This window comes from Mastigoproctus giganteus, chromosome 4 (genome assembly GCF_048544385.1).
Source record: "Mastigoproctus giganteus isolate SK-2022 chromosome 4, ASM4854438v1, whole genome shotgun sequence".
Classification (NCBI taxonomy): domain Eukaryota; kingdom Metazoa; phylum Arthropoda; class Arachnida; order Uropygi; family Thelyphonidae; genus Mastigoproctus; species Mastigoproctus giganteus.
Genome location: NC_143578.1, coordinates 192,869,152 through 193,148,964, shown reverse-complemented (window position 1 = coordinate 193,148,964; position 279,813 = coordinate 192,869,152). Strand labels below are relative to the sequence as shown.

Sequence of the window (279,813 nt, the reverse complement as noted above, 5' to 3'; positions counted from 1 at the left end):
CATGGGGAAATACAGTGGGTAGGAAACATATACTCCTTCCATTGTTCATGGTTAGGCTTCTAGAATGGTTAACTAAGAAGACGTGAAAAGCACTGCATCAGATTAGCAGCCCATCTCAGGGGAAAGAGTTTTTTTGCTTTGACCAAGAAATGAGTCACGAAATACAGTCGAAAAGTGTTGTCAGCTTCAGGAAGGAAAATAGTTTTGCAATTTTTTCGTTAAATTCTTTTAATTAATTTTCTAAATTTTTAGTTGCATTAAATTGATTTTTAATTATTTGTTACTGTAATGTAAGATTTTAGATTTTTTTGTTTTAATTTCTGGAAAGTATCATACAGAAGTTTTCTAAGTACTATATTGAGGTGAACTTCTCTTATTATTTTATAAATATTATTTTTGTAACAGTTTTGGGGTCCTCTTACCAAGAGAGGCATAAGTTCTGCAAATTGCAACGGCTGAAGACTAGGCACCTGCAAGATGATCTGATTGAGGTGTATAAGGCCTTGAACCATGAACCATCAACCATGAATGGGTTGCACTGAATTCTGATGGGATTCTTTTGCTTGCTCAGATTATGAACCTAAGGGGGCGTAAATTCAAATTGAGGAAAGACAGCTGTAGAATAAATGTGTGGAAATTTGCCTTTAGCCAGCGAGTAGTTAATTGCTGGAACAAACTTCTGTCCTTGTGGAAGTTGATAGCTTATATAAATTCAAGGAGGAACTGAAGAGACTTTTAGAGGGAATGGTTGTGCAAATTTCTTTTTGGCTGATGCTACATAAGCTCATACACTTGCTTTCTTGCATCACTTGCCTCTATTAGTATTCAAATTACTTACTCAGGAACCATCTGGAAAACTCAATATGGAAGATAATGATAATGAAGATATCGAAGAATCTGAGACTATAGACTCTAGTGATACAAATGTATGAAATTTTCCATGATATACATGTTCAGGGTATTATGGTATCTGTTCATTGTGCTGCACATTCTCTGCAGTTGGCTGTTAAAGATGTTCTGAAACGTGATGAATTGAAACTTCCCATGACTAAAGCACAAACATTGGTGAAAAAGCTGCGAACCCCTTCTATCTTTATACACATTAAAAGAGAAAAGTGTAGGAAACCAATACTATACTCGAAACCAGATGGAATTCCACTGTCAATACATTACAACATTCTCAGTTTCTGCCGCACAAGCAAATGTAGAAAGATGCTTTTTGACATTAAAGATCATTTTGACCGATAAGAGGAGTTGTTTAGGCTCAAGGTTAATGGAGGACATTTTATTTTTAAAATTAAATAATTAATTTCAAATTACCTATGTAATCTATGTTGTTTTTAAGATTTCATGATCAATTTTCAAAGTAAAATTATTTTTATACATTAATTCCTTATATCCATTATCTGAGCAACTAATAATATTTCGCTTGTAATTCATGTTTGTTTCTTCTGTTCTTAAAGTTTTATTGTGATTTTTTTTATATTATCTGGAAATACCTGCCTTAGTATTATTAAATTATATTAAAATTTTTGTTTGAATAATTATTTTCTTTCCAAATTCTCTTCCAAGTTCTCTTGTATATGTTTATGAGTACTGAATACAAGAAAAGATTAATATTCAGAGTTAATGTTTTGGTAATTTCTACTCTTTTTTTCAATCAGATTTAAAATGATTAACATGCGATTTTATTACTTGTCAAATATATTATTAATATAATTTACTTTTATTTAAAATAAGATTTTATAGTAATATTTTATTATAATGCGGTATTATTACTATCATTAATGAACTAAGAAACTACATGAATTATTTCAGACGATATATTTGGCTGAACTGAACTGAAAACCAAACCAAAACACTGGTCAAAATTGCCTTTTGAACCAGACAGCGAACCGAACCGGTTCAAAATTTTAGATGGTTTGTAGCTCTGACTTGTTGTACAGTACATAAACCAGATAATGGTAAAGTTACCTATCAATTATCAGAACTCAATGAACTTTATACAGCAGAAAGCATTTATACTAAATCAAGGAGTAATTGTTTAAAAAACAATATCTCACTGGATAAATTTTGGATTTTGCTTGTGATGGTGCAAATGTGATGATAAGGAACAAAAAATTCCTTTTTCTCAAAATTTAGAGAGGATGTTCCAAATGTTGCTTTGCTGAAATGTATTTGCCATACATAAGCTCTGATATGTGAAGTTTAGCTTCTATTATTTTGCCTGATTTTGTAGAGCAAAAAATATTGTTCGCTGTACAGCAAATAGTGTTAAAAAGAAAGAAGAAATTGAGGATATGGTTGAACACGTTTCCATTTAAGGTTATCTATGTTAAAACCAAGTTAAACAAGGTGGTTAGCTGTATGCCCTTGTGTAAATAGAATATCAGTGATGTGGAATGTGCTGTTTAACTATATACATCTTGAGTGTATTGATAAAAAAAAGTCAAAAAACAAAAGAAATATATGATGCAATATGTAATCTAGAATTTGAAGTTTACCTAATACGTGTATTTTTGAAATATGTTTTGGATTACATGAACAAATTCAATGCTCTCTTTCAAAGCAAAATCTCCACTCATTCATTTCATTAAACCAGAGTCAGTAAACCTTTTCAAAATAATTTCAACAAATTGCTTAAAACCACATTCACTAAAAGGTGAATTAACAAAAATAAATTAGTTGCATTCCACCAATTTTATCAAAATAAATGAAATATATACTGGTTCAGAGTGTGAGGAGTACTTAAAACATATTGATCCTAAATGTAGCCAATGTAATAAAAGTGATTCAGCATTATTACCTCACTTGTCAAGAAATGCAGCACAGGCTGCTACTTGACTCAGTTATTTTCTCAGACTTATAGATCCTAAAATGTGTCTTATTGCAAAGAAAAAAAAAAAAAAAACGAACAGAAATTTCAAAACTTCATGCAATATTTAAGATAGATGTAAACTCAGCTCAGAGTGAACTTGGAGCTTTGCCACTTTCTTTAGAATGAAATCAAATTGAATATTTAAAGAACAAGCCTACTGACGAAATGTGGCATGAAATTTCTAACATGAAAGTTCTGGGAAATTTGTTTTAAACATTTGTAAATTAGCTTAAAGGCTTTAGCATTATCACAGTCAAATACGGAATGTGAGAGAATTTTTTCAAATGGTTACAGACATTAAAACTAAGAAAAGGAGTAGTATGAAAACTAAAACACTTAATTCTAGTGTAATTATCAGATTGTCCTTAAAAGTAAAAATAAATAAATAAATGATAATAATAAATGTTCTGTTTTTTTAATTACAAAGAAACATTTTAGTTTACATAATAAAAGTAAGTTCAAATATGCCAGAAAAACTGAAAAAAAAAAAAATTTTAATGATGATGACCTACTAGTGAGGAGTCAAGTAGTCATAACTTATCAGATGAGTAAAACTAATCGAAAAAGGTCAGTATTAAATATTCTATTCATGCTACATGAAATGAAAATGTTTTATATATGATGAGTTCAGTTCTTTATCAGAAATGTATACTGAAGTTTATAATGTACTAGTTTCACCTTGCAGGAGTAAAACAATTAAAATGTTTTATTATTCCTTCATTTCACGAAATACCACCCACAAAGTAATTACAGATACTTGAATATATAAAAAAAAATTATTTTTGGATGAAAAGATCAGCTTTAATAAAATTATATTTTTCATTATAAGGAGCATCATGTAATTTTTCATTATAAGGAGCATCATCAAAATTGTTTCATATACAGGTGTCTATAAATAGTGGGAACCCTTTCAATAATTTATTGCACATGAAGTAAGAGAGATACCATTTACTTATTTATACCATGTGAAAGAGAAAACATGAAAGTTTCCCGGTTTTTACTGCCGAGGCGTGTAGTTCCATCATTCACCACCAGAAGCGTTTCCAATTTTGTTGTGAACTGCAAGGACTGACAGAAGAACACGACGACTTCTTTAATCGCATAGTGTTTAGCGATGAGGTCACATTTCACACCATTGGGAAGTCAACCGACACAACTGTCGAATCTAAGCACCCAGAAATCTGAATAAATAATTGAATATAAGTGTGATTCGTCAAAGATGAATGTTTTCTGTGCCTTGTCACACCAAAAACTGTACGGACCTTTCTTCTGTGCCGAGGGCACTGTAACTGGGCAATCCTACCTCGATATGCTGCAGGAATGGTTCAGGAAGAAGCATTGGATCGGACATGCTGGAGAAAGGGACGAATGTTTCTTGAAAAGGCCACCGAGATCACCGGACTTAACTCTGTGTGATTTCTTCTTGTGGGGCTACATAAAAGATTGTGTTTGTATACCACTCTTGCCACGTGACGTCCAGGAACTAAAGCAGAGAACTGAAGAAGCTACCACCACGGTCACACACAGGATATGCTGGATAGGGTATGTCAAGAGTTCAATTACCATGTGGACATTTGGTGTGTCATACGTGGTTCCCACATTGAATAGTTGTGAAGTGATGTGATGTAAAAAGAACTTTGACATTTTCTCTTTCACAAGGTTTGCGTATGACACTGATATCTGTCCTGGTCTTTGTGCAATAAATCACTGAAAGTGTTCCCACCATTTATAAAACACCCTGTACTTTAATAATTATTTATATATCAAAATAAAAAGAATTAAACCAATGAATTAACTACACATAAAATAGCCTTTATAACAAAAAAATAATCTGGGAATTTTTCATCAGATTTGGGAAATTTTTAGCACTGGCCTGGGAAAGGTTGGTAATGCAATATAAAAGCTCTGGTTTTTCCCAATAGTCCCAATTTCTAGCAAAACACACACAGCCATCAAGCTAAACATTGTAAACATTCAGAAGACTACATCCCCTCATTCCTCGAACATTAACCATGTAAACTCCCGCTCAAACATTTATAGCTAGAAATTAGAAAGGCTGTTTGAGGTATGAATCCACAGTTATCTGTTAGGCACTGGTATTTTCATTATAAGGAGCATCATGTAATTTTTCATTATAAGGAGCATCATCAAAATTGTTTCATATACAGGGTGTCTATAAATGGTGGGAACACCGTTTATAGACACCATTTATAGACAAACAGATTTTTATGAAGAATTTCCAAAAGAAATTCTTCATAAAAATCTGTACTGCACATACATACACATTCTTATATAATACAAGTATATCTATTAATCTAGAAGAAAAACGAAATAGAGAAATACAGAAAACCAGGTGGAGAGATGAGTTAACATCCCTTATGAGTCCCACTTGGACAAGACTGGCATTGAACCGAGATGAATGGAGAAAGTCGGGGGAGGCCTTTGTCGAGCAGTGGGATTCCACAGGCTAATACAACATCTATTATTAATCTAAGACCCTTTAACTTGTCGTATTGTCTTTTCCACTGCATTCCACTCCTCCTCTGACATTTTTAGTAGACAGCTGAATGGACCAGCATGCTTTGGCAATTCTCCGCCATCAAATCTGATCACCTTCAAAAGAAACAAGTATGAATAAGCACATTTCAATATAAGTAATTCACACAAAATTTAAATCACATATTAAAGTGAATATTGTTTAAGGTTATAAAATATATCAGTAAAAAAACTTAAATGAAGAGGACGTTTTATGCCATAAATTAGATTTTCATTAAATTGCAATGTAATTTTTGTCATAACAATATTATCAGCTAGGGTTATATTCAAAAAGGGATATTTAATAGGAAAATAAATCCAAAAATTGTAAAGCTACAATTATGAATGAATAATGAACCAATAATTAAAAAACAACTCTGATGGGGAAATATTTTGCAAATGAGGTAGGTGTGCCGGCAACTCATACCCACACTGGTGCACTCAGTCATTGCAATTAAAGATATATATGTGTGAGGTGCACTTCACAACTTCTGTCAGCACTCCTTTTCTTTTAGACACAGTTTTACCTGTTGAAACACAGTCCACCATTATTATTCCCTTGAAATCCCAAAAGATTTCTGACATCTCTTTTCCAGCTAATGGAATTGTTTCTACCTTTTTTTGCATGTGGTGAACCTTGCTTTGACTTAGGCTATTAGTGGTAGATCCATGTCTTTTTCATAGTTACAAAACATCTAAATTTTACAGATAAGTTTCATAAAGTGCCAACAATTCTGATGATGTCATGCACCTACTACATTTCCAATCAGATGTTAGAAGCCAATGCAACCGATCTTGCAAACACCTTTGATAAACTACATTCCTTTGTCAGAAAATTTTGTGTCTATTCATATGAGATGCCCTATAGCCCACCCCAATTTGTGAATTGATAATCATTGGCCTACCATTGATTTATTCATAATATTATTGTGAATTGCATCAATGTTTTCTTGGCAGTTAGCCATTTTTAGTTGTCCTCTGCATGTATCATCATCAACTCTCTCTCACACACATATTTGAATTCTACTGCATATTTCACCATGGCATATGATGAAGATGTACAATATCATCGTGGATGTTATTTTAGTATTAAATCCTTTTACTGAGAGAAGATTATAAGATCATCTTATTATGGCATAGGGTTAAAAATGTCCATTACCTAAAAAAAAAAAAAAAAAAAAACATGATAAAAATATGAACCTATATGTTTATATAAAGGAACAAATTACATTCACAATTTTATTATCATCATTTGCACATAATGCTATGAAGTCTTCAATAACTTTTGTGTATATTTCTATTTATCACTCTTTATTATTACTTAATGCAATCATTTTAAAATTTTTTGTAATTTCACATTCAGCTGAAACATGTAGTAATTTGCATAATGAAAATAATTTAGGCGTAACCTTCTTGAAACATTAAGCCAAAATGAAATAAGGATCAGTGACAATTTTAGATGATGAGTGTTACAATAATTTCAGTGCCTTAAGAAACAGGCAAAACATTAATAATTGGGGACCAGCTAAACCTGCAGATTCCATAGAGATGTCATTTATGTTTAATTACTCAAACATAATAGTCTGGTGTGTATTCGGTACCAAAAGGATTTAGTATTAGTAGTGACAAATTATGCAAGAAGCAAGCTTATAGAGCATCAGCAAAAAAAAAAAAAAAAAAAAACTTTTTACCTATCCATTCCCTCGAATAATTTGTTTAGTTCTTCCTTGATTTTATTCAAACTATCCACTTCCACAACAGATGGAAGCTTGTTCAAACAATCAACCACCTGTTGGCTGAAGGCAAATATCCATGCATCTATCTGCAACCATCCTCTGTCAATTTGAATTTGTCTCCTCAAGTGCATATTCTGAGCAAGAGAAAGAATCCCATCAACAATAACAATCAGTTCGCTCAAGCCATTTTTTTTGCTCAAGCCTTAAACAGATCAGATCACCTTGCAGGTGACTAGTCTCTAAATGTTGCAATTTGTAGAACTGAAGCCTTTCTAGGTAAGAGCATCCATTGTTCCCCCTCACCAATCACATTGCCCTTCTCTGTACTCATCCAGCAGTTCTACATCTTTCCTAAATGAGGTCTCTCTAGACTCAAGATGTGGACTGACCACTGCCTTATACAAGGAATAATCACCTCCTTATCCCTGCTAGCAAAATTCCTGTATAATTAACAAATTAACAAAACCCCCATGAGCTGTCCTGGCAGCCTGTCTGCACTGCTCAGAGATATTCATACTGACTGAACAATTAGCCCCCAGGTCCTTTTCATTTTCCACTACCATGAATATAGTACCACACAGTTGATAAGTTACTCTAGAATTACTGCTACTCATAAGCAGAGCCTTGCATTTTTCAGTGTTAAACTTCAGTTGCCATTTCTCAGCCCATTTGCCTAATTTTTCTATATCTTGTTACTGCAGCATAGCTTCCTTACTGTCATTAACCACCCTTCCAACCTTTGTGTCATCTGCAAACTTAGACATCAAGCCTGATATACCTTCATCAATATCATTAATAAATACAGACAACAATGGGGCCAGCACTGAACCCTGTGGAACTCCTCTAATAACATTAGTCCATGAAGAGCAGTGTCATTGATAACTATTCACTGTCTTTTCCCTTTCAACCATCATTTTTCCATAGCAAAAATTTGCCTTTAATGCCACACTGCTCTCCAATTTGTACAGTAATATTTTATGTGCAACAGTATCAAAAGCTTTTCTAAAATCCAAATATATGATACCAAAATTATTCTTTGCATCCATTTCCTTTGTCACTACCAGAGGAGCCCATCAAATTGGTCAGACAAGATCTCTCCTTAATAAACCCATGCTGTGAGTATAACTGCACTCCCTTTTGGATAGTCTATCATCACTTCGCCTGGAACAGAAGTTAAGCTAACAGGTCTGTAATTATTCATATCATCCTTTAACCTTTAATCCCCCCTTTGTGTAGTTAGGGATATATCTCCACATCTCCAGGGATCTCCCCCGTGAATCCAAAGATGCTCTCATAATAATGGCTAAGGGTTTGCTTACTCCTTTGTTGTCTCCTTTAATATAATTGGATACATCCCATCCATCTCGAGCACCTTTATGTTTAACTTTGAAATTTTCTCTTCCACTCTCTCATTTATTACAAAATCATTTAGCCATTAGAGTTTGATAAACTTCTAGCATCCACTAAAGAATTCCTCATGCAAATGTAGACAAAAATTATCTATTCAGTTTTTCAGCAACTTTCTCAGGATAATCAACAATTAAATAATCAATAACAAGGGGACCAATGAGATTCATCTCCTTCAATCTAGTGTTTATGTAAGTAAAGAAAACTTTGCATCCTTTGCCAAAGATTTCTAATAATTTTTTTGGCTTGCTTAAGTTCCTTTGTGACTTAATTGCAGACTGATTTATATATACCATAGGATTCTGTATCACTTGATACAGAATGGGATGCATATAAATTTATATGCATCCCATGTATTTTTATTTTCAGGTTGCGAACAAACTGATTAGATATTTTGTATCTACATTTATACATGAGGAATTCTTTAAGGAGGGGGATGCCAGATGTCAGGAAATTAATTTTCAAGGATCATCCAATAATATTGTAGCATCATTATAATATTGGGTAACATGCAGACTCTAGGAACTGAAAAATGTAGGGTCAACAAGTTAAACATGTCAATTTTTTTTTTATTTCTTTCACCTCTTAACTTGGTAAAGTTAAGTAGTATTGAAAATGGGAGGAAAGCAGCACCTTCTATGGTTAATATCTTCTATAAATAGACTTAATTCACACTCACAAAAAATTTAAATTCCATACAATCAAGATAAAATTTCACATCTGTAATCAAACATACTTTACCAGCTATATGTACACAGTAGATATTTTCTCCCTTTGCACACAGCTGTTCTAAAGTAATGTTAAACTTGCTCTGTTCATGCAAGTGCTTTATGGGCAACTAACATAGCTATAATTTGCAAATGAAGTTCATGCTGTTATAGTTTAGTGAATAATTGATAGTGCTAAAAGAGAATAATGATACTTTTTTTTTTGCATGGATTATAAATATTAAGCAGCAAATAATAACCCAGAGTATATGGACACTCTCACACTCTCTTTCTCAGTATGTACACAGTAGACATTTTCTCGTAGGTACAATTATACAAAATAAACAGCATAGCACTTGGTTTAATGTGCAACTCATATACACTACTGCATTTTTCTATTATGAAGGCAAAAACGAAACTCAGATGCCTCATTGTAAATTCCTTAAGAAGAATGTTTTTTTTAATCCTCCAATGTAAAAGTTTTTTTTTTCTCTGAAACACATGCAATCATTCACACATACAGTTACTTAAAAAAAAAAAAGATGTACAACACCTATGTTTGGAAATCACATGTTTCATAACATTAGCAAGTAATGTGAGCAAAATGGATTACATGTGTATGCTCATAACATATGCTAGAGGTATGTAAATCTCTATAATTCACGTACCTCTTTGAAGGTACGTGAATTACAGAGAATATACTAAAATGTGAATTAAAGAATATACTGTGAAAGTACCAGTTAAAATTATAAGGCAAAGAGAGACAAATGAGATAAATCAGGCGGGACATTCTGGAGTTTGTTTATTTTTTTTTTTTAATAAAATTTCTTATGCTTATTTGTTTGTAATGTCTGTTTACATTGCCTTTCCCACAAGTTGAAACTGAAAAATATCACATCTATACACAGTACACAAAGCAAATGTAGTTCCAGGTATTATAAAAATAAAATAAAATCTTTTCCAGATTTTATAACACCTGGAAAATCTTGGGTCAATGTCAATGGTTTGACATCATGTATAACATATATGACACATAGCATTTTGTTTTGCACGTTTGACATATTTTATGCAACACTAACTAGTACAATGGCATGCAGTCATTAACTAGAAACAAACAATAAGATTTAATTCACAAATCTCAGAATTGTTTTAAAAATTATTCTATAATTTAAAAAAAAATTTTTTTTTTACTTTTAACTTTTTTTTTTTGTGAAAAAGAAAGAAACTGTTAGGACTATGGGCAACAGAATGTGCCAAAAAAGCATTTTCTCATAAATCCAAAGAATTGGCAGCTGTGCAAATATATGCTGATCACTGAAGAATATATCAAGCCACTTGAGGAGCCAAGTGGTGTATAGAAGAAAGCCTGTCTCTAGTACATAGAACAAACACAGTCAGTGTTTAGGAGGTACAACTTCTGGTTGTGTACTTTGGAAGTTTTTCCAATTTCATTTACCACTTGGCTGCTCACCTAGACTTTATACATTATTCACCAGCAGGCATAAGTGTGCTAATAGGCATCACCAGTCATTCAATGACCCTTAAACAGCTTGCCAAAATGGTGACTTGAGTGTTAAATAACTAAACTATATAATAATTTAATAATTAATGTGGATAATGGTGTCATTTCCTATGTGAGTATAAACTAAAACCTGATTTGTGAAAAGACAGAAATTGAATAGTGTTCCTAGTATAATTACCTATATGATGAACTTTAATTCTTATGTTACCAATGTCTATACTTGTTCTTCCTTTCAACAAAAATTGTTTAAGATACATATATATGTATTAAAAAACCCAAAAAACTTACTTCTCCTGTCATCCAACTGGCATAATCACTAAGCACATATGCTGCCAAGTTGGCTAGCTCTTTAATTTCACCATATCTTCCTGCTGGAATATTATCCATAATATAGCTCATGGAAGAGCCCATTGGATCGAGTCGGCTAAAAGCGCCCTAGAGAAAAAATTAATTTGACCTAATACAACAACAAAAAATTGGAAATAAAATTTTAACTATGTAAATAAAACCATAAAGTACTGTTTACAGTACTGCCCTAAAACACAACAGAAGGACCTGCACTAGCTGATATAATTAAATGTTTGAGCTCTACACAATACTTACTCAGAAATTTACAATAATGTACCGATTCTTCTATTTTTTTTTTTTTTTATGAAAACCCCAAACACGAAAGGTATCAAAACCTATAGTACTTAGTACTGTGCATGGGTTGAAGGAGAAATATGGGAGGAGGGGAATGCTGGAAACTTTGCTCTAGGGACTAAACGTGGGTTTCACCACTTCAAGCCTCCAATAAGCAAAGTGGTACTATTGTAAGCATGTCAGAAATTTAGTTATTGAATTTGAGTAATCTTGACCATTCAAAGGATGTATATTCTTATGAAGTCTTCCCTGTTAAATATTAACAATAAGTAAGCAACACTAAGTTTTCTTTTTTCAATTATTTCATATGAAAAATAAAAATAAATCATCAATCAATAATATGCATAAAATAGAAAGAATCCAAATATTTAATTAGTATTACTTCAAAGACTCTTAGTTTCACTATCGCCCCACTAACAGTACAAGCTTTACGGCAGTACAAGCATTTTTATGGGCGACTGCAAACTTGAAGGGTTATTGGAACCTCTAGTATCCTACTTGAATGAGTTAAAGAAAAAGAACCATAAAGAAACTTGCTCACTGAACTCCTGTAATTTGTAATCTTAACTTGGTGGTGCCTGAGGATCACTAGACAAACTATTCCAAAATAACAATCCCATATTAACTTAATAAGTGATTAAAAATCTTAATTTTTTTTTTCTACTTTCATAAATATAGTCAAGCTGTTACTTGGTATAGTTTTTGAAGTGGTTTTTATGGTTTTCTCATAGTGAGTGAGTGTAAGAACCTGTCACATTCCTTGCAACCATTTGGAAAGCCAAAGATGGGGCACTGCTCATACAAAGTATCAAATTTCACAATGTAGCATTTGATTATAGTTCAAGATTACTTGCTTTTCCTCTCCAACTAGTTCTATATATATATATATATCTACAGATTGATTTAATGAGATGTTTCTGAAAGATTTGTTAGTTGTTACATAAGAAAGACAAGAACAAAAAACATCATATTCGCTTAAAATATACATAATAAGCAGATATACATGCGCTGCACACTGAAATTTCATTCATTTTCATTCATACATTTAACAACAGTGTTTTGGAAAAATGGAAGATTCTAATAGATTTGTTTTTATATTATGATTGACATATTTTTACTTTTAAGCAGAATTAATTTTTTTTAAATAAAAAGTTCAAAAAACATAACAGCATTTATTAAAAAAATAAAGTTACATACAATATTGAAATCAATTAAGAAAATAACTGTTAGTAACACCAGGTATAACCCACATGTGCAAACCAACATAAGCAGGGGTCGAGGTGTGGTGCCCGCACCACATGGAGGAACTCTGCCCTTCTGTGTTACCAGGCAATACTAGGTGGTAGCTGGCTCTCATCAACAGGTGTAATACTACCATTTTGCTTATTGGAGGCTTGAAGTGGTGGATCCCATGTTTAGTCTCCAGAGCAGAGCTCCAGTAAACCCTCCACATCTCTTCCATTGTGCAGTATAATTGATGTCTTTTTAGGTTATGATGGACATCCTGGCAAGAGCCAATCTTCCTTACATTTTGAGGGAAAAGACAGTGTTTGCATGCCAGCCACTACACAATCCACTGGACCAAATCTATTGCTAACTCTCTAGTGGGCTTTCGGATCAGTTAGTGTATGATCTTGCTGCCTCTACCCTGTCAGATAGTACTGGAGGGAGTCAGAATAGTGTGGTGTGGTGTGTATGTGGGGGCATTGTTGAGGCCACATTATGTCAAAGATCTGGGTTCATTCTTGCCAAATCCATGCCAAGAATTTCATTGCTTCATACAGAACAAACTTATCTGTGAAAGATCTAAACCTCCCAAACACTCTCGTTCATTCCACAAATATACACAGTCTCAGTTCGAATCTCAATGATGTCCATTTCCACTTATAGTCTGCCAAACCCCATGTACTCTTTCTGACAGAATCCCAATTATCAATTGATTCAACCACTGTCCATCTCAGTTGTCCAAATTAATCATTGTATGAATCCTTTTGTTTCAAATGTGGTACTTGTGCATATGTCTGCTCTGATATTCCCTGTCAGAGAGTTAATAATTTGGCATCTCTTCTTTCTGATCTTCTTTTGTTTAAAACTTCTCTACTCTCCCACATTCTGTCAAAATCATCTGTTGCTTCTATCATTTTTGCAACTCCACTAATCACTTGGAATTCTGACTTCCTCTCTTTGGAACTTGAATTTCTCCAGGTCCAACTTTCCCAACAGCAAAGTAATTTTCCTTGGCAATTTTAAGTTTCACAACTCCAGCTGGTTAGTTATTTGGTTTTTAGGAGCATTAGCAACTAAGGCCATATTGCTCTGGGATATGCGGTGATCATTCCCTGACCTTTCCACATCCTCCTTATTTGGTGGTGACAGGTTCGAACCCCGGTCTCCTCCAGCTGGTTCCCGCTTTCTAGTCACATGGACCCATCTGGTCGAGATGCTGAAGCGTTTACAATTACTAATTCTTCATTTACCTACTAAAATACAGACAATCCTAAACACACAGACAATATGCTTGAACTTTTTCTCACAAACAATCCTTCTAAGTACACGGTCGAGGTGAGTGGTCCTCTAGGTACCTCATGTAGCAACTTGGTGATGGTCTCTTCTCCATTGAAACCTTTCTGTAATGGCCATTCTCAACCTAGTGTGTTTGCCATTAGAAGAATGCAAAATGGGCTCATCTATGAGAATTCTTTTCCTTGATCAGGTTACTGTTTCAAATCTTCTAATGTAAACATTTGCTCAGATTGTGTCAGTGAAATTCTTGTGGGATAAAATCCTTTATTCCACAGTCAACATTAAAATTTGGTCATTTATCTAAACCTGGGCTTTCCAATAAATGTGCTAAAGCTGTTGAAGATAAGAATGTTGCATATCGCATATGGCTTGTATGCAAAGACTCCAATTATATATAGGCTATAGAGCTTGGAAACAGGAGGTGAATTGATTAAGCTTTATAAGGCTCTGAGCAGGATTAGTAAAATGAATGAAGGTGGAATTCTCACTGTTCTAAAGAATTCCAGAATTATGTGTCATAAATTCAAATTGCAGGGCTTGAGGTTTAGAACAGATTGTAGAAAGTTTTCTTTTAGCCAGCAAATCGTTGATAGCTGGAATAATTGCCCTTGCTGGTAGTTGAGTCTGACAGTTAGAATAAATTCAAAGATCAATTGGATACTTACCTGTGAGAGGAGGGAAGCATATAATTTGTTTGGGTTTTTGGTTGTTGTTTTTTTTTTTTTTTTTTTTGCCAGTGCAACAAAAGCTTGTTGGTTTCTGTGTACTATTTGGTGAATACTATTTACTCTCTCCAGTCTGTTTCATGCCGTTTCTATAAATACTTCCATGGGCACTGTTCTTCTGAATTCGCTTCTACAATTCCCATTCGCTCTCTTCCGAAGCAGTCTGAACACGTGCCAGAACAAGTCAACACCCTTTTATTGTCCATCTTCAAATTCACAGAACGAACCTTCTTATTCCTCATTTACTCCTTCAACTTCCATTTTCTGGAACAACCTCCCTTCACGCATGCTTCCGAAAATTGCAACCTACAGAAATTCAAATCTAATGTCAACAAGTATCTTCTTTCATCTTCTCAACCTTTAACGCACTAACGTTTTCTTACTATTGAATACACCATGAATTGTCAAACTAATATAGCAAGCTTATCTGCAAAAAGATCTAAACCTCCCAAGCACTTCCTAATTCATTTCACAAATATACGTGGTCTCAATTCTAATCTCGGTGACGTCCATTTCCACTTGCAGTCTGCCAAACCCCATGTACTTTTTTCTGTCAGAATCTCAGTTATCGGTTGATTCAACTACTGCTGATCTCAGATGCCCAAATTATTCGCTGTATGATTCCTTTTGCCTCAAAGGTGGTACTTGTGCATATGTCCGTTCTGATATTCCCTGTCAGAGACTTGGCAATTTGGAGTCTCCTCTCTTTGATCTTCTCTTGCTTAAAATCTCTCTACCTCAATTGTGTCAAATTCATCTGTTGTCTCTACCATTCTCCCAACTCCACTAATCACTTGGAGCTCTTTGACTTCCTCTCTTTGCAACTTGACTTTCTCCAGTCCAACTTTCCTAACAGTGAGGTAATTTTCCTTGGTGATTTTAATGTTCACAACTCCAGCTGGCTTCCATTTTCTAGTCACACCGACCCAGCTGGTCGAGATGCTGAGGCTTTTGCAATTACTAATGACCTTGCACAGATTGTTCATTTACCTACAAGAATACCGGACAATCCTAATCATACAGCCAATATGCTTGATCGTTTTCTCACAAACAATCTCTCTAAGTACACGGTCGAAATGAGAGGTCCTTTAGGCCCTTCAGATCACAACTTGGTGATTGATTGTCTCTTCTCCAATGGAACCTTTATCTCATAGCTATTTCCAACCTCGTGTTGTTTGGCATTACAAGAATGCAAAATGGAATGACCTGCGAGACTTCTTTTCTTCTTTTCATTGGTCGGATTACTGTTTCAAAACTTCTGATGTCAAAGTTTGCTCAGATCGTGTCAGTGAAATTATTCTTGAAGGAATGGAATCCTTTATCTCACACTCCACTTTAAAATCTCGTCCTTTATCTAAATCTTGGTTTTCCAATAAATGTGCTAAGGCTGTTCAAGAGAAGAATTTTGCATATCATAATTGGTTTGTTTCTAATTCTTCAGTTTCATTTTCTGCCTACACCAAAGTTTGCAACAATTGTAAAGCAGTTATTAACCAGTCCAAACTAGAGTTTGAACATGATAAGAGTAGAAAACTTGCTTCTTGCCCTGATGATCTCTTGCCAAAGCTATTGGCCGCGACTTTTTCCCATCTCTGCTCCCACCTCTATCCAAACCAGATGGTTCTGTTGTCACTTCAGCCAAGGATAAAGCTGCTAGCATCTCATTTTTCTTCCAACTCACGCATTAATGATCTTGGTAAAACAGCTCCCACCATTTCCAACACGCTCCATTCAATGCCTCCTGTGGTCTTCCGTCAAAAGGATATCAGAAGGATTTGGACGAATCTTGATGCTAAGAAAGCTTCAGGTCCCGATGGAATTTCTCCACTTGTTCTCAAAACCTGTGCTCCTGAACTTACTCCTATTCTTTGTCGCCTTTTTTCACTTTCTTATTCCAAAGGTGTTTTTCCTTCTGCTTGGAAATTTGCTCATATCCAGCCAGTTCCTAAAAAGGGTGACAAATCCCTCCCATCCAATTATAGTTCCATTGCAATTACTTCTACTCTTTCTAAAGTAATGGAGAAATCAATTAACCACCAACTCTTAAACTACCTAGAAACCTCCTGTCTGATCAACGATCGCCAGTATGGATTCCGTCAGTGTCGATCCACTGGTGATATTCTGGCTTATGTTACCCATTTATGGACTAATTTAATGGAAAGGTTCAGTGAAACACAAGTAGTTGCTCTTGACATCTCAAAGGCTTTAGATCGTGTTTGGCATAAAGGTCTTCTAAACAAGCATCCATCTTATGGTTTGCCAACTGTTTTTAGTAACTGGTTATACAGCTTTCTCTCTGATCGCTCACTGAGGGTGATGGTAGATGGCTCTCTGTCTTCTAACTTCTCCACTAATGCCGGTGTCCCCTAAGGTTCAGTTCTTTCCCCCACTCTTTTCCTCTTGTATATTAATGACCTTCTTCCATTGACTGGAAATCCTATCCATAGTTTTTCCGATGATAGCACATTGCATTCCACTTTCCATTTTGAGAAACCTTGTCCTGCTCAATCAGCCTCAACTTCTTGAAAATCTGCTACCAATTCCTTAAATGCCGATCTTCAGGTAATTCTCCAGTAGGGCAAAGACAACTTAGTTGATTTCAACCCTTCTAAAACTCAGTCTTGTCTTATATCTCACAAAAAGGATTCTTCTGCTCCTACGCTTATCTTTAGTGACACTAGGCAAAATGATATATCTCTTTTGGGGATTACCCTGACTTCTAATCTCTCTTGGCACAAGCACACTACAAATATTGCTTCCTCTGCATCTAAAAAACTTGGTTTTCTCTTTCGCTCTTGGCGTTACTTTTCTTCCAAACAGCTACTCACTCTGTATAAATCGCAAATCCGCCCTGCCACGGAATATTGTTCCCACATCTAGGGTGGTGACCCCAAAACCTCTCTCAGGCTTCTTAAGTCCATTCAGAAGAGGGCAGTTAGGTTAATTAATGATTCATCTCTAACAGAGTCTCTCCACTCGCTGTCTCACAGACGTACTGTTTCTGCTGCATGTCTCTCTACAGATATTTCCATGGGCATTGTTCTTCTGAATTGGCTTCTATAATTCCCACTCTCTCTTTCAAAACAGTCCGAACACGTGCCACCACCAGCCAACATCCATTTACTGTCCAACTTCAAACTCACAGAACCAACTTTTCATCTTCCTCGTTTATTTATTCAACTGCCGTTTTCTGAAACAACGTATTTCTTGAAAATTACAGTCTACAGAAGTTCGTCTAATGTCAATAAATATCTTCTTTCATCTTCTCAACCTTCAACCCAAGCACGGTACTAAGTACTATAGGTTCTAATACCTCTTGTGTTTGGGGTTTACATAAAAAAACCTATGAACGGTACTAAGTACTATAGGTTCTAATACCTCTGGTGCTTGGGGTTTGCAAAAAAAAAAAAAAAAAAAAAGGATGATATATTGGCATTTTTCAAGCATAATTCAGAAAATCTGAAATGTTTTAAAAACTTAAAAAAGAACATTGGTCACCTGTCAAGTAACTCAAAGGACTATATGCATATGGGTATGTTTGAATTTTCACACACTTCAAGTCTTTTAAACTGGAAAATGAAAAATACTGATAGATTCATGCTTATATATCTATTTTTTTTTAAAATATTCAGTAGAAGAATAAATAAATCGGTCAACTACTGGGTGCTGAGCACTCAGGATGAAGGGTCCGTAGTCACGAATGGTTGTTAGTGTAGTATCTCAAATAGAGAGCTTTATAGTAACTGAAAAAAAGTACCCTGACTTGGCCTAAAACTGAGGAACTAACGAAAATTACCAGTTGTTGTGAATGACAAGGGTGGGAGATATGACTCAGACTTCTTTCTAGAGAAGTGATTAAAGTCTTGGGGGAGAAACGACTCGCAGGCGAGGGCCATGCAAGTCCCTGCACAGGTGCCTCCCCACTACCGCCACCTCAACATTGGCTTTCTGAGTACCTCCTCGCTGGGACAACTCCAGCTTTGAAAATTGTTAAAACAATACTTCTCGTTGCAAAATTTATAAATGACCTTTATAGAATTATTAACTATTTAACAACCTTTTTGTCACCAAAAGGAGAGCTATTTAGTACAAAGAAGCACACTATTGAAGTGCAATAAAAAATTGGTTTTTTAATTTTAACACAAAAAGTAAATGATAGATTTCAATCAGAATAGTTTTCCCTTGATAAGCATCAAATAATGCAGAGCTAATGTGATTTTTAAATTTTTATCTCCATTAGCGATGGAAATAGAGGGGGGGAACACAAAAAATACTCACAATTTCCTGCCTGGTAACGCCATTTTTAATTTTTAAAATATTTTAAACCTACTTGTTGAACTCTTTCCAGCAGTGTATAATAAGCTATATGTTATCGACAACATTTCGCCCCCCCCCACATTTACCCCCATTTCTCAGACAAATTTTTGTCAACAACGATCAATATGGCATTATGTTGGCCCACATGATGTACACACCCATGCAAAATTTCAAGTCAATAGGTTGAGTGGTTCCAGAGATACAATGCTGTGACATACGGACAGTCACACAGACAACCGAGTGACATTATAAGGGTCCTTCGTTAGACTAAAAAAAAAAAACAAAAAACACAGCATTTTTAAATATTTAATTTTTTATTAAAAAATCAAGTTACAGTAAGTATTAAAATCCATTAAGAAAAGATGAAATACTACTTGTTCAAGCAGAATTTAAAAAAAAAAAAAAAACACAAACTATTTCCAGAAATTAAAAAGAAAATTGGCATCTGTCAGGAGCCCTGCAATCTCCTTTCCTACACCTGAGGACACCACTACAGCTGCAGGTAGCTAGCTATAGTCACTGAATATCCATAGTGTGCATGCATGCACACGCATGCACCTGCTAGGTTAAGGAAACACATACACAAAAGAAGCATCGCCTCCTAACACTACGTTCCAAAGTAGAGATGAATGAGAAATAAATGAAGGTCACACCATTAGTTTGGAGGTAAATAATGAATAAATGATCGATACTTATAGAAATATGCATTCTACTAAAAAGAACCTAAACTAATACTTTAAATGAAGAGATGTACTCACTGTATGGAGACAGCCCTTAGCATTATCTCTTTACACTTATACTTAACATTTTATTATATACAAAAATTGTTATACTATTTACAGTTAAAATGTATGCAAATGCACACATAAAAAGGAATGACGTAAATATATATTGTAAGCTTTGAAAGTGACTGTGATTCTGGTTAAGTAGGGGGAATTATTTTTTATGTGGTCATGGATGTCTTTTGTGGTCTTTTTATGTACTCAAAAATGAGAGTTCTGCTGGAACTGTTTGGTGATCACTACAAGAATGATATAAAAGCTATTTAATATCACATCCCATCTGTACTGGGATGTGATATAGCCAAAGAGGAAAATCTGGTACGTTTTTGTTGCAAAGGGTGTGAGAAGATAAAGTGCAAATTCAGGATTATTCTGAATCTTGGAAAAACAGGTTTATGCCCTTGAAGGAATTAAAATGAGACCCACCAAGCACTCAACTGCTCAGCTCAATGCTAAAGCCCACAAATGAGCATCAGATAATACATATCCTCAATGGCACAGATCTCTGGTCCCACAGGAAGTAGCTATTGCTCATGTCTACTGTCAGGGAAACTGGAACTATATTGTGCAAATAGGATAGGTGGAATTAAGACCAGGATATGTCTGCCAGTAGACAAAGTTAATGATGTAGAATGGCTATCATCTTTTAATGTGATACTGTTATACGTGGTATTAATATGATGTATACAATGATATTACACTTCTGTTGCAAACAGTATCTGACAGCTGCCACTTTTTTTTTTTTTTTTTTGAAATTTGTAAATGAAATTAAATCTTTCTGTGTACCTTTGCCCATCAATATTCTCTAACTGGTTATGCAGTATTTTCTGTTTTCATTTCAATATACAGTAATACCCCGAAGTTACGCGATAGGTGGGTCCGACGAAAATCGCGTAAGTCGGGGTACAACTTTGCATATAAATACATGTAAATTTTACTTAATTGGGACCAAGGACTAACAAAAACACTAGTTTAGAAGAAAAATATTAATAAAATTGCAGTTCTTTATACATATTAATACAAAATATGTATTAAAAAAACAAATGACTTACGTTAAAAAGTTATTTCGATGTCGATGGCTTCATAAAATCTAACAAATTTGTCTGACGACACAGCGCCTTCTTTTTTTCACGCAGAATTTCTTCGTAGCAAGCTAATAATTTTTTCATTCCTTGCTTTGTAGCTATAACGCGTTCTTCGTTGGAGTCTGTTTTCTAAAATTTTTAAGCCCTTTACAATTGAGCCCTTTTCAATTTTCAACCTGTCAAGTTTGCAATTGTCATGTGCTTTTCGCCGTTGCTTCATTTAGGCCTGTAGCACGTGCAATATCACATGGTCTTTCATTTCGCTCAAAGCGTTTCACAATTTCATATTTTTTCTCTATCGACAGAGGCGGACTGGCCATAAGCCTTACCGGGGAAACCCCGGTGGGCCGGTGTGATTTTGGCCATAAACCATAGTATGAGGCCACTATAAATTTTCCCGGGTAAGAATTTTTGACCCAGTCCGCCTCTGTTTATCGATAATTGCTTTTCTTTTTCTCTCTGAATCTGCAGTGTCTTCACCAGGACGCTTCCTTTTCACGCCTTTTTAATTAAAAGTATTTTACTCATTTTTAGGGAATAAAGCACAATTACAAAACGAGGAGGCACGCTTGATACGCATAAACAAAGCTGCGCGCATGTAGCAACTGAATAAACAACACCATAAAGGCAGAGATACACTATTAACACCTCACATTTCTAGGGGTTACTACCATAAAACAATAAAAATCCAGTTGCGTTTCTGCTAGTGAAATCTGTTATAAACTGGTAGTAAACTCGATCTAATTGCATTTGCGATTATACCGATAGCTGGAATTGTGTTGGTTTTTACGTTATTATGGTGAAATGTGTTTCCCCTTCACTGATATCCCTTCACTGATATAAAAAACATAAAAGCAGCAAAGTTGAATTTTGTTCATCTTTCGCTCTCATTCTCCGCCGTCGCACCGTATATCGATAACATTTGAAAAACGACCTTGAAGATAGTGGGCGGCAGCGTTGCCAAACTAAAAAATTAAGAACCGCGTAACTCCGAGTTCGCGTAAGTCGGGGTAGCGTAAGTCGGGGTATTACTGTACTACATACGAGACATTAAATTTTTGGTTTGGCATTTAAAGACACCAGGTGAGCAAAAGCATTTAGGCAACTCCCATTAAAATGCCAGTAGGTGTCTAATCTTGCCATAAAATGAGAAGAGCTTTGGTTTTTCTGCCTAAACACAAACAACTGACAAAAATACAGCATTCAACATTGCATCTGCCAATCACCACCCAAGCATCTGGGTTTCAATCTCAAGGACCAGTGACCTTGAAAAATTCTAAAAAATATGATAAAATGCTTTATTATTATTGGTTTCCCTCATTTATTTTCATTTGATATTTTTAATAGGTTTAGCAAATCATAATTAATAGATCACCATTTTCAATTCAATAAATCAAATAGATGCTACATGAGTGACCTTGTCAAAATTGAGGATGTGAGTGATGGAAAGTTGAGCAAGGAGAATTGAGGATTTACTTAGCAGGTATAGGACAATGTTGAGAAAAAGTTGCAAATTAGGATTAAATTTGAAAGTGTCTGCAATTCTACCCAGACATGATTTATTGGGAGTATATGATGAGAGCCTTGATGAAGCCCTGGAGAGACTATGCAAGTCTCACATAATAGAATTTTTTCTCAGCATTGCTTGTTAACAGGAAAGAGTTTTTATTAGGATAGATGATTGATTTTTTTTTTTTTTTTTTATGTTAGTTGTTGGCACATCAGCTTCTGTGGCCATAATGCACCTCCCAAGGCCCGGTCGGCTGGGATAGATGTGCTTAAATAGAATGGGGTGCAAAAATATTAGCTGATGCTATCGAGGTAGTGTTCAGGGGTTGGAAAACTGCTAGCCTGGAGGGTACACAATAATAGATAAACAACAGCCACAACTAGAGGTGAAATTTATTCTAATGCTTCTTTCACTGGGTCATACAGCAGTCTGGAAAACAAGGTGTGGGAAACTACAAAGCCTGCTGGGGTCCTCATGGCACAAGAATATGTAGGTGGGGACATGCAAGGTTAACAGTAGAGGTGGGGACATGCAAGGTTAACACTGCTTTCATGGACTAATATTATTAGGAGAGTTCTGTAGGGTTCTGTGCTTGGCCCATTGTCATTTTTTTTTATCTCTATCAATGATATTGATGAAGGAATATCAGGCTTAATATCCAAGTTTGCAGATAATACAAAGGTTGGCATGGTGGTTAATGACAGTAAGCTACTGCAACAGGATCTATGAAAGTTAGGCAGATGGGCTGAGAAATGGCGATTGTAGTTTAACATTGATAAATGCAGAATACTGCACATAGGTAGCAACAACACCAGAATAATCTACCAATGTGGTGCTACACTTGGAATAGTGGTAAATAAAAAAGAGACCTTGGGGTAATTGTGCAGTTAGATATGTTCTCTAAGCAATGCAGACAAGCTGCTAGGGCAGCTCATGGGGTTTTGTCAATGATATATAAGAATTTTGCTAGCAGTGATAAAGAGGTGATTATCCCATTGTATAAGACAATGCTCAGGCCATTGAGTACTGCATAGAGATTTGGAGGCTTCACTTTAGGAAGGATGCTGAACTGCTGGAAAAGGGTGCAGATAAGGGCAACAAGATTGCTGAATGGAATGAAAGGGTGGTTTTACTAAGCCAGCTTCAGTTTTGCAAACTGATTTTTTTTCTTTTTTTTTTTATGTAAACCCCAAACAGGAGAGGTATTAGAACCTATAGTACTTAGTACCGTGCTTGGGTTGGAGGTTGAGAGGACGAAAGAAGATATTTGTTGACATTGGACTCTAACTTCTGTAGACTGTAATTTTCAGGAAATAAGTATGAAGGAAGGTTGTTCCAGAAAACAACATTTGAATGAATAAATGAGGAATATGAAAAGTTGGTTCTATGAGTTTGAAGTTGGACAGTAAATGGATGCTGGCTGGTGGTGGCATATGTTTGGACTGATTTGAAAGAGAGAGCGGGAATTATAGAAGCCAATTCAGAAGAACAGTGCCCATGGAAGTATCTGTAGAAGAGGCATGCAGCAGAAACAGTACGTCTATGAGACAGCGAGTGGAGAGACTCTGTTAGAGATGGATCATTAATTAACCTAACTGCCCTCTCTGAATGGAATCAAGAAGCCTGAGAGAGAGGTTTTGGGGGCACCACCCCAGATGTGAGAACAATATTCCATGGCAGGGTGGATTTGCGATTTATACAGAGTGAGCAGCTGTATGGAAGAAAAGCAAAGCCGAGAGCGAAAGAGAAAACCAAGTTTTTGAGATGCAGAAGAAGAAGCAATATTTGTAATGTGCTTGTGCTATTTGGTTATTTGGTGTTTTTTTTTTTAGGAGCATTAGCAACTAAGGCCATATTGCTCCAGGAATATGTGGTGGTCATTCCCTGACCTTTCCTCATCCTCCGTATTTGGTGGCTCACGGGCTTGAACCCCGGTCTAATCAAGAAGCATGTGCTACACACTGCTGCTCCTGCTCACCTGGCTACGGAGGCACCTGTGCTTGTGCCAAGAGAGATTAGAAGTCAGGGTAATCCCCAAAAGAGATATATCATTTTGCCTAGAAATCGGAGTGTCACCAAAGATAAGCATAGGAGCAGAAGAATCCTTTTTGCGAGATATAAGACAAGACTGAGTTTTAGAAGGGTTGAAATCAACTAAGTTGTCTTTGCCCCACTGGGGAATTACCTGAAGATCAGCATTTAAGGAATTGGTAGCAGATTTTCAAGAAGTTGAAGCTGATTGAGCAGGACAAGGTTTCTCAAAATGGAAAGTGGAATGCAATGTGCTATCATTGGCAAAACTATGGATAGGATTTGTAGTCAATGAAAGAAGGTCATTAATATACAAGAGGGAAAAGAGTGGGGGAAAGAACTGAACCTTGGGGGACACCGGCATTAGTGGAGAAGTTGAAGACAGAGAGCCATCTACCATCACCCTCAGTGAGCGATCAAAGAGAAAACTGGATAACCAATTACTAAAATCAGTTGGCAAACCATAAGATGAAAGCTTGTTTAGAAGACCTTTATGCCAAACACGATCGAAAGCCTTTGAGATGTCAAGAGCAAGTACTTGCGTTTCACCGAACCTTTCCATTGAATTAGTCCATAAATGAGTAACATAAGCAGAATATCACCAGTGGATCAACACTGACGGAATCCATACTGGAGATCGTTGATCAGACGGAAGGTTTCTATGTAGTTTAAGAGTTGGCAGTTAATTGATTTCTCTATTACTTTAGAAAGAGTAGAAATTATTGCAATGGGACGATAATTGGATGGGAGGGATTTATCACTTTTTTTAGGAACTGACTGGATATGAGAAAATTTCCAAGTAGAAGGAAAAACACCTTTGGAATAAGAAAGTGAAAAAAGGCAACAAAGAATAGGAGTAAGTTCATGAACACAGGTTTTGAGAACAAGTGGAGAAATACCATCGGGACCTGGAGCTTTCTTAGCATCAAGATTCGTCAAAATCCTTCTGACATCCTTTTGACGGAAGACCACAGGAGGCATTGAATGGAGTCGTGTTGGGAATAGTGGGAGGTGTTTTACCAAGATCATTAATACATGAGGTGGAAGAAAAATGGGATGCTAGCTGATATTCCCTGTCAGAGACTTGGCAATTTGGAATCTCCTCTCTTTGATCTTGTCTTGCTTAAAATGTTTCTACCTCATTGCGTCAAATTCATCTGTTGTCTCTACCGTTCTCTCAACTGCACTAATCACTTGGAGCTCTTTGACTTGCTCTCTTTGCAACTTGACTTTCTCCAGTCCAACTTTCCTAACAGTGAGGTAAGTTTCCTTGGTGATTTAATGTTCACAACTCCAGCTGGTCGAGATGCTGAAGCTTTAGCAATTACTAATGACCTTGCACAGATTGTTCATTTACCTACAAGAATGCCAGACAATCCTAATCATACAGCCAATACGCTTGATCTTTTTCTCACAAACAACCCTTCTAAGTACACGGTCGAAGTGAGAGGTCCTTTAGGCACTTCAGATCACAACTTGGTGATTGTCTCTTCTCCAATGGAACCTTTATCTCATGGCTATTCCCAACCTCATATTGTTTGGCATTACAAGAATGCAAAATGGGATGACCTGCAAGTCTTCTTTTCTTCTTTTCCTTGGTCAGATTACTGTTTCAAAACTTCTGATGTCAACGTTTGCTCAGATCGTGTCAGTGAAATTATTCTTGCAGGAATAGAATCCTTTATCCCACACTCCACTTTAAAATCTCGTCCTTTATCTAAACCTTGGTTTTCCAATAAATGTGCTAAGGCTGTTCAAGAGAAGAATGTTGCATATCGTAATTGGCTTGTTTCTAATTCTTCAGTTTCATTTTCTGCCTACACCAAAGCTCGCAACAATTGTAAAGCAGTTATTAATCAGTCCAAACTAGATTTTGAACAGGCTAAGAATAGAAAACTTGCTTCTTGCCCTAATGGTAGCCAAGCATTCTGGTCTCTTGCCAAAGCTATTGGCCGCAACTTTTGCCCATCTCTGCTCCGACCTCTGTCCAAACCAGATGGTTCTGTTGTCATATCAGCCAAGGATAAAGCTGACCTGCTAATGAAACATAACACCCTTATGACTGGTCAAAGAAAAGCATTTCTCTTGCAATGCAACTCTCGAACTTTGCAGTTGTTGGCAGTACACTTATCCTGTATATGTACTATTTTGATTAAATTAAAAAAATAATTTTTTTATTTAATTCCTGATGTTAAACAAAAAAATAATTTTTTTATTTAATTCCTGATGTTAAACTCACAAAAAAAAACTCAGTTTAAACCATTTGGAGTTATATTTACCTTTGTTATGATCGGTCCTGGTGCAATACAATTGAATCTCATTCCATATCTCCCCCACTCTGCAGCTAAAGACCTACCAAATTAAAACTTTTAGTTAAAAGTTTAAAAAAAAAAGTTAAAGATACTCAAAAAAAGTCTAAAAAACATGTGTATTCTTCATTATAATTTAAGAGTAAATGCCTATTTAAGATTTCTGCCCAAAAAATATTCACACCAAAAATCAGCCTGTTTGCATGCATTTGGGGGGTCATTATAAACTCCATTTGTTTTTAATTTTTGCACAGTGAAACACCTCTGTTCACCTAGTTGTAATTCACAATATCTTTCAATAAAAAAGTTTTTTCCGCTGGTTGCTCTATTAAAAATTCAGAAACTCTGTTAAATTAGAGTCAAAAAGACTTCACATGACCAAGTGCAACATTTTCGAAATATGCAAAAGATTTAGTTGTACTGCATAAGAATGAAATGTGCTGCTTTCAATCAATTTCCTTATATCCCTACTACTTCATATTTAACATAACACCAGTGTCCACTGGTGGGTTAAGTAAAACTGATGGGTTTTGGAGTGAAACCTATCAGGTTTCACTCCAAAATAACTACTGTTCACTAATTGTTAGTTCAATGCTAATGGCTGAAAAACTTTTAGTACCTTCCTAAATAATAAAAACATTTGTTTTACCAGTTTTGAAAGTGAAAAATTGATTATTTGGAATTATACACGAAAAGGACCTACATGACTATTTACTGTTTTGTCTTCCACTTAAACGTGCTGAGGTGCCTCCGTATCCAGGTGGGAAGGAGCAGCAGTGCGTAGCACACGCTTCTTGATTAGACCGGGGTTCGAGCCCGTCACCACCAAATACGGAGGATGCGGAAAGGTCAGGGAATGACCACCGCATATGCCGGAGCAATATGGCCTTAGTTGCTAATACTCCTAAAAAACAAACAACAACAACTTAAACGTGCTACTTTCAGTTTCAATGTAATGTAAACAATACATTGCTCATTCACTTGTTGACTTGGCTGATGTCTACTACAGAAATTAGGTAACCTTTATTTTCTGCTCAAGTAATTATTGAAATATTTGGGCCTATATGAGAGCTTGATGTTATTTGGTTTTTTTTTTAGGAGCATTAGCAACTAAGGCCATATTGCTCCGGGATATGCGGTGGTCATTCCCTGACCTTCCCGCATCCCCCGTATTTGGTGGTGACGGGCTCGAACCCCGGTCTAATCAAGAAGCGTGTGCTGCGTACTGTTGCTCCTTCCCACCTGGCTACGGAGGCGCCTATGAGAGCTTGAAGGACAGGGTGGATGCCCTCGAAGGATCTAAGTTGAGGGGCCCATCAAGCTCTCAGCTGCCCACATCAATGCCAGAGCTTGCACTTGATCATCACACAACACAGCAGCAACCCCCAAGGCAGAATGCGCTGGTCCCACAGGAACTAGTAATTGTTGGTGACTCTATTGTCAGGGAGATGGGGAACATGGTGTGTAAAAAGGATAGGTGGAACAGGACCAGGGTATATCTGCAGGGGCAAAGGTTGATGATGTTGTAGAGCGAATATCATCTTTTAAGGACACAAAAGGAGATATTGTTGTACATGTTGGCACTAATGATATTAAGAGTAGGAGACCAGTGGAATTACTTAACAAGTACAGGCCACTGTTGAAAAAAAGCCATGAAATAGGGTTGAATTTGAAAGTGTCTGCAATTCTGCCCAGACACGATAGGAGGGAGTATATGGTGAGAGCCTTGTCAATCGATTCGTCTCAGGAGAGATTGTGCAAGGCTCTTGGGATAGAATTTTTTTTAGCATGGTCCGTGCTTGTCAACAGGAGAGACTGCTTCTACAGGGATGGGATACACTTAAATAGAAAGGGTGCAAGAATATTTGCTGATGCTATCGAGGCAGTGTTAGGCGAGTCGGAAAACTGCTAGCTTGGGGGATTCGCAGACTAAAAGATTAATAGTAGTTGCACGTAGAGGTGAAAGTGATTTTTCCACTGATTCTATTAGAATAAGTAGCAGCCTGGAAAGCAAGGTACTGGGCATTTCAAGAACTGCTGGGAGTCATCATGGAACAAGCAAATACATGGGCTGTGTTAGGGTACATAAGAAAAGGTGCATTTATACCTGCATGTACACCAATCGTAGGAGTTTGGAAAATAAATTTGATGAATTTGAAGTGCTGGTCAAGACATGAAAGGCGGATATTGTTGGGATATATTAGAGACAAGATGTCACAGATATAAGTAGTGCATAAATGGAATTTGGCAAGCAAAATGTGTACAGAAAGGATAGACAGGAAGGGAGGAGGGGTTATTCTGTTAGTTAAGAAACAAAATCTTAGGAAATGCATCCAGTTGACATATGTGGACAGTAGAAGATAGACAGTTTAATGTGACATTAGCACTGGGAAAGCAAAAATGAGAGTAGGAGTGTGTTATAGGCCTAATGACTCTGACGAGTAGAACAAACAATTGTACAGAGAAATAGTGGGCCAGTAAATCAGAATGTCTTATAATGGAGGATTTTAACTTCCCGGATATTGAGTCGAACTTGTTGATTGTTCACTTGCACACTAGAAAGATTTCTGTGGATTTATTGGTTGACTGTTTTCTATAGAAGCATGTTTGAGAGACAACCAGAAGGAGTAATACCCTTGATCTGATTATCAGCAGTGATTACTCATGTATTACGAATGTGCAGATAAAGGAACCACTGGGTGACAGTAATCAACAGTGTACTGATGTGGGATTTATTTAAAAATTATCACTACCATCAGGGCTAAAGGGAAGAGTTTTTACTTTTTGTAAAGATGACTGCAGTGGTCTCAGACAAATTCTATACAGTGGGACCAACTGTTGATGTTACCAACAGCAAATTCTAAATGGTAAGCATTCAAGGAATTAATCTTGGACGCTACTAGGCTTTTTATATCAACTAAGAAATACTGTTCAGGTTTAGGCCTAAGTGTAAGTCAGATGAACTAATGAGACTAGTGGCAGAGAAATAAAAATGCATGGGACGCATATAAATTATCAGGCAACAGAGAAGCCTATAGTAGATATAAACTAGTCATTAATCAAGTCACAAAGGAGGACAGACAAGCAAAGGCAGATTATGAGAAATCTTTGGCAAAAGATGCAAAGAAAAACAGCAACAACTTCTTTACTTATGTAAATTCTAGAAGGAAGAGGGTGAATTAGATTGGACTACTTGATATTGAAGGTTCAACTGTTAATCCTGCTTAGGTAGCTAACAAACTAAATGAATAATTGCATCTACATTCACAGATAAGGAATCCTCTAGAGAAGTGGAGAACAGAAGTTTATCATACTCTAAAAATAGATAAATGATTTTGTAATAACTGAGAGGAAAGTGGAAGACAAATTGAAGTTAAACAAAGAAAGGCACCTCGGATGGATGGGATCTATTCAGTTTTATTAAAGAAGGCAAAGAAGGAAGCAATCAAATGTTAGCCATAATTATTAAAGCATCCTCGGATTGAGGAAAGGTCCTTGCAAATTGGAGATGAGCAAATGTATCTCCAATTCACAAAGGGGGATCAAAGGGTGATGAGCAATTACAGACCTGTTAGTTTAACTTCTGTTCTAGGGAAATTAATGGAGTAACTGGTTAAAAAAGCATTGCAGGGTCATCTAGACAAGACTGCTGTAATAATTCAGACAGTATGAGTTTGTTAAGGGGAAGTATTGTCTGGCCAAATGATTGGATATTATGACGTGGTCACAAAGGAACTGGATGCAAAAAATAATTGTGATATCATATACTTGGATTTCAGGAAAGCTTTTGATGCTGTTGCACATGGAAGACTACTATACAAATTGAAACAGTATGGCATTAAGGACAAGTTGCTACAATGAATAAAAGGATGGTTGAGTGGGAAAAAACAGAGTGGTAATCAATGGACACTCATCGTGGACTAATATTATTAGTGGATTCCCCAGGGGCTTGTGTTGGGCCTCATTGTTGTTTTCTGTATTGATCTTCAAAAAGGCCTCTAAGGTTGGGAAAGTTCAGGTTCACAATATTAAATTAATACACCAACCATTTAAATTAACATAGTTTAATATTTGCAAAAATAATGGATATTATAAAATAATCTATTTACAATGACTAACTTACTATACATTATAATAAAATAAAATACTTAAAAGTGTTAAAACTGTGCAATTGTAGCTTTCGGGGGTGTCTGCCTCCTTTCTCAACAACACACAGCACATTAAGCAACACATCCTTAAGTATCAGGTTCACGGCGCACGTGGTTGAACAGTATATTCTTCGTGTGTACCAGAACTGGAAGTGGCTCGGGGGGTTGCAAGGCAGAAACGCTCATCTTTTGTGAGGATTACAGCTTCGAAAAGGGGGTGAAGCTGAACACCCCCCTATCTCTATTCATAGTATTATTTTCAGATGAACCAATCCACAAGCTCTCGAGCCACTTGCGGTCCCAGAATTTATGCACCCGGTCAAGGAGGACAGCATTCTCTGGGGAGACCTGGTGTTGTTTTTCCCAAAAATGCTCGGCAATAGCGGACTTGCTAAACTCTGCAGTCTGTATGGCCCTCATGTGTTCCCAAGGACAATCTTTGAGCCGCCGCCGTTTCCCCCACATAACTCTCCCCACAATACGGGCATTTGATCTCGTATATGACCACACTGCTGGAATCCCTTGCAATGGGGTCCTTAACCTGCGACACTACTGTGTGCAACCTCCGACCCGGAAGCTGCACGCAACATGCCTGGAAGTACGGAATATCCTTGCAATACGTTCTGAAAGGCCTGGATAGTTAGAGATGTAGACTGTGGTGACTGGAACGGATGGATCTCTATGACTAGGCTCCACACCCCTACTATATTTATCTAAGATCCTCTGGGGGTAACCGCATTTCATAAGATCTGCCAAGATTTGTCCGATTTCTTTTTCTCTCTCCTCAGGGGTTCTACAATGCTTCCCAACCCTATCCAGAAGTGCCTTAGCGACGCTGTTCTTATGTTGTAAAGTCTGCGCTGACTTGTAATGGGTGTACTGGCTCCTACACATTGGTTTCCTATAGACTGTGGTCTTAAGTCTAGAGCCTTCTCTGTACACTATTACATCCAGGAATGGGAGGGCACCATCTACTTCTACCTCTGAGGTAAACTTTATGAACGGAGAGAAACCGTTGAGAAAACAAAGCACATCCTCTTCTCTCCCCTTCTGAACAAAAGTGAACGTGTCATGCACGTATCTCTCACTTCCACATAGGGAACTCCAATCTTTCAAAGATTCTATTTTCTAATTCTTCCATAGCTAAATTCGCAACAATGGTGCTAATGGGAGAACCCATAGCTGTGCCATGAACCTGCTTGTACATCACCCCTTGAAATACCATAGTGGTACTTGAGAGGCACAATTCTACACCACAGCAGATATCCTCCATATTTAAATGAGACCTAGCACTTAAAGTGTCATCTTTCTGCAGGGCCATTTTTAACACATTGGACTCCCTGGTTTATAGGGATACGTGTAAATAAGACTAAGACCCACTGTTTCTTTCATTGGTAGCCCTACCTATGCTATGTCTAAATTTCTGGCTAAGCTGATTTTCCCTATAGTAGGACGGTCTATGTGTGTGGTTAAAGATAGTAAAGAATTTGTTAATTTTGTGAAGAGCCAAACTATAGGGGAAATGAGACTATGATTTCGTTAGATGTAATGTCATTATTTACATGTATCCCTATAAATCATGGAGTTCAATGTGTTAAAATGCCCCTGCAGAAATATGACACTTTAAGTGCTAGATCTCATTTAAATATGGAGGATATCTGCTGTAGTGGAATTGTGCCTCTCAAGTATCAGTATGGTATTTTAAGGGGTGATGTACAAGCAGGTTCACAGCACAGCTATGGGTTCTTCCATTAGGGCCATTGTTGCAAACTTAGCTATGGAAGAATTAGAAAATAGAATCTTTGAAAGATTGGAGTTCCCTATGCGGAAGTGGAAGAGATACGTGTTCAAGGTTTAGGCCTAAATGGATGTCAGATGAACTAATGAGACACATGGCAGAGAAAAAAAATGAGATTATGAGAAATCTTTGGCAAAGGATGCAAAGAAAAACAGCAAAGAATTCTTTACTTATGTAAACTCTAGAAGGAAGGGGATGAATCAGATTGGTCCACTTGATATCGATGGTTCAACTGTTGATGATCCTGCTCAGGTAGCTAACAAACTAAACGAGTATTTTGCATCGACATTCACACATGAGGAGTTATTCAGCAAGGGGTGTATACTGCCAGAGGTGTATTCAACTCTGGCAGTAAGCTAGATCTTGTAATAACTGAGAGTAAAGTGGAGGAGAAATTGTTGAAGATAAACACAAGAAAGGCACCTGGGGTGGATGGGATCTATCCAGTTATATTAAAGGAGCCAGCAAAGGAAGTAAGCAAACCCTTAGCCATAATTATGAGAGCATCCTTGGACTCAGGGGAGGTACCCATAGCCTGGATATGTGCAAATGTGACCCCAATTCACAAAGGAGGATCAAAGGCTGACACAAGTAATTATAGACCTGTGAGTTTAACTTCTGTTCGCAGAAAATTAATGGAGGCACTGGTTAAAGAAGCACTGCAGGATCATCTAGACAAGACTTCAGTTATAGCTCGGACACAGCACGGTTTTGTTAAGGGGAAGTCTTGCCTGACCAATTTGATTGGATACTATGATCCAGTCACAAAAAGAGCTGGATACAGGGAATAACTTTGATATTATATACTTGGATTTTTAGAAAGGCTTTTGATACTGTTACACATGGAAGACTGCTGCACAAATTGGAGCAATGTGGCATTGGAGGCAAATTGCTACTATGGATAAAGGGGTGGTTAAGGGGAGAAGACAGAGAGTGGTAATCAATGGACACTGCTCATCGTGGACTAATGTTATTAGTGGAGTCCCTCAGGGTTCAGTGTTGGGTCCATTATTGTTTTCTGTATTCATAAATAATATTGATGATGGTATATCAAGCTTAATGTCCAAGTTTGCAGATGATACAAAGGTTGGCAGGGTTGTTAAGGATACTACTGATGCTATGCTGCTGCAACAGGATCTGGAAAGGTTGAGCATATGGGCTGAGAGGTGGCAAATGAAGTTAAACATTGACAAATGTAAAATACTACATATGGGAAACAGCGACCCCAGAGCAACGTATCAACTCTGTGGTACTACACTGACAGTGGTAGAGAATGAAAAGGACCTGGGGGTAATTGTGCAGGCAGATATGAAGTTCTCTGAGCAGTGCAGACGGGCTGCAAGAGTAGCTCATGGTGTCTTATCAATGATATACAGGAATTTTTCTAGCAGGGATAAGAAGGTGATTATTCCCGTGTATAAGGCAATGGTCAGGCCACACCTTGAGTACTCTATACAGGTCTGGAGGCCTCATTTCAAGAGGGATGTAGAGCTGCTGGAACCAGTACAGAGAAGGGCAACAAGATTAGTGAATGGAACAAAGGGTTGCTCTTACGAAGAAAGGCTTAAGTTTTGCAAATTATAGTGTCTGAAGACTAAGCACCGGCGAGGTGATCTGATAGGTGTATAAAGCCTTGAATGGTTTGAGCATGCTCAATGCTGATGGGATTCTTGCTCAGAATAATCACCTGAGAGGGCATAAATTCAAATTGAGGAAAGACATGTAGGATAGATGTGCGGAAATTTGCCTTTAGCCAGCGGGTAGTTGGCTGGTGGAACAGACTTCCATCCCTTTTGTGGAGGTTGATAGCCTAAATAAATTTAAGGCTCAGCTGGACAGGTATTTCGAACGAACGGAGGGGTGAAGTGGAAGGTTTTTTTTTTTGGCTGATGCTGCATAAGCTTGCTTTCTTGCATCGTATGCCTCTACTAATGCTAATAACACATTCACTTTTGTTCAGAAGGGGAGAGAAGAGGATGTGCTTTGTTTTCTCAACGGTTTCTCTCCGTTCATAAAGTTTACCTCAGAGGTAGAAGTAGATGGTGCCCTCCCATTCCTGGATGTAATGGTGTACTGTTTGAACTGTTTGGTTTTTAGGAGCATTGGCAATTAAGGCCACATTGCTCCAGGAATATGCAGTGATCATTCCCTGACTTTTCTGCATCCTCCGTATTTGGTGGTGACGGGCTCGAACCCCGGTCTAATCAAAAAGCGTGTGCTACGCACTGCTGCTCCTTCCCACCTGGCTACGGAGACACCCACAAACAAAGGTTGGCAGGGTTGTTAATGACAGTAAGCTACTGCAACAGGATCGAGAAAAGTTGGGCAGCATTAGTCTCAAAAAAATGTACCAACTGTGTCGTACTACACTCAGGGTAGTGGAGAATGAAAAAGACCTGGGGATAATTCTGCAGTAAGATATGAAGTTTTCTGAGCAGTGCAGACAGGCTGCCAGAGCAGGTCATGGGGTCTTGTCAATGATATACATGAATTTTTCTAGCAGGGATAAGGAGGTGATTAACCACTCATATAAGGCAATGATCAGGCCACACCTTGAGTACTGCATTCAGGTCTGGAGGCCTCATTTTAGGAAGGATGTAGAGTTGCTAGAACAAGTATGGAGCAGGGCAACAAGACTGGTGAGGGGAACAAAGGGATGCTCTTACCGAGAAAGGTTTAAGTTCTGCAAATTGCAGAGTATGGAGACTAGGCATCTACGAGATGATCTGATTGAGGTGTATTAGACCTTGAATGGTTTGAGCAAGCTCAATTTTGATGGGATTCTTCCTCTTGCTGAGATTATGAATCTGAGGGGCCATAAACTCAAATTGAGGAAAGACAGTTGAAGAATAGATGTGCAGAAATTTTGTTTTAGCCAGAGGGTAGTTCGTTGCTGGAACAGACTATTGATCTGTCATTGTGGAAACTGATAGCTGGCTGAAATAAATTCAAGGAAAAACTGGACAATCATCTAGAACGAATGGTTGGGTAAAATGGGAAGATTTTTTTTTTTTTTTTTTTTTTTTTTGGCTGATACTATAAGCTTGCTTTCTTGCATCATATGCCTCTGATAATGCTATGTGAGAAGCGAAGCACATAATTTGTATTTTCTTATCCAATTTTTTTTTTTGTCCAGTATAGCAAAAGCCTGTGGTTTCTTTGCACCATATGGCTAATGCTAATACTAAATTCAAATTGAGAAACACTGGGTGCAGGATAGGAGGGTAATTTGTCATCAACCATCACTGATTCAGTGTTGGAACCAAACTTTCATCTGGTGTTGGAGGATAGTTTGAATAAATTTCATTAAGTTTTTATATACTGCAATAATCCAACAATGGGATTTATAAAAACAATTGAATATACCTCGGAAGCATGGACAAAATTGTTTTGTAAATCATTATAATAAGTTAATTTGGATGAATACTGCAAATAATTTTTATATTACTTTGGAGTTAATATATATCTATTTAGAAATAATACAACTTACTTCATCAATGTTTCTACACCAGCCTTAGCAGATGCACTTGGAACCACAAATGGTGAACCATGATTAGCATATCCAGTACTAATGGCAAGAAAGCTTCCTCCTACATGTAAATGGTTAGAGACCTTATATTCACTTTAATCATTTAACAATTGGTGTAAGCCTTTATTATTACTATAATCATTACAACTATAAGTAAAACCTATCATTACCAACTACAACTCTATATATATCCAAAAATATAATTCAAAGCATGACTTCTAAAATAAATTCAAGGCAGAACTTCAGGTTACACAGACATTCTCTCAGATATGCCAGACAAGCTGCACTTGCTACATGGGAGTCTAAAATGCTGATGGAACTGATATTCGGGTGACACTCAAGTCAAGTGTACCCAATTTTGGGAGAAGTCCGGATGGTCTGTAACAGCCAAATCCTCTGCTTGCACCTTCACGATGGTGGGACTGTTAGTAATCCTGGGTATAACCTCCATACATAAGTATACGTGGTGGGTGACCACCCAGGTGTGAACCAACATAAGCAGGGTTTCAGGTGTGGCGCCCACACCACATGGAGGAATGCCGCCCCCTCTGTGTTACCAGGCAGTATAAGGTGGTAGATGACTCTCATCAACAGGTGCAATACCACCACTTTGCTTATTGGAGGCTTGAAGTGGTGGAACCCATGTTTAGTCTCTAGAGCTAAGTTCCGGTCAACATTTCCCTATCTCTTCCATCATGCAGTATGATTGATGACTTTTGAGGTTATGATGAACATCGTGTCGAGATGCAATATTCCTTACATTTCGAGGGTACAGCTCTAAAACAGTGTTCGCAGGCCTGACGCTAGTTAGTACACCGGACCGAACCTAGGAGGCTTCCGGATCAGCTAGTGTATAATCTTGCTACCTCTACTCTGCCAGATAGTGACTGGGGGAAGTCTGAGTAGTGTATATGCAGGGAGCATTGTTGAGGCCACGTTATGTCAAGGATCTGGGTATATTCTTACCATGTGTACGCCATATCCAAAAATTTCATTACTTCATACAGCATGTCCCACCCACTTTTTCTTACTATTGAATACACCATGAATTGTCAAACTAATAGAGAAAGCTTATCTGCGAAAAGATCTAAACCTCAGAAGCACTTTCTAATTCATTTCACAAATATAACGTGGTCTCAATTCTAATCTTAACGATGTCCATTTCGACTTGCAGTCTGCCATACGCCATGTACTTTTTCTGACAGAATCTCAGTTATCGGTTGATTCAGCTACTGCCTATCTCAGATGCCCAAATTATTCGCTGTATGATTCCTTTCGCCTCAAAGGTGGTACTTGTGCATATGTCCGTTCTAATATTCCCTGTCAGAGACTTGGCAATTTGGAATCTACTCTCTTTGATCTTCTCTGGCTTAAAATCTCTCTACCTCACTGTGTAAAATTCATCTGTTGTCTCTACCATTCTCCCAACTCCACTAATCACTTGAGCTTTTTGACTTCCTCTCTTTGCAACTTGACTTTCTCCAGTCGAACTTTCCTAACAGTGAGATCATTTTCCTTGGCGATTTTAATGTTCACAACTCCAGCTGGCTTCCGTTTTCTAGTCACACCGACCCAGCTGGTCGAGATGCTGAGGCTTTTGCAATTACTAATGATCTTGCACAGATTGTTCATTTACCTACAAGAATACCGGACAATCCTAATGATACAGCCAACACGCTTGATCTTTTTCTCACAAACAACCCTTCTAAATACACGGTCGAAGTGAGAGGTCCTTTAGGCACTTCAGATCACAACTTGGTGATTGTCTCTTCTCCAATGGAACCTTTATGTCATGGCTATTCCCAACCTCGTGTTGTTTGGCATTACAAGAATGCAAAATGGGATGACCTGTGAAATTTCTTTTCTTCTTTTCCTTGGTCGGATTACTGTTTCAAAACTTCTGATGTCAACGTTTGCTCAGATCAAGTCAGTGAAATTATTCTTGCAGGAATGGAATCCTTTATCATACACTCAACTTTAAAATCTCATCCTTTATCTAAACCTTGGTTTTCCAATAAATGTGCTAAGGCTGTTCAAGAGAAGAATGTTGCATATCGTAATTGGCTTGTTTGTAATTATTCAGTTTCGTTTTCTGCCTAAACCAAAGCTCGCAACAATTGTAAAGCAGTTATTAATCAGTCCAAACTAGAATTTGAACAGGCTAAGAGTAGAAAACTTGCTTCTTGCCCTAATGGTAGCCGAGTATTCTGGTCCCTTGCCAAAGCTATTGGCCTCAATTTTTGCCCATTTCTGCTCCCACCTCTGTCCAAACCAGATGGTTCTATTGTCGCTTCAGCCAAGGATAAAGCTGACCTGCTAGCATCCCATTTTTCTTCCAGCTCATGTATTAATGATCTTGGTAAAACATCTCCCACCATTCCCAACAAGCTCCATTCAATGACTCCTGTGGTCTTCCATCAAAAGAATATTAGAAGGATTTTGACGAATCTTGATACTAAGGAAGCTCCAGGTCCTGATGATATTTCTCCACTTGTTCTCAAAACCTGTGCTCCTGAACTTACTCCTATTCTTTGCCGGCTTTTTTCACTTTCTTATTCCAAAGGTGTTTTTCCTTCTGCTTGGAAATTTGCTCATATCCAGCCAGTTCCTAAAAAGGGTGACAAATCCCTCCCATCCAATTATAGTTCCATTGCAATTACTTCTACTCTTTCTAAAGTAATGGAGAAATCAATTAATCGCCAACTCTTAAACTACCTAGAAACCTTCCATCTGATCAACGATCGTCAGTATGGATTCCGTCAGTGTCGATCCACTGGTGATATTCTGGCTTATGTTACCCATTTATGGACTAATTCAATGGAAAGGTTCAGTGAAACACAAGTAGTTGCTCTTGACATCTCAAAGGCTTTTGATCGTGTTTGGCATAAAGGTCTTCTAAACAAGCTTCCATCTTATGGTTTGCAACTGTTTTTAGTAATTGGTTATCCAGTTTTCTCTCTGATCGCTCACTGAGGGTGATGGTAGATGGCTCTCTGTCTTCTAACTTTTCCACTAATGCCGGTGTCCCCCAAGGTTCAGTTCTTTCCCCCACTCTTTTCCTCTTGTATATTAATGACCTTCTTCCATTGACTGGAAATCCTAACCATAGTTTTTCCCGATGATAACACATTGCATTCCACTTTCCATTTTGAGAAACCTTGTCCTGCTCAATCAGCCTCAACTTCTTGAAAATCTGCTACCAATTCCTTAAATGCCGATCTTCAGGTATTCTCCAGTGGGGCAAAGACAACTTAGTTGAATTCAACCCTTCTAAAACTCAGTCTTGTCTTACATCTCACAAAAAGGATTCTTCTGCTCCTACGCTTATCTTTAGTGACACTAGGCAAAATGATATATCTCTTTTGGGGATTACCCTGAATTCTAATCTCTTTGGCACAAGCACATTACAAATATTGCTTCCTCTGCATCTAAAAAACTTGGTTTTCTCTTTCGCTCTCACCATTACTTTTCTTCCAAACAGCTGCTCACTCTGTATAAATCGCAAATCCGCCCTGTCATGGAATATTGTTCCCACATCTGGGGTGGTGCCCCCAAAACCTCTCTCAGGCTTCTTGATTCCATTCAGAAGAGGGCAGTTAGGTTAATTAATGATCCATCTTTAACAGAGTCTCTCCACTCGCTGTCTCACAGACGTACTGTTTCTGCTGCATGCCTCTGCTGAAGATGGGCACTGTTCTTCTGAATTGGCTTCTATAATTCCCGCTCTCTCTTTCAAAACAGTCCGAACACGTGTCGCCACCAGCCAACATCCATTTACTGTCCAACTTCAAACTCACAGAACCGACTTTTCATCTTCCTTGTTTATTCATTCAATTGCCGTTTTCTGGAACAACCTTCCTTCATACGTATTTCCTGAAAATTACAGTCTACAGTTCAAGTCCAGTGTCAACAAATATCTTTTTTCGCCTTCTCAACCTCCAACTCAAGCACGGTACTAAGTACTATAGGTTCTGATACCTCTCGTGTTTGGGGTTTACATATAAAAAAAAAAAAACAAAAAACCAGTGATTCCCAACTGGTGGGTCGTGAACCCCTGGGGATTCAGGAAATTGTTCCAGGGGGTTCGCACTAAAAATTCAGTAGTGGCATCTGCTTGGATTTACATAGGTATATTATTGTAAACACAATATAACTAATAATATATAATAAAGCGAATTAAAATTAAATAAAAAGTAAAGAATTGCCAAAGAAAGAAATCAGATCCTTAGAATTAGTTTACTATCTTATAATATATCATGTTAAATAAATATGTTTTCCTTACTAATTTTTTTTTCATTCTCGAGGACCATTGTTATGTATAGGTACTTTTCTTTTTTTAAGAAAATATAGCACTTAGCACCATGCATGGGTTGAAGGTTGAAAAGATGAAAGACGATACTTGTTGACATTAGAATTGAACTTTTGTAGATTGTAATTTTCGGGAAATACATATGAAGGAAGGTTGTTCCAGAAAACAGAAGTTGAATGAATAAATGAGGAAGAAGAAAAGTTTGTTCTGTGAGTTTGAACTTGGACAGTAAAAGGATGTTGACTGGTTGCAGCACGTGTTCGAACTTCTTTGAAAGAGAGAGAGAGAGAGAGAGAGAGAGAGCAGAATTATAGAAGCCAATTCAGAAGAACAGTGCCCATGCAAGTATCTATAGAAAAAGCATGCAGCAGAAACAGAAATTTGTGTCTATGAGACAGAGAGTGGAGAGATTCTGTTACAGATGACACATTAATTAATCTAATTGCCCTCTTTTGAATGGAATCTAGAAGCCTGAGAGAGAGAGGTTTGGGGGGCACCGCCCTAGATGTGGGGACAATATTCCATGGTAGACCGGATTTACAATTTCTACAGAGTCAACAACTGTTTGGAAGAAAAGTAACGCCGAGAATGGAACAGAAAACCTAGTTTTTTAGATGCAGAGAATGAAATATTTGTAATGTGCTTTATGCCAAGAGATAGAAGTCGGGGTAATCCCCAAGATCTTGCCTAGAAATCGGAGCATCATCGGAGATAAGCATAGGAGCAGAAGAATCCTTTTTTGCGAGACTGAGTTTTAAAAGGATTCAAATTAAGTTATCTTTGCCCCACGGGAGAATTAACTGGAGATTAGCAGTTAAGGATTTGGCAGTGGATACTCGAGAAGTTGAGGCTGTTTCAGCAGGGCAAGGTTTCTCAAAGTGGAAGGTGAAATGACATAGGTATATTATGTGCTATAGTCAGCAAAACTATGGATAGGATTTACGGTCAATGGAAGAAGGTCATTAATATATACAAGAGGAAAAGAGTGAGAGAAAGAACTGAACATTGGGGAACACCAGCATTAATAGAGAAGTTAGAAGACAGAGCCATCTGCCATCACCCGTAGTGAGTGGTCAGAGAGAAAACTGGATACCCAAATACAAAGAACAATGGCAAACCAAAGGATGGAATTTTATTTAGAAGGCCTTTATGCCAAACACGATCAAAAGCCTTTGAAAAGTCAAGAGCAATGGCTTAAATTTCACCAAACTTTTCCATTAAATTTTTCCATAGATGGGTAACATACACTGCTCTACTATTAATATCCAGACACCAGCCTTTAGACAAAAAAAAAAAGAGCTTTTATTGTATCGTTTAATATTTTGTGTTGAAGCCTTTTGCTTTTATGACGGCCTTCAATCTTTGGGGCATAACTCTCAACCAGCATTTTATAAATGTCAGGTGATATGTTCCTCCACTCGGCCTTTAACACAGCCACCAGTTCGGCCTTGTTCTTTGGGCAATCTCAACGTGCACGTACCCAATGATCCAATACATCCCAAAGATGCTTGATAGGGTTCAGATCAAGACTCTGGGCTGTCCAATCCAACTTTTCCACACCCATTCCTCAAACCACTCTGTTACAACCCGAGCAGTATGGCATGGCGCGTTGTCTTGCTGATACAGTATGGATCTTCCCAGAAGTATTGCCATAATATTGGATAGAGGATACAATCAGGAAGGACATGTTCCCCTGGCATTTGCCACACGCAGGAATGGCTATCAGACTGGTAGAGTGCAAACCTCAACTCATCTGTCTATAGGACTGCTTTCCACTGCTCTATAGTCCAGGATTTGTGCTCCTTACACCATGTTAATCGATGTCTAGCATTTGATGAGTTGATCAATTAGGTTGAACATGTATACTTGCATGCCCACTTTTGCAATTGTCTGTTCGAAGCCCAGTGTACATATTTATAGCAGGTTCTGTCACGTGTTTCATGAATAGGACCTGTTTCCCCATCCATGGAGGGGTGTCCAGATATTAATGGTAGGGCAGTATAAGCCAGAATATCACCAGTGAAACGACACTGATGGAATCTATACTGGCGATCGTTGATCAGATGAAAGATTTCCAGATAGTTTAAGAGTTGGTGGTTAATTGATTTCTCCATTACTTTAGAAGGAGTAGAAGTAATCGCAATGGAATGATAATTGGATGGAAGGGATTTTTCATGCTTTTTAGGAACTGGCTGGATATGAGCAAATTTCCAAGAAGGAAAAACACCTTTGGAATAAGAAAGTGAAAAAAGATGACACAAAACAGGAGTAGGTTCAGGGGCACAGGTTTTGAGAACAAGTGCAGAAATACTATCAGGACCTGAAGCTTTCTTATCATCAGATTCATCCAAAATCATTCTGATATCCTTTTGACGGATGACCACAGGAGGCACTGAATGGAGTGTACTGGAAATGGTTTGAGGTGATTTACCAAGATCATCAATACATGAGTTGGAAGAAAAATAGGATGCTAGCAGGTCAGCTTTATCTTTGACTGATGTGGCATCACAACCATCCAGTTTTGACAGAGGTGGGAATAGAGATGGGCAAAAATTGTGGCCAATAGGTTTCGCAAGAGACCAGAATCCTCAGCTACCATTTGGACAAGAAGCAAGTTTTCTACTCTTAGCCTGTTCGAAATCTACTTTGGACTGAATAATCACTGCTTTACAAAATATAAATAATACTTAATAATAATTTTTATTATTACGCCTTGTATTTTATAAAAACTTAGTACTGGAAATATTTTATAATAAAAATTCAGAAAATTATACGATTTCAGAGAATATAGGCTTAGTGATTTGCATTAAATATATTATGTTGAAAGGGGTTCACGAAAAAAAAAAAAAAAGGTTGGGAACCGCTGAACTAGACAAACATTTGGAACGAATGGATCAGTGAAATGGGAAGGGGTTTTTTTTGTTTGTTTTTTGGCTGATGCTGTATAAGCTTGCTTTCTTGCATCATGTACCTCTACTAATGCTAATGCTAAAAAACTATCACTTACTAATTAAAGTTCTTATCATGATAAAAAACATGATATCTTTCTCGGTCACATTCTTGTTCTCTCTTTCAAGTCACAACAACTATCATAACAGGCTTAACACAAATGATATTCTATTCATAAGCAATACATCAGTCTATCACTATTTATGATATTATTATTTGGATCTAATCCAGATCTAATTTAGATCTAATCCGTGTTTGGGAAATGCAAGGACAATTGCATGCCGCCATATGGATGGATACAGGTTGTTCAGAAAAATTCTATTATATAGAGCTAGTAGGATATCCAGACAATCAGAGTTTAGGTGTTGTATCATAGTATAATATATGCCATCGGGACCTGGTGCACTATTAGGCAATTTTGTAATGATTTTAAGTAATTCCTCTTTTAGGAATGGTAAAGATTAGATCTACCTGTTGTTCAAAATTTCTCCTTCTTAGGCTTAACATTATATAGAAAACTAAACTTTCATACACATAGCATTAGTAAAGGCATATGATGCAAGAAAGCATACTTAATGCAGCATCGGCCAAATAAAAAAAAACGCTCCCATTTCAACCCTCCGGTTGCTCCAAATACCTGTCCAGTTCAGCCTTAAATTTATTTAGGCTATCAACTTCCACAACGAAGGATGTAAGTTTGTTCCACCAACCAACTACCTGCTGGCTAAAGGCAAACTTCCGCACATCTATCCTACATCTGTCTTTCCTCAATTTGAATTTATGCCCTCTCAGGTAATTATTCTGAACAAGAGGAAGAATCCCATCAGCATTGAGCATGCTCAATGCTGATGGAGCATGCTCATTGAGCAACCATTCAAGGCTTTATACACCTCAATCAGTACACCTCAAACATATACTAGGACTTTGAACTAGTTGCCTCTCAAACCTTAAAATCTTGTGCACAGTATCCCCAATGGCCTGGAGAGCTGACAGGTACACATTACTACAATTATATAAAACTTTGATTAGATCTTGTTTGGATTATGGATCTTGTATATGCTTCAAGAAGGAGCATGTTACATCACCTAGATACCATTCACCATAATGCTCTCCGTATAGCTCTAGGAACCTTTAGAACTTCACCAATTCACAGTTTGTATGCGGATGCATCGCAACCTCCACTGCACTTTCAACAAGATTATCTACTGTGTATGTATGCGGCAAAAATATACAGTCAGCCATCACATCCAAATTGGTCCATTATTCACAATCCACTATGGACGAGTAACTATGACTGCAAGCCAAATTTTCACTTGGCTTGCAATCATAATTACTCATAGTAATTATGATTGCAAGGCTTTCGAGGGCCCACCCGTTTGCCTCTGAGCGGTTTCGCGTACTCTTGAACTCTCTCTTCAAAGTTCTTTGCAACTTTCCCTCACGGTACTTGTTTGCTATCGGTCTCACGGCCGTATTTAGCCTTAGGTGGAGTTTACCACCCACTTAGGGCTGCACTCCCAAGCAACCCGACTCCAAGGAGATCGCAACCGACGGAGACGGCATCAGCTATGGGCCTCACAAACACTTAGCTCGAGTTTGGGAAATACATTTCCAGCACATTTCTGCAGTAGATATAAACTCAGAACCTCCTTGATGCCGACTGTGCCTTTGTTCATTTCACATCTTACAAACAGGAATAAAAAAGAGATCTCTCCAATCGTTATACAGAAGCTCCATGCACTGCACAGTTTTGAAAATAGAAACTATCATCAGATTTACACGGATGGATCAAAATTGAATAACTCAGAAGGTGCCGCAGTAGTTCTAGGCAAGGAGACAGATATAGTATATTATACTATATACTATATCTGTCTCCGCCGACCGGGCTAGCCGGGTGGGTAAAGTGCCTGCCTGGCAACCCAAAGGTCGCGGGTTCGATTCCCGCCTCGGGCTTGGATCAAAGTACTGAAAAAACCTTGGGAGGTGCATTATGGCCACAGAAGCCGATGCGCCAACAACTATCAAAAAAAAAAAAAAAAAAAAATATCTGTCTCCTTGCCTCGTGTTTGCAGTATTTTCACAGCAGAATTATATGCTATTAAACTAGCACTAGATGATATTACCGAGCACCAACTTCTACCTGCTGTAATCTATACTGACTGCCTTAATGCAGTAGCGGCCCTACAGAATAGCAAATATTCCTCAAATTTCTTGATTCAGCATCTTAAAAAACAACTCAGAGTTTTGCATAAAGCAAGAAAACAAGTGTCTATCTGTTGGATTCCCAGCAATGTTGGAATCCCAGGAAATAATCATGCAGACCATGATAACTTTCAGTTTGTACCATTTAAAGATTATAGGGATGTATTTCGTACCAAATATACTTCCATTTGGAAACAACTTTGGAGAGACCAACCATGCAATAAACTCCATATAAAAAAAAAAGATCTATGTTCATGGCGTTCTAGCTCATGTACAAATAGACAAGAAGAAGTTATATTGACAAGACTGCACATTGGGCATAACTTCCTCACTCACAAACACTTACTTCTAAGAGAAGATCCTCCCCACTCTGCTCTGTCTGTCAGATACAACTTACAGTAAGACACATCCTGATTGATTGTCCATCCTATTCAGCCATTCAAACCACTTCCTTCCAACCATTCGCAAACTTGCAAGCTCCTCTAACCCTCTTTCATATACTTGGTGACAAAGCAAACCTAAGTGAGCTCTTTATATATATTAAAGATCTTGGAATAATAAATACACTTTGATATATCCATAAATCATTAAAATAAACGTAGTGACTCTGACAGACACATATTGGCCATAATTGCCATTGTGTCGTGAAATTGCATAACAACAATTCACCGCAGACAACTTGGGAGGTGCCAGAAAGGTCTCCACCAAGACCATAGAGCCGTGGTGACTAGAACATGGTTTGAAGAGCATTCCACAGAATTTACCACCGTGGAATGGCCACCCTGTTCACCAGACATGAATCCTGTGGAGCATCTTTGGGATGCTGTGGAAAGGTCTGTTCGAGCTTTGGATCCTCCACCGAGGAATATGATGAAATTATGAACAATGGTGCAGCAGGCATACCTGTGGAATGCTCTTGTGAACTAGTGGACAATGCCTCACTGTGTGACTGCCCTTATCCAGGCGAAAGGTGGGCCTACCCATTACGAGGTAGGTATTCCATGATTTCTGTCCACTCAGTGTAAAACAGCAGAAACCAGGCAACATTATTTCAATCTCCACTGTCTGATGTAGAGTTCCTGAGCAGTATGTGCCTTCCTGTTTTTTGCTGACAGGAGTGGGCCTCAGTTCGGTCATAAAGATGTGATACCCCATCTGTGAGAAGACACAATGAGATGTCTCTTTGGTTTCCACTATTGTACTGAGTTGTTACTTGATTCACTATAGTCTTTCTGTTGCCTTACACAAGTCTTATCAGCCTCTGTTGGCCTCTTGCATCAACAAGCTGATTCTGACCACAGGATGCTGATGCCATTGAGACATTGCTTGGTGGGTGGTAAAACTGCTAGCCTGGGGGGGGGGGGAAATATACACAGATTAACAGTACCTGCACGCAGCAGCAAAAGTGATCATTGCACTGCTTCTATTACAAGATGCAGCAGCCTGAAAAGCAGGATGTTGGAGATCTGAAGACTTTTTTTTTTTTTTTTTTTTTTTTTACCCCAAACACAAGAGGTATTAGAACCTATAGTACTTAGTACCGTCCTTGGGTTGAAGGATGAGAAGACGAAAGAAGATATTTGTTGACATTGGACTTGAACTTCTATAGACTGTAATTTTCAGGAAATACGTATGAAAGAAGGTTGTTCCAGAAAACAGCAGTTGAATGAATAAACGAGGAAGATGAAAAGTTCGTTCTGTGAGTTAGAAGTTGGACAGTAAATGGATGTTGGCTGGTGGCTGCATGTGTTCGGACTGTTTTGAAAGAGGTTATGTTCATCATAACCTCAAAAGTCATCAAACATACTGCATGATGGAAGAGATGGAGAAGGGTTGACCGGAACTTAGCTCTAAAGACTAAACATCAGTTTCACCACTTCAAGCCTCCAATATTGCACCGGTTGATGAGAGTCATCTACCACCTAGTACTGCCTGGTAACATAGAGGGGCGGCATTCCTCCATGTGGTGTGGTCGCCACACCTCGACCCCTGCTTACGTTGGTTCACACCTGGGTGTCACCCACCACGCACTTATGCATGGAGGTTATACCCAGGATTACTAACAGTCCTACCATCGTGAAGGTGCAAGCAGAGGATTTGGCTGTCACAGACCGTCCGGACTTCGCCGAAATTGGGTCCACTTGACTTGAGTGTCACCCGAATATCAGTTCCACCAGCATTTTAGACTCCCAGGTTGCAAGTACAGCTTGTCTGGCATATCTGAGAGAATGTCTGTTACAACCTCAAGGACGATTGAGGTTGTCACAGACTGCTGGGGAATCCTTTGGGAATAAGCAAATACATAGGCTGTTTGGATTTCTAAGAGTAAAAACAGTTGAAGGTATATTTGTATGCACACTACTGCTAAGAGCATAGTAAAGAAATTTGATGAATTTAAAGTAATCATCAAATGCAGACATTGTGAGGATATCAGAAACATAGTATCACTCAGATAAACAGGATTCAGAATTTGTATATGGGAAGTAGTACACTGTATACAGAAAAAACATACAGGATGGGGGAGGGTTATGTCCTTAGCTAAGAAGCACATAAAAACTAAGTCAGTGTAACAAGTGAACTTGGGTGGCCAGTGCTATGTTGAGTCACTTTGACGTAACATAAGCACTAGGAAAACAAAAATGAGGGTAGGAGTGTATTATAGGACTAATGACTATGATGATTATAACTTCACTCTATATGTTATATTCATCATAGTCATTACTTAAAGGCATAATGATTATTTACTTAAAGGTGTAACTACTGTCCAAGGCAAGGGCTTTTGTTTTCATAAAGGTCACTACAGTGGTCTAAGGTAGTTTTTAAATTCTATGCAGGGGAGACCAACCGATGAAGTTACCAACAGCAAATTTTAAACGGGGAAGCATTTAGGAATGTTACAGTAAAAGCTACTAAACTTTTTATACCAACTAAAGGAGACAGTTCAAGGCACAGACCTACATGGATGTCAGACGAACTGATGAGACTCGTGGCAGTGAAGAAAAATGCATGGGATGCATAAAAATTCAGGTAATACAGATGCCTACAACAGATATAACCTAGTCTCCACTAAAGTTCAAACAAGGTTAGACAAGCTAAGGCCAATTACAAGCAATCTCTAGCAAAGAAAAGCAACAAAGACTTCTTTACTTACATAAACAGTAGAAGGGTTTGAATCACATTGGTTTTCTAGATATGAACAGATTAACTGTTGATGATCCTGCTCAGGTTGCAGACAAAATGTGCATTTTGCACCTACATTCACACATGCGGAATTTTTTAGGGATTGAGATGCCAGAAGTGACTCAAATTTTGGTGGGGAAGCTGAATGATTTTGTGATAAGTGAAAGGAAAGTGGAGGAGAAATCAGTGAACAAAAATTAAAAGAAACACCTGGGGGTGCCTTTTTTACTTTTTTCGTTCAAAAATTTATAAAAATGATTAAAATTATTAAAGTCATTGATTTCATCAGAGTCAACTAAGAGCAGAAAAATCTGATGGAAATGTTTTTATATCTACAGCAAAAAAGTATACATTTGATAGCCACTGACTTCCCAATCCACCAATACTCACATTTATCATATATAGTTTAATTCATTAAGTTTATTTTTACTTTTTTTTATTTGCATTTATTACTTTTCACTTACAGTTGAAACAAGCTCTAGTTTTATATATTGTTATTCTAAATAATCTAGTCTAACTTCTTTTTTAAGTACCTCACTTCAAAAGTCTGCTTAATTATATGATGATTAGAAAAGAATTAAAATAATAATAAAAACAATATATTAATATCTAAATTAGCATTCCCCATTTTGAAATTTATTTCATACCACAATTGTAACTTTTTAAAAAGAGAATCTGCTGTGCTTATCTGTCAAGAATAATTAAGAATTAAAAAGACTAAATCTTTATATTTATATAAATTTTTCTCTTGAAAATGCTTTCATTTGGCAATTGAAAATGAAGTTTCCATTATTAAAAATAAAGTGGTTCATTTCTTGCAAATTTATATTGTAATATAAAGGTTAATTCTTCTTAATTTGCTTTGTAGGTTATGTATATTCCGCCACCCCCCCACCTTTTTTTTTTTTTTTTTTTTTTCTAAAGAGGCAACATTTCCAGCTTAAAATGCACTTCAAAATGGGAAATGTTCATTTTGTTATTAACAAAATATCTTGTTTTAATTATTATTTTAATTTTCTTAATGAACACATAATAATGCACATAATGCATATTTTTAGAGTGAGTTATTTAAAAAGGAAGTTTAACTAGATAATTTAGAATGATAGTATACACTAGGTAATAAATGCAAATAATATCACAGGTAATCATTTCTTGTAAAATTGTATTTAGGTGTTACTTATATGTTTGATTCATTGTAAAGTTACTAATTACCTTGTTTTGTTTTAATTAGTCTTTTTCCGATGTCAAGTGTAACAAGAGCAGTACCATTAAGAACTATGTCAATTATTGTTTTCCATGCATTAGGTGAGAGTCTTTCAGTCGGTGAAATAAAATTTCCTGCAGCATTATTAATAATGAGGGTTGGAAGCCCCAGCTCAGATTCGCACTTGTCAACTGCATCCTTAACAGAATCAGGCTTTCTCACATCAGCAGAGATTGGCACCACCTTATCAAAAGGAGAGAAGGTAAGGTAGAACGAACCATTGCTAAATTTTAAAATATAAAAATAAAAAAAAGCAAGAAATCTTTTATTAAAATTATATCACAAATATAACTATAGTAACATAAAAATAATTCTTAAATTACCAACTGTAAATTAAAAACTCTGATCAGCATAGAAAGATTTTCTGAACAGTGATCACAATCACTACCCTTCCACACAGTGTGTGGAAAATTTGTGCTTAGACTGCATCAAGATGAGAGGAATTCTATTGGTCTTTTGTCGTAACATGGGAAAAGACCATGCCCATCTGTCTTAGGCATTGGTTGCATGGCAAAGTTCCTTTAGGAAATTTGGATTTTTCATTCTGCGAAACAGGAAGACAAACCAATAAAAATTGCAGTGTGATTGCTAAAATCAAGTACTTGGAAAAAAAAAAAAAAGAAATATATATATATAGATAAAAATATATAGAACCAAATGTATAGGGTGAAGAGTAGTCTAAAGAACTATCTGTTGAATCCATAGTAAAATTGCAAGAAAGTACCTGTAAAGAAAATTTAAATTAGTAATGTGAAGTTACTTACTGTTGCAATTACGATGATTTTGGAGTTTTCTTCAGGAGTCAGCCGCCAAAACCAAGGGAAATGCAACAGTTCAGCAAGGGCTTCTGATTCAAACATGAGATATACTCAGAGCAGTGTAAATTACTGAGATAACGAAGTGAATAAAAGTGGGGAAAGAGTGTGAAAGCTGATGTATATATCTCATGGCTGACCTTACAGAGGTCTGTAATCTCATCTGTAAATCTGAATTCAAATCAAAACACCTGTTCTACCAATTAAACGATATCTGCAAATTTAAGCTAAATTCTTTGAACAAGAATATGAATAAGGAGCAATCTACCATCAAATTTCATACCATGCACCACATGAAGATAAACCAATGCATTAATTCATATAATGACCTCCTTCCAACCAGCAGCCAAAATATCCATATCAAAGCCAGGTACAGATATGCAAAACTCTTCGGACTCATAGCCTGCAACTACAAATCTTTAGCTACCAACATGGATAAATTTGACCCAGATACTAACAGTTGTACATGTCACCAGGCTAATCTACAGCCCTATGTCAATGCCCATTATGGATACACAATTACTGGTAAAACTTAGAGGTCAAACCTTACACGGAGCCCAGAAGTATTCTTTCTTATGGATATAAATTCAGATTATGTACAAAATTCAATCGTGCTACAGTCAAAAATCAAATATATCAGGACCTTAGTTACTGCTTCATGGTAGCTTACAAATACAACACACCAATAGAAGCATACCAAATTTGGATAAACACTGTGTTTGCAGGTTTAATCAATAAATATAAGGCTTTAATCTCCTATGGATTATTAATCAAAATTAAACAGCAATTATCAGAACTGCAAAACCAGTTTATTATTACACGAGTTGACAAAGCGTCCAACAATTATGCTTTCATATGCAAATCATTTTACTTCCATACTTTAAATACGGAACTTAATTCAAGTGAAACATACAGGCCTATAACCAATAACAGCAATACTATAACAAAGAAGTTAATAACCTTCAACAAGAAATTAATGCTTAATATTAATAATTATAAATTTCCCCACATATATTTCATACCAAAATTTCATAAGAATCCTACTGGCTTCAGATTTATTACTTCATGCAGAAACAGCTATGCACACAAACCTGGCAAAGCCATGGAACAGTTACTCAAATCTATAATAAATATCCTACCTGACAGTAGGATTATTATCAACAATTTACCTGTTGTTGTTATTATTTGGTTTTTAGGAGCATTAGCAACTAAGGCCATATTGCTCCAGGGATATGCAGTGGTCATTCCCTGACCTTTCCGCATCCTCTGTATTTGGTAGTCACGGGCTCGAACCCTGGTCTAATCAAGAAGCGTGTGCTACGCACTGCCGCTCCTGCCCACCTGGCTACAGAGGCACCTCAATTTACCTGTATTAGATGTCTTATGTAAAGGCAATATATCACATATACAAACGTTTGATTTCCACAGTCAATAAATATAAACATATAATGAAAAACCATATTACTATATTTAATATACATACCTCTTCTCACCATTATTAATCAAACTAATTTGAAATCTGTCTTAAACAACCTGTACAATAAATATAAACATATAATAAGTTGTAATCCAGGATATTGGAATAATTTGATCAGCCTTTGTATTTCCAACAACTTAATTTTTGATGGTAATACTGTCTACCAACAAACAATGGGAAGTCCTATGCAGTCCTGCTAGTCATATCATTGCCAACCTTTGTTGGCAATGATATGACTGAATAGAAACTTTCTATACAGATGAAAGCTGAACAGAAACTTTCATATACAGATGATTTATTTGTAGGAAATTGCCCTACTTTCCTACAGGATTTTGAATATATATATATGCAAATATAAAAGAACAAATTCTGATACTCCATTAAAATATCATAAATAATTAAATAAAATAAAACAAAATAAAGTGGTTTTTTTTTTTTTTTGGCTGAACTTTAGAATAGGGGTGCCACTGTGCATTGCCAATGAAGTCAAAGTGAAGGATATGATTGCTTCTCCCCTTCTCGTGTCACATGACAAATTACAGGGAAAGGCGATGTGATGGACCTGAACTGAAGAAAAATAGTTGCAATTAGAAGCAAAGAAACACTTACAAGGAAAGTGTCACATTTTTAATAGACTTTCATTTTTGTCTAATGAAAAAAGGTTATGTTACATTAACAAAAGAATGTGTGGGTTTCTTAATAGACTTTCATTTTAAATAAAGCCAATCCAGCAGTAGCAACTTGATGTCTTTCTCAGTGCCTTTAGAGAAGTATACAAGCTGGCAAGCGAGGTCAGTGGTTGAGGGAATCCCACTGATCAGGTGAGTGTTTTTGTTTGTTTGATTTTTTATGTTGATGTGGTTTCTTGAAGATTTGAATTGTTTAGCAGCAGTAATTGTAAGACTTGTTAATTTGGAATATTAGCAGAAGTCCCCAGAAATTTTTTATTTTTTTTTATTTCATTTTGCTCCATTGTTTTTTTGCTTCTAATTGCAACCATTTTTGTCAGTTCAGGTCTGTCATGTGACCTTCTATTGGTCATGTGGCCTTTCCCTGTAACTTGTAACGTGACAGGAGGAGCAATCACTTGCTTTACTTCGACCATTCATTGGCCATGCCCAGCGGCACCCTAATCTAAAGTTTTGGTTAGTCTTTACAATCTTGTACCCCTTCCGATTGAGCGTTGCAAGTGATTGACATGCCTAACCTTCTATGGCTAGTTTTAGTTAGGGTGTTTATCCCCCCCTTCCGCTGTTTAAAATCTCAAACTCTTTTTCTGATTTTAAAACAGTGGCAAGGAGAGGATAAACGGCCTAAGACTAACCATTGCAAGCTAGGAAAACTGCCTTACGTAATTACTGGTGGTTTGCGTTAGAGTGAATGCCATCTTTCCACCGACTAAAGCCTGCAAATTTGCATTAGAGTATACTTGAAACGTGGGGTACCCTTTTCGAAACATTTTGTAGATGCAAACAAATGCAGAGAGAGTGAATGCTATCTTGGCACTGGCTTAAAATTGGAAAATGAGTTCCCCCCCTCCCTTAGTGCTGGTTTAAAATCAGGAAACAAGTTTCTCCCCCTCCTTCCCTTGGTGCTGGGATTGGGAATTGGGAAAATAGTTTGAAGGGAAACATGTTTCTCTAAAAAAAAACATCGAGGGGGGAGAACTCATTTCTAGATTTTAAAAGCACCAAGGAAGCGGGGAGGGGAACTCATTTCCTGATTTTAAACCAGTACTAAGACAGCATTCACTCTCTATGCATTCGTTTGCATCTTCAAAATGTTTATAAAAGGATACTCTGTGTTTCGGTATACTCTAATGCAAACTTGCCGGCTTTAGTCAGTGGAAAGATTGCATTCACTCTAACACAAACCACCGGTATCTGCATTGGGATATAAGTTTAGGGTTATAATTTTGTATTGAAATTGAATCAAAAACATGACTCACACTAGAGCAGCAAAGCAAAAAACTCAAGCTAATGGGAGTGCTGTGACTCAGGGAAGAACTGAGGGGAGCAGTTGTCCTCTGAATCACAGCCCCTTTTAAAATGTACTGCTTGTTTAATGTTTGTGGAGCAATCAGAGACAGGACATGATATTGTCAAGGGGAATGTCTTTGTGCATGCAGGATGTAAGGAGTATGAGGAAATCAGGCAGCAACTCAGCATTGTTATGGGCCTATATGAGAGCTTGAAGGACAGGGTGGATGCCCTCAAAGGATCAAAATTGACATCACAATTGGGCCCAACAAGTTTGTTGTTGGGCCCCCCCAATTGTGACGTTGTACAACAGATATAATATTTTAAGAGCAGAAAAGGTGATATTGTTGTACACATTGGCACTAATGATATTAACAATAGGAGACCCACGGAATTACTTAACAAGTACAGGTCACTGTTGAAAAAAAGCCGTGAATTAGGGTTGAATTTGAAAGTGTCTGCAATTCTGCCCAGACACAATAGGAGGGAGTATATGATGCGAGCTTTGTCGATCAATTCGGCCCCTGGAAAGATTGTGCAAGGCTCAAAGGGTAGAATTTTTCTCAGCCTGGTCTGTGCTTGTTAACAGGAGAGACTGCTTCTATAGGGAGGGGATACACTTAAATAGAAAGGGTGCAAAAATATTTGCTGATGCTATCAAGGCAGTGTTAGGTGGGTCAGAAAACTGCTAGCTTGGGGGGATACATGGACTAATAAATTAACAGTGGCTGCTGGCAGAGGTAAAAGTGATTCTGCTTCTATTGGAATGAGCAGCAGTCTGGAAAACAAGATGCAGGGGATTTCAGAGACTGCTGGGAGTCACTGCAGTACAAGTAAACACATGGGCTGTGTTAGGGTAGCTAAGAATAGGAACAGGTGCATGTATACTTGTGTGTACTCCAATGCTAGGAGTTTGGTAAATAAATTTGATAAACTTGAGGTGTTGGTCAAAAGATCAAACGCAGATATTGTCACACAGATATAAGGAATGCAGAAATGGAATTTGGGGAGTACAATGTGCACAGGAAGGATAGACAGGATAGGAAGGGAGGTGGGGTTATGCTATTAGTTAAGAAACACATAAATCTCACTTCAGCACACTGTGATCACTGCCACCAGGTGGCAGTGATCACAGTGTGCTGATGAGACAGTATTTAAATTCTGAGACAGTATTTAAATTCTATATGGTGAGACCAACTGATGATGTTACCAACAGCAAATTCAAAATGGGAAGCATTCAATGAATTAATCTTGGAAGCTACTACACTTTTCATACCAACTAAGAAAAGTTACACTTTTCTTAGTTGGTATGAAAAGTACACTTTTCATACCAACTAAAAAATTGGATGTCAAATGAACTAATGAGACATGTGGCAGAGAAGAAAAATGCATGGGATACATATAAATTAATGGGTGACATGGATCCCTATGATAGATATAAGCTGGTCTGCGACCAAGTCACAAAGGAGGTTAGGCAGGCAAAGGCAGATTACGAGAAATCTTTGGCAAAGGATGCAAAGAAAAACAGCAAAGAGTTCTTTACTTATGTAAACTTTAGAAGGAAGGGAATGAATCAGATTGGTCCACTTGATATCGATGGTTCAACTGTTGATGATTCTACTCAGGTAGCTAACAAACTAAATCAGTATTTTGCATCTACATTCACACATGAGGAGTTATTCAGCGAGGGGAATGCCAGAGGTGAATTAAACTCTGGCAGTGAGCTAGATTATTTTGTAATAACTGAGAGCAAAGTGGAGGAGAAATTGTTGAAGATAAAGAAGGCACCTGGGGTGGATGGAATCTATCCAGTTATATTAAAGGAGGCAGCAAAGGAAGTAAGCAAACCCTTAGCCATAATTATGAGAGCTTCCTTGAACTCGGGGGAGGTACCCATGGACTGGAGATGTGTAAATGTGATCCCAATTCACAAAGGGCGACAAGTAATTACAGACCTGTTAGTTTAACTTCTGTTCCAGGGAAGAGGCACTGGTTAAAGAAGCACTGCTGGATCATCTAGACAAGACTTCAGTTCTAGCTTGGACACAGCATGGTTTTGTTAAGGGGAAAGTCTTCTGACCAATTTGATTGGATACTATGATGTGGTCACAAAGGAACTGGATGCAGGGAATAACTGTGATATCGTATACAGGAAACCCCTTAATAATACGGTACTTCTGCAACACAGTTTTGCTCTAACATGATTGATAAATTGCAGCAATCCTTGCACAACATGGTACTTATATAACACGGTTTCGCTCTAACACAGAGAATTTCAGTAATCTTACATAACAGGGTATGTTTGTGCAGGGAAAACCCTGCTATTATGTTGAATGTAATTTTTCAATGTTTCCACTCTTTTTGAATCCACGCTGTTGACTTGCTAGTCAACAAAAAAAAAAAAAAAAAAAAAAATTTGAGAAATCACTGTATTTTATTTTGTTGAGCTATTGAATTTATTTTGTTGAGCTATACATTCTGTGCTATTGAACTTGTACTTGTTGAAAAATCTAGATTTCAAAGTTTTATTACTATTGGATAACACACCAGGCCATCCAAAAGATTTAAGTCATCCAAATGTTGAAGTTATGTTCCTACGGCCACAGTTGTACTCGGTTAATACAACTTCTTTCATTCAGCCATTAGATAAAGGCTTATATCCACCTTTAAAATTCATTCCATCAGAAAATCATTACAATGGATTTTGGAAAAAATTGATTCTGAATCTATTGAAGTAATGGAGGCATGGAAACATTTCTCAATTTTGGAGTGTATCAGAATCATAGCTTTATCGCAGAAAGAAGTAAAACCATCAACGTTAAATGCGTGTGGAAAAATGTATGGCCAGAGTCAGTTCATTCAGGAAATATGATCAAATAGGCAAAAATGGAATCGGTGAGATAGTAGAACTTGCTACGTCGGTAGAATGGGAAGGTTTTGATGATATGACCATTGAGGCCCTCGTGGGTAGCACAGTTTATAGAACTGTCCTCCTCCTGCTCACACGAGCTGGAAAAGACCAGAATTATAGAATTCGAATCCTGTCAATGAAGGGGGGGATTTTTTGGGTCTTTTTCACAACATGGCCGAGTTAGTCGGGCTCGGGTAGCATGATTTTTTCTCCTGGCAACCCAGGTTTCTTGTCCAGCAAAACAGAAAATCAACCTCAGGACACACACACACACACACACACACACACACACACACACACACACACACACACACACACACACACACACACACAATTTATAGACAATATACACAGAGTAACATGGCCTTAGTTGCCAATGCTCCTAAAAAAATAAAAAATACTGTATATATGATTACTGAAGAACAAGAATTACTGGTAGAAAAAGAATCCAGCTTAGTGGATTTGGTGCAAATGGCATCAGAGGTAAAATCAAATCAATTCAGATGATAGTATTGCAGATGAAAATTCTGAACTTCCAAATTTTACACTAAAAAGCATAGCAGAAGGCACAAAGTTAGCCGAGCAATTAGAATCTTATTTTTTGAATACAGATTCTTGAATGAAAGGAGCCCAAAGTTCAAAAGGGACCTTCAAAAATGCTTAGTTCCATGCAATGAAATTCACAGATTTATCAAGCAAAAGCAAACACACCCAGATTACTGATTTTTTAAAGAGAGCAGAAGTTACACGAAATCTAGAATGGTGAATTTTTGTTAGTTTTGTTAACAAAATAGTGTATTTTTGTTAGCTTTTGGAATGTAACCGACCTTTTTATACTTTTTCTTAGTCCCATATAACACGGTTTCGCACAACACGACATTTTACAGGAGCTTAATAACCGTGTTATATGAGGGTTACCTGTATTTAGATCTTAGAAAGGATTTTGATACTGTTGCACATGGAAGACTGCTGCACAAATTGGAGCAGTGTGGCATTGGAGGCAAATTCAGTAAATTCAGCAATGGTTCAGTGGGAGAAGACAGAGAGTGGTAATCAATGAACACTGCTCCTGCTCTTCGTGGATAATGTTATTAGTGGAGTCCCTCAGGGTTCAATGTTGCATCCATTGTTGTTTTCTGTATTTATTAATGATATTGATGATGGTATATCAGGCTTAATGACCAAGTTTGCAGATGATATGAAGGTTGGCAGGTTTGTTACTGACACTAATGACAGTACACTGCTGCAACAGGATCTAGAAAAGTTGAGTAGATGGGTTGAGAGGTGGCAACTGAAGTTTAACATTGACAAATGAAAAGTACTACATATGGGAAGCAGTAACCAAAGAGTAACGTATCACCTTTGTGGTACTACTGACAATGGTAGAGAATGAAAAGGACCTGGGGGTAATTGTGCAGGCAGATATGAAGTTTTCTGAGCAGTGCAGATGGTCTGCAAGAGTAGCTCATGGTGTCTTGTCAATGATATACAGGAATTTTTCTAGCAGGGATAAGGAGGTGATTATCCCCTTGTATAAGGCAATGGTCAGGCCACACTTTGAGTACTGTACACAGGTCTGGAGGTCTCATTTTAGGAAGGATGTAGAGCTGCTGGAGCGAGTGCAGAGAAGGGCAACAAGATTAGTGAATGGAACAAAGGGTTGCTCTTACAAAGAAAGGCTTAAGCCTTGTAAATTACAGTGTCTGGAGACTGGAGGTAATCTGATTGAGGTGTATAAAGTCTTGAATGGTTTGAGCATGCTCAATGCTGATGGGATTCTTCCTCTTGCTCAGAATAATCACCTGAGAGGGCATTCAAATTGAGGAAAGATGGTTGTAGGATAGATGTGTGGAAGTTTGCCTTTAGCCAGTGTGTGGTTTTTTGCTGGAAAAAACTTCCATCAGTCGTTGTAGAAGTTGATAGCTTAAATAGATTCAAAGCAGAACTAGACAAACATTTGGAACGAGTGGATGGGTGAAATCAGAAGATTTGTTTTTCTTTTTCTGGCTGTTGCTACATAAGCTTGCTTTCTTGCATCATGTGTCTTTACTAATGCTAATGAGGCAAGGTGCAGTCTAGGCAGTTATCTCAGTATGTATATCACATGACCAGCTTGCAAATGCAAGGCTCACTTTAGTCATTTCTCTCTGTCACGTGACATCATGTGTCCAGTTAGGAGTGATGCTTGTCAAATGCCGCATAAAGACATGCCTTCAGAAAAATCCACAGTAGGGGTACCCACTTGTAAATATTAACCAAAAAATCAAATCAAATTTTCAATCAACAATAACTCCACACTCATTTCTTTTTCATTAATTCAAACTCCTCATTTTGTGTCCACTGCATGTGTGTGGTATATAAAATGTGGAATGTGATGAATATAGATGACTGTGTAATATGAAATGCTGCATTCATTGATCAAAATAAAATAAAAAAGTCCCTAGAATTTCACTTTTAAAACTTCATTTAAAGACAGTTTTAATAATGTACCTGCTCTTGAAAACTGAATTGTGAAGAATAAGGTTTAATACTGCAGATATGATAATTCACATTACTTCACATCAGTAAAAATTTTACAAGTGATTTTCGATGATTTTTTTTTATGTTTAGTATATAAAAGTTTAGTCATTCAATAAAAATTTCATTTGATTCAGAATCCACCAATATTACTAAAAGAATAAAAGGCATCCTTATGAAAGCAAATTAAAGAGAATAACTGCATGAAATGACTCCATTAAAAAGCTACAGAAAGCATATTTCAAAATCAATAGCATCTCTCTCTCTCTCTCTCTTTCTCATATCAGTGCAGTTTCTTAGAAAACAGTCAATCAGTAAGTTAGATTAACGTAACATCACCAAGTGGACAGATATAATATGCACATGCAAAAACCATTAAAAATATAAAACAAAAAAAAATTATAGCTAAATTTCAGCTCTGATACAAACCTTATTTTTTGTTTCACTTGATATTTCCTCTGCAGCCTTTTGCAGTACTTCTATTTTTCTGCAAAAAAAAAAAAAACAACAACAAAATTTAAATCATACAAATATATGTGAACTGAAGGAACATTAGCCTTTAATTCCTGTTGTACTATTTAATAATCAATGTGCTTCTTAACCAAGTGGATAACTCCTCCCCTACCTCCCATCATGTCTATTTTTTCTGTATTCATTCCATCAGCTCTACATCCTTCCAAAAATGAGACCCTCAGACTTGTATATAGTACTCAAGATGTGGCCTAACCATTTCCTTATACAATGGGATAAACACATTCCTATCCTTGCTGGAAAAATTCCTATATACATTTGACAAAACCCTATTAGCTGTTCTGGCAGCCTGTCTGCACTACTCAGAGAACTTCATATCTGACTATACAACTATCCCCAGGTCCTTTTTCATTTTCCACTATCCTGAATATCATATCTTGTATTTGTCAATGTTAAACTTCAATTTCCATCTCTCAACTAATCTGCCTAATTTTTATAGATGTTGCTGCAGCAGCATACCTTCATTACTGTCATTAACCACCACTCTGCCAACCTTTGTATCATCTTCAAACTTAGACATTAAGCCTGATATACCTTCATAAATAAATACAGAAATCAACAATGGGCCCAGCACCAAACCCTTTAGAACTCTAATAACATTAGTCCTCAAAGAGCAGTGTCCATTGATAATCACTCTGTCTTCTCCCACTTAGCCATCCCTTTATGCAAAGCAATAACTTTCCCTCAATGCCACACGGCTCCAATTTTTCAGCAGTTTTTTTTTTTATATGCAAAAGTATCAAAAGCTTTCCTAACATTTAAGTATATGATATCAAATTGTTTTTTTGCATCCAGTTCCTTTGTCACTGCATCATAATATCCAATCATATTGGTCAGAAAAGATCTCCCCTTAACAAACCCATGCTGTGATTGAAGTAAGTATAACTTTAGTCCTGTCTAGAGTGACTCCATTATTTTCCTTTATTAGATTTTATGTGCTTCTTGAATAAGAGTATAACCCCTCCACCCCTCCTGTCCTGTGTGCCCATTCTAGCTCCGGCTAGTATATAGATATGATCTGAAATGGAAGATTATTTGAAGGCTTCCAGTAACAGCTTGGTTTAATTACTAAAGATTGCCTATGCTAACTAAAAAGTTGAATGGCACAAGAACTTTGTGGGAAAACACCACTGGAAAGAAAAAGCATCTTAATGTGTATGGTGCAGATTATAATATATGGCAATGAATGTAGAAGAATATATGGTGGATTACAGTTCCTTCAACACACATTTCATGGTGTTGTGAACTGATAGTAATATTTGGATCATGAATTCATATGGATGTAGCTCATGGTGCTGTGTCTGTAGGATGAACAGTTGTCATAGGATATACAATTCATTGTGCTGTGCATATTGATAACAGGTGGTAATTGGTTACAATGCAGTTCTTTATTCTGCACTCTGCAGTTCCTTGTGCTGCAATATCGAAGTTATGGTAATCAGTTTAGGCAGTTCCTTGTGCTGCACCATGATGGATAAAATTTCAAGAGCAGTGTCCATTAATAACCACTCTCCATCTTCTCCCACTCAATCATCCCTTTATCCACAGCCATAACTTGCCCTTAAGCCCATACTGCTCCAATTTGTACAGTGGTGTTTTATGTGAAACAACATCAAAAGCTTTAATGAAATCTAAGAATATGTCAAAATTATTTTTTGCATCCAGTTCCTCTGTTATTGCATCACAGCATCTAATCAGATTGGTCAGATAACATGGCTTCTTAACAAATTGTTGCCATGACTGCTGTAAAATTACATTCCTGTCTAGAAGGTCCTGCATTACTTTAACCAGTGATTCCATTCCATTAGTTTTCCAGGAACAGAAGTTAAGGTAACAGATCTGTAATTACTAATGTCACCTTTGATCCCCTTTATGAATTGGAGATACATTTACACATCTCCAGTCAAAAGGGACCTCTCCTGAATCCAAAGGTGCTCTCGTAATTATGACTAAGAGTTTTCTTACCTCCTTTGCTGCCTCCCTTAATATAATTGGATAGTTCCCACCCATCCCAGGTGCTTTTTTTGTGTTTAGCTTCAACAATTTCCTTTCTACTTTTCTCTCGGTTATCACAAAATCATTTAGCTCTCTGTTTGAGTTTTATAAATTTCTGGCATCCTCTTCTCTAAAGAATTCCTCATGTTTGAAATGTAGATGCAAAATATCTATTCAATTTGTCAGCAACCTGAGCAGGATCAACAACAGTTAAACTCTCGATATCAAGTGGACCAATGGTTCAACCCTTTCCTTCTACTCTTAACACAGGGAAAGAGGTCTGCTTTTCTCTGCATTCTTTGCCAGAGACATCTGTAATCTGCCTTAGCTTGCCTAGCCTCCTTTGTGACTTTATTGCAGAGTAATTTATAACTATTTAAGGCATCTATATCACCTGATAATTTATATTCATCCCATGCATTTTTATTCTCTGCCACGTCTCATTAGTTCATTTGACCTCCATTTAGGTCTCAGCCTTTAACAGTATTTCTTCATTGGTATGAAGATCCTAGTAGTCTCTCTGATTACTTCCCATTTAGAGTTTTCTGCTGGTAACATCACCAGTTAGTCACATTGCATAGAATTTAAAACTGTCTGTGACCACTCTAGTCACCCTTATGAAAGCAAAAGCCCTTCCCATTACAGTAGTTACATGCAGGAAGCCTCATTTCAGAAAGGATAAGGATCTGCTAGAACAAATGCAGAGAATAGCAACTAGATTAGTGAGGGGAACAAATGGGCACTCCTACCAAGAAAAGCATCAGTTCTGCAAATTGCAGCATCTGGAGACCAGGTACCTAAGAGAGGAAATCTGATTAAGGTATTTAAGCCTTTGAATGGATTGAATATGCTCAATGCTGATAGCATTATACCCCATGTGTGTAGTCTGAGCTGCTAGAAGGCTGGTTGCAGGACTATTGTGCAGAAGTTTGCTTTCAACCAGTGGGTAACTGATTGTTGAAACAGGCTTCCATCTTTGTTGAAACAGGCTTCCATTTTTTAATCATTCTTGAAAAGACTTCTAAATTAATGTTTTGAATAAATACAGTACATACAAAAAGAATTAAAACTTGTTCAGAAAAGCATAACAGTGGTGAGCAGGAATTGCCAGTTCCTAAAAAGGGTAACAAATATCCAATCCAATTATTATCCCATTGCACTTACCTCTACTTTTCGAAGTAATTTAACCACCAACTTCTAAGCTACCCTGAAACCTTCCATCTGATCAGTGATCGCCAATATAGATTCCATCAGTGTCGATCCACTGGTGATATATTCGCTTATGTTACCCATTTATGGATAAATTCAATGGAAATTGTTTGGTGAAACTTAAGCAGTTGCTCTTGATGTTCCTAAGGCTTTTGATTGTGTTTGGCATAAAGGTCTTCTAAACAAGCCTCCATCTTATGGAGGGCCGACTGTTGTTTGCAATTGATTTTTTTTTTTTTTTTTGGTAGTTGTTGGCGCATAGGCTTCTGTGGCCATAATGCACCTCCCAAGGTTTTTGCAGTACTTTGATCCAAGCCCGAGGCGGGAATCGAACCCGCGACCTTTGGGTTGCCAGGCAGGTACTTTACCCACCCGGCTAGCCCGGTCGGCACAATTGATTGTACAATTTTTCTCTAACTGTTCATGGCAGGTGATGGTAGATAGCTCTCTGTTTTCTAACTTTTCCACTAATATTGGTATTCCTCAAAGATCAATTCTTTCTCCCACTCTTTTCTTCTTGTAATGGTCTTCTTCCACTGAGTGGAAACCTTACCCATAGTTCTGATGACAGCACATTTCATTCCACCTTCTAGTTTGAGAACCCTTGCTCTGCACAAACAGCTTCATTATTTCGAATATCCACTACCATTTTGCCTAAATGCTGATCTTGAGGTAATTCAATGGGGCAAGGTAATTTAGCTAATTTCATTCCTTTTAAAATGCAGTCCTGTCTTATCTCACAAAAAGGAGTCTTCTGCTCCTATGTTTACCTTTGATGACACAGATCCCTAGACAAAATTGCATATCTCTATTGCATTACTTTTTTTCTAAAAAACTGCTCACTCTATACAAATCTAAAATCCACCCTACCATAGAATATTGTCCCCACATCTGGGATGGTGCACCCAAAACCTCTCCATTCAAGAGAGCAATTAGGTAAATTAATGACCCATCTCTTACAGTCTCTTCACACTCTGTGGCATAAACATTCTGCTTCTGCTGCATGTCTTTTCTATATATACTTCCCTGGTCGCTGTTCTTCTGAATTGGCATTGGCTTCTAAGATTCCCTTTCTCTTTTCTAAACCAGTCTGAACATGTGCAGCAACCATTTATTGTCCAACTTCAAACTCACAGAACCAACTTTTCTTCTTTATCTTTAATCCTTTCAGCTTCTGGAACAACTTTTCTCACATGTATTTTCTGAAAATTACATCTATAGAAATTCAAGTCTCATATCACCAGGTATCTCCTGTCTTCTCAACCCTTCCACCCATGCACAGTACTAAAGGTTCTAATACCTTTCATCTTTGGGGTTTTAATTAAAAAAAAAAATAAAAAAAACTGCAAGCTGAACAATTATTTCACTAGCTGCATTTGACCCTCAAGCTACATTTGGATACTCCTGAATTAAAGACAAACTTATATAACTATTATCATTTAAAAATATAAAATATTACACACACATGAAAAATCTTACGAACCTGCTAACTATTGCTACTTTGGCTCCTAAAGATGATAATAATGAAGCCATTCCTTTGCCAAGTCCAGTTCCACCACCTGTAATAAAGGCAACTCTATCCTGAAATGTTTCTGGAGACAACATAGATTTTAGACATGGCTTAAAATGGCTGCCTCCTTCAGACTTCTGATAATGGAATGGAAGACTGTAAAACTTCTTTGCATCTGAAAAGTACTATGAAATACAAAATTAATACTGCTTTACATTTATTTAAAATATAAGTAATCCTTACATAACATCTTTAATGCAATTGTGGAAAACATTATTTTGTGTAAAACACAAACAAGTTAAAAATAAGACCTTGTGCATCCAGGATCATAAATTAGTGAACTTTATTAAAATAAGCAAATAAAAAATAAGTAAAAATAAATTAAAAATTGCAGTCAATATACTAAAGATAATAAAAAATATAGAGATAAAAAAAACAAAGAGTAAAACAATTAAAATCATAGTCCATAAGAGAGGATAAAATAAGTTAAAATCACAAACGTAAAAGAGATGCTCTCAGGGTGGGTGCATCTTTGTCAGCTAAGCTAGTGAATGGCACAATACTTCATAAACAACAAGTAAACCAGGACACAATATTACTGAAAAAATAATAATAATAAAAACTCTAAGAATGTGGCAATGATGTATGACATTATTGGCAACAATATTCCAAGTGCACCAGTGCTCATCAAACTGTTGGATAGTAGATGCTATAATGTAGTGGATACACTTATTGAGGTTAAAATTGGGGTCTGCTGTAACAGCATGGAGTGACCCAAGTCATGACAAAAAATGGAAATTGTGTGAACAAGCCATAATCTTAAAGTCACTGCAAGGACCAAGCTTAACATGCTACCCAGTCCAGTAATGCTCAGCAACAGGGGAGCAAGCAAAATTGGCAGTGCTTATAGACTCCTCATGCTTGTGAATGCAGTCTTCCTATCTTCATCCAGAACAATGCAACATACTGCACAATCTGGGCACTTTATTATTATTATCATTATTATTAGCCATGTGGTACAAGGAAGCCAGAGGCTTATGCTATACCAGCCAAAAAAAAAAAAAAAAAAGAATTACCCTGAGAGAGAGAGAAGTAGAAAGGAATCACCAAGAAAGAGAAAAATGATGATTTATATAATAAATCAAAATCACTTTGCATGGGCAAAGAGGACAGGAATTTTTACATTGCCAATGAAAGTTTGCAACTTCCTGCCAGGGAATAGTGTCATCTAATATGGAACTATTGGTACAACCCCAGCAAGAGAGTTGGAAACACCCAGATAGTGGGAGATGCAATGTGACATCATGCACCTGTAGCTCAAGCCTATCCAAAACTTGAGAAGGGTATCCACACTTCATTAAATCTGTCCTTCATTTAGTAATTTCAGTATCCCTATGTACCACGAAACTGGAATGGCACCACACCTGAACAGGACTCCATACATGCCAAGTAGCATATGTGGACTCGGTAAAATGGCTTGCATACACAGGGTTCCTGAAAACTGAAGTTTCAAGGCATGAGCCCACATGCCTTGAAACTTCAGCCTATCCAGAAAAGGAAGGTTATTGTCTTCCTTTGCTGAATATGATGGTACTACCTCTAATTCTATGGTAAATTGGATCTGTGTGGGGGGGGGGATTAAAAATTAAGGTAAGGGAGAATTAGCATTAGTAGAGGCATATGATGAAAGAAAGCAAGCTTATGCAGCATCAGCCAAAAAAAAAAAAAAAAAAAACACTTCCACTTCACCCCTCCATTCTTCCGAAATACCTGTCCAGCTGAGCCTTAAATTTATTTAGGCTATCAACTTCCACAACAAGGGATGGAAGTCTGTTCCACCAACCAACTACCCGCTGGCTAACAGCAATTTTCCGCACATCTATCCTACATCTGTCTCTCCTCAATTTGAATTTATGCCCTCTCAGGTGATTATTCTGAGCAAGAGATAGAATCCCATCAGCAATGAGCATGCTCAAACCATTCAAGGCTTTATACACCTCTATCAGATCACCTCGCCAGTGCCTAGTCTCCAGACACCGTAATTCGCAAAACTTAAGCCTTTTTTCGTAAGAGCAACCCTTTGTTCCATTCACTAATCTTGTTGCCCCTCTCTGTACTCGTTCCAGCAGCTCTACATCCTTCTTGAAATGAGGCCTCCAGACCTGTATACAGTACTCAAGGTGTGGCCTGACCATTGCCTTATACAAGGGAATAATCACCTCCTTATCCCTGCTAGAAAAATTCCTGTATATCATTGAAAAGACACCATGAGCTATTCTTGCAGCCCGTCTGCACTGCTCAGAGAACTTCATATCTGCCTGCACAATTACCCCCAGGTCCTTTTCATTCTCTACCACTGTCAGTGTAGTACCACAGAGTTGATACGTTGCTCTGGGGGTTGCTGTTTCCCATATATAGTACTTTACATTTGTCAATGTTAAACTTCATTTGCCACCTCTCAGCCCATCTGCTCAACCTTTCCAGATCCTGTTGCAGCAGCATAGCGTCAGTAGTGTCCTTAACAACCCTGCCAGCCTTTGTATCGTCTGCAAACTTGGACATTAAGCTTGATATACCATCATCAATATTATTTATATATACAGAAAACAATAATGGACCCAACACTGAACCCTGAGGAACTCCACTAATAACATTAGTCCACGATGAGCAGTGTCCATTGATTACCACTCTGTCTTCTCCTCCTCAATCACCCCTTTATCTATAGCAACAATTTGCCTCCAATGCCACACTGCTCCAATTTGTGCAGCAGTCTTCCATGTGCAACAGTATCAAAAGCCTTTCTAAGATCCAAGTATATAATATCAAAGTTATTCCCTGCATCCAGTTCCTTTGTGACTGCATCATAGTGTGCAATCAAATTGGTCAGGCAAGACTTCCCCTTAACAAAACCGTGCTGTATCCGAGCTATAACTGAGGTCTTGTCTAGATGATCCTGCAGTGCTTCTTGAACCAGTGCCTCCATTAATTTTCCTGGAACAGATATTAAACTCACAGGTCTATAATTACTTGTGTCAGCCTATGATCCTCCTTTGTGGATTGCGGTCACATTTGCACATCTCCAGTCGATGGGTACCTCCCCTGAGTCCAAGGAAGCTCTCATAATTATGGCTAAGGGTTTGCTTACTTCCTCTGCTGCCTCCTTTAATATAACTGGGTAGATCCCATCCACCCCAGGTGCCTTTCTTGTGTTTATCTTCAACAATTTCTCCTTCACTTTACTCTCAGTTATTACAAGATTATCTCGCTTACTGCCAGAGTTGAATACACCTCTGGCAGTATACACCCCTCGCTGAATAACTCCTCATGTGTGAATGTCAATGCAAAATATTCATTTAGTTTGTTAGCTACCTGAGCAGGATCATCAACAGTTGAACCATCGATATCAAGTGGACCAATCTGATTCATCCCCTTCCTTCTAGAGTTTACATAAGTAAAGAACTCTTTGCTGTTTTTCTTTGCATCCCTTGCCAAAGATTTCTTGTAATCTGCCTTCGCCTGCCTAACCTCCTTTGTAACTTGGTTACAGATCAACTTGTATCCATCATAGGCTTCTGTGTCACGTGTTAATTTATATGTATTCCATGCATTTTTCTTCTCTGCCATATGTCTCATTAGTTCATCTGACATCCATTTAGGCCTAAACCTTGAACTATATTTCTTAGTTGGTATGTAAAGCCTAGTAGCTTCCAAGATTAGTTCTTTGAATGCTTCCCATTTTGAATTTGCTGTTGGTAACATCATCAGTTGGTCCCACTGTATAGAATTTAAATACTGTCTCAGACTATTGTAGTCGCCTTTAAGAAAGCAATAACTCTTCCCTTTACCCCTGATGGTAGTTACCTCTTTAGTAATTACAGGTCCTGACACCCAGAGAATTACCACACATCAACCACCAGCGCCAGATCAGAACCTGTAAATTCAAAAAAATAATAAATAATTAACTTCAGGCTTCTCAATGGCAGTGTTTGCAACAACAGAGCTGACAGGGACAACCATATCTGCACCCTGAATCTGCTGATACAAAGAATGAACATCATCACAGGCCCCAGTGAAACAAAAATGCAACTTAATGCAATGCACATATCCTTGATATGAAAGCAGGATCCTTTCCCTCAATGTAGTACTCCTGTTCAAGAGTTGTCTGGAGCATTCGCTGGCTTATTGGAGGGGAACACAGATAAACACAGAGAGACTGCACTGAAAGAAACCATGGTCTTGGTTTCAGAAATATCAATATCTCTAATAACCTGGAGAAATTGGGTATACTATTGATGGTATAACAAATTTTACTTACAAGGTACATTAACAGATTAGCAATGAATTTTGAGAGTTCATGAATCAGGGTGCCACAGCTCACAACAATGGGACACAATAAGGAAGGAATTATTCTGCTTTATAAGGAAATAAGGAAATACCTTGTATATTGCATTAGAATTATAAACCTCATTTTAGGGAGGATGTAAATCTGTTGGAATGGGTGCAAAGATGAGCAGTGAGGGAAACAAAAGGATACTCTTACCAAGGTCTTCAAATTTTGAAATTGTAATCTGGAAACCTGGTACTTGTGAGGAGATCTATTTGAGGTGTTAAAGACTCTGAATGGACTGGGTAAGCCACATATTGATGGCATCCTTACTCTATTGATACAACACATATAAGAAGCACAAACTTAAATTGAGGAAGGATGGTTGAAGGATAGACATGCAGAAATTTGCTCTCAGCCAGAAGATAGTTGATTGTTGGAACGAACGTCCATGTTGTGGAAGTAGGTAGTTTGAATAAATTTAAGGAAGAATTAGACAAATTATTAGAGTGGATGAACAGGTAATGTGGGAGTGGTGTTTTTTTTTTTTTGTTGTTTTTTTGCTGAGATATAAGCTTGCTTCCTTGCATCATTCGGCAATAATCACTTTGCATGAGCAAATACTAAATATCAAGGAACATCCAGTTTTTTATTATTATTATTAGCAGCTATATGGTGCAAGGAAGCCTGAGGCTTATGCTGCACCAGCCAAAAAAAAAAAAATTCCCGAGTTACCCTGAGAGAGAGAGAGAGGAATCACCAAGAAAAAGAAGAATGATGATATCCGGCTCAGGACCCTGGGTGTGCCAAGCCCATACTCACCAGATGTGAGCCCCCGGGGTGAACAGCAGCACTGGGAAATTAGGCACCTGCAAGGAGACCTAATTGAAGTTATTATTATTATTATTGGCTATATGGTGCAAGGAAGCCTGAGGCTTATGCTACACCAGACAAAAAAAATTCCTGAGTTACCCTGAGAGAGAGAGAGAGAGAGAGAGAGAGAGAGAGAGAGAGAGAGAGACAAAAGTAGAAGGGAATCACCAAGAAAGAAGTACTGTATGATGATATCCAGCTCAGGATCCTGGGTATGCTAAGCCCATACTCACCAGATGTGAGCCCCTAGGGTTTTATGTTTAAGTTTTAGTTTTAATTTTAAGACTAAATAAATTAAATGCTGATGGCAACCTTACTCTTTCCCAAACAGCACACTTAAGACAGGGCATAAATTTAAAGTTATGGCCCTAATTTAATTTAAATGTATGCCTATTAATTTTATTAATTAACAGACAAATTCAAAATTAGTAATGGCAAATGATGCAGGAAGGCTATATAGCACTCCCACAATATCAGATGGAAGTTTGTTCCAACAATCAGCTACCTGCTGACAAAGCAAATTTCCACACATCTGTCCTGCAACAATCCTTCAATTTATATGCCCCCAAACACATTTAAAAAGGATGGTTGCAATTTGCTTCCAGCCAGAGAGTAACAGACTGTTAAACAAAATATCATCTGGAAATGTGAATTAGACAGCTTGAATAAATTTAAGGAAGAATTAGATATTTTTAGAAGAGATGTACAAATTAGGCATATATATATATAAAAAGTACAATATTGAATTGTGTTGTTATTGCACCTAAAATAATCATTTAAAAAGTAATATTTTATAACCAAAAAAAAAGAGAGCATTAGTGTTTTATTTTATTTTCAATCAGTGATATGCCTAAGAATAAATACTGTAAGACCATTTGAAGGAATAAAAATTTACCAAATACCAGCACTGCACGTTTTCTTAGACATCAAGTTTATTCTCTCTTTTTATATATATATATATATATATATATAAATAAAACAATAATATTCTAATGAAGAATTAAAAATACGTAATGCCAACTTAATGTGAGCTTACCATACAATAAAATATCACCCTTAAATTCATAAGCAATAACAGTTGAGTAAGTGGAACTTTTTGGCATTGCATTTTTAATTTTGAAAGGATCTGCTCTGGCAAAATTATGCAAGGAAGCAGCATCAGCCAAATCCCTTGACACTCATGCCTACACCCAGGGCTGGATTTCCCATTAGGCACCATACGCACAGTGCCTAGGGCTTACAAAATTTTTAGGACCTATGAAGGAAAGGGGGAAAAAAATGCTTCACTCTTTTCACCATGACTAACGAAAAACAAGCTGATAAAACGTGTGCAATAGACTCTAAGAGCTTAAATTCAATACACATACACTATCTAGCGACTGTTCTTGAAACTATAAGAACCGAAGTGATGGTTGCTCCATCAATTGAGGTGGTTTATCATTTACTATAGTTGAAACTTGAGTCACATTAATTGATATGATTCACAGTCAGTGTTAAAATAGAAGAAACATTTTGCCCCCTTTTTTTAGCGCATTTCGGAATAAAAGTGCCTAGGGCCTACAAACACCAAATCCAGCCCTGCCTACACCCTCATCCTGGCTCTAACAAAAACTGCTTTTGTGTATTATATAACTACAAAGTACAAAAAAAAAAAACCCTTTGCTCTGGCTTTTCTAGTTGAGTCCTGGTTTTGTCTTATTTTAAGGTCCATCTTGTTCTAATTTTGTCACTCTAGAGCAGCAATTTCTACCATGTGCCAAAAATAAGCTGAAAGAAACTTTGATGCCACAGAAGAAAAAAAAAATAACAATTTTTGTGTGTCATAAAAAAAAAAAAAAAAAAAAAAAAACTGACCAAAATTAATAATTAGTCATTATTGTTATTATAAAAAAATGTAACTTGAAAGTTTCTAATGAGAACTTCGTTGCTATATAATTCTGTACACAATTACATTTACAGTTTTCACTGCAGATGTTGCTCAAACTGTAAAATAAATGTCTACAAATAAAAAAAAATCTTATTTCTTTTTTATATAACATAAAATATTTATGGATAGCTGAATGCTACTGGTTCAATATTCCTGACCTGATTTGTGACAAATAAAAAAGTGTGTTTAACACTGTAACAAGTAAGAAAAGTAGTTAACAGCTCAAGCACTATGATTTTTGTCAAATTAATTTTTTTTTAAGAGTTGACTTAAGGTGCCACTTAGCAGCCTAAAAGTATACTACCTTACATACATTAGCTGCAGATTTGCCACATGATTTTAATGTCAGTCTGCAGATGGAATGAAATGACAGAAACACCAAACAACAGTAACCTTCACAAAAATGCAAGGATACTCTATGCAAATATATAGACAGAAAATAAATAAAGAAAATGATGAAAAAAGACCAAGAAGCTTATTAAAGTTAGAGGAGGATATAGACTCCCTAGTGGCTTTCTGGAAGCTCCTTAGTTCACTGGCTGCAGTTCAATCCTCAACTGTAGCACCCCTCTATATAATGCTATCTTCACACTTAGCACCAAATGAAAGTCTATATGAACAAAAATTCCCTGTAATATGAACATTGGGAAGCCTTTGGTATAGTGTCACCCTGCTAGCTGCCACTCAAAGGTTTTGGGGTATAAGTTTGCCACTAAAAGTCCAACGTAGCACAATGTTACTGTAATTTTACTTTTTGAATGTACTGTACTGTACCTTGGTGACATTTTTATCAGCATATATCAAAATAATCAAGTTCACAAAAGTGAGTGAAGGAAGATAGAGATATAATAAAACTTGCTTGGAATGAAGTTTCAACTGAAACTATCAGCAATTACAGAGTAATAATGGTTAAATCATCAAATTCAGACATTGTAGGGATATCAAAGACAAGCCACTCGGACATAAGTGGTGCAGAATTTGAAAATGGCAAGTACAATCCTTACACAAAGGACAGATGGGCAGGATGGGGGGGGGAAAGTTATGCTTTTATTTAAGATGTGTTCTGCGGCAATGCACTCAGCTGACATGGTCGTTAGTGCAATTTTGAGACAGTTTGGTATGATATAAGCACTGGGAAAACAAAAAGGAGTGTGTTACAGGCAAAATGACTGTGATATGGGCAAATGGCAAGTAAATCAGAATGTCTTATAATGGGAAATATTCCAGTCAATATCCATCCACATATTGATTGAAACTTGTAGATTGGTCACTCACATGGTAGCAAGAATTTTCTGGATTTATCTGATGAATTTCTGAACCAGCATGCTAGAAAGGCAATGATGCAAGAAAGCAATACTCTTCATTTGATTATCAGCAGTGACTTTTTGTGCATTAGGAATCACCAGATAAAGAACCACTAGTAGCAGTGATCACAGTGTATTGATATGGGAAATACTTAAAGATATAACTGTCAAAAGTAAAGAGGAGATTTTGCTTTCATTAGGCCAGTGGTTTTCAACCGGGGTACTTTAAATTTATATGTTTATTTCATTATAAAAAGACGTACAGTATCTTTTTAATTTTGTGGTGATCTATAATTGATGTATACTTAGTACCTCTATATAAAAATTATTATATACTGTATATATAATTTGTATTATGAAATGTAATTTTTATAATTATATTATTGTAATAACTATCTTATAACATATATATATTTTAATATTATATATATATATATATATATATATATATATATGTATATAGAGAGAGGGGGGGGAAATCGGATCTAACAGGCAGAAAATTGAGTAGGGGTGCCGCAAAATAAAATAAATTACTTAGGGGTGCCGTTATTAAAAAAAGGTTGAAAACCATTGCATTAGGCAGATGGACTAAGGTGGCAACTAAAGTTTAGCTTTGACAAATGCAAGGTACTGCATATAGGTAGCAGTAGTCTTTGAAGATAGTAGAGAACGAGAAAGACCTGGGTGCAAATGTGCAGTCAGACATGCAGTTTTCTGATAAGTGTAGATGAGCTACTAGAACAGCTCACTGGTTTTTATCAATGACAAACAGAGTTTTGTCAGCAGGGATAAGAAGGTCATTATTCCACTATAATGCAATGGTTTGGATACAAGTATCTAAATCTTGAGTATGGCACACAGAAAGCCTCATTTTGGGAAGTAAATGGATCTGTTGGAATGGGTACAGAAAAGAGCAATAAGATTAATGGGGCACAAAAGGGTACTCTTTAAACCAGAAAGATTTCAGTTCTGCAAACAGCAGCATCTTGAAACTAGGCACTGGCAAGTAAACCTGAATGTGTTTAAGGCATTAAATGCATTGAATAAATTAAATGCAGATTACATCTTAACCCTTGCCTAGACAACACACATAAGGGATCATAACTTTAAACTGAAAAAGAATGGTTGCAGGATATATGTGTCGGAAGTTGCTTTCAGCTATAGGGTAGCTGATTGCTGGAACAAACTTCTATATGGTGTTGTGGAAGTGGGTAGTTTGAGTGAAGTTTGAGAGAAAACAACTTAGTTAATATACACAGTGCATTACATTTCAGGTGCATTAGCAAATAGCAATAATTTGTTCATAACAAAACAAAAGAGCAAAAAGCAGTATGTGCAAACTAAGGAAAATTTTTTTCTGTGCACCAGCCATATTACCAATTCATTGTGCCAACCAGAACATGAAAACAAATATAACATTCAATGCATACAGCATATAAATAGCCTGTGATACCTATAAAAAAAGATAATAAATAAATAATAATTGCTGGATTTTTATTAGTCTAATTTTATTTAAATTTGGGAAGGCTCAACCTCTAACAGAGCGAAATATGAAACTTCATAAAAATCCATCCTGTGGGAGATGTTATTACATGCGGGCTGGACAGACAAAGAAACTTTTCGGGTTTCTAATGAACCGACTTTGACGAAATTTGGAATGGCTCTATAAATCTTTCTAAAATCTCAAATATAAAATTTAATAATAATAATAATAAAAAACCATCCACTGGGAATCAAGTTATTACACCAGAAAAAAAAAAAAAAAAGAACGAGAGAATAATTGCCGGATTTCTATTGGTCTGATTTTTAATGAAATTTGGAATGGCTCAACATATCTTTTTAAAAAGCCTAAATATAAAATTTCATGAAAATCCGTAACGTAATCCACCAGGGACAAGTTATTAAATGAGGACGGACATGGTGAAGATAATAGATTAGGGGGTCCCCAAACTACAGCCTGCGAAAGAATTTTATCAGCCTGTGGATATTTCAATTAGATAACAATAAAATTTATGAAAAACAACACATTTTATAGATTATTTTAACGCTCGTCGGTTGATTAATAGTGCTGATGCCTCCGAGTCATCAGCTTAGTCTTGTTAGATATTAATTCTACTTATTTCCACTGAAAGCTATTCTTTGAAATATTGTTAAAATAATCTGTTAATTTTGACCCTGTCATTAGCCAATTTGACACTATCCTATTGGATAGTGTCAAATTGGTTAATGGAGTTAATTCCTCTGCTATAAATTAACTGCTGGCAGTCTGTATGCACATAAAGTTTCTAGTAGAATCAGCAAGAGGAGGCGGTTGGCAGGTATGAATTTAATCTGTTTGTATTACCTTAGATTTCCTGTTTTCTATTGTGACAGCAATTCAAAACTTAATATTTTATAATCATAATTTGCAAAATTATAATATCCTAAAATATTCAGATCTGTACCCCTTTCTGTTCTCCCCACAGCATGGTCTGATGATGTGTATCAGTAAGATACCCAAAACGTCACCTTATTAAACTATATTACAATTAATAATTATAATATAGTTTTATATTATAGTAATGTAGTTTATTAGGCAAACAGCCTGATATATTATAATAATGTAGTTTTTTAGTTAATAATTGTAGTTAATAATAGGCAAACAGCCTGATAAACTGTATTATTAATTTCACGTGATATGAATATAATAATAATCTTTTATGTTAAAATATTTCATAAAATTTTAAGACACATCAGCGCTTGCTTATTTCAATATTCATGAGTAATTTTTTCATTTTTTTATTCCAGTGACTCCATAAAAATCACAGAAGTTGAGGTCAAAAAAAAGAAAAGTTGATGCTGAGTGTCGCGTTTTTAATTAATTACTTTTTTGCACTGCTCAATGATACTTGTAAATGTAATATGAAAGGAATATAATATGAAATGAACATGCCTTAAATTAGGATAAATTTCAAGGAGATTTGCAGCAGAACAAACTCCAAGAACTAACTCAAACTTTTCAAAGTCAACAACAGAAGATTAGAACTTTTACTCATCAAAATTTATCTGCAGTTAGAGCTAGTTTTCGAGTCTCCCAAATTATTGCCGAAGAAGGAAGGGCCTTTACGGATGAAGAATTTGTAAAACGAATTTATTCGGCAATTGCAGAAGAGGTACGTCCTGAGAAAGTAAAGAATTTTGTGTCTGCAAGTTTATCTTCATCAACTGTAAGAACTGAAGATTTAGGAGATGATGTTCAAAACCAACTCGTAGAAAAAGTTTATGAATTCACACCTTTTTCAATGAAAATTGATGAGAGTGAAGATACAAGCCATACAGTTCAATTACAAATTTATACCCAAGGTGTAAATCAAAGTTTTGAAGTAACCAAAGAGCTAGTTGCATTAAAAATGCTCGTAAGATAAAATATATTTTTGAATGTGTCAGAAGCAATTGATGGCCTTAAACTGAATTGGGATTTGATATCAGCGGTTATGACAGATGGCACTAAAAATGTGGTCGATACTAAAATTAGGTTCATGAATCAGTTTCATAAATATCTTGAGTAAAAATATTAAAAAAACCAATGCAATTTCATTGCATAATTCACCAGCAGTCTTTGTGCTGAAAATCTTTAGGCATAGATTCAGTAGTGTCAATTGTAATATCAACAGTAAATTTTATTTGCAAGATGATTCACATCAGCAATTCAAAAATTTTACTGAAACTATTGAGGCTGAATACAGTGATTTGTTGCACTACACTGAAGTACGATGGTTGAGGTGAGGTCGTGGTAATATGCTACAGAAATGTTTTGAACCTAGGATCGAAATAGATCTATTTATCATCCAAGTTTCTTGCAAGTTCCACTAACTGGTTAAAATAAATTTATTAAAATAAATAAATGATATATACATATGATAAAACAGAGATAAAATAAAATAAAAGCATTAAAATACAATAAGATAAAAGTGTCAAAATATAATGTAATAAAAGCGTATTTAAGCGCTTTTGTTTTTAGCACTTTTATTATATTATATTTTAACACTTATCGTATTTTAATGCTTTTATTTTATCTCTGTTTTATCATATGTATATATCATTTATTTATTTTAATAAATTTATTTTAACCAGTTAGTCCAGAGGTTTCCAAACTTTCACGACGCCCTTACTGTCTCAGTAATTTTTTCACGGCACCCCTAGGCCAAAAGAAATACCTAACTCATTGGTTTTGAACCTTTTAATATATACCAATATAATATTTTTATTCTTTTATATACAGGTACTAAATAAAGATCACTACAAAATTAAAAAGATACGGTACAATGGATATTGTACCGTATCTTTTTAATGAAATAAATCCTTTTTATAATGAAATAAATATATAAATTTCAAAAAAATATAAATAATAACTTAAACCCAAATTACACAGCACCCTAAGAATGTTGTTTTCAAAGGGTTGAAAACCACTGCGTTAGTCGGTCGTCGCAAGAAACTTGCATAATTTGCAACCTGACACGCAAGGCCTGTTTTCTAGATCTATTTATGAACGAAAAATTAAAACCTGTTCTGGAACTCACATCTCAAATGGTTGTGGAACCTTGCCTTTTTTTTTTTAACAGTTATGTGAACACCTGAATTTTCTTAATATGAAACTACAAGGACGAGACAAACTTATCAATGAATTGGATTGTATTGTCAAAGCATTTGAAACAAAACTGGAATTATTTAAAAGTCAACTACAGTATTTTGGAATAAGTTTTCACATTTTCCACGTTGCGATAATTTATCTAAAAATATGCCTAGTAATTTTTCCGGTGAAAATTTTGTTCAAAACGTTAGTTTGTTGAAGGAAAAATTTTGCAGATAGATTTTCTTATTTTAAAAATAATTCAAAGGTGTTTTAACTTTTTCGAAATCCGTTTGATATATCCATCAACGACGTTGATGAGAATTTACAATTAGAGTTGTAGACACGCAAGATTAGAGTTGTAAGAATTTGAATCGAGTTACAATTAGAGTTGTAGACCTTCTATCTAAAAATGCACTAAAGACAATATTTAAAAATGAAAATCTAATTCAATTTTATTCAACATTATCTGAGTCAGATTATCCAAAACTTAAAAATTTTGCAAGAACGGTTACATCAATTTTCGGAAGTACAGTACTGTATATGGAGCAGACCTTTTCAAAAATGAAATATGTAAAATCAAAAATACGATTACATCTAACTGATCTGTATTTACATGACTTTTTAAGAGTTGGAACTATTACTTTAAAACCCGATAATATGAAACTTAGTCGCAGTCTACAACCACATTCATAGCATTAATTATAATTTTGTTGTATTACTGACTGTATTTTTGTGATTAATATAATAAATGAGTAATAATTCAAATGTTACTATGTACTATATTTGCAACATATAAATCACTCATTTTGTGAGACACTTTCAGCAGGCGCGCTGATTTGCCCTCAATTAGCACGAACTGCTTTTTATATATATATATATATATAAAAATTCATTTGGCCCTTTGTTACTGATATCTTTAAAAATAACCTTCTCCAACTATATTAGTATTCTTTTTTTTTTTAATCTATATCCAAAGCAGTACTAATTCTTCCCGACTACGTAGGTGAACTTGTTGCTTATACAACAGAACGTCATAAATCCGGCATCCTTGGGATATTGACAAGCCCGGATTTATGAAAATTCCGGTTTTTGCGAATTATGTGCACAGCCTATATATTCTAGGGTAATTCATAGTAAACTAAAGAAGTTCTTGCTGTCAGTAATACTCTACTTCTGCAAGCTCAGGTTAGCCGACAGCATAATCTTATTCAATCATATGATTATAGACAAGTTTTACCAGTGTGAATTGCGGGGGGGGGGGTAGTTTTTGCTAACTAAATAATCTAAAAATATTATCAATTACATTTGAATAGTTTTATAAGATAACACAACAGTGCTGATACTCTACTGTGAACTAGTTTAATCAGTAAATTCCCTTCACGGTGACATGCGCTTTTATTTATATCTCATTTATATCACTTCATTCGACTTAGAATAGTTGGGGTGAATGAAGGAGGAACGCCTACTTCGGAATTTTGTTCACAAAAATCCAAAGTAATAAATGTACACGTGAAACTAATTTATCTATTACGATGCTGGTCCAACTGCTATCGATGTGCTTATAATAATCCAGATTTACAAAGTGCAAACATGTTAATACTGTACATATTTAAAATGACTCAAATTCCGATTAATATCGTTAAGTTCCATTTTTGGTTCAGACTTAATCAGTCATGAACACGCACATACATTGAAGAAAGTAATTAATTTCGCGAACTAGTGGGAAATTTGTTCGCTGTCTTCTAGAGGTGTTTACGGAGACAACTTTCTCGTCACTTGAACCATTGGCGCACCAGCGAGGATACAGTACTTTTACTAGAAAAAAACTGTTTTATATTATATAATTCACAGAGAAATAAGATATATGATATAATTGTAACTCTCATATGTCACTCCGTAGTTTGGTTGATCTCATACGTAGATAGCAAGGTTTTTTTCCCCCCAGAAACTGGGGTTTTTTCGTCCGGCAAATCGACCAAAGAACGCAAGCAAATTACAAACAAAAATAAATAATAATAATAATAAAATAAAATAAATAACTAATATATATATATATATAGGTAGATGTAATCATTTACGGGTGACCCTAATATCATTTTTTTTTTTTTTTTTTTTTTTTGTACTCTCATATGTTGATGTTTGAAAAAGCTAACAATGTAAAACACATTCCGCTCCCTCACCCAACAAAAGTTCTGGTGCGACACTGATTTAAACCAATGGGAATGTTTCACTCTATGCAAATCAGTTTAGGGCAAAATTATCTTCGGGCTACTTGCTAAACAAACGGCTACACACAGATCAGAGTAGTAATGACACTAATTGCATAGGGCTTGCCTTGCACTCCATGTGACTTGCATATATATATATATATATGATACTAGAGAGCTTTTAAGTGCTCTATATTCTATTATATTATGAATCAACAGGGCTAACCTTTATTTTTGATATAGGAAAAGAAGCTTCCTATATCAAAAATAAAGGTAAGCACTGTATTAGCGATGCGCACGACGATCTAGTAACACGTTGTGTGCGCTTCAGGCCATTCCAAACCCTTAATCCGAGTCTATGACCTCGTTACTGAACGGTAAATGTATAATTATTGCATAAATTCAACACTTATAGAAAAATTAAACTTGTGAAGAAAACCGCATGTAGCCAAAAAATTGTTATATTTTCAACTTACCCATTTCTTACAAAGATTAGTACTGAGTTTAATTCTGTTACTGCTGTGCATCATGGTGATAGAACTTCTGAGAACACACTATAGTACTACTCCGTGTAGGCAAGTTTCTTATCAGTGGTTACTGCAATAAAAGCGACATAAAATAGCCGGAGTCGGCTGCGATTGAAAATGACGAAATCTGGCAGATAATGAAAAGAAAGTTGCAGTAAAGGAGAAAATAGCTCCTCGAAACTTTGTTCGCTGATGTAACTCGGAACACCTTTTTCTTCATTGAGATGGATCATAAAATTTCAACCAACGATTTTATCCGGAAGTTCGAACAGTGACGGAGTCACTAAAATCTCAGTTGGTGTACACTTTTACAAATGCAACACAGTTCGAACCCACTTTGTTATTATTATTATTAGTCATGTGGTGCAAGGAAACCTGATGCTTTTGCTGTACCAGCCAAAAAAAAAAAAAAAAAAAATCTGAGTTACCCTGAGATAGACGATGAAACTTAGTTTACAACTTTCAAAATTGAGTATAATTATTAACCATTCGAAAGCAGTAAACTTTAAAATCATGAAGTGTTCAACACTTTTCAACAACCACTTCAGCTACAAATTTTGAAGGTCAAAAATACTGAACATTAATTACATTGGTCAACAAAATGAAACTTTTTTTTTTGTTTTCACCAAAGAAGTGAACACAATTTTCTAAACCAGTTTTTTGAACTGATTTCAAATGTTGTCGGTTTATAAATAGAATGTGTAGTTTTCATATATGACTTTAGGACGATTTCATTAAAAAATGCATGAACCTAGTTACAATTACATTATCACGTTTATGGGAGAATGACACTATGCATAAACTTTAGTTTTCAGGATTTCGATAAAAAACTAAGTGTGTCTTAGTAAAACAGCGTTAATTGAGTAAATTGGCCGGTTTTTTAAATAAATAATGGAAAATAAGTGAATTATTTCCAGAAAAAATCACCCCCATGCTTTACTAGGGGAGAATGACACAATGCAACGTCTTTTATCACTTTTGCACGTTACACTTTATTAGCATTAGTTGAGGCATATGATGAGAGCCTTGTCGATCAATTCGGCCCTGGAGGGATTGTGCAAGGCTCAAGGGGTAGAATTTTTTTCAGCCTGGACTGTACTTGTTAACAGGAGAGATTGCTTCTACAAGGATGGGATACACTTAATAGAAAGGGTGCAAGAATTTTTGCTGATGCTGTCGAGGCAGTGTTAGGTGGGTCGGACTACTGCTAGTTGGGGGGGGGATACAAGAACTAATAGATTAACAGTAGCCACTGGCAGAGGTGGAAGTGATTCTTGCACTGCTTCTATTGAAATGAGCAGACGCCTGAAAAACAAGATGCAGGATATTTCAGAGACTGCTGGGAGTCATTGCGGTACAAGTAAACACATGGGTTGTGTTAGGGTAGCTAAGAATAGAAACAGGTGCATGTATACCTGCGTGTACACCAATGCTAGGAGTTTGGTAAATAAATTTGATAAATTTGAGGTATTGCTCAAAACATCAAAGGCAGATATTGTCGGGATATCAGAGACGTGGTGTCACACAGATATAAGGAATGCGGAACTGGAATTTGGGGAATACAATGTGTATAGAAAGGATAGACAGGACAGGAGGGGAGGAGGGGTTATGCTATTAGTTAAGAAATACATAAAGTCCAAGGAAGTGAAGCCAGTCGACATCGATGGAAAGGACAGTGTCGAGTCAGTTTGGTGTGACTTAAGCATAGGGAAATCAAATTTGAGAGTAGGAGTGTGCTATAGGCCTAATGACTCTGATGAGTATAATAAGATATTGTACAGGGAAATACAGTGGGCCAGTAAATCAGAGAGTCTTATAATTGCGGATTTTAATTTCCCAGATATTGACTGGAATTTGTGGTTTGGTCACTCGCACACTAGCAAGGCTTTTGTGGATTTATTGGATGATTGCTTTCTACATCAGCATGTTCGTGAGGCAACAAGAGGGAGCAATACTCTTGATCTGGTTATTATCAGTAGTGATTCTTCATGCATTAAGAATCTGCAGATAAATTAACCACTAGGTGGCAGTGATCACAGTGTGTTGAAGTGGGATTTACTCAAGGAGGTAACTACCATCAGAGGTAAAGGGAAGGGTTTTTGTTTTCGTAAAGGTGACTATGATGGCCTGAGACAGTATTTAAATTCTATACAGTGGGACCAACTGATGATGTTACCAACAGCAAACTCAAAATGGGAAGCATTCAAGGAATTAATCTTGGAGGCTACCAGGTTTTACATACCAACTAAGAAATATTGTTCAAGGTTTAGGCGTAAATGGTTGTCAGATGAACTAATGAGACATGTGGCAGAGAAGAAAAATGCATGGGATACATACAAATTAATGGGTGACATGGAAGCCTATGATAGATATAAGTTGGTCTGTAACCAAGTCACAAAGGAGATTAGGCAGGCAAAGGCAGACTACGAAAAATCCTTGGCAAAGGATGCAAAGAAAAACAGAAAAGAGTTCTTTACCTATTTAAACTCAAGAAGGAAAGGGATGAATCAGATTGGTCCACTGGATATTGATGGTTCAACAGTTGAGGATCCTGCTCAGGTGGCTAACAATCTAAACGAGTATTTTGCATCTACATTCACGCATGAGGAGTTATACAGGAAGGAGAATGATGTAGGTAAAGTAAACATTGGCAGTGAGCTGGATGATTTTGTAATAACTGAGAGGAAAGTGGAGGAGAGATTGTTGAGGATAAACATAAAAAAAGCACATGGGGTGGATGGGATCTATCCAGTTATATTAAAGGAGGCAGCAAAGGAAGTAAGCAAACCCCTAGCCATAATTATGAGAGCTTCTTTGGACTCAGGGGAGGTACCCATAGACTGGAGATGTGCAAATGTAACCCCAATTCACAAAGGAGGATCAAAGGCTGACACAAGTAATTATAGACCTGTTAGTTTAACTTCTGTTCCAGGTAAATTAATGGAGGCACTGGTTAAAGAAGTACTGCAGGATCATCTAGACAAGAATTCAGTTATAGCTCAGACGCAGCATGGTTTTGTTAAGGGCAGGTCTTGCCTGACCAATTTGATTGGATACTATGATGTAGTCACAAAAGAACTGGATGCAGGGAATAACTTTGATATTATATATTTGGATCTTAGAAAGGCTTTTGATACTGTTGCACATGGAAGACTGCTGCACAAATTGGAGCAGTGTGGCATTGGAGGCAAATTGCTGCTATGGATAAGGGGATGGTTGAGTGGCAGAAGACAGAGAGTGGTAACCAATGGACACTGCTCAACGTGGACTAATGTTATTAGTGGATTTCCTCAGGGTTCAGCGTTGGGTCCGTTGTTGTTTTCGGTGTTTATGAATGATATTGATGATGGGATATCAAGTTTAATGTCCACGTTTGCAGATGATACAAAGGTTGGCTGGGTTGTTAAGGACACTACTGAGGCTATGCTGCTGCAACAGGATCTGGTAAGGTTGAACAGATGGGCTGAGAGGTGGCAAATGAAGTTTAACATTGACAAATGTAAAGTACTACATATGGGAAACAGTAACCCCAGAGCAACATATCAACTGCGGTACTACACTGACAGTGGTGGAGAATGAAAAGGACTTGGGGGTAATTGTGCAGGCAGATATGAAGTTCTCTGAGCAGTGCAGACGGGCTGCAAGAGTAGCTCATGGTGTCTTGTCAATAATATACAGGAATTTTTCTAGCAGGGATAAGGAGGTGATTATTCCCTTGTATAAGGCAATGGTTAGGCCACATCTTGAGTACTGTATACAGGTCTGGAGGCCTCATTTCAAGAAGGATGTAGAGCTGCTGGAACGGGTACAGAGAAGGGCAACAAGATTAGTGAATGGAACAAAGGGTTGCTCTTACGAAGAAAGGCTTAAGTTTTGCAAATTACAGAGTCTGGAGACTAGGCACCGGCGAGGTGATCTGATAGAGGTGTACAAGGCTTTGGATGGTTTGAGCATGCTCAATGCCAATGGGATTCTTCATCTTGCTCAAAATAATCACCTGAGAGGGTATAAATTCAAATTGAGGAAGGACGGATGTCGGATAGATGTGCGGAAATTTGCCTTTGGCCAGCGGGTGGTTGGTTGGTGGAACCGACTTCCGTCCCTTGTTGTCAAAGTTGATAGCCTAAACAAATTTAAGGCTGAACTGGACAGGTATTTCGAACGAACGGAGGGGTGACATGGGAGTGGTGTGTGTGTGTGTGTGTGTGTGTGTGTGTGTGTGTGTGTGTGTGTGTGTGTGTGTGTGTGTGTGTGTGTGTGTGTGTGTGTGTGTTTTTTGGCTGATGCTGAATAAGCTTGCTTTCTTGCATCATATGCCTCTACTAATGCTAATGCTAATGCAAGGAAGCAGGTTTATACAGCATCAGCCAAAAAAACCCCTTCCATTTCATCCAGCCGATCGCTCCAAATATTTGTCTAGTTCATCATTAAATTTATTTAAGCTAACAACTTCCATCTGTCGTTGTGGAAGTTGATAGGTTAAATAAATTTAAGGAGGAACTGGACAGGCATTTGGAGGGTGTGATTTTTTTTGGCTGATGCTGCATAAGCTCATACACTGGCTTTCTTGCAACACACGCCACTACTACTACTACTACAACAACAGATGGAAGTTTGTTCCAGCAATCAACTACCTGCTGGCTAAAGGCAAACTTCCGCACATCTATTCTACAACTATCTTTCCTCAATTTGAATATATGCTCCCTAAGGTACTTAGTCTGAGCAAGTGGAAGTATGCCATCAGCATTGAGCCTGCTCAACCCATTCAAGGCTTTATACACATCAATCAGATCACCTCGCAGGTGCCTAGTCTCCAGATGCTGCGACTTGCAGGACTTAAGCCTTTACGTTCTGCAAGTTTATACTAATAATAAAAATAATACAGCACATCGTTGTTAAAATAGCTGATATGTGCAATTTAAAAATGTTATGCTGGCGGATGATTTTCATTAGTACGTTTTATCCGGAATGTCGCGGTACAATATGCAGCAGTCTACCATTGTACATTACAGTACACTGAAAAGACAGATTCGTGTGGTTCCTGGGCAACGCGACGCTGTCATCCCCTCTCGCTAGTGGACGAACCCATCGCTTGGAAGGTGTATAGGTATGCCGCGTTCACGTAGACGGAAATTCGATGTCAGTATGGATAAATGTTGTGAGTTAACGAACTTTGAAATAGGGATGACAGAAGGTGCCCTAAGCATGGGTTACTCTATATCGGAGGAGATACAGAAATTGCACTGTCCCCGTTCGACAGTATTAAGAATGTCGGGAATACACCATTTCCGGAATAACATCTCATCGTGGACAGCGCTGTGCGCGGAGAAAGGTGGTGGATTAATAGGGCCAGCGACATCTGTTTCACGAGACCAACAATGGCACACCGCCAGGCAAGGGCGCCGTTATGAGCCGATGCCCTTGCCTGGCTCACCTTTCCCCGGCAGGGGGGGGAATAGACGGTCCTCCTGATTCCTCCCCTCCTTCTCACCCCCACTTTCCCTTCTGGTGAGACATGGGCATGCCCCACCGAAATCTGGAGTCGTCTTGCCTGTCTGCCTCCCCCACTCTATCTGATGCACGCGAATGCCCCACACTTTCCAAACATAATTACATTAATCTAAATTACATTCGGCCATTAATATTTCCGTCCTTTCAAATCCTAACGCTATCTCCACTATGCGATTATTCCCTTTTTTTTTTTTTTTAAGTCCTAGACGCCGAAATCTCAAAAAATTAAGCGGCAGGACCTGCCAAAGTAAATCTTAGTCTACTGGTGTTTCCTGGTCTGCCTCCACGGAGAGAAAGTGGGGCAACGTTGGGCCTCAGCAGGTGTCCAGCGGCTAAACAACCAGAAGAACAACGATACACGATGCTACACAAATACAATATCCGCATACTTTTAAATCTCTGGCATTTCCAGTGAACTGGTTCACCCACAATGAAAACAACGCAGAGATGGGGGAAACCCCTGGTGCCGTTTGACCCTAAACACACTTTACACTCCGCCAACTTCAACGAGGGAGGTGGCAAAAACGCCTCCACCAAGACTATCAGGCGATCGTTAGCCGCAATAGGTTATGGGCGCCGCCGACCCACCAGAGTCCCATTGCTAACACCACGACATAGCACTCTATGCTTCAACTGGGCGAAAGAACATTGGCACTGGACCCCGGATGATTGGAGACGAGTCTCCTGCTCGGATGAGTCCCGTTTCCAGCTGTATTTCGAGCGGACGGGAGGATGCGTAACTGGCTGAAACCACACAAGCAATGCATCCGTCATGTCAACAAGGAACTGCTCACGCAGGTGGACGGTCAGTAATGGTCTGGGGCGGGCGTATTCAACTGGCACACGTTGAGACCTCTGATTCGTTAGACGCATCTTTGAATGGTCCAGGTTACATGTCCATCCTTGCAGACCATCTGCATCCCTTCATGGTCATTGTGCACCTACAGGGCAATGAACTCTTCCAGCAAGAAAATGCACCTCCCACCAAGCCCTGTTGACTAGAATATGGTTCGAAGAGCATTCCGCAGATTTTACCACCATAGAATGGCCTTCTGGTTCATCGGACATGAACCCTGTAGAGCATATTTGGGATGCTGTGGAAAGATTCCTTCGAGCTTTGGATGCTCTGCCCAGGAATGCAACAGAATTATAGACAGCAGTGCAGCAAGCATGGATGGATGGAAATATCTGTGGAACGTTTTCATGAACTAGTGGACTCAATGCCTTATCGTATGATTGCCCTTATCCGGGCGAAAGGTGGGTGCACTAAAATCCAGTTCCTACTTTCGCTGCTAACCCCGAAGCTTATCGAGATCATCCAGAATTTATGCTCCATTGGTTCTGGTTATTAGCCAATCTCCAGACGATCACTCTTCTACAAATTTTAACACCGTGGTCTGTATCCCTTTGTCAGCGTCATTATAAAAATTGGTAACAGGAGCGGTAAGCACCGATCCCTCAGAATGGACTAGATTTCAAGGCGAGTCGTCCTGCCTTTAAATGTAGTCCATTTTGAGAAGTAACCATTAACGACAGTCATTTGTTGCCGGAGCACAGCAATGGAAAACAGGCCTTTGCATTAAGACAACCATAGACAGAAGAAATGCGAATAGATGCAAAGTAAACTATGAGATTGAGTATAAAGATTTCACAAACTATTTGATTGCAGTAATCTGAAGCCAGTATGGGGAAACGCGTGATCTATCAGACTTTGAAAAAGGTCTTATTGTGGGTGTACGTTCAGCAGGAGCCACAAGTCATGAAACTAAAGACATAACTGGTTTCTTAAAAAAAAAAAAGCATTCATCAGAAGTTTTTAATGGCTGGAAAGTAAGCGGTTTTTCTATCTAAAAGGCCTGGCGAGAACCTCACGAAGTGATGGATCTTGCTTGCCTTGTTAAGACAATCCAAGCATCTCAAGGTATCATGGAACGGGATGTTTTGTTGCCTGGACTGGGTCTGCTGTTACAGGTGGAATTTCATTCAGGGAGTATCTGAATTTTGTATTTTGTATCACTGACTCTGCTATGTTGCCCTTTATCTCCATGGTGACAATCCAACAGCGCATCGTGCCAGAATGGTTCGGAGATCATGACACGGACTTCCACCACCTTCCCTGGTTTCCACATTCATCTGATCTCAATCCTATTCAGGATATGCAGAACATGGTGGAGAGAGCTATTCGGCAACGAAATATATTCCTTCCACTTTGTAGCAGCTACGCGATATTTTGCTAGTATAATGGTTACAATTAGACCAAAACACTCTAATACATCCTATAGAATCCATGCCGCGCGCTCACTTGCTTATTCGAAATAAAAGCGCTCAATTTCATACTGAATAAAGGTTCGTATTTTTATTTATTTTTTTAATTTTTTTTTTCCAGTGCATCGATGAGACGAAACAGATTAGTAGAATCCTGGAAAGCCAGAATGATTAGTTTGATCGAATTAACCAGCATGTGGCAAATTTTGACTGGATACTATGATGTGGTGACAAAGGAATTGGTTGCAAAGAATAATTTTGATATCATATACTTGAATTTTAGGAACGCTTTTGATACCGTGACACATGGAAGACTACTCTACAAATTGGAGCAGCATGGCATTAAGGGCAAGTTGCTGCAATAGATAAAAGGATGGTTGAGTGGGAGAAGACAGAGAGTGGTTATCAATGAACACTGCTCTTCACGGAATAATGTTATTATTGGAGTCCCCCATTGTTGTTTTCGGTATTTATGAATGATATTGATGAAGGTATATCAGGGTTAATGTCTAAGTTTGCAGACAACACGAAGGTTGTTAATGACAGTAATGATAGTACGCTACTGCAACAGGATCTGGAAAAGTTAAGCAGATGGGCTGAGAGGTGGCAACTGAAGTTTAACATTGACAAATGTTAAGTACTGCATATGGGTAGCAGTAACCCCAGAGTAACGTATCAACTGTGTGGTACTACGATAAGGGTAGTGGAGAATGAAAAGGATCTGAGGATAATTTTGCAGTCAAAATAAAGTTTTCTGAAAAGTGCAAAAAGGCTGCAAGAATAGCTCATGGTGTCAATTACATACAGGAATTTTGCTAGCAAGGATAAAGGGGTGATTGTCTCCTTCTATAAGGCAATGGTCGTGCCACACCTTGAGTTTCTATACAGCAGGGGTTGGCAACCTGCAAGCCGCATGCGGCTCTTTAACTTTTAGCCCACATGAAGCACAATTTGAAGTGTAGTTAGAGGACTTAAAAAATCAAGGACATGTGGAGTGCAGGACTAAAATGCTTTAAAACTGAAATTGAGGATTTGGAAAGACAAAAGGCCATAGATGACGGCGATAGATGAGGTTGACAAAGCAAGACCAAATTGTGTTCAATGCGTGGAGTAGCTTACCGGACATGTATAAAAATTTGTAAATTTTTGCGTCTGAATAATGCGAGTCTCTAAGCATGTTTAAAAAGATGAAAATTACGGCATACTCGCCTGATGTTGAGACAATCACTCAAGAAGTTCACAGTAAAAGTCACATTAATTCGTACCTAATTGGTTGTTTGTTACGTTTTTCAGTATTGATAAATAATATTTCAAACACTATATATTTTTAATAAAACACCTTCCTACTTAAAAAATATAAAACTTAAAAAAATAATAATATATATATATACATTTACCCAGTTTCCGTATGATGCGATGGTTGTTTAAAGCGCCGTTTGCTGCGGGAAACAGTAGTGAGTTATGTATATATTGTGTAGGATAAATAAATAAATAAATAAAAATTGCTTCTCTTAGTAGTGAAGTAAGCTTGATACCGAAACAAAAGAACGTACAATACTCTGTGACCTACAATATTATGGAGATGACTAATACTGTACCCGTGTATCCCAAAGTATCGACAGGGTAAAGTTCGCCTGTTTAGATCCAGATAAATATTGTGTGCTGTTATGTGTTTATGATTACTTGTATTTTGACTTGAAGCTGACGTTAGGTTTGTTATATTTTTTGCATTATTATATCTTTTATTATTAATGTATTTTTCATTTAGTTTTGTCTTAAATCGCCCACTCATATTTTGAAATTAAATTTATGTAACTCGTGCATGGAGCTTCCAGTTTTATGATAAAATTGGATTAAAATTTATGGTAATTAGGGTAGTTAAAATTTATGTAATCGTTGCTTGCACCCATTTTTTTATTTTTAATTAATTTATTATTATTTTTTTATAAGTTGTTCCATTTGGTCTCATTATAGTCTGAGACACTGCTATACCATGTCGTGATATTACTTACGAATTTGATTAATTTGGAAATGTCCTTATATAAGCCGACTAATGATAGAAAAAAAAATTACGAGTGTACTAAATTATAGGCTTATTACCAGTTTACAAGTGTCCTGAATAAGCTCACTTTGATAAACTAACACGGCTTACCTAAACCTTTATGCCGTAACACTAGCATGAAGGTTTAGAAATTAAAGGAAACATTTTTTTTTTTCTTGCTGCAGTAGTCCCGTAACACCACTAGTCGTGTACATGGCTATTGGCCTCCAATTTAAAATAAATTTTTGCACTTGCTAATTGCTTTTTTTTATGGCATTTTTTATGTCAAGGAAGCATCAGGCTTCCTTGCACAATACGGCTAATAATAATAAAAATAATTTTCCTTAACTCTTAAGTGTCCAGCTGAGCCTTAAATTTATTTAGGCTATCAACTTCCACAACAAGGGATGGAAGTCTGTTCCACCAACCAACTACCCGCTGGCTAACGGCAAATTTCTGCACATCTATCCTACATCTGTCTTTCCTCAATTTGAATTTATGCCCTCTCAGGTGATTATTCTGAGCAAGAGGTAGAATCCCATCAGCAATGAGCATGCTCAAACCATTCAAGGCTTTATAAACCTCTATCAGATCACCTCGCCAGTGCCTAGGCTCCAGACATCGTAATTTGCAAAACTTAAGCCTTTTTTCGTAAGAGCAACCCTTTGTTCCATTCACTAATCTTGTTGCCCTTCTCTGTACTCGTTCCAGCAGCTCTACATCCTTCTTGAAATGAGGCCTCCAGACCTGTATACAGTACTCAAGGTGTAGCCTGACCATTGCCTTATAAAAGGGAATAATCACCTCCTTATCCCTGCTAGAAAAATTCCTGTATATCATTGACAAGACACCATGAGCTATTCTTGCAGCCAGTCTGCACTGCTCAGAGAACTTCATATCTGCCTGCACAATTACCCCCAAGTCCTTTTCATTCTCTACCACTGTCAGTGTAGTACCACAGAGTTGATACGTTGCTCTGGGGTTGCTGTTTCCCATATGTAGTACTTTACATTTGTCAATGCTAAACTTCATTTGCCACCTCTCAGCCCATCTGCTCAACCTTTCCAGATCCTGTTGCAGCAGCATAGCGTCAGTAGTGTCCTTAACAACCCTGCCAGCCTTTGTATCATCTGCAAACTTGGACATTAAGCTTGATATACCATCATCAATATTATTTATATATACAGAAAACAATAATGGACCCAACACTGAACCCTGAGGGACTCCGCTAATAACATTAGTCCATGATGAGCAGTGTCCATTGATTACCTCAACCACCCCTTTATCTATAGCAACAATTTGCCTCCAATGCCACACTGCTCCAATTTGTGCAGCAGACTTCCATGTGCAACAGTATCAAAAGCCTTTCTAAGATCCAAGTATATAATATCAAAGTTATTCCCTGCATCCAGTTCTTTTGTTAATGCATCATAGTATCCAATCAAATTGGTCAGGCAAGACTTACTCTTAACGAAACCATGCTGTGTCCGAGCTATAACTGAAGTCTTGTATAGATGATCCTGCAGTGCTTCTTGAACCAGTGCCTCCATTAATTTTCCTGGAACAGAAGTTAAACTCACAGGTCTATAATTACTTGTGTCAGCATTTGATCCTCCTTTGTGAATTGGGGTCACATTTACACATCTCCAGTCTATGGGCACCTCCTCTGAGTCCAAGGAAGCTCTCATAATTATGGCTAAGGGTGTGCTTACTTCCTTTGCTGCATCCTTTAATATAACTGGATAGATCCCATCCACCCCAAGTGCCTTTCTTGTGTTTATCTTCAACAATTTCTCCTCCACTTTCCTCTCAGTTATTACAAAATAATCTAGCTCACTGCCAGAGTTTAATTCACCTCTGGCATTCCCCTCCCTGAATAACTCGTGTGAATGTCGATGCAAAATATTCATTCAGTTTGTTAGCTACCTGAGCAGATCATCAGCAGTTGAACTGTTGATATCAAGTGGACCAATCTGATTCATCCCCTTCCTTCTAGAGTTTACATAAATAAAGAACTCTTTGCTGTTTTTCTTTGCATCCCTTGCCAAAGATTTCTCGTAATCTGCCTTCGCCTGCCTAACCTCCTTTGTAACTTGATTACAGATCAATTTATATCTATCATAGCTTCTGTGTCACGTGTTAATTTATGTGTATCCCATGCATTTTCTTCTGTGCTATATGTCTCTTTAGTTCATCTGACATCCATTTAGGCCTTGAACAATATTTGACATTTAGACCTTGAACAATATTTCTTAGTTGGTATGTAAAGCCTAGTAGCTTCCAAGATAAGTTTTTTGAATTTGCTGTTGGTAACATTATCAGTTGGTCCCACTGTATAGAATTTTTAAATACTGTTTCAGACCATCATAGTCTACTTTACGAAAGCAATAACCCTTCTCTTTACCCCTGATGGTAGTTACCTCTTTGAGTAAATCCCACTTCAGCACACTGTGATCACTGCCACTTAGTGGTTCCTCTATCTGCAGATTCTTAATGCAAGAAGAATCAGTACTGATAATCAAATCAAGAGTATTACTCCTTCTAGTTGCCTCACGAACATGCTGATGTAGAAAACAATCATCCAATAAATCCACAAAAGCCTTGCTAGTGTGTGAGTGACCAACCCACAAATTCCAGTCAATATCTGGGAAATTAAAATCCCCCCCCCCCATTATAAGACTGTCCGATTTACTGGCCATTTCTCTGTACAGTTTCTTATTATACTCAGCAGAGTTATTAGGCCTATAGCACACTCCTACTCTCAATTTTGATCTCCCAATGCTTATGTCACACCAAACTGACTTGACACTGCACTGTCCAGCGATGTTGACTGGCTTCACTTCCTTGGATTTTGTGTTTCTTAACTAATAGCATAACCCCTCCTCCCTTTCTATCCTTTCTGTAGACATTGTACTCCCCAAATTCCAGTTCTGCCTTCCTTATATCTGTGCGACACCACATCTCTGATATCCAAACAATATCCGCCTTTGATGCTTTGAGCAGTACCTCAAATTCATCAAATTTATTTACCAGACTCTAGCATTTGTGTACAAGCAAGTATACATGCACCTGTTCCTTTTCTTAGCTACCCCTAACACAACCCATGTGTTTACTTGTACCACAATGACTCCCAGCAGTCTCTGAAATATTTTGCATCTTGTTTTCCAGGCTTCTGCTCATTCCAATAGAAGCAGTGTAAGAATCACTTTCACCTCTGCCAGTGGCTACTGTTAATCTATTAGTCCTTGTATCCCCCCCAAGCTAGCAGTTTTCCGACCCTCCTAACATTGCCTCAATAGCATCAGCAAATATTCTTGCACCCTTTCTATTTAAGTGTATCCCATCCCTGTAGAAGCAGTCCCTTCTGTTAACAAGTACAGACCGGGATGAAAAAAATTCTACCCCTTGAGCCTTGCATAATCTTTCCAGGGCTGAATTGATCGACAAGGCTCTCATCCTATACTCCCTCCTATCGTGCCTGGGCAGAATTGCAGACACTTTCAAATTCAACCCTAATTCACGGCTTTTTTTCAACAGTGACCTGTACTTGTTAAGTAATTCTGCCCGTCTCCTACTCTTAATATCATTAGTGCCAACGTGTACAACTATATCATGTTTTGTGCCCTTAAAAGATGATATCCGCTCTTTGCTAATTCATTCCACGAAATTGGAAATTCAAAATTTCACTATATAACTCCCTAAAAGGTTGTTTTTACAGTGCAAATTTTTTTAGTTACCAATTCAAATCATTAAATGCGCTACACTTTCATCGTTATCATATATTATCAGAACCAAATTTGAACGGCTTTGTGATATTTTTTTAAAGCACATTTTTGGAGGCCATGACCATAAAACAAAAACAATTTGCACTTTCCAGTTTAGTGGTCTTTTCTGTTACTGCAAGTAGTTATAAATTGGTAGTAAACTTAACGTTATTGCATTTGAGAAAATACCGATAGTTGGAATTGTGTGGTTTTTTACGTTGGCGAAACGTGTTTCTCCTTCACTGAAATCTTCAATTGTATAAAAAACTTAAATAAATTTTTGAATCTTTCTTCTCTTCATTCCTTTTATTTTTTAAAGCTTCGTAAACTTGTTACTCTGTGCAAATCGTGAAGTTGCAATTTGAGCGTTTCGTTAAAAAATGCTTATGCATGCTATTGAAATTTATAAAGAAAAGAGAAGATTATCTTGGAAATAAACATCTCTTGAAGCATTTGTGAAGATGACTACTCCTTGTGCAACAAACCAATGAGTGCCGAGCCAATAATGAGTGATCAATGGGTGTGCATTTAGTAGATAATGATGGTGAAGAATAAACATTCTTTAACATTTGTAAGTCATAAATAATTTCTCTAATATTATAATTTGCTTGATTTTACATGCTACATTTTCATTTCTTTGGATAAATCAATCATTGTTTAAACAAACTAATTAGCTAACTTATTTCATTGTTGATAATGAACCCCTACTTTTAACATGAGTGTCTTTTCTGTTACTGCAAGCAATTATAAATGGGTAGTAAACTTAATATAAGTCATAAATTATTTCTCTAATATTATAATTTGCTTGAGGAAATCTTGAATGAATCAAGAGGAAAAATGGCATTCCTAGGTCTATGGGAAATAAATTCCCCCTTTATGAGCACGCGCTAGGAACGAATTAACTCAAAGTCGAGAACTACCAGTATACACATTTCACCCATCCATACCCACCAAGAATTTGTCTACTTCCTTGAATTTACTCAAACCATTCACTTCAACAACAGATGGAAGCCTGTTCCAACAATCAACCTCCCACTGGCTGAAGACAAACTTCTGCAACTTACAACTATCCTTCCTCAACTTGAATTTCATGTCCCCTCATATATGTAGTCTCATCAAGAGGAAAAATGGCATTAACATTCAGCTTACTCAATCCATTCAGGGCCTTAAACACCCTAATCAGATCACCACACAGGTACCTAGTCTCCAGATGCTGTAATATGTAGAACTGAAGCCTAAGTAGGAATATCCTTTTGTTCCTTTCAACAATCTTGTTGCCCTTCTCTTCATCCATTCCAGCAGTTCTGCATCCTTCCTAGTGAGGCCCCCAGACCTGTAGACAGTTCTCCAGATGTGGCCTAACCATGGCCTTATACAAAGGGATAACACCTCCTTATACCTGCTTGCAAAGTTTTTGTATATCAGTGTCAACACCCCATGAGCTGTCCAGGCAGCATGTCTGCACTTCTCAGAGAATTTCATATCTGACAGCACAATTACCCCTTCCCCCCATCTTTTTAAATTTCCACTAACCAGTGTAGTGCCGCACAATTTAAAAAGTTGATAAAAATAAGTAAAAGTTAAGTTATTCTAGGCTTACTGCTACCACACGCAGTACCTTGCCTTTGTCAATGTTAAATTTTAATTGCCATTTCTCAGTCTACCAACCTAATTTTTCTAGATCTTGTTGCAATAACTCACCTTGATTACTTATGTTAATTACCCTGAAAAACCTTTATATCATCTGCAAACTTAGATATTAAATCTCATATACTTTCGTAAATATCATTATTAAATAATGAAAACAATAATGGAATCCACTAATAACATTAGACCAAAAAGAGCAGTGCTCCATGACAACCACTGTTGTCTTCTTCCATTTAACCAGGCGCCTCCGTAGCCAGGTGGGAAGGAGCAACAGTGCGTAGCACACGCTTCTTGATTAGACCGGGGTTCGAGCCCGTGACCACCAAATACGGAAAGGTCAGGGAATGACCACCGCATATTCCCGGAGCAATATGGCCTTAGTTGCTAATGCTCCTAAAAAATCAAAACAACAACTTCCATTTAACCATCTTTTATCCATAGCAGTAAACTGCCATTAATGCCACATTGCTCCAGTTTGTACATCAGTATTTTATGTGCAACAGTATCAATTGGTGATACATTTGCATATCTTCAAGTCCATAGAGACCTCCCCCGAATCCAAGGATGCTCTCATAATTATGGATAAGGGTTTGTTTACCTCCTTTGCTGCGTTCTTTAATATAATTGGAGAGATTCCATCCACTCCAGGTTCCTTTTTTTTTTTTTTTTTTTTTTTATATGTCCATCCTCAACAATTTCTCCTCCACTTTAAGTTATCACAGTGGCTCCTTGTTAGAGTTTGATAAAGTTCTGGCATCACCTTCTCTAAAGAATTCCTCATTTGTAAATGTAGATGCAAAATACCTATTCAATTTCTCTACAACATGAGTAGGGACATCAATAGTTAACCCACAGACATCAAATGGCTCAACGTGATTCATCCCTTTCCTTCTACTGTTTATATAAGCATAGAAGCCTTTGCTGTTTTTCTTTGCAGACTTCTCATAATCTGCCTTAGCTTGCCTAATCTCCATTGCATCTTAATTACAGACTAATTTATTTTGTACCATAGGCTTCTGTATTACCTGATAATTTATATACATACCATGCACTTTTCTTCTCTGCCATTTTTCTCATCAGTTCATCCGATATCCATTTAGGTCTAACCCTAGAACAGTATAATAGTATGTTATGTTGTATAGTATGTTATGTTGTTGTTGTTATTTGGTTTTTAGGAGCATTAGCAACTAAGGCCATGTTGCTCCGGGAATATGCGGTCGTCATTCCCTGACCTTTCTGCATCCTCAGTATTTGGTGGTGACAGGCTTGAACCCCGGTCTAATCAAGAAGTGTGTGCTGCGCATTGCTGCTCCTTCCCACCTGGCTACGGAGGTGCCCCGTATAATAGTAATCGTGGCATGTGATGCAAGAAAGCAAGCTTATGTAGCATCAGCCAAAAAAAAAAAAAAAAAAAAACAATTCACACAATCATTCCCTCTAAATGTTTGTACAGTTCCTCCTTAAATTTATTTAACCTATCAACTTCCACAATGACAGATGGAAGTTTGTTCCAGCAATTAACCACCCCCTGGCTAAAGGCAAATTTCTGCACATTTATTCTACAGCTGTCTTTCCTCAATTTTAATTTATGCCCCCTTAAGTTCGTAATCTAAACAAGTGGAAGAATCCCATCAGAATTCAGCATGCTCAACCCATTCAAGGCCTTATTTACCTCAATCAGATCACCTTGCAGGGGCCTAGTCTCCAGCCGCTGCAATTTGCAGAACTTAAGCCTCTCTTGGTAAGAGGATCCCTTCATTTCCCTCACCAATCTTGTTGCCCTTCTCTTTACATACTCAAGCAAATCTAAATCCTTCCTAAAATGAGGCCTCCAGACCTGTACGCAGTACAGGTCTGGAGGTGCCTCATTTATTCCCTGCTAGCAAAATTCCTGTATATCATTGAAAAAGCCCCATGACCTGCTCTGGCAGCCTGTCTGCATTGCTCAGAAAACTTCATATCTGACCGCACAATTATTTTCAAGATCTTTTTCACCCTCCACTACTCTGAGTATAGTATCACACAGTTGGTATGATTCTCTGGGGTTACTGCTAGTCACATACAGTACTTTTCATTTGTCAATGTTAAACTTCAGTTGCCACCTCTTGGCCCATCTGCCCGACTTTTCTAGATCCTGTTGTAGCAGCATACCATCATTAATAACCCTGCCAACCTTTGTATCATCTGCAAACTTGGACATTAAGCCTGATATACCTTCATCAATATCATTGATAAATATAATATAGAAAACAACAATGGTCCCAACACCAAACCCTGTGAGTGATATGTAAAAGATATGTGAAACAAAACTAATTACCTTAAAACATTATCTTTGTAAGTGGAGGGAGGAAGTTCTAAGAATTAAGAGCTAAGCTGATTAATCATCACTGGCAAATTTTTAATAAAAAAAAAAGGTAAACTGCAGCCGTTATCAACCCATTGCAGGATGGAAGCCTCCTCAACAATTCATGCTGAGGGAAATGGACCATAATCTGCCACGCTGGCCCAGTGCAGGTTGGCAGATCAACCATATTTAGCAGTCAGGGGCTTTAATCCCGGTCTACTCAAAGAGCGTGTGGCACTGCACTCCCACTCCTGACCGCTCAGCTACGGAGGCCTTTAAATCTTTAATAACACAGGTACAAATCATTAACATTATGTACCTGTGTTGCTAAAGATTTGTGAATGATGTTTGAACAGCCTAGCTTTTCCCCTGTCCCCATTAGAAATCTATTTTTAAGGTAGTTATTTTTGCTTTGGATATCATGTTATATTCTTCATTTCCTTAAATCCTCAGAAGGAAGTAAAGCAGCACCTGATATGTCAAGTCAACCCTTCCCTCCAGTTATTTCTTTATGTAAAAAAATGTTAATCCATGAATAAATTATATTCATGTTCATCTGTGGAGTTTTGTGTTCTCTTTTAAGTAATTTACATCCACAACTTTTGAAATGCTCCTGCAGAAATTTATTTAAAAAAGAATATCAGAAATACTACACTTAGGGTCAACTTCAGGACAGAGCAAAGAGAGCAATCACCCTGGGCTCCAAGCAATTTAGATTGCCATCGAGCTCAGTTTTTTATAATACAATTTTTATATATTACATGGTACCCAATGGAAAGTCATACTGACAGTAAAAAAGATATACAGTATCAAAAAAAAAAAAATTTATCAGTCAAAAGGAGTTTGATTCAATTCATGGGGATGCTAGTATTAGACGTTAGCATTAGTAGAGGCATATGATGCAAGAATGTAAGCTTATACAGCATCATCCAAAAAAAAAAAACTTCCCATTTCACCCATCCATTCGCTCCAAACGTTTGTCTAACTCTGCCTTGAATTTATTTAAGTTGTCCACTTCTACAACAACAGATGGAAATTTTCGAGAAATCAACCACCTGCTGGCTAAAGGCAAATTTCCGCACATCTATTCTACAACTGTCTTTCTTCAATTTGAATTTATGTCCCCGCAGGCAATTAATCTGAGCAAGAGGAAGAATCTCATCAGCACTGAGCTTGCTCAAAACATTCAAGGCCTTATACACCTTGATCAGTTGATCTTGCAGGTGCTTAGTCTCCAAACAATAATTTGCAAAACTGAAGCCTTTCTTCATAAGAGCAACCCTTTGTTCCATTTACTAACCTTGTTGCCCTTTTCTGTACTCATTCCAGCAGCTCTACATCCTTCCTAAAATGAGGCTTTCAGACCCGTATACAGTACTCAAGATGTGGCCTGACCATTGCTTTATAAAGGGATAATTAACTCCTTATCCCTGCTAGAAAAATTCCTGTATATCATTGACAAGATACCATGAGCTACTCTTGCAGTCCATCTGCACTGCTCAGAAAACTTCATATCTGATTGCACAATTACCCCCAGGTCCTTTTCATTCTCTACCACCCTGAGTGTAGTACCACACACTTGATATACGTTACTACTACCCATATGCAGTACAGCAGGCCCCCGTTATAACGTGATTCGCTTTATGCTGATTCGCTATAACGCTATTCTTATATTATAACCTGTATCTGACTATAACGCTGTCACAGATCACTATAATGCTCTTTCACAGATTGCATTTTTGGCATATTTAACCAAATCGTTTCATTTGATGGAGTCGATAGCTTGAAAATGAATAGAAAAACAGCATTAAAACGTTTCCCACGCCGACTTGAGAAATTTAGGACTTGCAAGTTTAACTGTAAGAACAATTATAAAAAAAATAAAGAATTAGTTTTAACAACGGGAAAGATAGCTGTTCCATTCCAAGCAACTAGGGCTAGGCCGGCTATTAGGATTGAAATAGAAGGACTTTAACTAATTTTATTGAAGATAATATTCCAATGCAGAATTCAGTTAAGTTAAATATTATATATATATATATATAGAGAGAGAGAGAGAGAGAGAGAGAGAGAGAGAGAGGCCAATATGATTATCTGAAGAAAACTCACCTAAAAAAAATGTGGATCCATTTAAAACTGTTAAGGGCTGGTTGAATAGATTTTAAATCCAGGGAGAAGCCGCAAGTGCAGATGAAGGAGCCGAAACTTTCAAAAAAGAACTTTTTAAAAATTATTGAAGAGGGGTATTGTGTGTTATACTTCTGAACAAATTTATAACGTAGATGAAGCAGAACTTTTGTGGAAACGAATGCCTAAAAGAAGTTTCATATTGAAAGAAGCAAAAAACATGCCAGGTTTCAAAGCGGCGAAGGATCGGGTGACTTTATTGTTGGGCCCCACGACGTGGGCACCTGTACGTGGTGAGGGGACCTCCCAGTGACGCTGCTGGACCTCCAGACTAGCATCACTGGGATCCAATGCCCACAGCCCAGGTTCCAGGCTTACATCAATGGAATCCGGCGTGTTTGCCGTGCGCTGCGACCCGTGGAAATTCGGAAAGGGGGATCCTGGTGGTTGAGGGACCCAGCTTCAATACACCACTTTGGCCCCTGCTTCGACCAGACGGGTGGTCCTGGAAGGCCCGGCTAGGATCAATCGGCTAGTAGGCTCGCCTGCGAGGGTCAACCGTGTCAATGCCACGCCCCTACTCTCATGATCCGAGGGACAGGATTCAGGCTGGCGGCGGTGCGGGTATAGTGTCTGGGTAGCCCTGGCGTCCCACTCCCAAGCGCATTTATTGCATGCCGGGTAGTGGGTGTCCCTTTGGGCTCCGTGGTGGGTGGGGAGCCCGGGCACTGAACAATTTAAAATTTCTATGAATCCTGATAAACTTATTTCTTCAGGGGCCCCAACCCGGTCCCTATCTGAAAATACAGACGGAGAGGCAGATATTATTGCGAAAAAGAGACAGCGAACTGAAACATCATAATCAGGGCCTGTCCCAAGATTTTTAATTATACACTCGACGAATGAAAAACCGATTGGCAAAATGTCACCCTTCTTTATACAGAAAGGGTTAGATGGGTTAGTAGGGTCACCCAAATCAGTTAAGAGGCTCCGTTCTGGAGACCTCTTAATTGAAACCAAAACTGACAGGCAGTCTGAGCAGCTACTCCGTGCAACATCAATTGGAGGAGTACCCATAACAGTGACACCACATAGAACACTCAATTCATCGAGAGGTGTCATTTCAGAGTGGGACCTTCTCGATGTAACCGAGGAGGAAATCTGCTCAGAATTGAAACAACAGGGAGTTACTGCCGTCAAGAGAATTAACGCACGTAGGGATGGGAAACTTGTTAAAACCAGGAGCATCATCTTGACTTTTAACTCTCCCAAACCTCCTGATGAGATTAAAGCTGGATACATCAACTGTTCAGTTCGTCCGTACGTTCCGAACCCTTTACGGTGTTTTAAATGCCAGAAGTACGGACATTCTCAAATGGCCTGCCGTGGAGTCCTTGCATGCGCCCGATGTGGTGCAAAGGACCACGAAACAACAGCATGTTCAGCCGCAAAACCCACCTGTATTAACTGTGAGGGAGAACACCCGGCCTACTCACGAGCATGCCAGAGGTGGAAAGAAAAAGAAATACAACGGCTGAAGGCAGAGCTAAACATATCGTACCAGGAGGCAAGGAAATCGGTGAAACCGCTCAACATCAACAAACCTACCTACACCCAGAAGGTAGCAGGGAGGTGTTCCATCGGAACACAGACGGACATGTCCATCCCTCCAAAAGAATCATTTACGCCCATCGCACGTTATCTTTTAAGCTCCCAAAAACCTGTACAGAAGGACCAATCAGCTGCCACTCCGATATCGGTACCTCCTAATGCTCCAGAAGTAACAAAGGCAATCACCAAAGAAAAAAATAAGAAAGGTGAAGTACCTCCTACTACCGAAGAAAACATGGAGGTCGAGCAGAAGGAGGTACACGAAGATTCAGTTTTGAAGGTCTTTGCTGAGGAGGAAATGGACACTGGTCAGCGTCCATACTTCCCCAGGAAGGATAAAACCAAAACTGAAAAAGGTAAGCCCTGAGCACCTCGGAAGCCGCCTGATGGACCCACCAAGCCAAAATAATGGCTAAATTCCTACAATGGAATTGTCGTGGATTCCGGCAAAATACTGATGACATCAAGGCCCTCCTGCAAAAGCACGAGCCAGTTTGCTTTTGCTTGCAGGAGACTTATCTGGAGGCAAATGATGATCCCACCATGCACAACATCGCAATTTTTCGAAAGGATAGAATTGCGGATGGTCTTGCTCATGGAGGAGTGGCTATCCTTGTGGGCAACCAGACCCCAGTTCAGCCATTGCAAATTACAACCAGCATAGAGGCTGTTGCAATTCGCCTTTCAGTGGGATTTTTATTAACCGTCTGTTCTATTTATTTGCCACCTGGGACTGACATCTCCCAGGAAGACCTTGATGATCTTGTAACGCAGTTGCCTCCCCCTTTCTTACTTCTCGGGGATTTTAATGGACATAACACCCTGTGGGGTAGTGCTAACCTTAATGCAAGGGGACGAGTCATAGAGCGCACGCTCAATGACAATGACCTTTCCCTTCTAAATACTGGAACAAACACCTTCTTCCACATGCCTACCCGTACCTTTTCTGCCATTGATCTCTCCATCTGCTCCCCTTCTCTACTCCCCTCACTCACCTGGGAAGTGGAGGAGAACCCATTCGGAAGTGATCACTTCCCTGTGATAACCTCGCTACACAGTGGGAGACCATGTCTTCCCTTCAGGTTACCACGGCGGAAAATTGATCAGGCTGACTGGACTGCCTTCCAACATCAGGCAAATTTCCACCTGAATACAGTCAGTCAGGAGCCTATCAATGATGCAGTAACGTACATCACAGAGGTTATGGTCCAAGCAGCTGCGAATGCTGTTCCAAAAACATCTGCCCGGTTTCCACCATTTCCCAAACCTTGGTGGAATTCCCAATGCACAGCAGCAAAAAAGGCTCAAAACAAAGTGTGGGGGATATTCCGCCGATATCCCACCACGAACAACCTTATAGCGTTTAAACGTGCACGAGCCAAAAAAGCATCTGCCGTCAGAGCCAAAAAAGCACTCTACATCCGCCGTCAGAGTCAAAGGGAATCGTGGATCCGCTTTACATCATCTATTACCCCGTCTACGAACTCTAAGGTAGTCTGGGATAAAATCCGGAAAATGAAGGGAAAACATACATCCCACCCTACTTCAATCCTAGATTGTAATGGATGCGCTATTGCAGATCCAACTGCAATAGCCAACTCTCTTGGGGAAACATTCTCTAACATCTGTGCAACATCTTCCTATTCCCCAGAGTTCCTGGTCCTGAAACATAAAATAGAAAAACAGGCACTTAATTTTAAGTGTAAGAGTGACTGTCCCTATAACGGGGAATTCACTATACACAAACTGAAAAGAGCCCTCACTCTTTCCAAAGCAAGTGCTGTTGGACCAGATGGCATCCATTATGAAATGATTAAACATCTTTCACCAAAATCTATGGATTATCTGCTCACTCTGTATAACAGAATCTTTATCGAAGGGCAGTTTCCGGATTCCTGGTGCAAGGCAACCAGGAATCTGGAAACTTGCTTTTGCTAAGCCAGGAAAGGATCCAAAATTCACTAGAAATTATCGTCCCATTGCTCTGACTAGCTGTTTGTGCACAAAATCCTGGAGAGAATGGTTAATTCTCGTTTAATCTGGTATTTAGAATCAAATGACCTTCTCTCCAACATCCAGTGCGGCTTCCGAAGGAACCGGTCCACTTTGGACCATCTTATTAGACTGGAAACATCCATCCGGGATGCTTTCCTAAAACGCGAACACTTGGTGTCAGTGTTCTTTGACATGGAGAAAGCGTATGACACAGCTTGGAGATTTGGCATATTAAAAGATTTGCACAGCCTAGGCCTTAGAGGGCATCTTCCTGTGTTTATTGAAAACTTTTTAGCCAATCGATCTTTCCAAGTTCGTGTGGGATCCTCACTCTCTCGTTCCTTTAGCCAAGAGGAGGGAGTACCACAAGGATCAGTTTTAAGTGTCACGCTTTTTGCCATCAAAATAGATTCCATCACAGAACAACTTCCTCCAACTGTAAACAGTGCCCTCTATGTTGATGACTTCAGCATTTTTTGTCAGTCATGCAACATGAGGGTTATTGAAAGACAACTGCAGAAAGCCGTTGATCGACTCAATTCCTGGGCACTTGCTAATGGCTTCAGGTTCTCGCCGGAGAAGACCGTTTGCGTACATTTTTGTCGTAAGCGTAATCTTCATCCTGAACCTGAATTAATGCTTGGACAAAATGCTATTCCAGTAGTGTCAAGCACAAAATTCTTGTGACTTGTTTGACAAAAAGTTGACCTTTCTTGAACATATTCGTCAACTTCGTACAAAGTGCACGAAGGGACTAAATATTCTTCGCTCTCTCTCCTCTACGCGTTGGGGAGCAGATAGGTGCACCCTACTACGTATTTATCATGCACTTGTACGATCCAAATTGGACTACGGGGCCCAGGTATACTCCTCAGCTAGAGACAGTGTCCTTCGATGGTTGGATCCCGTCCACCATCAGGCTATCCGTATCGCTACTGGAGCATTTCGAACATCTCCTGTCCAGAGCTTATACGTTGAAGCAAATGAACCACCGTTATCCCTTCGACGTAAGCAGTTGTCTTTAAGCTATGCTTTAAAGCTGAAATCCCTGCCAGACCATCCTACGTGGACATCTGTCTTTGAGCCACGTTGGGAAAACTTGTACAATACCTGTCAGACTGCCAATCGACCTTTTGGTATTCGTGTCCAAGAGCTACTAAGAGAGTTTAACATCATGGTAGACAAGGTTGCACAAACACCAAAAGAGACTCTTCCACCCTGGCATGCTCATACTCCATCGTGCGACTTCTCCCTTAAGAAATGGGTAAAATCTGAAACCTCGTCATCTGTCTACCATCAGCTCTTTTCCGCACACCGAGCTGAGTATTCTGACTTCCTGCCCATCTACACAGATGGCTCGAAGTCTGAATCGTGCGTAGGATCTGCTGCTGTCTTTCGGGACACTATAATATTTCAGCAGATTCTTCCTGAATCCAGCATATACACTGCAGAGCTGCACTCTATAGCATGCAGCTCTGCATATACACTGCAGAGCTGCATGCTATAGAGTTAGCCTTGGATCACATTCGAACTTCTCAATGCCAAAGGTCAATAATATATTCTGATTCTTTGAGTGTATTACAGGCTTTATTATCTTTGAGACACAACTGTCATCCAGTTCTCTCTCGGGTTCAGCAGAAGATATATTCTCTTCATAAATACAAATTTGATATCCGCTTCTGCTGGATTCCTAGCCACATTGGGAAATGATTTGGCTGACACTGCAGCCAAATCAGCAGCTCCCACTAACAATTGTTGCCTGTCAGTCCCCTATACAGACTACAGGCAAATAATACACCAAAAGATATATTGCGAGCAATGCGACACCATTTTATCCATTAAACATATTTTATGTGACTGTTCCAGTTTTAGTAATGCTCGTTTTATCACTTTTAACCATCTGACTGAGCCTTATACACTCAGTCAGATTTTATCCGACAATGACCATGTGTCTGGTATTTTTAGTTTCCTGAAATCAGTAAACCTTTTTAATCATATTTAAAAAATCTTTTTATTTTAAGATTTATTATTTTTACCTTGTTTACTGATATTCGTCTTTTACAGTTTATACGTGGCTTTTATTCCTTGACTTAGTGACCTAATTCGTTAGGTCACTGAAAGATTTTTACCATTTTTATGACAAGGTTTTGGCGCATTATAGCCTTAGTTGCTGATGCGCCAATAAAACTAAACCAACAACAACTTTATTGTTGGGTGGTAATTAAATGGGGGATTTAAAATTAATACCCCTTTTAGTTTATTTGGAAGAGGGCCAAAGTTCAACCCAAAATTGACACATTTTTCATGATTAAATTCATCAATTAAATTAAATCAATTTAGATCAATTAAATTCATTATTTAATTGGAATTTGAAGTTTAATTTTGATACGTAAGTAGTTACCACATAATTATATACGTATGTAATGCAGAATATTTTATATGTACAAATATTTGAATATTAAATATTTTTCCCGACATTTGTGCATCTTTTCACTGCCGTTTATTATTAATTAGGAAATATCCTATGGCATCGACCGCAACTTACAAAGACATATGTTACCTTATGGGAATGCTGCGCTCACTTAGTGCGGATTCACTTAGCGCTTTGTTTTTCCCGAACAAATTATCAGCGTTAAGCGGGGATCACCTGTACTTTACATTTGTCAATGTTAAACTTCAGTTGCCACCTCTCAGCCCATTAAAAATCATGCCAACCTTCGTATCATCTGCAAACTTAGACATTAAGCCTGATATACCTTCATCAATATCATTAATAAATACAGAAAACACCAATGGGCCCAATGCTGAGCCCTGGTGGACTCCACTGATAACATTAGTCCATGAAGAGCAGTGTCCATTCATTACTACTGTGTTCTCCCTTCAACCACTCCTTTATCCGTAGCAGCAATTTTTCCCCCAATGCCACACTGCACTAATTTGTACAGCAGTTTTCCATGTGCAACAGTATCAAAAGCCTACCTGAGATCAAGTATATGATATCAAAATTATTACATGAAGCACAATGCCCAGAAAATCATTTAATCGATTCAGATATTTAAATTCTATTACATTTTATTTCAACTAAATATTGTAAAATGTAAAAATCATTTTGTTCTTCCTACTACAAAAGATTTACTACAAGAATCTCTTCAGCTTATCCATGATAAAATATAATGATAACTACCTGAATATGAGAAATTCCCAGTGGTGGAAGAAGTTGCTCAAAATTAAAATTAACTAAACCTTACTTTCAGTCCACATTGACAGACAACAGGATCTTATCAATGGTAATGTCATTAAAAAGCAGAATTGCTAGAAGCTTGCTTGATTCAAAGGTTTAAAAGTAAATTTTACTATATGTATAGTCCTACTGGCACAAGAAGAAAATGAAGGTCACTGCTGTACAGTCTATTTAAGAAGTAGAGGGGAGTTAGTGAAGTAGGGAAAGGGGTGGGGGGGGGAAATGTGAATATTAAATTTCTTTTATAGGCAAAGATTAAATGGGAACAATCAATTCTGTACATCATTCATTAAGCATTACCGTTGTTTAAAATTACAATTAATCTAAAAATCAAAGTACAATAATCACCTCTACATGCCTTCCAATTGAAGTTTTATAAAAACTATAGCCCTTAAATATATATTAAGGTCTATAGTTTTTATATACCTTATATTAAGTCACTTGCTGTCATCAAATCTGCCGACTGCTTTTTCATTCACTTCTAATAGACATAGAAAGCTGAAACTTTGTCATATTCTTAATTCACGTGACAATGCATTCTATCAAAATCTGAGCTAAATCTATCAAGCGGTGCACAGTGCAGCCATTGCATGTCATATATCGGCTACCTGGATTTATATCTGACCCAGATTTCGTACATTTTTTCCCCCATTTTTTTTGTAAACAAACTCTTTTGATGTAATAATGTTTCCAATTAAATTTGAGCTAATCCATAAAGTGGTCCACTGTGCAGCTATTACATGCCTCATATCAGCTACCTGCGTTACATAGTTGTATGCATGTAATACATATATATATAAAGCGTGCAAGATTTTACATCTATCCTTGCATTGTGTAAAGATTTTTTTGTTGGTGAAAATTTTTATTCATAAAAAATAATAAAAATTTAAAAAATAATATAAAAAACAAGTTTTTCAAAAATATACCTTAATTCTGATAAAATATAAGGTGTGCCCTTTACCGTTTTTTTTTAAAACGAGGCATTTTATGTTGGAGTAAAGCCAACACCTTTATTTTATTGGAATTAAGGTATATTTTTGAAAAACTTGTTTTTTATATTATTTTTTAAATTTTTATTAAAATGTATGTACTGTTTTGTTTCTTGACAATTTCAATTAGTTATATTAAAATAACTATAATGCAATTATAAATAAATATATTAATATTTAAATTTATTAAAATCTCCACCTCAAAAACAAAATCAGTGGGATTATGTGGAAAAACATACAAAGAGTCAAAATGGTTATTGATGATAAAATAATGGAACAAATATCTAACTTCACCTATTTGGGAAATTTAATATCAAATGAAGGGAAAGACATCCACACTAAACTACAAAAATATAATAAAATGAATGGAACGATTAAACACCACTTTGGAAAACAAATGACAACTGAAACAAAATTACGACTGCACATCACTTCAAAACCAGCCCTCTTCTACAGCTGTGAGACTTGGGTCATAAATAAGAAATATGCACACAAACTAGAAGCAGCACAAATGAGATTTTTAAGACTATTATTAGGCTTTACAAGATTAGACCACCAAAGAAATTTAGATATCTGCGAGAAATTAAAAGTAGATAACATAGTAAATGACATAAAATGGTATCAGGAAAAATGGATCAGCCACATAGAAAGAATGAACCCAGACCGGATCCCAAAATTAGCCTTTAACTACAAACCTACAGGCAAGAGAGATGTTGGTCAACCAAGACAATGATGGCGAGATCAAGACCACCTCCAAGAGCTACAACGGAACAGGTCTTAAAAGACCTAAGCTGGACCAAGTTCATGATGATGATGATTTATAAAAAATTATAGTTTTTAAAATGTGCACTGTTTTGTTTGACAATTTCAAACTGTTATATTTGAAAATAATTATAATATAATTATATATATTAATATTTAATTAAAATATTCTATTAACATATTTAATTAAAATTAATTTTTAATAAATTTAAATAAAACTTATGTAAACTGATATAGATCTGCTGGAATGGGTGCAGAGAAGGGCAGCCAGATTAGTGAAGGGAACAAAAGGGTGCTCTTACCATGAAAGAGTCAGTTCTGCAATCTGTAGCACCGAAACTAGGCCTGTGGAGAGGTGTCTAGTCTGATTGAAGTGTTTAAAGTCTTGTATAGATTGAGTAAGTTAAATGTTGATGACATTCTTCCTCTTGCTGAGACTACACATGAAGGGCATAAATTAAAGTTGGGAAGGATGGTTGCAGGATAGATGTGCAGAAGTTTTCCTTCAGCCAGCAAATGGCTGATTGTTGAAATAAACTTCCATTGTTTGGTTTGGTTTTGTTGGTTTTTTCTGGCATAAAAATGATTATGGTTTTAATGTGCCACATCACAATTAAAGTTTAAAAAGGTCGAGATTTTGGTAACCTTTTAAAAAGGTTACCCTCATCGAAGAGATATATTTACATCAATAAATAAAAAATCAGTATAGTAGATAAACAAGTTGTCTATATTATAGAAGCATATACAAGTTAATGGCTTGTAAAAAATTAAAAACTGCTGACACATGGCCATTGTCGGATAACATCTGACTTCCATCTGTTGTTGTGGAAGTGAGTGGTTTAAATAAATTCAATATAAAACTAGACAAATTCTTGCAAGTGGAAAGGTGAAGTGTTAATTTTATATATATATATATATATATATATATATATATATATTTTTTTTTTTTTTTTTTGGCTAATGCTTTATATAAACTTACTTTCTTGCATCATTTGCCACTACTAATACTAAAATGAAATGCATTTTAAAACAAAAAACGAAACATTTCTTTTCTTTATATTATAACTGAATTTTTTTTTATAAAGTGGAATTGGGGGTGCAAAATAAACCATTTACCCTAGGTGTTATTTGCCATAGTACTGAATTGCAAAATTTTAGTATAACATAATGTTATAGTAATTGTAATCATTTAAAAAAAAAAAAAAAAAAAAGTGCACGTGTAGGGGAGTAGTTATGTACACAGGAATAATCTGATTAAAATATAACACTACACTGCAATGAATTTTTAAAATTTAAATATATTTAATTAATCACCGCATTAAAAAAAAATCTGTCTGCAATCATTGGTTTCTCCATCTGTGAGAAATACATTATCATTTCGCAGACAATTAAGTCAAGAAGAAAGAGATATCTAGGATAAAGGAATGTCAGATGGTCGATTTCCACTGTCGTGATTGGCCATGATGCTCCACCCAAAGTCATGATTTGATTTGATTTTACTGGTGCAACAGCAACCTAGACTATAATGCACCCCCAAAGTCATGCCGAGCTCCACAAAGAACAGGGAATGATCTTGTGAAACATCACTGGATGCCTCAGGTGGATCTGAATGCACCTTAGCTGCTATATAGCACCAATGCAGTGCAACAGTTAGGGTGATACAGAATGAGCATAAAATAATGTTCCATAATAAAATTAAATTCTTTAATGTCAACCTTAACGTCCAAGAATTTGACTTAAGAACTTATGTACTCATTCTCATGCAAGGAGCTATTACTGGTTTACTGGTTATTAGTATCAAAGTTATAATCTAACTATGACTTTAACACTGCCTTTATAGGTTGGGATGTTACTCACAAACAAGGTATTCTTGATTAATATGTAAATGTCCTATACAAAGTGACCGACTTCAATAATTATTATACAAGTGTCCTAAATAAGCTTATTATAAAAAAAAAAAAACATAATACTAGCATAAATTTTAGAAGAATGAAGTACACATCTTTTTTTCAGTAGTTGCATGACTTTTTGCACAAATTTTGCTTTTTTAATAGTTGTGTGCACGACTATTGTCCTCCAATTTAAAATTCATTTTTACACTTTATTTTTTAATCTCATGACAAGTGTTCTTGGTAATCCATTCAGAAACATGACCTACAGCTTTTAATATCGTAAAGCAGGGTACACTGTATTGTATAGCTACGTGCATGGTTTGAAATGCAGTATTTATGAATGTTTAACATTCATTTTTGCAATTAATGTTCATATTTTCGATTTTCTTGATACTTGAAAAAAAAACTCGTAAAGCGAGAACTGCCTGTATTTATTTATTTTTGTAGTTGATGCTATATAAGCTTGCTTTCTTGCATCATTTGCCACTACTACTATTACTATGATTAAGTTCTAATATATACTTAATAAATGAGAGCTTACAAATGCTCAATTCTTTCTACATTTTATTAATATTTGAGAAATAAACAAGGAGTTACCTTTTTATTCAATCAGTAGGATTTCTTCTTAACCAACCCTCCTTATGTGAATAAATTATAAAATTATACTTTAAAATAATTTAAAACTCGTGTACCTCACTATCAACCGATGGGTAGTCCAACACCCTAGGATTGCAGTGGTGAACCCCAACCCAACCCCAGAAATATCAAACCCCCATGCAATCTTTAGTGATGGAAGACATTTTGTCATGAATACAAATTTAAAATACAAGTGAAATACTATAAAAACAATGAATTAAAATCCACTAAAATTTCCTCCCTTAAGTGGACCAAAACTTTTCGACAAGTGTCATGTTCACAGGGTAGGAATGAATCTAATGAAATGTGTGTGTGTTCGGAATCTTATAGATAAGAGGATTAGTCTTTGGTACGCATGCGTTCGAATGACCATGAATCAGAAATAAAAATGGACGACAAATGTTAATCGAGTTTCTTTGTAATTTCATTTCTGAAGTTTCGGCAATCAATAACAGTATAATTATGTGGAATATTTAAAATTTTGGCTTCATTAAACAGGAATATGAGGTTTTCATTTATCGCATGGAATGCTAGTTCTGAAGTATTTGCACGTGATGCATGGACTGATGCTTCATATTGCTTAACCCTCGAGTTTAAAATACATCTGGTAGATGCAGTGTAAGTAGAATCACAATCCTTACATGAAATGTGGTAGAAGAGTCGTGATTGTTCGGAGGATGATAGTACCAAGTGATTTTTTTTTTTTTTTTTTTTTTAGTGTCGCATATAATTTATGGCCTGGTTTTGCTACTATTTTCATTTCTGTACCTCTAAAAAGGTTGTTAATTTATCTATACTGGTGTTCAACATACAGTATTATAATAAAATATCTTTTATTAATCCTGTCATTACGTTTGTTGTTGATTTTGTTTTGCGCTTCTAATTTAATACTATTGATAGAGGTAATAGGGTATCCTGTTTAGAAACTTATTCGTCAGTTCTAATTTTATCTGTAGGGCAAGTTAAGTTCTAATGCACTCCATAACACTTCAAAAGATTTCCTAATTTCTCTGGTTGTTGTCATAACTCTGGATGTCAATATTTTCATTTTTTCTCTGTCAGGTTTATCTGGTATAATTCTGTCAACTGTATACTTTATTAATAGATCACTTGTTGTTGGAAAATGTATCAATTTTTACCCGGCCATTGAAATTGTGTAATATTAAATGAATTACTGGTTTCACCCTGTTGGCACTGCATTACTTCCTTCATTATTTATTACAATATCTGGCTGAATAAATCTGGCTTTTCAAAAACCATTTTAGAATGTTTGAATATTAAATCCCAAGCACTAGCCATCATATAAACTGCATCTAATAAGTTAATTCTTATTGTTATGTTCTTAGCTTGGGTGTCTTCGCTTTCTTCAATTTCAGCAATAATTTTTCATTGTGTTACACTCTGTACAACAATTTGCAAACTTTTGATTCCTTGATCCAAAGGTTGCACTAACGGATGTCGTATTCACCAGAAAATGTTTTATGTTGTTCAACTGCGCATTCGGATGAGCTGTACAGTTATCTAAGGCAAGCGCAACTTTTTTTTTTTTTTTTTTTTTTTTACTGATTTGTGATAATTCTTTGGAAAATTTGAGACATCATCCATGCATTTGTGTTGCTATTATATTCAACTGGTAGGCTTTTTGTCCATCTGCAACATGTAGATGCTTACTTTTCCCAATTACGAAAATCTTTTTTTTATTGTATCATATTCCACATAAGAAGTACAGTTACTCTTTCTGCTTTTTTCCAGCTGTCAAAGGTTCATTTCTAAATAATAAAGTATGCTCAGGCATTGCATTAAAATAAACACCAGTTTCATCAGTGTTGAAAATACACTCATGACTAAATTTGCCCAATAAATTAGATAACACATTTTCCACCCATTTTTGCACTGAACTTTTATCCAGGTCTGATTTTTCTCCATGAAGTGTTTTGTGTACCCTATTTTGTGTCTCACCTCCCATCTGTTTAGCTACTCATGTGGATGCTTAAAATCATGTAACTACCAAATTCACTTGCAAATTTCTTTGCCTTTTCACATATTATATTTCTACTGATAGGAGCATTTTTTTTAATCTTGTATCATGAGATGGTTTGTGAACCATCTCAGAAGTGCTTCTTCTACAAGTTCATTCTTTTCGTTTTTTTTTTTTTTTCTTTCTTCTTTTATATTCAGATTGTCATTCTCGGTCACTTCTAATTCATGTGATTTTCGATTTAAGAGTTTACGCAAAACATGCTGTTAACCTTTGATTAATATCTACATTTCTGTGACATTTCTATTTAAAGAAAAATTGTGGTCAATTCTTAATGGATATCAGTTGCAAACTAAACTGAAGTCTGTTCACAGAAAGCAGACAGTGGATACAGTACTGCACGTACACACCATGAGATCATGAATGGGGAAAACTTCAAGTGTTCGGGTAGTGCAATTAAACACTAATAACTTGTCTTACAGAGTTGTAAAACTTTACAATGGTCGGTTAGATTGCTCATTCCCCAACCATATAACCCAATAGCAAAAGCATAATTTTTTTTTTTTTTTTTTTGATTGTTCAATTGCTTTTGTTTACAGAAACTCTCTTGCTTTTCTTGCAGGATACAGACATATAGCAGGGATTATAAGTTAAAAGGCACTGCTTTTTTAATGTGTGACAAGGGAAGAGGTCGTAAACATTATTTGGGGTGGTTGGTATTGTAAATAATCAACAAAAATCTGATTTTTACACAATTTTATTTGTTCTGGAAGACATATTTCTCCTTAATTGAAATGAAAATTATAACAATAAATGGTGATATGATCATATAAAGTGGCAGAATTTACATGCGTTATTATATAAATTGTTTTAGATTTCTATTTTTGATTATAATAAGTGGCTGATAACAATGAACAAGCGATAATGTTAACCGGCATTCGCTGTATCTGTATTAGTCGTCCATTCTCGACCAATTCAAAGTCCACCAATTCCTCCACTTCTTAAATCGATTTGGATAAATAGATATTGGATATAGAAAAAAGAATTATTCAAGAGAGGAATCTCTAGAATGATTTTTGGTGTTAGGTCGTGCCTGGTGGGGCAGGCTGCCACAATGCTTGATTTACCATCTGGACAAAGGTGGGTCAATGACAAATTGGAGGCCATCTGGCAACTGCAATGGACCAATTCTGAGAAGGATTAGCATTTGTACACCTTTATGCTTTCAGTTCATGCTGTGAGCCGAGAAAGACATTCGTGGCTCCAGTTTGGGCTTGTGGCATGTGCTGTTCTCACTGGACATGGCCTGAAGTCAAGGCTGTTCCAGCTGGGGTTGTCTCTGACTGAGCAGTGTGCTTGCAGAGAGCCAGAGGATGGCCTCCACATGGTGCTGGAGTGTCCACTATATGAGGACATTGGAGCAAGGGACGTTCACTCTTACTGAAAGTAATCTAAAGGAATTGTTTAATGATTGTAAGAGTTTGTTACTTTTTGCAATTTGTATAAGTTGCTTATGTAAGAAGTAAGGTGATGCCCAGCTAGTAGTAGCGACCTACCACCTCATGGTGGAGACGTTAACTCATGGTGTGGGGTGTGGTTGGCCTGTCCCTGCCACGAGGCCAAATGGTCAAAAATTTAGATAAATAATTGTTTTTTGTTTGAGTTGACCAGTTGGTCTTGTGTTTCTTCTAATAACCTCCTAGACTGATAGAAGAAGAAATAAGAATGTGAACCAAGTTGCATATGAGTGAGAATCTGGGTGGCGACTTGGGATGGAAGCCCACTCAAATGACTTCTTAAATTGATTTGGATAAATAGATAATGGATATAGAAAGAAGAGGAATGGACTATGGATGGTGTGTTGGCATGGTTGGGGTGATGGATGCTCAGTGATTGGTGTGGAATGGAATAAGACTAAGACCTGATTCATTTTGGTGTGATGGCTCTCCTGGAGGTGCCATGGAGTTGCTTAAGTGAGTGCCTCTCCCCACTGAGAGGTCACATCTCTTTTAGTTTCCTTTGTATTTGTGTTGACCCAAAGTTGGGGTTTCTGTGAGGTTGTTATTGATTAACCAACTAGATGGTTACGTTGTTATACATAGATGAGAAATAGCTGCATATGGGCAGAAGCCCAGGGGCAACTAGAAGATGGCTCACACAAATGACAAATTGACAATCTTCAGGCAGTAAAGCTGATGCTGTAGAAAGCACAAATTAAGAGCTAAATGGATTAAGAATTAATCCCTTTAGCTTTTAAAAGCTACAAGGATTAAGAGCTAAAACATTCTACAATTTTTAGTGGTGCCTGTAAAACCCTGCAGGACCAACCACAACGTGGGATAGAAAAAGATGAGTGGCCTTGGGAGAGGCCTTTGCCCAGCAGTCTGTCAGCAATGGCTAAAAAGAAGAGGTACAACCTATAATTCTATCCACTACTGTACCGAGGTCACGCTGGTCAGCTGCTATCTATGTGTCCACAGCCATTGGCTCTGGTCAACCTGTGTTCTGCTGTAAGCACCCTATTATAGATTTGGAAGAGAGTGATTTTACTTTATCCTGAAAATTTATCTGTTTCGAAGAAATTAGTCATAGACACTTTCACTAAATTTCACCTGTCTCTGTTTTCGTGGTAGGTACAAGTGTACTCTAAATCAGTTTTGTTTTAGCTGCTGTGCAAGTCACCTTATAGTGTCTAAGAGGAAATCCTTGCGCGTAGTGTGAAAAGGTGGAAGTGCTTAATAGTGTAGATCGGGGGCGTTAAAAAAAAATTGCTTTAAAATTTGGTATTCTTGCCTGTAGTGTGTTAACCATTCTGAAAAATTGCGTTTTGATTTTCAAACTGATTGAGGAAACAGGACCCAGTTGGAAGCGTGTGAAATTATGCCTTTGTGAAGATGTAGATGAAGCAATTTTTAAGTGAGCGAAGTTTATTCAAGACCAAAACGTGCTGATATCAGGGTCATTAATAAAAGAAAAGGCTATGGAGTATTAATTTTTCTGGGCATAAAACATTCCAAGCCAGTTCTGGTTGGGTGGAGAAATTTAAAGAGTGCCATGGGTTACTCGAAAAAGTTATTTCTGATGAAAGTGGAATTGCAATCGAAGAAGGCTACCCTTTGGAAAGAAACAGTTTTGAAAAAAATTATGGTGGACTAAGAGCCCTAAGACATAATTCAACTTTGAAACAGTTCTGTTTTTTAAATGTCTGCTGAACAAGACACTGACTTTTAAAGATGATAAATGTTGTAGGTTGTAAAAATAGTAAGGAGAGAATTAGTGTTTTTGGTTGGTGCAAATATGGCTGGAAAAAAAAACAAAAAAACTGAAGCTTTTGGTAATAGGTAAAAGTGGCGTCCCGCTAGCCAGGTGGGAAGGAGCAGTAGTGCGTAGCACACGCTTCTTGATTAGACCGGGGTTCGAGCCAGTCACCACCAAATACGGAGGATGCGGAAAGGTCAGGGAATGACCACCGCATATCCCCGGAGCAATATGGCCTTAGTTGCTAATGCTCCTAAAAACCAAATAACAAACAAACAATAGGCAAAAGTAAACAACCCTGATGTTTCAAAGGAGTAAGGTCGTTAGAGTTGGACTACAACAAAAAATCTTGGATGACAAGTGAAAACTTTGAGCAGTGGATTTTAAATTTCGATAGAAAGATGACAAAAGAAAACAAATCACGTTGATTGTCGAAAACTGCCCTACCCACCTTCACTCGGTAAATTTGAAACTTACAAGTGTGAAGCTTGTTTTCCTCCCTCTGAATACCTCATCTAAACTGCAGCCAATGGGCCAAGGATTTGAATATGCACTACCGAAGGCACATAGTGAAAAAAATTATACTGAGAATAGAAACCAACCAACCTATAGATTTGCACTATGCATATCAGAGTTGGCGAAAGTGTGGAGTCAAGAAGTGACGGAAACAACGATTAAGAATATTCTCAAAAGCAAGTTTTGCTATAACACCAATTAATGGTGATGAGATGGATGAACTACTACAAGATATTGAGTAATCTTGGGAGGAGTTTCAAGCAAGGTTTGATCAGTGGAGAAATTCTTGATGAATTTTTAGAAGTTGAATATCCGAGTGACTCCAACACTTTGGAGCATATTTAAAGAACTAGTGACAATATTGACGATGATTTGGATGAAAATGAGGGCAATATTAAACCTTCCAAACAAGAAATGTTGGCAGTATTTTAAACTTTGTGTCGAGGCCTTCAGTTGGATGAAAATGTAACAGAAAATATATTTGAGTATTTAAATAAATGCTAACATTTTTATGAAGAGCATACAGTAGAATCCAGTGTACAACAAAAAATTATGAAATATTTTACTACGTAATTCTTAAAAATGTACTAATACATCGTGTGCATCATGTAAGTAGTCATCTCTTAATATGTATGTATTAATAAACTAATTGTTACTAGATCGTATGTATAGCTTAGCTTAATTTTCAGCACTCGCCTCATAGTAATCCGCTTAGCTGGTGGAGAGTTTTACTACATACATAGTGGTTATAGGATTCTAATACTTTACAGGGATTATGGGTTTAAAATTAAGTTATGGGCTATAAAAAAATTAAGAAAGGAAAGTGCACCTTCCATGGTTGCCTAATTAAATTAAATTAAATGAAGAGAAAAAAAAAGGAAAAAAGGAAAAGAAGAAGAAAAATATAAGCTAATAATCGTGCACGAGCGACTTTCGAGATTCCTCGTCTTCAGTTAGCTATAGTGGAGGGGGGAAGAGAGCACTCTTGTGTTATATACGGGTTGGGTTCCCGAAATGCCGGGAAAAACCCATAATCCCTGTAAAGTATTAGAATCCTATAACCACTATGTATGTGGTAAAACTCTCCACCAGCTAAGCGGATTACTATGAGGTGAGTGCTGAAAATTAAGTTAAGCTATACATACGATCTAGTTATTACATTACAGCACATAAGGACTCCTTAAAAAATCAAGAAACTAATTGTTTTAAAATATTAGAAAACTTATTCCTTCCCACTTATTTCCCATCTTTTACTATATTTCTGAATTTACAGTATATTTCATAGTTGAAAAGGTAATATTTCTTTATAACGAAATTTTTGTTTAAAGAATTTTTTCAAGATCGATTTCTTATATAGAAGTGTGTGTGTGTGTGTGTGTGTTATATTTTGTTTATATAGAATCACTAAATTTGTTAATCACCCTATCAGAGCTGAAAATTTCACATTCAGTATTGTCTTAGAGCCAGCAGATACAACATTCTTTTAGGGTCACTAATATTTACTTTGGCTGGTCCCTTAGCCATGTTGAAATAGCTTGGGTGATGTTAGTACCCAGATAAGCAGTGCCTCAGGATGACATCTTGTTGTTAGTCTCCTATATAGACTACAAGCCTTTAATACCTAAGTTACTCTTTTAATGGCATAAAAGAGCTACTTCCTTCCTTCTCCATGCTTGAACACCACAAATAAGCTAAAAACCAACATTAGCCTGTAATTAAGTTTTGGCAGCCTATTCATCCCAGAGTTCACTGGGAGCAAGATGTTCTTGCTTGTCTTGGAATAGAACATAATCATCTCATGCATTCCAATCTGCCGAATGCACATGATCATTCTATGTTTAGACATTGTGACAACTGTTCCAGTTCTCAATAACTACTTCCAGATCACCAGGAATAATTACCTCCTGTGGGACCAGCACTTTCTGCTCCTGGTGATCCTACTATACAGCCAGATGCATGAAGGAAGACTCTAGCATTGAGATGAGCAGCTAAGCACATTTGGTGAGTCATTGATTTAATTTCTTCAAGCACCCCAATTTGTCCATCAAAATATGAACTTTTCTTACTCACTCTGCTCCTTGACTACACAAAGAAAACTCCTGTGGCACTGTCTGCCTACAGTCATCTCTGCAGACTGGTGATGGACATGGTCAAATGATCAGTAACTGAGAAATTTTAATAATTGAAATATTTGTTAGTTAAAAATCATCATTAAGTTCATTCAATATTCAACAACTGTTAGAGAAAATTCAGCTGGTTTATTGTAGCGAATTTAAAATTTGAATCTGTATATATCTTATACTGGGCTTGACCATAGACAGACAGCAATACTTGGGACAAGTGGTCTCTGGCATGCCCTTCCTTCCTTCACTGAAAAACATCATAGATTAAAAAAAAAAAAAAAACTTTTGAAAAGAGGGCCAGATAGCTCTTAAGTGAATACAATGAAAGTATGTAAAAAAAAAAACTAATTTTAATACAATGTAAAAATTCTGTTATCTGCCAAACATTTAAATTTTTTATTTTTTTGAGTAATATTTAATTTTATAATGCTGTATTTTTATTTTACGTAAAGCAAAGCGAGAAATTTCTCAACCTGTGGGTGCTGGAAAATTTTTATCTCATATTTGAAATCAACAAAAGAAATGAGGTAGGTAATGTATGGATTGCTTTATATTACGGGCATATTCAATTATCAAATAACAGGAGTTAAAAATTTCTATATTGTATTCAAGAAATATTTACCAAAACCTCATCTTGATGTTCATGTGTTGGGTAGCAGTGAGGTGGGATTGTGGAGATATATATATATATATATTTTTTTTTTTTTTTTTTTTTTTTTGTTGCAGTATATGCAGGGGGTATGGGCTAATCTGTTGACATAACTTTTGTGCAAAAGTTCAACAGTATTCTAAATAAGTCCTGAAGTCTTCAAAAAGTTGGAGCTGCTCATCCACATTTATTGCAGTGTTTCTCTGGGGAAAATGGAATGTCATTTAGTCCTGATAGCTTTTAAGGGATCAATGAAATGCATGCTGAAGGTTTGGTGCTGATCTGACTTTCCCCATTCTCCACATCTGAAATTGGCTGTGGAGTGTATATTGCCACTTTGTATATTGCCACAAATAGTGCAAAGCCCATTGCTAGACTGAATAAAATAGTTACAATGAAGTTATAAACTTCTGGTCTTGGTCACATAGATTTAAGATAAATTTATCTGCTAGGATGGGGAACTGGTGGGAGATATTGAATAGATTCAGTTTCAGAATATGCTACTCTAATTTGAAAGCTGACTGAAGCAGCATATTCATATGTAATACCTGTGTCATCTGGTTTTTATTTAAAGTCAATTTGGCTTTTATTTTCCAAACACCTGAAACATGCTTTGATTTATATACAGAGAACTTGATTTTTTATGGAAAAAAAAAATTCTGAATTCCATTTTGTCCAATTTTAATGAAATTTAGAATGACCACTTCTAACTAACCTGTGGGTTTTTTCAGGAAGGTGTCTGGCACTTGGTTGATAATGCCTTAGTTATGGTAGGCCTAAAAACTGGTATAGGAAAAAATTTTAGAGGAGGAGATTGAGCACTTATTGGTAATAGGCTTCATGTCATCTGATTAATTTGAGTGCTGAAAAGGGAGCTATTTGCATTCTTATGAAAATGGATGAATGTTTGAGGATATTTACTACTGTTTAGAAACTAAACAGTAGTGCTAAACAAAAAGGCTGATTGAAATGACAATTTCAATTAATGCATGTCACTAAAGTGAAAAAAAAGTTTGAAACATGTGCACATTGGCTCTCTTTGGGTATATGCTTCACTAGACTGTTAGAACAGTAGTAACTTCAGAAAAAACTAAAAACTGTTGAATTAAGAGGTTAGGAGTGGTGAAAAAAGCCATATGAGCATCAGTTGAGCATTAAATTATCTAAGTTACCAATTTGAAAAGTAGAAAAAAGGTTGTTCACTAACTATTCTGCAACAAATTCACTACATTTCTGTCCCTTCTCATCAACAAATTGTTGGTGTCAGAAATGCAATGATTATGTGGGTGAAAGAGAGAAGGCAGTTAACAAATAATTTTGAACTGCCTGTAGAATTTATTTCCACTATAGTGATTGACAGTGACTCGTATCGAAATCCTGTTCATGCTCTAAGAAGAAGTTTTGAAAAAAAAAAAAAAAAGGCAAATTAATGAACTCCTCAAGAAAAACAAGTTCTGACTTGTAAACTTCTGGTGCAACCAATCTAAGAATCCAAGCAAGCTTGATGACTCTAAACTGGTTATCCTTACACTTGGTTTGTTTGTTTGTTTGTTTCTTTCCTCTGGCTTGAGTAAAATATTTTGCTTGTTCTTTTTAAATGTCATGTCAGTGTATTCAAACATAGATCTTCAAACATGTCTCCATCCATTAGCTGAGGTCACTGCTCTTTGATATGTTGAAGAATGTTATGTGTAAATATGTTAGAACAGTTAAATCTTTCTTTCACTTCAGTTTTTGAACTTGGTTATAATAGACTAAATCACAAGGATGATTCAAACTTATTTGTAATCAGTGCTTAATGGCAAGGAGAAATGAGAGGAGAAGATGCTATTCTTTTGTGCAGTGAGAAAACGCTTTATTGCTGCATGTGACTGTATGGTATATAAATAAGCAATAAATTCTGATGTAGCAAAATTTTTGTAAATTGACTATACATCATTTTCAAATTTTAAAATTTTTTGTGGCTAAGTTTTTGATACCTCGGTATCATTGAAGATAAAGGCATAGATGAAGCAGTGTAGATATTTTGCAGTATCAGTTCTGCAGTTTCATTGTTTAAGAAGCTATTATAAAATAAGAAAATTGATATAGTTGTCCTTGTTTGGGATACTGACAGTTACAGAAGGAAACTGAAGATATCTAAAGTATTCATAATATATTGAAATATATTATTATCAAATTATCTGTAGTCATGCTTGCCATTTTAACAATTCCTCATAGCAGTACCAATTGTGAGAGGAGATCCAACCACGTTTAAAGAAATTGAGCTTTTTTTTTTTTTTTTTTCTTTCTTTTTTGCAGCTTTGTAAATGCTCTTGATAACAAAGTGTCCAGGCAGCAAGGCCATTGGATTTAAAAATTCTTGCTTTCCTCTGCTTTCTCCATTTAAAAATAACAAAATCTTTGCATTTCTGAAGGTAAAATGCTAGTGGTTATGCCAATATTTATACATATTGATCATGCTAACATTTTACCTATGGTAAAACTTATAAATTGATTACTGATCTTGTGAAAATTATTTAAATAGGTTATCACACCTAGCTTATTTAGAACATAGCAGTAATTGTCTGTGATCGTATGTAGATCATATCCATTTACTTTATCTTTGTTATTTAATTCCTTGAACTTTTCTAAAGGTTTCTTTTTATGTAGTCAGAAAAAATCTCAAAGAACAATGCCACTATGCATGGTACAGAATGATCCTTACAATACGATCAAACGTTGGTAGCCTGAGTTCAGCTTAAGGTAATTTATCATGTTCACAATGCTTGGAAGAGGAAACTTCATAATTAATGAAGACTGCACTCTTGAACAACGATATACTGCCACAGAAGATGACGTTTCTAGTTGCTGTCTACCTTTTAAAAAGAAAATAAATATAGATAATAAAGCAGGTATGATTCTCTAATTTTAGCAATTATATGTTATGTATGATTATTAATGTCTCCCATGAGGTATCAATAGTTCAGTTAGTATAAGAGGGACATTAACTAAAAACTGAGGAAATAAACTAGTTTAATGACAGGGTAGTCTGGGATTAAATTTCCATGAAAAGCCTTTAAAAATTTATAGGTGAGACCAGGAATCTGTAAATGCAACTAAAATACATTCATTTGCATATAAACTTCCTTCTGGTCTCGTGACTATGTGGTGCTGAAAGATATGATGGCAGATGCCAGAATTGGATTTTTTGGGTACTTTATCAAACAAAATAGAAAGATTAATGCATCAGCAATTTAAGCCTAATAAATAAATAAATTAAATTTGCTTTTGGAACTCTACACAGGATACCATTCTTACTTTATTAAGTGTCAAATGATAAGACTAGTGTAAAAAATAATGTTTTTATTGAAGCCTAAAATTTGTAATTATTCATTTATTTTTATTTATTTAGTTATTATATTAATGGTGACACCAGACATGAAAGGTATTAGGACCTGTAGTACTCTGGTACTATGTGTGGGTTGAAGGTTGAGAAGATAGAGCATACTTCTTGGTGTTGCACTTAAATTTCTGTTGATTGCAATTTTCAACAGAAAGGAAGGGTTTTTGCAAAACAGGAAAAGAGGGATAGTTAGAATTTTCAGTTGAACTGTTATGTATGTTGACTAGTTGAGGCTTATGTTCACACCTGCTTGAAAAAAAAAAATTGGAATTACAAATGCTAATTTAGAAGTGTTTGTGGAAATATATCTGAAATATAATGAAAGGTATGTAAGCAGAAAGTGAATGCCTCTGTGATGAGAAGTGGAGTGACTTTTGTAAGTGAAGAATTATTTTTGGATGACTCGGGAGTTTTTAACAATTTTTCAGGGCACTATCCCAGATGTGGGAATAATAATTCCATAGTAGGGAGATAGGGATTAGTAGCATTTTAGAAGGAAAATAAAGCAAGGAAGAGGGAACCTGGTTCCTCCACCCCCAGTGCATAGGAAGCAACACCTGCAATATGCTTGTGCCAAGAAAATCGAAGTAGGAATTATCCTCGATAAACATCTAATATTTTTAGAAATCTGATAATTGTGAAGAAATGAGATAGGACTAGGTTTTATTAATGTTAAAGTTAACTCAGTTTCTGCCCCACCCCTCAAGAGTTATTTGGAATTAAGAACTATGAGGAACTGGTGGTGGATATTTCAGAACTTGTAGCTGTTTGTATGGAGCAAAAGCTGTTGAACTGGAAGTTGTGTTTTGCATTCTGATGTCATGAAAACCATACCTAGCTTTGAAACGCATAAAATATATCTTAATTGCATTGAAACTTTCATTGAATCCTTCTCCATGCTAGTCTTTCCCTGTCTCAAAAGGACTTAAAGCCTTAACCTGAATGGTGGGGAGGTCTAAAGATTGATGCTTCTTCTGATCTTTAATCTAAAAGTCTTTTCATCTCAGCCACAACCCTGTACAGGCAGTTCCCGCTTTGAGTTCCCGGGTTTAAGAGTTTTTTTTTTTTTTTTTTTTTTCAAGTATTAACAAAATCGAAAATATGAACATTAATTGCAAAAAAATGAATGTTAAACATTCATAAATATCATATTTCAAACCATGCACATAGCTATATGATACAGTGCACCCCGCTTTACAGTATTACTCCGTTACTATCGTATCATGAAAATATCTTAATGTGATTACACATTATGTGTAATCACTTGTTTTTTGGTAATTTGTTCCACAACCTCTGACCTCAATTAACGTGATTAATTCATCCCACGAGTGCATCATGCAAAACAGAAATGCATTAATCAAATATAATAACAGGAAAAACTATAATTCGTCCTTGACCTTCAGGAATGTCCATAAAGAATTTTCAAAATACCTTTTAAATAACTTTTTAACTGTATACCATGTAAAAGATAATGAAAACAATTATGGAATTAAATGTTTATTGCATAAAACAGTAGTTCCCAAACTCTGCGCTGCGGGATATTTTAAATTTTCGAGGGAAAGACAGCCATACTCGACATTTGTCAGCCGAGAATTAGGGTTGAATTTGAAAGTGTCTGCAATTCTGCCCAGACACAATAGAAGGGAGTATATGACGAGAGTCTTGTCGATCAATTCGGCCCTGGAAAGAATGTGCAAGGCTCAAGGGGTAGAATTTTTTTCAGCCTGGACTGTACTTGTTAACAGGAGAGACTGCTTCTATAGGGACGGGATACACTTAAATAGAAAGGGTGCAAGAATATTTGCTGATGCTATCAAGGCAGTGTTAGGTGGGTCGGAAAACTGATAGCTTGGGGGGGATACAAGGACTAATAGTTTAACAGTAGCCGTAGGCAGAGGTGAAAGTGATTCTTGCACAACTTCTATTAAAATAAGCAGTGACCTGGAGCGTGGGATGTTGGGGGTTTCAGGGACGGATGGCAGTCATCCTGAAATAGGTGGGTATATGGGATGTGTTAGGGTAACTAGGAAAAGGAGTAGGAGCATGTATGCTTGCATGTATACCAATGCTAGAAGTATAGTAAATAAATTTGATGAATTTGAAGTGTTGGTCAAGACATCAAAGGCGGATATTGTTGGGATAGCAGAGACGTGGTGTCACACAGATATAATGAATGCTGAACTGGAATTTGGGGAGTACAATGTGTACAGAAAGGATAGAAAGGGAGGAGGTGTTATGCTGTTAATTAAGAAAAACATAAAATCAAAAGAAGTGCATCCAGTTGATATAGATGAACTGTGCACTGTTGAGTCAGTTTGGTGTGACATAAGCACTGGGAAAGCAAAACTAAGAGTAGGAGTGTGTTATAGGCCTAATGACTCGAATGAGTACAATGAACAATTTTACAGAGAAATAGAGTGGGGTAGTAAATCGGAATGTCTTATAATGGGGGATTTTATAATAGATATTGACTGGAACTTGTGGGTTGGTCACTCACACACTAGTCAGACTTTTGTGGATTTATTGGATGATTGTTTTCTGCAGCAGCATGTTCGAGAGGCAACCAGAGAAAGTAATACTCTTGATCTGATTATCAGCAGTGATCATTCGTGTACAGTAAACCCCCGCTATTCACGGTTTCGCGTATTCGCGATTGCCGATTTAATATAAAATGATACCTAAAAAAATGTGAGTTTTAAAGCGCCGTGAATATTTTCCGCCATAAAAAACATGGCTGTGGCTAAAATTATCTTTCCCGGTCAAAACAGCGCTCAGTGGGTGGGGGGGAGAGGGTTGACAAAATCGCGAGCATGGATGTTTCTCGCTAATCCTTGTTCAGTATATGTTATGCGTTTGTCATGGAAAGTTTCGTCGTTTGTTTTTAATTTATATGTTTATAAATTGAATAAATTTATAAATTGATATGCTTACAAAAATGATAAATCTACCATTTTGCAGTGTAAAACAGACTTTTTCGAGTGTGTTAACGGAAGAAAGTGACTTTATTGTGGACAAGTTCTTTCTAACCCCTTCAAAAATATGGCTACGAATAAAAAGAGAAATGTGAAAATATCAAAGAAGGTGATGACATTAGCGAATAAAATTGAATTATTAGACAAAATTTATAACGGTGAAAGTGTCTCCTCAGTGGCAAAACATTATAAAATCAATGAGTCAACGGTACGATCAATCAAGAAATCGGAAGAAAAAATCTGCCGTAGTGTCCGTGAAAACGCGGTAATTGCTTCAAAAATTTGCTCTGTAACTAGTGATGTTAAATTAGAAAAAATGGAAAAGCTTTAAATCTGTGGATAGAAGACCGAACTCAAAATAAGATTCCGTTGAGTTCACTCATCATTCGCGAAAAGGAAAAACTCCTTTATCAACACTTTAGCGAAACTGGTGATAGCACTGGCGGGATGTTTTTTTTGCTAGCAAGCAAAGGCGCTGGTTTGAAAGATTTGTTTGAAATTTCTAATAAATATTACATTTAATATTAAATTGTTTCTTATTTTCATTTCGATGCCATATTCTTGCATTTCACTGTACTGTCTATGTACATAGTCATATTATGAAGGTACATATAATACATAGACAAAATTTTAGACTAGTTTTTCTTATATATTTCATACTTTGGAACGGAACCCCTTTATTACTACGGGAGCCATAACTCAGTATTCGTGTTTTCTGTATTTGCGACATTTCTCAGGAACGTAACCCCTGCGAATAGCGGGGGTTTACTGTATTAAGAATTTGCAGATAAAGGAACCACTAGGTGGCAGTGATGTAAGATTTACTTAAAGATTTAATTACGATCAGGGGTAAAGGAAAGGGTTTTTGCTTCCGTAAAAGTGAGTACAGTGGTCTCCGACAGTTTTTAAATTCTGTACAGTGGGATCAACTGACAATGTTACCAACAGTAAATTCTAAGTGGGAAGCATTCAAGGAATTAATCGTGGATGCTACTAAAAGTTTCATACCTGTTAAGAAATATTGTTCAAGGTTTAGGCCTAAATGGTTATCTAATGATCTAATGAGACTCGTAACAGAGAAGAAAAATGCATGGGATGCATATAAATTATCAAGCGACTCAGAAGCCTATGGCAGATATAAGCTAGTCTGTAATCAGGTCACAAAGGAGGTTAGGCAGGCGAAGGCAGATTTTGAGAAATCCTTGGAAAAAGATGCTAAGAAAAACAGCAAGGATTTCTTTACTTATATAAACTCTAAAAGGAAGGGGATGAATCTGATTGGTCCACTTGACATCGATGGTTCGACTGTTGATGATACTGCTCAGATAGCAAACAAACTGAATGAGTATTTTGCATCTACATTCACACATGAGGAATTATTAAGGTTTGAAAATGGCAGAAGGTTATCAAATTGTAGCAGGATACTTAATGATTTTGTAATAACTGAAAGCAAAGTGGAGGAGAAATTGTTGAAGTTAAACATAAGAAAAGCACCTGGGGTGGATGCGATCTATCCAGTTATATTAAAGGAGGTGGCAAAGCAACTAAGCAAACCCTTAGCCATAATTATGAGAGCATCCTTGGATTCAGGGGAGGTCCCCACGGACTGGAGATGTGAAATGTATCCCCAATTCACAAAGGGGGATCGAAGGGTGACACGAGTAATTACAGACCAGTTAGTTTAACTTCTGTTCCGGGTAAAATAATGGAGTCATTGGTTAAAGATGCATTGCAGGATCATCTAGACAAGACTGCAGCAATAATTCAGACACAGCATGGGTTTGTTAAGGGAAAGTCTTGTCTGACAAATTTGATAGGATATTATGATGTGGTTACAAAGGAACTGGATGCAAAAAATAATTTTGATATCATATATTTGGATTTCAGGAAAGCTTTTGACACTGTTGCACATGGAAGGCTATTGTACAAATTGGAGCAGAATGGTATTAAGGGTAAGTTGCCACAATGGATAAAAGGATGGTTAAGTGGGAGAAGACATGGGTGCTGCTCTTCATGGACTAATGTTATTAGTGGAGTCCCACAGGGTTCGGTGTTAGGTCCACTGTTGTTTTGTATATTTATCAATGATATTGATGAAGGTATATCAGGCTTAATGTCAAAGTTTGCAGATGATACAAAGGTTGGCAGAGTTGTTAATGACAGTAATGGCAGTGTGCTACTGCAACAGGATCTAGCTAATTTGGGAGATGGGCTAAGAAGTGGCAACTGAAGTTTAACCTTGACAAATGCAAAGTACTGCATATGGGTAGAAGTAACCCGAGAGAAAAGTACCAACTGTGTGGTACTACACTTAAGGTGGTAGAAAATGAAAAAGACCTGGGAATAATTGTGCAGTCAGATATGAAGTTTTCTGAGCAATGCAGACAGGCTGCCAGGGCAGGTCATGGGGTTTTGTCAATGATATATAGGAATTTTGCTAGCAGGGAGAAGGAGGTGATTGTCCCTCTGTATAAGGCAATGGTCAGGCCACGCCTTGAGTACTGCATACAGGTCTGGAGGCCTCATTTTAGGAAGGATGTAGATTTACTTGAGCGTGTACAGAGAAGGGCAACAAGATTGGTGAGGGGAATGAAGGGTACCTCTTACCAAGAGAGGCTTAAGTTCTGCAAATTGCTGTGGCTGGAGACTAGGCACCTGCGCGGTGATCTGATTGAAGTATATAAGGCCTTGAATGGGTTGAGCACGCTGAATTCTGATGGGATCTTTCCACTTGTTCAGATTACGAACCTAAGAGGGCATAAATTCAAATTAAGAAAAGACAGATGTAGAATAGATGTGCGGAAATTTGCCTTTAACCAGCGGGTGGTTAATTGCTGGAACAAACTTCCATCTGTCGTTGTGGAAGTTGACAGGTTAAATAAATTTAAGGAGGAACTGGACAGGCATTTGGAGGGAATGGTGTGATTTTTTTTTTTTTTTTTTTTGGCTGATGCTGCATAAGCTCATACACTTGCTTTCTTGCATCACATGCTACTACTACTGCGGGAACTACTAGCTCGAGGTAGTTCACAGTTTCAACATTTCTTATTAAGTTGTTTGGACCTAACTACTTAATAAACAGAACTGTTAGGTATTTCTTTTGATCTAGGTGCGCCTTGAAAAAATTACTGAGACAATAAGGGCGCCGTGAACAGAGAAAGTTTGGGTTCCTTTGACATAAAACACACAATGAAGAAACAATGTTACCGAAATATTTGAACATAGTTGTTTAAACAATGTTGACTTTCTTTTGTCATCAATCAATTTCTGATAGCCAACAACAATCTTCTCTGGGCCTTGGTGAAAAAAATATCACAGCGAACCTCACATCTTTTGTTTGAGGTTCTCTGCAATACGAAAGATTTCATCTAGTTCTTTTACCGATATCTACTTGGTGGTAAATTTTTCATCTGGCTCATTTAAAAATTAGAATATTTAGATTGACTACATTGACTTTATTAGCAGGAGACAACTAACACGTCTTCTTCCGATGGTTGATGGAACATACTGAGGTGGGCAGCAGGCAAATGTTTGCTTATTGCCCGTCCAACACGCGGTAAGCTTAATGTGCGATTCAAATCTTTTTCAATTATCACATAAAAAAATAAATAAATTGCGTTAACTGGAAATTTGCATCGTGTAAAGTGGTATAATTTTTTCAAATAGCGGTAACTGATAAATGCATTAATCGAACTCGTGTTATGTTGAGGCCTGGCTGTATAACTCTCTAAAAAGGTCATTTTTATAGTGGAAATTGTATTAGTTACTAATTCAAATCATTAAAATGCACTACACTTTCATCTTTATCATATGTTCTGTTATAAGAACCAATTTTGAATGGCTTTGTGATATTTTTCTAAAGCACATTTCTGGAGACCAAGAAAGACCATAAAACAATAAAAACAATTTGCACTTTCCAGTTTTGGGCTTTTCTGTTGCTGCGAGCAATTATAAGTGGGTAGGGAACTCAATGTTATTGCATTTGAGAAAATACCAATAGCTGGAATTGTGTAGTTTTTTTCATTATTATGGTGAAATGCGTTTCCTCTTTACTGAAATGTTCAATCGTATAAAAAATATAAATAAATTTTCAGAATCTTCTCTTCATTCTTTTTTTTTTTTTTTTTTTTTAAGCTTCGTAAACTTGTTACTTCGCAAATCGTGTTAGTTGCAATTTGTGCATTTCGTTAAAAAATGCTTATGCATGCTATTGAAGTTTATAAAGAAAAGAGAAGATTATCTTGGAAATAAATCCCTCTTGAAGTATTTCTGAAGAAGACAACTCCTTGTACAACAAACTGAGTGCCAAGCAAATGATGAGTGATAAACGAGTGTGCATTTAGTCGACGATGATGAATAAACATTCTTTAATATTTGTAAGTCATAAATAATTTCTCTGATATTATAATTTGCTTGAATTTATTTCTTTGGATAAATCAATCATTGTTTAAACAAACTAATTAGCTAACTAATTTCATTGTTGATAACGTAACCAATATTTTTAACATTTGTTTATGGGAAATAAATTCCTGCTTTATGAGTTTTCGCTTTACGAGCGCACGCTAGGAATGAATTAACTCTTAAAGTTGGAAAGATTCTAGTCTTCTCTTTGAGAACTGTTTGCAAAACTATGCAAGCAAGGTCCAGGCGCCTTTTGATTTTGGACTTCAGCAGTCCACTCTGTATTATCAATTTTTGTGTTCACTGTTCTGATATTAGCATTAGTAGGGCATATGATGCAAAAAAAGCAAGTTTATTTAGCATTAGCCAAAAAAAACATTTGCTTGATTTTTACAGGCTATGTTTTCATTTCTTTGGATAAATCAATCATTGTTTAAACATAAACTAATTAGCTAACTAATTTCATTGTTGATAACGTAACCAATATTTTTAACATTTGTTTATGGGAAATAAATTCCTGCTTTATGAGTTTTCGCTTTACGAGCGCACGCTAGGAATGAATTAACTCTTAAAGTTGGAAAGATTCTAGTCTTCTCTTTGAGAACTGTTTGCAAAACTATGCAAGCAAGGTCCAGGCGCCTTTTGATTTTGGACTTCAGCAGTCCACTCTGTATTATCAATTTTTGTGTTCACTGTTCTGATATTAGCATTAGTAGGGCATATGATGCAAAAAAGCAAGTTTATTTAGCATTAGTCAAAAAAAACATTTCCCATTTCATCCATCCATTCACTCCAAATGTTTGTTTAGATCAGCCTTTAACTTATTTAAGTTGCTGACCTCCACTACAACAGATGGAAGTTTATTCCAACTATTAACCATCCGCTGGCTAAAGGCGAATTTCTGCACATCTATTCTACAATTATCTTTCCTCAGTTTGAATTTATGCCCCCTCAGGTGAGTAATCTGAGCAAGATTACGCACCTGAGTGATGAATCCCATTCGCATTGAGCTTGCTCAGTCCATTCAAGGCCTTATACACCTCAATTAGATCACCTAGCATGTGCCTAGTCTCCAGAGCTGCAATTTGCAGGACTTAAGCCTTTCTTGGCAACACCAGCCCTTATTCCCCCTCGCCAGTCTTGTTGCTCTTCTCTGTACTCATTCCAGCAGCTCTACATTTTTCCTAAAATGAGGAATCGAGACCTGTATACAGTACTTAAGGTGTGGCCTGATATTTGCCTTATACAAGGGGACAATCACCTCCTTATCCCTGCTAGCAAAATTTCTTATATCATTGACAAGACACCATGAGCTACTCTTGCAGCCTTTTTTGCACTGCTCAGAAAGTTTCATATCTGAGTGCGCAATTACTCCCAGGTCCTTTTCATTCTCCACTACCCTAATTGTAGTACCACCCAGTTGATACGTTACTCTGGGGTTACTGCGACTCATATGCAGTACTTTACATTTGTTAATGTTAAATTTCAGTTGCCACCTCTCAGCCCATCTACTCAACTTTTCCAGATCTTGTTGCAGTAGCATACTGTCATTAACAAACCTGCCAACGTTCGTATCGTCTGCGAACTTAGACATTAACCGTGATACACCTTCATCAATATCATTGATAAATACTGAAAACAACAACAACAGTCCCAACATTGAGCCCTGGGGATCCCACTAATAACATTAGTCCATGCAGAGCAGTGTCCATGATAACCACTCTGTCTTCTCCCACTCAACCCTCCTTTTATTCATTATTGCAACTTACCCTTAATGCCATACTTTCCAAGTTGTACAGTAGTCTTCCTTGTGCAACAGTATCAAAAGCTTTCCTAAAATCCAAATATATTATATCAATATTATTCTTTGCATCCAGTTCCTTTGTGACCACATCATAGTATCCAATCAAATATATCAGACAAGACCTCCCCTTAAACCCATGCTGTGTCTCAACTATTACTGCAGTCTTGTCTAGATGATCCTGCATCGCTTCCTTAACCAGTGACTCCATTATTTTCCCTGTAACAGAAGTTAGACAAACAAGTCTGTAATTATCCGTGTCACCCTTTGATTCCCCCTTTGTGAATTGGGGACACATTTGCACATCTCTGGTCTATGGGGATCTCCCCTGAGTCCATGGAAGCTTTCACGATTATGGCTAAAGGTTTGCTTACTTCCTTTGCTGCCTCCTTTAATTTAACTGGATAGATCCCATCCACCCCAGGTGCCTTCCTTATGTTTAACTTCAAAAATTTCTCCTCCACTTTGATCTCAGTTATTACAAAATCACTTATCTCCCTGTTAGAATTTGATAAACTTCTGGCATTTCCCTCCTGGAATAACTCCCTATGTGTGAATTTTAATGCAAAATTCTCATTCAATTTATCAGTTACCTGAGCATGATCATCAGTAGTCAAACCATCTATGTTAAGTGGACCAATCTGATTCAACCCTTTCCTTCTAGAGTTTACATAAGTAAAAAACTCTTTGCTGTTTTTCTTTGTATCCTTTGCCAAGGTTTCTCGTAATCTGTCTTTGTTTGCCTTAACCTCCTTTGTGATGATTACAGACTAGCTTATATCTTCCATAGGTTTCTGTGTCGCCTGATAATTTATATGCATCCCATGCATTTATTTTCTCTGCCACGAGCCACATTAATTCATCTGATATCCATTTAAGCCTAAACCCTGAACAGTATTTCTTAGTTGGATATAATGACCTTTCTGTTGTGTTTCCATCCAAAAACACTGCTTGAGTACTGACCATCCTTTATATGATATTTTTGAAGCTGAAATATTAAATGAAAACTACACAAACCTTTAGCACTTCGGTATCAATTGCCAGTGAAACAAATTTTTCAGTTATCAGCATCAAATGTAAAGAAAGAAACTGCAATAAACTATCTGTAAACTACTGGAATCCTATTAGGAAAACTGTTTTGTTAAGTATTGATTTATCTGAATCATTATATAAATCAATCAGTCACTTGAAACCTATGATGTTATAGTCTATTACACCCATGCACTAGTCAGCTTATCTTGTTACTTGAACATGTCATTCAATCACCCATTCACATACTCTCACTTGTTATAACAATATATGTACAATGTTAATTTTATGTAGCCCACCTGTGAACTATGTTGTATACAGCATACGCCATGTATTGTGATCATGAATAACATTACCATTTGTGTAATGTTATCACTTTTACAAAGTCCCAGTCGGTCATATACTAATACATGGGAAAAATGCCGTTTATTATAATCAGTTCTTCATTTATGTTATCACTTTTTTTTTTCTGCTTTATTGCAAGTGATTATGTACCATACCAGTTTATTCTTGACCTCGTACACATCCGGTTAGTTACTGATGCTGCTTCGTACAACTTCTTTGGTTGTTGGTGTTCCTGCCAACCTAACTGTTTTAAAGTAGAGCATTAACCATCTTCAGCACTCATAAAAAGAGGACATTTACATGTTTTGGGGCGAATAAAAGAGGACAAAAAGTTAATCTTGGATTAAAAAGAGGACAGAAAAGAGGACAAATATATTATGCAAATAATAAAATAAAGACAATGTAAACTACATTTGCTGATGTTTAGGATTAGTACATTCATATTTGTCTTGAGAAATTATTTCTTTCAATAGATCTGGATTGCCTCTCAAATATGTGTAAAAATCAATACATGACATATGTTTGAAATTGTACTGCAAAAACAAAATACCTTTTTACAGAATCGACATTTAACCTGTTCCTTTCTTATTATTAGCCATATGGTGCAAGGAAGCCTTAGGCTTATACTGCACCAGCCAAAAAAAAAAAAAAAAAAAAATTCTGAATTACGCCAAGAGAGAGAGAGAGAAGTAGAAGGGAATCACCAAGAAAGAGAAGATGATGATATCCAGCTGAGGATCCTGGGTGTGCCAAACCCATACTCACCAGATGTGAGCCCCTGGGGTTACGTCCAATGACTTTGCATTAGAGAGAATACTCTCTCTACATTTGCATTGTGAGGAGGAATTTCAAAGAAAAACTGGGCAATTTTTGAATGGAATTCAATATTTTTTGAATTACTAAAATATTTGGCCCACTTTTCATGTATAAGCATGTTTTTAAAGTCTTTATTATTCATTTGACCCACAAAAATTTTTTCAAATTGTTAAATTGGTCAAAACACTTAACATCATCAATTGTTACCCCTTTGTCAATCAAGTAGGAAATAGAACATTCTACAGCGTTCCAGCTTGGTACTGCATCCATTTTCATCCATATAAAACAAGAAATGGATTCCATATGGTGAAGCCACTTATCTAAATATTCCATGCAATTTCTATACAGATTTTTTTTGTATCACTAGAAAAATTTTCACATTCAAGTACAAGTCCTTCATCATGTTTTTTGTATAGCATTTCCTTTGCTCTTAATGGCATGAAGTTGTGATCCATCCGTTTCGAGATAATTTCTTTCACTGAGACTAAGACATCTAGCACTTCTGCAGCCGAGTTACTTTCCCTTTCAATTCGTTGTATGTGTGTGTGTGGAATACACTCATAAGTGATTGCATGAACCAAAGATGAATCTCACTAAATCCATTTTCAAAGAACCTTTTAATCACAATGGGAGGTTTTTCTTGGGACAGAAAATAAGCCTGTAAAGCTGGAAACATATCTTCATATGAGCCTTGTGATGCTTGGAAATAATGAAAGCCATCTCGTCTTGCTGTGAGAAAGGAGCTGTCTATATTCAATCTCAACAAACTCGCAGTATTCCTTAAGCTCTTCAGTCTGGACTGTATAATTATGAAAATACTGGTAAATTTTAAAAACAATGTTCTCTACATCAACTTCCCAAAGTTCTGCGGCATTTTGAAGACAGGGCAGCCCACTCCAATCAAAGTTTTGTTATGCAACAATTTCTTTAATTTTGCAAAGACATTATTCCCTTCTTCATTTTGTCTCAGTCCTTCAAACATTGTATTGCAATTGTCCCCAGTGAATGCAATACATTTTTCACACAAACCATTTTTTTCAAGAGTTTCTTTAACATACGTAGAAATGGTATCTGCAGTCTCGTTAGGCATCTTCTGTAATTCAATTTTGTTTGTAACCCTCTTTCATTTACATCAAAATACTGAATAATTAATGGGAAGTTTTTTTCAGAACCATGATTACTTCCATCAGTTGAGACCCCACAGTATGCAATTTTCTTTTCTTTTAAAGTTTTTACAGTAACATTTAAGAGAATGATTTGCAAGTACAAAGTTTTTACAATGGCTTCTGTCTTGGTTCTAGCGCAGGAAAATCTTTTTGCTATCTCAGAATCAAAAAATACATTTTTTAACATGACAGTTGTGCAATCCATTGATTTGTAACTACTATGATGTTTAACAGTGTGAAAAGCAAAGGTACCCTCTGCAGCAGCCAGATCATATTCTATTTTACCGACAGCTTTGACAGAAAAATCTGTTACCTTTCCCGAAGCACAAGATAGCAGTTCACCTTGAACTGCTAACTTGTGCTTCTCAGTTTCAATGTGATGCTTCAAATTACCAACCCCTTTATTGGCTACTGAAACATATGTCCCCATTCTGCAAACTTTACATTCAGCTTCCCATTCCTCTCGGCCAGATAAAAAACATGGAAATTTTTTTTCATCTCTTCTGTAAACATGCACTTCCTTTTAGGCATTTTAGGGAAAGTATAGTCTTTATAATATTAATTTTTATAATTGAAATAATAATAAATATTTTTTATTGTGAGTAGTGAAGCATAAATTTTATTAAGGTTATGTTATGTTTTACATTCACAACTAAACTAACCTAACTGCAGAAAAGTACCTACAAGTATAAAGATGGATAATAAATATTTTTGTTATTAAAGTGAAAAACAGTATTTTAAAAAAAGGTAAACTTTGGTATTAAATAAAGTAGTGTCTGCCTCTTGATTGGATCATTGATAAGTATACCAAATTCAGTTGACAGTACCCAACTTTCGATAAATTTGGTGTGCACACAGCTCAAATCCACGTTTTCATGTGCTGCAATCAATTTCTAGAGAAAAAAACAGTCCCTCTAACTGTCAGTATTTATTTGACATGCTAGAATTCCTGTAATTTATATGTGCGTAAATTCTGAAGCAGGCGTGGGTTGGTAACAATCTTAATGCACTAAACTGAGCATCGTCAGGGTCTTCCGCCTAATTGTCAACGCGGAAATTCGAATTGAAGAATCGTCTCCTATTCCCAAAAAGATTCTGTATAACGTAACTCAGTAGTTTTTGTTGAGCTTACATAAAAAAAATGGCGTATAATATAAAAATCCAGACATTTAGGCAAATTTATAAAAATCCAACCGGACAAAAATTTTAGACAAAAAATCCAGTTAAAAGAGGATGGATGGTAACCCTAGCATTAACCCATTTCTAATTCTTAATTTTAATATTTTCTTTATTTGTAGGTATATATTTTCAGAAAAATGTTTAATTTTTATTGATGACTTTCATAAAGAAATATGGACAGTCCAATTAAAATATTTTATGTTGCATGATTTTAATGCTTTCTGTCCATGCATACATACACATTTCTTCTCTGCATCAATAAATGACACTTAAGAGCTGCATTCTTCTTTCTTTGGTTATTGTTATTAGTTTAGCAGAGTTTCATAGTGATTGTATTAAGTGGCATCTGCTGTATTACCGAAATGAACATGTTTGGTTTGCTATCAGGGCTTTTCTTTGTTTTTTTTCAGTCAGCCATTTGAACATCTCATTTGGCAGTTACTTACATCGGATGCTGAAAACCATCAAATATGTTATCTAAATAGTATAGAAGATACCTTTAGATAAGATACCTGGCTGTTAACTTTTCTTTCAGCAGAATTTTAGGTATCTGGGACTTGCATGATATTTTACTTGGTATTTAATTTAAAATTAGTTGTGTAAGTGAAGCACTTTACTTTTATACAATGGCACATATGGGGAAATACTACTCTTCCCCCCCCCCCACAAAATATTCATTTTAACAGTGAGATATGGGAGGAATATCATTTCCCTCTCTGTTTGTACTTATATAACAGTTGCGACAGTAATTCACTTAACAGTACCAGTTATGTAAATAAATCACAGCTCTTGACCTTTTATAAGGTCAAAAAAGGGGTGAAAAAGTACCCTCCCATATTTTTCTATTGAAATAAATATGTTATAAGTACTAAATATAATATCAAGGAAGAATGAAACGTGCCTGACTTGCATACATTAAACATCTCCAATCGTGGGGTGGGGGGATTTATATACTGTAGAAATTTTGCAAACAGAACAGATGTTAAAATACTAGTTATCCTCTTGTGTTATTGGTAAAAAATAGTAGACAGGTCACTTTGCCTGTGCCAACGTGGGCAGTTTACAAGTCTATTAAGATGTGGTAGGATGAACTGTAGATTGGACTATTTTAGATTTATTTCGTATGAATGAGCTGACATTATGCTGTTGACCAAGCACATAATCAGAGACCTTGCCAGTAGATGACTGACCAATCACGCGTGTTCCCTATTTAATGAGCAAATAGCGGGAAAGGAGTTTGCCGTGGTTTTTGTAGCTGACCGTGTTTTGGTATTTATTCACATTCTTTTGCCTTTGCAGGTATTGTAACATTGCTGACCGAAGTCCTAGAGGGAAACCTTATTGTTGCATTAGTAGAAGCATATAATGCAAAAAAGCAAGCTTATGTAGCATCAGCCAAAAAAAAAAAAAAAAAAAATTTTAGACAACCGTTCCTTCTAAATGTTTGTTCAGTTCCTCCTTGAATTTATTTAAGCTTTGGACTTCCAGTTACAGATGGGAGTTTGTTACAGCAATCAACAATCTGCTGGCTAAAGGCAAATTTCTGCAAATCTATTCTGTAACCGTCTTTCCTCAATTTGAATTTATGCTCCCTCAGGTTCGTAATATGAGCAAGAGGAAGAATCTCATCAGAATTGAGATTCTTCCTCTTACTCAACCCATTCAAAGCCTTATACACCTCAATCAGATCACCTTGCAGATGCCTATTCAGATGCTGTAATTTGCAGAAATTAAGCCTTTCTTGGTAAGATCACCCCTTCATTCCCCTCACCAATCTGTTGCCCTTCTCTGTACTTGCTCAAGGCATGGCCTGACCAATGCCTTATACAAAGGGATAATCACCTGTTTTTCCCTACTAGGAAAATTCCTGTATATCATTGACAATACTCCATGACCTGCTCTAGCAGCCTGTCTGCACTGCTCAGAAAACTTCATATCTGACTGCACAATTACTCCCAGGGCCTTTTTAATTTTCTGCCACCCTAATTGTACCACATGGTTGGTACGTTTCTCTGGGGTTACTTCTATCCGTAGTACGTTGCATTTGTCAACGTTAAACTTCGGTTGCCACTTCTCAGCCCATCTGCCCAACTTTTCTAGATCCGGTTGCAGTAACACACTGCCATTACTGTCATTAACAACCCTACCAACCTTTGTATCATCTAAAAACTTTGACATTAAGCCTGATTGCCTTCATCAACATCATTGATAAATATACAAAACAACAGTGAGCCCAACACTGAACCCTGGGAAACTCCGCTAGTAACATTAGTCCACAAAGAGCAGCATCCATTAATTACCACTGTCATCTTCCACTCAACCATCCTTTTAACCATTGTAGCAACTTGCCCTTAATACCATACTGCTCCAATTTGTACAGTAGGCTTCCATGAGCAACAGTGTCAAAAGCTTTCCTGAAATCCAAGTATATGAAATCCAAAATTTATTTTTTGCATCTAGTTCCTTTGTAACCACATCATAGTGTTCAATCAGATTTGTCAGACAAGACTTTCCCTTAACAAACCCATGCTTTGTCTGAATTATTACTGCAGTCTTGTCTAGATGATCCTAGAAGTTAAGCTAACTGGTCTGTAATTACTTGTACCACCCTTAGATTCCCCCCCCCTTTGTGAATTGGATATAATTGGAATAATTGGAAATAATACATTTAAAATTGGAAATAATACATTTGCATATCACCAGTCTCTGGGGGGGGGGGAACTTTCCCTGAGTCCAAGGATGCTCTCATAATTATGACTAAGGGTTTACGTACTACCTTTTGACGGGACAAGACAAATCCCACAGCGTTCCCCGACATACTCTGAAGCACTGAGGACAAATGCAAAGGAAACACCAGTAATACCAACCCAAACCATTACCAAACATAAAACACTTCTGCCCACTCCACTCTTGGTCATTCTCTGACCAACATCAGCGGAAGAACACACCACAAGTGAAGCTGTGAAAACACAGTAATTACAAAACTGGCAGATGACTTCAAGACAACGAGAATCAAGTCCATACTGAAAATAAGGAACGCGGGCATAATTTTAGAAACCCGAATGAAAGAAGATGCCCAAAGGATATTTGGGAACCCTAAGATACTGACCCTTGGACTGGAAGCTGCGCCCCCAAAAAAGAGAGAACCCAGCATAATCATCTACAACACATATAAAGATCTAACACCAGAGACACTACGAGAAGAACTTTATGCAAGAAGCTTACAACAAGATCATCCAGGAGCAGACCCAGCGATGCTAATAACATCAAGATACCAGACAAAGTCCAGATCTGGCAGCGGCACAAACTGGGTGGTGGAGATTTCACCGGCTGCACGGGGAACCAAAAATCAATAAAACAGGGTATTCGTAAACTGGGGCAGTCACTGATACAAGCACGTAACCATCCCCAAATGTTTCAGACATGGCCAATTCGGACACACAATGCATACTTGCTTCCAAACCGTACCCACGTGTGGCTATTGTGCCGAAAAGGGCCACAAATATAAGGACTGTCCCAAAAATGAGGATCCTCCGACATGTGTGAACTGCAAGTCGCAGAAACTACAGGCGGACCACTTGATCAGGGATAACAAGTGCCCTGTCTGCAATAAGGCAAAGAGAAATATCAACTCAGCATGCCATAAGCAATATAACAACAATAGGGTACAATTCACACAGCTGAATGCCCATCGGTCAAAGGCAGTCGCCTCACAGCTTACAAAGAAAGCTGATGAGGAAAATCTTGATATTATGCTCATACAGACACTCTCCATATGGACCTGGAAGCGACAACCACCCAAGACAGTGCTGCTAGGTAGAAATTGCTGACTCGCAGAAACTGCATGTAACAGCTCACCTACCAGACAAAGAGCAGAAACTAGACGTCAGTGGCAAAGCAGACGAGCAAGTCACCACTGAGAGACATCATCTCGCAAATGCATATGCACCGAGACAACTTTAGTGCCAGAACCTGTGGGGAGAGCAACACCAATGACAAGACTAACAGCAGATAAACTGCTGCAGAGCCTTACTGGCGATCTGAGCCGGCTCCCTTGCTGAGCTCACTGTACTCCCTACCTGGGGAGAATGGCCTTCATCCCCCCCCCCACTTTTCCTTCTGGTGGGGCATGGGCATGTCCCACTGATGTTTGCCTGGGTCGTCTTCTCTGTTGATCCCAGTTCTTCCTACCTTTCCCCCCAATCTTCAGTCTCCCCCCTCAGCACACGACCTGCACAAAAATTTTAATTTCTATAAATTATTTTCTCCAACTCTTCGGCCACTAAATCTCCAGTGCACCTCCGTCTATCCAAGAAAGTACAATATGTATGTGTTCAACATACCAGTGGGCACGCTATATACATTTTTTTTAAAAATATTATTATTTTTTTAAATATTATTATTATTATTTTTTTTTTTTTTTTATAGGTCCTAGCCACTGAAATCTCTGGAAATTAGGTGGCAGGACCTGCCAAGATACTTATTTAAAAATACTGGTGAACCTGGTCTTCCTCCATGAGACAAAAGTGGGTCAAAGTCAGGCCTCAGCTGAGATCTGGTGGCTAAATGGCCAGAAGAACAACAGTATACGACACCACACACCTTAAGATCCATACACTTCTAAATCTCTGGCCTTTACAGTGAACTGTATCACCACACAATGTAAACTATGTGGATATGGGGGAAACCCCTGGTGACGTCTGACTCTAAATACACTTTACTTTAGACAACTACTTTAATATAACTGGATGGATCCCATCCACCCCAGGTGCCTTTCTTATATTTAACTTCAACAATTTCTCATCCACTTTGCTCTCAGTTATAAAATCATTAAGCACCCTGTTACAGTTTGATTAACTTCTGGCATTCTCCTTCCTTAACTCCCCATGTGTGAATGTAGATGCAAAATAATCATTCAGATTGTCAGCTGTCTGAGCAGATTGATCACCACTCGAACCATCCACATCAAGTAGACCAATCTGATTCATCCCCAATGTTCTAGAGTGGTGTTTCCCAATGTGGGTTCCCATGCCCCACATGGGGGAAATTTGATTGTTCAGGGGGGCAATTCAAAAATTGCTCGTCTAGAGTTTAAAACAACCACCTACTATGATTTAACTTGTACAAAAGAATTGTTGGTATCTCAATTTGAAATAAGCATTCGTTAAATGTTATATTTTCTATAGAGCCGCACTTGAAAGTTTGGAGTAATATCAACTACAGTTTGCTCGGAGAGTATTGCTTACTATGCCTAGTGAAGGAATAGTACATACTGTATTGGACTATTGCTTATGGCATGTGCAATGCACAAGCAAAGTGGTTGTCTACTGTAGCCTACCACAAACTCTGCATGTTATATGAAATAGGTAATTCCTTTCATACAAACGCTCGTTTGGGCATTGTGACTGTACATTTGGATAGGTTTGGCGATCTCAGATTAAAATAAAAAATTACTTTGTCTGCGCACAGAATTATTATTAATGAAGAACCGTGATACACAATGGTATGTATTTGTCGTATATGTATATTTCTGTGGTCTCAGTAAATAAGCAAATAAGTCCAAAAACTCGAATTTGCAGGAGAGGAAAAATAAACTCCACACTCTCATATAAACGTGCATATATTCGAATATAGAAATATTTATTACTCACGCTAAAACTACAATAACGAAGATATCTGCATGTCACATAATAATAAATACTTTATTATAGTGCACTCATCTCATTTTTGACAAATTAGACTTATCTGCTTGTTCACAGAGACCACAGATTTAATAACCCGAATTTAGTAATTTGTGTGATTTATTCATTCAAAAAGCATGCTAATAATTAATTTTGATATAATAAAATTAAATTAACTTTAATGCATAGTTTATTTTTAGTTTTTGATTTATCTTATATTTATTTCTTTCAGTTGCACAGTAAAATGAGTAGTGCAAGTAAAAAAAAAAGTTCGTCAGTATTCAGAGGAATACTTAAAATTTGGTTTCATACCCGCTGTCCACGATCAAAGGTCACCTTTTTTTTTTTTATTCAAAATTGTTCTTTTGCTTTTCTTTTTACTATAGTAATGAGTGTCTTTGTGTATGTCATCAACATAGTATCAATAAATTCACTGATACTAAAAAATATTTCAAAAACTAATGATAGCATTATTATTATGCCAATACTGTATTTATCATGTTTATAATACTGAAGATATGTTTAGTTTAATATAAAAAAAATTAATAGCATACTAAAAGAGGTTGAAGGTGCCAGAAAAACCAAGTGTGCAGGTTTTTGACTGCATTTTACCATTGCTTTATAAATGCTGCAATAAAAAAATAATGCTGCAAAAAACCTACAATGTTATATCAGTGACTTTGAGTCATCACCAGCATCACAGACCAGTCCATTCCTGCCAATGCAAAGCCAACTCTGTGTGTATTTTTTTTTTTTTTTTTGAAATTTTTTTATTATTATTTTTAGTGATGATAATTAATTGTCATTGAAGTTTATTGCGGGGCCACAAAGTTTTGATGGGCTACTCAAGATGAAAGTTGTGCATCATTCATTTAGCCTATAAGGATATTGCTAAACTTATTGTTTATAAAATTTCCTTAACCTGGAGAATTCCACATTTATTAAATTGCAAAGCATAATGTTGATTAATCCCAAAAGTAATTTTTCAACCCAATGCAGGTATTTAAATTATATTTTATCAGTAATAATTGTTTATGTACATTGACTCAAAACTTCTAACTTCCCTAGAGGTTCACAATACAGGAAAACTTGATTTAGTACCATGGGATGATGCTGATCAGATTGATGCTGAATTAGGATTAGCTGTGGATTATTTTTCTTATCCAGAGGTAAACATCATAGTTAAATTATTATTATATTTTAAATTAACTTTTTATGGCTATTTCAAGGAATGCTACTAAAAAATGCAGGTTCTGTTAATTTGAAATCTTACGAATACATCATGAAAAGTACAGAAAAGAGGTAACACATTTAAAAATTCAAAAAACCTGTTCGTCAATAGGTTATTGATGCGTGGTTTAATTTGGTATGTTTTTAGTAGTTCCCAAGAAATACCAAAAATAATGCATTACTATAGAACAATTCCAGCTAGCTGGTAGTGTGCATACTATTGAGAAGTGTTTGTTTAGAGACTGCATTTAAAGGCACCTGTGTTTTTGGCTAGCTTAAAAGGCATATAATTTTTTAATGAAAATATTGAATATAAATTTAATTTTTTTTTTTTTTTTGCCAGTAGTTTATAATAACAGATTAGGTAATATGCAGCATGTTTGTTAATCTGATAACAAAATTTAAGAAATAAATTAAATTTCTTCTGTGATTAATAGAAGTGAAAGTATAAAAGTGATTATCTTATTACTAATTAATTATTAACTAATAATATACAAAAGTACAGTTTTCATGTCACTGCAGCATACCTTGCAGCATAATATTTGCTAACATTTTGTAATACTTTAGTTATTTCCTCCTGGATTTTTAATAAAAATTGTATGCAACATGTATTTCACTGATTGTCTGTGATTTAATAAAATAAGCAAATAGAAATTCATACTTCTGATCATAGTATGACATTAAAATTTTTTAATATACTTATTTTCTCCTGGATTTTAATGATGGCTGAAAGATGCATTTCACTTTTCTGCTCAGTCCCATAAAGAAATCGCTCCTGTGAGAGATTGCGGATTCCATGAGTTAAATCACTTGCCCTACATTTCAGACTTCGATCATGTCCTCCCCCCCCCGCACAACGTTGATTATTTCTTCTTTAGAAGTCTGAAGAAACACCGGTATAGGCATCAATTTTCAAGTAATGATAATGTTATGGAAGCTGCAAATTAATTTTATTTTTTATTACCGAGATAGGTAACTTTTGTGTAACCCTTGTATATATATAATTTCTTGGAAAGAAATGCTGAAATAAAAGAGGCAAAAAGATCAAGATAATAACTTATCTGCATTGGCTTTCATCTGGCAGAAGTTTGTTAAAATTGATTGATCAGTGGAAACCATTGCTAATGCTGCTTTTTTTTTTTTTTTTAAGGAGGCGTCTCTGAAACCATCTTTGTCTGAATCTATGTAAAATATTAATGTACATCAGAGTCCAACCCTGAAAAGAAAGACAGAGAGGTAACAGTGAAAATTAAGAGAAAGTTCTGGTCATAGACCTAGTTTCAGTAGAAAAAATAATTATCATTTAATCATTACAGAAAGAACAACCAGTTTTGATAAGTTAAAATCCTTTGAATTCGCAATGAAAAATATTTTCTTCTCTCTTCTGATTTGAACAGAACATTTTATATATTTCTACTTAATATGAAGCCACTTTTTATAAGCTGGATGTAATTCTTCTGAGTATCTTCACAGATTTGCAATTTAAGATGTCTCCAGATGGAATTACTATCTTATTCGAATTATTCTGTCTTATTTGAATTCTCAAAATTTGTGAAGCCGGGTGCTGTTTAAAAGTAGCCCATTACTTGAACAACATTATCACTCTACTCGTAACTATGAAGAGAACAGTGATTATGTGGTTGAATTAGACACACTTTGAATTAATTTAGATTCTAAATCCACACACTTGAATTACAACCTAAAACAGTTTTAGATGTGTTAGAGGCTAGTTTGTCATGGCTTGAAACTATTCTCTTAGTAAGTTACTCTTGAAGAGTGAAAAGGCTAAAAAAGTGTAGAGGTTACCAGAATTGATGATATTGAAAATTAGTTTATCTTCTACTTAGTGGAACTATATCCATTCCCTGTCTGGGATGGATCTTGAAATAGAAATATGGTTGTGATTGAAGTTCAGAAACAATATGCAAATTTTCAGGTGTACAGTATATCAGAAGTCACTGCAATAGAGGATGATGTTAAATTGGCTAAGTTACCCAGTGTTCACCAGTGGAGAAGACTAGCGTTACTTATTCTTGGTGGATACTACCACCTAGATGGCACCATTTTGAAGCTATTGGCTTGCTCATCAGTGGGTGGGCAGGTACCCTGTTGTTGCAATAATGAAAACCCAGTTATGAAGTATAACTCCACAATATGAGAGATGCTTGACCACTGTATTTATAATAAATATATAATATATTCTAAAAATATTTCTTGGCTAAATGCCTAAGAGTATGCATGGGTACTGCACTTACATCATTTCTACCTAGGTAGTATGAATGCATTGTTTAATTATATTTCATATTGTGAATCAACTTTCACGAGTGGCCAAGTGGAGAAAAATTTCTTCATGGTGAAGCATTACTTATTCAAAGCAGTGCAATACCTTAGCCACTCGTTGTGAAAGTTGATTCACAGCATGAGATATAATTAAACAATGTATTCATACTACCTGGGTAGTAGAAATGATGTAAGTGCAGTACCCATGCATAAACAACTCTTTCATATAAATGTGTTATAGTCTGAAACAAACATAATGCAATTTATATTATAGTGATTTTGAAGGTTTCTGGGTACTTTTTTTAGGAAAAGGGTCTACAGCATGTCTTCCTGCTAATTTCAATTCTAATAGAAACAATTATAAAATCACTGCATAAATCTCATTGTCAGTTGCAGAAGTACTACTATATTTTTTAACAGGTGACCAATGAAGATTTACATGTTGGTGTGTACTGTTATTATTAAAGTTGGAGTGAACAGAGCACATACCTGCCAACTCTTCCAGTAATCTGATAATTAGTTTTCAGATTTTTTGTCGAGTTTTGTTTTTAATTCTAAATAATGAAAATGTTGTCTTTTTCATTTACCAACTTAACAAATTTTATTACAAACACCTTAAAGCTGATGTTTGGTGGTTTTTGGATGGTCAAATTGGGGTCAAGTCCGAAATGCAGCTTTTCAAAATCTGTATATTTTTTTTTTTTTTAATCACGATAACTCAGTTTGGTCATCTCAGTTTGGTGCAAAACTTATTATTTGAGTAGCACTATTGGATGATGAATTGGTTCTTAAAATGCAATTTATTAATATTTTTATAGCTATCAGACTTTTGACTGCTGTAAATAAATACTCTGTGGTTTTCTGAGTTCACAATAGTCTAAAGTAAGTACACAGTATGCAAAATTTACTGTTACAGGTTGGCCTTTGAATCGCTAGAAATAATCTAAAATTTTAAGGTCGATTTATATGCAGAGTACAGTATCCTAAACTTGAATTAAAAGTACTTGCTTAAGGCTAGAAAGACATGAATTAATACAGATATATTTATTGGTATTAATTTTACATATATATTTCTTACCAATACATGTCACTCACTTTTTAAAACCAAAAGATTTGTTTATCTTCATCACACAAAAACAGTTTATGGGATTTGTTGGGTGGTATGTTTTTGAGTTTACTTAGTTCTCAAAAAGTGATGAACTTCCATGATTGTCAATTTATAATAGCAAATTTGCTTCTTTATTGAGGCATTGTTTACAGAAAAATCAGTTAGTAGAACAGTGCCAAACAGAAATTGGCTTAGTTACATAATAAAAGACATGTACACAACGCTCCAAATGATCAATGTCACTTATGCCTGTTTCCACGACTTGCTACATAAGGGAGTACTACTGTATACACTTATTGCTTTCTTTACAGTTTACTGTACAGTGTAATACAATGTAAACTTTTAAAAGAGAGCAGAAACAACTGAATTAAAAAGCAGCAAGTTTATCTTAATGTGCAGTTCTGCATTGATAGATAATGGTAAAGAAGGGACCAGCAAATACCAATTTATGCTGAAATATGGCATTTCTTTTATTTCATTCAGTGAGATCAGCACATAATCATGATCTGCTACTAATGCAGCTCATTTAGTTGTGTGGAAAAACCAGAGTATTACCTTTGTATTACCTCTGTGTATAAACACTTATGGCAAAATTTGCTGTGATACTGTCAATATTGTGCTCCTAATTAGTTCATCTCTTAACTTGAGTGATGCCCCTGAAGTGTCTGTGTCTCTGTATTGATAGGGAAGGTGTTATTTTTGATTGTATTTCTAGACTTCCAATTATTGCAACTCAAGTTAGAACTGTTGCTGTTCTGTACTTAACTTTTTTTTTTTTTTTTTTTTTTTTTGTAAATAAATATTTATTGATATTAATTTTTAATAATCTTTATGTTTGCACTATACTTGTACATATGTCTTTATGTTAATTAAATCTTTACTGCTTTCTAAATTGAGGGGAGATATCATTCCTGGGTTGTACTGCATGTGTTGTGCCGAAAATGAAAAACCTCAAGAAAAGTTTGCTTGATGGCTAATTGAACCGCCATGGCAAATTTTTCTCATGTGTTTGATTATGACCATATTTGTTACTTTTGCCTTTTTAATTGTATACTCTTTAGCTGTTTAATATTTTAATGAATAAAACAGGCAAGTGTGTACTGCATTAAAGTTATCTGAACACAGCTGAGAACTTCATTCTTGATTGCTGTCAGGGGGTGCAATATGGCCTAAGTAGCCCTTGCACCAGAAAACACCACAACAACAACAAGCTGTCAGGGGTGTGCTGTCAGTTTGTTAACAGGAGCTCACTCAAGAAGAATTTCAGCAAGGGGTCATCCCTAGTTAAAATAGTCTTAAATTTTATCAAACTAATTTTTTTAACAAGGGACTCAGATAACTCCAAAAATTTAATAAGGAGTTCATGTGAGGCCACTCCAGCACAGACCTGATTGCTGCTATCTGCTGATGTTTCAGAGTGCAGTGGGCTAATAATAAAGGTATACATTCTACATTTTGTTCAGAAAACCAGAAGACTCAGAAAAACTGACTTGTTTTATACCTCAAACTTGTCAGATAAATTGTTTGATACTTGTATCATATACCACACAAAATTATTGCCCGGCATTCTCAATAAAACCCAGTATAATATGTTTGCTATCACCTTTGGAGCATCTTTTTTTTTTTCATGTATTTTAGGGCAATTAATTCCCTAATGCTTGTAGAATACTTTTCTGCAGCTGGGCAAGTAAGCATTAGCATTAGTTGAGGCATATAATGAACTAAGCAAGCTTATGCAGCATCAGCCAAAAAAAAAAAAAAAAAAAAAAAACCATTATTTTCACCCATCCATTTATTCCAAATGCCTGTCTGGCTCAGCCTTAAATTTATCAAGCTATCAACTTGCACAATAAGAGATGGAAGTCTGTTTCAGCAATCAATTACTTGCTGGCTAAAGGCGAATTTAGAACAAGCAGTTGTTTATACGGTTTGCTTGATGAAGCAAATGGTTATACCATTTGCTTGTTCTAAATCCATTTTTCTAAAACCCCTATTTTGGAGAATTGCCCACTTCTCCTCTCCCCCGAACCACAGCACTTTCACTACTTTGTGCATGTTTCTTTGCTGCTCTAGTCTGAGGCATGATTTTCGTTTAAATACAATTTAGTTAACAGTAAAAATTATTAAGATTTATAAATTTGATTAATTGCCAATACTGTCTTAAGCTGACGTATTATTTACTGAATTTGTTATAAAGGAACTTCGCAAAGGATTCATTAATTGAGGTATTACTAGAAAACGGGCCTTGGGTGTCAGGCTGCATATCACTATAATTTCTTGTAACAACCAACAAACTGATTAAGTTAGACTTTATTAAAATAAAATACATAAATAGAGCACTAAACCAGATATAAAACAAGATAAAAGCATTAAAATACAATGTGTTAAAATAATATTTTAAATAAAAGTTAATTTGGGCGAGATGTCTCTTCATCATCTAATCAGTGTATGGTGTACTGTGTGTGTGTGTGTGTGTGTGTGTGTGTGTGTGTGTATATTTATATATATATATACACACACACTGGTTAATATAGTAGTAGTAGTGGCATGTGATGCAAGAAAGCAAGTGTATGCAGCATCAGCCAAAAAAAAAACACACCATTCCCTCCAAATACCTGTCCAGTTCCTTCTTAAATTTATTTAACCTATCAACTTCCACAACAACAGATGGACGTTTGTTCCAGCAATTAACCACCTGTTGGCTAAAGGCAAATTTCTGCACATCTATTCTATATCTGTCTTTTCTTAATTTGAATTTATACCCCCTTAGGTTTGTAATCTGAACAAGTGGAAGGATCCCATCAGAATTCAGCGAGCTCAACCCATTCAAGGCCTTATACACCTCAATCAGATCACTGCGCAGGTGCCTAGTCTCCAGCCACTGCAATTTGCAGAACTTAAGCCTCTCTTGGTAAGAGGATCCCTCCATTCTATTCACTAATCTTGTTGCCCTTCTTTGTACATGCTCAAGCTACATCCTTCCTAAAATGAGGCCTCCAGACCTGTACGCAGTACTCAAGGTGTGGCCTCACCATTGCCTTATACAGAGGGACAATCACTTCCTTTTCGCTGCTAGAAAAATTCCTATATATCATTGACAAAACCCCATGACTTGCCCTAGCAGCCTGTCTGCATTGCTCAGAAAACTTCATATCTGACTGCACAATTACTCCCAGGTCTTTTTCATTTTCTACCACCTTAAATGTAGTACCACACATCTGCCCATCTGCCCAAATTTTCTAGATCCTGTTGCAGTAGCACACTGCCATTACTGTCATTAACAGCTCTGCCAACTGTGTATCATTTGTAAACTTTGGCGCTAAGCTTGATATACCTTCATCAATATCATTGATAAATATACAAAACAACAATGGACTCAACACTGAACCCTGTGGGACTCCACTAATAACATTAGTCCACGAAGAGCAGCACCCATTGATTACCACCCTCTGTCTTCTCCCACTCAACCGTTCTTTTATCCATTGTGGCAACTTATCCTTAATACCATTCTGCTCCAATTTGTACAATAGTCTTCCATGTCCATGCACAACAGTGTCAAAAGCTTTCCTGAAATACAAATATATGATATCAAAATTATTTTTTGCATACAGTTCCTTTGTAACCACATCATAATATCCTATCAGATTTGTCAGACAAGACTTTCCCTTAACAAACCCATGCTGTGTCTGAGTTATTGCTGCAGTCTTGTCTAGATGATCCTGCAATGCATCTTTAACCAGTGACTCCATTGTTTTACCCAGAACAGAAGTTAAACTAACTGGTCTGTAATTACTCGTGTCACCCTTCGATTCCCCTTTGTGAATTGGTTATACATTTGCACATCTCCAGTCTGTGGGGACCTCCACTGAGTCCAAGGATGCTCTCATAATTGTGGCTAAGTGTTTGCTTAGTTGCTTTGCTGCCTCCTTTAATATAACTATATGATAGAAGAAGACTGGACACGATCATAGAATCACAACCCCAGTGCCAGTGATGCAGCATTATGCATGCCAGCACTCATCACACTGTAGACTGGCAGACTCCATAATGGGGTGTATATTAACTCCCCTATTGCGATTCATAGTAAGATTGCAGCTAACAATGTGGAGTGCCTCAAACTACCAGCACTGGTGGTATTGGTAATCACTTCGACTACTCACTATACTAACTAGTGAGCAATCAATGCTTTCAGTGTCACAATGGGGGACCAAGGTTATGTTGCTCGACCCAATAATGGTGTGGAGAGCCACCTTTCAGGTGGTTCTCTGCACTGCCAACTTTAAGTGCTCTGCTGTTGCTGAGCATTATTGGGTCGAGCAACATACCTTCATCCCCAGGAGCATAACTAATTAATTATTTTGCACTGCAGCTGAAACACCACACTCGGTGCACCATATATGTGGCACTTAAAAGCTAAGGAAACACACGCACGCACACACACATGAGAATACAATTAAAAATGAACCAAATATTCATCATTTATGAAACAGTGTAATGTGTCAGATCCCATGAGAAAATTTGTATACAACCTGGTAGTGCATGCAAATTGGGTAACCAGATAAAAGCAGTCTGTTTTCAAAAAACTTATGTATTTTGTGCTTATTGCTCTTTCTTTCAGTTTCAAGTTAGCCATCATTCTAAAGCATCACAAAGATTCCATTTGGATGTTTCTTTGAGTTGGAGTGCAATAAGGAGAATGAAGGCAGAACAAAAGTCAAGCCTGAATATCTCACGTGCTGTATAGAAATTGTGGAACCAATTTCAAAACATACAAACCACATCTCAAAGAACTGCCCATGGTCTTTGAGATGATCCAAGGGCCTTCTGAGCTTGCTGCTGGATCTGTGGAAAGCCTTGTGTTCAGGCATATTATCTATAGAAGGCTTAATGAGAGGGATCTTTATGCACGATGACCATTTTTCTGTGTTCTCTTGATCCTGTACATAAGAGCCCATTTAAAAATAAAATAAAATTAAATTAATCTTGATAAATTTATTGTTGTCAGAATTATAATTCTGACTATGATTGTTGTGGCACCAGCAACACGTTGACCGAACTCAAAAACAATGAATGATGGTGCCTTTCATCGATCAGTTAAGATATGTGCTAAGTTGGATTGACAATAACCTTTCATTTGGATGAAACAGGGAACCAGATTTCATTTTACTACTGGAAAGAAACACATTTGAAGGTGGTGACTGAATAGTGTGGGCTGGAACCACTGTTGGGGAAATTGTGGCATAGGTCCAGGGGAGGGCTACTTGTGTATCTTTTGTACATGCCTCCCAAACTATACTAGCAAAAAATTTTGAAGAATGGCCTCCTTTGACACTTTAAGAAAGGCCTCCCGAATTATTCTATATATATATATATATATATATATATATATATATAGGCAAATAGATTAGATAAATGTATGGGTAGGGGGAGCTGATCTTGACAGGTGTGGCAACAATGGATAAATTAAGTGCCTGAAAAATAAAAGCAGATTACATAACAAATGTAGTTTATTACATAACAAATGTAATTATGTAGTTAATTAACTTCATAATTACGTAGTTAAAATATTGGGATAGAGCATTAAGTACCATTTACATATTTGCTTTTAATTTAATTATATTTATTTGTTATGTAATCTGCTTTTATTTTTCAGGCACTTAATTTTTCTATTGTTGCCACACTTGTCAGATCAGCACCCCTACCCATACATTTATCTAATCTATTTGCCTATATTTCATTATGGTTACTGGGCATTTCTGCTATTACTAGTAGTGTCCCGGATCCATAATCCATTCTAAAAATTTTTTTTTTTTTTTCCGTTCTTTTTTAGACTTTCCTTTATATATATATATATATATATATTTTATATATATATATATATTTTTTTTTTTTTTCTCTCCCCATTTTGAAGTTGTTTTAATGTGTAGGTGTCTGTTTTTTAGGCTTTAAACAAGCAATTTTCAAAATTGAATTTTCTGATCATGCATTTCATAATTTTCAAAACTAGAATAAGGGAGACTGAGGTGGTGTAGAAAAATTTAAAATGAGGTGCCTCTACAAAAAGAACACCTGCTATAAGGTATCAAGATGAAATCCTTGTTTGCTTTTTTTTGCAAGAGTAATTAGTCCATACTTTATTTTAATGGAAGATGCCTGTCTTTGCTGTGCTCTCCTAACAAACTACTCTGGTGGCATGGGGAGGGGCCAGGAGTTGCAAGTCACAGGCTTCCTCCCAGAAACATTGCTGAACTTGTATCAGACCTTGCACATGAATGTGAATTGATACCTCCAACACTAATTGTATAATTCTGAGTATGAAGACTGTATTGTGTTCCTATTGCTAATTACAAAGATAACATGCTTTGTTAGGATTTATTTCTATGGATTATTGATGTACCATTGTTTTGACAACTTCACAAATTAATTTGTAGAACTGGATTTCAGATTGAAATTTAACCAGTCAGTATGCATGATTAATCCTTTCTTTAGTAAGTTTTCTCCAGGTAGTGTACAGCATGTGTTACTACTGGAAGTAAGTTTTTCCAGGGAATTTAGAAGTTTGTAATGTAAAAATTGAAAAACTGTGTACATAGGTGCTTTTAATTTTTTTTTTTTTTTTTTTTTCTGTTTTGAGTTTATAGCTGAACAGTAGTGATTATTGTCAAAAATGAAAACAGTCAAAATTTCATAAAAAAGTTAGAGAATAAAACTCTGCATTACTTTTTTTTTTTTTCCCCTCTCTCTTTTTGATGTAGTAATATCCTCTACATTTATATATGTATTCTTTGATTCAGTTTCATCATCTTCTAGATATGAATTTCAGAGAATTTCTTCAGTATTGCTATGGAAGATGATGCTTGTCCTAGTTAAAGTCCATATTGTTTCAGATCTTACCAAAATATTATTTCCTCCTATGCTAATTTTTTGAAACTATCATAAATGTAAAAACCACTATTATTAGCGGTTAGAAGAGTTGGAACTAACTCTACTTCTAGAGTTAGAAGTAGACGGATCTCTCTCTCATTCTTGGATGTCCTGGTAAAATGTGTGGGCCCGCATCTAGAAACCTCAGTATACCATAAGCCAATGTGGTGCGGACAGTTCACCAACTACAGATCTGACCATGCCCCTACCCATCTCAACAGCACTGCCCACACTCTATTCTCCAGGGCTTGGAGCCACTCCAGCACAGATGAAGCTAGGCAAAACATAATTTCCAGAGTGAGGACAGACTTGATCAATTATGGCTATCCAACCCACATATTGGACAAGTGCTTATTACAACCACAGGAGCTCACAGTCCACCAGAGACCACCATCAACTCAGGACAATGTGCCTACCGCCTACATTCCCTACTATCCGGGCATGTCGGGCCAGATCTCAAAAATCCTCTGAGAATACCACATAAAATGCGTGCAGCTGCCTGGTAGAAACTTACGTTCTCTAGTTTCCAATGTAAAGGCTCTGGTCACCCCTCTCTTACACAGCAGTGTAGTATACCGCATAGCCTGCAAAGATTGTGATAGCTGCTACATAGGAGAGACCTTGAGACGTCTTCGAGACCGCCTTGCAGAACACGACAGATCAATTCGCCTTGCTGAGACCGACCAGTCTGCAATTGCGCAACACTTCTGGTCAACCCACCATGACCTCAATCCTAAGTGCGAAGTGATTGACCAGTCCTGACACTTTCGCCACCGCCTCTGGTTAGAGTCACTTAATATATTGTGTAATTCCAAGAGCTATGAACTGCTGCAAAAGGCATGAGACTTGGAGACAACTGTTTTTAGTCTAGCTAAGCACTGGAGGCAAAACTATGCACGTCCATGCAGCAGCAATTAACTCTAATCTAATGGTTGAATGGCCTACCTCGTGCCCTCACACACCTCACTGCACCCACAATTCTGTCTGTTAAAATAATTTTTATCTCAAGTTTCCATTCTGTTAGAATTTGTTAACAAAGAGACACGTTCAGCCTTGAAACCTCCAAACTATTTAAGTAAAAGTTATGTTTTACTGGATATATACGTTATTATTATTTCTTATGTACAATGGATTCCAGTACAACAGGCCCATTTACTCTGACCGCTATTATTATTTTGTAAACATAGTTAATAGATGGTAGAATAACTCAGTTTCAAGACAACTGTACATATACAGACATAATATATACATAATTGAAGATTGTTTAAATGCAGTATCATTTTGATAACGTATGGAAACAACCTTCAATATGTGTGTGTGTGTGTATACATATATATGTGTGTATATATATATGTGTGTGTGTGTGTGTATATATATACATTGATACCCCTTTGTTGCCTCAATTGATAAAATATATGTATGTGCATATTTATGAAATGGTTAAGAAGGGGAAACAATTTATTTTTCCGTTACTTATTCAAATAAGTGAGGGGTTCCTTCAAATTGCTGAGAATGTACAGGGGAAATTTTATATTTTGTTGTTTTTGAATTGAAATGGTTTTCTAGTTTTTACATTCTGAAATGTTTTGTATTGATTGTCTCTTAAATTTTTTTAAAACAACAGTAAAAATGCAATCTCTGATTCTTGAGTTTTTGCTACATTTTTGTCAATAAAAATAAATAAATAAATAAAAATAAAAGCTCTATTTACAAAATTATTTTATTTGCAGGGTCATTTTGGATTTTCAGCAATTGAAGAACTAGAAATGGCTATTGATAACTGCAAAGAAATGATAATGGAATCAACTGAGAAACCTGATAAACGAAAAAAACTTATCATGAAACTAGTCCAATTGCGTCTCAAATTAGAAGAGGTCAAGGTATTAATTCATATTTTGATAGATCATAATGTTTAAGACAAAAGTATTTTAAAGAAATAATATTGAGGTCATTTAAATGTAGATAATATTGAAAGGGTTACAGTTTAAGTAATGAATCAAGTTTGATTCATCCGTAACCACAATTTATGTTTGTTGTAACATTAAATAATTCAAATTATGGTTTTGAATGTGTAGGATACATCTGTGGGTCATCTGGAAAGTATGGTATATAAAGCTGTTATTTTGGATAATTTATCAACATGGAGATACAGTAATGTGCAAATTTACTCATTTCAGAGTGAGGAATTATTACATTTTTCTGCATAATTATCGTCACAATTTTACTGCTTTTCCCACCTTTGCATGGATTAGTTGTAGAGCCCTCCATTTCTTGAGAAAACTATATGTGAAGGGTCTTTTCCATGTCTGGGAAGCATAGTTTTCGTTATATTTGCATTTCAGCCATTGGTAACTGCATGGAAATGCATATAGATACTTGACCTCTAGCATAATATAAAATTTTGTTCTTTATACATGTGTAAGCCATTTTATGCAAATTTATGGTTGTAGTATGTAATCTAAAGTGTAGTGGCCAACCTGTTCCTGTAGTGTATCACATATTTTAGAAATGTATTGTGTGCATTGCCTTTCCCATACTGATCCATGCCTGCTGTTACCAAATGTTTTAACTATGTAAAGGAATTTTATACTAAGCATTTGTAATTAAAAAAAAAAAAAAAAAAAACAAACAATTTGACAATAAGTGCTAATAAATAAATGATCTATAAATATATATGATTTATAAATATATGATTTATAAGGATTTTTGTCCTTGCAGAATCAATCTCATAAGGAGCTCACTAATGCACTTACTTACCTGCACTAATTAATGTTAAAAGGCAGTAAATATGAACCATCGAATCCCATCACATTGAAGCAAAGGTTATAACTTCTGACAAGAGTGGAATTTAAACTGTGTTTAGCTTAATTTCTGATTTTTCATATTAGTTGTGAATTTTTTTCCCATAAAATTCATAGGTGTGCTGTCATTTGTGTCACATGTGCCGTAGGCTGGCCATCCCTTGATCTAAAGTCTGAGTGAAATTTTAACTAGGCTAGTTTTATAGCCTAAATTCCAAACTTTAATTCAGATGTCAAGCAAAAAGCAAAGTAAAATTTCCTTTTGCATGTTACTATATCAAGGCAATAAAAGTTTTAAAAGGTTTAATTTTCTATTTTCTAAACTTTAGAAGCCATTTACAAAATGGTCAAGTCAGTCAGTTACCACAGCTGTTAAAATTTGATAGTCTTTTTCAAAATTTGTTGTTATTAAATAAAAGGGATTCTACCTTCCTAGTTCCTTCCAAAATTTCACTTTTAAATCAACATTGACCCTCCTCTCTCATCAGTTCATATAAGTGAGCTTCATTTTGGTCTGGGACAGTTTTTCATATTATACTCTCCAAAATTTAGCAAACCTAATATTCGAATACTTGCTGTCAATAAATTGTAATCAAGTGACTTCAGGCAGCCTGTCACTGTCTGTATGACATCATTATTTGTAAATCTCTTTGTTGATATATGTCATTTCAGTGGTTTAAATAAGGTAGTAGTAGTCTAAAGAGGCAAGGTCTGGACTGTGCAATAGATGTGTCAATCAGCATGATTGTGTATGGTGTGGTAAATGGGTGCACTGCATCGCACAGTGATTTTTGCTTTGTTAATGATGTCTTCACCATACATGATAACAAGCTGACAGAATTTCTGTGGCTTTCCTTCTTCTGACATGCAAAACTGGATGACATTTCTCATCTTTGTTATTCATTGATATATAGCTGTTTCTGTCATTACCATCATATTTATATTGGTCATGGCATGTGAATACATATGGAATAATCTTTCAGCTGTTATTGCACACACTGTTACTTCTCAGCCATATTGAGGAAACGGTGCTTTCTGTTGTGTGCATATGTTTTTTGTTATGCATGTTTTTGCCTTAATTTTATACCTTATATATTATGAAATTAAATTTGTGAATAAATCTCTAAAAACATAATTGTCTGTTTTTAGATTTTTACTATTTTGTTATTTTAAGTATTATTATTATTATGCAGGGCCAATAATGTACAATATTTATATAAATAACATATTTGAAGTAATTAAGAGATCTTCTATAAAAGTTTATGCAGATGATATAATCTTATATATAGTTGGAAAAAACTTAAATATGACATATGATCTACAGCAGGATCTAATTCATTTGCAGAGTTGGCTAAATAATAATAAATTAGTACTCAGTTTTGAAAAAACAAAGTTTTTGGTTAAACTTCATCAAATTCTAGACAGTCCACCTTCTATTAAAATACATAAATTGAATGGCTTCATGTTTAGAATTTTCAGTATTGGAAATGTCAAACTGTGGAAGAAATTTCAAATCATTGTTACCTTGGGTTATGGATTGACCATAGTCTTAGTTGGGCACTTCATGTAACAAATTTGTATAAAAAATAAGATTTTGTGTGTACTTTTTTACTATATTTAGAGTAAGTTAAATCTTAGAACAAAAGTTACCTTATATTATGCGTTAGTGGACTCCAAACTTTAATTCAGACTTAATAATTTAGTTAATGCATGGGCACGAGCAAAAATCTATCAGAAGTCATCATTATCAGTAATTCAGTCTTGTGACTGGTTGGTTCCTCTGATTAGCTGTAACCATCTTTGTCTCTTCTGTGCCATTTGTTTTAGTTCCTCAAAGTTTTGAAGTCCTGCTTCATCCAGCAACGTCTCGATGAAGGTCTTTTTTTTTGTCTATCCTAGGGCATTTTCCCTCCACAGTCGCCTCCATTGCATACAGAAGCAATCCACCATGCCAAATCAGAAGTAAGGGTAATAAATAACAATTAGCAGGATTTTGAGATTTATAATGGGAAAAAATACTTGGAATGACTTGGAATAAGAGAAGGCAATTTTTGTTAAAATATAAAATTCTTTATCCAGCTCAAAAACTGAAGTTAAACTTAATTTTGAAAAATTTGAACAGTATAGTTAAAGAGGCCTGTGCGCTTAGGATTCATTATGGTGAGTTATTACGTAGCACAGAGCGAAACAGAAGACAGAATAAATAAATGACAAGTTTAATATTAAATTATAAAACACGTATATTAAATACGTACGGTACAGATAGCTTTTGGTTATTATGGTAACCTTCATCAGTCAAACTGACAGTTAAAAGTTTTCCAAACAGATTCCTAATTGAACAAAAGGAGGGGGGGAAAGGAAATTACTACACATAATACATTGCATACTGTAAACAGAGTAGTTTTTATCTAAAGCAACTTGAATTCACTGAATCATTAAGAATCAAATTTTCTTTAATGCGCCAATAAAATCTAAATCAATCCAATCCAATCTCCAAATCTATTCATTACCCTAATTACTCTCGAACATGCTGCTGCAGAAAACAATCATCCAATAAATCCACACTAGTCAGACTTTTGTGGATTTATTGGATGATTGTTTTCTGCAGCAGCATGTTCGAGAGGCAACCAGAGAAAGTAATACTCTTGATCTGGTTATCAGCAGTGATCATTCGTGTATTAAGAATTTGCAGATAAAGGAACGACTAGGTGGCAGTGATCAGTGTACTGATGTGGGATTTACTTAAAGATTTAATTACCATCAGGTAAAAGAAAGGGTTTTTGCTTCCGTAAAGGTGAGTACAGTGGTCTCCGACAGTTTTTAAATTCTGTACAGTGGGATCAACTGACGATGTTACCAACAGTAAATTCTAAGTGGGAAGCATTCAAGGAATTAATCGTGGAAACTACTAAAAGTTTCATACCTATTAAGAAATATTGTTCAAGGTTTAGGCCTAAATGGTTATCTAATGAGACTCGTAACAGAGAAGAAAATGCATGGAATGCATATAAATTACCAAGCGACTCAGAAGCCTATGGCAGATATAAGCTAGTCTGTAATCAGGTCACAAAGGAGGTTAGGCAGGCGAAGGCAGATTAAGAAATCCTTGGCAAAAGATGCTAAGAAAAACAGCAAGGATTTCTTTACTTATATAAACTCTAAAAGGAAGGGGATGAATCTGATTGGTCCACTTGACATCGATGGTTCGACTGTTGATGATACTGCTCAGATAGCAAACAAACTGAATGAGTATCTTGCATCTACATTCACACATGAGGAATTATTAAGGTTTGAAAATGGCAGAAGGTTATCAAATTGTAGTAGGATATTTAATGATTTTGTAATAACTGAGAGCAAAGTGGAGGAGAAATTGTTGAAATTAAACATAAGAAAAGCACCTGGGGGGGGGGTGGATGGGATCTATCCAGTTATATTAAAGGAGGTGGCAAAGCAACTAAGCAAACCCTTAGCCATAATTATGAGAGCATCCTTGGACTCAGGGGAGGTTCCCATGGACTGGAGATGTGCAAATGTATCCCCAGTTCACAAAGATCGAAGGGTGACACGAGTAATTACAAACCAGTTAGTTTAACTTCTGTTCCGGGTAAAATAATGGAGTCACTGGTTAAAGATGCATTGCAGGATCATCTAGATAAGACTGCAGCAATAATTCAGACACAGCATGGGTTTGTGCAAAGTGAACACTGGTATGCCGATGGGACTTTCAAAACTGTTCCCTTACTTTTTTATCAGCTGTATGTGATACATGGATTCAAGGACAAAATATCGCTTCCATTAGTTTATGCATTATTGCCTAATAAGTCTGAGGAAACGTATGTATCTCTACTACAGTGGCTGAAAGTATTGGAACCGGCTATGCCCTCGCAATCAATAAGTAGAGATTTTGAGATGGCAATGATGAATGCTTGCAGAAGAGTTTTTCCTGACGCTTTGCATCGGGGTTGTTTTTTCCACTTTTCACAATGTATTAATTCTGAAACAACGTTATGAAACTGATGCTAATTTTGCTTTAAATATGTGAATTTTGGCAGCAATTGCATTTGTGCCCATTCCAATTGTGACGGTCGTTTTTGAACATTTGTGTGAAAATGGTGTTTTTCCTCCAGAATCGCAAGAAGTTGTTGCTTATTTTGTGCATACATGGATTGGACGCCCAACCAGACGACATCTTCATTGACCACCAAAGTATTCCCATGAAATTTGGAACGTATGCCAGCTTGTTGTTGAAGGATTACCAAGAACAAATAATACTGTTGAAGGGTGGCATAAAGGATTTGAGGAACAAGTCGCTGCTTATCATCCCAACATTTGGAAATTTATCGATTGCATTAAAAAAGAACAAAAGTATTAACGAAATGCTCATTGAATAATATTTAAGGGGAAGTGATCCGGGCAACAAAAAAAAAAAAAAAGAAATATCGCGATTGTGATGAACGAATTAAAAGGCTTGTTAGTTGCATACGATATAAGGGGTGATATTGTTGATTATCTAAGAGGTATAACGCATAATATTTCTTATTAATAATGTACATACTCTGTTGTAAATATTACAGTTTCTTAGTAATTAATTATCCCAACGTGACAGCTTCTGAAGATTGCATAAACATTCATTTTGAATTTTTGCAGTGTACTATGACATACCTAATGTTATAATTAGTTTAGTTTAAAATTAACTAATTGTTATATTGTTCAAATAATGGATTTTTTACTATTTTTGTGATACATGTAACTATTAAAATACATAATCTACCTATTAAATTACATATTTTCATACATGTGTTTTTTTTATTTCTGTACTATTCCCTCATAGTTCATAGAATTCCAAAAATAAGCTAATCATAGCTTAAGGCAGAAACTTAAATAAAAATAACTTTTTATGATTTGACCAAACACATCTCATTGCTTCTAGACGGTAAAATGCGATAAACTGACGCGGCGGTAAATTTTCCTAGACTCTTGACTGCTATAAGGAAAACACACTTTGGTCCTAGGAATTCACAGTAGAAAGTCACTGGCTGCCAGACTAAGTCCACAGGTTTTGTGCATTATAGCCACAGTTGCTGATGCACCAACAAGCTCAACAACGACAGTTTACGTAATTTATTCATGAAGCTGCATAATAAACTTCTGTAAGTTTATTAAATATTTGAAGTTGTAATTCTTCACTGGATCATATCACGTACAAATTACCTCAATGGTACATTTAAACTTGCACCGATGCTTTTTTTTTTTTTTTTTTTTTCTGTCATATGTGTAAAATAAAACACCTTACAGTCAAGTTTTACTGTGTTAACAAGTTTGACATTAAACACATTGTTCCCTTGCACATGCCACATTGCTCTCTTTTAACTATTGATTTACGAGGAAGTCAGCCCTACTAATTTTTTTATAGTGCAATCCGGTGTGCTGGCTTATATTTCTATAATCCATTGTAAAGGCGAATTAAGAGTTTTTAAATATGTAATTTTTAATTGTAAAATAAATCTTTAATTATATTAGTTTTTAATAAACTTTACGTTCTTTTATTAATCTTTATAGATTTTTGAACTAAGTGAAGATGTCAGCCCTGTGCTGTGTCATATACATTACATTGAATATGAAAATCTGCAGAATAAACTTTGCTTTTTTTTTTTTTTTTTTTTTTTTTTATGGCTAACTGAATAGTTATCACAAACTATTCTCAAATGTTTATCATGGCCATATTCCTTAATGAAATTAAGGGGAAAAAACTCAATCCCTTAAAAATTCAGATTTTTAATACAATTTTACTGCATTTTGTGGGGGGGGGAAGAGAGAGAGAGAGAGAGAGAGAGAGAGAGAGAGAGACAGAGAGACAGAGAGAGAGAGAAAAATCTATCTTTTTCAAAAAAGATAGAAAGGGTCAAATGGATCAAAAAGAAAGATTCTTCATTGTAAATCCAGAGAGTTAGTAGCTATGCTGATATACTTACTGGATCTTACCTAATGAGAAGACAGTTCTTTCAAATAAGATAAAAGCAAAGTAATGATAGGTATGAACCAAAAAAAAAGTGTTAGTACTTTTTTACTCTTTTTTACTGTATTACTCTTAAATATCATATCAGGTGTAGAATTTCATTCATTTGTGCTTATGCATTTGACTAATGTACAACTTATATAGTTAAAAGGTTGATTGGATTTTTTTTCTTTTTTACCTCTCCTCCCTGCCTATTTAGGATGGATCACCAGATGCTGTTCCTGATAGAAAGCTAGTTATGGGACATAAATTTGAATTGAAATGTTTAGAACGACCCCATCAGTATTGTGAGAAGTGCTGTAAGGTTATTTTTGGAGTTATTCATGGCTGGTACAGTTGTACAGGTAAATAATTTTATCTATTTCATGTAAGCTTTTTATATACTTTATAATATTATTATTATTGAATTATCGAGGTCTTTAAAATCCATACACACTCATAAAATAACACATTTGTATGTAATCGTCAAAAATATATTAATTAGGCACCATAAAACTTACAAGACTAATCATGTAACTGACCAATAATGGAAGTGAAGATTAGTAGTAGTAAATGAAGCAAGAAAGTCAATTTATACAGCACATCAAAAAACATAAGTATACATCTCCTCTAATAATTTACCTAATCCTTCCTTAAATTTTTGTGGAGCAGTCAGGTACGGGACATACTGCCATCGGGGATGTCTTTGTATGTGCGCGATGCAAGGAGTGCAAGGAAATCGGGCGATAACTCAGCGTTGTTATGGGCCTATATGAGAGATTGAAGGACAGGGTGGATGCCCTCGAAGGATTAAAAGTGAGGGCCCATCAAGCTCTCAGCTGCCCACACCAATGCCAGAGCTTGCACTTGGGCATCGAGCAACACAGCGGCAACCCCCAAGGCAGAATGCGCTGGTCCCAAAGGAACTAGTAGTTGTTGGTGACTCTATTGTCAGGGAAACGGGAAACATGCTTTGTCTGCCAGGGTATGTCTGCCAGGGGCAAAGGTTGATGGTGTTGTAGAACGGATATCATCTTTTAAGGGCACAAAAGGTGATATAGTTGTACTAATGATATTAAGAGTAGGAGACTGGCGGAATTACTTAACAAGTATAAGTCACTGTTGAAAAAAAAGCCGTGAATTAGGGTTGAATTGAATTTGAAAGTGTCTGCAATTCTGACCAGACACGATAGGAGGGAGTATATGATGAGAGCCCTGTCGATCAATTCAGCCCTGGAAAGATTGTGCAAGGCACAGGGGGTAGAATTTTTTTCAGCCTGGTCTGGACTTGTTAACAGGAGAGACTGCTTCTACAGGGATGGGATACACTTTAAATAGAAAGGATTCAAGAATGTTTGCTGATGCTATCGAGGCAGTGTTAGGTGGGTCGGAAAACTGCTAGATTGGGGGGGATACAAGGATTAATAGATTAACAGTAGCCACTGGCAGAGGTGAAAGAAATTCTTCCACTACTTCTATTGGAATGAGCAGCAGCTTGGAAAATAAGATGCTGGATATTTCAGAGACTGCTGGGAGTCATTGGGGTACAAGTAAACACATGGGTTGTGTTAGGGTAGCTAAGAAAAAGAACAGGTGCATGTACACCAATGCTAGGAGTTGGGTAAATAAATTTGATGAATTTGAGGTATTGCTCAAAGCATCAAAGGTGGATATTGTTGGGATATCAGAGATGTGGTGTCACACAGATATAAGTAATGCAGAACTGGAATTTGGGGAGTAAAATGTCTACAAAAAGGATAGACAGGATAGGAAGGGAGGAGGGGTTATGCTATTAGTTAAGAAATACATAAAATCCAAGGAAGTGAAGCCAGTCGACATCGCTGGACAGTGCAGTGTCGATTCAGTTTGGTGTCACATAAGCATTGGGAGATCAAAATTGAGAGTAGGAGTGTGCTATAGGCCTAATGACTCTGATGAGTATAATAAGAAACTGTACAGGGAAATAGTGAGCCAGTAAATCAGAGCTGCTTATAATGGGGGATTTTAATTTCCCAGATATTGACTGGAATTTGTGGGTTGGTCACTCACACACTAGCAAGGCTTTTGTGGATTTATTGGATGATTGTTTTCTAAATCAGCATGTTTGGGAGACAACTAGAGGGAGCAATACTCTTGATTTGATTATCGGTAGTGATTCTTCATGCATTAAGAATCTGCAGATACAGGAACCACTAGGTGGCAGTGATCACAATGTGCTGAAGTGGGATTTACTCAAGGAGGTAACTACCATCAGGGGTAAAGGGAAGGGTTATTGCTTTCGTAAAGGCGACTATGATGGTCTGAGACAGTATTTAAATTCTATACAGTGGGACCAACTGATGATGTTACCAAAAGCAAACTCAAAATGGGAAACATTCAAAGAACTTATCTTGGAAGCTACTAGGCTTTACATGCCAACCAAGAAATATTGTTCAAGGTTCAGGCCTAAATGGATGTCAGATGAACTAATGAGACATATGGCAGAGAAGAAAAATGCATGGAATACATATAAATTAACATGTGACACAGAAGCCTATGATAGATATCTGTAACCAAGTTACAAAGGAGGTTAGGCAGGCGAAGGCAAATTACGAGAAATCTTTGGCAAGAGATGCAAAGAAAAACAGCAAGGAGTTCTTTACTTATGTAAACTCTAGAAGGAAGGGGATGAATCAGATTGGTCCACTTGATATCGATGGTTCAACTGTTCATGATCAGTTGAACCATAGTTTGGCAAACAAGCCATAGTTGAACCATAGTTTAGCAAACAAGCCATAGTTGAACCATAGTTTAGCAAACAAGCCATAGTTGAACCATAGTTTAGCAAACAAGCCATAGTTGAACCATAGTTTAGCTAACAAACTAAATCAATATTTTGCATCAACATTCATACATAAGGAGTTATTCAGGAAGGGAAATGCCATAGAAGAAGTAAACACTGGCAGTGAGCTAGATGATCTTGTAATAATTGAGAGTAAAGTGGAGGAGAAATTGTTGAAGATAAATACAAGACACCTGGGGGTGGATGGGATCTATCCAGTTATATTAAAGGAGGCAGCAAAGGAAGTAAGCAATCCGTTAGCCATAATTATGAGAGCTTCCTTGGACTCAGGGGAGGTGCCCACAGACTGGAGATGTGCAAATGTAACCCCAATTCACAAAGGAGGATCAAAGGCTGGCACAAGTAATTATAGACCTGTGAGTTTAACTTCTGTTCCAGGAAAATTAATGGAAGCACTGGTTAAAGAAGCACTGCAGGATCATCTTGATAAGAATTCATTTATAGCTCAGACAGCATGGTTTTGTTAAGGGAAGGTCTTGCCTGACCAATTTGATTGGATACTATGATGTAGTCACAAAAGAATTGGATGCAGGGAATAACTTTGATATTATATATTTGGATCTTAGAAAGGCTTTTGATACTGTTGCACATGGAAGACTGCTGCACTAATTGGAGCAGTGTGGCATTGGTGGAAAATTGTTGCTATGGATAAAGGGATGGTTGGGTGGCAGAAGACAGAGTGGTAATTAATGGACACTGCTCATCGTGGACTAATGTTATTAGTGGAGTTCCTCATGGTTCAGTGTTGGGTCCATTGTTGTTTTCTGTATTTATAAATAATATTGATGATGGTATATCAAGCTTAATGTCCAAGTTTGCAGATGATACAAATGTTGGCAGGGTTGTTAAGGACGCTACTGACACTATGCTGCTGCAACAGGATCTGGAAAGGTTGAGCAGATGGGCTGAGAGGTGGCAAATGAAGTTTAACATTCACAAATGTAAAGTACTACATATGGGGAAACAGCAACCCCAGAGCAACGTATGAACTCTGTGGTACTACACTGACAGTGGTAGAGAATGAAAAGGACCTGGGGGTAATTGTGCAGGCAGATATGAAGTTCTCTGAGCAGTGCAGATGGGCTGCATGAGTAGCTCATGGTGTCTTATCAATGATATACAGGAATTTTTCTAGCAGGGATAGGGAGGTGATTATTCCCTTGTATAAGGCAATGGTCAGGCCACACCTTGAGTACTGTATACAGGTCTGGAGACCTCATTTCAAGAATGATGTAGAGCTGCTGGAACGAGTACAGAGAAGGGCAACAAGGTTAGTGAACGGAACAAAGGGTTGCTCTTATGAAGAAAGGCTTAAGTTTTTGCAAATTACACTGTCTGGAGACTAGGCACCAGCGAGGTGATCTGATAGAGGTGTACAAAGCCTTGAATGGTTCAAGCATGCTCAGTGCAGATGGGATCTGCCTCTTGCTCAGAATAATCACCTGAGAGGGCATAAATTCAAATTGAGGAAAGACAGATGTATGATAGATGTGTGGAAATTTGCCTTTAGCCAGCGGGTAGTTGTTTGGTGGAACAGACTTCCGTCCCTTGTTGTGGAAATTGGTAGCCTAAATAAATTTAAGGCTCAGCTGGACAGGTATTTCGGAAGAATGGAGGGGTGAAGTGGAAGTGGTTTTTTTTTTTTTTTTTTTTTTTTTTTTTTGGCTGATGCTGCATAAGCTTGCTTTCTTGCATCATATGCCTCTACTAATGCTAATGCTGAATTTATTCGCAATACCCACTTGCACGACATCAGATGGAAGTTTGTTCCAATTAGTTACTCTCTGGCTGAAAGTAACTTTCTGTAACTATTCTGCAGCATGCTTTTTTTCAATTTAAATTTTTGTCCACCTAAGTAAGTTGTCTGAGAAAAGTAAGGATGCAGTAGTAGTAGTAGTGGCATGTGATGCAAGAAAGCAAATGTATGAGCTTATGCAGCATCAGCCAAAAAAAAAAAAAACACACCATTCCCTCCAAATGCCTGTCCAGTTCCTCCATAAATTTATTTAACCTGTCAACTTCCACAACGACAGATGGAAGTTTGTTCCAGCAATTAACCACCCATTGGCTAAAGGCAAATTTCCGCACATCTATTCTACATCTGTCTTTTCTTAATTTGAATTTATGCCCCCTTAGGTTCGTAATCTGAACAAGTGGAAGGATCCCATCAGAATTCAGCGTGCTCAACCCATTCAAGGCCTTATATACCTCAATCAGATCACCACACAGGTGCCTAGTCTCCAGCCTCTGCAATTTTCAGAACTTAAGCCTCTCTTGGTAAGAGGATCCCTTCATTTTCCTCACCAATCTTGTTGCCCTTCTCTGTACACGCTCAAGCAAATCTACATCCTTCCTAAAATGAGGCCTCCATACCTGTACGCAGTACAGGTAAGGAGGCCTCAAGGCGTGGCCTGACCATTGCCTTATACAGAGGGACAATCACCTCCTTTTCCCTGCTAGCAAAATTCCTATATATATTCCAAAAATTCCTATTTTTGGTAAATAAATTCTTAAAGCATTTATTTACCAAATCCATTTAAAGCCTTAATACTCCAATCCGGACTCCTCATGGAGTCCCGATTCTTAGGTTTCAGGTGCTGCAATTTGCAGACCTGAAGTCTTTCGTGATAATACAATTTTGTGTCCTTGACTAATCACTTGTTGCTATTCCTTGCAGCTATTCCAACTGTTGACCAGTGCTACACTGGTCAACACATAAAATGTTACGAAAATGAAAATACCCAATCTCGACTAATTTTATGCTACTGAAAATGAAAATCACATTAAAAAAAGCCTCCTTCTTTTACTTTGGGTGTAAAGTAGGCAACCAGGACAAGAAGTGGGCTCCACACATGCTGCACTATCTGTTCTTAAAAACTCAATGTATTGGTGAATTGAAAGGGACATTTTATGCCTTTTGTTGTGCCTATGATATGGAGGGAGGGAGCCAACAAATCGCATCACAGACTGTTCTGTATGGTGCCTCCTATTAGAAAAGGGATGACAATAAAGAAAAAGTGGATTGTGACGTACCCATATATACCATATGCAATTTGTCTTTTGCCTCACAGTGAAGTATTATCTATTCCTAAACTACCCAACCTTTTTTTTCTGTACACTCTTATGAAGACACTGGTGAACATCAAATTGATATGCACAAAGAAGTACAGCAGCCGTCTACATCAAGGGATCTGCCATTTTGCCCAAACCTTTATCCTTCTGAACCACAAAAGATCACAGAGAGTGAGCTTAATGACCACATCAGGGATCTTGAACTGCTGAAGAATAAGGCAGAGCTTTTGGCCTCAACAGTGGAACCTTCTAGATCATTCTCTGAAAGTGACAACATTTTGTACTCAAAATAAAGGCTACGATCAATTCTATCAAATGGAAGGTGAACTCACTGTTTGTAAGGATGTTGATAGTCTAATGGCAACGATGAACATGAGGCATGTTCCCGAAGAATGGTTGCTATTTATAGATGCTTCTAAGGTTAGCCTTAAGGCTGTGTTATTACACAATGGAAATATGCTGCCTTCAATACCGCTTGCATTAGTTGTGCAGCCTCTGCCCTGGTAGCTGCAGGAACATTTTAAGTGTTTTTAAATAATAATGAGTGACCATAATAATGAACAGTGAATCATTTTTCTGTGATAGGTTTATACTAAAAGTTTCAGAGGTTTTCTGCAAAAAAGAAACATATGCAACAACTAGAGAGAGTGCCGACCGGGCTAGCCAGGTGGGTAAAGTGCTTGCCTGGCAACCCAAAGGTCGCGGGTTCGAATCCCGCCTCGGGCTTGGATCAAAAACCTTGGGAGATGCACTATCGCCACAGAAGCCGATGTGCCAACATCTACCAAAAAAAAAAAAAAGCAACACGTAGAATATCGTCTTAGGTGTATACTGTCAGAAGTATGAGTGGCAGATGTGTGACAGTTTAAAGGCAATCGCCATTTTATTAGGACTACCAAAGGGTTACACTAAGTATTATTGCCTTCTCTACAAGTGGGATAGTTGTGCAAACGATATGCGCTATGAGAAGAGGAGTTGGCCTCGATGAAATCATCGACACCTGGAATGCTACACACAGTGTGTCTGGCAATTGCCAGACACTGTATTGCATTTGAACCTTTGGTAGATCCAAATAAAGTTTTGCTTCCATCACTCCGCATCAGACTGGGACTTGTGAAAAATTTCGTCAAGGCTTTGGAAGTAAATGAATGGTCCTGCAATAGAAATTCCCAAGACTTAGTATGGAGAAGATTAAAGCAGGTGTTTTCATTGGTCCACAAATAAGGCAACCTTTCAAAGACTAACAGTTTGAATGTGTCCTTAGTGATAGCGAGAAATCAGTATTGAAAGCCTTTCAAAAAATTGACTGGTTTTCTAGGAAATGTTAAAGCCAGCAACTGCAGGCAGCTTGTAGAAGACCTTGTTACTTCTTACGAAAAACTGGGGTGCAACATGTCATTGAAGATGCATATCTTTCACTCGCACCTGGATTTCTTCCAGCCAAACTGGTGCCATTAGCAATGAACACAATGAGCACTTCCATCAAGACATCGCAGTTGTGCAGCCTCTGCCCTGGTAGCTGCAGGAACATTTTAAGTGTTTTTAAATAATAATGAGTGACCATAATAATGAACAGTGAATCATTTTTCTGTGATAGGTTTATACTAAAAGTTTCAGAGGTTTTCTGTAAAAAAAAAAATATAATAAATGCATGGTTTATTATTATTATTATGAACCAGTGTATTGTAACAAGATTATATATTTCAATAACATGTAAAAGTGATCTGTACTTGATATAGACATTTGATAAGAGAAAACATTAAAAGAAGGGAACATTTAACACAAAATAAATGCCAAATAAAAATCATTTAAAAAATTGAAAAATAATACCACAGATATTTAATATTTAAAAGTTATCATTCTTAAAATGAAATTTTAAAACACACAAAGCATTGTGCACTACCCGATAGTCTTGATCTCCGTTTCATGACAAATATTCCAGGCATAGAAAATTTTCTTTCATTTTGCATTTACATTGGTCGAATTGTTAAGAGATGCATCCTCAAGTTGGGCATTCAGATACATGTTGCTTCATATAAGCTCATTTCTTTTTTTAACGATGAAAACATTTGTCTACTTACCCTAATTTTGGTTTCACCGTTGAAATCGATATTGCTTTTTCTAATTCTGATTTTAGATCAGTTTCTGATTTCATGTCAGAATATTCCACAGCAACATTCACATCTTCTGTTTGCATTTTTTCTGTTAAAGCGTAATTTCCTTTGAAAAGTTTTTCCATTAATGATTTTGCTAATCGAGCTGTTTCATTCTTGTTTGCCAAAGGAAAAAGTCTTCCTTTTCCACCTCATATAAACAGCTAACCTTGCTTAAATATTTAATGAGGGATACTAGATCTTTATTCCTGCGTTTAAGCAGTTCATTTCTAATTTCTTTTAAAAGCATACTGCTCAAAGCAGAATTCTGTTTTTCCAAATTACTAAAAAGAAACTTAAAAATTCCTTTGCTGTTAGAAGATTTGCATCATGAGTACCTAATGCCTCAACTTCTAATTGAACAGGTTTTAAGCCATTTAACTTATCTCTCACAATTTTGTAATATTCCCTTTCCATAATTGACCAAGCTTCCGCTGTCTTAAAACAATTTTTATTGGATTTAGGATCTTTAAAAATCTTTTGATCATTCTTTCTAATGTGTTCCAGCATGTTTTACAGTCCAAAATGACTTATAGTTCCATTTTTTTCACTCTTGATTATTTCCTGCTGCAAAATAGAATTTCTTGCTGGAGAATATTTAAACAGTTTTACAATTTTTCTTGTACTAAAAATTGCTGGAGAGACATCATCTTGCAGATCATACTGATCAGATCCGGCTGCATTATCTGAATCAGAATCATTGCTTTCATCGTTCTTGTATTCAGAATCTGCATCGTTTCTGCTGCTGCTTGTTTTTGATGCTTCATCTTTCAAATTTTTGACGTAAAACACTTACGTTACAGCAAGGTGAAGTGCATGATTGTAATATAACTGCTGAATAGTCAGTGATAACTTTCCGAATTTTTCCATAACTGCTGCACCATCACTATTTGTTGCAAACACATCTATTAAGTTTTAATTCAAAGGTTTCTAATCTTTCTTGAAGTAAAGATATCACTCTTTCTATAGGACAGTTCCCATGAACTCTTATTAAATCAAGATTCAATGAATGTTCATGTATCTTCGATTCCTACAATTGGTCTACTCATCTAAGCAAATGCTCATTTGCATAGGTGATTTTCACATTTGAAAGCACCAAATTTCTCGATGTACAGTTCTATTTTATTGTTATGTATTGATGCCATAACTAATGGACTTTTTGACAACTGCAGTCCTTTACTTAAGAAACTTGTCCTAATGAATTCACTCTTTGAGATGACATTGATAGATAATCCATCTGCTGCTGCAAGTTTGCTTACAGTTTTTTTCTAAATCTTATGACCCTTGTCCTTTGATATACTGTAAAATTGTGCATTGTTTCTTAGAAGTAGGCACATGGGCTCATCAGGATTATTTTCAGAAGTTTTTGTCTTTTTCATGCCATGAATATGTTCGAGATGCCTATGAAGTCCACTAGTTGATGATGCTGTACATTGCAATGATTTAAAATATCTGGCAACAAGCTGAATGAATTCCTTTATCTTTCTTAAAATACTTCTAACATTTTTCATGTCTTTACTCATTATTATGGATATCTAAAAAAAAAGTTTGATAAAAAAGAAATATTAAGTTTAGTAGTTTTTACAAAGAATTGTAGCCAATAGCGAATATTCCAACACTGGAAAACGCCAGTGAACATTGGGAAGTATTCGAATAACATAACATTCAGATCTCCTAGCAAGGCTAACAGCAATACAAGAATCGTGTGTTGAAATTGCCAATTTAAGGACTTATTTCTTGGAACACCACTCATAGGATTTGTATAGAGTATACTCTGCATATAAACTTATTAATATTTATTTTATTTTCAAGGATGACTCACAGTTAGCAGCAGACAGGGTCACTTTACTTTTTTTTAGGGTCACTAACACACTTTTATAATGAGGCAACAGTTACAAGGAGGACTGACTGGTTAGATTGCGACCGCTTCTCTCCTACTTGCTCCTGTCTGATTCCTGGAAATGTCGACCTTACCAGATTAAGCTCAACGTTTCCAGAAGCCGACCGGAAATGGAAAGCTAAGTTAACCTTCCACCCCACTTCCTTCTGGAAGTGGAAGGTTAACTTAACATTCCACTCTGCATGTCAGCATTTCCTACTCTTGCTTTTGATTTGACAGTAGTGGATTCCTTTGAACCAGTAACGTCTCTGTTGATTGTTAAGCTTTAATTCTCGCAGGAGAATTATATAATACTTTTTCCCGATTTCTGGACTAATTTTTCTCGGGATTCGAAAAAACATAAATTTCCTGAGAAATTCCAGGAAGGAATTCCCACATGGAAACACTAACTGCACATTTTTTTTTTATGTGATGAATGAACATGAGTCATCAAGGTACACAATAGGACAACCTTCTGTTCTGTTTTTCTTAATTCTCCAAAGATATACAAGGTGTGACAAAGTTTTGAGAATAATTTTGTTTCCATCAAAGTGGCCACACTCTAAACCATTATGTCCTCCCACTGTGTAGCCTGACCTCCCTTCTACCTGCATGCAAAGGGTAAATGTCGTCAGTCATTTCAGTCATTGTACAAGTTGGTTCATGTAAAGACATGTTTCAGTTCTGTGTTATGTGAAAAATGGAACTCAATTTAGAGAAAAGAGTTGTGATAAAATTTTTGGTGAAAAGTGGCGAATCATCAACAGATATTTATGAAAAATTGACCAGAGTTTATGGAAATTATGCCATGTCGAAACCACACACTTTCAATTGGGCAAAAAAAATATCAAGAAGAACATGAATCTGTCAAAGATGCTGAGCGTTCAGGGTGTCCTTCCACGACTCGACATGACGAAAACATTGTTCGTGTGCGTGATCTTGTTCAAAGCGATAGGCGATTAACCACAAGAATGATTGCTTAAAAACTAAACATTAATCGGGAAAGCTTTAGATTAATTTTGACTGAAAATTTGTTGATGAGGAAACTGTGTGCAAAGCTGGTACCGAAATACCTTTCATGAGCAGAAAGGAATTCAGTTTCGACATTCTCAGGAGATGTTTGAAAGCATTGAAGGTGTTCCAGATTTGCTTTCTCGCATGATTACAATCCCGAAACAAAAAGGCAAAGTCAACAATGGAAGGGAGCTTCCTTACCAAGACCCAAAAAAGCGAGAAAGTCAAAAGTGAAAACCGTGTTAATTTTCTTTTTTGTTTGAAAAGGAATCGTCCACGAAGAGTTCCACCTAATGAAACTGTCCAACAATTTTAAGTTCGGGAAAGGCTTCGCTAGCGAGTCAACTGGGTTCAACCTGAAATTGCTTCATCGTGGATTTTGCATCCTGACAATGCTCCCACACATTGCGCCATTGTAGTGTTGTGTAAGAGTTTTAACTTCAAAATTGATCACAACGTTGCAACACCCTCTGTATTTTTTTTCCTGATTTGTCTCCTTGTGACTTCTTTTTATTTCCTTGACTAAAAGGAGTCATGAAAGGAATGCATTTTCAGTCAATTTCTGAAATTCAGAGTAATGTAATGCGGGTATTAAAATAGATACCAGAAAGTGAGTACCAGAAATGTTACGATCAATGGATCCTACACTGGAATGCATGTGTACAGTCTGAAGGGGACTACTTTGAACGCAATGGCCTCATATCTGTATAGGCGCCTCTGTAGCCAGGTGGGCAGGAGCAGCAGTGTGTTGCACACGCTTCTTGATTAGACTGGGGTTTGAGCCCGTGACCACCAAATACGGAGGACGTGGTAAGGTCAGGGAATGATCACATCATATCCTCGGAGCAATATGGCCTTAGTTGCTAATGCTCCTAAAAACCAAATAACAACATATCTGTATAATTTTCAAAATAAAATTTTTAAATTAATTATTCTTGAAACTTTATTTTGCTTCTAAAAGCAAAACTAAAAGTTTGTCACACCTCATATAGCTTTCTACTTGCTGTTTTCTACCTTTCATTCAAAAGTAGCCATTTAGATTGGAATTTTTTCTGTGAAAAACACGTTTGTTTTTCGTATGGTCGGCCTTTCGTCTTTTCAGTTTTGTTCAGTGTCGTGTGAAGTGCACAGTGTCTTCTCGTAAACATTTAACTTTAAAAGATAAAGTCGAACTCATTAATGCGTATGATCGGCAAAAAAATAGTGTTCGCAATCTCTCTGCAAAATTCAAAATCGGGAAGATGCAGTTAAGCGACATCCTAAAGAAAAAAAAAATGAACTGCTCAAACAATTTTGGCAACACGTAAATGATCAGGTTCAAAAATCATTCCCGTAAACTGTTGGACTTCAAATTTGTTGCGCACGTGCTAAAAAAATTCCCATTAATGGGCCTATTATTAGGGAAAAGGCTTTGGAGGTTGCGAAATCTGTGGGAATAAATGAGTCAAAGCTTCTGTGGGATGGCTAGACAAGTTCAAAACTCGCCATAAAATTTCTTGGAAAACCGTAAGTGGTGAAGGTGGATCTGTTGATACTGGGGTTGTAACAGAGTGGACCGTCAAATTGGAAGATTTATGTCGTGATTTTGAAGCTAAGGATATTTACAACTGTGATGAAACAGGGTTGTTTTTTAAAGCTCTTCCTGAAAAAACAATGAGTCTAAAAAACGAAAAGTGCCAGGGCGGAAAAATTTCTAAGGAACGCTTGACTGTACTATTGTGTACAAATATGCTGGGAGACTTTGAACAACCTCTTGTTATAGGAAACCCACAAAATCCTCGTTGTTTCAAGGGCATAAAGTTGAATCTTTTGGGTGTTGACTGGAAGTCTAATAAAAAAGCGTGGATGACACGAGATATCATGAGTGAATGGATAAGTCACTTTAACCAAAACATGATTCGTCAAAACAGAAAAATTTATTATTTTCATGGATAATGCTGGATCTCACCCGCACATTGAATTGTCCAACATTCAAATCGTTTTTTGCCACCAAACACATCTGCAGAGTGTCAGCCCTTGGATCAAGGGATAATAAAAAATTTTAAACTTCACTACAGAAAACGTGTTTTAAGACATCTCATTGCAAATATGAACGATGTAACATGTGCGAGTGACCTTGCAAAGAAACTCAGCATCCTAGATGTGATTCAATGGATTTCCTCTTCAGTAAACGCAATTAGAAAACAAACTGTCGTGAACTGTTGTCAAGTCTGGCTTCTCAAACGCAAAAATTGAAGTTGAGAACAGCAATGTGGAGCACCAAGAAGAACAAAAACTTCAACATCTATTGATAATGTACGATACTTCCGCTACAAGTGACCCTGGTTACAAAGATATAGACTCGAACCTCACTACAGAAGATGGGGCTCTAGATATCAATGACTTTATTATCGCTATTTTTCAAGAAGTTCCTCATGAGGATGAAGAAATGGAAGGAGGTCATTCTGTCGAAGAGCATATTAATGACGAACCACTGATAAAAATAGAAGAAGCACTCATACAAATCAATCGTTTAAAAATGTTTTTTGCCGCTGAAGAAGATACTGAAGGACTTTCGATGGTTTCTTCACTCCAAACAAATGTTGAAAACAAAATTATCAGCTGGAAGAAGGTGCAAAAGAAAATAAGTGATTACTGTATGTATTTTTCTTAAGATAAAGTCATAATATGCATAGCACAATTGTATGTATATTATTTACAAAAATATTGTTCAAAATCTGTATATATTTTAATTTAATTTTACATTAAACGTTTAACGATTTTTCTTTTTTTTTTCTCTTTCAGACTTCTTGTTAGTGGACACTTCTCTCTAACGGACAGATTTTCGTTCCCCATGGCTGTCCGTTAAAGGGAAGTTTCACTGTACCAGTATTCTTGTTTTCTTTCTCTTTGCCAACTTTCAGTGTTTCAATATATTTTAATCGTTCTCCAGAATTACATTGTCTTTTCTTACTATATTTTATGTTAGCATTTAGCATTAATTGAGGCATATGATGTAAGAAAGCACACTTATACAGCATCAGCCAAAAAAAAAAAAAAAAAAAACCCCCTTCCCAATTCACCCATCCAGTCACTCCAAACGTTTGTCTAGTTCAGTCTTAAATTTATTTAAGCTATCAACTTCTACAACGACAGATGGGAGTCTTTTCCGGCAATCAGCTATCCTCTGGCTAAAGGCAAACTTCTGTCTATCTATTCTACAAATGTCTTTCTTCAATTTGAATCTGTGCCCCCTCAGCTTCTTAATCTGAGCAAGCTTGAAGTATCCCATCAGCATTGAGCCTGCTCAAACCATTCAAGACCTTATACACCTCGATCAGATCACCTTGCAGGTGTCTTATCTCCAGATGCTGCAACTGACAGAACTTAAGTCTTTCTTCGTAAGTGCACCACTTCGTTCCTCTTACCAGTCTTGTTGCCCTTCTCTGTACTTGTTTTAGCAACTCTACACCCTTCCTAAAATTAAGCCACCAGACCTGTATGCAGTACTCAAGGTGTGGCCTGACCATTGCCTTTTACAATGTTAAACACAATTTCATGTGCCTATCCTCATAATAGCATATAAACAAGTGAGAACAGAGTAACAAGTTACAAAACTTAAAAAATAGGAATGAAGAGAACATTCTGAAAATTTGTTTTTGAGATGATTGAAGATTTCATGGACGGGGAAACACATTTCACCATAATAATGTAAAAACCCACTGAATTTCAGCTGTCGGTATTATTGCAAATTCAGTAAGATCGTGTTTACTATCCGTTTATATTAGATTGAGAAAAGTCTAATAAACAGGGGATTGCTGATTGTTTTATGGGTGTGACCTCCAGAAATCTGGCCGGACCACATGGTATGGTCTGAGACAATCATAGGGTAATCTTGAGTGCCAGCCTATTCAGTTGACAGCTGTAGCGAGCATTGTCCATGCATACACCTTACCTCAGTTCTTTAGTGTGTGTTTTTATTTATTTTTTTGTGGTTTTGGGTTAACAGAAGATGACAACAAAAAAGAAAGTGTTACTATGTCAATGGAACAAACTGAATGCGCTTTTTCGCATTGATAAGGGAGAAAGTTTAAAAAATATCGAACTTGATATAGGGGTGACAAAACAAACTGTTTCTGATTGGAAAAAAAATGGAAAGCAATCAAAATTATGTGCAAAACTGGTGGCCAAAGACAGCTTAGGAAATAGAGCTACCATTAAGCAGGCAAAAAATTAAATTTTGGATGAGGCCTTATACATTTGGTTTTGTCAAGAATGAGAGCAATGTTCCTCTTTCAGGCCCATTCCTTCAATCAAGGGTTCTTAGCCTTAACGAAAAGTTAGGAGGTGACCTGTCTTTTACTGCGAGTTTGGGGTGGTTATCAAGGTGGAAGGAGCCTTGTGGAATTCAGCAGCTCAGAATTACTGGGATTGCATTGCAAGCGAAGAATTTAAAGTACAAATTCTCAAGTTTATTAGTGAAGGAAGTTTAGTTCCACCCCAAATTGACAAATCTGGTTTATTTTTCAAAACGTTACCCAAAAAATAAATTAGCTTTTATTGATAATTATAGGCAGTTTCTGCTTTACAAATTCCCAGGTTTAAGTTCGTTTTTTTTTAATCAAGTATCAACAAAATCAAAATTGAAAATATGAACATTTAAATAAATTAATTAAATAAATGCTAAACATTCATAAATATAGCATTTCAAGTTACACATACTACTGCGTGTTCGCTTGTTTGTTCAATCAGCCGAGACCGTTTTGCTAACTCACATAACGTAAAGCAGTTAACACACTGATGTTACCAAAAGTGGTGTTGCTCTTCATTTTCGCTGTCTTGTATTATTTTGAATTTATCGTGCTTATTAATACTGTACAGTATGCCAAAACAAAGTAATACTACAAAGAGCGATGCTAATAAAAAGAAACAGCGAAGAGGAATAACATTGGAAACAAAATATGAGATCATAAGCAAGCATGATCTCATTATTCTTCATCATCATCAGTTGATGATGATGAAGAATAAGCATGCTTTAACATTTGTATGACATAAATAATTTCATTATTATTATAATTTGCTTGATTTTAAAGGCTGTTTTCATTTCTTCGGATAAATAAATCATTGTTTAAACATAAACTATTCTTTTGTTGACTTTTTTATTTAACATTACTATGGTCAAATTTAATTATTGAGAGCATAATCCCTGTTTTTAACATTACGTCTGTGGGAAATAAATTTCCGCATTAAGAGTGCACAAGGAATGAATTAACTCGTAAAGTCAAGAACTACCTGTATACAAACAATATCAACATTAAATTGTTAGCCGAGGATGTTTTAGGATCCTTTCCAACACCATCACAGACATAAATGGGAGCACTGTGAAGAACATGATCATGAAGTGCAATAGAATAGTAGGTACCATGTTCATTTACCATGAATTTTTTGCTTTTAAGGATAAGATACATTTCAAATAACCGCATACAAACTGTTTAAAAAATAAAGCTAAAATAGTTTATTTTGACCTTATTTGTATAGTGGAATTTTGAATTCTATTTACCAGTTACTGAATATTATTTTATAAAATTAATCTTTTTTTTTTTTTTTTTTCCTTTTATTTATAGATTGTGGATTTAAATGCCATAGCAAGTGCCTTAATCTTATTACACGGACATGTGCAAATGTGAAAGTAGGTTTCACCTATAATTCATTTATTTAAACCTGAATTTGTTTTTGTTATATATGGATTTGCTACTAAGATCCTTCTTGTATTTTTGAGTATTATGGCATTCTTCATAAAAATAAAATTTAATAATTAAAAAATAGAATAATATAAGATTGCAAAAGTATATTTTTAATGCAGTAGTTCAGTTAAAATAAAATTTGTATATTATACTGCATTGTTTCAATTCCTGAAAGATCTTTGTTTCCACTAAAGACAGAAAGACAGGTATTCAAGTGTTAAGGCTTTGGCTATGTTTAATTTAGTGACAAATGCTATTATCCACAAGTCTGCCTAAGTTTCAAATATCTTTTTAAATCATCTAGCACTACCAGAAAATGTGTATCACATAGATTTAAAAATCTGAGACTCTTCCAGGACACCTGTTTTGAATCTTTGGCATCTCATCAGCTGGTTGGTCATTTTTGTCAGTGAATATATGCAAAAACTTCCATTTAAACAATAATGACTGTTATGCATGCTTTTAACCCTTAATTATGCATAAAGGATATGTACCCGAGCAAGAAAGTGTTGAAGAAAGTGGCTTGCTTTGGAAGAGAATGCCTTCCAGAACTTACCTAGCAAAACATGAAAAACCTGCTCCTGAATTAAAGGCTATCAAGGACAGGTTTACTCTCTTGTTTTGTGTTAACACAAGCAGCCACATGATGAAATTGATGGTCATTTACAAATCACTGAATCCATGTGCATTAAAGGGGAAGAATAAACAACTCCAGTTTATTGGAAAGCAAATCAAAAGCCTGAATAACAGCTTCCCTTTTACAGAATGGCTTGTGATTGCTTTCTACGTGAAGTAAAACATAGCTTAAAATCATTGCCATTTAAAGTTCTTATAATTGATAATGCTCCGGGACATCCAGAGAATCTAATGTTTGAACATCTGGCTATCGAAATTTTATTCTTTCCACCAAATACAATGTCACTTTTGCAACCACTAGACCAAGGTGTGATTGTGGCTTTTAAAATCTTATGTCAGAAGAATATTCACCGGCTTGCTAACTAAAATTGAGAAGGATTCAAGTTTAACTGTAAGCCAAAGTTGGAAAAATTATAAAATTGCTGATTGCCTGATCAACATAAATAAATTGGTTGAAGAGGTAAATAAATCTACCATTTATGCATTTTGGACAAAATTATGGCCAGAAGTAGTTAACAATAGACAAATCTCCAATATGGACAATGTGGTAGCAGAGATTGTAATGATCGCAAAAGGAATAGAAGGTAAGGGATTCAACAACATAGAGATAGCAAACATTCAGGAACTAATTGAGACTCGTGCTGAAGAGCTCACTGTTGAACCAAAATGAACCTTAAGATGAAGTGCTTGACGTTAGAATGGAATTTAAGATCAAATCGTTAAATGAAAATTTTTATACTATCCAAACAACTTTCTGATAAAGTGTTTGAGTTGGATCCAAATATGGAGAGGAGCATCAATTTTGAGAGAACTTGATCACTTGCTTGCACCTTATAAAGAAGTTCACAAAAAACTTGAAAAGAAACAATTATTCATGAAAAGTTTCTTATTGTATTCACCACCAGTGGAATGCTTAGTTGATCATCATGTATTGTTTGACACTTTCAATAAATTATATTTCACTATAGTTAAATATAATACAAAAAAAAAAAAAAAAAAAAGACTGAAATTTAGGCTAGTTTTTCCCTCTTAAATTTCATATTTTAGAACATAACCCCTGGTTTCATATGGGTGCTGAACCTTGTTATTTGTAGTTTCTGTATTCACAGCATTTCTTGTGAACTGAACCCTTGTGAATAGTGAGGGATTACTGTACTGGTAAATGCAAATCTGGGCAGCAGTAATCCTAGAGTAAAATATCACTCAGGCACCAAACTCAAGTCCATAGATACTGAAAAGAACTTAGGAATAATTATATAATCTGATGTGGAGTTTTCTGAATTTAGACAGGCTGCTAGGACAACTCATAGGATTTTTTTCAGGTATATAGAATTTTTGCCAGTAGAGATAAATATATGATTGTTATGTAAAGCAGTGGCTATGCTGTATTTTGAATGTTGCATATTGGCTTGGAAGGCCTTTTTTTTTTTTATGAAAACCCCAAACACGAAAGGTATCAAAACCTATAGTACTTAGTACCGTGCATGGGTTGAAGGAGAATTATGGGGGGAGGGGGATGCCAGAAACTTTGCTCTAGAGACGAAACATGGGTTTCACCACTTCAAGCCTCCAATAAGCAAAGTGGTGGTATTTCACCGGTTGATGAAAGTCATCTACCATCTACGATGTATCACTTTTAAAGTGGAGGGCATCGGACAAATAATCAGTGGTGCTTGAGGCAACCGATAATTGACCACCGCATTTTGTCAGGAAAAGTAACTGGCTGTTGGCAGATTGTAAATGGAAATTAACATAAATGAGATTTGAACTAAGACCAGACATATTTGTGAAATTTTTGTTAGGGTTTTTGGGAGATTAGTTTTCTCATATATAATTTGTGCAATTAGTTGCTTAACATAACATGGCCTATGCATTTCCCTTCCTTCCCCATTAATGCTAATCAGAACCTCTCTGAAGGTGAAGAGGTCTTGTTCTGGATTCCATCATAATAGAGAAATATATCGTCTGTCTGGAAAGGGGAGCCTCCATAGCCAGGTGGGCAGGAGCAGCAGTGCGTAACACATGCTTCTTGATTAGACCAGGGTTCAAACCCGTGACCACCAAATACGGAGGATGTGGAAAGACCACCGCGTATCCCCGGAGCAACATGGCCTTAGTTGCTAATGCTCCTAAAAATCAAAAAAATAACTGTCTGGAAAAAAACTAGATTCGAGTAACCAAAAGTTTATTAAGAACTAATTAGTGTAAAACAGGTACAGATAAAATAGACAGCAGAAGCTTTTGAGACTATGGGTCTCTTCTTCAGCTATAAACGCAAATACGATACATATGCAATCAAGAATAGTATAGGCGTGGTCATAGATGAAAAAAGCGTGTGCACGAGGCTGCACATAGTGGAGGGAACATTCACTAGGCAGAATCAGATACTTGTTGCTGCAAATGTAGGGTGCGCATGTGAGGAGTATGCCAGTGCTTATCGTATTGTAAGACAACTGCCACCATAAATTTGTGTATGCTTCTGTTGCAGTTGAAGACACTATGGCATCTGAATATAGGAAGTGCCCTGAGCCATGACCTTTGGTGGTAATTGCACGATTTGTCAATGATCTTGACATCGTGTTGAGGGTTGAGGTCATGTTGTGCAGACTAATAGTGTTCTGCAACAGCGGAGTGCTCAGAGCCAGCAGACCGGATGGCTCTTTCATGTTCAGAGATCCAGTCCTGGAGTCTTCTGGCAGTTTCCTTAACATAGCAGCTGCAGCAATCACGGCATTGTAGGCAGTTGTAGCACTGGCATTACTCCTCATGTGCGCACCCTACATTCACAGCAAAAGTATCTGATTCTGCCCAGTGAATGTTCCCTCCATTGTATGCAGCCTTGTTTGTGCATTGTATGTGCTTTGTTTGTCTAATGTGACCACACCCGGTACTATTCTTGATTCCATGTACAGGGTGTCTCAAAAATATTGGTACAAACGTTTAGGGGAGGGAGGTAACATCTAAAGGAATGTGAATTGCATAGGAACCCATAACCAGAAACGTCAATGTAAGTTGGTACCCGGCACTGTTCATCCGTTTGCGAGAGGGAAAATTTCTGGTTTATTCATTCAAGCAGTAGTTTCTGCACGAAGAGCATGCATCGATATACGAACTGTTAGCTGGAAGATATGCATCTAGCATATGGATTAGCAGAGGGCAATGGACAAGCCGCTCAACGAATTTATGGAGAACGCTTCCCAGACAGACATGTACCAGACCACCATTTGTTTGCACGTGTGCATCAAAATTTGTGCGATTATGGGTCATTTAGAGGTAACAGGAGTAGTGCGGGCAGACCACGTTCGAAGTGAACTCCCGCCATGGAAGAAAGTGAGCTGAATGCCGTCCAGAATAATTTCACTACCAGCACACATGCCGTTGCCTCTGCCTTAGGAGTGTCTCGTTGCAGTGTACAGCGTGTCTGGCACGACGATTCGTTACACCCCTTTCATCTCCAAAGGGTTTAGTTATTGCTCCCCCAAGATCATCCTGCGCAGTGGTTTCTCCAAGAAAGTGTTCAAGACTTGAATTTTCCAGCCTATGTTTTGGTCACGGATGAGGCTTATTTCACTCAGGAAGGCATTATTCAGTCAGCACAATGCTCATGTGTGGGCTCACGACAACCCACACGGTGTGCGCCCCCATGTGGCACAACATCGTTTTGCAATAAATGTGTGGGCAGGTATGGTCGGTAACTGCTTAGTCGGCCCATACCTGTTACCAGCCCACATGAACTCTGTAAATATCAGATCTTTTTTGAACAAGTTCTACCAGGATTACTTGATGATGTTCCAGCAAATGTGAGATGCAACATTTAGTTTCAACGTGACGGGGCGCCTGCCCATTATGGAAGGTGTGTTTGTGACCATTTGAACAGGCGTTTTGGGCCTCGATGGATTGGCCATGGTGGACCCATTGCCTGGCCCCCACGCTCACCTGATTTATCGAGCCTTGATTTCTTTCTGTGGGGGCCCCTCAAATCTATCATGTATGAATCGCCTGTGGAGACGGAAATGGATCTCGTGGCAAGACTCGTCCGCCCTGCTGCTACTGTCAATGAAACTCCAGGTGTTTTCGACTGTGTCTGCCAATCCATGCTGCGTCAGTGTCACGCATGTATCATGTCTCATGGTGGAACCTTCATGCATCTGTTGTAACATCATGAAATGCATCCATCTTGTACTCCATTGTTAATATTATGTCAAATAAATGTTTGCCACTAATTACTGTGTTGTGTCATTTCTGCTTCTTGTGCCTCTGCTACTGCTTTCCTGTGACGTTTCTGGTTATGGATTCCTATGCGATTCACATTCCTTTAGATGTTACCTACCTCCCCTAAACGTTTGTACCAGTATTTTTGAGACACCCTGTATAACATATTTGTGCATTTATAGCTGAAGAAGTGACCCATAGTAGCTAAAAGTTTATTAAGAACTAATAAGTTATATAAAACAGGTAAAGATAAAATAAAAAGACAACAGAAGAAAAAACATGTTTTTTTTCTTCCTTTTATGTTTTCTTTTCTTATGTGCCACTCTGGCTACTTCAATGCTGTCTCAAGATAAAGTTTTTAATTGAACTAATTAAAAATATACAATTTTTTTTTTTTTTTTTTCATTCTTCTGAGGACATTATGTGGTTTTTGTAATTTTGGCATATTAGGGATATAGCAGCAATATTTTATTAGTCATCCCAGAGTTACGTAAAACTCGACTTACGTAAGAAGTCCGGGAATTTATTTTTACCATCCATCCTGGAAAATCGAGAGTCTACTGTATATGATATCAAAATTATTTTTTGCATCCAGTTCCTTTGTAACCACATTATAATATCCAATCAAATTTGTCAGACCAGACTTTCCCTTAACAAACCCATGCTGCGTCTGAATTATTGCTGCAGTCTTGTCTGGATGATCTTGCAATGCATCTTTAACCAGTGACTCCATTAATTTAACCGGAACAGAAGTTAAACTAACTGGTCTGTAATTACACATGTCACCCTTCGATCCCCCTTTGTGAATTGCGGATACATTTGCATATCTCCAGTCCGTGAGGACCTCCCTGAGTGCAAGGATGCTTTCATAATTATGACTAAGGGTTTGCCTACTTTCTTTGCTGCTGCCTTTAATATAATTGGATAGATCCCATTCACCCCAGGTGCCTTTCTTATGTTTAACTTCAACAATTTCTCCTCCACTTTGCTCTCAGTTATTACAAAATCATTAAGCACCCTGCTACAATTTGATAACCTGGCATTTTCAAACCTTAACTCCTCATGTGTGAACGTAGATGCAGAATACTCATTCAGTTTGTTTGCTATCTGAGCAGGATCATCAACAGTGGAACCATCGATATAAAGTGGACCAATCAGATTCATCCCCTTCCTTTTGGAATTTATATAAGTAAAGAAATCCTTGCTTTTTTTTTTTAATTAGCTTCCTTTGCCCAAGATTTCTCATAATCTGCCTTCACCTGCCTAACCTCCTTTGTGACTTGATTACAGACTAGCTTATATCTGCCCTAGGCTTCTGTGTTGCCTGATAATTTATATGCATCCCATGCATTTTCCTTCTCTGTTACAAGTCTTATTAGTTCATTTGATAACCATTTAGGCCTAAATCTTGAACAGTATTTCTTAATAGGTATGAAACTTTTAGTAGCTTCCACAATTAATTCCTTGAATGCTTCCCACTTAGAATTTGCTGTTGGTAACATCATCAGTTGATCCCACTGTACAGAATTTAATACACAATATAAGATGTAACCAAAATGATGCCAATTTATTAATTAATTTAACTACTTTGGTAGATGGCTACGTTAAAATGATGATTTTACACTAACCTGTATGTTAGTCATTCTACCTCGTAGCATGAGGCCTTTGCCCTTTAATATTTTATAATATACTTTTCTTTAACGAAGTTCCATTAACATATGAAATGCTAATGATGGATATTACATATAGAACTTTATAGGGTTTGACAGTAATTTTAACATACTAATTACTTTAATATAACTGATTATTATCATGAGGAAAAGTTTTAATTTTTACATATGGATTTGGCAGGTTGCACACCAATTCTGTCAGTCCACTGAGGCGATTTGAATTAAATGCCTCAAACTGTCTAAGTTTTCTGGCTCTCCTTGGTTTAAAAAAAGATCTGCCATTGTGGAGAGGAGCAGGACAGTAATAAATCTAAGGAAGAATTAGACAAATCATTATAGTGTGTGTGTGCGCGCGCGCGAATGCTGTATTAACATGCTTCCTTGCATCATCATTTGCCGCTACTAATACTAAATCAAGAATTGAAACTGCATTTTTGTTGTCTTTTAACATTGACTTGATATGGTGACTGGAAACCCTGACATGTGTGGCTTAATTTCAGAGTGATCTGTATAACCCATGGGGTAAAATATGTTACAAAAATGAATTTTTGTTTTTAGGTTGAAGAAGGCCCAAACTATATTTTAGACATTTGTCCAGAAGCTGGCTTGTCCGCACAGAAATATAGATGTGCTGAATGTAGAAAAAGAATTGTATATAGTGAGTACTTTTTTGTGCCAGTATCACTCTGTACTGAACTTGTTTCAGATCAGTTTTATCTAATTTTATTATACAGATTTCATTTTAAGGCAATGAATGATATGAACCTTTCTTTCATGAACTGAATAAATATCCTAATGCAATATATATTTTGAGGTAGGGATGGGATAACATAATGTGGCTTCTGCTGTCCTCCATTTTGATTAAATAAAATTAACAGATGGAATTATTTTATGAAACTCATTGCCTACAATAATAAAATAATCATAAGGAATAATTTTATTTAATAAAAACAGTAGATCACTCTATATTGCTAATAAACAAGTAATAAAACATAATTTAAGAGGCAAAAGAAGTGAAAAATATATGGGCTGCATCTATAAAACTGGTAGTATAGTTACCAAAGCTTTTTTAATATCACCACCTGCAAATGTTTTCAAGTTGCAATTGCTCCTTATGTGTAAAAGCAGTGAGCAAGTTTGGCAAGTGTGTACATCATCAGCAGGTGCAGTTCTCTTAATGTTCTCTTATATCCCTGTATGAATTTATATCAATAATGAGATAGTTTCAATTATGACTGCAAAAAAATCAACAAATAAAAGATGTGCATTAGAGCTCAATAAATTCAAAACAGAAAAGGTGAAAATCCTGATATATTTTATGCAGATTTTACCTATTATGAATTGGAAGCATCACTTATCTGTATAAATGAGAATTTTGAATTAAATATTTCTAATTTGTTTGATGAAACTTATATATATACACCGATGAGCCAAAACATTATGACCACCTCCTACCTAATATGGTGTTGGTCCACCATGTGCAGCCAAAACAGCTCATACCCGGCGAGGCATGGACACAATAAGATTTCTAAATGTCTTGTGATATCTGGTACCAGCATGTAAACAACAGATCCTTTTAACTCCTGTAAGGTTGAAACACCGCAGATCGGAGTTGCTGTTCCAACATAAACCACAGATGCTCGATGAGATTAATGTCTGGGAAATTTGGAGGCAAGGGCAATACCTGGAAGTCTTCTTCATGTTCTGCAAATCAGTCTTGAACAATCTGGGTGGTGTGGCATGGCGCATTATCCTGCTGAAAGACGGCACTGCTAGAGGGATGGGATTAATATAAATGTCATGAAAGGGTGTACCTGGTCAGCAGCGATGTTTAGGTAGGTGGTGGATGTCAGAGTTCCCGGCACATGGATATCTGGGTCCAGGGTATCCCAGCAGAACATCGCCCAAAGCATGACACTGCCACCACCGGCTTGTTTTCGTCCCACAGTGCGTCCAGGTGCCATCACTTACCCAGGTAAACGACGCACATGTTGCAACACATGGTGCCGTCCACATGGTGCAACAGGAAACGTGATTTATCAGACCAGACGACCTTCTTCCAATCACTCAAGGTCCAGTTTTGATGCTCCTGTGCCCATTGTACATTCTGTCGCTGGTGAACTGTGGTTAGCATGGGCACTCGGAGCAGCCTGCGGCGACGCAGCTCCATTTTCAGTAGGGTTCGATGTATTATGTGTTGTGGCACATTACTCCCATCACCAGCATTCCAATTACTGGCGAGTTGTGCCACAGTCGCCCTTCTGTTGCTGCGTACCAGAAGTACGTGGTACTAACCACAGCTGACCATGAGCATCCCACCAGCCGTGCCATTTTGGATATGCTCTGACCCAGTTGTCTGGCCATTACAGTTTGGCCTTTGTCAAACTCGCTTAAGTCTGCTGCCTTTCCCATCTGAAGAACAAGAGTAACACTGATTAACAGAGCTCAGTATCAGGTGTTTTTTATAGTTCACCTGCAGTTGCTTCAAATTTGCATAATGACTTGCTGGTCATAATGTTTTGGCTCATCGGTGTGTGTATATATATATATATGATCACCCAAAGTGATCTTTTTGAAGTCTTGCAATGAAGTAGCAAGCTTGGTTCAAAGTGAAAGGATGGAGAGGGGGGTCCCCATAGTAGGAGAAAGATTAAGAACTCTGAGATATCAGTTTGCTTGTGATATAGTTGAGTTTATTGTTTGGACAATAATTAAAATTCAAATTATTTCCTCTACCAAATCTATGTTTTGAATTTTGATAAAACTTGTGAAGTTATTTTGTGGAATAGCTGTGTAGTTCTTTTTTTTTCTTATGTGATATTTTATACTTATGATGTTAAAGAATCTTACACTATGAGAGCTTATGAGTAATATCATTAATTTATGTATATTGTTTTGAGACATTCTGTCTCAACTTTTCTAAATCCTTTTTCAGCAGCATACTGTCATTAATAATCCTCCCAACCTTTGTATCATCTGTAAACTTGGACATTGAGCGTGATATATCTTCATCAATATCATTGTTAAATATAGAAAACAACATTTATCAATGTTGTTTTCTACATTTATCAATCAAGACTAACCGACGCCAATCTTTCTTCCATAATGAAGGTTGTGTCTTCTCAATCTTTGACTCCAAATCTCGTGAAGCTGGTGCAAGCAAACGGAGTCATATCTGGCAAAAAGGCCTAGATTACCTAATTTCATGTATATTCCCTCGTTGAAATATTGTATTATCTGGAATAAACTTGCTTTTCATTATTTGTTCGGTTGTTTATTCAGACTTTTATTTCCTTTCAATTATTAATGCATTCTCAGTCTGAAACAACAACTGAGTAATTAAAAAGTACTTTTAGGCTTAGCAATGGCAAGGTTTGTAGGTAGTGTGTGGCCCATGTGAGGTACACCAATATGGGAAATGGCCCAAATGAATTTGACACCCCTGCTCTAGGTTTACTGCTTCCCATATGCAGTACTTTGCGTTTGTCAATGTTAAACTTCAGTTGCACTTCTCAGTTCATCTGCCCAACTTTTCTAGATCCTTTTGCTGCAATGTACTGTAATTACTATCATTAATAGCCCTACCAACCTTTGTGTCATGTGCAAACTTGACATTAAGCCTGATATATCTTTATCAATATTATTGATAAATGTAGAAAACAACAACTGGCCCAACATCAAACCCTGGATGGACTCAACTAACAACATTAGTCCATGAAGAGCAGTGTCCATTGATTACTGCTCTCAGTGTTTTTCCCACTAAACCATCCCTTTATCCATCCATAGTTGCAGCTTGCCCTTAATGCTGTACTGCTCCAATTTGTACAGCAGTCTTTTGTGTGCAACTGTATCAAAAGCTTTCCTGAAATCCAAGTATATGATATGGAATTATTTGTATCCATTTCCTTTGTGACCACATCATAGTATCCAATCAAATTGGTCAGGCAATATTTCCCCTTAGCAAACCCATGCTGTGTTTTAGCTATAACTGTAGTCTTATCTAGATGATTCTGCATTGCTTCTTTAACCAGTGACTCCATTCTTTTCCCCCAAACAGAAGTTTAACTAACAGATCTGTAATTACTTTTGTCACCCTTTGATCCCCCACTTTGTGAATTGGGGATACATTTGCACATCTCCAGTCCTTGTGGACCTTTTCCTGAATCCCAGGTTGCCCTCATAATTATGGCTAAGGATTTGCTTATTTCCTTTGCTGCCTCCCTTTATATAACTGGATAGATCCCATCCACCCTACATGCATTTTTTATGTATAACTTCAAAAATTTCTCCTCCACTTTCCTCATGGTTATTACAAAAACGATTAACTCACTGTTAGAATTTGATAAACTTCTAGCCTCCACTTTCCTACAGAATTCCTCATGCGTGAATGTAGATGAAAAAAATACTGATTCAGTTTGTCATTACCTGAGTACGATCATCAACAGTTGAACTATCGATATCATAACAACCAATCTGATTAATCTCCTTCCTTCTAGAATTTACATAAGTAATGACATCTTTGCTGTTTTTCTTTGCATCCTTTGTCAAAGATTTCTTGTAATCTGCCTTTGCTTGCCTAATCTCCTTTATGACTTGAGTACAGGCTAGCTTATATCTGCCTATGGCAGATATAAGTTTTATATTTATGTGCATTCCATGCATTTTTCTTCACTGCTACTAGTCTTATTAGTTCATATGATATAAATTCAGGCCTATACCTTTTTAAGAGTATTTTTAGTTGGTATGAAAAGCTTAGTAGCTTCTATGATTAATTCCTTGAATGCTTCCCAAATAGAATTTGCTGATGGTAACATCATGAGTTGGTCCAACTGTATAGAATTTAAAAACTGTCCAAGGCCACTATAGTCACCTTTGTGAAAGCAAAAACCAATCCCCTTAACCTTGATGGTAGTTACATCTTTAAATAACTCCGAAATCAACACAATGTGATCACTGCCACCTAGTATTTATTTTATCTTCTGATTCTTAATGCATAAATAAACACTGTTGATAATCAGATCAATAGTATTACTCCCACTTGTTGCCTCTCTAACATTCTGCTGCAGAAAACAGCAAAATCTTGCTGTTTTCTGGGTGAACAGCTCACAAGTTCCAGTCAATATCTGGAAAGCTAAAATCTCCAAGTATAAAAAATTGATTTACTTGCTCACTCTATTTCTCAGTTGAATAAAGCTTGAATAAACTCAAGGAACAACTAGAAGAATTGTTTGCAGAAAATGAACAAGTGAAATGAGTTTTTATTTTTTATCTGATGCTTGCATTATTTGCCTTTGCTAATACTAATTGATTATACGTTATCATAAGCATTTTTGAGGGTCCTAATGAGACTGGTTGAGAAGAAAAATGCACAGGATGCTATTTAAATCATTTTGTAATACAGAAACATTATGGTGTCTGCAATAAAGTGACAAAAGGTGTTAGTCAATCTAAGGCACATTATGAGAAGTTTCTGAGCATCCTTTGCCAGAGATTTAACTTAAGGAACTAACTGTTAATGAATCTGCTCTTCTGCTTGGGTTGCTGACAAACTGAATTGCATATACATTCACACATGAGGTATTTTGGCATTTTGCATATACATTCATACATGAGGAATTCTATAGGAAGGGAATGCCAGAAGTTTATCAGATTCTAACAGGAAACTAAATGATTTGTGATAACTGAGAGGAAAGTATTGAAGCTTAACATAAAAAAGGCACCTGGGGTGGATGGGATCTATACAGTTATATTAATGGAATCAACAAAGGAGGTATGAAAACTGTTAGCCGAAAGCATTTCTGGACCCACAGAAGTTCTGTGTGGCCTGTAGATGGGAAAATGTATCCCTAGTTCATAAATGAGGATCAAAGATTTCCATGAGTAATTACAGACCTGTTAGCCTAACTTCTGTTCCAGGATAATGGATAAAGAAGTAGTGCAGAACCATCTAGAGAAGAATGTAGTTATATTGCAGTCATGAAGGACAACATTGGATTTGTCAAGGGGTGATCTTATCTGACCAGTTTTAATTGGATACTGTGATGCAGTAACAGAGGAACTGGAGGCTAAAAGTAATTTTGATATCATATACCTTAGATTTCTGGAAAGCATTTGATACTGTTGCACATAAGACTGCTGTAGAGATTAAAGCAGTGCGGCATTAAGGTCAAGTACTGCTGTGGATAAAGGCGTGGTTGAGTGGGAGAAGACAGATATTATCAAGTTACGCTGCTCTTTGTAGACTAATGTTATTATTGAATTCCCCCCGGGGTTCAGTGTTGGGTCCATTGTTGTTTTATGTATTTATTAATTGATTAATGTCTAAGTTTGCAGATGATACAAAGATTGACTGGGTGCTTAATGACAGTAGTCAAGATATGCAATTAATGCTGATGGCATTCTTGCTCAAGCTTATGCATGGGGGTGGGGCACAGAGGCATAGATTCAAATTGAAGAAGAATGGTTGTAGGATAGATGTGTGGAAGTTTTCATTCAACCAGAGGATAGTTAGTTGTTGAAATAAATTTCCGTCTGTTGTGGAATTGGATAGTTTGAATAAATTCAAGGAAGAACTAGACAAGCCATTAGAGGGGATGGATGGGTGATGTGTGAAGAATTTTTTTTTTTTTTTCTGATGCTGTATAATCTTGCTTTCTTGCATCACTTGCTCAAATGGTTATGATAAAGCATGATCATTGATCATACTTTACCGTAACCATTTTTAAGAACCCGGTGTCAAGCTTCTAGTGATTTCTTGAGAAATTTCCTGCATCTTCTCTAGGAATGTTTACATTTGATTCTCACTTGGAACCTTACTAGTGGTTCACTTGTGCTGTTACTGCATTACCCATTCGCAATGTACTGCTTGCCTCTCAAATCGTACTGCTACCTTGCTTGCAATGTACTGCTCATCCCCTTTGTGCCATACTGCTACTTTCATTACTATGCACTGCTCTTATTTGTATTTTCTTGGCTACCGGTGGTCCTACACCTGCCTCCATGTGGGCAGGGCTGGAAACCTGGGTGGTAAATTTGTTCCCCCAAGGCTTAAGATGCTGTAGTGAACACAGACATATACCCAGTAATATAGCATACAAGCTTGAGATGATGGCCTTTTCATAGAACATGACTCCAGTCATCTAAAGAGACTACAGACAAGCACAGAATCGAGATACACCAATTTTACTTGTAGTGTGCATTCTTTATCTGCATAAACTATTGGCAAGCTGTCATCTTTTTAATGCAAGAATGATTACTGCATTACTTTTTAATGCAGAAATGTTTACTGCATACTGAAACAGTATTGTCAATCTTCCAAAAAACAGGCGCCTCTGTAGTCAGGTGGGAAGGAGCAGCAGTGCATAGCATGCACTTCTTGATTAGACCGGGATTCGAGTCCGTGACCACCAAATGTGGAGGATGCGGAAAGGTCTGGGAATGACCACCGCATATCCCCAGAGCAATATGGCCCTAGTTGCTAATGCTCCTAAAAACCAAATAACTTCCAAAAACATAGTCAGTGAGACTTGTAACACTCCAGTCAGCATCCTACCTAATATTCCTTCCATTACACATGAAACAGTAAAAGCAAAGAATGTTAAAGAAAAATGATCTGTCGAATATTGGAAACATGGAAATAGATGACACTATACTGGACCTTCACACCAGTGACAATGTGGTGCAATGTGTTAAACATAGAATCGGTACACCCTGTTTTCTGTTGCCTTATTCTTCTCCCAATTTTTCAAATCATATACTCTATAAGTGATATAGTGATAGAATTCCCTGCGCAGGGAGGAGTGGTAATCCTTGTTAAATCCACTAGTTCCCCTACCTGTCAGACATATTATATTACAAACATCTTTAGAAGTTTTTGCAGTTCTTATTGTGATAGGAATATCACTGACCATTGCATTAGTTTACATTCTATCATCATATCCTTGCTCCTGAACAGAACTTAACAAACCTGCTGCACAGATTTCAGTGGACATCACCCATTGTGGGGTTCCTACCATGGATATGGGAAGACAACTAACTGAGGAATTCTTGATGATCACCAACTGGCACTGTTAAGCATGGGGCTTTCCAACCTATATGCACTTACTTACAGAATCCAATTCTTCATTAGATTTAACCATCTGTTCTCCATCTTTGTTTCCAAGCATGGATTGGTCAGCATGAAATAATCCATTGCACAGTGATCATTTCCTTATAATTCTGTCTGAATTATTGCTGCAGTCTTGTCTAGATGATCCTGCAATGCATCTTTAATAATGGAGTCACTGGTTCAAGATGCATTACAGGATCATTTAGACAAGACTGCAGCAGTAATTCAGACACAGCATGGGTTTGTTAAGGGAAAGTCTTGTCTGACAAATTTGATTGGTTATTATGATGTGGTTACAAAGGAACTGGATGCAAAAAATAATTTTGATATCATATATTTGGATTTCAGGAAAGCTTTTGACACTGTTGCGCATGGAAGACTATTGTACAAATTGGAGCAGAATGGTATTAAGGGTAAGTTGCTACAATGGATAAAAGGATGGTTAAGTGGGAGAAGACAGAGGGTGGTAATCAATGGGTGCTGCTCTTTGTGGACTAATGTTATTAGTGGAGTCCCACAGGGTTCAGTGTTGGGTCCACTGTTGTTTTGTATATTTATCAATGATATTGATGAAGGTATATCAGGCTTAGTGTCAAAGTTTACAAATGATACACAGGTTGGCATGGTTGTTAATGACAGTAATGGCAGTGTGCCACTGCAACAGGATCTAGATAATTTGGGAGATGGACTAAGAAGTGGCAACTGAAGTTTAACCTTGACAAATGCAAAGTACTGCATATGGGTAACCCGAGAGAAAAGTACCAACTGTGTGGTACTACACTTAAGGTGGTAGAAAATGAAAAAGACCTGGGAGTAATTGTGCAGTCAGGTATGAAGTTTTCTCAGCAATGCAGACAGGCTGCCAGGGCAGGTCATGGGGTTTTGTCAATGATATATAGGAATTTTGCTAGCAGGGAAAAGGAGGTGATTGTCCCTCTGTATAAGGCAATGGTCAGGCTACGCCTTCAGTACTTGAGTAATGGAGGCCTCATTTTAGGAAGGATGTCGATTTACTTGAGCGTGTACAGAGAAGGGCAACAGGATTGGTGAGGGGAATGAAGGGAATCCTCTTACCAAGAGAGGCTTAAGTTCTGCAAATTGCAGTGGCTGGAGACAAGGCACCTGCGCGGTGATCTGATTGAGGTGTATAAGGCCTCGAATGAGTTGAGCACGCTGAATTCTGATGGGATCCTTCCACTTGTTCAGATTACGAACCTAAGGGGGCATAAATTCAAATTAAGAAAAGACAGATGTAGAATAGATGTGCGGAAATTTGCCTTTAGCCAGCAGGTGGTTAATTTCTGGAATAAACTTCCATCTGTTGTTGTGGAAGTTGATAGATTGAATAAATTTAAGGAGGAACAGGACACTTATTTGGAGGGAATGGTGTGATATATTTTTTTTTTTTTTGCCTGATGCTGCGTAAGCTCATATACTTGCTTTCTTGCATCACATGCCACTACTACTACTATCTCTTTGACACAGGCAACCTCCAGTCATTCAGAAATGTACCACCTGGAATTTCAATTGGACCAACTGGTGTAACTGCTCTACGTGTGTCATTTTTGACAGGCACTGTATCTGTCTTGATCCTATTGATTATGTAACTGTACAGGTAATCATTTACATACTAACTGAATCAGAACAATTGGTGAAATGCAGAATGTGCCAATGCTAAACAAGAAAAGAACTGTGCTTGGATCCTTTTCCAAAAGTTCAACTACCACTAGTCTAACTTGCTACAAAAACTCAAAGCCTTTGCTTGACAGATCATACGGAAAGCCAAACATAAATAACTCTTGCATTTTCTTTGCCTCAACTATTACTAAAAATAGACCTACAAATCATCTGTAAAAAAAAAAAAAAAAAAATACAAACACTAAATGGGAAATCCCTACCATCACCTTCTCCGATATTTCATTTTAATGGACACTATCTCTCTTCTTCAACTGAAATTGCAAATGCTCTAGAAGCCTCTTTCTCCACTATCTTTGCCTCTGACTCATATGTATTCATTTCAGTGCATCACAATGTATGCATCTGTCACTCGATGCAGAAAAGTATAAAGTGAATGTTTGGACATTTTTTTTTTTTTTTTTATACCACCCATTTGCATTTACTCTGGTAGAACTCAAAGAATCATTGAACAGATCTCTAAATAGTGCAGCAGGATAAGATGGTATCCATTACAGCATAATTAAATAGTGATGTGAAACAAACCTTACATATCTTGTTGATTTTCTGTAATCTTTTCCTGAAAATAATCAGATATTTTCAGGAAAAGACCTATCTCTTGTCACTCCTTTATTTGTGCTATACCATAATAGGCAAGGATCCTTCATTAGTCCAGATTTGAGGCCAATCAGTTACTAGCTGTTTAAGAAAAATCTTTGAAAGGGTGATTCGTATGAGACTTGGTTTCTAGACACAAAAACCTTCTAATTGAACATCAGGATGTTCCACCCTTGATGTGCTCCTGAAGGTTGAATACAACATACATCTGCAGTGCCTTCTTGAACATCTGAACATAGTCAACCTTAGACATTAAGAAAGCTTTTGATAACACTTGGCATCGTATGGAGGAAAGCTCTCCTCGGTGCCCCTACTGTCAGACTCAATTAACAGTAAAACATGTTTTGATTGGCATCCCTATTATTTCATTATCTGTAAAAGTACTTTTAATCATCTAATTTAACCTTCAGGAACCATTAAATCTGTGACAAATTCTTGGAGATGATACAAATCTTTAATTTATTTTAATATCCATCTCTGTGACCCTATCTAACCATATTTTGGACTAATAGCATTGTATACAAGTATTTTGTTTTACGTTAAATAGTAAAACAACATAATAGTAATTTATCATTAATTATCGTTGGTAGAATTGTAGGTGATAACGGTGCTTCTTCGAAAGTCGGCCCAATAACATCCAAAGATGTTGATGATATTTGATCTACATCTTCCTGTTTCTTATCAGGTCTCTTGAAAAAACAATCAAGTGAAGTTTGCATTGTGGCCTTCTTTTCATCATAAATAACCTTGTATTATTTAACATATTTGTATAATTTAACACAAGTAAACCCACTAATGCCATCTGCTTAATGGTAAATCTTTTGCATTGTTCAACTTGTTCTTCAGTAGCATTGTCCCCAAGCCTCTGATTCTAGTTGCATTAAATCTTCATTTGTCAACTCTTGGGTATGTGAATATAGAAGCTCATTAAAGTCCTCTTCCGTCAGCTCAAGTTCATGTTGTGTGCCTGTCTGGACAAGCTCCATTAATATATTCATCTCATCCTCCACTTCCTCAGTAAGAAGAGAATTGTTAATCAACGTGGGGCATAGGTGTTTCCATGCACCATTTATGTTTGTATTTGTTACTTCATACCAGGAAGCATCAATGTTCTTTATGGCCTTGTAATATATCTTTCCAAAACTGTTTCAGTGTTACTCTATTATTGCCTTCTGTAGCCATTACTGCCTGTCTGAATGTTCGTCTTAGATAATATTTCTTGAAGGACGCAATAACCTCTTGGTTCATTGGTTTGAAGTATTGAGGTGGTGTTTGGAGGCAAGAAGAGTACATCAATGTTAGGCTGAAAATCATCCAGATGTGGATGTTGAGGGCCATTATTAAGCCAAAGGAAGATTTCAAAAGGCAGCTTGTTCTGGTTACAATATTTTTTAACATTGGGAATGAAATGGTGGAAGAAATTATCTTTAAACAAAGCAAGTGTAATCCAGGCTTTAATGTTAGTTTTCCAGATTACAGGTAGCAAAGCTTTGGTTATGTTTTTAAGAGCCCTTGGATTTTCAGGACTATAAACTAATAGGGATTTGAAATCTGAAGTATATCCACCAAATAAGAGAGTGTGTTGATTTTTTTGAAGCCTTAAAACCAGGTATATCTTGCTGATATATGTCCTATCAGGCATCTTCTTCCAAAATAAATATTACATGTTCATTAAAAATTTGTTGAGGTCAATAATCTTTTTCCTTGATAATCTCAAGTATTACAGAAAATTCTTTTGCAGCCACTGTATCTGCACCAGCCACTTTGTCACTCACTTTGATGTTATGCAGATTTGAACATATCTTGAATTTGTGAAACCATCCATGGCTTGCAGTAAATGTTTCATCACAAACTTGATGACATTGCTTGACTTTCAAGTCTTCGAAAAAACTCTTAACCTTCTCTTGAATTTGTTTTAGACTAATTGGCATGCGATATTGATTCTGATCCTCTAACCACATAACCAAAAGCTCCATTTCATCCATGACCTTTCCCATTTCTTGCTAATGACTATTGATTACATTGGCTCAGCACTTTTTGCATGTTCCAAGATTCGTTCTTTATCCTTCAGATTTTTGCCACCATTGATCAATTCATGCCATACATATGCGCATCTGTCATTTTCTCACCACCTTCACATTTCTTTATTATATCTACTTTTCCATTGTGATTGTATGATGCTTCTTACTAGCAACTTCAGCATCCTTACTCTTGCATCTATCGGACATGATGTGGGTTCATATTGTTTAAATAAAAAATAACTGTAGAAAATTCCAACTATCTACGTACATCAAATGTGAGATGCACTAACCTAACAAACTGACAGCTTTGTTCATCTGAAAGTTCGTAAGTGGGGGGGCCGACTGGGCTTGCCGGGTGGGTAAAGTGCCTGCCTAGCAACCCAAAGGTTGCGGGTTCGAATCTCGCCTCGGGCTTGGATCAAAGTACTGCAAAAACCTTGGGAGGTGCATTATGGCCACAGAAGCCGATGCGCCAACAACTACCAAATAATAATAATAAAAAAGTAAGTGGGGGGGACACTTGTAGTTAGGCACCTCCATAGCCAGGTGGGCAGGAGCAGCCATGCATAGCACACACTTCTTGATTAGACCGGGGTTCAAGCCCGTGACCACCAAAAATGGAGAATGCAGAAAGGTCAGGGAATGACCACTGCATATCCCTGGAGCAATATGGTCCAGTTGCCAATGCTCCTAAAAACCAAACAACAAACAAACTTGTAGTTAAGTTTAGTTATAAAAAGCTCTAGTTTAAAAAAAAAAAAAAAAAAAAAAAATCCATAATATGCAAGGCATACTTCATATTTTAACTGATGGTATATTGGATCAGGTGCACTTGTAAAGATAGTTTGCATATGGAACATCCCCCGCCCATTGAGTTATATCTGGCTTAGTTTGAGAAACGTTCCGACACTTATGATCCTCAAATATTATTTATTTTTTAGGCCGATCTTAGCATTGAAGAAGCTACTGATATAAATAGTTTTTGTAATGCCATGAAGAATAACATATCAAAGAAAAATACATTAAATATGTAATAATGGGTTAAAATGTTTAGTTGTATGCTTATGATTTTATTTATGATAAGTCAATTATGATTTACAATAAAATGTATGCAGAATATTTAATCCATAGTTAATGAGATAGTTTATTTCTAGAAGATAACTGCTATAGTCCTAGAAGGTGTGATTACAATGGTCTATACTATTGTTCATTTTGCCACTGGAATAGCCAAGTTATTGTTCCAGCTAGAATTATACATAATTGGGATTTTAAGCCAAGAAAGGTGAGTATCAGAATGATAGTGAAAATTTTTTTTTTTTACTGCCTGTGTAGTACATAAGCCTAATTACTGCTATCCAGATAAAAATCTTCTCTCCAAGCAGGTATAATTGATTATACCTGCAGTAAATGGAAGTATAATCTATTATATCTCCAATGCGTTTTTAATTCTATACAAATAATTTATCTAGGTCTTATCAAAAGTAACACAACATGGTTATTGTTCTTAACTACTGTGCCTCCTTTTATATCATCAGAAAATTTGTACAATAAAATATTGAAATACTATATCAATATGATTAGTAAATATCAGAAATACATTGAACCATATACTGAACCTTGTAGAACCCTACTGGTTACTTTGGTCTCTGTAGAGCAGTGGCCATTTATAACCACTGTATCTTCTGTTAACTTCAGTCATTTCTTTACTCACAGTAACCATGTGTAGCTAATGCCATGTTGCTCTAATTTATATAAAGGAACATTTCATTTCAACATATGCCAACAAATATAATGTCCAGTGCTTCATCTACATCAGTGTATCTCAAAGGGTGTGCTGCGGCACATTGTGACGCAAAATTTTCCAAGTGTGCCGCAAAATCTTAAAAAAAAAACTAACGTTGTTTTTATTTTAACATCATTGTCCGAATATACGTACAATACCATTAAATAAGAATAAAGTACACGAAGGATCTTTTTATGACGAATTGAAATTGACATATCCGAATACAGGGGCATCTGCATTCAAGCGCCAACACGTTTTGAATAAAGACCAATTATCTGTCACCTGCAGACCACGTGAATCGGACCGACGCGATACTGTATAAGTGCGCAGTGCCCCTGAATTACCTCAGAAAGTCAAAATACGGGATCCTGTTTCTAGTCTCTCTAGTTCTCTGGGAGTTGTATGTGTAGGCATGCGGCGTATTATATATATATCGTTTATATATATCGTGTTAATATTGTCATATTAAATATCTATATATATCGTGTTAATATTGTCATATTAAACCATGTTTGTGTTTTAAAGTAAATAATTTAGGGTTAGGTGATTTCTTAAGGTAATTTAAATGTATATAAAAGTTAAAAATTCTACAAAACTGTTTTGTTTATTAGAAAAAACTGAAAATGGATATACAAAAATTTTTAAATAAAAACAAAACTGTTGATGTCTGCAACAGTAGTTCTGCAGCAGATACAAATATATCCATTGAAAATAGTGATAATATGAACAATACCTGCGCCATTGAATCTCAGCCAAAAAGATCGAAAATTAGTACAAGAAAATATAATGAAGATTACTTAAATTTTGGTTTTACGTTGACAGGGGACATAAATTTCCCCTTACCTTTATGTGTTGTATGTGGACATAAAAAAGCAAACAGTGCAATGGTTCCTAGCAAGCTAAAACGCTATATGGAAAAAGTTCATCAAAATTTGATGTCTAAAGACAAAAGGTATTTTGAACGATTAATGACAATTAGTGACAAACAAATTCAAAAATTGGAAAACACAAAAGTGTCTGACAAAGCACAAATTGCCTCCTATGAAGTAGTGCAACTTATAGCACAAAAAGGGAAACCTCATTCGATTGGAGAAACGTTGATCGGTCCTGCTTGTCGTATAATGGTGAAATGTATGTTCGGCAAAGATGCAGAAGCTGAAATAAATAAAATTCCTCTTTCCAACGATACTATAAGTCGAAGAATAATCAATATGTTGGAAAATATAGTAGAAAATGTTCAACAAAAACTTGATGGTCAAATTTTTGTTCTGCAAATAGATGAGTCAACAGATATCAGCGGGAAAGCACAATTAATGGGATTTGTTCGATTCATTAACAGAGATTTAATTATGAACCAATTTTTATTTTGTCGAGAATTGCCAGGAAGGGAAATATTTAATTGTGTAGATAACTTTTTCGAAAAGACAAAGTTATCATAGAATTTTTGTACAGGTATTTGTACAGATGGTGCTGCATCAATGATCGGACCCGAAAAAGGTTTTTTGGCATTTGCAAAACAAAAAAATGCAAATCTTATTTCTACACATTGCATTATTCATTGAGAGCTTTAGTAGGCAAAACTCTCACAACAGAATTAAGCATTGTACTAATGACGTAATAAAAATTAACTATATTAAAAGCAGACCTTTAAAATCGCGAATTTTCAAAGAATTTTACTACATAATGATATTCGTTGGCTTTCTAGAGGAAAAGTTTTAGCCCGTGTATTTGAGTTGCGAGCAGAACTTCATACATTTTTTAAAAATTAAATAAGTACCGCAGGAAAACAAAAGCACCATATGAAAATACAAAAATTTTATGATTGTTTTAACAATGAATTGTGGTGTGCAAAACTGGCTTATATAGAACATATATTTGCATATCTTAATATTTTAAATACTAGTTTACAAGGGCGAAACGAAAATATCTTAACATCAACAGATAAGTTAATTACTTTTGATAAAAAAATTATGCTTGTGGATGAATAAACTTGATGAAAATAATTTAGCTGTTTCCTAAGATTCCTGAACAGATGAGAAATTTTCTTGCTCCAGTGGTGAAAAACCATTTGGATTTGCTTCAAAAGACAATGAAAACATATTTTCCATCTATTAAATCAGAAAAATATGACTGGATTCGAAATCCTTTTATTAATGATACATCAAACTTGAATCTTTGTCTTGAAGAAGAGGAAGAACTGATTTCCCTTTCATCCGATCAAACATTCGGAATTCAAACATTTGGGTACTTTTTGGATTTCAGTCAGAGATGAATATCCAAAGTTATCTAAAAGAGCAATAAATATTTTACTCCAATTTTCTACGTCGTATTTATGTGATTTAGGATTTTCAACTTTCACTGATATGAAAAATAAAAAAACGATCAAGATTGGAAAATGTCGAAGATGACCTGCGAGTTGCTCTGTCTGAAATAGCAGAAATAACAAAACATTGTCAATCGCATATTTCACATTGACTATAATTTTTTAAATAAAAATTCATTTGATCTCTATCAAATATTTGAATAATTTAAAGCTTTGTTGAAGGCATACATATTTTCTTTTTGTAATTATTTATTTAATTATTTTTATATTTTATTTTGGTTGTAAGAATTGTTTGCATAACACAGATATAAGTATAAATAAAAAATTGTTAATATTATTTTTCATTCTATTTATTTAATTTAGAAATTTCTTCTTCTGTGACTATGTAGGCGTGCCGCAAAATTTTTCTTCTTTGTAAAATGTGCCACTAGAGTAAAAAGATTGAGAAACACTGATCTACATTATATGTGATATGAATGGGGGGGAAAAAATGAAAGGAATAATTTCTGGATTTCTTCTGGTCAAATTTTTAATGAAATTTGGGAAAGCTCAACAAATTCTTTTAAAAAAGCTAGATATAAAATTTCATGAAAATCTGCCCACTGAGAAGTAGAGCCGTTGCATATGGATGGACAGACAAAGAAATAATACAGTTTTCTGTGGGTCATATTTTAATTAAATTCAGGATGGTTTGACAAATATTTCTATAAGAGCCAAACGTAAAATTTAATGAAAATCCATCACTAAGAGTGTAATTGTTATATGCAGATGGACAGACAATGGTGCTTTAAGTATACACTCAGTGATCACTGAATTATGATTATGGCCGCCTACCTAATACCATGTTGGGTGCTGTTTGCACGAATATAACAGCCACTATTCACCTGGGCACTGACCCCATAGAATGTCTGAAGGTGGCTATCAGGATCTTCAGCCATGCTACATGCAAGATTTTCCAGTGTTGTAATAGATGGCTGCATGTCCACATGCCTCACTTCCTGTTCCAAAACATCCCAGGGTGTTCAGTTGGATTGAGGTCATACACAGATTTGGAGGCCAATCAAGATGGGTAATATTTTCACTGTGTTCTTTGAACCACTAGTGCACAGTGTGGCCCCAATGACATGGCGCACTATAGCCATAGCAGCTGATGCGGCATTATCGTCTTGGAAGATCCCATTTCTGTCTGGGAAAAAATGCAGCGTGGCTGAGTGTGCACCCTTAGCCATAATTATGAGAGCATCCTTGGATTCAGGGGAGGTTCCCACGGACTGGAGATGTGCAAATGTATCCCCAATTCACAAAGGGGGATCGAAGGGTGACACGAGTAATTACAGACCAGTTGGTTTAACTTCTGTTCCGGGTAAAATAATGGAGTCACTGGTTAAAGATGCATTGCAGGATCATCTAGACAAGACTGCAGCAATAATTCAGACACAGCATGGGTTTGTTAAGGGAAAGTCTTGTCTGACAAATTTGATTGGTTATTACTTTGTATGATGTGGTCACAAAGGAACTGGATGCAAAAAATAATTTTGATATTATATACTTGGATTTCAGGAAAGCTTTTGACACTGTTGCGCATGGAAGACTACTGTACAAATTGGAGCAGAATGGTATTAAGGGTAAGTTGCTACAATGGATAAAAGGATGGTTAAGTGGGAGAAGACAGAGGGTGGTAATCAATGGGTGCTGCTCTTCGTGGACTAATGTTATTAGTGGAGTCCCACAGGGTTCGGTGTTGGATCCACTGTTGTTTTGTATATTTATCAATGATATTGATGAAGGTATATCAGGCTTAATGTCGAAGTTTGCAGATGACACGAAGGTTGGCAGGGTTGTTAATGACAGTCATGGCAGTGTGCTACTGCAACAGGATCTAGATAATTTGGGCAGATGGGCTAAGAAGTGGCAACTGAAGTTTAACCTTGACAAATGCAAAGTACTGCACATGGGTAGAAGTAACCCCAGAGAAACGTACCAACTGTGTGGTACTACACTTAAGGTGGTAGAAAATGAAAAAGACCTGGGAATAATTGTGCAGTCAGATATGAAGTTTTCTGAGCAATGCAGACAGGCTGCTAGGGCAGGTCACGGGGTTTTGTCAATGATATATAGGAATTTTGCTAGCAGGGAAAAGGAGGTGATTGTCCCTCTGTATAAGGCAATGGTCAGGCCACGCCTTGAGTACTGCGTACAGGTCTGGAGGCCTCATTTTAGGAAGGATGTAGATTTGCTTGAGCGTGTACAGAGAAGAGCAACACGATTGGTGAGGGGAATGAAGGGATCCTTCATTCCCCCAATTTGCAGAACTTAAGCCTCTCTTACCAAGAGAGGCTTAAGTTCTGCAAATTGCAGTGGCTGGAGACTAGGCACCTGCGCGGTGATCTGATTGAGGTCTATAAGGCCTTGAATGGGTTGAGCACGCTGAATTCTGATGGGATCCTTCCACTTGTTCAGATTACGAACCTACGGGGACATAAGTTCAAATTAAGAAAGGACAGATGTAGAATAGATGTGCGGAAATTTGCCTTTAGCCAGCGGGTGGTTAATTGCTGGAACAAACTTCCATCTGTCGTTGTGGAAGTTGATAGGTTAAATAAATTTAAGGAGGAACTGGACAGGCATTTGGAGGGTATGGTGTGATTTTCTTTTTTTTTTTTTTTTTGGCTGATGCTGCATAAGCTCCTACACTTGCTTTCTTGCATCAAGTGCCACTACTACTATCTCCTAGAAGCTGCCAGTAGACCAGGCATTGCAGATGACCCTACTTGCTGCTATGGAGAGTTGGAGAGCTGGCACCACCTCATGCACGAATGCCAGCTTTATGATGACCTCCGCTGCCAGCTGATCACCCAGATCACATTTTTGCCCAGAGATAGAGAACAACAACACCTGGATGGGAGGCAGAAATATATTGCCTTCTCCAAGTTTGCTGAAGACTTGTACAAAAGAGGATGGGATCTGAATGCACACTAGCCACATAATGACTAGAAGCCAAAATGTGCACAACACCAAAGATGACCTACTGAGCAACCATGAAAATAGACAAAAAAATCTGAATGAACGACGAATAGCAGCCATTCTGGCAGCCTAAGCCAAGCACTAACCTGGCTCTTCTTTAACACCCTTCCTATCAGGGGGATGAGATGACCAGAAGGGGAAAAAAACTGAGTTTGCATCTTCTCTTTCTGGGAAAGCCTTGAAAATGATCTTGACAGCCTAGTCTAGATAGCTGGGCCATTGCGATGAACAACACTTTGACTCAACGTTTCTGAACATGTCGGTAAGAGTATTTTCTTGAAGCTTTCGAAATTGGTTTTCCTGACAGAAATCCACAGACAGAAAAATGTTAGGTAAGCTAATGTTTTAATGCATGTTTTACTGGTAAACAATCCTACATCTGTATTTTAATGTAAAATTATCAGTGAAATTTAATTTCTTATGTAGTGTGGAATTTAAAAAAAACTCCTTTTTTTTTTAATTAATTGTAATAGGGGATCTGTGTGATTATTCATCATTGTGAGATGATTAATTAATTGAGACTATACTATTATATCATGTGGTAGATTTAAGTAATTTATTATTGAAATGCTACAATTTGAGTGATTGAAACACCTTAATGTCAAACACTTAAACAGGCTACGTTTTGGGAACTCCCTTTCCTGTCTTTAGGCCTCTTTATGCAACCCTGGCTTGGAGTTTTCTGAGAAGTATCTCCCAGAAAATTCCAAGCCAGGATTGCGTAAACAAACCTGAAGATAGGACACTAAGTTCCCAAAATGTAGCCACTCCCATTTTTACCCCATGTTCTGGCTGAGAAATCTTGTTTTTGCCTGCTAATAATTATTTGATCTCCAGCTTTTTGAAAGTCAAAAGTCTGCAGCTATGCTAATGAAAGGAAATATAGTAAAATTATGGAATTAATAGAATAAGCAGAACAAACACAAAAGTATACTCTTCTTGTACTTAGCTCTATAGCAAATTATGCAATTAAAGTGTCAATTTCTTCAACAAACATATAAGCAGTTCTTAATGTTTAAAAAAAAAAAGCAAACAAACTTATTTTATGTAGATACTTATACAAATCCATGAAGCTATTAATATAAACTAAAAATTCCTTACTAATTTTTTTTTTTTTTTTTTGCACTTTTTTCCCAAAGATTTTTCATATGCCTAACTCGCTGTTAACATAACACAGGTATAGCTTCCTATTTCTAGTAGGAGTCAACTCAGATGATCAAAACTGTTATGCAGAATTTCAGTTTCTGTCTCATATTTATATCAATATTTGCTTTGAAAGTTGAGATTTTAGAAAATAAAGAATAAATAAGATTTAAATAGGCTAGATATTGCCAATAAATACATGGTAATGGTAAAATCTGAATACAGAGTTTCCACTACATATTACTGTAGGGTTAACAGGAATTGATTTTCTTTAATTGAAGAATGAGGTTAGAGTAAACTGAATCTAGCGTTTTACCAAATCTTTCATACCACAATGACTTACCATCTCTTTCCCTTAGCTTCTATCCAACCTCCCCATCCCATCCAATCCCCATACTTCAATTCTTGTCCCCACTTCTTTTCCCTAAACACCTTGGGGCTCCCAGGCTTGCCTGATAGCCCCCAGTAAGAGTCTCAGCTAGAAAGTGGACCCTGGCGTGCCTCCTCGTGGCCAAGGTTGGTAGTCAGGGGACACCTTGTCCCCTGCCCCCGGCTGCAAAGTTGCCAGTGCCAGCACTCAACATAACAAGACACATACTTACATACCTACATACATACATACACTTGCCGGCCTTCACCTTTTCAGATGCTACAGTGGCATATAGGGGAAACCCTGGAGACCGCAATTGAAATAAACACACCTTGACCTTTGACACCTTGATAAATTAAACTCAACAGTAGACGCACTAAATAACCTGATAACATCTACTCAATCCACACCTGAAAATTACTTCCTTGTAATTGCAGTCGACTTCGCTGAGGTGTTCGACTCACTTTGGTGGCCGAGCGTCCTTGGCAGGCTCAGGCAATCAGAGATTCCTCAAAATCTCTACTCCTGTGTTAAAAGCTATCTATGTGACAGATCTGTCAGTGTAGAGGCTCCCTACTCCAGGATGATCAGAAAGATCCACAGGGCTCTGTCCTAGGATCAACTTTCTGGAACATGGTCCTGGATGAGTTCCTAAATCAAGATCTTGGACATGTTAAGTCCCAAGCCTATGCAGACGATTTGATCCTTTCCGTGCCTGCCAGCTCAAGAGCCCAGCTTGAAATTTCTGCTAACCGAGCACTCTGGCTCCTCCAGGAGTGGGCTACCCAGCACAACCTGACAATCTCGGCTGAGAAAACCTCCAGCATCCTCCTGAAAGGGAACCTAAGCTCAACCAGACAACCACAGATTAAGATCAATGCCACAACCATCAAGCACCGCACCCAGCTTAAGCACCTTGGTGTAATCCTGGACTCAAAACTGTCCTTCCTCCCACACCTACAGTATATCCAAAAGAAGATAAGAAATTACACAGCACTGGTGGCAAGGGTCACCCGCAGGGACTGGGGTCTAAACCGACATACCCTGTTTTACAAAGCAATCTTTATTCCAGCCATCTCATATGCTGCAGGGGTCTGGTATCACCGGGCAACTATTGTCACAAATCAGAAGAAATTAGCCACCATTCAAAGAGCAATACTACTTACCATCATCAGAGTCTTACGTGTGGTGAGCACTCCTGCTCTCAAGTCCTCACTGGAGTCCTCCCTCTAGACCTTGAAATAATTAGATGCAGCATGTTGTATCATCTGTCCAAAAGGAATCTCCACTACCACCATTGGATTCACCAACAACCTAGCAATCAATCGCAAGACAGAGAAAAGATGCCTTCTTGCACACCTGCAACAGGCCTGGCAGGACAGATGGACGACATCCCTGAAGTAATGTTCACATTCCCAAAAGCCCAAAGCTGGTTTTCCCCTGGCCTGTACATAATGTATATCCTCACAGACCATGGGTCAATACAAGAAAAATTAACATCTCTGGGCATCACAGATGATCCATACTGCCACTGTGGCACTGATGAATCTTAGCACAATATAATGTACGACTGTCCTGACTATGAAGACTTGATCTATTCTGATCACAAAGATTATTAATTTGCCAAAGGACCAAGAACATATACTAATTCATACCCATGACAATTATAAATGCTTTACCACTTTTGCACAGGATGGCTTCAAAAGAACATTAAGGATCCTAAACCACCAAGACCAATAACTTGAGACAGATTCTGGGCACCCCTCTCTCCAGTAGCATCAAACTGCAACCTCATCAAAGCTCAATTGAACTGATATTCACTTCCTTCATCCAAGTTCCATTGGCTGATATCTGCAACCGAATCTTGCAGGCAAGATCAACTGGTACCTGATCCCACTCAAGACTCCAAACCCAGACACTGGAGACACCAGCAGCTTTTCTGCCACAAGCCACCTGGCACCTCCGTAGCCAGGTGGGAAGGAGCAGCAGTGCGTAGCAGATGCTTCTTGATTAGACCTGGGTTCGAGCCCGTCACCACCAGATACGGAGGATGCGGAAAGGTCAGGGAATGACCACCGCATATTTCCGGAGCAATATGGCCTTAGTTGCTAATGCTCCTTAAAAAAAAAAAAACCACAAGCCACATTGGCAATCAAACCTAGCACTCTAGCCTGGTTTTCTTTTACTCTCCTACCCGTCTAGGGGGGAGGAGATTGGTTCTTGTCTCCTCCCCCTGTCACCTCCTTCTGCCGTTGAGTCATGGGCCTGCCTCACTTAATTTCTGGCGTCACCTTCTCTATCATCCCATACCTCTATCTTTTCCCCCCAGCCTTCAGTCTCCCCCCTACTCTAACTCACAGTGTACACCCCACACAACTTATCAATTAATAACATCCAAATTTAAACCATGCTTATATAAACCTCTTTGCCTTTTATATTCTAGTATTAACTCCCTTTTTTATTTATTTTATTTTTTTGCATAATCCCTTGCCATGGCGTGCCATTTTTTAAATTGCGACAAGTTTTTTACAAATAATAAAAAATATATATATGTAACCTTGGTAAAGGGGTTGCCGAAAAATCTTTTTGCTCTGGGTGCAAAAATACCTTGGTCCGGCACTGGGTGTATAAGGCTTTGAATGAGTTGAGCAAGCATCAGTTCTGATGGGATTCTTCCTCTTGCTCAGATTACCAACCCAAGGGGACATAAATTCAAGTTAGGGAAAGACAGTTGCAGAATAGATGTGTGGAAATTTGCCTTTTGCCAGCGGGTTGTTAATTGCTGGATTGAACTTCCATCTGTTGTTGTGGAGGTTGGATAAATAAATAGCTTAGATATATTCAAAGAAGAACTGGATAAACTTTTGGACCGAATGGATGGATGAAATGGGAAGTTGTTTTTTTTTTTTTTTTTTTGGCTGATGCTCTGTGAGCTTGCTTTCTTGCATCACATGCCTGTACTAATACTAATGTATATATCTGTCTTGTGCCGTGTGGGAAATGAGTCCACTTAAACTGCAAAAAAAAATCATAAATAAATTGTGTGTATTTTCCTATTCAGTATACTTATTCTTCATCCAGTTCCTTTGTGACCACATAGTATCTAATCAAATTGGTCAGACAATCAAACCTAGTACCCTTAACAAATCCATGCTATATCTGAACTATAACTGAAGGCTTGTCTAGATGATCCTGCAGTGCTTCTTTGACCAATGCCTCCATTAATTCCTCTGGAACAGAAGTTAAACTAACAGGTCTGTAATTACTTGTCGCCCTTTGATCCTCCTTTGTGAATTGGGGTCACATTTTCACACATCCAGTCCATGGGTATCTCCCCTGAGTTCAGGGAAACTCTCATAATTATGGCCAAGGGTTTGCTTACTTCCATTGCTGCCTCCTTTAATATAACTGGATAGATCCCATTCACCACAGTTTCCTTATGTTTATCTTCAACAGTTTCTGCACCACTTTGCTCTCAGTTATTACAAAATCATTTAGCTCACTGCCGGAGTTTAACTCGCCTCTGGTATTCCCCTCCCTGAATAACTCCTCGTGTAAATGTAGATGCAAAATACTTATTCATTTTGCTAGCTACCTGAGCAGAGTCATCAACTGTTGAACCATTGATATCAAGTGGACCAATCTCATTCATACCCTTCCTTCTAGAGTTTACATGAGTAAAGAACTCTTTGCTGTTTTTCTTTGCATCCTTTGCCAGAGATTTCTTGTAATTGGCCTTTACCTGCCTAACCTGTTTGTGACTTGATTACAGACCAGCTTATATCTATCATAGGCTTCTGTGTCACTTGTTAATTTATAAGTATCCCATGCATTTTTCTTCTCCGCTACCTGTCCCATTAGTTCATCTAACATCCAGTTTGGCCTAAAACTTAAACAATATTTCTTAGTTGGTATGAAAAGCCTAGTAGCTTCCAAGATTCATTCCTTGAATGCTTCCCATTTAGAATTTGTTGTTGGTAACATCGTCAGTTGATCCCACTGTAGAATTTAAAAACTGTCTCTGACCACTGTTGGTGCCTCCGTAGCCAGGTGGGCAGGAGCAGCAGCAGTGCGTAACTCATGCTTCTTGATTAGACCGGGGTTCGAGCCCATGACCACCAAATACGGAGGATGTGAAGAGGTCAGGAAATGACCACCGCATATCCCTGGAGCAATATGGCCTTAAGTTGATAATGCTCCTAAAAACCTAAATGACAACAACAACCAACCACCGTCATCACCTTTATGAAAACAGAAACCCTATGCTTTACCCCTGATGGTAGAACATGCCACTTGATGGTTCAGTGTTTGAACAATGCTTACTAAATTAGCAGTTTTTTAATTTAGAGAGAACCACTCTAAGTTGTAACGTGTGTGTGTGTGTGTGTGTGTGTGTGTGTGTGTGTGTGTGTGTGTGTGTGTGTGTGTGTGTGTGTGTGTGTGCGCATTGGTTAATAAGTATAAAGCCATTTTTCTATGCTTATTTTTAAGATAACTGAGTTATAAGTATAATGAAATGGAGCATTAAAATTGTTCAATTTGTAATTTTCTTTTGTTTTGAAATAAACTGACACTGCATGGTGTAATTTCATATTAACTCTGAATGCTTTAATAACTAATATACTTAAAAATTATCTTGCCAAACATTTTGCAGCAGTGTTTGTAACCTTACCACCAACTGATATGTGATGTATGTAGTTTATTTTAAAATAGTTATTACTACATTAATGATAACATCCTTCAACTTCAATAATAATGATTCGTTGTGATTGTAGGTTTGCAGGGCATCACTTCAGTTTCTTAGATTAATGATGAAGAAGCCTGTTTTAAACCTCGGAGTGCTTAATCCCTTGCTCTTCAGCTTTGTAGTTGAACTCAACATTGTAAAGGTAATTTCTTGTTTTAATAAAGTGCAGAAATCCCTATCCAAATCATGGTTACCTACTCAGTATATGGGTCACCATGATGGTTTAAATTAACCCATCTGGACTGCCAGCCTTCCATTCGCTGTTTGCCTCTGCACTATCATTTTCTCTTAGACCTTTAGCCTTATATATAGTAAGCCCTCTTTCCTCTAATGCTTTCTGGACATTGGTCTGCCTTTAAGCTCATTACTGTTTATTTTAAATTTATATTCCTCTTTAGCTAATCTCCCTTTCCCCAAATTTGCTTTGTTTATACTTTTGGTTATTGGTATTTATTTCCTCCTTGGGGAACAAAATTTTTAAATAAACTAGATTATTATTATTATATATACTAGAGGTAAGAATATTCTAGACCTCATTACTCACGAATCAGATGACATCATATAACTTACAGTACAGGAACCATTGGCAAGGTAGTGATCACACAGTTGTTATTTAGAAGATGAAGAAAGATATTGCAGTTGTTAAAGGTAGAGGGATGTATTTTGATTTCATGACAGTTTAAGGTGTTATATGGCATCTAATAATTGGGTGGATTACAGATGGAGGGTGAATACGTTAGAATTATGGAATACCTATAAAGCAATGATCAAAGAAGAAATATATGCTACAGTAAAATCTCGTTTATACAAACTATTCATTTATATGAAGCACATACCATTCCCCTGCGAAAGGATAGGCTTTTCTATGTAAAAATATTCATTTATTACAAAATTCAGTTAATATGTATTACAAAGTTCTTTTTCACCCCATGAGAAATAAATATTGTCATTTTGTATGTTTAATACAAATCTTGGCTGAGCGATCCAGTTATTGCCCCTCCCCAGGCCACCTGGCTCCATACTTCCCAAAGGATGGCACTGACTTGTTAGAAATTAGTTTTGTGTAAACAAAAGCAGTTTATGGTAGCTACGTCAAGTGCACTCTGAAAAACATCTTTCTGAAGGATGAGTTGTTAATTAACAAAAGAATAAAAAGTTTTTCTAAGTTGTTTACATGCACTCCCTTGCTCTCCAGGGAATAAGGTCAGTTGCAATTGTTACCCCAGTTCAAAGAGTCTTTTGCTATCGTATACAGCAATCTATTTTTTGTGCCATTTTATCTGACTGATGTCTTTTTCAGAACTTGTCTTTAAATTAATTTAAAATTTGTTTATATTATATCTTATCTAGCAGTGTTATGGCGATAAAACATAGATGAATAGAATTAAGCCTGAAAATTGAACTAAAAATTATACAATTTTTAGTTTAATTTCCAGGCTTAATGATGGTTTTTGATAGAAGAATGGCTTCAGAAAAAAGGAACATTTTTGATGATTTTTCTTTCCATCCTATTTTGAAGAGGCTGATAGGATGGAAAGAAGCAAAACGGACATTGCAACATCCCTTTACCTACCTTGTCTACAATACTGAAAAACCGAAACAGACTTGAAGTACACGACACTGGAGCAGCAATGAAAAACAGGAAATGAATTCATGGTGCAAAACAGTAGGAGCTTGAAACAGAACTTTTGATTGGTATCAACAAATGTGTGCATCTAATTTGGCAATATCAGGTCCAATTTTGCAAGAAAAGACAAATTATCTAGCTCAGCAACATGGGATTAGCGACTTCAAATGCAGCGGTGGCTGGCGCCAAAGATTTAAAGACAGGAATAACTTGGTTTCGCAAAATGTTTGCAGTGAGTCTGGATTAGTCGACAAAGAAAAGGCTGCAGACTGATTGTGTTCTGTATGGTCCATCCTTGAAAAATATGAGGCAAAGAATATTTTTAATCTTGATGAGACAGGTTGGTTTATTTAATAATTTGCTGCCAAAAAAAACATTTGCTGTTTGAGGAGAGTCTTGTCATGGTGGAAAATTAGGTAAACAAAGACTTGCTGTTCTGTTATGCTGCAATTCAGATGGCAATACAAAACTACAGTACACTTGTGATTGGTAAGTTTTCCAAGCCAAGATGTTTTAAACCAGTTAACCAACTTCCCTGTGATTATGAGGCCAATAGAAGTGCTGCCTTACGGTCAAAATCTTTCAGTCTTGGTTATCAAAATTGGGTAGAAGAATGGCTTCAGAAAAAAGGAACATTTTGATGATTTTAGACTGTTGTACAGCACATTCTGATGAGACACATAAGTTCACAAATATACGGCTGTTGTTTTTACCCCCCAGTACCACCAGTTTAATGCAACCGCTGGATGAAGGCATTATTTATAACCTCAAGAGAGCATATAGAGCCTGCCTGATAAGATACTTGATCCGCAACATAGAAGAAGGGAACAACTTTCAGCCAAATTGGAATGTCTTGGATGCTATCCGTAATCTTGTTATTGCTTGGGAAAGTATTATGTCAAGTGTAATAATCAAGTGCTTCAGAAAGAGTGGCTTTGGAGAGAACATCATAAACATGGTCCAGCAGGTGAATGATAGTAACAGTGAGGAATGTAGGAATTTGAAGGAGCATATGGATTTTGTAGCGAATTTGAAGATTTTGTGAATGGATGATGAAGTTGCTACCACTTCAACACCAGAAGAGCTGCTGGGTACCAAACAAAACGATGATGTTTTTGTTACCAGCAACAGAGAAAGTGAAGAAGCGTGCACACTGCCATCTAAAAAAGATGCCCAAAATGCATTGAACATAATGTGTTCCTGCAGTAACATTGATAAAGAAACAACTATTACATTTGATAACATCTGTGCTGTAGTTAAAAATGCATATAGAACAAAAACTGTGCAAGTGACATTGGATTATTTCTTTAAATTAGATTAATTTATTAAAAAGTTAATGGTTTGTTTGTTTCCTTTTATATTAATATTGTAATTTTTTTTACTGTGATACTAAAATATTGTATATATCAAAATATATACTGTACAATATTTTCATTTCCGTTAATGCTTTTCTTTTAGTTTATCTTACAAATAAAATAAAATCTAAAAAATATGTTATTCCTATTACTGTATTGTTAGACAAGGCTTTTGTTTTTATTTTATTTTATTAATTTATTTTTGATATTATTATTATTTATTATTATTCTTAGATATACTGTATGCACCAAAAAAAACTGTAAAATTTTGACACTTTTGTGGGATCTCGTTATCACAAAATTTAGGTCCCTTGAACTTTGTATTAACGAGATTCCACTGTATTAAGAAAATACACCACAAAGAGGATACCAAGATAAATTAATACAGAGCTAGCTAGTTTAATAGAGCAGAAACACATAGCATGAGAAAGTTGTGGAGCAGTGAAAAGTACTGAAGTCTACAACTACAAGTTTATCTATAATATTACCACAAGGTTAGGGAGGCCAAGGCTGAGTATGAGAAGCACTGGGCTAAAAAAATCAAAGAATGAGGACAAGGAGTTTGGGACCCCTGCATATTGGGTGTGGGAAAAGTCTTAGATAATCTAGCTGATGTTTTGATGATGAATTGAATATGTAATTTGCATCAGTGTTTTACTGACGAAAGACCATGCTGAGGAGAGGACTGTGTGACATTTTTTTTTTTTTTTTTTTTTATGTGAACCCCAAACACGAGAGGTATTAGAAACCTATGGTACCTAGTACCATGCTTGGTTTGGAGGTTGAGCAGACGAAAGAAGATATTTGTTGACATTGGACTTGAACTTCTGTAGATTGTAATTTTCAGGAAATGCATATGAAGGAAGGTTGTTCCAGAAAACGGCAATTGAATGAATAAATGAGGAAGATGAAAAGTTGGTTTCTGTGGGTTTGAAGTTGGACAGTAAAATGGATGTTGGCTGGTGGCGGCATGTGTTCGGACTGTTTTTGAAAGAGAGAGCGGGAAATTATAGAAGCTAATTCAGAAGAACAATGCCCATGGAAGTATCTGTAGAAGAGGCATGCAGCAGAAAACAGTGTGTCTATGAGAAAGCGAGTGGAGAGACTCTGTTAGAGATGAAATCATTAATTAACCTAACTGCCCTCTTCTGAATGGAATCACGAAGCCTGAGAGAGGTTTTTGGGGGCACCACCCGAGATGTGGGAAACAATATTACATGGCAGGGGCGGATTTGCGATTTATACAGAGTGAGCAGCTGTTTTGGAAGAAAAAGTAATGCCGAGAGCGAAAGAGAAAAACCAAGTTTTTTTAGATGCAGAAGAAGCAATATTTGTAATGTGCTTGTGCCAAGAGAGATTAGAAGTCAGGGCAATCCCCAAAAGAGATATATCATTTTGCCTAGAAATCGGAGTGTCACTAAAACATAAGCATAGGAGCAGAAGAATCCTTTTTGCGAGATATAAGGGCAAGACTGAGTTTTTAGAAGGATTGAAATAAAACTAAGTTGTCTCTGCCCCACTGGAGAATTACCTGAAGATCGGCATTTAAGGAATTGGCGGGCAGATCTTCTAGAAGCTGAAGCTGATTGAGCAGGACAAGGTTTTCTCAAACTGGAAAGTGGAATGCAATGTGCTATCATCGACAAAAACTATGGATAGGATTTCCAGTCAATGGAAGAAGGTCATTGATACACAAGAGGAAAAGAGTGGGGAAAACTGAACCTTGGGCGACACCGGCATTAGTTGAGAAGCTAGAAGACAGAGAGCCATCTACCATCACCCTCAGTGAGCGATCAGAGAGAAAAACTGGATAACCAATTACTAAAAAACAGTTGGCAAACCATAAGATGGAAGCTTGTTTAGAAGACCTTTATGCCAAAACACGATCAAAAGCCTTTGAGGTGTCAAGAGCAAACTATTTTGTGTTTTTGCCGAAACTTTTTCCATTGAATTAGCCCATAAAATGGGTAACATAAGCCAGAATATCACCAGTGGATCGACACTGACGGAATCCATACTGGCGATCGTTTGATCAGACGGAAGGTTTTCTAGGTAGTTTAAGAGTTGGCAGTTAATTAATTTTCTCCATTACTTTAGAAAGAGTAGAAGTAATTGCAATGGGGACGATAATTGGATGGGAGGGATTTTGTCACCCTTTTTAGGAACTGGCTGGATATGAGCGAATTTCCAAGCAGAAAGAAAAAACACCTTTGGAATAAAAAAAAGTGAGAAAAAGGCAGCAAAGAATAGGAGTAATTCAGGAGCACAGGTTTTTGAGAACAAGTGGAGAAAATACCATCAGGGACCTGGAGCTTTCTTAGCATCAAGATTCATCAAAAATCCTTCTGATATCCTTTTTGACGGAAGACCACAGGAGACATTGAATGGTGCGTGTTGGGAATGGTGGGAGGTGTTTTTTACCAAGATCATTAATACATGAGCTGGAAGAAAAATGGGATGCTAGCAGGTCAGCTTTATCCTTGGCTGAAGTGACAACAGAACCATCTGGTTTGGACAGAGGTGGGAGCAGAGATGGGCAGAAGTTGCGGCCAATAGCTTTGGCAAGAGACCAGAATGCTCGGCTACCATTAGGGCAAGAAGCAAGTTTTTCTACTCTTAGCCTGTTTCAAACTCTAGTTTGGACTGATTAATAACTGCTTTACAATTGTTTCCGAAACTTTGGTGTAGGCAGAAAATGAAACTGAAGAATTAGAAACAAGCCAATTACGATATGCAACATTCTTCTCTTGGACAGCCTTAGCACATTTATTGGAAAACCAAGATTTAGGTAAAGAACGAGATTTTAAAGAGGAGTGTGGGATAAAGGATTCCATTCCTGCAAGAATAATTTCACTGACACGATCTGAGCAAACGTTAACATCAGAAGTTTTGAAACAGTAATCCGACCAAGGAAAAGAAGAAAAGAAGTCTCGCAGGTCATCCCATTTTGCATTCTTGTAATGCCAAACAGCACGAGGTTGAGCATAGCCGTGAGATAAAGGTTCCATTGGAGAAGAGACAATCACCAAGTTGTGATCTGAAGTGCCTAAAGGACCTCTCACTTTGACCATGTACTTGGAAGGGTTGTTTGTGAGAAAAAGATCAAGCGTATTGGCTGTATGATTAGGATTGTCCGGTATTCTTGTAGGTGAATGAACAATCTGTGCTAGGTCATTAGTAATTGCAAAAGCCTCAGCATCTCGACCTGCTGGGTCGGTGTGACTAGAAAACGGAAGCCAGCTGGAGTTGTGAACATTGAAATCACCAAGGAAAATTACCTCACTGTTAGGAAAGTTGGACTGGAGAAAGTCAAGTTGCAAAGAGAGGAAGTCAAAGAGCGATTAGTGGTTAGTGGAGTTGAGAGAACGGTAGAGACAACAGATGAATTTGACACAATGAGGTAGAGAGATTTTAATCCAGAGAAGATCAAAGAGAGGAGATTCCAAATTGCCAAGTCTCTGACAGGTAATATCAGAATGGGCATATGCACAAGTACCACCTTTGAGGCGAAAGGAATCATACAGCGAATAATTTGGCCATCTGAGATGAGCAGTAGTTGAATCAACCGATAACTAAGATTCTGTCAGAAAAAGTACATGGGGTTTGGCAGACTGCAAGTGGAAATGGACATCGTTGAGATTAGAATTGAGACCATGTATATTTGTGAAATGAATTAGGAAGTCCTTAGGAGGTTTAGATCTTTTTGCAGATAAGCTTGCTCTGTTAGTTTGACTGAGGCTGAGCCATATGAAATTAGTGATTTCAAATGTACATATTACTGTTTGTTATAAAAATTTTCAAGCCTAAAAGTAAGTAAGGCTCCTGGAGTTGACGGCATATACCCAGTAATTTTGAGGAAGGCAGCCCGAGAGTGTTAATTATGTAGGCATCATTGAACTTTGGGGAGATTCCTTTGGAATGCAGAAATGCCAATGTATTGTCAATACATAAAGCCAGTTCTTAAGTAAGGTAACTATAGGTCAATTAGTCTGACTCCGGTGTTAAGGAAAATTTTGAGTATGAAAAGAACTGGCTAAAAAATCAAAAAATGATGACAAGGAGTTTTTCATGTATATGAATACAAAGAAGAAAATTAATTAGATCGGACCCTTGCGTATTGGGTGTGTTAAAATCAGATAATCCAGTTGATGCTAATGAATTCAATATGTAATTTGCATTATTAAGAGTGCAATCTGGGATATTTAGATAGAAATGGCATCCTGAAGGATACACAGCATGTTTTTGTTGAGGGATAGTCATCTTTAACTTCCTAGTAAACTATTTTGACACAGTTACTCATGAGCTGGATGTAGAGAAACAATTTCAGAATAGTTTATTTGGATTTAGCAAGGCATTTCATTTCAAGATTCAGTCCCTCATTAGAGGTTACTGTGTAAGCTGAAACATGTTAATTTCACTGGTATGATTCTAAGATGGATTGCAAGATAGCTGCAGACAGAAGACTGAGGGTTGTGATTAATGGATATTGATCATTTTGGTGTAATGTCAGAAGTGGGGCCCTTAAGGATCGAATCTTGGATCACTATTGTTTCTGATTTTCATGAATCACATTGATGAAAGAATAGAGGGCATGTTACCAAAATTTGCAGACAATATAAAGATTTGGAGAGTTGTTAATGAACAGTGCCAAACACTACTCCTTCAGGATGGCTTGAACAGGCTTCAAGAGTGATCAGAAAAGTGGCAGATATGTTTTAATGCAGGTCTTACACTTGAGCAATAGGAACCTCAAAATATCTTCTACACTTGGTAGAGTTGAATTAAAAACAATACTGGTCTAGGAGTTATGATTTGGGAAGCTATGAAGTTCTCTGAGTCAGGAAGCCTATATTGTCCTACTGATAATTAATTGAACAATATCCTGATTATCAGTGAGTAATTGAACAATACAGATAGGGAAATCATAATCTCATTGTATGAGGCAGTTGTACAACTGCACATTTAGAGATTTCGTCTGACAAAAGACATCGAGCTTCTTCAAAGGGTCCATAGATAGGCAACTCACATGGTTAGATTGGCAAAAGGGTGACTATGTGAGGAAAGACTTTGATTACGTGGGCTACGGGGTGTGTCAACTAGGCAGCATCGAAGGGGACCTGATTGAAGTTTATAAGGCTCTGAGAGGGGTTAGTAAAATAAATAAAGGCAGAATCCTCATTGTTATATAAAGAATTCCAGAACTAGGGGACCATAAATCCATTATTCTAGATTGTGGGAAGTTTTCTTTTAGCCAACAAGTTGTTGGTTATGGAACAAGTTACCTCTGCAGGTTGTTGAGATTCACAGTTTGAAGAAATTCAAGGGTCAGCTAGATAATTTTCTTTATGAGAAGGGAAGTACCTAATTTATATTTTCTTACCAATTTTTTTTTTTTTTTTTTTTTTTTTGTTTTTGTCCAGTGCAGCAAAGGCCTGTGGCTTCCTTGCCACTATATGACTAATACTAAGTCAGGTAGCTGTATAAACCTACAGATTGTTTCTTCTACAGGTCCCTGTTGAAAAAAAGCCGTGAATTAGGGTTGAATTTGAAAGTGTCTGCAATTCTGCCCAGACACGATAGGAGGAACTATATGATGAGAGCCTTGTCGATCAATTCAGCCCTGGAAAGATTGTGCAAGGCTCAAGGGGTAGAATTTTTTTCAGCCTGGTCTGTAACAGGAGAGTCTGCTTTTACAGGGATGGGATACACTTAAATATAAAGGGTGCAAGAATATTTGCTGATGTTATTGAGACAGTGTTAGGTGGGCCGGAAAACTGCTAGTTTATGGGGATACAAGGACTAATAGATTAACAGTAGCCACTGGCAGAGGCGAAAGTGATTCTTGCACCGCTTCTATTTCAATGAGCAGCAGCCTGGAAAACAAGATGCAGGATATTTCAGAGACTGCTGGGAGTCATTGCTGTACAAGTAAACACATGGGTTGTGTTAGGGTAGCTAAGAATAGGAACAGGTGCATGTATACTTGCGTGAACACCAATGCTAGGAGTTTGGTAAATAAATTTGATGAATTTGAGGTATTGCTCAAAACATCAAAGGCAGATATTGTTGGGATATCAGACACGTGGTCACACAGATATAAGGAATGCAGAAATGGAATTTGGGGAGTACAATGTGCACAGGGAGGGGTTATGTTATTAGTTAAGAAACACATAAAATCCAAGAAAGTGAAGCCAGTCGACATCGCTGGACTGTGCAATGTCGATTCAGTTTTGTGTGACATAAGCATTGGGAGATCAAAATTGAGAGTAGGAGTGTGCTATAGGCCTAATGACTCTGAGTATAATAAGAAACTGTACAGGGAAATAGAGTGGGCCAGTAAAGCAGAGAGTCTTATAATGGGAGATTTTAATTTCCCAGATATTGAATGGAATTTGTGTGGTGGTCACCCACACACTAGCAAGGGTTTTGTGGATTTATTGGATGATTGTTTTCTACATAAGCATTTTCGGGAGGCAACTAGAGGGAGTAATACTCTTGATCTGATTATCAGTAGTGATTCTTCATGCATTAAGAATCTGCAGATAAAGGAACCACAAGGTGGCAGTGATCAGTGTGCTGAAGTAGGATTTACTCAAAGAGGTAACTACCATCAGGGGTAAAGGGAAGGGTTTTTCCTTTCATAAAGGCGACTGCGAGGATCTGAGACAATATTTAAATTCTATACAGTGGGACCAACTGATGATGTTACCAACAGCAAATTCAAAACGGAAAGCATTCAAAGAACTTATCTTGGAAGCTACTAGGCTTTACATACCAACTAAAAAATATTGTTCAAGGTTTAGGCTTAAATGGGTATCAGATGAACTAATGAGACATATGGCAGAGAAGAAAAATGCATGGGTTACATATAAATTAATGGGTGTCATGGAAGCCTATGATAGATATAAGCTGGTCTGTAACCAAGTCACAAAGGAGATTAGGCAGGCAAAGGCAGATTATGAGAAATCCTTGGCAAAGGATGCAAAGAAAAACAGAAAAGAGTTCTTTACCTATGTAAACATTAGCATTAGTTGAGGCATATGATGCAAGAAAGCAAGCTTATGCAGCATCAGCCAAAAAAAAAAAAAAAAAACTTCCACTTCACCCCTCCGTTCGTTCGAAATACCTGTCCAGCTGAGCCTTAAATTTATTTAGGCTATCAACTTCCACAACAAGGGATGGAAGTTTGTTCCACCAACCAACTACCCGCTGGCTAAAGGTAAATTTCTGCACATCTATCCTACATCTGTCTTTCCTCAATTTGAATTTATGCCCTCTCAGCTGATTATTCTGAGCAAGAGGAAGAAACCCATCAGCATTGAGCATGCTCAAACCATTCAAGGCTTTATACACCTCTATCAGATCACCTCGCTGGTGCCTAGTCTCCAGACACTGTAATTTGCAAAACTTAAGCCTTTCTACTTAAGAGCAAGGCTTTGTTCCATTCGCTAATCTTGTTGCCCTTCTCTGTACTCGTTCCAGCAGCTCTACATCCGTCTTGAAATGAGGCCTCCAGACCTGTATACAGTACTCAAGGTGTGGCCTGGCCATTGCCTTATACAGGGGAATAATCACCACCTTATCCCTGCTAGAAAAATTCCTGTATATCATTGACAAGACACCATGAGCTACTCTTGCAGCCCATCTGCACTGCTCAGAGAACTTCATACCTGCCTGCACAATTACCCCCAGGTCCTTTTCATTCTCTACCACTGTCAGTGTAGTACCACAGAGTTGATACATTGCTATTGGGTTGCTGTTTCCCATATGTAGTACTTTACATTTGTCAATGTTAAACTTCATTTGCCACCTCTCAGCCTTTCCAGATCCGGTTGCAGCAGCAGCAGCATAGCATCAGTAGTGTTCTTAACAACCCTGCCAACCTTTGTATCGTTTGCAAACTTGAACATTAAGCTTGATATACCATCCTCAATATTATTTATAAATACAGAAAACAATAATGGACCCAACACTGAGCCCTGAGGGACTCCACTAATAACATTAGTCCCCGATGAGCAATGTCCATTAATTACCACTCTGTCTTCTCCCCCTCAACCACCCATAGCAGTAATTTGCCTCCAATGCCACACTGCTTCAATTTGTGCAGTAGTCTTCCATGTGCAAGTGTATCAAAGGCCTTTCTAAGATCCAAGTATATAATATCAAAGTTATTCCCTACATCCAGTTATTTTGTGACTGCATCATAGTATCCAATCAAATTGGTCAGTAAAGACTTCCCCTTAACAAAACCATGCTGTGTCCGAGCTATAACTGAAGTCTTGTCTAGATGATCCTGCAGTACTTCTTTAACCAGTGCCTCCATTAAATTTCCTGGAACAGAAGTTAAACTCATAGGTCTATAATTACTTGTGTCAGCCTTTGATCCTCCTTTGTGAAGTGGGATCACATTTGCACATCTCCAGTATATAGGTACCTCCTATGAGTCCAAGGAAGCTCTCATAATTATGGATAAGGGTTTGCCTACTTCCTTTGCTGCCTCCTTTAATATAACTGGATAGATCCCATCCACCCCAGGTGCCTTTTTTATTTTTATCTTCAACAATTTCTCCTCCACTTTCCTCTCAGTTATTACAAAACCATCTAGCTCACTGCCAGAGTTCAATTCACCTCTGGCATTCTCCTTCCTGAATAACTCCTCATGTGTGAATGTTGACGCAGAATATTGATTTAGTTTGTTAGCTACCTGAGCAGGATCATCAACAGTTGAACCATCGATATCAAGTGGGCCAATCAGATTCATCCCCTTCCTTCTAGAGTTTACATAAGTAAAGAACTCTTTGCTGTTTTTCTTTGCATCCCTTGCCAAAGATTTCTCGTAATCTGCCTTCGCCTGCCTAACCTCCTTTGTGACTTGGTTACAGATCAACTTATATCTATAATAGGGTTCTGTGTCAGGTGTTAATTTATATGTAACCCATGCATTTTTCTTCTCTGCCATATGTCTCATTAGTTCATCTGACATTCATATAGGCCTAAATCTTGAACAATATTTCTTAGTTGGTATGTAAAGCCTAGTAGCTTCCAAGATAAGTTCTTTGAATGCTTACCAATTTGAATTTGCTGTTGGTCCCACTGTATTGAATTTAAATACTGTCTCAGATCATCGTAGTCGCCTTTACGAAAGCAATAACCCTTCTCTTTACCCCTGATGGTAGTTACCTCTTTGAGTAAATCCCACTTCAGCACACTGTGATCACTGCCACCTAGTGGTTCCTTTATCTGCAGATTCTTAATGCATGAAGAATCACTACTGATAATCAAATCAAGAGTGTTACTCCCTCTAGTTGCCTCCCGAACATGCTGGTGTAGAAAACAATCATCCAATAAATCCACAAAAGCCTTGCTAGTGTGTGAGTGACCAACCCACAAATTCCAGTCAATATCTGGGAAATTAAAATCCCCATTATAAGACTCTGATTTACTGGCCCACTATTTCCCTGTACAGTTTCTTATTATACTCATCAGAGTCATTAGGCCTATAGCGCCCTCCTACTCTCAATTTTGATCTCCCAATGCTTATGTCACACCAAACTGACTCGACACTGCACTGTCCAGCGATGTTGACTGGCTTCACTTCCTTGGATTTTATGTGTTTCTTAACTAATGCATAACCCCTCCTCCCTTCCTATCCTGTCTATCCTTTCCATAGATGTTGTACTCCCCAAATTCCAGTTCTGCATCCCTTATATCTTTGTGACGCCACGTCTCTGACATCCCAACAATATCCGCCTTTGATGCTTTGAGCAATATCTCAAATTCATCAAATTTATTTACCAAACTCCTAGCATTGGTGTACATGCAAGTATACATGCACCTGTTCCTATTCTTAGCTACCCTAACACAACCCATGTGTTTACTTGTACTGCAATGACTCTCAGCAGTCTCTGAAATATCCTGCATATTGTTTTCCAGGCTGCTGCTCATTCCAATAGAAGCAGTGCAAGAATCACTTTCACCTCGTGAAAGTGATTTCATGAGGTGAAATGCATTTTTCTTCTCGTGACAGAGAAGAAAAATGCATGGGATGCATATAAATTATCAGGTGACGCAGAAGCCTGTGGCAGATATAAGCTAGTCTGTAATCAGGTCACAAAGGAGGTTCGGCAGGCGAAGGCGGATTACGAGAAATCTTTGGCAAAGGATGCTAAGAAAAACAGCAAGGATTTCTTTACTTATATAAACTCTAAAAGGAAGGGGAGGAATATGATTGGTCCACTTGACATCGATGGTTCGACTGTTGAGGATCCTGCTCAGGTGGGTAACAAACTGAATGAGTATTTTGCATCTACATTCACACGTGAGGAATTATTACAGTTTGAAAATGGAAGAAGGTTATCAAATTGTAGCAGTGTGCTTAATGATTTTGTAATAACTGAGAGCAAAGTGGAGGAGAAATTGTTGAAGTTAAACATAAGAAAGGCACCTGGGGTGGATGGGATCTATCCAGTTATTTTAAAGGAGGCGGCAAAGCAACTAAGCAAACCCTTAGCCATAATTATGAGAGCATCCTTGGACCCAGGGGAGGTTCCCACGGACTGGAGATGTGCAAATGTGTCCCCAATTCACAAAGGTGGATCGAAGGGTGACACGAGTAATTACAGACCAGTTAGTTTAACTTCTGTTCCGGGTAAAATAATGGAGTCACTGGTTAAAGATGCATTGCAGGATCATCTAGACAAGACTGCAGCAATAATTCAAACACAGCATGGGTTTGTTAAGGGAAAGTCTTGTCTGACAAATTTGATTGGTTATTATGATGTGGTCACAAAGGAACTGGATGCAAAAAATAATTTTGATATCATATACTTGGATTTCAGGAAAGCTTTTGACACTGTTGCGCATGGAAGACTACTGTACAAATTGGAGCAGAATGGTATTAAGGGTAAGTTGCTACAATGGATAAAAGGATGGTTAAGTGGGAGAAGACAGAGGGTGGTAATCAATGGGTGCTGCTCTTCGTGGACTAATGTTATTAGTGGAGTCCCACAGGGTTCGGTGTTGGGTCCACTGTTGTTTTGTGTATTTATCAATGATATTGATGAAGGTATATCAGGCTTAATGTCGAAGTTTGCAGATGACACAAAGGTTGGCAGGGTTGTTAATGACAGTAATGGCAGTGTGCTACTGCAACAGGATCTAGATAATTTGGGCAGATGGGCTAAGAAGTGGCAACTGAAGTTCAACCTTGACAAATGCAAAGTACTGCATATGGGTAGAAGTAACCCCAGAGAAACGTACCAACTGTGTGGTACTACACTTAAGGTGGTAGAAAATGAAAAAGACCTGGGAGTAATTGTGCAGTCAGATATGAAGTTTTCTGAGCAATGCAGACAGGCTGCTAGGGCAGGTCATGGGGTTTTGTCAATGATATATAGGAATTTTGCTAGCAGGGAAAAGGAGGTGATTGTCCCTCTGTATAAGGCAATGGTCAGGCCATGCCTTGAGTACTGCGTACAGGTCTGGAGGCCTCATTTTAGGAAGGATGTAGATTTTCTTGAGCGTGTACAGAGAAGAGCAACACGATTGGTGAGGGGAATGAAGGGATTCTCTTACCAAGAGAGGCTTAAGTTCTGCAAATTGCAGTGGCTGGAGACTAGGCATCTGCGCGGTGATCTGATTGAGGTCTATAAGGCCTTGAATGGGTTGAGCACGCTGAATTCTGATGGGATCCTTCCACTTGTTCAGATTACGAACCTACGGGGACATAAGTTCAAATTAAGAAAGGACAGATGTAGAATAGATGTGCGGAAATTTGCCTTTAGCCAGCGGGTGGTTAATTGCTGGAACAAACTTCCATCTGTCGTTTTGGAAGTTGATAGGTTAAATAAATTTAAGGAGGAACTGGACAGGCATTTGGAGGGAATGGTGTGATATTTTTTTTTTTTTTTTTTTTTTTGGCTGATGCTGCATAAGCTCCTACACTTGCTTTCTTGCATCATGTGCCACTACTACTACTACCTCTGCCGGTGGCTACTGTTAATCTATTAGTCCTTGTATCCCCCCAAGCTAGCAGTTTTCTGACCCACCTAACACTGCCTCGATAGCATCAGCAAATATTCTTGCACCCCCCCCCTTCTGTTTAAGTGTATCACATCCCTGTAGAAGGAGTCTCTCCTGTTAACAAGTACAGACCAGACTGAAAAAAAATTCTACCCCTTGAGCCTTGCACAATCTTTCCAGGGCCGAATTGATCGATAAGGCTCTCATCATATACTCCATGCTATCATGCCTGGGCAGAATTGCAGACACTTTCAAATTCAACCCTAATTCACGGCTTTTTTTTCAACAGTGACCTGTATTTGATAAGTAATTCTGCCGGTCTCCTACTCTTAATATCATTAGTGCCAATGTACAACTATATCACCTTTTGTGCCCTTAAAAAGATGATATCCGCTCTACATCATAAACCTTTGCCCTTGGCAGACATACTCTGGTGGAACTTTCATCAAATGTTGATGAAGGTTCCACCTATCCTTTTTACAAAGCATGTTCCCCGTTTCCCTGACAATAGTCTCCAACAACTACTAGTTCCTGTGGGACCAGCGCATTCGGCCCCAAGGCTGAATGTGCTTCCTAAACTCTAGAAGGAAAGAGATGAATCAGATTGGTCCACTGGATATTGATGGTTCAAAAGTTGAGGATCCTGCTCAGGTGGGTAACAAACTGAATGAGTATTTTGCATCTACATTCACACATGAGGAGTTATTCAGGAAGGGGAATGCCAGAGGTGAAGTAAACTCTGGCAGTGAGCTGGATGATTTTGTAATAACTGAGAGGAAAATGGAGGAGAAATTGTTGAGGATAAACATAAAAAAGGCACCCGTGGTGGATGGGATCTATCCAGTTATATTATAGGAGGCAGCAAAGGAATTAAGCAAACCCTTAGCCATAATTATGAGAGCTTCTTTGGACTCAGGGGAAGTACCCATAGACTGGAGATGTGCAAATTCAACCCCAATTCACAAAGTAGGATCAAAGGCTGACATAAGTAATTATAGACCTGTGAGTTTAACTTCTGTTCCAGGAAAATTAATGGAGGCACTGGTTAAAGAAGCACTGCAGGATCATCTAGACAAGACTTCAGTTATAGCTTGGACACAGCATGGTTTGTTAAGGGAAAGTGTTGCCTGACCAATTTGATTGGATACTATGATGCAGTCACAAAAGAACTGGCTGCAGGGAATAACTTTGATATTGTATATTTGGATCTTAGAAAGGCTTTTGATACTGTTGCACATGGAAGACTGCTGCACAAATGGGAGCAGTGTGGCATTGGAGGCAAATTGCCGCTATGGATAAAGGGATGGTTGAGGGGGAGAAGACAGAGAGTGGTAATCAATGGACACTGCTCATCGGGGACTAATGTTATTAGTGGAGTCCCTCAGCAGATGAAACAAAGGTTGGCAGGGTTGTGAAGGACACTACTGACGCTATGCTGCTGCAACAGGATCTGGAAAGGTTGAGCAGATGGGTTGAGGTGGCAAATGAAGTTTAACATTGACAAATGTAAAGTACTACACATGGGGGCCCCGGGTGCCAAGCGATCTTCCCTTCTACTTCTACTGCGATTATATTAGAGAGAGAGATAAGCTTTTCACTTTGAGTTCATACGTTTTTTCTTCCATTATTCAAAAATATAATGAGTTCTCTTTCTGAAAACATGAGGAAGTTTCAGAAAGGAAAGTAACCTTTCTTAATTTTTCTGTGTACTAATCTTCTATTTTACTTGCTTGGTCACTTGGTCGCACTACTCCTGCCTCCTCCCTGTGGCGGGGCTGGACCTGGGTGAAAAGACATCGCCCAGGACTAAAAGGAGTTTAAAATGGACCAAAAAACTAACAACACGAGATTGGAGAATGTTAACTCCAATAAATGTGATGACTTACAGCTGAACGTGTCTCAGGCTAAGAGAATGAAAATAAACAGCTCTCCGCCTACTCTTCCTTTCTTTTTGGTGATGCATTCGTTATCACACAACCCATTGGGAAATTATCCCCTTTCTTAGTTCAGAAGACTATAGAGTCCATGGTTGGATCACCAAAAATGATAAAACGATTACAATCAGGTGATCTCTTAGTAGAAACCTCACTAAGTCATCAATCTGAGAAATTGCTAAAAACGAAAACTTTTGCAGGACTGCCAGTTGAAATTACCCCACATAATTCCCTGAATACATCGAAAGGTGTTATTACTGAAGGGGACCTTTTGACTGTTTCAGAGGAAGAATTACTTCACGAGCTAACAGAACAAGTGATACATGTTAGGAGGATAATGATGAAGAAAGACGGAATTCTCATCCCAACCCGATCAGTAATTCTCACCTTTAACAATCCTTCTCTTCCCCACTCAGTTAAAGCAGGATATTTAAATTGCAAAATCCAACCATATATACCAAATCCAATAAGGTTTTACAACTGTCAGCGATACGGACACTCTCAGGCGACATGTAGCAGTGATCCCATCTGTCCACTCTGTGGATCAAAAGACCACAATCAAGCAAACTGCACATCCGCTACACCACTCTGTCCCAATTGTCATGGAAATCATCCTGCTTTTTCAAAGACATGCGCAATGTGAGTATTGGGAAAGCAAATTCAAAAATACAAAGTAGAAAATAAACTATAGCCACTCAAACGGAAGTAGTAATACCTCTAAATCAAATTATAGACTGGAGTAAAGTAATATTGATGACAAAAACAGCTTAACAAGAAACATCTAGTGCTAAAGAGCAAGATACTTCCGTGCCTGGAAAGCAGAAATCAAAAGTAACATCTTCAAAAACAAAGCAAACAGCATCTAGTAAACTGTGTGAACAGAAACAAACAAACAAACATAGATGAAATGGATACTGATGAACATAGAGAGAACGTACTAGAACTACACCCTGCAGAAGATATTGATATACCTTGTCCTAATTTTCCGAAGAAAGACAGACCCAAATATGATAAACGAAAAAACTCAAAAGCGCAGTCAGATTCAACAAATTGTTCCGAGACCTAAATAATGCAACATATTATTATACAATGGAACTGTCGTGGTTTACGTGGAAAATTGGATGAAATAAAAGATATTATTCAGCAGTATAAACCGGCCTGCATTTGCCTTCAGGAGACCCATCTAACACTTCAATCTTCACCCACATTTCAAAATTATACAATTTTCCGGAGAGACAGAAATGATAACAGAATTGCCAAAGGAGGAGTGGCAATTTTGGTGAATACTAATATACCAGCTAAGCAAACAACATTAAAAACCAACTTAGAAGCAGTAGCAGTGAGATTAGCCAACGGAATTTCTATCACAATCTCGTCCCTTTATCTTCCACCAAATATTCCTCTCTCCAGATCAGAATTAAACGATCTTACTTTGCAGCTTCAACCTCCCTGTTGCCTTATGGGAGATATGAATGCCCATCATTTGTAGGAGGATCTTCTCACACAGACAGTAGAAGTAACTTAATCGAAACTTTCCTAGATGATCAACAACTGAATTTACTGAATACTGTATCTCACACTTATATCAGTTTGGCTACAGGTATCACTTCTGCAATAGACTTAACAATATGGTCTCCATCAATCTATCCTAGTATAGAATGGTTCATATTAAATGATCCTTACAACAGTGATCATTTTCCGATAGTATGTTCCATACAGACACAATCGACTCTTACAGAAGGAACCAGAACAGTATGGAATTTTAAAAAAGCTAATTGGAGTAAATATATGCAATTAATCAAACTGGATAAGCAATTAATAGAAACATTGCCACTGATCAACTGATAGAAGCTTCCAAAGCTACAATACCTCAAATAAATAAGGCAAGGCAGACACGGTACAACTCTTGGTGGAATAGATTCTGGAAATATCCAACTACCCTCAATTTAACTGCATATAAAAAAACCAAAGCTGAAGCGAGGAGAATTCAGAAAAAAGCAAGGAAAAATTCTTGGATCGTGTTTGCTTCCACACTGACTAGGAACTCGAATCCTTGTTTGGTGTAGAAAAAAATTTGGTTTTAAGTGGAAGATATCCGAGCGCACAGTCTCCAATCTTCCATTAGAAAGGGTAGGACGTTTTTCCAACAGACCAGATATCAGAAGTTCTGGCTGACTTTCTCTTCCATATCACCAGTTACAAGCTACACCACTGACTTTCAAAAATATAAAGAGCAAGCTGAACGGAGTAAGTTGAATTTCTCTATCAAGATTATCTCATTCCTATAATCTACCATTTCTAAAAGAGGAATTACTTACAACCATTACAAAATTGCCTAATAGTGCACCAGATGGCATTTATTATACTGGTCCCGATGGCATTTATTATACTATGATACAATATCTAAACTCTGATTGTCTAGAAATCCTGCTGGCTCTATATAATAGAATTTTTCTGAACAACCTGTATCCATCCATATGGTGGAATGCAATTGTCCTTGCATTTCCCAAAGGGGTTCAGTGTTGGCATTCGAGGTGAGCGGATGCGCTTAGTCAGGGCTCCTCAGTTAAGTGGTTTACTTTTGGATAGTGCTTTTAAATATTTGATTTATATAGATATTGTTGGATTATTCTGTTATAGGTTTTCCTGTAACAGTTTAATTTTAATAATATTATAGATATAATTTTTTAAAGTTAACTTTCATTGATATTTATTTAATTTTATAATGGTAGTTACATGATCTGCCTTAAACACGTCACAGGGTATCGTGACTTACACGGAAATAGCCGATGGCGATTTACGGGTGAGTAATGATTTAATCCGTTGTGGAACCTGTGGAATGTTTTCCAAGGTCGACCTGGTGACTAATCCTACCTCAACTGGGGATTCTTTTCTTTGTGATCGATGTAAGGAGTGCACCGATCTTAAATTACAATTTCGTGCACTGATGGAACAATTTGAGTCCCTGAAAAAACAGGTGCTTGCCCTGGAGAATAATGCATCTGGGAGCTCGTCAGGGACTCAAGACTCCAGCAATCTACCAAGTGATGCACACCAGATTCGAGCCTCAAAACAGAAAAACCAAGTGCAAACTACTCTGGTTAAAATGGACATTGTTTTATTAGGAGACTCCATTGTCAGGGAAACGGGGAAAATTTTTTGTAATAAGGATAGGTGGAGTAGAACCAGGGTATGTCTGCCGGGAGCAACTATTAATGATGTCACCGACAGATTGTCAGATTTTAAAGGGGGTAAAGAGAATATTATTATTCATGTGGGGACTAATGATATTAAATGTACACGATCTGACGATTTGTTGGAAAAATACAGGACCATGCTGAGGAAATGTCGCGAGCTAGGCCATAATGTCTGTGTCTGCAATTCTGCCCAGACTCGATAGGAGGGATTATATGTTAAGAGCCTTGTGGATTAACTCAAGACTTGAAGGAATCTGCAAGGCTTTAGGGGGGAAATTTCTATCAGCATGGCCCACACTTGTAGGCAGAAGGAATTTGTTTTGTAGAGACGGGATACACTTAAACAAAGGTGGTGCAAAAGTTTTTGCCAGTATTATTAAGGATACCTTAAAAGTTCAGGGAAACTGCTAGTTAGGGGGGTGGGGATGTGGGTAATACTGACACGCGTTTATCTGATAATATTGGTCAAAGTAACTCTTGCACATACCTTAAGAGTTCTTATCTGTTACCCGAACTGGACGTATTATCTAGATGTTCCGGGGACAGAAACGTTTCACGTGAGCGGGTAGCTAATATCAGGGAAGAGAGCCTAAAAAACTTCAAGGGTTGTGTTAGGGTTGTTAAATATACAAGAACAGTAAATCTTAATTGTTTATACAGTAACGTTAGAAGTGTCGTCAATAAAATGAGCGAATTCGAACTGCTGGTTAAAACAAGTAACGCGGACATAATAGGGCTTGCAGAGACATGGTGCCACCCGGAAATTGGGGATGATGAGTTTAAGTACGGCTTGTATAATGTATTTAGGAAGGATAGGGTAGATAGAAGGGGTGGTGGGGTAATGCTGCTTATTAGAAGCAGCCTGAGTGCGACGATAGCTTTCCCGGATTCAGACATTTCACATGCTAGTATAGAGTGTATGGTGTGAGATAGTTGGAAACAAAGATATAATGCGAGTAGGAGTAATCTACAGACCAGGTGGTTGTGAAGATTTTGACAAAAGCCTCTACATGCAAATGAAATGGGCAAGTAAGCGTCAATGCCTTATTATGGGTGATTTCAATTTGCCTCTAATTGATTGGAGTAAATGGGAAGGAAACTCGACATAGGGAACAAAATTTTTAAATCAACTAAATGACTATTATTTGTATCAACATGTCAGGGAAAGTACTAGAGAAAAGAATATCCTAGACCTCATCATCACACATGAATCAGATGACATAACAGGGCTGACAGTAGAGGAACCAGTAGCAGGAGGTGATCACGGAGTTCTACGGTGGATGATGACGAGAGAGAGGTAGCAGAAGTAAAAGGCAAAGGAATGGGTTTTAATTTCAGAAAAGGAAATTACGATGCCTTAAGGGTAGATATCGCACAGAGAATGAATACAATTGAACTGTGGTACGCTTTTAAAACATTAATCACAGATGCCTTGAATGCGTATATACCATTAAAAAAATACTCCACGAGGAGGGTTCCAAGTTGGATTAATAGTGAAGTTGCCACATTACTTGAGCAGAAAAAGGTGGCATGGAAAGGTTACAGAGCAATAAAAAGTACTGAAGCCTATAACAGCTACAAGGTGATGTGTAATAGAGCCACAGAAAAGGTTCGACAGGCAAAGGCAGTTTATGAGAAATCACTAGCAAACAGAGCAAGGGGGGGGGGATAAGGAATTCTTCACATATATAAATGCCAAGAAGAGCAGGACAAACCAGATCGGACCTTTACGTAAGGGAAAGGGGATAGTATTAAATACACCAGCTGCCGTTGCAGATGAACTCAACAGTTATTTTGCATCAATATTTACAAATGAAAAACCTTTTGTGGCAATGGGAAATTGTGGGAGCGAAGTTAAAAAAATATGTAATTAATGATATTGAAATTTTGCAAGATTATTTAATGAAAAAACTTTCGAGCCTAAAGACCAGTAAGGTTCCTGGAGTTGATGGAATATACCCTATAATCTTAAGGGAAGCAGCAAGCGAGTGCATTGAACCATTGAGGCTAATTATGCGAGCATCACTAGACTCTGGGGAGATTCCCTTGGGTTGGAAAAGTGCAAATGTATCTCCCATACATAAGAGTGGCTCTAAAAGTGAAGTTGGAAATTATCGACCTGTCAGTCTGACTTCAGTAGTAGGGAAAATCATGGAGGCAATGATCAAGGGTGGAATTCAGGATTATTTGGATCGAATTGAAATTCTCAAGGATACTCAGCATGGTTTTGTAAAGGGAAAATCATGTTTAACAAATCTGGTTTGCTATTTTGAAAGGGTCACTCACGAGCTGGATTTAGGGAATAATTTTGACATTGTTTATTTAGATTTCAGAAAAGCTTTTGACTGAGTCCCACATGAGCGGTTGCTTTATAAGCTTGAACAGGTTGGAATCACTGGGAAAATCCTTAGATGGATAGAAGGATGGCTTCAGGGCAGGAGGCAGAGGGTTGTGATAAATGGCTATTCCTCAGATTGGGTTGATGTAAGAAATGGGGTTCCCCAAGGATCAGTATTAGGACCACTGTTGTTTTTAATCTTCATAAACAACATTGATGAAGGGATAGAGGGTGTGATGTCTAAATTTGCAGATGATGTTAAAATTGGTAGAGTAGTTAATGATCACTGTCAAGCTGAGCTTCTTCAGAGAGACCTAGATAGACTTCAGGAATGGTCAGAAAAATGGCAGCTATGCTTTAATCCAACAAAGTGTAAGGTATTACACCTGGGAAACAGTAATCCCAAAATAACTTATTCACTTGGTGGAGTTCAACTAAACCCAGTACTGGAGGAATGGGACTTGGGTGTTACGATACGGTCAGACATGAAATTCTCTGAGCATTGTAAACAGGTTGCAAGGAAGGCCCATGGTGTCCTATCGATGATCTATCGAACTTCTGCAAGTAGAGATAGGGACGTGATAATCCCATTATATAAGGCTTATGTTAGACCACACTTGGAATACTATGTTCAGGTATGGAGACCGCACCTAAAGAAAGACATCGAGTTTCTTGAAAGGGTGCAAAGACGGGTAACTCACCTGGTGAGATCGGCAAAAGGGCATCCTTATGAAGAGAGACTTCGAATATGTGGGTTGCAGAGTTTGGAAACTAGACACCTTAGAGGAGATTTCATTGAGGTGTTTAAGGCTCTGAGAGGCATCAGTAAAATGAATGAGGACAAAATTTTCAAGATTATAAATGATGCTAGAACTAGGGGATATAAATTTCAGTTATGGGGGAAATGTTTAGATTGGACTGCAGGAAGTTTTATTTTAGCCAGCGAATTATAAATTACTGGAATAAGTTGCCTTCGTGGGTGGTAGAGGCCGACAGTTTGGGGAAATTCAAAGGTCATCTGGATAGTACTTTTCGGGTAAGGGAAGCACATAGGATGATAGGTTTAATTTCCCTTTTTTTTTTATTAATTATTTATTTATTTATTTTTTTTTTTTTGTTTTTTGTTTTTATCATTGTTTTGTTCGGATTTTTTTTTTTTTTTTTTTTTCTTGGCTGGTGCAGCATAAGCCATAAGCTTTCTTGCACCATGCAGCCATTACTAATACTAATAATTGCCCAGTTTCACTGACCAGCCGCTTGGGGAAAATCCTTGAACGAGTGGTGCATAATAGACTTACATGGTTGCTGGAAAAAGAGAATGTTTTATCACCTCACCAATTTGGATTTACGAAAAATAGATCAACACTTGACCTACACGTCAAAGTGAAAACAAATATTAGAAACTCATTTATAAGAAAGCAACATATGGCGATGGTAAATCTAGATCTTGAAAAAGCTTTTGACACAACATGGAGATTCGGAATTCTGCAAGATCTATTTCAATTAGGATACAGAGGACAACTTCCACAATTTATAGAAAAATTCCTTGCTGACAGAACATTTGAGGTACGATATAAAGGCTGTTTATCTACAATATATATAAAAAAAGGAAGGGGTTCCCCAGGGCTCAGTATTAAGTGCAACCCTGTTTGCACTGCGGGTGAACAATATCACAAAGGTTATACCACCATAATTGGAAATATATATGTATGCAGATGATCTTTCCATTTCATTTCAATCACAAAGCATGAACACAATTGAACGACAGCTGCAATTATCCATAAACAAAATAGAAGTACAGACTAAAAATAATGGATATGGAATATCTGAGAAAAAATCAGCTGTTATACACTTCTGTAAAATGTGTGGTCTTCATCCTGAACCGGTCTTATACTTAAATAAAATTGCTCTACCTGTTGTTCAAAATTTCTCCTTTTTGGGCTTAACATTAAATAGGAAACTAAACTTTCATGAACATATACTAAGACTTAGAACTAATTGCCTCTTAAAACTTAACATCTTGTGCACAGTATCTTCAATGGCCTGGGGAGCCGACAGGTACACATTACTACTATTATATAAAACTTTGATTAGATCTCATTTGGATTATGGAACTTCTATATATTCTTCAGCAAGAAGGAGCATCTTATGTCGCCTGGATATCATTCACCATAATGCTCTCCTCATAGCTTTAGGAGCATTTAGAACTTCACCAATTTACAGCCTGTATGCAGATGCATCGGAACCCCCGCTGCATCTTCGACAAGATTATCTACTGTGCATGTATGCGGAAAAAATATACAGTCAGCCATCACATCCAAATTGGTCCATTATTCACGATCCACCATGGATGAGTGATTATGATTGCAAGCCAAATGAAAATAAACCAGTAGGACTGCGTCTCAGACACTTAGCTCAAGTTTGGAAAATACATTTCCAGCAAGAAGCGGTAGATATAAACATTTTCTGCAGTAGATATAAACTCAGAACCTCCTTGGATTCTGACTGTGCCTTTGTCCATATCACATCTTACAAACAGGAATAAAAAAGAGATCTCTCCAATCATTATACAGAAGCTCCATGCACTGCACAGTTTTGAAAATAGAAACAGTCATCAGATTTACACGGATGGTTCAAAATCGAACAACTCAGTAGGTACCACAGTAGTTTTACTGGAATATATTATATGTCTCCTTGCCTCATGTTTGCAGTATTTTCACAGCAGAATTATATGCTATTAAACTAGCACTGGATGATATTACCAAGCATCAACTTCTACCTGCTCTAATCTATACTGACTCCCTTAGTGCAGTAGCAGCTTTACAGAACAGCAAATATTCCTCAAATTCCTTGATTCAGCATATCAAAAAAACAACTCAGTTTTGCATAAAGAAAGAAAACAAGTGTCTATCTGTTGGATTCCCAGCCATGTTGGAATCCCAGGAAATAATCATGCAGACCAAGCTGCAAAAAATCTAGATCTTAATATACAAGATAACTTTCAGTTTGTACCATTTACAGATTATAGGGGTGTATTTCATACCAAATATACTTCCATTTGGAAACAACTTTGGAGGGACCAACCGTGCAATAAACTTTGCAGAATAAAAAAAGATCTATGTTCGTGGCATTCTAGCTCATGTACAAACAGACAGGAGGAAGTTATATTAACAAGACTACGCATTGGGCATAACTTCCTCGCTCACAAACATTTACTTCTAAGAGAAGACCTCCCCCCCCGCTCTGCTCTGTCTGTCTGTCAGATAGAACCTATAGTAAGGCACATTCTGATTGATTGTCCATCCTATTCAGCCGTTCGAACCACATCCTTCCAATCATTAGCAAACTTACAATCTCCTCTAACCCTCTCTCATGTACTTGGTGACAAAGCAAACCTAAGTAAACTCTTTATATATATTAAACATCTAGAAATAATAAATTCATTCTGATATATCCATCCTAAATCATTAAAATGAACATAACGACACTGACAGATGCATATTGGCCACAGTTGCCCTTGTGTTGTGAAACTTTCATAACAACTACTACATATGGGAAACAGTAACCCCCAGAGCAACATATCAACTCTGTGGTACTACACTGACAGTACCACAGAGTTGATATGTGGTAGAGAATGAAAAGGACCTGGGGGTAATTGTGCAGGCAGATATGAAGTTCTTTGAGCAGTGCAGACGGGCTGCAAGAGTAGCTCATGGTGTCTTGTCAATGATATACAGGAATTTTTCTAGCAGGGATAAGGAGGTGATTATTCCCTTGTATAAGGCAATGGTCAGGCCACAACTTGAGTACTGTATACAGGTCTGGAGGCCTCATTTCAAGAAGGATGTAGAGCTGCTGGAACGAGTACAGAGAAGGGCAACAAGATTAGTGAATGGAACAAAGGGTTGCTCTTACGAAGAAAGGCTTAAGTTTTGCAAATTACAGTGTCTGGAGACTAGGCACCAGTGAGGTGATTTGATAGAGGTGTATAAAGCCTTGAATGGTTTGAGCATGCTCAGTGCCAATGGGATTCTTCCTCTTGTTCAGAATAATCACCTGAGAGGGCATAAATTCAAATTGAGGAAAGACAGATATAGGATAGATGTGTGGAAATTTGCCTTTAGCCAGCGGGCAGTTGGTTGGTGGAACAGACTTCTATTCCTTGTTGTGGAAGTTGATAGCCTAAATAAATTTAAGGCTCAGCTGGACAGGCAAGCATAAGCTTGCTTTCTTGCATCATATGCCTCTACTAATGCTAATGCATTCTGTCTTACATAATGGCATCTCTTGGTTGTGTGAACAATCTAAATATTTTGTTACATTCACTGTAGCTATGTTGTGAAACAGAAACAGGATATAATATCATTTGGGAAAAATATATTTCCATGTATTTTGTAATTTCAAAATATGCTTGCATATATTTTGGAATTAAATTAGGTGACCAAGATAAAAGTTGGACACCATATATGGCATACATGTGTGGAGGGCTTGTGATGGGAAAATGTGATAAAAAGAAAGCTATGACATTTGCCATTCCCATGGTGTGGAGGGGACTTCTGGATCAAAAGCAATGGTTGCTACTTTTGTTCCATAAATATAGCCAGGTTATAATGTGAAGACAGTGTAGAGAATTGTATGCCCCTACAACATTATATCAGCTATAAGACCAGTAGGGCATCTCCCTAGCCAGGTGGGAAGAAGCAGTAGTGCGTAGCACACACTTCTTGATTAGACCGGGGTTCGAGCCCGTCACCACCAAATACGGAGGATGCAGAAAGGTCAGGGAATGACCACCGCATATCCTCGGAGCAATATGGCCTTAGTTGCTAATGCCCCTAAAAACCAAATAACAAACAAACAACATAAGACCAGTACCCCATAGACCTGAACTACCCATGCTACCTCCACCAGTTCTTGAACATATGTCTTCAGACTTGAATCTGACATTTGTGATCTAGTAGAGGATGATATAAACTATTATGATGAAGAAATTCACAACTTTGGATCACAGCTGTTTACACAAAGTGAACTTTACCATCTCCTGAGAGATTCAATTTACCCTTGGTCTGTAGAGCTTTTAAGATCAAGACTGAGATCTAAGAATTTGCTGGCTCAAAAAGTTTTGTAGTATAGACATTTGGGGGGGGATTATTCCCCCCCCCCCTCTTTTTTTTTTTTTTTTTTTAAGGCGGCTCAATGATATATTGCAACAACATTTCTCTAGTCATGAACTTTTTTGGAATTTTCAACTAACTGACAAAATATATTTATTTATTGATTCAACAAAGCTAATCAAATTCACAAGCTGTTATTTAAATCCTTAGTTTGATTCATGGATTCTTCAAATAAAGAGATGCTTGGACAGGCTTTAAAAATGTAGTATGCAATATTTTAGAAAACAGTAAATACCCAGATTATGAAATGATCATAAATGATATGCTGTAGAAGTTCAGAAAAGCTGCAGTTTAATTGTTAAGGTTTTCATTTCTTATGCTCTCATCTTAGCTTAGAAAGGTTCTACCACCATATGAGTAATCAACTGCCAAATTCCAGTCACTATCCAGGAAGCTAAAATTCCCACATCATATGACATTGATTTACTGGCTCCTGCTATTTGTATCTATAGTTGTTCATTTATTGCAGGATCTAAATGTGCCATAATACTGTCCTATCCAGGTTTCTGTATTATCAGATGCTGGACTGTTGGATTTTACACTAAATTTTTGGATCTTGCGCTTGAGGATATACTCAGGGTAAGTACCACTCCTACTAGGACTGGTACTTGCAAATATTAGTATCAGCTATCTTTAATGGAAGAATGTCCAAGACAAACCTCAGGAAAATTATAGTTTGCAATTGAAATTTGTACATTCAAGGCCATTGCTTATTTAATGTCATCACATGATATTTTCTTGAAACAATGTGCATTCCATGCATTAACTTGTTCATTATTGGCACTATGATTTCCAATAAGTGTTTTTATAGACTTTGCTGGTTTGATTTATGAACCAATTTAAATATCAAGTTCAATTGTCTAAATTTTGTAACATCAGCATCTGTAAGAAATGGCACACGGCCATAGCAGTTGATGCACCAGTAAACTAAAATAACCAACCAACAAAACTCATTTCCTTCGGTATTAATTCATTCAATGAAATATTGTTTCCTCTGTTGCTTGAATCATAAATTCAGATGCACTTTCAGTTTCTTTACTTTCCAGCTTTATCTTTCTTGCAATATGATGAAATATTGTTTGGACTTAATTTTGCTTTGTCTCAGTTTTATCTTGTTCATTTGAAAAGTGCCACCTAACTGGTTAGTTTTCTGCATAATATTTGGATTTGTTCCACTTTAAAACATATATGTTTACCCTTTCAAAAAACAGCTTAATGCTTAATTCCTCATTTAGAAGCTATGATTGAACTTTTCAGTTGTACATTGGATAGCAGTTGAGAGACATAAGTGGAAGTATCTCACTGCTGAATGACAAAATTGGAAAAGTTTAAACATTGTAAATGTGAAATTATTATGCAGGATTCTTTTAAGTTGGAGAAGGAAAAAAAAATCTTATGAGAATGATATGACCAAAATATTTTAATATCTTGCACAGGATAGGTTTTAGTTGGGAATCCTCTTTAAGTGAGTTTTTATATACAGTCCATTCCGGTTATTTGGGACACATCGAGACTAGTGCATTTTGGCCCGATTAAGCAGCTGCCCCAATTATCCGAAGTTTCACGTAAATAGTTAAAAATACAATGTAACCCCCCCCCCCTCCCTTTTTACAATTGGTTCACTGTACAATCAAATCACATTACGACGAACTCAACATAGTAAAGTACCATTCACTATAAGATGTGCAGTAAGCGCCGGTCATTGTGATCACGTTTGTGAATTGAATTTTAATTCTATTAAACAGCGATTCTAATTAGTGAAAATAGGAGGAATATTATCTACAGGCTATAAAAGCAAAGATATATTAAGCACAAATTTACCCTTTATTACCTTGCCAATTAAAAAATTAAATGATATGTGAAAATCGGAATAATTAATACGTACTATAATATGTACATACGAACTAGTTGACATTTCTGTTCACGGACATTTGTGTGCCGACCGGGCTAGCCGAGTGGGTAAAGTACCTGCCCGGCAACCCAAAGGTCGCGGGTTCGATTCCTGCCTTGCAAAAACCTTGGGAGGTGCAATATGGCCACAGAAGCCGATGCACCAACAACTATCAAATCAAAAAAAAAAAAAAAAAAAACCTGACATTTGTGGGCGGGGGGAGGTTAAAATTTAAAACAGTAAAAAGATAAGCAATCAATAACAAAGAACACAGCACACACAAATTGCAAGTAACACAATACATGCAAGTGAGAACCGAGTAACAAGTTACAAAGCTTTAAAAATAGGAATGAAGAGAAGATCTGAAAATTAATTTTTTTATATGATTGAAGATTTCATGGAAGTGTAAACACATTTCACCATAATAACCCACAGAATTCCAGCTGTTGGTATTATCGCAAATTCAGTAAGATCGAGTTTACTGTACGTTTATGATAGATTTCACTAACAGAAAAGCCCAATAAACAGGTGACTGCTAATTGTTTTATGGTTGTGACCTCCAGAATTTCGACCGAACCACGTGGTACCGTTGGAGACAATCATAGGGTAATCTCCAGTGCTGCGGTCTCCTGCCCCGATTAAACGGCATGCTGTCCCAATTAAGCGAAGTAAACCCTGGCTGTTTTCTCAATTGGTTTCTGTTTTTTAAGATTTGCCCCAAATAAACGGTTACCCTGATTAACCGGTGGCCCAAATAACCGGAATCCACTGTATTAGGCTATTTTATATTTTTTATATATTTTATATTTTAAAGCTATATTTTATATATTAGGCTATATAATTTTCTGTAGACATTGATTGCTGTGCTATAAGTTCTGTTTATTTTCAGAGGTTAAGAGAAGAAATTCTTATGATGAAGCAGTACTTCTTAACATGTCATGCTGCTCTTGAACAGAGACTTCTTTTGGAGTTGAAAGATAGACAACACTTTGTTGAAAATCCTGATGTGTATTGTTTACAGGACCTTATTGATTTGCATTCTGGATCTTTAATAGAATATTTAAAAAATGTTCATGCCACTTTTACTCAGCATATTACTCAAGAATGTCAGGTATATTGATTTTTAAATTTTCTCAGTTATAAGGTAAATAGTCAAGGATTTTAAAACAGCTCCATCCATCTTGATCATAAAAAATATTACCCGTTTCCATTAATAATAAAAGTCTCTCTTCCACTAAAATTAAATCCTTTTGGACCAGAGCAGTCTGCACTTGGCCATTCTCTCTCTCAGCCTGAATCAGAAGTGCATTACCTGGCAGGTCACAAATTAAATACTTGAATCCATGATAATTCTCCTGATCTGTTTTTTTTTTCTAGGGCAACTCATTTCTTCAGTGACTGTTTCATCCAGCAATGCACCAAGTTTTAGTTACAAAAAAAGGGGTGGGGGTTTATATTCTATCAGTAGATCAGTGGAATTTGCAAGTAATTTGACAGGAATGTTATGAAATGTATTTTGTGATCATGTGGATTTAAGCCATAGTCAACCCAAAAATGTGTACTGTTTTATTTCTGCGTTGACACACCTTACATGTAGGACATTGACGAGTCAATAGATGAACTAAGATTGTCTCTTAGAGTTACCTTGGAATACCTGCCACAGGCTATAAAACAGTGAACTCATGACTCTGGAATTGCTTTTCTTGTTTGAATCATGTAATGCTATATTGTAATATTCTGCTCGATCTTATATTAATATTTATTAAAGTGAAACTTATAAAAAAAAATCACAATATACTTGGTATAGTACTAATTATAATACAATGATATTACTTTATAAAATATCCTATGCAACAATTTATAATATAAAAATCACATGCACTAATTAAAATTTACAAAACACACCTATCCTTAAGCGCAAGTGCACTTAAAAACAGGTTTCTTCTAATTCAGCTTGATTACTTTCAGATAATCAATATACAATGAATAAGGAAATTTGTGGCATATTATGATCAAAGCAGTAGTTAGATTTCAAGAAATTCAGAGCTTTGTAGGAATACTGCTATATCAAGTGCCAATTGAGTTTACATTCAGTCTGTAGAAACAGTTCTTGCCCCCTAACTATATAGTTATAGAAATTGATTAAATCAAGCCAATTATTTGTGTGATATTAAGAAAATGCCTATGTTTATCAAAAACTTTGTCTACAACTAATTTAAAGCTGTTTAGGCTAATGAAAGTAAAACAAATTGCAAAGATCTGAATGTGTTGATTTTCTTTCTGGTGTTTAAAACTTGAAGTGCAGATTTTTTTTTTTTTTTCTAACAAATGTTGTGTTTATTGAAATATGATTTAAAAGTTTTTCTAGGATTTTACCTGGTATTTTACTAAAGCAGCTTTACAATTAATCATGTTTCTAAATGCAACAAGGTTTTTATGCCTAAAAGATTTTTATGCCTTTTTAATAATGTATTATGCAATATTGACTTAACAATAAGTGGGACTCTCAAGTAATTATTTCTTTATGGTATCCAAATAATGCTTTTTGCAAGTAATTGTTTGGTTTTTTTTGATGCTGGTGAAGGAAAATAATTGCATGTTTCTAATTCATGGTTTTAATTAACTTCGTATTTTGAAATTTCAAAAAGGTTTTATGTTGATGATAATATGAAGCAAAAGTATATACTACTTCCTTTTGGCAATGGAATTAATCCATAGTTTGTATGCTTAAAAAACAGAAGACCAAGTTTATGTGGCATAGACTGTGTTGCAGAAGGTTAGCAGGGATTTGGGTTTTAATTTTATTAATGTTAATTTTGGAGAAACTGTAAATAATTCATATCCATTTTAAGTTCAGAAAAATCAGTATAATTAGAAATCCTGATTCATTGCAATGCCCAGTTGAGGTGGGATGTAATTCATTAAAGATGTAAACATCTTTAATGAATTGTTGATAATTATATATAGTTAGTACAATTGGGGCATTGAATTTGTGAGAAATTATGGTTTTAAAAACTAGTATTTGCTGAAATAAATGTAATGTTTTTTTTAGAAAATAGCTTTTAGATTAGGTTACCATAAAAGTGATTTAAGAATTTGAGATGGAAATAAGTAGTAGGTCTGCTGTTTACGAAGAATTGCTGGCCTAATTTATATCTGACTAGATCCAGAAGCACAGGTAAGTATAATTAAAAATTGTAGCAAGTTTTGTTGAAGTTTTCGGCATTCTCCCCCCCCCCCAATACTTCAATCCATGCACTGTACTAAGTACTATAGGTTTTGATACCTTTCATGTTTAGAGTTTTCATAAAAAAAAAAATACTCCAGCACAACCAGGGGAGTTTACAACTAATCATTTTGATAATGGACACAATCATTAACCATATTTAGCAGTCATGTGAGCTCAAGCCATTGTCAACTTGGTGTCCACTACTAAATTAGAGTATAGTAACAGACACATCTTAACCACTCAGCTACATTGTCATTGAATAAAGTTTTATAAACATATGTATATTCTAGACTGGAAAGAATTTGCAGGTCATTAATTTAATGTTCTTCCTGTTCTCTGTATAAGATGTCTGTGCTCTCCCTCCTCATGTACCATTGAAATCATTCCTTCTGTTTGGAAATTTGTCATATCCAGCCAGCTCCAAAAAGGGGTAAGAGAGAATTAAGGATATGGAGCCTGGGAAATAAACATTACATAAATCTGAAGCAAATATAAATTTTACTCTCCATATAAAACAATGCCAAACCTATGTACTATGTTTGAGATAATTACCAGCCATCTTTTCAAGAAGGCTACAACTTGCAAATATTTAGTTTTGAATCTGATTTATATTGTGAATTTAAGATTTAAGTTTGGCTTCAGATCTACGTGTAGGGTTTACATAATTTTTATTTACTAGGTGCAAAACTTGCTGTTATCCCAAGCTGAGATTTTGGGAATGTGGTTTACTACCCTGCTGTATCCAAGTTATTCCTTGTTTCATGCTTTCTTCAATTTCCCCATCTTGTTCTATATATTGGGGATGACGAGTTCCACTGCGATATGTACAATGTATTTTTTGGAAAGATGAGGAAAATAGAAAGGGTGATGTGGTCATGCTTCTTATCAAAAGCAGTCTGAGCACAATAACAGTTTTTGCTGAGTCAGAAGTTATGCCTGTCAAAGTGGGATCTATGCGGTGTGAGTTAGCTGGAAACAAAGGTATAATGATAGTGGAATTAATCTACAGACCAGAAGATTGTAAATGGTATTTGATGAAAATCTCTACATGCAAATGGAATGGGTTGGCAAGTGGACAAGTGTGAATGTCTTGTCCTAATTGACTCTAATTGATTAAAATAAGGGGGGGAACAATTTTTAAATGAACTAGATTATTATTTGTACTAGCATGTTAGACAAAATAATAGGGGTAAAAATATTCTAGACCTCATTACTCACAAGTCAAATAATATCACAGGGCTTAAAGTACAGGGACCATTGGCAGGTAGTGACCATGCAGGTGTTAGTTGGAAGATGAAGAAAGATGTTGCAGTAGTTAAAGATAAAGGCAAGGGTTTTAATTTCAGGAAAGGGACTGACAGTTTATGGTACTACATGACATTAATTAATTGGGCAGATTGTGTTGGGGGATACATTAGAATTATGGAATACCTTTAAAGCAGCAATCAGAAAACCACGAACACATATATAAACCATTAAGAAAATATAGCATGAGGAGAATGCCCCAGATCAATTAATACAAGCTGGCTAGTATAATAGAGCAGCAAAAGATAGCATGGGAAAGTTACAGAGTGAGGAAAAGTATTGAAGCCTGCGACAGCTACAAGTTGATCTGTAATAGTGCCACAGATAAGATTAGGGAGACCAAGGCGAGAAAGTATGAGTATGAGAAAGCACTGGCTCAGGGAGCAAAGAATGGGCACAGTTTTTCGTGTATGGGAATACAAAGAAGAAAATGAATCGGATTGGACCTTGTGTACTGGATGTGGGAAAGTCTTAGGTAGTCCCAGCTGATGTTGCTGATGAGTTGAATAGGTACTTTGCACTGGTCTTTCATGATGAAAGATCCTTCATGCTGAGGAAAGGCTATGCGAGTGAGACTGAGACACAAAATTAGTACTTTCGAAATTACAGATGACTATTTATAAGAAAAGCTTTCAAGCCTAAGGACAAATAAAGCTCCTGGAGTTATTGGCATATACCCCATAACTTTGAGGAAGGCAGCCAGATTGTATTGAACCATTAAAGTTAATTATGAGGGCATCATTGGACTCAGGGGAGGTTCCTTTGGATTTGAGAAGTGCCAGTGTATCACCAGTGGATAAAGGTGGTTCTAACAGTGAAGTTGGTAACTATTTGTCTAGGGTAGGGATACTTTTTGAGGCAATAATTAAAAGTGCAGTCCAGGGACATTTAGATAGAAATGGCATCCTGAAGGACACACACAACATGGTTTTGTTAAGGGAAAATCATGTTTAACTAACCTGGTAAACTATTTGACATCATGATCTGGATGTAGGGAATAATTTCAACGTAATTTATTTGGATTTTAGCAAGGCATTTTATTTCAAGACTCTGTCGAGCTTGCTGTATATGTTGAAACATGTTGGTTTAACTGGAGTTTAAGATGGATCACAAGGTGGCTGCAAGGCAGAAGGTTGTGTTTAATGGATATTCTTTATATTGGTTTAACAGAAGAAGTGGGGCCCTCCTAACAATCGGTTCTTGGACCACTATTGTTTCTGATTTTAATAAACAACGTTATTGAAGGGATGGAGGGCATGATGCAAAATTTGCTGACAATGTAAAGATATGAAGGGTCGTTAATAATCTGTGTCAAGCAGCACTCCTTCAGGATGACTTAAACAGGCTTCAAGAATGGTCAGAAAAGTGGCAGCTGTGTGTTAATGTGAGATCTTATACTTGGTGAATAGCAACCCCAAAATAACTTATACATCTAGAGTGGTTGATTTAAAAACAGTCTGAGAGTTACAGTACAGGCAGCTAAGCAGTTTTCTGTGTCGTGTAAACAGGTGGTCTGGAAAGCCCATGGTGTCCTATTTGTGATTTATCAAACAATTTCCTGTAAGTTTTGAATACTGTATCCAGGTGTGGAGACCACATCTGAAAAAAGACATTGAGCTCTTGGATGGATCCATAGACAGGCAGCTCACATGGTGAGATTGGAAAAAGGGCAACTACATGAGCTATGATTTAGATTATGTTGGCTACAGATCTTAGCCAACCAGGCATCTTATAAACCTGATTGAGGTTTATAAGGTGCTGAGATGGGTTAGTAAAATGGGCGGTGGTGGAATTTTCACTGTTATAAAGGATTCCAAGACTAGGAGCTCTAAATACACATTATAGAGGTTTGGATTACATTCTACAAGTTTTCTTTTAGCCAGCAAGTTGTTGATTACTGAATAAGTTGCCTCTGCAGGTAGTGGAGGCTGACAGATAGTTACCTACGTGCGGCAGCACGTGCATGATTTGTGTTTTCTTATCTACTTTTTTTTTGGATGGTGCAGCAAAATCCTATATGCACTACAATATGCCAAATACTTAATATTTATTTCTTTTCTCCTTTCTCAGTTAGACTGAGTAATTCAAGGAGATTGGATGGTCTTCCTCTCCCCCCCCCCCCCCCGCCACATTTCACATTTTTAGCACTTTTTATAGACCTTAATCCATTTGTCAGCTGCATATCGGATGCCTGGAATATCTAATTCAATGAATATTGTTTTAATAAGATTATATTATTTGTTATAATAAGATTAATGCATTATGCATCTACTTTAAATGCTATCTATTGTTAGCATTTAAAGTATGATACTCAGCTTCAACTGCTGATAACATTTTTTTCCTATATTCCTTTAACTGCATTTTATGCTGTGTGTGCGTGTGCACACACACTTGTTCAAAAAAAAAGACAGTTTGTTACAAAAGAAGCAGTGCAGATAGAGGGCTAAGATAATGAGTAGGCATAGGGGAGTGATTACCACTTATTACTTTGAATTGTTTCCTGCTTTACCAAAACTGATGAGCAGTGCATGTTGGGGTACAGTTGTGTTTTGGAAATCTCACAATTATAATAGATATGAATGTAGAGCAATATGTGTGCATGGAGTTTTTTGTAACAAATGGGAAAAACAGGGTCAGTTTTCCAGATTCTGAGAACCGCATTTGGTGATAAATACCTATGAATAGTTTGCAGTACCTATTCAGTTAGCTACTTAAAAATAAAAAAGCCAAAAAAGTGCTTTCAACTCTTAAAGTTACATTGTCAATAGTCTATAAATATGAGCCCAAACGCCATCCTCTCCTGTCAATAAATTAGAAAAGGCTGCCTGACTTCTTCATCACAATTTCAAAAGACCAGTGAGAGAGACAAGTGTAAGGACAATAGTTGTTGAATGTCAAAACTAGTTGATGAGAAGGAAAAAGACATTTTTTCTTCTTTACAAGTTAATTGGTTCCTAGCGTGCACTCGTAAAGCGGGAATTTATTTCCCATACACATAATGTTAAAAATAGTGGTTACATTATCTAAAAATACTACATTATCTAAAAACTAAAAATAGTGGTTAAATGCTGGTCAAAGAAATATTTAGTTTGTTTAAACAATGATTTATTTATCCAAAGAAATGAAAACGTAGCCGTAAAATCAAGCAAATTATAATAATAGAGAAATTATTTATGACTTACAAATGTTAAAGAATGTGTTTATTCTCCATCATCGACTAAATGACACTCATTGATCACTCATTATTGGCTCGGCACTCGTTGGTTTGTTGCTCAAGAAGTTGCTTCAAGACGCATTTATTTCCAAGGTAATCTTCCCTTTTCTTTATAAATTTGAACAGCATGCATAAGCATTTTTTAACGGAATGCACAAATTGCAACTAACACGATTTGCGTGGAGTAACAAGTTTACGAAGCTTTAAAAAAAAAAAAGGAAAATTGCGAAGATTCATAAATATTCACCATAATAATGTAAAAACCAACAAGATTCCAGCTATCGGTATTTTCGTAAATGCAATAACATTGAGTTTACTACCCGTTTATAACTGCTTAATGTAACAGAAAAGCCCAATAAACCGGAAAGTGAAAATTGTTTGTATTGTTTTATGGTCGTGACCTCCAGAAATGTGCTTTAGAAAAATATCACAAAGCCATTCAAAATTGATTCTAACATATAATAACGATGAAAGTGTAGTGTTTAATTTTTTTTTTTTTTTTTTTTTTTTTATGTGAACCCCAAACACAAGAGGTATTAGAACCTATAATACTTAGTACCGTGCTTGGGTTGGAGGTTGAGAGGACAAAAGAAGATATTTGTTGACATTGGACTTAAACTTCTGTAGACTGTAATTTTCAGGAAATACGTATGAAGGAAGGTTGTTCCAGAAAACGGCAGTTGAATGAATAAATGAGGAAGATGAAAAGTTGGTTCTGTGGGTTTGAAGTTGGACAGTAAATGGATGTTGGCTGGTGGCGGCACGTGTTCGGACTGTTTTGAAAGAGAGCGGGAATTATAGAAGCCAATTCAGAAGAACAGTGCCCATGGAAGTATCTGTAGAAGAGGCATGCAGCAGAAACAGTACGTCTATGAGAAGCGAGTGGAGAGACTCTGTTAGAGATGAATCATTAATTAACCTAACTGCCCTCTTCTGAATGGAATCAAGAAGCCTGAGAGAGGTTTTGGGGGCACCATTCCAGATGTGGAAACAATATTCCATGGCAGGGCGGATTTGCGATTTATACAGAGTGAGCAGCTGTTTGGAAGAAAAGTAACGCCGAGAGCAAAAGAGAAAACCAAGTTTTTTAGATGCAGAGGAAGCAATATTTGTAATGTGCTTGTGCCAAGAGACAAAAGTCAGGGTAATCTCCAAAAGTGATATATCATTTTGCCTAGAAATCGGAGTGTCACTAAAGATAAGCATAGGAGCAGAAGAATCCTTTTTGTGAGATATAAGACAAGACTGAGTTTTAGAACGGTTGAAATCAACTAAGTTGTCTTTGCCCCACTGGAGAATTACCTGAAGATCAGCATTTAAGGAATTGGTAGCAGATTTTCGAGAAGTTGAAGCTGATTGAGCAGGACAACGTTTCTCAAAATGAAAAGTTGAATGCAATGTGCTATCTTCGGCAAAACTATGGATAGGATTTCCTGTCAATGGAAGAAGGTCATTGATATACAAGAGGAAAAGAGTGGGGGAAAGAACTGAACCTTGGGGGACACCGGCATTAGTGGAGAAGTTAGAAGACAGAGCCATCTACCATCACCCTCAGTGAGCGATCAGAGAGAAAACTGGATAACCAATTACTAGTTTTTGCAACAACTATTTGTGTTTTGCCAAACTTTTCCATTGAATTAGCCCATAAATGGGTAACATAAGCCAGAATATCACCAGTGGATCGACACTGACGGAATCCATACTGGCAATCATTCATCAGACAGAAGGTTTCTAGGTAGTTTAAGAGTTGGCGGTTAATTGATTTCTCCATTACTTTAGAAAGAGTAGAACTAATTGCAATGGGACGATAATTTGATGAGAGGGATTTGTCACCCTTTTTAGGAACTGGCTGGATATGAGCAAATTTCCAAGCAGAAGGAAAAACACCTTTGGAATAAGAAAGTGAAAAAAGGCGGCAAAGAATAGGAGTAAGTTCAGGAGCATAGGTTTTGAGAACGAGTGGAGAAATACCATCAGGACCTGGAGCTTTCTTAGCATCGAGAGTCATCAAAATCCTTCTGATATCCTTTTGACGGAAGACCACAGGAGGCATTGAATGGAGCGTGTTGGGAATGGTGTGAGGTGTTTTTCCAAGATCATTAATACATGAGCTGGAAGAAAAATGGGATGCTAGCAGGTCAGCTTTATCCTTGGCTGAAATGACAACAGAACCATCTGGTTTGGACAGAGGTGGGAGCAGAGATGGGCAGAAGTTGCGGCCAATAGCTTTGGCAAGAGACCAGAATGCTCAGCTACCATTAGGGCAAGAAGCAAGTTTTCTACTCTTAGCCTGTTCAAACTCTAGTTTGGACTGATTAATAACTGCTTTACAATTGTTCCGAGCTTTGGTGTAGGCAGAAAATGAAACTGAAGAATTAGAAACAAGCCAATTACGACATGCAACATTCTTCTCTTGAACAGCCTTAGCACATTTATTGGAAAACCAAGGTTTAGATAAAGGACAAGATTTTAAAGTGGACTGTGGGATAAAGGATTCCATTCCTGCAAGAATAATTTCACTGATACGATCTGAGCAAATGTTGACATCAGAAGTTTTGAAACAGTAATCCGACCAAGGAAAAGAAGACTTGCAGGTCATCCCATTTTGCATTCTTGTAATGCCAAACAACATGAGGTTGGGAATAGCCATGAGATAAGGGTTCCATTGGAGAAGAGACAATCACCAAGTTGTGATCTGAAGTGCCTAAAGGACCTCTCACTTCGACCGTGTACTTAGAAGGGTTGTTTTTGAGAAAAAGATAAAGCCTATTGGCTGTATGATTAGGATTGTCCGGTATTCTTGTAGGTAAATGAACAATCTGTGCTAGGTCATTAGTAATTGCAAAAGCCTCAGCATCTCGACCTGCTGGGTCGGTGTGACTAGAAAACGGAAGCCAGCTGGAGTTGTGAACATTGAAATCATCAAGGAAAATTACCTCACTGTTAGGAAAGTTTGACTGGAGAAAGTCAAGTTGCAAAGAGCTCCAAGTGATTAGTGGAGTCGGGAGAACGGTAGAGACAACAGATGAATTTGACACGAGGTAGAAAGATTTTAAGCCAGAGAAGATCAAAGAGAGGAGATTCCAAATTGCCAAGTCTCTGACAGGTAATATCAGAACGGACATATGCACAAGTACCACCTTTGGGGCACCTCCGTGGGCAGGAGCAGCAGTGCGTAGCACACGCTTCTTGATTAGACTGGGGTTCGAGCCCGTCACCACCAAATACAGAGGATGCGGAAAGGTCAGGGAATGACCACCGCATATCTTGGAGCAATATGGCCTTAGTTGCTAATGCTCCTAAAAACCAAATAACAAACAAACAAACAACCACCTTTGAGGCGAAAGGAATCATACAACGAATAATTTGGGCATCTGAGATGAGCAGTAGTTGAATCAACTGATAACTGAGATTCTGTCAGAAAAAGTACATGGGGTTTGGCAGACTGCAAGTGGAAATGGACATTAGAATTGAGATTAGAATTGAGACCATGTATATTTGTGAAATGAATTAGGAAGTCCTTGAAGTATGAAGGACTTTAAAGACTTGAAATATGAAGTACTAAGCACAAGTTTGGGATAATTTGGTTAAAAGAGTTCAAGTAAGGCTGCAGTTTCAAGATAAAGGAGCTGGTTCCTGCTCCACATCAGTTATAGGCCACATTTGGTGTTGATTACACTGAACAACGAAGTTTGGGTCATATCTTGTTTACTAGCATGAAAATAAGTTTACTTTATAGATTTTGGGGTGCTAAACACAGAAATAGTGCTTAAAATGGCAGATTGACTCTTGTTTCTGAAAAAAGTAGTTTTTTTATATTTATACAAAGTATTTTTTATTTATATCCCAGTAAGATGTAGCTACGAACATACTTGTATCAAACATTTTCCACCTTTCTTTTGTATTCAGCTATGGGAGCATCCCTTTTCACCATCCAATTATAATCAGCTAACATGGTGGCACTCCATTTGCTTTTGCAACTTTGTTCCATCGCTGCGTGGAACCAACATGGTGAGCATTTCCATCGCATGTCTTGATGGAAACGCTCACCATGTTGGTTGCTGATAACACCACAGTTTGGGGGAAGAAATCCAGGTGTGAGTGCAAGAAATGCATCTTCAATAATATGTTGCACCCCAGTTTTTTTGTAAGAAGGAATGAGATCTTACACAAGCTGTCTCTAGTTGCCAGTGTTAACATTTCCTAGAAAACCAGTTGAAACATTTTGAAAAGGTTTCCATGCTGATTTCTCGCTATCACCAAGGGCACATTTGAGCTGCTCATCTTTGAAAAGTTGTCTTATTTGTGGACCAGTGAAAATGCCTGCCTTAATCTTCTCTGTACTAAGCCTTGGAATTTCTCTTGCAAGTACATGAATACAGAACTATTCACTTCCAAAGCCTTTATGAATTTTTCATGAGCCCAGTTTGATGTGGAGTGGTGGAAGCAAAACTTTGGATCTACTAGAGGTTCAAATGCTACATTCTTCATTCCAGGTGTTAATGATTTTCATTGAGGCCAACTCCTCTTCTCGTAGTGTATATCCTTGGCATGACTGTCCCACTCACAGAGAAAGCAGCAATACTTAGTATAACCCTTTTGCAGTCCTAATAAAATGGCAGTTACCTTTAAATCACCACATCTGCTAGTGTACACCTAAAAGGATGTTCTCCATGTTTGCATGTTTCTTTTTTGTGGATGGCATATGCAAGAGGTATTGAAGGCAGCATATTTCCATTGTGTAATAACACAGCCTTAAGGCTAACCTAAGAAGCATCTATAAATAGTCGCCATTCTTCGGGAACATACCTCATGCTCATTACTGCCATTAGACCGTCAACATCCTTACAAACAATGAGTTCATTTTCAGTTTGATAGAATTTATTGTAGTCTTTATTTTGAGTACAAAATATTGTAACTTTCAAAGAATGATCTAGAAGATTCCACTGTTGTAGCCTTGAGGCCAAAAGCTCTGTCTTATTCTTCAGCAGTTCAAGATCCCTGACGAGGTCATTAAGCTCACTTTCTATGATCTTATGTAGTTCAAAAGGATAAAGGTTCGGACAAAATGGATCCCTTGACGTAGACAGCTGCTGTACTTTGGTGTATCAAGTTGATGTTCATCAGAGTGTAGAGAAAAAAGGTCGGGTGGTTCAGGAATAGGTAATACTTCACCATGAGGCACAGGGCAAATTGTAGATGGTATATTTGGGTATATCACTGTCCACTTTTCCTTCCTTGTCATCCCTTTTCTAATACTAGGCACCATACAGAAGTAACAGTCTGTGACGTGACTTGTTGGCTTCCTCCATATTATGGGCACTGCGAAAAGCATAAAGCGTCCCTTTCTATTCACCCACCTGTTGAGTTTGACAAACAGGTAGTGTAGCACGTGTGCCGAGCCCAGTTCTTGTCCTGCTCGCCTACTTTACACCCAAAGTACAAGAAGTGACCCATTTTTATAGCTCGAGTTAATACAGACTTTCTTGAATCTAACGTGGCTTCTCTACATGCGTAACAGAAGTCATCCGGACTGTTTACACAATTACGGGACATATTAATCTTATATGACACAGATACTGCACAGAGACCAACTGTTAACTGAGAACAAATCACTCAGTACCTAGCTGTATTTGAGGATACTCCAACAGAGTTGGACTTATTTGAGGTGAAAACTTATCACATGATAAGAGCGTAGTTGTACTGAAGTTGCGGTGTTGCCATGCGTTTTGCTGAGAGCCGTACTTGATAGTGTAGAGTAACTCACTAATATGAGACCCCAACTGTAGTTCAAAAACAAGAGCCAATTGGCAAATTTTAATGTGATTTTCTCATGTTCAGCAGCATAAAATTAGTCAAGATTGGGTATTTTCATTTTCGTAACATTTTACGTGTTGACCAATGTTATCAAAGAATCTTTAACAAAACATGGAATTATGGCACCTGACTCCAATCCATCCTTACTCCCGGAAGTACTGAGGGCTGATGACCCTCCTATGTGTGAGTCCTGTGGCACAATTTTAACCTTTAGACATATTTTAATAGATTGTCCAGATTTTAGCAATATCCGTTTTACCGCTTTTAATCATCTGACTGAGCCGTATACACTCAGTCAGATTTTATCTGACAATGACCATGTGTCTGCTGTTTTTACCTTTTTAAAGTCAATAAACGTTTTTAATCTTATATAAAATTTACAATTTTCTTTTATACATATGTTATACATCTTGACATAGTGACCTAACTATGTAGGTCACTGAAAGTTTAAAAAATATTTTTATATACTACCTGGTCTTGGCGCATTATAGCCTCCGTAGCTAATGCGCCAATAAAAACAAAACCAACCCAACCCGGAAGTACTAATTCTCCAAAATCAAACACCATGAAAGGACGTTGATCATATAGATGACTCCAAAAGAAATGAGACAAAGGATTCAATCCCATTAGTGTGTAGCTGCTCAAGGCAATTATTGTGAAAAATATTAAAACCTTTTTTTTATATATAATATCTGGTTCTCTTTAAATTGGCTCAGTTCTGGAATTTAATTGTCAAACCTTATTTTGTAAAAGATGATTTGTGTTTCTTTTGGCATAATTACAGTTTCTTTTTCAGGGTTGTCAAGGTAAAGGATTTATCTGTGGACATTGTGAATCAGATGAAGTCTTATTTCCATTTGATCATCAGACAGCTGCCTGCTCTCAGTGTTCATCCATATATCACCAGTATGTATTATATAAAAAAAAGTTTTAAACTTAAAATTCTAAAATTTTGTGTTTTATAGCATTAAAAATGCATGACTGCCTGAATTAAGGCTTCTCTTCTTTTTTCTTATTATTTATTGCTTTAGTATTAGTATTCAGTGCATTATGGCTGCGTTGTTCCTGGGCCCTCGCGTCCACCGTGAAGCCCACACAAACAACACAACATTAGTAGTGGTAAATAATGTAATAAAGCATCAGCAAAAAAAAAAAAACACTACACAGTTCAACCATTCATACCCTCAAAATTTGTCTAGTTCTTCCTTGAATTTATTCAGACAACCCACTTCCACAACAACAGATGGAAGTTTATTCCAGCAGTCAGCCACCCACTGGCTGAAGGTAAACTTCTGCACATCTATTCTACAATCATCCTTTCTCATCTTGAATTTATGCCTATTCAAGGCCTCCGTAGCCGAGTGGTCAGGAGCGGGAGTGCAGTAGCACACACTCTTTGAATAGACCGGGGTTCAAGCCCCTGACTGCCAAATACGGTCGATCTGCCAACCCGCACTGGACCAGCGTGGCAGATTATGGTCCATTTCCCTCAGCATGAATTGTTGAGGAGGCTTCCATCCTGCAGTAGGTTGATAATGGCTGCAGTTTACTCTTTTTTTTTTTTTGTGTGTGTAGTTGCAGCAAGAGGAAGAATGCCATCAACATTTAGCTTACTCAGTCCATTTAAGGCCTTAACACCTCAGTCGGATCCCTCCACATATACCTAGTATCCATTCTCTGCAATTTACATAAATGAAGCCTTTTTTTTTTTATAAGAGCACTCTTTTGTTTCCATTGCCAATCTGGCCTGCCCTTCTCTGCACCCATTCCAGCAAATCTACATCCCTTCCTAAAGTGAGGTCTCTAGATCTGTATACAGTTCTCAAGGTGCAGCCTAATCATGACGCAAAGGGATAATCACCTCCTTATCCCTTCTGTACATCATTGACAAAACATCATGAGCTGTCCTAGCAGCACATCTGCACTGCTCAGAGAATTTCATATTTGACTTTGCAATTATCAAGGTCTTTTTCATTTTCTACTACCCTGAGTGTAGTTCCACACAGTTGATAAGTTACTCTGAGATTACTTCTACCTGTATGCAGCACCCTGCATTTGTAAACGTTAAACTTCATCTGTCATTTCTCAGCCCCATCAACCTAATTTTACTAAATCTTGTTGTAGTAGCACTAACCACCTCTCCGTCCTCTGTATCATCTGAAAATTTACACTTTAATTATTATGATTACTAAATATTGTAAACAACAATTGGCCAAGCACTAAACCCTGGGGGACTCCACTAATAACAGTCCACAAAGAGCAATGCCCATTAATAACCACTCTGTCTTCTCTCACACAACTTTCCCTTTATTCCTAGCAATAACTCCCCTAATGCCACATTGCTCCAGTTTGTACAGTTGTTTTTTATGTGCAACAGTATCAAAAACCTTCCTGAATTCCAAGTACATGATATCAGAATTATTTTTTGAATCCAATTCTATGGTCATTGCATCGTAGTGTCTAATCAGATTGGTCAGGCAAGGCGGCCCCTTAACAAACCCATGCAATGAGAGCAGTATAATGCATTTCTCTCTGCATGGTCCTAAATTAGTTCTTTAACCAGTGACTTCATTATTTTCCCAGTAACAGATGTTATGCTAACAGGTCTGAAATTGCATATATCACCTTTTGTTCACCATTTGTGAATTGAAGAAACATTTGCTCATCTCTAGTCCATAGAGACCACCTCAGAATCCAAGGATACTCTCATCATTATGGGTAAGGGTTTGCTTACTTCCTTTGCTGTCTCTTAATATAATTGGTTAGATTCCATCCTTCCCAATTGTCTTTTTATATTTAGTTTCAACAATTTCTCTTATACTTTCCTTTCAGTCATCACAAAATCATTTAGCTCCCTGTCACAATTTGATAAACTTCTGGCATCCACTTCCCTAAAGAATTTCTCATTTGTGAATGTAGATGCAACATTCAGTTTGTCAACAACCTGATCAGGGTCCTCAGCCATAATTATGAGAGCATCCTTGGACTCAGGGGAGGTTCCCACGGACTGGAGATCTGCAAATGTATCCGCAATTCACAAAGGGGGATCGAAGGGTGACACGAGTAATTACAGACCAGTTAGTTTAACTTCTGTTCCGGGTAAAATAATGGAGTCACTGGTTAAAGATGCATTGTAGGATCATCTAGATAAGACTGCAGCAATAATTCAGACACAGCATGGGTTTGTTAAGGGAAAGTCTTGTCTGACAAATTTGATAGGATAATATGATGTGGTTACAAAGGAACTGGATGCAAAAAATAGTTTTGATATCATATATTTGGATTTCAGGAAAGCTTTTGATACTGTTGTGCATGAAAGACTATTGTACAAATTGGAGCAGAATGGTATTAAGGGTAAGTTGCTACAATGGATAAAAGGATGGTTAAGTGGGAGGGTGGTAATCAATGGGTGCTGCTCTTCGTGGACTAAGGTTATTAGTGGAGTCCCACAGGGTTCGGTGTTGGGTCCACTGTTGTTTTGTATATTTACCAATGATATTGATGAAGGTATATCAGGCTTAATGTCGAAGTTTGCAGATGATACAAAGGTTGACAGGGTTGTTAATGACAGTAATGGCAGTGTGCTACTGCAACAGGATCTAGATAATTTGGGCAGATGGGCTAAGAAGTGGCAACTCAAGTTTAACCTTGACAAATGCAAAGTACTGCATATGGGTAGAAGTAACCCCAGAGAAACGTACCAACTGTGTAGTACTACACTTGAGGTGGAAGAAAATGAAAAAGACCTGGGAGTAATTGTGCAGGCAGATATGAAGTTTTCTGAGCAATGCAGACAGTCTGCCAGGGCAGGTCATGGGGTTTTGTCAATGATATATAGGAATTTTGCTAGCAGGGAAAAGGAGGTGATTATCCCTCTATATAATGTAATGGTCAGGCCACGCCTTGAGTACTGCATACAGGTCTGGAGGCCTCATTTTAGGAAGGATTTTAGGTAGATTTACTTGAGCGTGTACAGAGAAGGGCAACAAGTGAGGGGGATGAAGGGATCCCCTTACCAAGAGAGGCTTAAGTTCTGCAAATTGCAGTGGCTGGAGACTAGTCACCTGCGCGGTGATCTGATTGAGGTGTATAAGGCCTTGAATGGGTTGAGCATGCTGAATTCTGATGGGATCCTTCCACTTGTTCAGATTACGAACCTAAGGGGGCATAAATTCAAATTAAGAAAAGACAGATGTAGAATACAGGTGACCCCCACTTAACGCTGATAATTCGTTCTGTAAAAACAGAGCGCTAAGTGAATCCGCGCTAAGCGAGCGCCGCATTCCCATAAGGTAACATATGTATTTGTGAGTTGTGGTCGGTGCCATAGGATATCTCCTAATCAATAATAAACGGTAATGAAAAGATGCACAAATGTCAGTAAAAATATTTAATATTCAAATATTTGTACATATAAAAATATTGTGCATTACATTTGTATATAATTATGTGGTAACTACTTACGTATCAAAATTAAACTTACAATTCCAATTAAAATCATGAATTTAATCGATCTAAATTGATTTAATTTAATTGATGAATTTAATCATGAAAAATGTGTCGATTTTGGGTTGAACTTTGGCCCTCTTGCAAATAAACTAAAATGGGTATTAATTTTAAATCCTCTGCAGCGTTACCACCCAACAATAAAGTCACCTGATCCTTCGCCGCTTTGAAACCTGGCCTGTTTTTTTCTTCTTTCAATATGAAACTTCTTTTAGGCATTCGTTTCCACAAAAGTCCTGCTTCATCTATGTTAAAAACGTGTTGAGAAGTATAACACATAATACCCCTCTTCAATAATTTTAACAAGTTCTTTTTTGAAAGTTTCGGCTCCTTCTGCACTTGCGGCTTCTCCCTGGATTTTAAATCTATTCAACCAGCCCTTACTAGTTTTAAATGGTTCCACAATTTTTTTTTAGGTGAGTTTCTTCAGATCATCATATTGGCTAATCTCTCTCTCTCTCTCTCTCTCTCTCTCTTTAATAATATTTAACTTAACTGAAATCTGCATTGGATATTATCTTCAGTAAAATTAGTTAAAGTCTTACCATTTCAATACTAATACCCGGCCTAGCCCTAGTTGCTTGCAGTGGAACAGCTGTCTTTTCCGCTGCTAAAATTAATTCTTTATTATTTTTTTTTTTTATAATTGTTCTTACAGTTAAACTTGCAAGTCCTAAATTATGGCACACATCCGCTTGTCTTTGACCGGAATCGATTCGCTTCAGAACGTCTAATTTAATTTTCAAATTCAGTCTTTTTCTTACATTTATAGTCTTCGTACTGTGCTCAGATGTTGCTTTTTCATTCTTATCGGCCATTATTAACTCTTCGAAAATGTAACTGCGTTGGTTGCATTAATTATGATACAATGTTCAAGTAAACTGTCCGTTTCGCACGATGTCTAATACGGTATTGGGTGATGAATAGACTTCCGATAAATGCATATAACGCAAATATTACAAGCAATATACTTGATATATTTTTTAAAATGTTGATCTCGGAACTACATAACAAGTCACTGTACTGCAATTAAATTAGCATGCAAGAAAATTTCACTGAGTGTGTGGAAAAATTTCTCAAGTCGGCGTGGGAAATGTTTTAATGCCGTTTTGCTATTCATTTTCAAGCTATCGACTCCATCAAATGAAACGATTTCGTGAAATATGCGAAAAATACAATCTGTAAAAGAGCGTTATAGTGATCTGTGACAGCGTTATGGTCAGATATGGGTTATAATATAAGAACAGCGTTATAGCAAATCAGCGTAAATCGAACCGCGTTATAACGGGGGCCTGCTGTAGATGTGCGGAAATTTGCCTTTAGCCAGCGGGTGGTTAATTGCTGGAACAAACTTCCATCTGTCGGTTGTGGAAGTTGATAGGTTGAATAAATTTAAGGAGGAACTGTACAGGCATTTGGAGGGAATGGTGGCTTTTTTTTTTTTTTTTTTTTTTTGGCTGATGCTACATAAGCTCATACACATGCTTTCTTGCATCACATGCCACTACTACTACTACCACCACCTCAAGTGGCCCAGTGTGATTCAACCCCTTCCTTCTGCTGTTAATATAAGTGTAGAAGTCTTTGCTCGTTTTCTTTGAATTATTTTCCAGAGACTTCTCATAATCTGCCTTAGCTTGCCTAACTTACGTGATTTGATTGTAGACTAATTTTTGTTTCTCTGTATCACCTGATAATATATATGAATCTCACACATTTTGCTTCTCTTCCACAAGTCATCAACTCTTCTGACATCCATTTAGGTCTAAGCTTTTAACAGTATTGCTTAGTTGGTATGAAAAGCTATTACTGTCAATGATTGCTTCTCATTTAGAATGTGCTGTTGGTAATGTCATCAGTTTGTCCCACTGCATAAAAGTTAATATAAGCTACATACATAATTTATAATATGTGGTCATCCTTGCAAAAGCCTATACCCTTAACAGTAGTTATGTCTTTTAATTAAATTCCACATTAGTACACTGTGATCACTGCACTCAGTATATCTTTTACCTGTATATTCTTAATGCATGAAGAATTACTGCCGATAACTAGATCAAGAGTTGTCCCGTGTTGTTGCCTCTCTCTCTCTCTCTGACATGCTGCTGTAGAAAACGTTCATCCAATAAATATACAAAAGTCTTAATAGTGTGTTAGTCACCAAACCACAAATTCTAGTTAACATCTGGAAAGTTAATTTCCTATTATAAGGCATTCTGATTTACTGACCCACTGTATTTCTCTGTATACTTGTTTGGTATACTCATCACAGTCATTAGGCCTATAGTACATTTCTACTCTCGGTTTTGTTTTCCTAGTGCTTAGGTCACACCAAACTGACTCGACGTTGCAATGGGCACTGACTCAACATTGCACTTGATGCACTACCTTAGATTTAATTTCTTCTTAACTAAGAGCATAACCACCCACTGCCCCTCCTATCATGTGTCCTTCCTGTATGCATTGCCCTCCCCTATATTCAGATTCAGCATAACTTGTGTCTGATTTAGACCATGCCTCCTATATCCCCACATTGCCTGCATTATATGACTTAATCATTCTTCAAATTCATCAAATATATTTACTCTGATCCTAGCATTAGTATACATGCATGTATACATGCAAAAGGTTCTTACTCTTAGTTGTATTAACACAATCCATGTATTTACTTGATCCATGATGACTCCACAGCAGGGATTAAAATCCCTGACATCTTGCTTTCTAGGCTGCTGCAAGTTCCAATAGAAACAGTACAATAATCACTTTTACCTGTGCCTGCACCTCTAGTTAATCTATTAGCATTAGTAGAGGCATATGATGCAAGAAAGCAAACATATGGCATCAGCCAAAAAAAACCCTTCTGATTTCATCCATCCATTCACTCCAAAAGTATGTCTAGTTCAGCCTTCGATTTATTTAAGCTGTCAACTTCCACAACTACAGATTAAGTTTGTTCCAGCAATCAATCACCCGCTAGCTAATTGCAAATTTCCATACATCTATTCTACAACTGTCTTTCCTCAGTTTGAATTTATGCCCCTCAGGTGCAGAATCTGAGCAAAACGAAGAATCCCATCAGAATTGAGCTTGCTTGAATCATTCAAGGCCTTATACACCTCAATCAGATCACCTCGCAGGTGCCTAGTCTCCAGATGCTGCAGTTTGCACACCTTAAGCTTTCCTTGGTACCAGTAACCCTTTGTTCCACTCACTAATCTCGTTTTCCTTCTCTGTACTCATTCTGGCAGCTCTACATCTTTCCTAAAATAAAGCCTCCAGACCTGTATGCAATACTCAAGGTGTGGCCTGACCATTGCCTTATACAAGGGGTTAATCACTTCCTTATCCCTGCTAGCAAAATTCCTGTATGTTATTGACAAGGTCCCATGACCTGCCCTTGCAGCCTGTCTGCACTGCTCAGAAAACTGCAGAATTACCCCCAGGTATTTTTCATTCTCCACTGCCGTGAGTGTAGTACCACACACTTGGTATGTTACTCTGGGATTACTGCTACCCATATGTGGTACTTTGCATTTGTCAATGTTAAAATTAGTTGCCACTTCTCAGCCCATCAGCCCAACTTTTGTAGATCCTGTTGCAGTAGCGAACTGTACTTACTGTCATTAACAACCTTACTTTGGACATTAAGCCTGATATACCTTCATCAATATTATTGATAAATACAGAAAACAACAATGGACCCTGGGGGACTCCACTAATAACAATAGTCCACGAAAAGCAGTATCCATTGATTACGACTCTGTCTTCTTCCACTCAACCATCCCTTTATCCATTGCAGCAACTTGCCCTTAATGCCGTACTGCTTCAACTTGTACAGTAGTCTTACATGTGCAACAACACAAGCTTTCCTAAAATCCAAATATATGATATCAAAATTATTTTTTTCATCCAGTTCTTTTGTGACGTCATCATAGGATCCAATAAAATTGGTCAGACAACCTCCCCTTAACAAACCCATTCTGTGTCTGAACTATAACTGCAGTCTTGTCTAGATGATCCTACAATACCACTTTAACTAGTGACTCCATTATTTCCCCTGGAACAGAAGTCAATCTGACAGGTCTGTAATTACTAGCATCACCTTTCAATCTCCCTTTGTGAATTGGGGATACATTTGCTTCAATTTAACTTCAATTTCTCCTCCATTTTTCTACAAAATTTCTCATGTGTGAATGTAGATGCAAAGTACTCATTCAGTTTGTCAGCTACCTGAGCAGAATCATCAACAATCAAACCATCGATAACAAGTGGATCAATAAGATTCATCGCCTTCTTTTTAGAGTTTACATAAGTAACAAAGTCTTTACCAGTTTTTTTTTTTTTTTTTGCATCCTTTGCCAAAGATTTCTCATAATCTGCTTTTGCTTGCCTAACCTCCTATGTGACTTGATTACAGACTTGTGTTATATCTACCAATAGGTATCTGTGTCTCCTGATAATTTATATGCATCCCATGCATTTTTCTTTTCTGCCATGAGTCTCATTAGTTCATCTGGCATCCATGTAGGCCTAAACCTTGAACAGTATTTCTTAGTTGGTATGAAAAGCCTAGTAGATTCCAAGATTCATTCTTTGAATGCTTCCCATTTAGAATTTGCTGTTGGTAACATCATCGGTTGATCTCACTGTGTAGAATTTAAAAACTGTCTGTAACCACTGTAGTCACATTTACAAATGCAAAAACCCTTCCCTTTACCTCTGATGGTAGTTATATCTTTGAGTAAATCTCACATCAGCACACTGTAATCACTGGCACCTAGTGGTTCCCTTATCTGCAGATTCTTAATGCATGAATAATCACTGCTGATGATTAGATTATGAATATTACTCCCTCTGGTTGCTTCTTGAACTTACTGCTGTAGAAAACAATCATCCAATAAATCCACAAAATTCTTGCTAGTTTTCGAGTGAACAACCCACAAGTTCCGCTCGATATCTAGCCGAGTAAATCCCCCATTATAAGACAATCTGATTTACTGGCCCTCTCTATTTCTCTAAATTTTTGTCTGTGTATCCCTCAAGCTAGCAGTTTTCCAACTTAACTATAACTGCATCAATAGCATCAGAAAATATTCTTGTATCCCATCCCTGTACAAATAGTCTCTCCTGTTAACAAGCACAGACCATGCTGAGAAACATTCTACCTCATGAGCCTAGTACATTCTCTCCAGGGCTGAATTAGGCTTAGATAAATAAATTTTTCTTGTAAATTTCTCCATTATGTGCCCCTCCCATTCTCCTGATATAAACCCATTTATCCTTTTACTTCAGGATACCTAAAAGTTTGGTATGACAATTTTATTTAAAATCTTCTCATTAACATTCCTTAGGAGTACTCTTTTCAGTTACATATAACCAGTTGCATATATCAGAGGCATTATATAGCCGAGTAGCGCCTCCATAGCCAGGTGAGCAGGAGCACGAATGCGTAACACATGCTTCTTGATTAGACCGGGTTTCGAGCCCGTGACCACCAAATACGGGGGATGCGGAAAGGTCAGGAAATGACCACCGCATATCCCCGGAGCAATATGGCCTTAGTTACTAATGCTCCTAAAAAAAAAAAAAAAAAAACTCCGAATAACAACGTCGCCGAGTGGTCAGGAGCGCATGTGCAGTAGCACACACTCTGAGTGGACCCGGGGTTCAAGCCCATGATTGCTAAATACAATTACCATTTGTATTGATTGATTAATTTATTGTAAACTCCACTGACCTGGTGGTCATGCCAGAGTATAAACAAGAACATTATCATTTGCAATTATTTTTGGTCAAACCTTTGGTTTACCCAAATGGCAAATGACTGAAGTCAGAAAGTAGCCATTGGCTTTCATTTTGGAGCAGAAGCAGTGCAGGCAGCAACACAAAAGGGAGGTAGTTTTTGGATGTCTTAATGGTGGCCTAAGGGTGATACTTCTGCATACATGTTGAAAAGATAGTGCATAGAACTTCAGGTAATCTAAGGCCTTTATAACCTGTTTGAAGTACTCTCTTCTTCCTCCTCCTCCTCCTCGGAGCCATTGCCGAGATTTACCAGCTCTGTATGTGTCTTATTTTTACCACCAGAAGTGCCTGAGATGGTACTCAGCCAATGGGCAAACTCTTATTTTCCTCAGATTTTTAACAAAATAGTTTGTTCATTTTGACAAGCCTAGAGATTTGGTCAAAAATAATGGCCGACAGAGATTGTGTGTGTGTTTTTTTTTTTTTTTTTTAAACCAACTCAGGTACTTAGCACACGTCACATTTTAGCATTAAATCAGCTCACACACCAACCATAAGAATGAGTATTTACTGTAACTAAAATATTTACAAATTAAAATAAATAAATATTTACAAAAACTGCTATTATATTAAATTAAATTATATACATGTAAAAAAAAAAAACATTAAAACTGTGATAAAATCCTTGAGATAAAATTCACTAAAATAAACCGGATTAAAAACGATAAAAAAACTCTGGAGCTTTCGGAAGCATCGGCTTCCTTCCTCAACAGTAACAAAACTTCCTGCAGCACGTCCATATATAACAGGCTCACGGTACTTATACACGTGGTGCAGTCATTCATCCGTACGTAGGATGATACTTTCAAACAGAGGATGCATACGCATACCTCTGTCCCTATTCATAATATTGTGGTCGGATGAACAGATTTGTAGGCTCTCGAACCATTTACGGTTCCAGAACCCATGCGCTCGATCCACGATAACCGCATCCTCTGGGGAGATTTGATGCTGCGTCTCCCAAAAATGTTCGGCCACAGCAGACTTATTGTAATCAGCGGTTTTTATAGCATTTGCATGCTCCCCCAGACGATCCTTGAGCCGTCGTTTTGTCTCGCCCACATAACATTCCCCACAATCCGGGCATTTTATCCTGTATACTACTCCACTACTCAGGTCCTTTGCTATTGGGTCTTTTACCTGAGACAACACTGTGTGCAACCTCCACCCGGGAAGCTGCACACAGCGTGTTTTATAACCCCACAAAACTCTAGCGAGATGCTCGGTAACACCCGGATAGTAAGGAATGTATGCGGTAGCCACAGGAACAAACGGTTCCTGACGGTTAGACTCTATTCCTCTACTAAACCTGTCTATGATCCTCTGGGGGTATCCGCATTTTCTAAGGTCTGCTGTGACTCGTCTAATTTCACATTCTTTGTCCTCAGAGGTGGTGCAGTGTGACCCTGCTCTATCTAGTAGAGCTTTCACTACACTATTCTTATGCTGCCCAGCTTGTGCTGAACTATAATGGATGTACTGGCCTCTGCACATAGGTTTTTTAAACACAGAAGTTTTGAGCCTAGGGCCTATCCTAGAGACCAGTACATCCAAGAAAGGAAGGGTACCTCCTCTCTCCACCTCTGAGGTAAATTGTATAAATTGGGAGAAGCTATTAAGCCAATGGAGTGCATCATCCTCTCTCCCCTTTTGGACCACGGGGAAGGTATCATCAACATACCTTTTCCATTTCTTTATGGGAAACTGACATCCACTAAAAACCCTGTCCTCTAACTCCTCCATGGCCAGATTGGCCACGATGGCGCTAATAGGAGATCCCATGGCTGTACCGTGAACCTGTTTGTACATAACACCTTGGTACACCATAGTGGTGCTGGCCAGACAAAGTTCCACACCCGAACAAATATCCTCTACATTTAAAAGCGATCTATTACTCAAAGATTTTCTAACACAATATATTCCATGTTTAATTGGAATGCATGTGAATAGTGACACCACATCAAAAGAAATTATGCTCTCGTTTTCATTTACAATCAAATCTTTCACGAAATTCACAAATTGCTTTTCAGCACAAGCTGGGCAGCAAAGAATAGTGTAGTGAAAGCTCTACTAGATAGAGCAGGGTCACACTGCACCACCTCTGAGGACAAAGAATGTGAAATTAGACGAGTCACAGCAGACCTTAGAAAATGCGGATACCCCAGAGGATCATAGACAGGTTTAGTAGAGGAATAGAGTCTAACCGTCAGGAACTGTTTGTTCCTGTGGTTACCGCATACATTCCTTACTATCCGGGCATTACCGAGCATCTCGCTAGAGTTTTGTGGGGTTATAAAACACGCTGTGTGCAGCTTCCCGGGTGGAGGTTGCACACAGTGTTGTCTCAGGTAAAAGACCCAATAGCAAAGGACCTGAGTAGTGGAGTAGTATACAGGATAAAATGCCCGGATTGTGGGGAATGTTATGTAGGCGAGACAAAACGACGGCTCAAGGATTGTCTGGGGGAGCATGCAAATGCTATAAAAACCGCTGATTACAATAAGTCTGCTGTGGCCGAACATTTTTGGGAGAAGCAGCATCAAATCTCCCCAGAGGATGCGGTTATCGTGGATCGAGTGCATGGATTCTGGAACTGTAAATGGCTCGAGAGCCTACGAATCTGTTCATCCGACCACAATATTATGAATAGGGACAGAGGTATGCGTATGCATCCTCTGTTTGAAAGTATCATCCTACGTACGGATGAACGGTTTTGCTTAACACGTTCCCGAGCTATTTCCGCTTCCAGTTCAGATCATGCGCCGACTGCACCACGTGTATAAGTACCGTGAGCCTGTTATATATGGACGTGCTGCAGGAAGTTTTGTTACTGCTGAGGAAGGAAGCCGATGCTTCCGAAAGCTCCAGAGATTTTTTATCCCTTTTAACCTGGTTTATTTTAGTGTATTTTATCTCAAGGATTTTATCACAGTTTTAATGTGTGTTTTTTTTTTTTTTTTTTTTTTACCATGTATATAATTTAATTTAATATAATAGCAGTTTTTGTAAATATTTATTTATTTTAATTTGTAAATATTTTAGTTACAGTAAATACTCATTCTTATGGTTGGTGTGTGAGCTGATTTAATGCTAAAATATGAATTTTCCCAACCTCAGAGGCCTTTTTCAGCACACGTCACAGGTTGTATGAAAAAGTGACAAAACTCAAATTGTCGAATTCAAGTTAATATAATAGGAGGATGGAAAAATCCTGGAAAAAAAACAATATATTTATAACTCCAAGTTTGAGCCACTAGAGTGCAGTTGTTTGCTTTTCTACTAAATAGGTATCGCCACTGGTCATAGTAGAAAAGTGACACATCAGAATTGTAACAGTCAAAACTGTATTTGTTGCGCTGGTAAAACGGCACTTTTTTAATTGTCACTGTGATATTTCCTTATTCTATTACAAATCTAAATTAAACTGCTATAACTTTACGATTTCAGAGCCTAAAAGTGATAAAATACAGATTCTTCTGGCACGGGGTTGGGGATAGAAGTAGACACTTGCATTCACAAATATTTAGAAGAGACTGCCAGATCCGTGAAGATTACTGATTTTAAGATTACCTTCTACTCAGACAACTGCAGTGGTCATCATCATCAGCCATTTTCAATCCACTGCAGGATGAACACTTCTCCAGCAATTTGTTTTGTGCCAATGGCCATCCATTTACTACCCACAACTCGTGAATTTCATCTGTCCATCTCCGTCGTTGCCTTCCAGGTTTTCTTCTAGCTGCTTTTGGGTACTATTCTGTTATTTTCTTAGTCCATCTGCCATCATGTCTTTGAGCTGTGTGTTCTGCCCAAGACTATTTTAATACTTTAGTTTTGATAAGAATGTCCTTTATTTGAGTTTGCTGCCTAATCCATGCGTTTCTCTTCTTATCTAACAGTCTGATTCCCAATGTAATTCATTCTATTCTTCGCTGTGTAGTTCTCAGTTTCTCTTCCATTCTTTTGGTGAGTGCCCAAGTTTCACTTCAATAAGTCATGGTGGGGAGTATACATTGATTAATTATTTTATGTTTCAGACAAATTTGGATATTGCTCCTCAGTATGTGACTATATTGTGGAAAAAAGAAGAGTAAATGTTGTTCTCAATAGTGGACAATAGAAAAGTAAATTCACCATTGCCATGTACATGCTTGCTGTAGCTACGTTGAGTATTAAGTCCATCTCTCACAAGTTCCTAATTACAGGACATGTGCAAAATTAAAGGGATAATGCATTCCATGATAGAAAAATCTATAAAGAAAGCATTAAAATTGGGACTGATTTATATTCCTTGGTAGTATATTACATTAATACGTGCAGCGAAGAAACGAGGGAACCTGTATAGAGTAACTGAAATGGCCCACGACGATTTCATCAATTTTAAAAATGTTTGTCAGCATTATGGGAAAAGCTCAAAGACAGAAGATAATGAAAATTTAAAGTTAGGCGAAATCAAGATACCAAAGGTTGAAAATGTAGTCCCAGTTCTTCATAAAAACAGTGTATGAACAAGAGGACTATAAAAAATTGACTAAGGAGAAGACATCAGTCGTCACAGGGTAAAACTATCGAAATGAAATCAGCATACACCAAGAAGATACAAGTTTCAGATTTAAAAAAAATGATCAGATATCCTGGACCTGATTAAAACAAATCATATCCCTAAAAGCTACAAACCATTTTATGTTTCGGCATTCAAACCTTAAACCATATTTTGATTAATAAGCGAATTACTGTTTTTTTTTTTTTTTTTTTTTTTGTTTTTTTTTTAATTAAAAAAAATTCTATTTTTGTCTAAACTATTTCAAAATGTTAATTTTTCTGGTCCTTTCCTATATTAAGTGTCACAATTGAAAAAACATAAATAAATAACAAATAAGAAAAGTTACACAACTCAAAGTCATAATAACACAGATTTGAAAATATAAAATCTGTTACAGGTTTATTGCACTTTATCAAGCTGGTAATTTTTTTTCTAATTTATTATTAATGCCCACATTTCAGATGAAACTTTATCTGATTTCTTTGTTTTTGCACTTCTGAAAAATCAAATTTTTTTTTGTTTTCCATGCGATATGAGCATAGTAAATGAATTTGAAGTACTGGTTAAGTTATCAAATGCAGACACTGGGAATATCACGTATGGTATCACTAAGACATAGGGGGTGCAAAATTTTAAGATGGGGAGTACAATGCATACAGGAAAGACAGGACAGGAGGAATTATGCTCTTAATTAAGAAGCATATAAAATCTGAGGTAATTCATCCAATTGGTGTGTGTGGCAAGTTAAATGTTAATTCAGTTTGGTGTGACAAATTCTAGGAAAAACATAAGATTAGGAGTGTATTATAGACCTAATGATTGTGATAAGTATAATGACCAACTATGCAAACAAATAGTGGGCCAGTAAAACAGAATGTCTTATAATGGGGATTCTAAATTTCCAGATATTGACTAAACTTGTGGGTTGGTCACTTTTTTTTTTTTAAATGTGAACCCCAAACACGAGAAGTATTAGAACCTATAGTACTTAGTACCGTGCTTGGGTTTGAGGTTAAGAAGACGAAAGAAGATATTTGTTGACATTGGACTTGAACTTCTGTAGATTGTAATTTTCAGGAAATATGTATGAAGGAACAAGACTTTTGTGGATTTATTGAATGATGTTTTCTACAGTAGCATGTTCGAGAGGCAACCAGAGGGAGAAATACTCATGATCTGATCATCAGCAGTTAATATTCATGCATTAAAAATCTGCAGATAAAAGAACCAGTAAGTAGCAGCAATAACAGTGTATTAATGTGGAATTTACTTAAAAGATGTAACTACCATTGAAAGCAAAGGAAGGGGCTTTTTGCTTTCAAAAAGGTCACTGCAGTGGGACCAACAGCACATTCTAAATGGGAAGTAATAGTAAAAGCTAGTAGGTTTTTATGCCAATAAAGAGACTGTTCAGGGCTTTAATGGATATCAGATAAACTGATGAAACTTTGGCAGAGAACTAAAATGTATGGGATGCATATAAATTATCAGGTGATATAAAGTAGTCAGTAATCAAGTCACAAAGGAGGTTAGGCAAGCTAAGACAGATTATGAGAAGTATCTGGCAAAGAATGCAAAGGAAAACTGCAAAGATGTCATTACTTATGCAAACCCTAAAAGGAATGTGATGAATCACATTGGTCCATTAATTATCAGTGGTTTAACTGTTGATGTGATCCTGCTTGTGTTGCTGACAATCTGAATGGGTATTTTGCATCTACATTCACACATGAGGAATCCTTTAGGGAAGCGATTGCCTGAAGTTTACCAAATTCTAGCAGGAAGCTAAATGATTTTATTTCTCTTCTACTTTCCTCTCTTGATATATGAGGATAGTAAAAGAGAAATAGTTAAGCTAAATATCAAGTGGCTGGAATCTATCCAAGTGTATTAAGTGAGGCAGCAAAGGAGGTAAGCAAACTTTTAGTCATAATTATGAGAACATATTTGGATTCAAGGGAGTTCCCTGTAGACTGGATATTTGTGGACGTATACCCAATTCACAAAGGGGATCAAAGAATGACACAAGTAATTACAGACCTGTTAGCTTGACTTCTGTTCCTGGGAAAATAATGGAGACCCTGGGTAAAGAAGTTGTTTAAGGCAGTATAGAAATTCTTTGGATTTTCTTAATGATATACGGGAATTTTGTTAGCAGGGATAATGAGAGGATTATCCCATTGTATAAGCAATAGTTAGGTCACATCTTCAGCAACGTATATAGGTCTGGAATGGATTGAGTAAGCTCAATGCTGATGGCATTCTTCCTCTTGTTCAGACTACACCCATGAGGGGGCATAAATTCAAATTGGGGAATGATGGTTACAAGGTAGTTGTAACCATCATTAATCATTCAAGCATCATTAACCTTTAGCCAGCAGGTAGTTGAATCTTGGAACAAACTTCCATTTGTTGTTGTGGAAGTGGGTAGTTTAAATAAATTCAAGGAAGAACTAGACAAACTATTGGAGGGGATGGATAGGTGATGTGGGAAGGGTTTTTTCTTTCTTTTTGTTCATGCTGTATAAGCTTGCTCTCTTGCATCATTTGCCACTAATAATAATATGGTCATTTGTCAGCATCTTAAATAAAAATTATTTAGCTGTAAGACTGTCAAATGACTTTGTGTGATTATTATGATCCCCCTCTTTTCAAATGCCAAGGCCAAAGATCATCATTAGGCCCTATGACAATCTTCCTGGACTAGAAATTTATTAATCCTCCTGCCTCACCACCACCCAAATAGGAGATATGAAAGAGGTTATGAGTAACTATAGACCATTGAGGTTTTTCAGTAGTGGGTGAGATCATATTATATGATTAAGAACATTATAAGACCACCTTGATTGGAATAATATCCCGAATGGATCACAGTGTGGCTTTGTGATGGGGGAAGGTTTTCCTTACCAACTATTAATTATTATGACGGTCATAAAGCAGTTGGATGCAAGGAAACAAATTCAACATTATTTACCTTGATTTCAGTATACCTTTTGATACAGTTCCCCATAAAAGGCTATTATATAGGGTAATTCAAAATTTGTGCAACCAAAAATGAAAGAATTAATTTTTTTCTCATTTTGGCAACCATTTACAATTCTTACAAAACAACATCATTGGAAATGCTGTATACCTCCATATGCAAAACAGTGCTTCTTACGTTACACTTAAGCAGACTCATCCATAGTTGTTTGTTTGTGATGATGCTATCACAACATATTCTTCATCTGAATATGTGTTTATAGTAGAATAATGTTCATGTGAATGTCAAAGCCAATTTTTGAGAAAAATATTCTGATTGACCAGTACTAAGTAAATTAAAAATTTCATTAGTAACCAATTTTAGCAAAACAGGTAGCATTCCTTGAAAGAAAAAGAAAACAAAAAAAAAAACAAATGTGAATGGCCTATTTGAAGTTCATCAGTGTATTGCTGTCACCTAAAAAAAATCACTGAGAAGACTTTTTTAAACTGGTCTTATTTAAATACACACATGCTTTTTTAAAAGTTAGGCCTCCATTCCTATTATATTCATATGTGTGAACTTAAAGAACTTTATGAAGAAAAATGATTGCATTATTGTTGCTGGGTTTGTACCTTTATTGAGTTGAATGGCTTTGCATTGTGTTTTCTTCAGTGATGAAGCTTGGTTCTGCTTGAGTGAGTGGTTACATCAATAGCTATAAAAGCAGGATATGGAGTAATAAAAATCCTCATGTTTTGATGAAATATCCATACATCCTCAGAAAATTAGGATGTGGTGTGCTTTTCACTTTGAGCAATTAGACTTCGTTTCTCTGAGAATACAGTTGGCAGAAACACATGTTGGGGATTTAATATACCTGTTTATTACTCTACTCAACAATAAATGTTATTGTTGATTTCAGGAAAATGGGACAGCTTGTCACATGGAGTGACAGTTTCAGGTAAGAGCCGAAGGGGGCTTTAAGGCCCCTTGCCTGATCAAAATAATGTTTTTTCTTCCTTTATTTTTTATTTATTTTTTTTTTTTAAACTGCTATGTGATCTTGATTACATGCACGGACCCTTTGTCATATTCAGTGACACCATTTGTAGTGTTTAAACATCTAATGTTTGCAATTTCATTTTGTATAAATGGCCTTCAATTTAAATCGGTTTTCTTCAGTAATGAGGCTGAATGATTTTCTGGAACTGCCGCTGGTCACACATCTAATGAAATAGTGACAATGCTGGGAGACTTTTTCAGTGACTGTCTTATTTAATTTGTGGCTTCGTGATCCAAAGTTTTAACACTGGATTATTATTTGTGGGCTTTGCTAAAAAGCAGAGTGTATAAAAATATCTCCACACTTGGAACTGAAGGCCACATATATAAAATTAAATTGTGAACAGAGATGTTCAAACATTATGAAAGGTATCATTCAATATGATGAAAAGAGTCCATGTGTATTCAAGAAGGTAGAAATTTTAAACATTTTTTTTCCAATTTCTTATTATCATTATGGTGACTACAGTAAATTCCCATTATGGTGCTTTCAAGAGAACTGGCCCTAAAAAGCTCTGTAAGTGGTAATTATTGTTATTTTTATTTATTTATTTATTTTTTTTTTTATGTACTATGCTTGCTTTTTTTGGCCTTCAGTCTTCTGCCCTCGTTGGTAGCACAGTTGATAGGATAACAATCTTCCCCTCAAGAGGCAGAAAATACCTGCCTTAGAGTCCCGTTGATGATGGGAGGAATTTTTATGTGCTTTTTTACAACATGGCTGAGTTAGTCGGTCTCGGGTGAGGGTAGCATGGATTTTCCCCATGAAACAGGTTTTTCATCCAGCAGATAGAAAATCAAAGTACAGACAATATACACAGAGCAATATGGCCTTAGTTACCGATGCTCCTAAAAAACCCTACTACAACATAAACATCAGTCTTCTTTTTTTTTTTTCACTTAAAAACGAAGTAAATTTTTTGAAAAGATAGCATTAGATTAAATTAAACTAAATATATATCTTGAGTATTGCTATATAAATGTAGTATATTAATACTATGTGATAATGATGATGTTGTCATTAATGAAATTTATTGATGTGGTGTTATTTTATTGATTTATTGTGTAGCATATTATCACATGAAAGACACTAATTAGGTACCAGCAAGGAAAGTGAATGAATAATATTGAATTTAAAAAAATAAACAGAGAAGAGCTGGCGAATGCAATTTTCTATAGCTAGATGCTGAGTTGTAAAAAGCAGCCCTTCTGCCTTCAAAGATTCAAGTTAAATAAATAAGCAATTGTCTCCTATACTGGGAATGATTTCTATGAAATATACAAAGTGTATGATAAATGGTTCTAAGAATTCAGTCTATTATTCCTTTTCCAAAACCAAATATTAAGAGGAAGGAGAGTTATATCCAAGTTTATTCCTTTTTTGGGAGCTTAACAAAAAAAAAAAAAAAAAAAAGCAAGCAGCAGCAATGCAAAATGGGAAGGCATTTTAACTGGAAGTGCTATGTCTGTTAAAGAATACATGGCACTTCATAGGATTAACCACAGAACCAGAAGAAAAGAGCATTAAAAACACTAGAATCCTATAAATGGGAATGTTATAATAAGAATTTTACTGTATAATTACAATATTTTAATTGCAGAACTGTATATTGATGAAATAGAATTTATCTATCTCCCTTCATCAACAGTATTTTCTATTATGTCTGTTATATATTGAAGTAATTTGCATAAGAATGAAGGATGTAATTCACAAAATGGACTTACTTAACAATACATACCAGCATCTAACCTACACATTAAAGGTAGAAACAGAAATTTTTTTAAATATCTTAAATATTATTATGCAAAAACAACTCTTCAAACTAAGATTTTCCATAAAAATACCAACATTGGGCCCTGATTTACATTTCGCTAGTTGTCATTCTTTCAGTTATGTACAGCCGGATAAAACAAAAATGCAGTTAAATTCATGTCACAGTTTATCAGTTGGAGATGTCCAATCAATTTCATTAATAAACAGTATTAAAAATAAATTTCCAAAAAGGCATCCAATTATGCAGTATACGGGAAAATCATTCCACCAGGAAAAAGCTTGCCATGTGCCTACCATACATTACCACATAGTCTTCAAAACTGAACACAGTATATTGTATTGAAATAGCAATTGCCTGCATTCCTTACATAATAAAAGCATATTCTCAAAGCATGCTTTAATATATCATGTGGAATGTTTGGGTTATAACCCATGTCAGGGATCAACTTATTGCACTATACTTAATAGAATTAAAAAATATATGAATTCTGTAAATGCAGGTCATTTCAACATTCTTTTCTGTTTGAAAAAAAATTATGATTTTAGATTTGATGCTAATTTCAGAAACACTGTATATGAGAATTAAAGCAAGTTTCATTAATGCCTGCCAACCATTCCTTATTTCAGATGCTTTGAACTACATGTGCATACATAAAGAGTAGCCAGTTACAACCCAACAAATAACTGATTTTACCTAAAAATGGGTAAATGTAAGCCATTCATAACTTGAATCACTTGTTTGTCCTTACTGCCAGTTTATTTGTTGTAGTGAGTTCAGTTAATCTTGGTGAGCTGAACTCACTACATCAGTGATGATATGGCAAATTTTTCTGGGAATTGGGCACTTTTAAATCAATAACAGTTAAACTATTTGAGTGATAGCTTAATTCCAACTGCTCATCCATCTTTTGCATACTTTAAAAAAAATACCATTTTAGTAAATCATAGTATTTGATGTGAGTTCTTGAGTACCACAGAATAAATTACAGGCAGTCCTTTATTTAATATGATACCGCTGCATATTTTGCTTAATTAAGATATTAATCTGATTGTACTACATGAACCAGCATGTAGTATTATCAGCTTAATCCTCTTAATATCAAGATAGTTGATCCTGTTATTTCCACATTCATTGAAGCACTTCACAGTTCAGTTGTTTGCTTCACTGATGCATCCTTTAAAGTTAAGCTTGTTCCACCTAACATGAGCTTTCTGTTCATTTAAAACATTGCTGTCTTCAGTACATCTTTCTAATATCAGGAGATTGGCTTTTGTAGCTTCAAAAATCCTTGGGATGTATATAAATACTTTGAACCATGTCATCACAGAAACTGCTAGTAAATATCTTTACTGACTAGCAGTTTTTCAGAATTATTTTGTCAAAGGGCTTTGTAGGGTTTCTTCAAGTCTTCAGTTTATCTGTGCATGACTCAATTCAACTTATAATTCCTCCTCATTAAAGAGTCCTCTGGAGTCAGAAACTCTATGATGCTGCTATGGTGCAGGTGCCATAGTTCATGTCGTGGATCTGCTGGGGCATATATGTGTGCATATATAGATTGTCGGATAACCTGCAACCATTATTGCTGATACAGGTAACTGCTGCTGAAAGCTCCCGTTTTAGTGATTTTAAACATCTTTTTAATGCTTTTAATTTTATATTTTATTGCATTTTATTCTTGTTATATACCATTTTATTTAATTTTATTTCAATATACAGTTTATGTGTGTCAGTATGTGTATTTTTATTTTATTTTTATTTTTTGTTTAATAAAGGTATTTTATCGATTTGAGTCTGTGTTTTAGTAGCATCATCGATGAATTAAAATTCCTCCTATTGTGCCTGAGGAGAATTACAAACACATAATTGGTGGATAAGCAAAACTTTTTGCTTATCTGTTTATCCATTGATCTATTGGTTGTTTTATTAACTACTGCCCTCGTCTCATATGTATAGAGAAACATACCTTGTAGTTTATTGCTTAACATGTTACTCTGAAAGACATTCATGATAAATGAACATCTTACAATTTTTATTTTAGTTAACATTGTGCTTTTAATTGTTATTGCAAATTTTTATTTTATTATAAATACATTTTCTTATCAATATGTTCAAAAATATACTTGAGATAAAAAAAAATTCCATGTGATATATATGATAAAATTATTTTACTTTGCAGAGAATGCTATGTTAGGAAAGGATACTGCCCACGATGTGCACGACGTTCAAAACATGTACAAATTCAGTGATATCTGTAAACATTATCATTCGAGGAATCTCTTTCTTTTGTACATTTATTGTAAATGCAACATTTTTAAATAATTATATTTGAAATAAAATATATTGAAAACGCTGCCAAATACATTTTTTTTTCTCCTTAAATTATGAATTTTTTTTATTGATATTCTGTTATGATTAATTGTAGAGCAGAATTTTATACACTGCTTTTGACTGAGCTCTTTGCTCATCCATGCCAGCCTGCACAAAACATGTATAATATCATGTCCATTTGTATTGATAATATAATATAATATTAATGACAGTAACATTTTCATAACACCCTTAATATTATAGATTTTAAAAATTACCTGGTTATATTTGTAGTAATTAAATTCTTAACTAGCTTAGCTTAAATTTTGATATTTATCCAGTTATATTTGCTTTTATCTTTTTTTTTTTTTTTTTACTTGGTTTGTACAAATTCATAGAAAGATTGTACCAGTGAGTGTGTTGTGAAGAATGATTGCACACGAATACGATTACTAGATTTTTTTTTTTTTTTTTTAACTATTATTCTGTCATAACTGTCTTTAAATTTGTTATTAATATCTCAGAACTCAATTCCAGGTCCTTTCTATAGGAATGGGATTTGTGCCCCTGAACTGCCTGAGCCATCCTATTATTCTATATTTTCTTCATTTTTTACTTTCCTATACTTTCATTTCATTAATTTTTTTTTTTACCACTTCAGGTCTCTTTCATCTTATTCTTACTAAACATTTTTACTGCATTTTCTTTTAGTTTTGATCTTGAGTTGACCTAGTCACTGTTGCGTAGATAAGCTCTTTTACTGTATTCTCTGTGCATTTTCCTCTTGTTCAGGCTGTCATGAACCACATGCCAGCATTATATGTTCTCCCCCATGTTTGGTCCTTTTTACCTTCGTATATAATTTCATAAAATTTAAAATTCTTAATTTCTTTAAATTCTCCTTATTTCACCTTTTTTTTTTTTTTTACTTTGCTATGGCATATTGCGGGAAAAGTAAATACATGGGCTGTATTAGAGTATCTAAGAATGGGAACAGGTGCATGTATACTTGCGTGTACACCAATGCTAGGAGTTTGGTAAATAAATTTGATGAATTTGAGGTGTTGGTCAAAACATCAAAGGCAGATATTATTGGGATATCAGAGATGTTGTCGCAGATATAAGGGATGCAGAAATGGAATTTGGGGAGTACAATGTGTATACAGGAAGGATAGAATAGGAAGGGAGGAAGAGTTATGCTATTTGTTAAAAAAACACATAAAATACAAGGAACTACAGCCAGTCAACATGGCTGGACAGTGCAGTGTCAAGTCTGTTTGGTGTGACATAAGCACTGGGAGAGCAAAATTGAAAGTAGGAGTGTGTTATAGGCCTAATGCTGGACAGTGCAGTGTCAAGTCCGTTTGGTGTGACATAAGCACTGGGAGAGCAAAATTGAAAGTAGGAGTGTGTTATAGGCCTGACGAGTATAGTAAAAAACTGTACAGGGAAATAGTGGTCCAGTA

The 279,813-nt window shown here is 36.9% G+C and overlaps 2 protein-coding genes across 7 annotated transcripts; one reads left to right on the top strand and one right to left on the bottom strand.

The window, feature by feature from the left end:
• Positions 1-5,214: 5,214 nt before the first annotated feature.
• Positions 5,215-80,826, bottom strand: LOC150087291 (2,4-dienoyl-CoA reductase [(3E)-enoyl-CoA-producing], mitochondrial-like). Its single transcript, XM_090371958.1, has 8 exons — positions 80,756-80,826; positions 65,006-65,217; positions 60,217-60,274; positions 50,037-50,271; positions 36,146-36,245; positions 26,680-26,752; positions 11,074-11,220; positions 5,215-5,491 (listed from the first exon to the last, which is right to left on the bottom strand). Exons 1-8 carry the CDS (start codon positions 80,807-80,809, stop codon positions 5,369-5,371), a joined length of 1,002 nt encoding a protein of 333 aa, XP_090228084.1. The 5' UTR covers positions 80,810-80,826; the 3' UTR covers positions 5,215-5,368.
• Positions 80,827-90,014: 9,188 nt separating this feature from the next.
• Positions 90,015-278,336, top strand: DEF8 (differentially expressed in FDCP 8 homolog). 6 transcript variants are annotated; one of them, XM_090371954.1, is made up of 13 exons: positions 90,015-90,205; positions 119,959-120,033; positions 122,808-123,049; positions 143,999-144,099; positions 156,203-156,352; positions 163,489-163,633; positions 179,832-179,896; positions 187,028-187,127; positions 200,044-200,171; positions 212,308-212,421; positions 242,706-242,927; positions 256,178-256,287; positions 278,217-278,336. In XM_090371954.1, exons 3-13 carry the CDS (start codon positions 122,911-122,913, stop codon positions 278,284-278,286), a joined length of 1,344 nt encoding a protein of 447 aa, XP_090228080.1. In that variant the 5' UTR covers positions 90,015-90,205; positions 119,959-120,033; positions 122,808-122,910; the 3' UTR covers positions 278,287-278,336. The 6 variants fall into 6 exon arrangements, with proteins under 6 accessions (XP_090228080.1, XP_090228082.1, XP_090228077.1 ...); XM_090371956.1 differs by having other exon boundaries at positions 90,015-90,293; positions 200,047-200,171; XM_090371951.1 differs by having other exon boundaries at positions 90,015-90,293.
• Positions 278,337-279,813: the final 1,477 nt, after the last annotated feature.

What these genes read in the sequence shown, in the direction of transcription:
- LOC150087291 (XM_090371958.1), bottom strand. Translation starts at nt 80,809, where the DNA reads ATGATGCACAGCAGTAACAGAATTAAACTCAGTACTAATCTTTGTAAG. An exon ending in AAAGTAGCAATAGTTAGCAG is followed by an intron (nt 60,275 to 65,005) that starts GTTCGTAAGATT and finishes TTTTTTTTGCAG; the next exon opens with AAAAATAGAAGTACTGCAAA. An exon ending in CAAGTGAAACAAAAAATAAG is followed by an intron (nt 50,272 to 60,216) that starts GTTTGTATCAGA and finishes CCTTTTGATAAG; the next exon opens with GTGGTGCCAATCTCTGCTGA.
- DEF8 (XM_090371955.1), top strand. Translation starts at nt 122,911, where the DNA reads ATGTTCACAATGCTTGGAAGAGGAAACTTCATAATTAATGAAGACTGC. An exon ending in ATTATTTTTCTTATCCAGAG is followed by an intron (nt 144,100 to 156,202) that starts GTAAACATCATA and finishes TTTTATTTGCAG; the next exon opens with GGTCATTTTGGATTTTCAGC. An exon ending in TGTTCATCCATATATCACCA is followed by an intron (nt 256,288 to 278,216) that starts GTATGTATTATA and finishes TTTACTTTGCAG; the next exon opens with AGAATGCTATGTTAGGAAAG.